Source organism: Trichomycterus rosablanca, chromosome 15, assembly GCF_030014385.1.
Source record: "Trichomycterus rosablanca isolate fTriRos1 chromosome 15, fTriRos1.hap1, whole genome shotgun sequence".
NCBI classification, from domain to species: domain Eukaryota; kingdom Metazoa; phylum Chordata; class Actinopteri; order Siluriformes; family Trichomycteridae; genus Trichomycterus; species Trichomycterus rosablanca.
In genome coordinates, this window is record NC_086002.1 from 8,646,172 (window position 1) to 8,905,100 (window position 258,929).

Consider the following 258,929-nt stretch of genomic DNA (forward strand, 5'->3'; position numbering starts at 1 on the left):
TAAGACAAAGTGCTGAATAAAATAGTTCTACACCCAAAATAACTTCTTTCGGTTCTCCCATTGCTTGATTGTTTGACAATAGCAGGTAGGGGTCAAGATTTTTATTCATTTAGAGAGATATTCACTTCCTCACCCAGTTCACTTGCCACCCAAAAATGGATTGCCAATTTAAAATAGTTATTATAGGTGAAAGAAAACCAGAGTACCTAGAGGAAACCCACACAGACACACGACTCACAAACAGTGTCTCATGATGAGGTTTGAACACAGGTCCCAGGGATCTTACAGAACCTGTAGCACCATTTTTAATTCCCATTTTTTCTAAAGCAAAAAACTTCTACTTAAATAAGCAAATAAACTTCTAATAAGCCTTAGCTAAGCAAATGTAAAACAAACAAAAAAAGAGCAGAACAAAAGCTGGTTAACATTTTAATATAGATTATATATATTAAATAGAACCAAACCAGTAGAAAACATCTTTAATGTTAAACAATACCAGGCTTTAAAGGAGGAGTTAACACAGAGCTGTGACCATGTAACACTAAAAGTTCCACTCTTCTAAAATCATTGTCATATTGTAGGATATTTGGCAATGACTCAACAGTTAAAGGCATTTCTTATTTAGCCATTTATTCACCTCTGCAGGCTCTACAGAACCCACAGCCATCAATCAGTACTTTTAATGGAAAAGTTAAAGCTAGGTGGGTTAGATGTTGGAGCTACGACGCCCTCTGGTGGCCCCCAGTGAGGGCCGCAGTCGTGGGTCTCGGGCTTTGTAGTGTTCGTTGAAGTCTAGCCTGAAGCTGAGGAACTGTAGACTCTCATCTGAGCTGGTCATCAGCAGCCGCAGGAATTCCTGAACGATACCCTGTATTTAAAAAAAACATGAAAAAAAATTAACAACCACTAAATATTAATTAATGTTCTTTATATATCACTTAAAACTATTTCATCTTCAGTAATGTCTTTATTCTTATCCCTCTGGCCCAGAGCTTACCTAGGAACCAAGGCATCAGGGCAACACACAATCACATTTAAGAAAACTTCCACATGGGCTGAAGGAAGAACGTATAACTCCTTGCAGAAAGTGACTGGGGACAAAGATTGAAGCCAGGTCCCGGTCCCAGAGACCCTGGGAGTGTGCTGCATACCTTATAGTAATTTAAAAAAATATCTTCCCACCCAAATAATATAGTCATCATTCAGTCATTCATTTTTACAGGGAGATTTATCCTGATCAGGGCTGCAATGACACATCACAACCGGGAAACCCTGGCTACAAGGTGGGAATATACTCTGGACAGAGCGGTAACAGTTGCCAGTGCATATTCTGCATGACTAACCAGAGAAAAACCCACAGAACATGCCAAACCTATCTGAAAGAGATAACTAACTTCAAACAATTGTAAATGAGTTTTTAGACAAATCTGTTTCTGCCATCGCCCCCAGACATAGCCAATCGTTTCAGTGTTGATGCCTGGTCAGCTGAGATTCAAATCTGGACTGCACGTGTGTCGGAGGGGCCTGTGATAGTCTCCGCTCTCCTCGGTCAGTGCAGGCTAATAAATGGGACTTGAGAATTGGAATAGAGGAATAGTCAAAGGTGCCTACACTTTCACTCACAACTATATATTATCTGTTTATTGTTTCAGGAAATTATCTGTTTCTTTAGAAACAATATAAAAGTGAATGAATACTATTCATGTGTAATTTACTCTGCAACCAGCACTATTTACCAGTCCCATCAGAGCCTCAATGTGTAGAAAATGTACAGCTGTAATAATTTCAAGCAATAAAGAAACTGCATCATTGTGTAAATATCTGTGAAAGAGTAAGCAGGATTCCCAGATGGTGAAATCAGTGGGTTGAACCGTGTGTTACCTGGTAGAAGTGCGTGAGCAGTCTGAGCTGAGAACACATTTTTGGTATGGTGTCCTTAAATTCCTGCACTCTTTTGTTTTCTGTTGCTTCCTGTTCTGCAGTCACACCCCACTCACCCTACAAAAAATGCACACAGACAAATACTATAAAAATCTATCAATAAAAAGGCCAATCCTCTGACATCAATTTCATAAGAATTTTCATAAAGAGTCCATCAGAAAGACCCTTAGAACCGTAGTAAATTTAAGATGGTTTAACAGGGTGAAAGGCCTGGAAATTATCAACAAAAGCTCTGCAACAATGTTGTAGTGTAATTACTTTGCAGTATCTAAAAAATGAATTGATGGGGGGAATTGTACATAAACATATATATTAAATATATTTTGTTTACGCTTATACAAACCACATTTCTGGAAAAGTTGGGACATTTTGTAAAACCCAATAAAAAGAATATATGATCTGTTTATTCCTTTAATTCTTTATTTACCTGATAAAAGTAGAATGAAAAAAAATTGTCAGAGAAAAATTCCAACAGTTAGTGTCCTCAGTACCCAAACCAGTAAAGTCTCCTTAATATGAAAGCTGAAATAACACCGCTTTTTTGAGTGACAAACATCAAATTATACATTTGTTTTTATTTACAAAATACAATTAAGTTGATCAGCAAAAAAACTTTGCATTTACAATTCAAGAGAATTAATCACAGATTCTTTTATTACTGCATTTTATACAACGTCCCAACTTTTTTCCGCTCAGGTGGCGCAGCGGTAAAATACGCTAGCACACCAGAGCTGGGTTTTCGAATACATTGTATCGAATCTCAGCTCTGCCATCCGGCTGGGCTGGGCGGCTGCATGAACAACGATTGGCTGTTGTTCAAAGGGTTAGGGGCAAGTCGGATCATGGGTCCTCATAACTGGTGCAATTACAAGGAATTGAGGATGATGATGATCAGCGTGTGGCTCTCCGTGCACAGTGCTGATTGGTATATATGAACTCAACTCGTGCAGGTGGAAAACGCAGTCTGTACTGAGCACGTGTCGGAGGGGGCGTGTGTCAGTTGAGAGGCGTCCTCAGTCAGCCGTGGAGGATTGAATCAGTGGAGGACGCAATCAGGATAATTGGACACGGCTAGATTAGGGAAGAAAATTGGGGGAAAAAGGTTGGAAAAATAGAAGAAAAAAAAAAAAAAAAAAAAAAAAAAAAAAAAAGTCGGAAATGCAGTTTATTATGTTTATATAATATTTATAAACAGACAAAATACTTTTTTCCACTGTGAAATAGCCCCTTTTGGCACCACATAACAAAAGAGCCAGGTAACAGATATCGTGATTAAGAAAGGTAATGAGCGCCCCAATACAGAAAGATTCAGCAGCTAGCAGACGACCTTGGTGAAAGATTAAAATAGAACACAACCTTACGCAGCACTTTTAAAAGCTCTGCAATGTTCCTCATCTACTTCATGCCTTTCTTCCCTCGGCCTTTGCATCATAAATTAGCCTTCACTTTGGCCTTTCAGCTCGGAAATACTCATTACCCCTCCGACCTCACGACGCACTTACCTGAAAACCTTTTACCGTTCTGCTCCCTCAATCACATGCACACATACTTGCAATAAAAACAACAACAAAAACACACCCCAGCAACCCCATGCTTGTTTGTTTTTATAGCGCTCTTTAACCGAAGCGCTAAAAATCAATAGTTACGGAAAACTGACATCCCGGCTCGTAAAGGGGCAGTTTTTCATCTGCTGCCTTTTCAGGCAGGGCAAAATTAAACAGTCAATCTGAGCCCCGCACTGCACTCTCGCCACCTCAGGATGAGGGAGGTGTACAGAGAGCTACAGCGACGGACCTTTCTGGGATAAAAATATTTTCTATTGGCAAGAACTTCAACATCAATTTTTAAGTCACAGCCTAACCAGAACATCTGCAATCTAAGGATCAAGGATGACATAATAAAGGTACATTTACTTACTCGCTTTCTTAACCGCTTATCCAATAAAGGTCGTGGGGGGAAGGGGGGGGGGTTGCTGGAGCCTATCCCAGCTTTTCAATAGACGCAAGGCACACAGTAACACCCTGGACGGGGCACCAGTCCTTTGCAGGGCACACATACACACACCCATTCACCTATAGGGTAATATAGTGTCTCCAATTAACCTGACTGCATGTTTTTGGACTGTGGGAGGAAACCGGAGCTCCCGGAGGAAACCCATGCAGACACAGGGAGAACATGCAAACCACGCAGAAAGGACCCGGACCACCCCGCCTGAGGCTCGAACCCAGGACCTTCTTGCTGTGAGGCGACAGTGCTACCCACCGAGCCACCGTGCCGCACATTAATAAAGGTATAATCGAGCACTTTTTCCTTTCTACACAAAAGATGACGTGAATCAAACCTCGCTTCATTTCCCAGCCTGATTAAACTGTTTATGATAAATTACTTCGAAAGCACAATACACTTTAGTGCACTATGAACTATGGCAGTGGGTATGAAACCATGATTAGGAGCTGCTTATCTACATAACCAGAAATGACAGTAAAACTGAGCTGTGAGAGGTGAAGCGTGAATACAAACCAAAGTTGGATCAAGTGACAATCAAGTGTGATTTAGAACATTTTCAGCGTAATTACCAGAGTGGCTTGTATAAACAAAAGCTAATAAATGAGGTCCTTTTGGGTGGAGAGTAATTAAAAAAATCTGAGTAAAGTCACAACAGGACATACAGAGCTTATGAGAACTACAAGAAAATGTGTGCAAACTGCAGTGATTCAGAATAAAATATCTGTCAATCAACATTCTTGTTATGGAATTATTTTTAAATAAACAGCACAGACCCTAAATGCTAATATGTTCATTAATTAAGGATAGCTGATTAAAAAAAAACATAAAACACGCACACACCTAAGTGTTGAAAAATCTTTTTTCATTATGGTTCTCCAAACGTGAATGCTGCAAAGCCAGCAAGATAACCAATAATTTGAGTTTTAGGTGTAAAAGTGGTGAATATTAACTTTTATGACCAGAATTAGCGTTATTTTTATTTTTTTTCAAAATCAACCAGTGCAACAAATGCATATGATTTTTGTTTAGCCAGCATGGAGTTTGCTTAACAGCAATTAAAGACTTAATATGAGGAAAAAGATTTTCTAATCTGTTGAGACACCCTGGGTAGCATGTGGCAAATATCATCCCTACTGTGAAACATGGTGGTGGAAGCATTATGCTAAAGACATGCTTCATAGTGGTAGAAAAAGAGAGACTGGGGAATGCATGAATGCAAGCAAATACAGGAACATTTTTTACTTTTCAACAGCCTAAACACTGCAGTGGCTTTGGTGCAAGTCGCTGAATGATCTTGAGTGGCCCAGACTTAAACCCTAACAAACCCTTTTTTGGAGAGACTTTGGAAACATGAGGAAAAATTTCTGATCTGTTGAGACAAAAACTGAACCATGGGTAGCATCTATCAAATATCATCCCTACCGTGAAACGTGATGGTGGTAGCATTAAGCTATGGAATGCTTCTAAGTGGCAGAAAAATGGAGACTGAGGAACGCACTAATGCAGCCTAAACAGTGCAGTGGCTTTGGTCCAAGTCGCTGAATGATCTTGAGTGGCCCAGACTTAAATCTTACCAAACATCTTTGGAGTGGCTTGAAGATGGTAGATCATGTGTGCTCACCACATAATCTGATAGAGCTGGAAAGGATCTGCCATGAATAGTGGAATAAAATGCCCATATCCAGGTGTACAAAGCTTGTATAAATGCATCTATAAAAACTTGCAGCTGTAATTATTGCTGCTAAAGTGACTTAAAAAGTATTGACATTGGCCGCTCAGGTGGCGCAGCGCTAAAACACGCTAGCACACCAGAGCTGACATTTCGAACTTGTCGGTTTGAATCTCAGCTCTGCTATCCGGCAGGCTGGGCGGCTACATGAACAACGATTGTAAAATATAAAATCACCTCCCTGAAGACACCTGACATGTTTTTTTTGTTTTGTTTCTGGGCTTGTAAAAGCATTTCCACTATACACTTAATGGAAGTTTTGCATCATTTTACTTTTAAGACCTGCTTGACTGACTAAAGCTGCCCATATTCTCATCTGAAATCCAATTTCTTCCTGTCAATAATGTCAATATGCACTTTAGCTGGCTGAATTTGGATTACGATAGATTTTCCATCTCAGCCCGTGTACCTCTTCCTCTCTGCGTCTCTTGCTGTCCTCGTACTGGACGCGGAGCTGCAGTTCCTCCAGGGCAGAGCGGTACAGAGAGTCCTGCGCATTCTGAAACTCGATGATCTGGTCAAACACTGCCCGCAGCTGGTTCAACAGAGACTGCACTCCGACAGAAAAGAACGAGCAAATTCAGCATTTTTATCCGAGCATTAGCATCAGTGTCACGTGTGCTATTGATGTTTAATTTAAAAGGTTCCTGTGTTTTTCCCTCTGTGTGTAGGTGTTTCTCACCCTGCTGTTGGAGTCCAGTAAACAGCGGGAGATGATGGTGTCGAGGAAGACGTCGTGAGCCGCTATGATGTGATCCAGATCCTGAGCTTGCTGTACTTTATTCCACAGCTCATCCCATGAGCACTCCAACACCTGCACACACAACACAACACACACTGCTTTACTTCATGAGGACAAAGGCACTGAATTTAATATTTCATTCATATCTGTAGATGCAGCACTACAACACATCATGATTAACCTCAAATTTGACTGGCTGTAGTCTTAGAGCTAGAAATATATTATATTTTCTTATGATTAGGGCCCTCTCTACTAAATCTACAGAAAAATGTGCTTATTTTCACAGACCTCGTTTCTTAAAAATCATAGATTTCACAAATTTTTACAGAAAAGTACCATATTTCACAGCAGTTATTGAATTACAATCATTGTACATTGAATGACAATAAATGAAAAAAGCTACAATACACAGCATAGATCACCTTAATGGTTGAATGTAAACCTAGAACATTCAGCAATGGTCTTAAAGACAATAATTCTCGTCAGTGTTTTGACGCCTCTCTGCATCCTCAAAATCGGTTGGGATTTTTCCAAACTCAGTTACCCAAGTCATGTTTTTAGCTGCTTTACACTTCAACATCTTGGACATTTTTAAGAAGCGATTGCTAACTGAATTGCCGTAGGATTGCTAGGACCACCTCAGTGCAAATTAACCAGTAAATGAAAGACACTTAAATGTTAAATCGCTAAACACAAACTTTAAATTTTGAATTACACAGCAGTTTGCATATTACACGGGAAATGGCTCATTTTAAGGTCTGTGACGCGATTTTCACGGCTGTAAATTAGGTAGGGCCTTACTTATGATGTTAAAATCAGTCCCACCCCATAATGGTCCCACAAACATTGTTTCTAGAACTGTAGAGGGAATTTGCCTACTTAAAACAAGAACAAAGTGAAAATAGCAAGACTGACCTCAAATGTGATATAGTACTGCATCTGGTGGATGAAATGGACCATCTCTGAGGCCAAGATGTGACACTGATGCAACACTCCAGAGAGCTCTAAAAGACAACACACATAAAGGTAAATATTACAAGAAGACAGAAGTTCTTGACCTTTTTTGACCCTATTTCAAGAACTCCAAATTTGTGTGATACCACAATAAACCAAAATTTTACCTAGTCAAGGTCACTTAGTACATCGTTGTCTTATATAAAGAATACTAATCAGCTGGTAGTACAGTTCATTTAGCTGTATGTTGATACCCCACCTAATTATTGCTATCAGGTGCTTCATCTACACAAATTTCTAACATGTATAAAATGAATTCTAGACTTAGTTTCACCATGTTCACCATGTTTAGTCTCCATAAAGACATGCTCAAGTCAGGTATGAAGAAATTTCAGTGGCCTGAACAAAGCCCTGACCTCAACCCCATGGAACATCTTTTAAATTATAACCTCGACTGCAAGTCAGGCCTACTCGTCCAATGTATTTTTATTTTCCATGCCTAAACATTTCATCACAAACTATAGTGTTCAAATGATAACATGCCAAAATGATCTGTTATGGAATGTTGCCCAACTTCCTGTAACTACTTCATATTATTAAATTATGGGTTTCAATTATTTTGTCCAACCCAAGTCCATGTCCTAATATACAGTATGATTACCTGTAACTACTCCCAAAAGACACCTACTGGATTCACACTAATGGGCACGTTTAGTAGGTTTTGTAATGTTTGTATGAAGCATGTTATAAATAGGAAACATTTATAATTTATTTTCTATTATAATATTACAAATAGCAAACATTAGCTTTGTTTGTTTGTTGCAGCCCAACATTGCAGGCTAGATAATATCATATTCACTGAAATATGATAACCAAAAAAAAAAAAAATGTAATAGGAGAGCTTTTGTGTGTACCAGTGTGTCACTGAGCTCACCTGGCATACTCTTCAGCAGTTTGGCGTTGCACATTTGACTTTTCCAGATGTCTGTTAGGATGTACTCCATCCTCTTGGCTCGCCACAGGAAGTTGAACACTCGCAGGTAGTGGCTCATGCACTCGCGTGTAAACACCTGGCACATGGAACACATAAATATAGACACTCACGCACACGGCCAGATATAGCCGTCAGCTTCCGCAAGCAACAGAAAAATAAACAAGAACCAGCGCGCCCTAGGCTTTTCCTGCCAAAAACAGAACACCTGACCTCTTCGCTCCTGTACTGAGTGATGAGTGTGCTGATAAAAGGGCAATTCCAGTGTTATGGACATGGGGTTTGAACTCATACCAACTCAGAGTTTCTCCCGTCTGTACCATGTTTGCATTTACAAAATGTAGAAATCCCAAAAACAACTGAAACAGGATTTAAACATAAAATACAAATCCTGAAAGCTCTGTAAAATCTTCATAGCCCCCCCCCCCCCCTAAAATTGAGCTATTTACCGTAGCAATAGGTCCATCAACATGATAGTCTAGGCTAAACACATCCCAGCCCGTATCACCTGGAGACACCTAGAGAAGAAAATGCAGACAAAGAGAGGATTTTAAAAATGAGAACGCTACAGTCAAATCTTTCCTTGGACTAAAAGTAAAATGCAACAAATATTCTAGATCACCTGGATGGATATAAGGAACAACTGACATAGGAAAGAAAACAAAAAAAGAAAATAAAGAAAATTAAGAAGAAAAGACGTGAAAAGGTAAGAAAGCAAAAAATAAAAGAAACAAGAACATGAAATACACCAAAGAAAAATACATAAACGCTAAAAATGAAATAAAAGCAAAAAAAGAATAATGTAAAACAAAGAAAGCAAAAATCTAAAAGAAAGAAAGAAAGAAAGAAAGAAAGAAAATAAAGGAGATAAAAAGAAAAAGTAAGAAAGTTAAAAAAAAATGAAAATAATGATAAAATGAATTATAGTAAAAACATTAATGAAGTTAGAAAAACAAAGAAGGGCTCAAAAGTAAATAAAATAAAACGAAGAAAAGAAAAAGAAGCAAAGAAAATAAAAAAGTAAAAAAAAGAAAGATGAAAAAGGATTAAATAAAATACATTAAAAAAGTTAAATAAAAAAGAGGGAAACATCCTGTCATAAACAGATTGGAAAGGAAATAAAATTAAGGAAATGTAAGAATAAGAAAAATAATTAAATAGGAATTAAAAGATAGGAAAGAATAATAAACAATACGGAAAGAGTATACAAAAAAAGAACAAAGAAACAAGTAAGCACATGTAAGACAATGAGAAGCAGTAATAAAGACAAGAACAAAAAAAGGGGTAAAAAACAAGGGCAAGAAAAAAAAAAAAAAAAAAAAAGGCAAGGTGGAAAAGAACAGGGTGGAAGTATGTATGTAAAATAAGCACAAAAAGCTAATTTTTATTTAATAAACAAAAAGCACAAAGGTGCAGAAGCACCTACACAAAAGACAAATTCAGAATTTCATCAATGTGGCAGTAAGACTGAGCGCTCTGAGCACACGTGAATTTATCGTAACCTTCAGTACCTCCAGCAGCCTCACGTCCAGTCTCTTCAGGATGTCAGGGCTGTCGAACTGAGCGTTAGTTGCCCTTACAGCTGTCTCCAATATTCCAGTCAGATTGTGCTGGTATAGAGTGGTAGCTGCACGAGCCAGCTCTGGTCTAAGAGACAACACAGAATTAATAAAAAAAAATCATTAATTTTAAAATAAAATTATAGTAAAAGAATTAAACACCCACAAATAGCTTTTAAACAGTGTGCTGAAACAAAAATACTAAAGTATTTAGAAGAAAAATTGCTTTGGTTCAGAACTACTGTCAATCAACAATCAACAAAGTGAAGTAAAGTGAAAAAAAAGTGCTTGCATGCTTCATTTAACAGTTCCAACTAACACATGCACTTTATATGAACAAGACTGAATCTTTCTTTGGCTAAATATATTTTTTATTTTTATTGAAATGCACAATTTCAGAAAAGTAGGGACAATACGTCGAATTCTTTTGTCAGGGAAAAAAAAAATGCTGACCTAGTTGCTCAATTGCTCAAATTGTATATGGTCACAATCATAAGTTAATGTCAATGAATATGTTAGAAGCTGCTGCAACATGGGTGACACTGTCCACAACCAAACAAGCTTTAAATTAGCATGGGCTTAGAGCCTGCCTTGTAAAAAAATGTGTGTGTATGTGTAAGTGCAAAAGAGAGAGACAAAGAGAGAAGTGTGGGTTTACTTGAGCAGGTCCATCAGATGTCTAATGAAGTCTCCCTGGCCCAGCAGCAGGTATCTCCTCATGGCCTGCAGGTGGTCCAGCAGCTGGTAGTTCTTATTCAGCACGTCCAGCAGGTACTTACTCGTCTCAAAATACGCCGCGTCAATCTTACTCTGAAACGCGCTCTCCAGATCAGTGAACAGCTCAGCCGCTGAGGGAGGGAGGTGAAGAGAATGTAAAAAATGGTAAGATAGATATCATTGCAGCATTACAATTCCTTTTCATTAAACTCGGGGCGGCACGGTGGCTAAATGGGTAGCACTGTCACTTCACAGCAAAAGGTCCTGGGTTCGATCCCCAGGTGGGGCGGTCCGGGTCCTTTCTGTGTGGAGTTTGCATGTTCTCCCCGTGTCCGCGTGGGTTTCCTCCGGGTGCTCCGGTTTTCTCCCACAGTCCAAAAACATGCTAGTGAGGTGAATTGGACATACTAAATTGTCCATGACTGTGTTCGATATAACCTTGTGAACTGATGAATCTTGTGTGATGAGTAATTACCGTTTCTGTTATGAATGTAACCAAAGTGTAAAACATGACGTTAAAATCCTAATAAACAAACATTAAACACGAGCTTTTGGCTAGCATGACAGATCATACTGAACTAAAGATTTGCATGGGATGATATTTAACATCCTACACTCCTACACTGCATATTCCTGTGAATTAGGGTTTTTCAAAGTATTTTTCAAGCCACTCAAAATTTGAATTTTACTGTGACCCAGGCAACACAAACAATGTATCAAAACGAAACACAAAACGAAATATACTTAATTAATAAAATTGGTGGCATTCTGGTCCCACTGTGGTTTACAAGATGTACCGTAAAGCCTCCACAAGCAAACATTAGTGAACAAGTTATATGTGCCTGTTAAAATTTATTTATTTATTATTATTCGTCTCTGCAATAATTTTTTTGGCATGCAACCCACCCAAGGGTCATGACCCAGGGTTTGCAAAATCCTACTGTACATCAAAGGGCTTGTTTGGCCTTTGGTTGACATAAAGTGGTGGTGGTGTGTGCTAGCCAGTGGTTCTTCTTAAAAAGCAAAGGTGTGGTACAGGCAGCAAGGGTTGGCATGATGCATAGTAAAATTATAAATACATACAATTTAAAATTACATTATTAAAATAAACAAATGCTACATTATGTAACCAAACAAAAAACCAATTTAGTCAAACTAAAAACTCAATTTAGTGAGTAATTTAAATAATTGGGAAAGGTAACAATTAGGGCTGTGATTCAAATATGATTAACTGTTCAGCACTATCAAGAATGGCACTTTTCTTTTGACCTATAAAGAACATTAAATAAAAAGGGAAAAAAAAGAAAACAGGACGCCAGAAGCAAGCAGACGTTAGGGTGATATTTATATAGAGAGAAATAAAGTGAGCTGGATCAATCGAGTACATCCAAAGATATTCTAAAAGGACGAATCCAAGGTCAAGGTCTAGGGCACTAAGTGCATTACATCAGCTATAGTCAGCACTAAAATGGCTCGGTCGTCAATAGGCACCCTAAAACTGCACATCGACATTCCGAAAGTCCACTCTAAATTACCAACAGATCAATCAGTCTCTCACCATGTCCATCCATTCCCATTTAATCTCCATCTCTCTCATTCTTCATCTCACTATTCCACAGTTAACCTCCATAACAGCATTTAAAAAAAAAAACAAAGCAAGAGACTCTTACCATCTTTGGGCGAGTCGGCAGATTTGGAAGTGGACGGCATTTTGCCAGGCGGCGTCCGGTCGTGGCACACCTGATGCAGAAAGTTGATGGACTTGCCGATGAGCAGGACCTGGTGTGACATTGAGAATGTAATTAGACAATATAACACTGCTGTAGGGCTGTGAGTACAGTGTGATAGAGGAATCGTTCTAATTTACGATACGGTTAAAATTTGGTGCTTCAGTCACATGCATCACTAACATTCATATCGGAATTTATAGAAACAGTTTGGGAAGGGCCCCTTTCATGTTCCAGCATCAATGTGCACAAATCAAGGCCCAGAAACACACGGTTTAATGAGCTTGGTGTTGAAGAACTTTATTGGTCTGCACAGAACCAGAGCTCTAACATTAACAAAAAGTCAAATGCCAGCGGGCCTTCTTGTCCAACATCAGTGCCCAATCTTAGTAATGATCTTTATACTGAACCAGCACAAATTCTCACAGACACAATCCAAAATCTCGAAACAGCTTTCATGGGAAAGTGAAGGCTGAAGAGGAGGTTGGACCAACTATAACTGTGTTTTTAAGCCTATAATTTGGAACTCCAATGTCAGGAGTCCACATGCTTTCAGCCATTTAGTGCAAATCATTTCATATTATGCTATTATGCTGCGTCACACCCATTACTTGTGGTTTAACAAGTTTGGTGTTGAGAAACTTAAATGGCCTGCACAGAACCAGAGCTCTAACATGAATGAAAAGTCAAATGCCAGCCAGTCATTCTCGTCCAACATCAGTGCCCAACCTTAGTAATGATTTTTATAGTGAACCAGAACAAATTCCCACAGACACAATCAAAATTCTTGTGAACAGACTTTCTAGAAGAGTGAAGGCTGAAATGGAGGTTGGACCAACTCTATTTTGGTTACATTCATGACAGGACAGGTAGTTACTGGTTACACAAGATTCATAAGTTAAAATCTTTTAACATCAAACACAATCATGAACAATTTTGTATCTTCAATTCACCTAACTTCTTGGACTGTGGGAGGAAACTGGAGCTCCCGGAGAAAACCCATGCAGACACGAGAAGAACATGCAAACTCCACACAGAAAGGACCCGGACCCCTCCGTCTGGAAATCGAACCTTGCTGGAAAGCTTCTTCCTGTGAGGTGAAAGTGCTACCCACCGAGCCACCCCAACCCTGAATAAAAAGTCAAATGCCAGCGGGCCTTCTTATCCAACATGGTCTTTATACTGAAACAGCACAAATTCCCACAGACACAATCCAAAATCTTGTGGAAAGCTCTCCTGGATGAAGTGAAGGCTGAAAAAGAGGTTGAACCAAGTCTGTCTATAACTCTAAATATAACTCAGGAGTCAATCATACAGTGCAGAAAATCTTTCCATATTACGCTGTTATACTGCCATTGATGGTCCTACAGTACTACGTATGCCTTTTTGTGTCACAATTATTGGCACTCCTGCATGTTGTACCTAATAATGCATACTGCTTTTGTATAGGTTGGACAATATAGAGCAAGGAATCTGAAAGTGCTCCCCAATGCAGTATCTCTGGACCTTCTTGTTTAGTTCATCCCAGTCTTTGGGATTAATGGAATTTAGGTCAAGGGATGAGCTTTACTGTGTGCTGACCCTTCATTCTTTGTGGATTTGCATGCACGTTTTAGATCAATGTCCTGCTGGAAGATTTAGCAGATCAGACCCAGTTTTAGCTTCTTGGAATCATTTTATGTTCTGATCATCATTTGATAACTGTGGTTCATTTGATCATTTGATATTTAATATTTATATATTTATTAGGATTTTAAGTTCATGTCTAACACTTTGGTGACAGAATCATGACAGGACAGGTAGTTACAGGTTACACATGATTCATCAGTTCAAGTTCAGTGTCAAACAAAGTCATGGACAATTTTGTATCTCCATTTCACCTTACTTAGATGTATTTGGACTGTGGGAAGAGGAAACCAATGCAGACACAGGGAGAACATGCAAACTTCACACAGAAAGGACCCAGACCACCCCAGCTGGGGATCGAACCCAGGACCTTCTTGCTGTGAGGCGACAATGATACCCACTGATGTATGAGAATGATCCTGGCTCTGTAGCTGTAACTTTGTCAGCAGAAGTGTCAAGATGTAAGCCTATGTTGTGGGTGTATGAATTAAGATTACACACTGATTCGATTTACTCTATGCTGATGGAGCAAACTTTAAAAGTCAGTATAAGATGAGTAAAACGATAATGTGAAGCAGAAAAAAGCTGTTCATGATGGATGTGTTACTATAGTGATGTACAGTATGTCGAAAGCTTTACCTTTCTGGCCTGGTCCATTGTGATAAAAGAGGGAATCATTGACTTTCTCAGAGAGTATTTATCATGCCACAACCTGTCCGTCTTTACTGTTGGATCAGATGCTACAAAAAACTGAAAAAACAAACAAACAAAAAAACACACACACAGCACATCTTTTAGTCACTGATTTGAAACTGCATGAATTTATTCATTTATTCCTTTGATTTTTCCCCTTTTATCTTCCAATCTAGTCATTTCCAGTCCCTCATCTGATCAAGGAGAACAGGATGACCACAAGCCCCCTGCGACACCAGTCCAATCTTGGCCACTTCTAATCACCGACCAGTTTTGGATTCCCACACAGAGCTGTATTATGAACGTTAAGCCCCCTTGACCCCTCTTCACTCATGCAGGAACCCGGACCAATCACATATCTTAATCTATCACATAGGCGAAAAGAAGAGACCTTGTTCCATTTTCCCTTCCTCGAACACGGCCAAGTGTGTCTGTGTACACGTCCAGCAAGGTCGTGGCTCTGCTGAGATTCAAACTCACAGGTTTGAACATCCTGCAATGATGTTCTAGCACGTTAGTCAGAACTAATTTTGTTCTCTTGGACTCACTACAACGATTAAACTCAACTTTTCTGTTGCAATATTTAGCAGCTTTCTAATCATTGACTTTAATGTCTTATCAATTATTTGCTACAGCGAGTAATGGAGGTATAAAAGCACGAGACTGCAATCAGTTTTGGCATCATATCATTAGGCTCAGCCATACATTTGTCTGTTTTTTAGATTTTTGCCTTGTATTCCTGAAAATTCAAGTAAGTATTTGCACCTGAGTAAGTCTCATGAGCCACCAGAAGTGCTACCAGAACTACATGAGCACTCCAGGACTACATGTGACTACAAGAGTTAGAAGGATGAAGAAAGGAGAACGGACAGGAGAGCTCCCGAACGGTCACCAGTACATCAGGCTATCTTCATCACAAGCTGACATTAAAATGCCCCACCGATAAGACTAACGATCCCTGCTTAAACTGAGAGCTCGTAAAATCTGTAAAGCAGCCTGGCAGAGTGCACCATCAGCAGCACCTCTCCCGCCACCCCTCCTCACTCCAACCAATCATCTGCCCGCTACAGCACAACTTATGTCAACTTCATGATGAACGAGCGATCGCTTAAATAACGTGATGTAATGTGCAATTAACGATGCGCTTCAATGAGCCGAGTGTGTGCCTGCACAGAGGGTGAAATAAATTCATTATGTACAATGTGCCAGAACACCAGGTACTGTTAGACAGCAGCAGGGAGTTCTTTTTTTCATTTCATATCATTATTATGTTTTACTACTGGTTTATCCTGGTCAGGGTCATGGTGGATCTGGTTTTCAGAAAATCACTGGGCGCTACTCAGTTACACATCCTGCACAGGACACCAATCCATTGCGGGGCCTCTGCCATCCTTGATCAAAAATGACAACTATAGACTAAACTATAGACCAACACATGCTGAAAAAATAAATACGTTCTTAATTGAGATGTTCTAATGGTAATTATCACACCGCTTTACATGCTAATTGGCTGGAATGGTAAAGAAGACCAAGGCTTGAGAGAATTTAGCAGTGCTGTCTGTTCTGACCTCATGATAAGTGTCTTCTAGCTCTCCATCATAAATCCAGCGGTAGAGAAAGTTAAGAATGGGGTGTGACACAAGACCCAGAATATGCTGGACTAGCGCCCTCATGTGAGGGTCTCCGGTTTTACCATATGCGTGGACTGCCGAGGCTAGCTCCCCACCCTTACGACCTAAGAGAAAATCACAAAGAGAAGAGATTTTTAAGCCAATAAAACTAAGCAACTAATAAACTGTTTCTACATTTTATTGAACATTTGATCCCAGTATGCTAATATAGCTACATTAAAACATTATTACATTATTATATCAGATCAGGCTGTTTTATTAGCATACTTGGCACTTGTGATTGTAGAGCTATTTGAAGACTTTGTAGAAATACAAACCTTGGCAGTAATCAACAAGGGCGGCGAGGGTTTTGAGGCGAATTTTAGGGTCATACGTCCACACAAGCAGCCTTCTCAGGGTAAGAGAGCAGTCCACTCCAACATTCACCCCCTGATCATCCTCTACCTGCAGCTACACATGAACACACCAACAATACACACAGCAAAGCATCAACGAGTGCATTTCCATGTACATGTACTAACAATCTGAGCAGACAAATCAGTACCTCAATTAATTATGAATAAAAAAGAACATTTAAATGAAGAGCTAGCTGTTTACTTCATACATATCTAAAAAAAACTCAACTGAGATCTTGAAGGTCTCGAGTTTAAATCTTAGCTATGCTAATTTCCAACAGGCACTTTTGGCTTCCACATTGCTCATATAAATTCAACCTCTGCTGGGGGGTTGAGACAAATGCTCGAGAGATGGATGATACAGCACGGCATAGTGTGACTTTCTGAGTTCTTACCTGTGAATGCAATACTGACAGTAGCCTGTAATACTCTTTCAGCTCCTGGTGGAGGGATGCACAAAAACTCTACAAAGAAAAAGACCAAAGAGAGAGAGAGCGTGAAAGAGAGAAGGAGACAAGTTGTCATTTGTGTTAAAACGTATTTGTTTTTAAAATACACTATATGACCTGACCATGAGCTTGTTGGATTTCCCATTTCAAAAACAAATGGTGTTAAACTAGTGTGACCTCGGTTTGATCTTTTCATTAATAACAGCAGCCACTCTTCTGAGAAAGCTTCTTAAAAGACTTTGAAGTATGTCCATGGGAGTTCTTGACTATCCATTCAAAAAAGCATTTGTATGGCTGGGCACTATTGTTGGTCAAGAAAGCCTCAATATATGTTTCTGTTCATTTTAGAGCTTTTCAGTGAGTCTGAGGTCAGGGCTCTGTGCAAGACACTTCATGTCTTTATAGAGCTTGCTTTGTGCACAGGGGCTCAGTCATGCTGAAATTTCCTTTATATACCTGATTTACTACACCTCAATCAATTATGCAAAGGAAATTATAAGTTTCCAATTTTGCAGCAACAGTTCAGGGAAGGCCCTGTCTTGTTACAGCATGACTGTGCCCCTGTGCACAAAAAAGTTACATAAAGACATGAAGAAAAGCTCAGTTTAAAAAAACTGAACAGCTCTGGAATGAGCTGGAACATCAATTAAGGCTATCCCTGACCAACATCAGTGCACAGCCATACAAATACTCATTTGATTAAATACGCACAAATTCTCACAGCCATACTGTCCATAAAGTCTTGTGAGAAGCCTTTTCAGAGTAGTTGCTGTTGTTATAGCCGAAAAGATCACACAAAGGTCACAATATTTTAATATAATTTATCAGCCTAATGTTACTAAAAACATTGTGACTATTTCAACATCAGTAATATTTCATACATTGGAATACATTTTCAGGAATGGTCTTCACCTCCTTATTTAATGCACAGAGTCTGAGCAGAAAATCCATATCGGTAATGATATCACTCATACCTGTCCAACCAATCCAAAAGCTCGGTCCAAACTTCTAGCGTCTGTGTACTTGCGGACTTTATTATGAAGCCAGCCGAGCTCTGCTAATTTGCTACTGGTGTCTCGTAAAGACTTACACAATGGCACCTGCAAAGAAACACAACAAGCAACTGTTTTAAATGTTATATATATTTATATATGGTTTCTTCAAAAAGCTTCTGCACTTTTCTTAATTCTGTTTATTATACTGTATATATAAAAAAAAAACTGTTTATCTGCATGTGATTGCAGGCATAAATTTTTTATTTCACTTAAGTTTTAATCTATAAGCAATCAAAATTGTTTTTTACACAATATGGTTTCATTAACATTATTATTATTATTTTTTTTACTACAGAAAGAACTGATATTTACTGGACCACGTGTGTGAACATCAACATGCCAGCTTCTGTCTGAAGGGTCCATATTGGATAAACATACAGAGCACCTGTGAGATCGTTGTTAAAAATTTATCCCCATCACATTAGCTGATGAAGGCTCGTGAGCCGGGCCTGACCTTGCCCGTGGCACATAGATCAGATTTCTATTGTAGTGGGATTACTGGGAGAGCAGGTAAGCCAATATTTCAGTTCTTTTGCTTTGCTTGAGGTTACTAAAGGACAAAAGTCATGTGGACAAAATCTGTTGCTACAGTCACCCCAGAATTAGTGGCACTTGTAAAAAATAATTGTAATTAGTGGCACTTGTAAAAAAAAGAAAGATTCAGCGAATTAGCTTAACCTCACACTAAAAACATTTATAAAAAAAATCCAATCCTCAACTGAAGTGAATTTATATTAAAAAAATCCTCCACAAGAAATCCAAAAACTTTTTTACACAAAAATAACACACTTGTCACCCCTGGAAATTCATAAAAACAAAAATAATACAAGCATTTTTCCAAGACAGATAGTGGTGCAGTAGTCTAATGCACTAGCACACAACTGCAGAGGGTTCAAACTCATGAGTTTGAATCTCAGCAGAGCTACAGACCTGGCCATAAACATTATTGGTCGCGTTTGAAAGAGGGAGGGTCAGACAGGGTCTCTTACTGCTGCTGCTTCAAAATGTGACCCTTGGGAATGATCAAAGCACGTGTGCGAATGGACGGTGGGGGCTGGGGGCTAACAGTGAGTTAGCAATGCTCTCTGTACACGATACGGCTCTGCGTGGGAACCCAACACTTGCAGGTGATAAGAAGCGGCTGCAGATTGGACACGTGTCGGAGAAGGCGTATGGTAATCTGGCTCTCCTTTATCAGATCTGGGGTTGTGCAAACGGCAGCAGATTCACAATCGGGAATTGGAAATGACTAGACTGGGAGATAAAGGTGGGAAATCAAGAATAAAAAGGAATATTTTCTTACGCTTTGGCACATCTGCATGTTTATGAATGTTTGTAAGGTAGCAGCTTCCATCGAAGGTCAAATCCAAAACTGCCACCTAACGCTAAGGTCTACAACACTAGATCTTTGCTCCCACAAGCTCAAAAGTGCATTATAAAGTAAAGACAGGAGGAATGATTTTACCGTGTTTCGAGCCTTAGAAAAATACAGTGAAACACGATTGGGTGAAACAGTAATGAATTCACCTTGGAATCGATTTTGTAGCAGTTCTCTGGATTGCTCATCTTAATGAATTTGCCGTCGATCCCCTGGAAGACGTATAGGATGTCTCGCACCAGAGCGGCCTCGCTGATTTCAGCTGAGAGTGAAAGATTAAGAGAAGGAGGGAGTAACAGAGAAACACACAAATCAACAAGCAGCAAAGGTCACAGTCGTATATCTGTCCCGTTCTGAGAGGTACTGTCCTGCGCCTGACTGAATCCTAAGCCTCCTCACTGCATCAGAAAGACGCAACACAATAAAGCTCAGAGGACTGGACTCACTGTACAACACTAATGATCTTTGCAAAAATAATAACAATAATAATAATAATAACTATAATAATAGTTATTTCTTTATTTATAAGGATTTTAACGTCATGTTTTAAACACTTTGGTTACATTCATGACAGGACAGGTAGTTACTGGTTACACAAGATTAATTAGTTCAGGTCTTTAATGTCAAACAATTTTCACCAAGGGCCACATCTGCATTATAGTGGCCCTCAAAAAGCTGATTGTAATAGGGCTGGGCATCGCCACTAATTTCCTGGATCGATTCGATTAGATTCACAAGGTCCTGATTCGATTCGATTCGATAAGATTTCGATTCAACACAGTTAGGCATATTTGAGTTACATTAACAGGTTTTGTTTAAATATGTAAAGATGTTCAGAGAACGAATGTGATAATTGTACAAAGAACACTCATTATTAAAAATATTTGTGTATTTTGTTTACATAAATAATTAATCCAAAACAGAAAACAGTAACATTCATTTTTTATTATTATTTTATATGTCTGACACGCTACAACATTGTAAATGTAATGTAAACATACACCTGGCTGTTGAACAGCTTATGCCAAGTTTACACTACACGACACTCTGATTAACACCTGGTCGCTGTAATGTTCACACTACACGACTGATCGGCGATGGGGGGTTTTACACTACACCATCTATCACCAGGGGGAATCACAGGCGAGCTTCCCTGGTCTCCAAAACTACGTTTTGTCACGAAAACACACGTGAGAAGTGATGAAAGGTTTAATGATACCATGTCCAAACATGCACATCAACAAGTAGCGAGAGATCAAAGTTTGTGCACTGATGAAATAAATGAATCTGAGCGGATTTGGCAACACGAGCAGCATGGCTTGTTCTATAGTGAGTTGGAGGTTAATAAATATTTTGTTTTGTAGAGAACGATCAGGTCAGAAATACTGTAAAACTCGCGTGAGCTGATGTATTCTGATAGAAACTATATTGCGCTCCACCACCTGTTTACAACCTCGCCCCTGTGTTTCCCCTCGCCGTTTCTCACATTGATTGAGAGCCGAGTTTTGATCGCAGAGCAAACACCGAGTTCCTCCCGAATCCAGCACCAACCCGTCGCCGAGCGAAAATCAGTGCGAAAAGTCCGGGACCAGGAGCACTGCACCTGGGAATCAAATCCAGGACTTTCTTGCTGTGAGGCGACAGTGTTACCCATCGAGCCACCGTGCCGTCCCAATAATAACAGTAATAATACTAAGAAGAAGAAAACAGAACTTTGCTTTTTTTTAATGTAGCCAGTGTCACACTTGTTCCAGCAGATGTTATTCATACCAGACACTTTTGGGTGGTTTTAGATCAGATTCAAGAATCCAAACTAATGTCTCCTCCAAACTTAACAAGATGCTGTTTTTCTGGGTGTAGTCAAACTGGCACTACTCTATGGGCACAAAGACATTACCAGCTGTAACCAGAATCCATAATTCTAAAATGCCACCTTATTCTAAAAAATAAAAAAGTTCTTTTTGAACAAAGAAGCATGGCTTCCAATTTCTTGGAAATTAAAAACATCCATATTAACACAATGGTTTGGAATAGGATTAACAACAAGCTGATATAAGTGTGATGGACAGGAGTCCACATACTTTTGGCCCTACAAGTGTATGGATACTTTTGACTTGCCTTGTTTCTACATTCTATTGGTGTATTCTTTATTTTTTGCAACAGGCAGCTGTGTGTGTAGCCGAAATGAACTCGTGTTCTTGCTCTAACAAAAAAATGCTCAACACTGTGACTGAATCCATCAATGATTTTAAAGTTGTGTTGTGGTTATTGATGACTTATTCAAACAGTGACAGCACAGCAGCTGAGAAACTCTCCATCGTGTTACAGCACCCGGCCACAATCAATAGACACAGTACAACAGAACAGCTTTAGCAGCATGTCCATGTTTGGAATAGAATAATGCATCTGTGTGTGAAATCCAAGATGTGCTTTCTTTTGCTGTCCTGTCATCTACCGTCATCTGATAGCAGTACTTACTGACCAGGTGCACCTGAACTGGCCTTAATAACAACTTTTATATCGACATTCTTTAGGTTTAGGCTGAGCAAAGCCTCAGTATGAGGTAATTAAGATAGAGTATAATGGGGTGCACTACTGCTGAGGGTTCAAATCTTATCAATCAGAAAGGGAGGATTGCCAAAACAGCCTAGCCATTGGGAGGTGAAATTGTCAGTGCGCTCCCAATGCCAGTCCCAAGCCTGGATAGAAATAGGAGGGTTGCTTCAGAATACCTTTTAAATACTTTTTGGGAAATCTTCGCCCATTCTTCTCAAACAAAACGTTCAAGCTCATCGAGGTTTGCAACTGCTTTCTTTAAATCCCTCCAAAAACTACAGGATATTCCAGGACTGATTCCTTAACCAAGATTTGGTTAAATCCAAATGGTTTAATCATGTTGTTACCCAGCTTTAGGTCATATAGTCATGTAGGGATTGAATAATTGTGATACCCTGCTACTCTAAAATACTACATTATTCACTATTTTGTTTATTCTCTGTATTATTTAGCTGATTATTTAGGGGGGTAGGTATTATTTGGGTGGTGGGTCATTCTCAGCACTGCAGTGACACTGACATGGTGGTGGTGTGTTAGTGTGTGTTGTGCTGGTATGAGTGGATAAGACACAGCAGCGCTGCTGGAGTTTTTAAATACCGTGTCCACTCACTGTCCACTCTATTAGACACTCCTACCTAGTTGGTCCACCTTGTAGATGTAAAGTCAGAGACGATCGCTCATCTATTGCTGCTGTTTGAGTTGGTCATCTTCTAGACTTTCATCAGTGGGCACAGGATGCTGCCCACGGGGCGCTGTTGGCTGTATATATTTTTGGTTGGTGGACTATTGTCAGTCCATTTTCAGTTTTGTACTCGTCTTGCGAGTTTAGCTTCATCCTCTGCCGTCCTGGTATCGAGGACGAGACTCAAAGTAGCGGTAACACTATCAGATTTTGAGCCAAGATTTCTGACACAATCAGAACTCATTTGTCGAGTGTCTTTGGTTGCAGCAGCACTGAATCAGGCAGCGGTGAGCAGGTCACATTGTGTGTTTCAAGCCCACATTCTTACTCATAAGCATAAGTGCAATGCTGCCTTAAGTCATTTTAATAGCAGCATAACACATTCTGTCTAAACTAATAAAACACTAACAATAGTTCTTTACAGACCAGGCTGAAACACATGGACACGATTAATTATAGTCACAGGTCCAGACTGGACATTTCACAATACACACTTTCTCATTTTAGTTTGTATTTGGCAACCCACGTCCTGTGGTAGTATCATGCTTTACAGCTGGGATGAGGTTCTGGGCTTTTGGGCATTGGACACTTGTACCAGAACATCAACTTTATTTTGGTGTGTTGTATTTCCCTCATTATTTCTTATTGCACATTTAGACATAGCCTATTCTCCACAGTGCTTGTAGACTTCTTCTCAGGCACAACACCAGTGCTGGTCAAGATATGCCTCCTCTGCTATTGTCCTGTGAAAATAAATGCTTGGCAGCTGCAAAATTCAAATACCTACAGAGAGCTTCATCTTGTAAAAAGGAACCCGCTATGCCCTCTGCATTCTTGACGGTTGGTATTACTACCGCAGCAACAAAAATTCTCCCACTTTGCCTGTTCCTTCCACAGACACAGCCACCAGTCTCTGAAAAGCACCCAACAAGATCGGTGGCCTGCACAGACCCAAGTTCAAATAGTAGGCGAGCTGTCTCGACCGAGCATCACTTTTCTGCCTGGACTGTAAATGATCAGTAAATATAAAGATGTAAAAAGCTGTGTTATTAATACAAGCAGAATTGGTTCGTTCCTTATTATGACTCAAATAAAATTTAGTCCACATTCAAATTATTTGAAAGGGTAAGTTGCACTTATAAAACACTTTTTGGTAACTACTTATCTAAAACGATAAATATTTAATCCTTATATTTTGGATTAATAACAGGTTAGAAAAATGTACTTAGTCGCTTAATTACGGCACAAAGCTACAGCACCCTGGAAATCTTATTCAAGTTGTGATGACGAGTTAACTTACCGCTGCCGTCTCCGTCCCGTCTCTGCCTGTGAGGTGGTTTAAGGGCGGGGCTGGTGGTAATACCAGGTGCCGGGCCACTTGGGGGCTTTGAGTTAGGAGGAGCAGCTCCGGAGGGGGGAAGAGCCCAAGCCAGACGAGAACCTCGCGCAGGATCAGCCACGGTTTGGGGAGCAGGGCTACAACCCACAGACATGTATAATTATATACAAACTTTAAACAATGACATGGAAAACCACACATGCTATATATATAAGATAAAAATTATTTATTTATTTTATCAGGATTTTAATGTCATGTTTTACACACTTTGGTTACATTTGTGACAGGACAGGTAGTTACTCATTACACAAGATTCATCAGTTCACAAGTTTTAATGTCAAACACAGTCATGGACAAGTTTGTATGTCCAATTCACCTCAGTTGCATGTCTTTGGACTGTTGGAGGAAATCGGAGCTCCCAAAAGAGAAACACACACACACACACACACGCGCGGAAAAGAACCCTAATCACTCCACCTGGGAATCAAACCCTTCTTGCCGTGAGGTGACAGTGCTACCCACTGAGCCACCGTGCCACCCATAATAATAATAATCATAACACAAGCTGGGCTATTGTTATTTACAAATAATATAAGTGATTTTGTTATATATTAAACATTGTAAATGTAGCGTTGATGCTGATATGGGTTAAGAATGGTACGGCTCTTTTAATTTTCTCCCAGGGGTTAACATTTGGTTTCTACGTACATCCTTTAGTATGATGCATGAAAATGTGTCTTCATTATTTTAGACCCTGGTAAATTTGATTCAGGCATGAACAGCCTGTAACAGACTAGTTCTTTTTAATCAGGGTTTCTCAACCTCAGTCCTGAGGAGAGATTTAATTTTCCTCTGCCTCACAGGAGCTAAATTATATATTCTTATGAAAAATATATATATTTACCAATATGCATTACCAAGGATATAGAGAAAATTTGACTAAACTAAATCTAGCATGATCACACTGATCACATAGTTTAGACTTTAGTGTATCACTGTACAGAAGCACATTTTGTATGTATGTAATAGAAACACTGACTCTCAGACGGAGCAGAGAGATTTCCAGTGCTGGTAAGAAGCTAGATGATTCCGTTCTGTCCTGCAGATATTTCAGGCTTCACTCATGTCTACATCAATATCATGTGCACATGCTTTAAAAGCACTATGGGACTAAAAGGTTTATTTTGAACCGCCTTGACCTCTGGAGACTGTTAGACACACAGCTGATTGGAAAGTATTTCATACAGAAAGATTACACCAGTTTAAACATTTTGTTTACTCTACACACAGTCTACATGCTTCAGACGTTGACTTTTATAATGAGCTTACAGAGAGGTTTCCTTCGGATGACACGTCCATGCAGATCATGTTTATTAAAGCAGTAAAACACTTGGACCAACACTTGGGCCGAGCTCAACCTTCCTGCAGGTCATTTGCTATCACATGGGGGTTTTGCATTGCCCTCCATCTAGCATATAATCACTTTCTTTTATCAGTTTCCAAACTTTTGTGCAATCCACAATTTCGTTTTTATATTTGTTAATAATATATAATAGTTAAGTGCAGAACTACTGGTAAGTTGTTTAGTATACGGAAGTAAAATTATATACTTTATTATTTAAAGTAATTCATGGACTAAATGTATTAGGTATTCAGAAACTAATCCACTTTTTAAAGGAATCTGACAGCCATAACTTCCACCGAGACTTGAGATCAGTCTCAACAGAAACAAATTAGCTTAAACTGTTTCTAAAACGTCCAGCACACCGTTTTAGTCCCAAAACTCTCATTAAACAGCGTCAGGCTGTGTACATACAGACAGAATTTAGGTGTTCTTAAGTAAGTGGGCAATTTAAAGCCACTGCATTCTCTTAATTTACTAATTTGAAAAAGATTTAGAGAGAGAAAGGGAAAAAAAACTATATTATGAAGAAAACACCACTCACGATTCCATTATCATTCCATTAGTGAAGCTTAAGGGAACACTAATTACCTTTTAATGGTCGATTTCAACCAATAAAGAAGAACGATGAAGGATGACATTGAGACGGCAACACTACACTGAGGCTTAAAAGCAACAGATTTCGTTTTAACAGGATTTAGCAATCAATTACATGCAGCCCTTGAAAACATTCGGCTATGCTTTAAATATCCAGAGTGCTTACGGCTGAAAGCAGAGGTGTTAATAATTCACAGCTTATGGTGCAATTACAACTAAAGCCACAAATAAGTCTGATGCAGAAAAAACTAAAATTTTGGAGTGGAAGAATTATAACCAAAGAGTCCAGACCCAAGATTTTTGGAATCGGTATGTTTACATTTTGTCCTAGAACCATGAAAAACGTTTTTGCCTTCTTCCTGATTTTTTGTGCATTTTTGTATATTGCCACACTACACTGATGTAATATATATACAACCTTAATAAATAATAAAGGTCAGATTTCCTTTAAGTATTATTCTATCCATTGAAGCTCATGATCAGAATCAGAGGCTCGTCACTAATTATGAATAAATCAACTCTAGGTTTTAGCAGAACATTTTTAACAATGTAGGATTATGACAATGGGAAATACAGCACAGTCAAACAGTAACTTGCAGTCCATGGCATACCAAAACTGAATCATCTGTCTTCAAATCGTGATCAAGCATATCACACAAACAGAAAGCCAATCTACAAAGCTTTGTTTACTGAGAGTCAGAACAGAAGCTTCTGCACAGATACAGAACGTGCTGAATAAAGAGTAAGCGACTTAAGTAAGCAAAACTACAATCTAATAAGGTCATGTAATAGTGTTCTTAAAGGACAATAACAATCTATAAATGACTTATCATGAAGGAAAACAAGGCTCGGAGAGGGCTAAGAAATACTAAGATTTAACAATAGATAAAAAATCCATGATTTATGGTTGTAACAGAAGGTTTAAGAAGACTACAGTAAACATGCCGGTATGAATATTCAAGTCTGGGGGTGTTTGGACACCTACACAGAATTAACTATACTCTAAAATTGAGACGTACCACTGCATTCTTCTGAGACATGCTATACACTATATATACATAAATGCTATAGGAATGGATCTTGTGGAAAACGATTCCTAGTGCATCAGAATAATGATCCAAAGAAAGATCAGTAGGTGCTGACTGTCAGAATTTCTTCCAAATTCATTGATTTAAATTCATAATTTAAATCTGGTTGGGTGAAGTGCTGTGTGAATGAAATACACACACACATTATATTTCTGTTAGACACACATGCCACGTAAACCTTAAGAGCATTTCCTATTAAATCTGTAAATGCCCCTATAAAAAAGTAAGCAACCACAAATATCGACTTTAAACGTAATGCTTACCCAGTAAGCAGGGACTGCGGACTGGGACCGTTGAGTGAGTACATCCCCAAGCTGCTGATGCCACTGGTGCCCATACTGGACGCGTTGTGAGTAGCCAGCATTGAGCGTTCAGGGTAGCTGAGGGACAGACTCTGCGGCCTGGTATAATAAAACGGTGTGGAGTGGGCATCACGCGGTAAAGCCTGAGCAAACAGGGGCCCATAGTTGCCCACCTGGGAGAAGATGATGATTTACCACCTGTTAATACTGTTAATACATTCTGAAATTACTACAGAAACTGAAGCTATATCATTGATACTCATGACTATTAAAGGTTTAGAAGTCACATTGAGCAATTAAGACATTTGTCAATGACCATCAGACTAATCTTAAGTTGCTAGTTTTGCTCCCAGTGATGTTTATATGTACATATATAAACATGGAGTAATGGATAACATAGATACCCGAGGGGACGGTTTTCTGGGATCCTCACAAAGGCCGAGGAGCAGATATAAAACGGACCATCTGTGTTTCAGCACCCCCTGTTAATAAAAGACAAACAAGAGAAAAATGGTAAGATTTAAACAGTCACACACAACTTGGCCATTGCTGGACTTGAACCAGCAAACTTCTGGTCAGTAGTACAGTAGCTTAACCCCTGAGCTAACACTGCCCACCACAACTAGAATGTAAACAATAGAATGCCTTTTTTTGTCATATATACATATACATGTGTACAGTGCAACTAAATTCTTTTTTTTCGCATATCCCAGCTTATTTGGAAGCTGGGGTCAGAGCGCAGGGACAGCCATTGAACAGCACCCCTGAAGCAGAGAGGGTTAAGGGCCTTGCTTAAGGGCCCATCAATGGCTAAATGCCAGAGCTGGGATTCAAACTCCCCAAAGTAGCTCACAGCTCTACCCTCTAGGCTATCACTGTCACTAAGACTTAATGCTTGAAGAGGTGTTTTTGCCTGAACAGGGATTTGAACCCTGGACCACCAGAGTAAAAGTTTGATGCTCTACTGACTGAGCATTTTAGGCTACTGCCTTAATATAAAGTCTAAGTTACTTACTTACTGTATACTTACTGAATACAGTCTTCAAGCCAATACTAAGAGATGTTTACTACAGAGGTGGGTGTAAGTGTGTTTCATGCATTATGCTGTTCATATCTAAACAGTCTGTAGATCCGACACATAGAGGAATGATCCACTGACCTGTGTCTGGAGTTTTCGGTGGAGCTCTGAAAAAAGTGCTGCATCCAGCTCTCTCCTCTGCTTTAATACTTTAAAGACAACAAACATGTACAAATGAATCTCAGTCAATCTTAATGCAAGTCTCATCCTCAATTAAATCTAGTCCATTTGTTCTTCAACTGCTCAATAATCTCAGCACCATCAACTTTGACATTTGACAAAACCGCAGACTATTAAAATGAATATGCAGCATATTATTCTTAAACACATTTTGATTTTGCACTATGTGGTTTTTAATGTAGCCACAATGTTTACGATGTACTCTGGTGCAGAACAGTTTGCTCTACGTGTTGCACCTTGAAAAAAAAGAAGTGAATTAAGATCTTCCCAACTTACATTCTTTTTTAATCTTCTCTGCAACCAGGAATTCGTCCCGCTCGATGGTGGGGGCATAATTACTTCCAATGACCCGTACAGCATACTGAAACTGATGCGCCACTTCAGCTGAAAAAAGAAGCTCTGTGAATTCGGAGCTAAAAATGCATAATATAATTCAGACACTTATATTAGGCCACAAGATGCTATTCGAAAACAGAAGGGAAACCCAGGCTCGGTGAAGACAGCTGACGCCATGTTCCACACACAGACGTAGTGGATGTAATCAATATTGCATCTCATAAGATTGCATTAAGCTCCATATAGATACTATATTTATCGGAGGGGCCGTTATCAGCTTGTCTTTACCTCATTTGCAGAGCAAAAGGGGGTCTTATTACTGATGGGCAAAAAAGCTTTCAGAGCACACGTCTCATCAAACTATTTTCTGCTGACATTCAATAAGCTGTGACAAACTATGTCCTGTGTGGAAAGTGACTAATTCTGATATTATATTACTTATTTAATAATAAGCCCCTAAAAGGATGAAGACATTTATGGAAAAGCATTTTTTTTGGTGTTTTGTTGCAGTTATTTAAATTTACATTATGCAGCTTTTTGTGGGGTTGAAATTGATGTCGCTAGATCATTCTAATATATATTAAAAAAAAAATTTGGAATAGCTGTTGTAATATATCATATCATATTTAAAAGACATTTTCATGATGTTTGTTTTGTTTATTAGGATTTTAACATCATGTTTTACACTTTGGTTACATTCATGACAGGAACGGTAATTACTCATTACACAAGATTCATCAGTTCACAAGGTTATATCAAACACAGTCATGGACAATTTTGTGTCTCCAATTTACCTCACTTGCATGTTTTTGGACTGTGGGAGGAATCCGGAGCACCCGGAGGAAACCCACGCGAACACGGGGAGAACATGCAAATTTAACACAGAAAGGACCCAGACCGCCCCACCTGGGGATCAAACACAGGACCTTCTTGCTGAGAGGCGACAGTGCTACCCACTGAGCCACCGTGCCGCCCACATTTTCATTAGAGGATATGTATCAAAGAGGCAACAAAACAGTGGAGATTTTTGTAAATACCTTATTATTCCTAATCAATTACATTAAAAAAGAAATTAAAAGACTGATAGAAAATAATAATACCGGTATTAATAATTGTCCTGATAACCAACAAAGAAAAAATAAAAGGGAATTTCCAAAAGCTTATGTTTAATTTAAACTGGAACTACAGGTCTCTACACACCACTGATTTGAAACTCACCAGCACCCAGCGCATACGCGCCAGCATGAACAACAGAAGTGTTTTGTGTCAGTATGGAGGGTGACTGCGTGGTAATTTCTACACATGTGGATCTAACCAAGAAAAAAAAACATTTTGCATCATGTCCCAGTCAAACTGTATTGATAGTACAGGTATGTGTACATTTAAAATGTATAAAAACTTCTTGATATGAAACTGTTTTTTCCTCATTTTGCACCATGATCTTGTCATGACCAATTGAAACTAATTTCTCTTTTATCACTGCAGTGACCCCTGCCTCTGACTGAGGAGGCCAAGGCTGTCACACACTTCGACAGCTAATCACTTCTTTTCACCTGCTGGGGGCAGGTCTAACTGAGCACAGAATCGTGCACAGAAAGCAGAGGCAGCACAAATGTTTTTTTTTTTTTTTTTTGCCAAAAGCTTGATGGTTATGAAAAGCTTGACTTAATGACTTTCAGCTTTTGTTATTATTGTATACTTATATAAGATAGAGCAAATGATAGCCGCTCAGGTGGCGCAGTGGTAAAACATATGCTGTTCACCAGAGCTGAGATCTCGAATACATCGTATCGAATCTCGGCTCTGCCTTGCCGGCTGAGCGGCTACATGAACAACGATTGGCCTGTTGTTCAGATAAGGGGCGGGACTAAGCCGGATGGGGACTCTCTCTCAGACTGGGCGATTACAATCTCTGCTGGCTGGTTGGTGGCACCTGCACGGAGATGGGGAAGGAGTGCGGTAGGGGGTGTGGCCCTCCGTGCACAGCGCTGTACTGCACTGCGCTCATCAAGTGTAGGTGATAAGATGTTCGATTGCTGTGCACCACGGAGGAAGCGTGGAGCAGCCTCGTCCTCCCCAATCAGGAGCAGGGACCAGCATTAGTGAGAGGATGATGGACGGGTAGAAATTGGATGCACTAAAGTGGGAGAAAAAGGGGTCAAAAAAAAAAAAAAAAAAGATAGCGTAAATGGAATGCCTTTATTATGGAGTCAAGAGGGTTACGTGCCTTGCTTAAGGGCCAGTATTCGAACCTGCAACCTTCGAGATGCTCTGGAAGCTCTACCAACTAACTAGGCAACCATTGTCCTACTGGTGATTCATTTACAGTGGTTTGAGATTAAACTGTGAGCAAATGATCAAAATGCAGTTCTGTAAGATAAAATTAAAAACAAAACACATCACTCCACTCTGTTCTTTCACTACTCTTATAGAATGTACAGTTGTGGTCTTTAAGCACACAAATTTTTCCAAACGATAAAGGAGCAGAACACTTTTAGCCTTTTAACTGCCTAAGACGTCACATTTCCAAAACCCTATAAAATACAGCTTAGATTTCAGTGAAATGATAAGAGGAAAGCACTGAGTGTGAATCAGCTATTCAATCTTTATATTCAACATAGTTGCAATTAAGACAAAATTGCAGTAGACCCTGTAAAAGCGATCCCTAACTCTTAACGTCACTCACTCAAAACATAGATTCAAAAATGCATATGGTGGGTACTGGGTATAATCAAGGCTCAGGAGCATGGTAGCACAACTGGTAAAGTAAAAACAGAGAAGGGCAAACATTCAAAAACATCACAAGATGTTCTTCGGATGTTGTGAAATTATGTGGAGTTTCCAGCATTAGAGGAAACGGGAGAACATACCAAATACTGTAACACTGTAAAAGTATGTTCATTCATCATTGTTTTGATGACATAATTTATAATGAAAGATGCAGAATACTTGATTAATGGGACACACAGCTGTGACAAAGCGTACAGAGCATCAGAGAGGCTACAGTCAGTATTTGTATACCTACAAAGTTAAATTGTATGGTAGCTTATAAAATAATCAATAACCAGACAGGTGTACCTAATAAAGTGCTCAGTGAAAATGTGTGTGACAGTTTACAGTCTAAGCAATTGAGGATGAAGGGCCATGCTCAAGGGCCCAACAGTGGCAACCTGTCAGTGGTAGGGCTTGAACCAGCGACCTTAACCACGATGTGTATGTGTGTGTGTGTGTGTGTATACAAATAAATAAATAAATAAATGAATAAATGAATAAATAAATATATATATATATATATATATATATATATATATAAAGGAGGGTGTGTGTAATAAATAAATAACGCTGAACGAACAGAGCAGCTATCATGTTAGCTTTAGCCGGTTACTACTCCAGCCGCTACAGCACCAGCAGCGTCCCACAATGCATACTACCATACTATTAAGTATGCTAAAACAGTACCGACACTACAGCTGCTGTACCACATTTACATACTCGTTAGTGTGCTAGTACGCAGTGTGGAGCGCAGCACCGTGTAGGTTTAGTGCCGTTAGCTGTTACCTTCACTCTTGCCGGTGATTCTACAGCAAAGGCTCTGCAGCAGAACGTTGGGTGATTTCTGGTCTAAAGCTGCCATTGTGCAGCAGTATCCTTCTGCTTCAATAAAACAGGTTACTGCCGCTTTCTCTGTTTATCCGTCCTCGCCATTTTAACAGAACCCGCCGAAAGCGCGGCCAACTGCAACTGTAGCGGAAAAACACAGTGAAAATACGCCCCTGCGGAAACATCCACTCCACACACAGTTCCTAGCCTGTCACACCTCGCTAATCTCCATCAAAATAACAAGACGTATTATTTTTAAATATTTATTGTTTCATCAGTCCATTTATTTATTTTTAGTCATTATATAATTCTGGTCACGGTCACACTGGTTACACTGGGCACAAGGCTTCAACACATCTTGACAGACAAAAGGCCACAGGGGCACCCACAAATTTACTCATTTATTTACACCTAAAATCCATTTCAAATAGGCAATCCATAATCTATATAATTCTGGGAGGTGGGTGGAAGCTGGTGTCATTCATAAATTAATTTGTGTTGCTGTGCGACACCCATTCTAAAAGGTGTATCACTGTGCAGCCCTGAAAGCCGGGCCAACCACAGGAACCCCACATGTACACAAAGAAATCATACAATACACCAAATAAGTAAATAAAAAGTTTTAATATAAGACATTTGTTTGTAAACCTTCAGAATGATATTTTGGATAATAATGAAATGGGATCACAATCAAGTATCGAAGGTAGTGTACCCAGAATTGCAACAGGATCAAGAGGACTCAGTAACTATCTGGGAATTTTGCATGTTCTCCATGTGTAGCTGTAAGTGGTTTTTTTTGCATACTTGCGTTTTTTCCACCTCCAGAAACATGCAGAACATAGATTGGCTAGATTAAACTGAAATCATAACAAGCTGAGTAAACAGCTGCTTCATTAAAAAACAGCTGATTCATTCCCTCCAGAAAATAATTTAAAATCTTTAAAATAAATTATTGAACAATATTAATTGTTATGATAAATAATCATAATAACAAAGTTTTATTTCTAAAATGGCTTAATAATAGTGATAATTATGATTACAATAATTATCATGTCAGCCAGCATAGAAAAGCACTTATTACTTAGTACTTAATTTATATGCTTTAAACACAAAGTGCTGTTGACTCTAAACTGTTCAACCATATTTAATTAAAAAGTGTAATAACTGGCCAGTTTAGCTTAGTAGTTAAGATATTGGATTAGTGATCAGAAGGTTCCTGGTCAAAGCCCCTTTTATACCAGGTTGCCACTGTAGGGAACCTGAACAAGGTCCCTAACCCTCACTTGCTTGCACTGTAAATTGCTTTGAATAAAAGTGTCAGCAAAGTGCCATAAACATAATAAGGAGATTGCTAGGTTTTAAATCAGGTCATTTTTGGACACAGCCATTGCTAAATAAACCACACAAAAGCTTGCATATAATTGCAACTTCTCACCTGTAGTTTCAGCAGCTGCAGCATTTTCCTCTGCACTTGTACCAAAAATACGTCAAATGTACCGCTGTGAAGATAACAAATAGCTGCATGTTCCTCAACTGAACAATATAGCAAGTGCATTTTTGGCTGAAATGACACATTAGCAGTTATATAACATATGTAGTAACAATCATACAATAACAAATGCATTCATTATTATTATCATTATTATTATTATTATTATTATTGTTGTTGTTCTTATATTATTTCTGTTGTTGTTGCTGTTGGTGGTGGTGGTTTTTTTTTTTTTTTTTTTTTTTTTTTTTTTTTTTTTTTTTTTTTTTTTTACAGCCATTGACTGGTGGCTGCTGAGCAGTTCAGAACCTGACATTCTTGGTCTGTGAGTTGTCCTGGTAGCTCCTGTAGGCTAAAATACTTTCTTCATGTTTCCAACAGTTCCAACATCCACATTCTGACGATCTCAATCTCCAAGTGTTTTTTTTTTTTTTTTTTTTTTTTTTAGAAAAATTAATATGTTAAAGAGTATTTAGGCCAGTGTTTCTTGAATGTTTTAAAGCCAATGACCCCCCCTCCCCATACATTTATTTATTATATCCAATTATTTAAATGTTAAGAACGTTAGGCAAATTTGCACAGATGAAATGCACAGTTAGCCTTTAAAATTGTAGATCCTCATGGAGCTTGCAAACTTACTCAGTTACTTATGCAGGTAGGAGTTTCTACACAAGAGGGAGATGTTAGCACAGTGTATTTCAATCAAGTGTGTACTTAATTCATAACTTTTTTTTTAATTAGTGGCAAAACACTAGAAATTCCTATAAATTCTGTGAATGCCATGGTTTATGTTTATATTATAATTATAACCTTCATTCTGGTTCAGTAAAAAAAAAATCCTGCTATTTAATGAACAATGCATTGTGGAATCCTGGGGTTTCAACCCCACTTCTGAGCAGCTACTGATTATATTCATAATAATTTCACGTTAAGAAAACTTTGAAATGAAATCAGAGCTAGAATAATGTATTAAAAAACAGCAGGGCTTTAGTATCTTTGTGTGACAGTTTAATAAGGGCCAATGCATAAATAGAGGCCCCAAAATTCTAACCACCATTATCAAAACACCAACAAAATATAGCCTATGTATATTTTTAAAACAGTCATTCGTTTCATTAGTACAGTTCCAAAATCTAAAACCTTCCCCAGACGCAGTGTGATGGTTTTCCTTTAATTTGTCACGCTGTACGTAGCTGTGCGCTGTTTAAAATTGATGTGGGCGGGCAGGTGTGTGTGTGTGTGTGCGTGTGCGTGCGTGCGTGAGCTAGAGTGCGCATGCGCGGTACAGCTTTCCTGACGTATTTGCGAAAGCGGAGAGGAGCGTAGACCGGTGGAACCGCGCACAGCACAGGCTGAACACAGCTAGATGAGCCGCGGTAAAGAAGACTGAGCAACACCTGCGCAAGAAACGAGACCACAGCACTAAGACTAGCGCCAAAAACCTGTATAAACCCGGCTCTACTTCAATAAATCATTCCAGTGCGCGCATGATACAGAAAACACGCAAATGATGAGCGCGTTTCGGCTCCGCGGCTGGTTGTTAAGCGTCTGCGGAAGAAAATAAATTCTGAACCGGTTTGTTTTTAATCCGAACAGAAAGATCGCGGGACAGTCATGGATCAGAGAGCAGATAGAAAGATCAGCTAGCGTTTTCACATCCCCGATCCTAAATCAGAAGAAAAAACAAGATCGAGATTAGCCGGTGCCAGGCGGAGAAGAGCTATGGATTTCAGTACCATCCGGAACCTCATCAGCCGATATGTGAGTACATGACACTTACACCCAAACACACGGGTACACAGATGGACCGGTGCCAGTGTTGTGGTGCGTGTCACTGGGTCGACACGCCAACTTGTTGGTCTGATCACTCTGTTGAATGGAAGCTGCAGGGTCTCAACGATTTGTTGCCCATAACAATAATGTCTAAATGACCATATGATCACCCACGAGTGCCATCACAGGGCCAAATTACTAAAATCAATATTACAGAGTGTCCCTTAAGTCTGGACACATAGGCAAAATGCATATTTTCAATACAATTTTCAGCAACATTTTAGTTAATTAGAATATTAATCAATAACATCTTCAACGTGTTTTCCACTATTTGTGGTGCAATATGTATGCGTGTGTATTTTAGTAAACATATAGTTAGTTATAGATTTAGGGACACCCTGTACAATACATTCCCTTCATTATACTATGACATACTTGGTCTAAAATATGATCTAAAATAATGCATCCATTCCTGATCAGAGTCGTTGTGGCTCTGGAAACAATTTCAGACACTTGCTGCTGTCCAGCAAATGTGGCTCAGACAATGTGAGAACATACCAAAACTCCACACAAACAGTATCAGCTAGCACTGTCGCCTCACGCTGTCGCAAGAAGGTCCTGGGTCCGATCCCCAGGTGTGGTGGTCCGGGTCCTTTCTGTGTGGAGCTGTTTGCATGCAGGTTTCCTCCGGGAGCTCCGGTTTCCTCCCACAGTCCAGAGACATGCAAGTGAGGTGAATTGGAGATACAAAATTGTCCATGACTGTGTTTGACATTAAACTTGTGAACTGATACATTTTGTGTAACTATTAGCTATCGTTCTGTCATGAATGTAACCAAAGTGTAAAACATGACTATAAAATCCTAATAAATAAATAAACAAAGTGTCCGAAGGTAATAGATCTTATTAAAATTCGTAAGGTCTATGATCATCACACCTCCCAAAAATCTAGTAGTTGAACTGGTTACTCTGCTTTACCTCTTGGTGTAAATATGTGAGTGTGTGATGCATTGTGATGAACTGTGCCATGTCCAGAATATACTCCAGGCTGTGTCTTCGGAATATGTTTCATACCCATTGCCACTTTGATCTGGATAATGTTGTTACCGAAGTTAAATGAAAGGAAAACTTGAAATGAACTGATGAAAAATTGTTAAATCTTAAACGGCAATTAAACCTACATATATATTTATTTACTTACAGAGCACTTCATTAGGTACAACCATTTGATATGAGCGTTTGTTGATTATTCTGACATCACAATACGGATGAACTTTGATTATACATTTACTAACTGTAGCTTCTCTGTTGCGTCTTGTCGCCTCCTTGTATTTTTAAATACTGTTTACTGCCGTCTTTAACTATACACCTTCAACCAGCGCTAACAGGGTATTAGGTGTTCCTAATAAAGAGGCCAGAGCTGTTTTCTTTTTTTATGCTCTGTGTTTTAATCTTCCTCTAGTCTTTTATTAGCGGACATATTCTGATAATAGGACACTGTATATGTTTGGTTGGAGCACTAATCTCCCTCCAGCAACATTAGGGTGTGTAAAATACCAACAACACTGCTGCACCTGCTACATTTATACAAGTGCAACAGGCTACCATGTCTTTACCACTTCAGTGCCATTGCAGTGCTGAGAATGGTTCAAATCAGCCAAGTAACAACCGGTCACTGGGGACGTTATGGCAGTCTGTTTTGATTGATAAATTGGACACACGGGACACAATGTACAGAGCGACAGATCAGTGATTTTATCCACACAATGTTTCCTTGTATAGTAGGTGTAGCTTATAAAATGATCTACAAATGTACATACCAGGCAGGTGAGTCGGCATACGCCAGCAGGCAGAGCACTCCTCCCGGCAGCTGTGCTAGAACATCTCCTAACAAACTCCTCAGCTCCTGTTGATGGGAAGAACTGATTCTGCTTCGAAGCACTTTAACACGTCCACTTGTCTGACCAGTCCACTATTCACCACTTGATTTGTTTTGTTTGTTTTATGAAGTTTGGCTTTTTTATTACAAAGCATTTAGGCATCACATTTATTGGAATTCAAACAGCGCTGATATACTGCAAATCTCTGTCATCGGCTGTTTGAGCACCACTCTAATAACATACACCCAGAGGCTTATGCCGGGCTGCAGTCCAGTCTAAAGTGGCCCGTATGGCAAATTTCAAATCTGATCATTTAACATGAAGTAGATTTTTATTTAGCTTGCAACTGCTGCTTATTGCAAATACTAATTTATGGACACTCTCCCAGTCACTCACTGGATCACACATTGCCTAGATCTAATTTAAACACATCCAATCCACTGTATGCTTGTTAAGAGGTGAAAGAAAACTATAGGTACCCAGTAGGAAATTTATGTGTACAGGGAAGAACATGCAAAGCTCCTTACATACAGTAACTAGTGGATTGAGAATTCAGGTGCTTTTGGTGCCTATACCACAACACATTCCCACACCTGATTATTGGTAACATGCAGTCTTTAGGGTGAGGCTGATGTTAGAATGTCTTACCAAACCTGTTTTTGTGTAGGTTTATCCGGTTATGGTACCACTGGTGCAATGGCTGTACTTTCCCTAAGGTTTTGTAGTATTCAGAAATAAATGGACTGAGGCTAATCAATAACCACAATTTCCACTGTTGGAAAAACTAATTTTCTATTATGCTATGTAGTTATAAGATATAACCAATTTTGTTGTACATATAGCCAACAAGATTGATAAAAATGGCAAGTAAATGTTTAACCCAGTAATTGCTGGATGGCCAATTAAAAATAAAACCTTTTTTCGGCTCAGTAGATCTGGACTGCATACCAGACTCGGCACAGTTTTAATGCCGGATGCCTTATCCATAGTTGGGACTGGTACTGAGAGCGCACTGGCGATGGCTAGGCTGTTTCAGCACTGGGATTTGTCTCTGAGCCTTGTCATGCCTAATCTGCCTTAAACTGAGAAATTCTCAATGTAATATTACATGTTACTCTGTGTCTGTGTTGCCTGCAGCTCTTGTTTGGGTCACAGCTCTGTATCGCACTTCTACTTAGTAAATGAATGGTTATCTGTCAATTTGTTGGTCTCTAGTGTGAATAAAGGATTATTAACTGCCACGACAGTTGCCCTTACACGTCCATAATAACCGGGCTCGAGATTATTCTGACATTATTCTGTGTACAGAAAAAATCTTTTAAAACTCAATTTATTAGAATAGATAAAGCACTTGTAGTGTACAACTGTTTTTCAATTTAAAATGTCTTTTATCCCAATCTCTACCACACATGTAAGGTGCTTATCAGGAAATTATACATCCGTTTTCATAATTATTTCATTTTCTAATGGTGAGCAATGGATTATTGTGTTGATTATTTAATAACAGGCATTTAACTCAGAATGATTTCACCAAATTATAATTATTATTATTATGATTGTTATAGGTGGTGGGCTAGACTAACAGACGCTGAGGTCTGGTATTTCTGCTTTGCGCTCATGTTTCCTGGTTGTTTTCCGTTCCTGTTATTTAGTTACAACAGGGGTCCATGAGGAACGAGTGCAATTATTTTCACAGTTGATATCACATAATAAATGTACAAAAGAAATACCTGTAAGGATCTCACCTCATCAACAAGCATTTAATAAATGTGATGTTTTTGTTCAGTTGCTGGGTTACTCTGTGTCGCTGACCTGGTATGGTACAGAAAAGCAGGCAGGCTCCATTTTAATCCCATTAGAATAGTAATTCCTGAATCTGTTCAACTGTTCTAAACAGTGCGACATAATAAAAGAGCATAAATGACATGCTTTCAGCTTCGTTTTCAGTGTGGGATGTAGTACACTATATGGCCAAAATTATAAGGACATAAGAAATCACATTCGCACATGTCTGTGGAGTGTTTAAACATGTTTTCTATTTGTATGAGTGTGTGTTTTTCTATCATTGAATAAAAAAAGTACACTTTAGTACTTAATGTTAAACATTAATTTATTCAAACTGATGCACTGTAACATCATAGTGCTGTAAACTGAGTGTAAAGAAAATGAAAAAGTCTGTGCTGTGTACATTTTTGCTGGTCTGAATGAATGAATAAATTCTTTCGATTGCTCCCATTAGGGGTTGCCAGAGCGGATCCTTCATCGACATATTTGATCCTATTAATCCAGGCTTGGGACCAGCGTAAGGGTACTGATATGAGTCCCTTCAAGGGTTAGTTACACATACAGCCATGCGCCTTTTGTATTTGTGAACTAAGCCGGGATGTGAACCCCCAGAATTTAGTAAATGGAAGCCGTGCTATTACAATTGTCAAATGAGCAGTAATTTGAAATGCAACTGTGGTCTTATCCAGCTGCTCTGAGTAGCCATAAGTGGCTAAAATAAAATTGTAATACAAAGAGAGCTTTGCTTGAGTTTGGGGTTATAGGTCATACAGATGGACCGTTCACATTTAAATGTTTATGATCTTGCATATTGTTGGAAACCTGATTACTTAATATGATAGGAGAAGTGTGTGGCAAACCAGTAGTGTAACTCATTCCCAGATCCCCAGCAGTTCAATACGGAGGTTTTAATGTGTATATAGGTGTATAATGGCTACTACAGCAACAGTGATTAGAGAGACAGGTAGGAAGGTACTTGGTGTGGCATCTGGACAGAGAAAAGATGATAAGGAAACCTGGTGGTGGAATAGTGAAGTGCAGGAAGCGATTCAAAGGAAGAGGTTAGCCAAGAAGAAATGGGACATTGACAGGACTGACAAAAGTAGTCAGGAATATAAGGAGATGAAACGTAAGGCAAAAAGAGAGGTAGCAAAGGCAAAGCAGAAGGCGTATGAGGAGTTGTATGAGAGGTTGGACACTAAGGAAGGAGAGAAGGACTTGTATATATTGGCCAGACAGAGGAATCAGGCTGGAAAGGATGTGCAGCAGGTTAGACTTGTTAAAGATAGGAATGGTACTGTTCTAACAAGTGAGGAGAGTGTGATGGGAAGATGGAAGGAATACTTTGAGGAGCTAATGAATGAAGAGAATGAAAGGGAAAGAAGAGTAGAGGTCATAGGAACGGTGGATCAGGAAGTAGGAAAGATCAATGAGAATGAAGTTCGGAAAGCTTTGAAGAGGATGAAGAAAAGGAAGGCAGTTGGACCTGATGACATACCAGTGGAAGTATGGAAATGTCTAGGTGAGATGGCAGTGAGGTTTTTGACTCAATTATTCAATGGCATTGTTGAGAGTGAGAAAATGCCAGAGGAATGGAGGAGAAGTGTGCTGGTGCCCATTTTTAAGAACAAGGGTGATGTACAGAGTTGTAACAACTACAGGGGAATTAAGTTGATGAGCCACACAATGAAGATCTGGGAGAGAGTTGTGGAAGCTAGACTTAGACAAGAGGTAACTATCTGTGAGCAGCAGTATGGTTTCATGCCAAGAAAGAGTACCACAGATGCCATCTTTGCTTTGAGGATGCTGATGGAGAAGTACAGAGAGGGTCAGAAAGAACTTCATTGTGTCTTTGTTGATTTAGAAAAAGCGTATGACAGAGTGCCAAGGGAGGAGCTGTGGTGTTGTATGAGGAAATCTGGAGTGGTGGAGAAGTATGTCAGACTGGTACAGGACATGTATAAGGACAGCAGGACAGTGGTGAGATGTGCTGTAGGAGTGACAGATAGCTTCAAGGTGGAGGTGGGGCTACATCAAGGATCGGCTCTGAGCCCCTTCTTATTTGCTTTGGTGATGGACCGACTAACAGATGAGGTCAGGCAGGAATCCCCATGGACTATGATGTTTGCAGATGATATTGTGATCTGTGGTGAGAACAGGGAACAGGTGGAAGATAACTTGGAAAGGTGGAGATATGCACTTGAAAGAAGAGGAATGAAAGTCAGCCATAGCAAGACAGAGTACATGTGTGTGAATGGGAGAGAGACAGGTGAGGCTACAAGGAGCAGAAGTCACAAAGGTGAAGGACTTCAAGTACTTAGGGTCGACTGTCCAGGAAAGTGGGGAGTGTGGTAAAGAGGTCAAGAAGAGAGTTCAGGCAGGGTGGAGTGGATGGAGAAAAGTTTCAGGAGTGATTTGTGACAAAAGGGTGACAGCAAAGGTCAAGGGAAAAGTTTACAAGACAGTGGTGAGACCAGCTATGTTGTATGGTTTGGAGACAGTGGCATTGACAAAAAGACAGGAGAAAGAACTGGAAGTGGCAGAACTGAAGATGTTGAGGTTCTCCTTGGGAGTGACAAGGATGGATAAGGTTAGGAATGAGATAATCAGAGGTACAGCACAGGTTAAACAACTAGGAGATAAAGTTAGAGAGGCCAGACTGAGATGGTTTGGACATGTCCAGAGGAGGGACAGCGAGTATATTGGTAGAAGGATGTTAGAAATGCAGCTGCCAGGAAAAAGACAAAGAGGAAGACCAAAGAGGAGATATATGGATGCAGTTAGAGAGGACATGGAAGTAGTTGGGGTGAGGACAGAGGACGCAGTGGACAGAGTGAGATGGAGGAGGATGACTCGCTGTGGCAACCCCTGAAAAGGGAAAAGCCGAAAGAAGAAGAAGAAGAATAGGTGTATAATGTTTCAAGTAATGAGAACAAATGATTGTTATGTAAGCAGGTAATTCATTTTCCTGTTATACTGAAGATAAATCTTTTGTTGCAGGTAAATGACTTTTTGAATCCCATACAAGCTGCATAACTGAAGTGTAGGCATTTTTTTAAAACAGTACTAATAAAAACAACGTACAGAGCTTTTAAATGTTCTTCTTCATATTGTGCATTGTTGCTTTTGTACTTTTACCCTGTGTATAATTTTCTCTTCTTTGTATAAACGCAACACAGCATGCCTGTAGATTCTAAAGAAATGTAATTCTCTCCTGTTTACCAATGCAGTATTGTGCCCTTAGGAATGTGATTTTTGTTGGGTGTAGTGAGAGGTTTATAGAGGCGGGGGTGGGGGGGGGGGGGGGGTTGATTTGAGGTTTTACAAAGTGATCCAGCATGCTTATGTATTTCTGACACCCCAAGGCCAAAATTTACGCACTGTTGATGGCTGTCTTTGTGATCAAACAGACATGCTAACAGATGCTGTAAATTTTGCTGGTGGCCGCCAGACAGCGGTCATAATGACTGCTGACAGGGCGCTGATGAGACGCGGGAAGGGAGCGCTGGAGGGACTGACGGGTGCAGAACTCAAACCAAACATATGGTCTGTCTCCGCACGCTGGGCATTTGCTAAAATCTAGTGTAATGCCGGTCCTGTGGGTGTGGGTGGGAATTAGTGCGTGTTGGGACAGGAGCGGTAGAGCTAGTTTCATGTACTCTGATGTTGCTCTAAACAGGAAATGGGGGGGGGGGGGGGGGGGGGGGGGTAATTTGTGGACATTGTAGTGCCCTGACCTAAAGCCGAGTTAGTCAGGATCTAGGATCGTGAATGCTCTGGAGAGATTTGGTACTGATGAGTGCTCTCATATTTCGTTCTCTAAACTCTCCAATATCATCAAGCCAAGTCAAGTCTCCACCCATTCATTTCACATTTTCTTCTGCTGATGTTTCAGATCTGTGAAAAACACGGGCAAATCTGTAAACAAATACTAGCTGTGAATTAAACTACTTTGTGATTTAATGCCATAGAAATGATTATTTGCATTGTTTTATAGCCATAGTTTCTTTTTATTCACTGCCTACCCGATAGCTCTGCTTTTGTTTTCTTATTTAGGTTTTTAATTATGACCCTATGCATTAGTATTTAGTTTTTGATGACTTTAGTAATGTCACTTTGGAAGTTACGTTACAATTTTAATGTACCGAACTGAATTGAATTAAATAGCAAATATGCTTTAATGAACTGACAGTTGAATTAATAAACTGTTTAAAGATGACTGACAGTTAAAACGGGATTGGTGGACTGCACACGTGTCGGATGGAGCATGTGTCTGTTAAGGACCTGGGCCTGGCTGGTAGCCCTCTGAGACTAAAACGCTCAAACTCTTTGTGGTGGTGGACTCATGTATTAGCCTGTATCCTCGACCGAACACCCTGAAATGCAATTATTGAAACAATTCAGCCAAGGGCATTGTACACCATTAAAGAACCCCTAACACCCTGACCATCCTTGTGGGCTCAAGAGTTCACAGACTGTTGTAGTTTACCTTTGTATTCGCCACAAAATTCTACTCGGTGTGTTTTAAATAGAGCTGGCTCTGTTTCTATGTTACTGTGTGTGTCAGTCTTCATTTGGGTCCCCAGCAGTGGAAGACGGATTGACAACATTAAATGGGGGAAAAAAATGGGGAAATTGCATGACTGACAGTTGCGTTTCATTTTCTACACCAGACAGGCTTCACAATCAGAAAATGGAACTGTCGCATCCTAACCTTTATCATAACTCGTAAAGTGCTGTGCATATAAACTTTGCCATAATGGCTATATAGCATATAAAAATAGGAAAGCCGTTGTCTTGCTGATTGAAAAGGTTTGCTGTGTAGGCAGCTTCCTTCTTAAACTCACACAGGGACATTTAAGGCGTTTACAATAGTTTTATCTTAGATTTGATTATCGTGATATAACACTGTGTCTTATGAGCAGATGTACATTGTAAAAGTGCACTGGTCAGTATTTAATTGTTCTTACTATAAAACGTAGAAATATACAGTGTCCTGCAGAAGTTTGGACACCCATGTTTAAATTTAAATGTCGCCTCTAAAAGGAACAGGAAAAGGGAATCTTAAATGTGGTATTTTCTTCCAATTTTAGTACAACATCGTTTTTTTCCACCAGTATGTTACATTTAGCAAATAAACAGTGATTGTGTGTTAACTGTGCAGTAGCTGGTTTCCTTTGTACTTACGACTATATCTGGAGAGCATAGCAAAATGTGAATGTAGTTTTGACCCATTTTTTCTTTTTCCATTTTCTTCTAATGTAGCCAGTTTCTTATTACCCCTGTACTGGTCGAGAAAAGCTGCATACCAGCACCTGTGTGAAGCCACTTCTTAGCACTAGCCCACAGTGGATTCTTACAGTAAGCCGTACCACATACAGAGAGCTCTTCCACTACTCATGCTGCCACCTTGAACAGCAGGAGTCAAAGTTAAGCTGTAGTTAGGAGAAACCTGTCTGATTTTTTTCTCTCAGTTGTAATGTCGTTGCGTCTGTTAAGGACCTGGGCCTGGCTGGTAGCCCTCTGAGACTAAAACGCTCAAACTCTTTGTGGTGGTGGACTCATGTATTAGCCTGTATCCTCGCCTGAACACCCTGAAATGCAATTGTTGAAACAATTCAGCCAAGGGCATTGTACACCCTTAAAGAATCCCTAACACCCTGACCATCCTTGTGGACTCAAGAGTTCACAGACTGTTGTAGTTTACCTTTGTAGTCACCACAAAATTCTGTTTGTTGTTGTTTTAAATAGAGCTGGCTCTGTTTCTATGTTACTGTGTGTGGTAGAGAGAGAGAACGAGTGTGTGGGGAGTGTAAAAGAGAGAGAAAGAGTGAAAATGTGTACTGTGGAAAGGCTTTCTCCACCCTGCTGCTCTTTGATCTAAAGCATGGTAATACAGACTGGCAGAGCAATGGCAGAGCGAGAGGTTGATGACCCAGGAGAAAAAAACACAGTCAGACAGTGAGACAGTGAGACAGTGGAAGGGAGGGAGACAAATGAGACGGTGGTGAATGATAAAAATGAAGATGACTTGCTCTAGATCGACACAAAATTCTGGCGAGTTCAGACATGACAGGAAACGGCAGATGATTCGTTCCCACCTGTAATGAGCTTTATTTCTTCTCCAGCACACGTGTTGGTGGTCTAATCATAAATCATCTCTAGCAGTTCCTCATTCTTACTGGCGGGTGTGGAATCCTTTCATTCATTTTTACTAATCACTTTATCCTGGTCAGGATTGGGTGTGTCTGCTGCTACTTTGAAATACTGGGAATAGACCCTGGGTAGGGAGTTGGTCTGTCATGTTTACCTACTTTGTTTTTCCATTTCCACCAAGGAAAAATGATCCTGATTTAGTTTGTTGGCCAATTGGTTGCATATGAAATTAGTGGTTAAAATTTTGCATGGAACAAACCAGACAAGAAGATTTGAGTGGTGTGTTTGAGTGATTCACATTCTCAAACCATCTCCGAATGTGTCAGTCTTTATCAGAACACCATGCAACTCTGCCTTAGATAACGGCCTTTAAAGCGATTATATAACTGTGCTAACCTGACACTGTGATTCACGTTGTCTGAAATTGTTCTAGCCAAAATACTCTGTCCCACCATGCAGTTTGCTCTCTTTACATATCGGGACAGCGGTAGCTCAGTGTTGGGTCCCTGAGCAAGACTCTTAACCCTCAAATGCTCGTGATATACAGTCAGAATTGAAAGTTGCTTTGGATAAATGTAATTGTAAATTATTAAAGTGCCCCTTAAGACCCTCTTAACAGATTTGGGAATGGTTAAAAGCTCTTAGATGGATGGTTGTGATTATATACAGTGACAAAGCAAGTATTCATTACCTTACGGTAGTGGTAGTTGACATGCCATGTTGCCATGTTTGAGCAGGACATTTAACCCTTGATTGCTGGCATTGTATTTGGTCAAAACTGTATAACCCATATCTTGCAGGCATAAAATAAATTTGAAAATATAAAGTGGACTTAAATTATAAAGAAAAGAAACTATTAACAGACTGAAAACCATCTTAAAATGCACAGATTTGTGCTAACCATGGCATTAAATTCTAATAAATAAATAGTCAGGTTTTGGATAAAAGGTTTCTAAATGCCATAAATGTAAATTATTCAACCATTATGTTTTTTGTTACTTTAGTGCATCTATCACTTCACTTACACACATTATTTCTTTTGACTGAAAAAGTATGTATTAATAAGCATAAACAAAGTTCTTTAAAATAACTGATAGGGGCAAAAAATCAGACACCATTGAAATGTATAAAAGTATTTGAAAGGTTTTTAAAAAATCTGTTAAACATTAGCAGTTAGCTGCTAGCGATGTACTAGCATAATCTGTGTAAAATCCTGATGATTATGGTGTATTTACATGTTTGAAAACTATTAAATAGTGTTGCAATTGAATAACAAAATTATCTCATAAAATTGAGATGTAAATACAAAAATAGTACTAATTTGTATAGGTGATCAAAGTGAGCTAGCTTGTTAGCAGTGTGCTAGTCTGGTGGCTGTCCTGCTGCTAATACCTATGTAAAATCACTACCTAGTTCTTACAGTGCGAGCTTTGGATCTTCAGTAAACGGAAGCTTAAGTTGGATACCGTAATGTTCCTAAAGCCCAAAGCAGACTGTTGACTGAATATTATAGCATCCGTTCATCGTATGTTTCACCTCTTATGTAAACCCTGTGCATACATATGTGCTTTATGTCATATGGACAAACATCCTGTTTGGACAGTCACTTGTAGGGTAGTTTGTGGTGTGTTTTTTGAGAGGACCTTCATACAAGGTGTCAGTGTGCTCTTGATAATAATATTTTAGACATTGGTCAAAGTGACAGATGGCAAATAATTGTAAAATGAGCAAAATACATTATGTATTGAACAAATACATTAATATCTAAGAGAAACATATTTCTAGCATTTAGTCTGCCTGGAATTAGTGGGCATTTGTGTCATGGTAATAGCCGACTTAACGGTGGAAAAATGACTGTGTGTGTTCAGTGCTGAGTAATCAGTAGTCCTGTTCTGACAGGACATAGAATCCAGGACCATTTCCCATCCCAGGGGACTGAGGCAGTCTGAGCTCCATGTAAAAAGCTAATCTCATCTTTACTGTTGAGTAAACAAAGATGAGTTACAAAAATATTCATGAGTTACAAAATGACTCTGGAGCAACCACAGTAGCACATTGAGTGCAAATGATTCAGAATTACAAAGAATTACAAAAAAATAAACAAATGGTACTGGTCTGGCCTTTTAGGACTGTCATTGGGGAGGCCTGCTCTAAACTCTCGCCACATCTGATACCAAGTATTAGGGTGAATACTGCCTAACAACTATGCTGGTTTTGGCCCTTTAAGACTGACATTGGGGAGACCTACTCTAAACTCTAGCCACCAAGCATGTCCTGATCTTATACCAAGTATTAGGGTGGATACTGACCAAAAATACACAAGTTTTTTTTTATTTTTTATAAAAAAATACAATTATTATTGAGCAGAATTAAGTTCACCGTATTGGTCCGGCCCTTACAACAGTCTCAGTTTTTTATGTGGCCCCTTGGAAAATGTAATTGCCCTTCCTTAGGGTATGTGTTTACACAGCTCCAGAGTCAAAATTGTGTTTGCTTTACACCAAGGTTTCTTGATGTCAGTCCTGGAGGTCTATGTACCTGCAGTGTTTCAAGTTTTTCCTGCTCCAAGCACACTTGATCTAGCTCATAAAGTTGGCCATAAAACTTATACTCCAGAACTGAAGCTCTGCATCTTGGTGTTGCGCATGGTCGTCTTAGGGTTGTGTGTGGCTACTCAGCCATGGATATCCATTTCAAAAAGTGTCTCATGAACAGTTCTTGTGCTAACATTGTATCTAAAGGTAGTTTGAACTTCAGTAGTGAGTGTTCCTAAATACAACATAGTGAGATATTTTGCAATGAGCAGTATAGTTTCTCTAGGTAGCAGGTGTTCGTATTTGAATGGTGGTACTACCATCCGAAAAATCTTTATTATGCAAATGTCTGTCTGTAGTGAATGCACGGTAGATCCTATGTACCTGTTAGTCATGGGTGACGCAAATCGTCAAACCCAGCAATCAAACTGGACCGCATGCAGCATTTAAAAAAGGCATCTTCCTTCTCTTATCTTACAAAAAGGCTGTGTCTGGATCCTGATATGCAGCGATGCATGTTGATCACACATTCAGATTCACACAGAAACTGTGAGGCTGTGATGTAATCAGTTGTGAGAGCGAGCGAGCAGGAAGGCTCATGCTGATTTAATGAAGCGCTATTCAGGCTCGGTTATACACTCTGGTAATACGCCACCTTGCTCATCATAGCGCTGTATTCTCAGAGTGCTGAGGAGGGCAGAACCCTTTAATGGCCCTCTCAGAAATGATACATGACCCACACACTCTTGTTCAGCCCATGTGCATACAATGCAGGCCTTGTGATCCATATCCGCCAATGTGAATTGAAGTCCTGGTGAGAAGAGGCGTGTACGTGGACAAGATGGGATCATTTTAAACTGTTTGGGCTGTGTGAGGAAGGATTACATATTGTACCATTGCACTATGTACACCTTCCTCACCTCATTTATAACTGAGCCATTAGAGGTCCAGTTATTCCCTCAAGTTTAGATGTAACTCTACCATAAATAGAGATGGGGGAAAGGGCAAAGAATTAAACTTTATTTTACAAGAGTGCCAGATGGAAAGGATTGCGGTGTGTTTTTTAGATTAACTTCCGTAATGTGTTTTAATGCAATGAGTTTGAATTGGCTTCTGTGGAACATCAAATGTAGTTGTTAAAGCAATACCCCAGTGTTTGTAACCTAATTGCCATCCACAGAATCTATAGTGTGATTACCATTGACAATAACTGACGTCGTGGTGGAGGGGTTTGCATGCTTGAATGATCCCAGGAGCTATGTTGTCTGGGGCAAAAGCTCCTGGTAGGGTCTCCCAAGGCAAATTGGTCCTCGGTGACAAGTCAGACAAAGAGTGGTCCAAAGAACCTCTATGAAGAAAAATAACAGGAACCTGTGTACCCTGCCCGGATTAGGGTTACCGGGACCCCACCCTGGAGCCAGGCCCGGGGGAGGGGTTCGCCAGCGAGCGCCTGGTGGTCGGGTACTCTCCCATGGTACCCGACCGGGCCCAGCCCGAAGGAGTTACATGGGTCCCCCCTCCCATGGACTCACCACTTGTGGGAGGGGTAGTAATGGGGGTTCGGTGCATTGTGGATCGGGCAGTGACCGGAGGCGGGAGCCTTGGCGTCACGATCCCCGGCTGCTAAAACTGGCTTTTGGAACTTGGAATGTTACCTCACTGGCGGGGAAGGAGCCCGAGTTGGTGCGGGAGGTTGAGAGATACCGACTAGATATAGTCGGGCTCACCTCAACGCACATCTCGGGCTCTGGAACCAATCTCCTTGAGAGGGGCTGGACTCTGTTCTTTTCTGGAGTTGCCCATGGTGAGAGGCGTCGAGCAGGTGTGGGTCTTCTCGTAGCCCCTCAGTTTGACGCATGTACGCTGGGGTTTTTTCCGGTGGACGAGAGGGTAGCTTCCCTACGCCTTCGGGTTGGGGAACGGGTTATGACTGTGGTTTGTGCTTATGCGCCAAATGGCAGTTCAGAGTACCCAGCCTTCTTAGAGTCTCTGAGGAGGGTGCTGGAGGGGGCTCCTCCTGGTGACTCGGTTGTCCTACTGGGGGACTTCAACGCTCACGTGGGCAATGACAGTGAGACCTGGAAAGGCGTGATTGGGAGGAACGGCCTTTCCGATCTGAACCCAAGGGGTGTTCAGTTGTTGGACTTCTGTGCAAATCACAGTCTGTCCATCACGAACACCATGTTCAAGCACAAGGGTGTTCATAAGTGCACATGGCACCAGGACACCCTGGGACGCAGTTCGATGATCGACTTTGTTGTTGTGTCATCAGACCTGCGGCCATGTGTCTTGGACACTCGGGTGAAGAGAGGAGCTGAGCTGTCAACTGATCACTACCTGGTGGTGAGTTGGATCAGATGGCGGGGGAAGATTCCGGTCAGACCAGGCAAGCCCAAACGTATAGTGAGGGTTTGCTGGGAACGTCTGGAAGAAGAACCCGTCAGACAGACTTTCAACTCTCACCTCCGTCAGAACTTTAACCGCATCCCGGGGGAGGAGGGGGACATTGAGTCTGAATGGGCCATGTTCCGTTCCTCTATTGTCGAGGCGGCCGATCGGAGCTGTGGTCGCAAGGTCGTTGGTGCCTGTCGTGGCGGTAATCCTCGAACCCGGTGGTGGTCACCCCGGGTGAGAGATGCCGTCAAGCTGAAGAAGGACTCCTATCGGGTATGGTTGGCCTGTGGGACTCCAGAAGCAGCTGACAGGTACCGACAGGTCAAGCGATCCACGGCTTTGTGTGTCGCAGAGGCAAAAACACGGGCATGGGAAGAGTTCGGTGAGGCTTTGGAAAGTGACTTTCGATCGGCTCCAAGAAGATTCTGGCAAACATGGGAGTTTGCCCAACCAGTCTACATGTGTTTTGTGGACTTGGAGAAGGCATTCGACTGTGTTCCTCGAGGTATTTTGTGGAGGGTGCTTCGCGAATACGAGGTACATGGCTCCTTATTACGGGCCATTCAGTCCCTGTACAAGCGGAGTAGGAGTTTGGTTCGCATGGCCGGCAGTAAGTCAGACTGGTTTACAGTCAGAGTTGGACTCCGTCAGGGCTGCCCTTTGTCACCGATTCTGTTCATAATATATATGGACAGAATTTCTAGGCGCAGCCAGGGGATGGAGGGGGTCCGGTTTGGTGACCTCACAGTCACGTCACTGCTGTTTGCAGATGATGTGGTCCTGTTAGCGTCATCGAACTGTGAACTCCAGCTCTTGATGGATCGGTTTGCAGCCGAGTGTGAAGCGGCTGGGATGAGAATCAGCACCTCCAAATCTGAGGCCATGGTTCTCAGCCGGAAAACGGTGGATTGTCCTCTCTGGGTCAGGGACGTGTTCTTGCCTCAAGTGGAGGAGTTTAAGTATCTCGGGGTCTTGTTCTCGAGTGATGGTAAGATGGAACGGGAGATTGACGGGCGGATCGGTGCAGGGTCAGCAGTGATGCGGACTCTCTACCGGTCTGTGGTGGTGAAGAAAGAGCTGAGTCATAAGGCAAAGCTCTCGATTTACCGGTCGGTCTATGTTCCTACCCTCACCTATGGTCATGAGATTTGGGTAATGACCGAAAGAACGAGATCGCGAGTACAAGCGGCCGAAATGGGTTTTCTCCGCAGGGTGTCTGGGCTCTCCCTTAGAGATAGGGTGAGAAGCTCGGTCATCCGGGAGGGACTCGGAGTCGAGCCGCTACTCCTGCGCGTGGAAAGGAGCCAGTTGAGGTGGTTCGGACACCTGGTAAGGATGCCTCCTGAGCGCCTCCCTAGGAAGGTGTTTCAGGCAAGTCCAGCTGGGAGGAGACCACGGGGAAGACCCAGGACACGCTGGAAAGATTATATCTCCCAGCTGGCCTGGGAACGCCTCGGAATCCCCCCAGTTGAGCTGGAAGAGGTGGCTGGGGAGAGAGAGGTCTGGGTTTCTCTACTTAGGTTGCTGCCCCCGCGACCCGAACCCCGGATAAGCGGAAGATAATGGATGGATGGATGGATGGATGGATAACTGACGTACTAGGAAAAACTACATTACTGACGATAAAGGCGTGTTTAAAAAATAGCCCCTATTAATACCTTAGGTGTTAATGGAATGACCTTAGGTGACCTTATCATTTAAACGTGCTACACTAATTTCCCTCAGGATTAGGACTGTTGATGTTCTTCTATCCCCACCCCTGAGGAAATTGCTACTCAGAAAATGTAATCTGTTGGGTAGGTATGTCTGATTCTACAAGCTAAAATTGCCACTTGCCTCCAAAGATTTTGTTTTTATTACATTTTAATCCATTTTACCCGAATGTTTGCAACAACAATGTTGTAAAAATATGTAAATCAAAAATTTTTATTATTGATTTACATAAAATCAAAGTGTTTGACAAGAAAGGAAAATGAAAATATTAATAAGGTTAGTCATAACATGGTGCTCTGGAGTCCAAAAGTATTTGGACACCTGACTAAGAGCTTGTTGGACATCTCATTCCAAAACTAATCATATGGCAGGACATTAATATGAAGTCGTCCCCATGTTTGTCGCTTTAAAGGCCTCCAATTTTCTGGATTCTGGAGTTTTTGGGAATTGTGTCCATTCAGTCCAAAAAGAACATTGATCAGGCAGTGATGTTGGATAAGAAGGCCCGTCTTGCAATCAGCATTCTAATTGATTCCAAGGTATTTAGTGGGGTTAAGGTTGGGGCTTTATGAAGGCCACTGGAGCTCCTAAACACCGAAATCATCATAGCATGTCTTCATGGACCTTGTTTTGTTCACTGCTGATTGAAGCATTTAATGTATTTAATTTTGTCAATTTAATATACATGTTAGCAATGGTTGTGGCTGAAACACCTTAACTCGATAATCAGGAGCGATGTCAAAGAAGACATCATAGCTGACTAATCATTTCTTTTGTCGGCCATGTTCCTTTCAGTACTTTTGATAAATCACAACATGCTGTCAGTCAAATCTGTAACCCCCAGTGGTGTCGGGATCTGAGGAGAGTGATGTAATAGCTTTTGTTAGTACATAATAGTGTTTTATTTATTTATCTGGTCATTTAGGGGAGTTAAACAGACACCCAGAAGGAAAGCAGACATTCGGTTTGATTGGAACCTGTTCCAGTTTATGAGATAAGATTCAAAAAGTGGGTTGTATAGGTGCCCTGCTTTTCTCAGGAAATATACACTTGAGCCATCAAAACACTGGGACCCTGAATTAACAATGTGTTTCTTAAGAATTGTGCATTCAGGAATGTATTAAATATTGGGCTTATGGTATAATCAGCAGTCACAGGAATTATTATTATTGCTGCTAAAGGAGCTTCTACCAACTATGACTGTCCATTCTCTATTTCTGGTTGACTGAAAGGACAAAGCTAGCAGATAGTAAATTTACTGAGAATTCAGATTTGTACTCTGTGTTCATTTCAGTCCTCTCGTCCTTCATCAGGACATTAAGAAGGGTGAGCGGGAACAGCAGCATTGTCCTATGCTCAGGTTAGAGAGTACATACCCCATCCCTTCAGTGACGTTAATGCGTAACTAGGACTAAGAGTCTCTTTTCACTCCTCCTTTTTCCTGTGGAGAGGAAAATAGCTGATCTATTTAGTACATTTTTGGATCAGAGCTACTATACAGCTTGTGTAATGAAGGGAGTGACTCAGGGTTTGCTGTGGACTGATGTAACAGTGTGTTTTTAATAGCTGTGTATGTGAGTACACAGAAAAACTAAAGGAAAGCGTTGTTCATGTACAAAATATTTACATCAGATTGCACTATAAAGAATTTATGGGTGCTTGGGTGCCGCAACAGTTTAAAATACAAGCTTCCAAGTATTAATATCAGCTTTGCTACCAACCTGCCCAGGCTTGTACTTGGCCCAGTTGGCCAACTGGTGTCTCTCCTTGGCCAATGTGGGGGTGGCACAGGTGGCAGATTTATTGTAATGAAATGCTAGAAATGACTAGATTGAATAAAAGGGAAAATGCAAAAAAGCAGGTCATTTATGATGGGGTGGACGTGTGGAGGGTTGGGATTATTTTCTAATTCACACATACACAGAGTCTACATCTCTTGGTGCAGTTACACTTACTGTAATAAAATTCTTATGTGAATTTCTCCCCAAGCTGCTGTATCATTTAATGAATTATTCAACATTTACAAAAATACTCTTTGCAACAATCACATTTTGACAAGTGAGAACATGAACTGAATTTTCACCTCCAAACAGTGAAAAGTATGTTTAATTTCTTATTGGAAATAAGAAAAACAGACTGATCATTTGAGTATCATGTGACTGGAGAGGGCCTTAAGGTAGAAGGAATTAGAGCCTGGTCATGCCTTCTTAAATAGAAGCATAAATTCAAGCATGAGATTTTTAAGCTGGCTTGACCAGACATCATTTTACAAAAGAGCTTTTGAGGTACACCACACTGCATTGTCCTAACTAAAAGAGAAGCCATTAGTAACCACAAACTGGCTATAAGAGAAGAAACAAGAAGTGAAAACGTCAAAAGCTTTTTTTTTATTAATTTTGGGAGCTTTATCAGACCGCAGTTTGGATTTTATGGGTGGAGGAGAGAAGATCTACAGATATGAAGCAAGACTAAATGAAAACAGCATGCTGCTACAGGTTAACTGCTTATTTTCTTTCTTATGCGTAAGACTTTCAGTATTTTTGAATGTTTCAGTGTGTTTAGCAGAAATTTCACTGTGATATTTCATAATGATTTTCATTTCTCTTTGGAATTGTATGTATCAGGCCATCAGAGGCAAAACTAATCATAGATTAGACTAATCAGTATTTAATGCACTTGTAACCACACCTTACCTTACTAAATATTAGACCTAAGTAGTGCACTGCTAATAGTAGTTAATAGTTCCACACTAGGTAGCAGATAAGATGCGGTTTTGGATGGAGCCGGAATATCACTTGTGTGCTAGTAAACATTGGGTGTCTCTGTTAACCATGAATATAAATTCTTATAATTAAAAATCAGAATACACACATTTATAAAGTGGTGAGTTGTGCCTATGAGTGTAGAAAACTGCAGTATATATATATATACGTATATATACACCACCACCATGTCAGTGTCTGCAGTGCTGAGATGCAGTGCTGTGAGGGTCCTGACCATTGAAGAACAGGGTGAAAGCAGGTTAAAAAGATATGTAAAGAAACAGATGGACTACAGTCAGTAATTGTAGAACTACAAAGTGCTTCTGTATGGTCAGTGGAGCTGATAAAATGGACAGTGAGGGTAGAAACAAGGAGGTGGTCATAATGTTATGCCTGATCGGTGTATATTGTCAGGCTAAAACTGTTTACTTGCTGTAGCATTAGACTAAATCTGTACAGGAGGTAAAAGTAAAAACGATGCTGTTTGTCTCTGCTGTGACTGTGCAGCTGGAGTAAATATATGCAAAAGAAAAGAAAATGCAGTCATAAAAACATGAATACGAATTGGAGGTAAATGCTGCACTGTTACCCTAAGCAATAAAGCAATATGTTTGCCAGTGCACTAAAACACTTCAGAGTGAACTAAATCAAACGGTAAACCTATTTCTGCAACATCAAACATTGAGGTTGCTTATGAACTGTTGTTTCTCTGTTGTTTTGCATCTGTAAAGGATCAAACTCCACCAGTGTTAACCAGACGTGGATATTAGGAAATGTGTGGGTGTACCTGCACTCTCTGTTTCAATTTAGACAACTCTGGCAAAGATTTTTCACAGACGTAAACTCAAGGTTATGAATATGCCTGACTAAGCTTTTCTGTTCTCAGCCTTGACACTGTTCTAATTATTTGTTTTATTTTTAGTGTGGGGAAGGATTTGTTGTTCCTTTTGCACTTGGCTGCTTTTGCCAAGCATGCTGATTTTGACAGCTCTATTTTTAAGTTTAATAATGACTAATCATCCCTTGATTTCTCGTAGTGTCACTTCTTGTGGTTAATGTAGTGGTTCTATATTTAGAAAGTGTTGGAAGCTCAGTGTGCAGGTAGAGTGTAGCAATAAACAAGAACATATAGTAATTGTTGTAAATGATACACTGCTATTGAGCTGTTTACTCCTGCTACTCTGCCTCCAACTCCTTTTTAGGTTGCAATGTGAGGTTAATACATGTGTGTTTAGGTTTATGTTGTGTACTGAGTGATGGTCAAAAGTTTACCTACATACACCATATGGTCAAGTATGTGATCATCCTATTCCAAGACTAAAAGCTTGTTGGACATTCTATTCCAAAACCATGGGCATTTGTACAAATGTATTAAGATCCTCCACTTTTGGAAGGCTTTCCATTAGATTTGTGCCTATTTGTGAGGTTAGGCACTGATGTTAAATGAAAATAAACCAAAATCACCATAGATATTACAATTTCTTCCAGAGTTGTTCGGTAGGTTCAAGTTTAGAGCTCTGTGCTGGCCACTGGATTTTCTTCACACCAAACTTGACAAATCTTGTTTTAGCAACCTTGCTTTGTGCACAGAGGCACAGCCATGCTGGCACAGTCATGACCCCCTCCATCCATCAAAAAACAGAAATTAGAATACTAAAAATGCCACAGCTCATGTTGTGTCTTTTAAAAATAATTACTTATTTTCTGTATCCACTCTTTCTCAGTAAGTGTGCATTGTTACAGTAATTAGTTGAGTGTCTGAAAAGCTTTAAAGGCGATTAACTAGACTGATGACGTCAGCTGATCCTGTTTGGTAGAGACGACTGTGATCATGTGACCCACTTCCACCGACTCCCATAGTGCTGAAACACAACCGTCAGTCCATGACCAGGGCAGACCAAAGGTTGGGGTAATACAGCAATTTTATTCATTGGGATGAAACATTTACAGTATATGTTATGAGATGTGATGTAAATTAATTATAAAGCTCTGACAATAGCTGGAATTACATTTAACTTAAGACATAAATATAATGTAACTCAAATGCAGAAATATACTACAATACCCAAAGTGCATTTCATTGTTGTTGGCCTGTGTACGTAGACTTTTGTCTCATTTATCGTAAAAATGGCAACCCTTAGGAGAGGGAAAGTCTTTGTTTGGATTTTACTTTTAAAACCATTAGCTTCTGCTAACCATTGAAATAGCTAATTGTACCTTTCAATCACTATCTATTGCTGTTTCCAAAGCTTTGTTCGGAACAAATTGATCATGAGTCAGTCCTTGTCAGGAAACGTCTGTCAGGTTCTCTAATGCAGAATTTGGAGGTTCGAGAAGTAAATGGGCAGCGCAGTGATGAGACTGCTGATGAGAGATTGTAGTCATCAGCTTGATTGTCTTCCTGCCTTTGGATTCCATTGTGTGAAAAATGAGAGAGAGAGAGAGAGAGAGAGAGAGAGAGTCTGAAACAAACAGAGCTTGTCTGAGGAAGTCATGGACCAAGCATGTGACCCGCTGGCCTGGGCTAAATACAGTCCCTACGTACTCAGTGCAAAATACAGAAAAGGAACCATGGACTGTAAATGGACTCGGCTAGAGGTGTAGCACTGTTGTAGGGTCTGTTTACTTGTTGTGGTTACTTCTTATTTTTAGGCAGGTAAAAACTAAGCTATTGCACTCAAGTACAGACCAAAATAACTAGTCCAGGACCTTCTGGTCTATTTCTGAACGAACCCTGGTGCAGTTTGAATGCAGTAAAAAGGGCATTTAGTGATTTGACACCATTGCATGAGTTAATCTAGACACTCAAGTTTTATTTTTTGGCCTGGGTAATATTTGGGTCTTTTTTGGCTTAAATATACAGTGTATCACAAAAGTGAGTACACCCCTCACATTTCTGCAGATATTTAAGTATATCTTTTCATGGGACAACACTGACAAAATGACACTTTGACACAATGAAAAGTAGTCTGTGTGCAGCTTATATAACAGTGTAAATTTATTCTTCCCTCAAAATAACTCAATATACAGCCATTAATGTCTAAACCACCGGCAACAAAAGTGAGTACACCCCTTAGTGAAAGTTCCTGAAGTGTCAATATTTTGTGTGGCCACCATTATTTCCCAGAACTGCCTTAACTCTCCTGGGCATGGAGTTTACCAGAGCTTCACAGGTTGCCACTGGAATGCTTTTCTACTCCTCCATGACGACATCACGGAGCTGGCGGATATTCGAGACTTTACGCTCCTCCACCTTCCGCTTGAGGATGCCCCAAAGATGTTCTATTGGGTTTAGGTCTGGAGACATGCTTGGCTAGTCCATCACCTTTACCCTCAGCCTCTTCAATAAAGCAGTGGTCATCTTAGAGGTGTGTTTGGGGTCATTATCATGCTGGAACACTGCCCTGCGACCCAGTTTCCGGAGGGAGGGGATCATGCTCTGCTTCAGTATTTCACAGTACATATTGGAGTTCATGTGTCCCTCAATGAAATGTAACTCCCCAACACCTGCTGCACTCATGCAGCCCCAGACCATGGCATTCCCACCACCATGCTTGACTGTAGGCATGACACACTTATCTTTGTACTCCTCACCTGATTGCCGCCACACATGCTTGAGACCATCTGAACCAAACAAATTAATCTTGGTCTCATCAGACCATAGGACATGGTTCCAGTAATCCATGTCCTTTGTTGACATGTCTTCAGCAAACTGTTTGCGGGCTTTCTTGTGTAGAGACTTCAGAAGAGGCTTCCTTCTGGGGTGACAGCCATGCAGACCAATTTGATGTAGTGTGCGGCGTATGGTCTGAGCACTGACAGGCTGACCCCCCACCTTTTCAATCTCTGCAGCAATGCTGACAGCACTCCTGCGCCTATCTTTCAAAGACAGCAGTTGGATGTGACGCTGAGCACGTGCACTCAGCTTCTTTGGATGCCAACGCGAGGTCTGTTCTGAGTGGACCCTGCTCTTTTAAAACGCTGGATGATCTTGGCCACTGTGCTGCAGCTCAGTTTCAGGGTGTTGGCAATCTTCTTGTAGCCTTGGCCATCTTCATGTAGCGCAACAATTCGTCTTTTAAGATCCTCAGAGAGTTCTTTGCCATAAGGTGCCATGTTGGAACTTTCAGTGACCAGTATGAGAGAGTGTGAGAGCTGTACTACTAAATTGAACACACCTGCTCCCTATGCACACCTGAGACCTAGTAACACTAACGAGTCACATGACATTTTGGAGGGGAAAATGACAAGCAGTGCTCAATTTGGACATTTAGGGGTGTAGTCTCTTAGGGGTGTACTCACTTTTGTTGCCGGTGGTTTAGACATTAATGGCTGTATATTGAGTTATTTTGAGGGAAGAATAAATTTACACTGTTATATAAGCTGCACACAGACTACTTTTCATTGTGTCAAAGTGTCATTTTGTCAGTGTTGTCCCATGAAAAGATATACTTAAATATCTGCAGAAATGTGAGGGGTGTACTCACTTTTGTGATACACTGTAGTTGTATTAAAAGGACACACTTGATTTATTTTTCTTACATTTGTACAAGAAAGTTACCCAAACATTACATTTATTAGCTGAATTTATCACATTAACAAAATTAAAAATCGGAAACTCCTCCTCACAGATGGTGACAGGAAGTCTGGCAGCTTAAAAACCCAAATAACAGAAAGAAAAATCTGCATCTAGTGTGACTTTCAGTCTAGCATGAATAGCACTGATCCATTACCAAAAATCTTCAGTTCTTTATGCTCTAATAATAAAGTATTCTCATGTTCCTTTTTGATTTAGGTCACTGAAAGTAAGTTGCACTATGTGAAAGTGGAACACACACCGCAAAATCAAAAACTGCAAATGAACTGTGAGACACACTCATATATAGACTGGTTAAGGAGGCACGCCACGGTTAATGATTCATGTGATCAAGTCTCCACTAAAAAAAATACATAAATAATAAAATAAAAAAAACGTAACAGCTCATGGTGGTTTTAGAAATACAACCCGGTTCTAAGTGCTAGAACGTATAACTGGCTACATTTCCCAGCCTCCCTTGTGCTGCTTTCTCCTTTAATCCCAGTTATACACACTTGTGACCACTTTTCCTGCCCTTAACACCACAAATTCAGAAACCTTGTATATCCTGTACTATGCTTTTAATCATCACTTATGTGCTGGTTCAGAGGTCGCAGTGCTACATACATGGTGCTCCAGTAAACTCATTTATTCTCGTCTCTTGTCGCCTGCTGTTTAACGGTCATGTCTACCAGATCCGACAAGCCCCATATGCGTTTGCAGTTCCACTCTAGTTAGATTAATCACCTGTGAGATCAAGGCCGTGGATGAAACCGTATCATTAGCGTTGACTGGCTATGAGATTAGCCAGCGTCGTTTGGGCGCCAGATAATGAAAGCGGGGTTAATTAGCAATACTTTTTACTGGAGTAGCTTGTCTAAATATAACCCACAGGTCTTCAGACCTTGTTGCTGTTCTGGTCTAGTGCTCACTATGAGATGTTGTATTTGGGATGTTAGTGTTTGCTTAGCTAGCCATATTGTTCTTTTTATTTTTGTTATTTTTTGCTGTTTAAATTTCAGTCAAGAAACAATAGCACAGATTTAGCACAAGCTAAATCTCAAGGTTGTAAAAGTGCAATGTGACTGTACATCAGATACCACAGAAGAATTTAGAAAGTGTAAAAAGGTTTTAATTGCATCTGATTAATACAAGGACATTTTTATTCATGATGGGAGTGATATTTTTAGGAGAGTAAAGCCCCAAGCCACAGAACAAAAAGGGTCCTTGATTGGTGTGTATAAAAGTATTAAAATTATTAACATTACCTATAATACAGTTGTCAACCATGTTTCTAAAACACTAAATATGTTTAAAACAATAGTATTTAATTTCTCTAGTACACTTAATAGACTTGTAGAGTCTTTGCTAAGGTATGTTGAAGCTATATTGACAAATCAAGACTGCTTACATTTTGATAAGAAACTATGTGTGTATATAAAAATGTTCATGTTTTGCTTAGGAACCACTTTCAGAACAGCTGTTCATTATACAACCTAAATTAATATGCCAAATTAGTACACAATCACTGATGTAATTAGCAATACCAGTGCTATTTTTTTGCATTTGAATTGATATAGCACACCCCTTAAAAAGGAAGGGGAAAACAAACAAAGGATGTGGGGAAAAAGAATAACTTAAAGGAAGGAATTGTTCATGAAAAGTTCACGTGTACTAGTATCTTCCTTTAATGAAAAGGTTCTTTCCTGGAACCTTCTAAAAAGACCAGAAAGGATGTATTTGAGTTATTGAAACAGTGCTTGTAAACAAATCGCTGGTGCTGCAGGAAATCTTCTTGTTGGAAAGAAGGAAATCCACTTTGGCTCTGGAGGACGTTAATAATAATAAAGATATTTATAGGACTTGTTTAGACACCATATCAGTGAAATCATTAGTTTAAATGATTTTCTTTGGTTGGATCGAACCAATAATGATGTCAGATGTCTTTATTTCTAGTCATATTCTGTTAATGATTTTAACATTTTTTATTTGAAAAATAAGGACACTATTCTTAATTAACTAATTTCAAGATGTTTAATGATGGCATAGTTTTATTAAATTTACAATAATGAGTTAATGGTGGAAACATTTTGTATTTTCATCATTAGTTGGGGTGACATTAGTATTTGGTTTCCTAAAAAACAATAAAAATGTGACATAGTTTTTGCACTATTAGACAGCTGGACAGCTACAAATCAGCTCTTAAAGCCCCTATAATTCACAGAAATACAATAGAGATTTTGCACTGTCAGTACTTGGGCCCTGAAAAAGTCATAATACAATTTAAAATAATAGAGTTTCACCATTGTTAGTTTTTGGATCTCCAAAATATTGTTATCATCTGGACATTGTAAAATATTGTTACATTGTTTCATTTTTTAATGCTCACCCCTATTTTACAACCAACTGAAAAAACCCCACAGGTGTATGTGCTTTATGCTTGAGGTGTTTTTTTTAAATCAGCATATCAGATCACAAAGGAATCTACTTTCTATTCCTAAAAAATAACTTTCACTTGTTCCAGGTGCTATTAGGTACTTTTTAGTTTTAATTGTTAAGAACCTATGAGCGCAAATGAAACTAAAAGGTCAGAATTGTTTGTTTGGCTTCTTGGCATGTTAGGTAGGCTTGGGCTAGCATCAGGTAGAACTATTCCATGCCTAAGAAAGGTCTGTCCTGAGCCAGTGGTTGGCACAATGTCAAATGTAAATAAAGCAGCTATTAAAATGTGTAAAGAATCGGCTGAACTACACTCACTGAATTTGTATTGATCACTGAGTGCTGACATGTCGACCCTTGGGGTAAATGCTTTTTTTTACAATGAACATGTATAAAACATTTTGCATTCTTGCATTTTCTTTAAACCCTGTTTTTGAGTTATAGCCTTATGTTGAACTTACAGTACAGTATATTATTATCGGATTTTGGCTAGTTTGCAAACCCCAGTCACTTTTTGCCTTTGATTATTGATCACAGCATGATCTGTTAGGTTATGCAGTACTATGTAGTGTATATCAGGCATGTCAGATGTATTGAATCAGGTTAGATTACACTCAGTAACACCTGCTTGCAGATTGATAATTCAGACACAATCCTGTTTGGAAAATTTTACCACAGAAGCTGAATCACTGAGTAAATGAAATCGTATCTGGTAAACTATGAATCTAGTGTTACTTGGCTTGTTTAGTGTATTTTTATTATTATTATTATTATTATTATTAAGCACTAGTTACAGAGTGTGCTGAAAACGCCGAGGGCATGAATAAACAAAAAGGATTTACTAGCGTAGAGGGTGATGATTAGATGAATATAAAAATACATGATAATGTCAGTGAGGAGTGCTCAGAATAGTTCCTGCTGTGATTATTTATCAGATAATGGCTGATAATGTTACGCTGCACTGCAGAATGTTTATTTTCTAATTTCAGTTATCTTATTAACATGGGTAAAGAATTAGCCAGAAGTACGAAAGAGTATAAGAGAATAAGTTAATAACCGCTCAATTTAAGTCTATGAGGAACAAGAGACAATAAATAGGTGGTAGTCATTGTTCATAAAACTGTAGTTTGCTCACTAAATCCTAACTAGCCTGTTATGCTATGTTAGGCTATGCTACACTGTAAACACTAGCTCTCAGTATTTTTCTTATATATTTATATTTTTTGGTTGCATATTGATATTGATGTCTTCATTTTATTAAGATCTTCCTTAATATATGTTTTCAATTATGTTTTAAAGGTTTATTTGTATGGTTTTAGTTTATTAAATTGATGTTTTAAAATATACAGCATTAAAATGTAGCAATCAGATACTTGTTAGAATCATACTAATATGTAATAATAATGGATTTCAAACTACTGTCTGCAATAATAAACTGTGAAATTAGTTGTGATATTGATTTTATTGTCTAGCTAGTACAGTGTTAAAAGGTCATTGTAATGTTATTACTAAAAAGTGGTATTCCTCTGTAAAAAAGAAGCTAACTGCTCAGGATAGGATTGAGGACTTGCTCACATAAGGTTTTATAAGGTAGACTGCAAGTATATTAAACATTTAGCATTTTAATTTTTTCTCTCTCAGTCCCCGTTACATAGGCAGTGGTAGCTTAAAGATGTTCACTGGGGTTGAGATCAGGGATTTCTACAGACCACTGAAGTTCCTCCACATCAAACTTTAGCAATCCATTCTGGAACTAAAAAAGATCTTTTTTTAATCTGCTGCCTTAAAAGAAAGATAAAATGCATTTTTTGAGAGATGTCACATGTACCTAGCTAGCTAATGTTACTGCTGTCTCTTTTAAAAATAAAACGACCCATGATTGACAATAAACACATAATGTTTACGTCTGGGGGAAAAGTTGTTCGGTAAATATCTACTTTGATTGTTGCTTTACAAGTATATTTGATCTGCAGGTGTGCGATATTGTATCTTAACTCTGATGAATTGTCCTGAAATAAAAGGTAATTTGATAACAGTGAATTCCATTACAAACGTGTGCACTTAGCATTAGAAACTTCGCTGACTAAAAAGACAAGTGTGGCTTTGGACCTCAAATTGAATCTCATACAGACACAGGCTCTAAATAGATTATTCACAGTATTTGGGTTCTTAGCTGGAGTGGAAAAAGCCTGGATCCATATAGAGCCAATATCTTTATTCTGTGTTGTTTCTCTCACACATAGACTGATTGATTTGCTCGTGCTTGCTAAGCTCTCAATCATATGAGAGCTTAGTGAGTGCTGATGTGATACTGTGAAATAATCAGATGATGTATTGTCTTATCAGTGACACAACACACTGTATCTCCAATACAGAGATGTTGGATGGATTTGCTGTTATCAGAGGAAGCACAGGTCTCATACAAATGACTGAACACCTTTATATATAACTGCTGCTAGTCAGCTGCTTTAGGTTTTTTTTTCCAAAGGCAGCAGCAGCAGAATACAGCAGATAATACTAGTGTCATCAGAATGAACGAACCACTGTACTGATGATAATGTGTAAAGCAAATGTTTTATTCCAAGTACACATCCTTACTGGCCCATTTATTAGGAATGCCCGATTATGTGCACTTTTTAATCAACCAGACATGTAGCAGCAGCACAGTGCATAAGATACAGTACATGAGCTCAAAAAGAGAGGGGGGCTTTAAAAAAAGCTTCAGAATCACACATCAAATATGAGTCTTATTTACATTTGATTGATTCAGCAAACTGTCTAAAGAAATTGTTTCTATTTATTGACTTTAAATTAATTAAAGTTTTCAATTAATTCCAGTCCATGAAACCCAACTCTATTTTTTTCCAGTATTTTAACTCCTACAGTTTATCAGTAGTTTTACCAACTTTTTGCAACCTCAGTGAAACCTTTGGGATGTATTGCAATGTCGATTGTGACCCACTTCAAGTCCGACATCAGAGCCTGACCTCAAAAATGTTCTTTTCTGAATAGGAACAAATTCCCATCAACACTCCAAAATTATGTGGAAAGCCTTCCCAGAAAAGTGGACTCTGCTGTGGCCTCAAAAAGGGAACCTACTTCCTATTATTGCTTTTGGAAAGAGATGACCACACATCACATTCTGAGCATATAGTGGATGTTTCATTTCTATTGTTTTATGAATAATATAATTCAGTTTCAGAGCTATATTGAAATCTTACTGTAGCCTTGCGGTTAAGGTGCTGGACTAGTAATGGTGTAAGCCCCATTATTAGTAATGGTGGACTAGTCGCTGGTTCAAGCCCCAACACTGCCAGGTTGCCACTGTTGGGCCCTTAAACAAGGCCCTTAACCCTCAATTGCTTAGACAGTATACTGTTATAATACTGTAAGTCGCTTTGGATAAAAGCATCTGCTAAATGCAGAAAAGGTAAAAAAGTAATGTTAACCAAGCACCAGGTGGTACATCTTGGTTCCTAATGGTCAAAAAAGCTTTTGATTTCAGATAATAGTAATCAAACCTAACAACACAACTTTTTATAGTAGATTATAGATCAGCATGCCAGTGCTAATTTGGAATTGCATCCCTAGTTTATCTTTTAGAGCATCAGTGCTTCCCAGCCTCTGATGTACAAACAGCAGCAGGGGTCTTTGATTACCGACCTCCGCCTTTGCTTTTTTAATTAAGGAGAGAACAAGAACAGGCATGTGGAAATGAGAAGGTCGTTGATCTCAGTCGGCTACGAGGCCTCCTGCTCATAAACATCATCATGAGCCTTGTAATGACTTTGGTCTTTTGGATGTTGATCTAACCCTGCATACTAATAAATATACAAATGGCTTTTGCTAATGAGTTCATTTACATTGTCATTTGCTCTAGATTGAAGAAGTCTATAGGTGTGTATGTGAATAATAATGAAGAGTTAGACTGTATAATAAACTCTATTATATTATTTAACATTTTGTTTGTATAGTGCTGGCCGACATCTCTAAATTTTCCACACCAAAAGCTCATTCTAATTTCTTATGCACTACGTGAACACATGAGAGGATGAAAATACTTTTCTGTTTATACCAATTAGAGATGCTTGAATTCTCAATATTTTAAAATCAGTTCATCTAAAGGTTCAAAATGGTTTAACCACCATACTTTATTTTATTTAGTTTTACCATACCCTGTTGAATGAAGATCATACCTTTAAAAGAAAAATGTTCAGCCTTACGTTAATAACAATTTAAGTCTGTAAGGTACAAAAGACGATAAATTCTAACTGGCCTGCTATGCTATGCTATGCTACACTGTAAACACTAGCTCTTAGTATTTTCCTTATTTATTTATAATCTTTGCTTGCATACTGTAATTGCTTTCTTCATTTCATTTGGAGAATCGTCATCAATATGTGTTTTCAATTATGTTTTAAAGGTTTATTTGTGTGGTTTTAGTTGATTTAATTGGTATGATGTTTTCAAATATACAGAAATAAAACTTAGATTAGATACTTGTTAGTGTCATACTAGTATGTAATAGCAATGTTGTAGTCAGTGTCAAACTACTGTCTGCAATAATGAACTGTGATTAGTTTAGTAATTTAGTAATTAGTTGTGATATTGATTTTATTACCCATCTACTACAGTGTTAAAAGGTCATTGTAATGTTATTGTATTGGAAGGTTATGTGTAATGATGCATAGGCCTGTCACATTTTGTTTGATTACATTATAAATAATGACTAGGCATAAAACTGTATTTTCCTATTTTATGAATGCTATGTTGTTTCAGATCCTGGTGCTTTTTATTGTTACTTTATAGCCCATAACTTCCAGTAAAGTTTAAGTGACCATAGAAACTGTTTACAAGCTGCATCTAAACAAGTACTATTAAACTTTGTTGTTTTAATTGTGCAAAAAGATGGTATTTATTAAAATAATCTGATGTTCTACCATTAAGTTGTGGAAACAGGTTTGAAGTTTGTTTATTTATTTATTAATTTTTGACAATTACTTTTCCGGAACACTCGGTCCCAGCTATAGCTACGTATTTGACTCGAGGGAATTTCTGCACATTCAAAAGCCAGCTGTTCCAGCCAGATGTTGGTGTTTGCTGAGTAATATGGGGCAGTCTGTTATTTTGATGCTAATGCTGGTGGTTAGTAATGGCATTGTAGTACATTTGGATGTAATGGCAGGATGAGTGAATGGAATTTTATGACTGGGTGTTTTTTTTAAGTCAGGTGCTGCTTTAGAATCACACAGGTAGACAAGAGTTGACTTACATACCATTAGAAATCAATAATTTCTTAAGTTCATGTGACATTTCTCTTGTACTGAATGGCTTATTTTAGAAAATTCAAGTCTTTTATACTGTTCCGTTGTACAACTGTGGCACTATTTTACTTGGCACAGGCTCTAAGGCTCATAGCACTGTAGGTTCCTCATTACAGAACTGGGATAATTAGATTTTCTCTGCTAAATAAGCTATGAGACTGTTTAATATAAGGTTGGTGTGGAATACCATTTGAAGCAGGTCAAGGCTGCACAGGTGCTAAGGGAGCCTAATTTAGAAAAGGGACGTGACTAAATATAAGTAGTTATAATTGACCCCTCATTGTTTACTTTGGATGTAAAGCATCAGATATAATCATAGTAAATGGAAGAAGGTTACTGTAAATAGCAGTGATGAGAGGCTGCTCTTACTACCTTTCAGACTGGCTCGTCTTAGTAACCTAACCAGAATATTGATCTTTTGATGTACAGGAACCGAAAAAAAAGTATTTTGGGTCAAACTAAAGGGTTTACTTCTAAAAAGCATATTTATTTCCTGACAGAACATACTGGAAGCACTGTGCAATATTTTAATTAATGCCACCATACTAAAATAAAGGGGGAAAACAATTGTCCCTAACAATTCTTTGATTAAAACTCGATTGTGATTCATTTAATTGCACCTGCTATTAGGAAATCACTGGAAATATACCACATTACTACATTTCACGTACAATATTGTAGATTTAGGTGTGTAGGTTTGGCCACTATGATACTGATGTAAAATAACATGCAAAATATTGTTTTCTGAGTGTATTTTGAGTATCATTAGAAATATACTTTTGACAGCATTACTATTCAAAAAACATTTGAATGTTACTTGTTTATTAAATGTTAACATTTACAACCTTTATTTTGTGATATGTGGCTTACTTTTAAGTATTAATTATTTAATTATTTAATTTAATTAATTAATTAGTATTACGTAGAAGTCTGCATATATTAAAAGCAAATATATAGCATAATGTCAGCATGTGTAATATTAATTTTGTTGAGGTTTATTTATGAAACATTGCAGCAGCATTGTGTGGACTGTAAATTTTAAGATTTTTAATGGCATACATTTACAAAAGTTAAAAAATAAAAGCAACTAAACATTGAAAAATATTATTGAATGCATCACTGAAAAATATTTCACCTTATTTTACTCGGATTAGAATACAGATTAGTAGTGTCAGCACCCATTATGTCATAGATTGTGCTTTCCCACCCTGCCAGGGTCACATTTTCAAAACATGAGCGGCTCACAGGACTGGGTGGATAACTGCCTGCTCTTAAAGCCCAGAGGCGGTCACATGCTGGTCCAGATTGAGTTTTGTGTTTAATCTTTAATCTCTGCAGTGCTTAGTGTTGACTATCACTACCAGGCTAGATGCACTCGGCTATCCTGGCATGTCATGTGGGTGTCGGTATGAACCAAAATGAAATATATTAAATATACTAATGTTATACAGTACAGTTACAGTCTGAATATAGTTTCCTGTTCGCTGGTGTTTTAAGTACTGGGTTTTAAGAAAGAATTTCATGCTGCAGGCGCTTTGAGGCTTAGTGTAAACTGATCCAGTTGTTGACAGCAGAGGAAACAGGACTTTTTAAACACATATAGCATTAATTAATATATAGAAATGATTTTTTCAGCAAATTATTAACCAAAATTCCAAGACTTAATCAGAGAGTTTCTGAAAATACAATTCTGCACAAAAGTCTTTAAATATTTTTTTTACTTATTTTATTATTGATGCTAAAAAATAGTAAGAGTTTGTATGCAGGTTAGCACTGTGCAAATGGCATTAATATGTTATTAACCGCATAAATACTCTTATACACCCATTCTAGTATTTCTTTATTTATTTTTTTATGATCTGGGAATGTTTTTGACTGAATGTTTTGAGTCTCTTGGTTGTATTTAAGAGAAAACTTAATGCTACAGCTAGCAATAATATTCTAGTGAATTGCGAGCTTACAGCCCTGTTAGCATCTGCCTGAGAGTTTTCCTCTGTACAAAGCCGTGCACGATAATGAAAAAAATTTGATATTTGATTAATGACTCAATATATAAAACATATAGAACAATGTGAGATGTGAGGCAGGGTATGTTTACACTAAGCACAGCCTAAAATACAAGACCTAGCAACTTTATAAACACTATTGTTAGCGGCTGGCTAAAGCTATTAGCTAGCCTGTGGTGATGACCAAACGCAAACTTAGCTGTAACAAAAGACACTTAGCATATAAGCAGAGTGAATTATTATTTAGTTTTTTAGTGAAATCAGTGTTGTTGTTTAGTGGAAATAAGAGACTATATTTCATGATGAATTACAAATATATTTAATAAATGAAAACAGAGTAACAATTTTTGGACAAAACTAAAAGATTTATTTTTAATATCTGGTATGTTTTTGGTCTTTTATCTCAATGCAGTTCTGATATATGTTAGACAAAACTTGCTTTTGCTAACCAGCTACAGCCAGTGTGTATCGAAGCCTTTTATAATGTGCTTATCGTGTAAATTTATATTGCATTAATGATAAAAATACAATTAATTAATTGTGCGGCTCTTGTACAAAGCAAAGTCTACAAAGAAATAAATAAGTGGGATGCACTAGAACTGGTCTGCACAGACTTTTGGGCCTGCACCAAAACCATGTCCAACCATACTAATGTGCTAATGCTTTTGGCTAAAGCAAATCCCTGCAGTTATGTTCCATATCTTATATTCCAGAATAGTGGAGGCTGTTAAAAATAGATTAGGTCCGGTACTGTGTCAGTCACACTGGACTAATTAGCATGTTTATTTCTGATTATATTGGAAAGTTTGGGGTAAATAAAAAACACAAATGCCCAAAACTGTTGGACTGTTTGCATATGTATAACTCATATCTGTGCTAAATCTGTGTGGAGATTAGCATTATTTGGCATATTAAATTACTCTTTATGAGTTTCTAATTGGCATCACACACACATATTAGACCAGCATCAACTTCATAAACTCTTTATATAAGACTCCTTGTATAGGACTTTGTGCAGTATCTCTTTTTAAAGCTTGCAATAAAGCAGCAACGGTGCTTGTGTCGATCAGCGTTTTCTATCGGTTGCCATCTCTCCGCCTCATGTTTTCGTCTAGCATCTTGTTTAATGTGCGGCCAAATGAGGAACCTTTAAGATAATGGAGGCTAGCTTTGAGCACTTCAATATTTTATGTGCACTTGGTAGGTTTGACATTCCCCGAGAGAGGGAGCAAGACGCAGGCTGAGTGAAAGCTAGCATGCTAATTGCATCGAGTAACGACACAGACAGCAGTAAATGCCACAGAATGCTAAGAGGGGACCATTATAGGTTGAAAGAGTTGGATCAATTAAAGCTTGTGGCTTTCAGCCATACTGTCTCAGGCACTCTTGCTAGAAATGGATGCATCAAATGGATGGAGAGCACAGCTGGAGAGCACCTACTGAGTCAACTTCCTGTTACATGAACACAATGCTATAGGCTATAAAAAAGAAAGAAAGCATGGTTGTTTTACGCTTTCTTTAACAGTAACTGTATATAACAGTAACTGTAAGTAACAGCAACTGTATATAACAATAACTGTAAGTAACAGCAACTGTATGTAACAGCAACTGTATATAACAGTAATTGTAAGTAACAGTAACTGTATGTAACAGCAACTGTATATAACAGTAACTGCATATAACAGTAACTGTAAGTAACAGCAACTGTATATAACAGTGACTGTAAGTAACAGCAACTGTATATAACAGCAACTGTATATATCAGTAACTGTAAGTAACAGCAACTGTATGTAACAGCAACTGTATATAACAGTAACTGTAAGTAACAGTAACTGTATGTAACAGCAACTGTATGTAACAGTAACTGTGTGTAACAGCAACTGTATATAACAGTAACTGTGTGTAACAGCAACTGTATGTAACAGTAACTGTATGTAACAGCAACTGTGTATATAACAGCAACTGTATATAACAGTAACTGTGTAATAGCAACTGTATGTAACAGTAACTGTATGTAACAGCAACTGTATATAACAGTAACTGTGTGTAACAGCAACTGTATGTAACAGTAACTGTATGTAACAGTAACTGTATGTAACAGTAACTGTATGTAACATTAACTATATGTATGACCATGGAACGCATTAACAGATCTTCCATACATCCTTATGGAAAAAACCTTAAAACTCAACGCCTTTTAAACTCAACGCCACTCCCAGAACCAACTGACGTCGGGTTTTAAGGTACCACTGTACTACAGTATTTATTTTTATTAAACTTTTACAGACAATACATAATTCACTACTAAGTCAAAAACCATACAGCTGAGATTAAAAAAAAAAGTTTAAGACAGGGTTGGCAAAATGTTTATATTTGTCATTGGAAACGGGGGGGTTGGGGGTTGTAATTGGTCGTGTCTGAGAAACTGAGAAAGAGCTTTTAGTCTAGATTTGGCGCCATCTGATTTCCTTCTTTAAGGGAAAGCTTTAAAGAGAAGAAGATTTTCATGTGAAAATAATGTGAAAGCAGCAGTGCATCAGTGGCTACATGCTAAACCAAAAACTTTTTTTGCTGATGGCATTAAAAAGCTGGTATGACGCTGGGAAAGATGCATCGAAAGGTGACTGTAGAAAAGTGATGTACTTTGATTTTAAAATTCTTTATAAATAGACTTTAAAAAGTGCTGAAACTTTTTGAAGAACCCTCATAGTTGCGTAATATTTTTTAAGGTGAGAGAGGATTAAGATTTCTGATGTATGCATGTATACACATATCTGTTCAACAAGAAATGTTTTCCATCCTCTTAACACTGTCCTACATCTCTCTCATTAGTTCTCTCCCACAACAGATCATGCTTCTGGCTTCGCCAAGATAGCTGGCTCTGTGACATTTGCTAAGGATTTGTTTACAGTCTCTGTATTTAAATGAAAGCCCATTAAGATGTAACCTAGGATCTGGACATTTAGGGCTGGCATGGTGGACAGTGAAGAGATCGTTTATCAGTGGTAACCATAGTGGGAATAATGCTGTAATGAGTCAGACACTGAAACTGGGTGAATGTTATCAGGTCTGTGTGTGAATCAGTGGCAGGATGTGTGTGGGCTGAGTTCGAACAGGCCTGTATTTTATGCCAGTTATCAGCATGTAGGATGCTGGACTGCTTTTTGTATTCGTTCTCCACTTTTAGAACTGGTAAGACCTGTTTTATCTCACCATGGTAACAGGTTGGACTGGCTGGCACAACCATCTTTGTGGAGTGTAATTTGTGTTCAATTTAATGTCGGCTGTGGTCGAATTATTCTGATCTGCCTTTGTGGCTCTTTTGTGATGCTGTCTGACTTTACACAGATCAGACTTCACTACTGACACTCCTTACATAAAATATTAACACCTTTACCCTTTGGTTTCTCTTTCTGGCTCTATCTTTAGTTTGTCCTCTATGTAACCTCTCTCAGCATTCTGTAATTTGTAGTTGAATATATAGTATATACATGTATATTGTTGCTGTTTGTGGATTTTAACTATTTTAACACCAATGACATGTAATATGGAGTTCACTTTTCTGCAAGGTCTTTTTACAAGATCTTGGACTGTTTCCATGGTGGATTTGTGCCTAGTTGGCCTTGCAATCAACATTCCAATTCATCCCAAAAGTGTTTAATGGGATTAAGATCAGGGGGATCTATGCAGGGAACTGTAGCATACCACGGGAAGAGTAAAACTTTCCCAGGACTGGGAAATTTTACCAAGACCGCGTCAGTGACTTATCCAATTTGGATACACAGCAGGACAGTGAAGCTGTGGCAAGATCTTAAACAGGTAGTTCATGCTAGAAAACTCTTCAGTGTAGCTAAGTTAAAACAATTCTGCAAAGAAGAGCAGGTCAAAACCCCTCATCAGTGATGTAAAACTCATCACAAGTTACTATTACCGTTATGTTACTGCCAAGGGTATCACAACCAGTTAATAGGGTTGAATAAATCTTTATCTTTAGTAAATGGAAGCATTTTCAACAGCTGGTGTTTAAAAAATTTGCATTATCTTATATTAAAATTAGTTGAAACATTTAAATGTGACATATTGGCAAAAATAGAGGAAATCTTTATGGGGGCAAATACCTTTTCCACAGCACTGTCTATTTACCTGACAAGAAATGTCAAGGTCATACTATTTTAGTCATAAAGCTCTACGGACTTCCAGTATATTACCGTGTTTATTGCCTGGTAGTAAATAAAAATATACACTAATTCTGCCATTAAAGCACCAAAAATAGCTCTGCATAAGCAGGAATAAAAATGGGGTGTCATGTTTCCCACAAAGTGTCAATACTGCAGACTAAAAGTGCAAAATGCGATCTGATTAAACGCAGACAGCTCCTTAAGATGTTATTTAATCCTAATCAGTTTTAAAAGCTCTGAATTGCTGACAGAATTTTCCATTTTTAAGCTTTGGGGTTTTTTATAGGGGATCAGTGGGATAGGCTACTGTTACTGCATTTTAGGGAATGCAAAAAAAAACAAATTCTGTGTTGAAAAGTTTTATAGAAGCTTTATATGGACAGCCCTTCAACCACCAAAGTACAGCAATTGGAAAAAAAAAAAAAAAAAAAAAAAGCACAAAATTGATAAAGCCATGTCGTCTTAATTGATAAATGTTGCCAGTATAATGCATCCTAATACAGAGCATTGACTGCTACCTTCCAACAAGTAGTTTATTTTTATATTTTTTATATTTTGGGTGTGTTCAAACTGTAGTTTGAAATCCAGAAAGTACCGCACACCAGTTTACCTCGGAAAATTGGCTGCTGTGGCCACTGAAATAAAAATGAAATCACTGACCAACCTTACTGATGGCTGAATGAAATGTGTTATACAATCTAGTGACAAAACTATTGAGAAGCGAGACAAATGTTACATGAATGCTCATGATTTTAGATGCGATGTGTGTCATGTCTGGGTGTCCACATACTTTTGGGTGTCCACATACTTTTTCGGCAATCTTTTTACATGATCTTTAGAAATGGGACAGTCTGAATTTGCACAAATGAAAGTAAGATAAGAGATGAGGAAGACACTAAATGGTTAAAAGTATGTGGACAACGGACTATCAGCTTGTTGGACATTCCATTTTAAAATCATAGATATTAATACAGATCCCTTACTTACATTTTTTTTTGCAGCTATAACAACAATAGCATCCACTTTTTTGGCAAGGTTTTAAGGTTTTGGAGAATTTGTGCCCATTTAGTGCCCATGACATCAGAGACTGATGTTGGATGAGAAGGCCTTGCTGTCAGTTAATGTTCTAGTTCTTCTCATAGGTGTTCAATGGGATAGTGCTCAGGGGTCTGTGCAAACCACTGGAGTTTCTTTACACCAACCTTGTAAAATGATGTCCCTATGGGTGGGGGCACAGTCATGCTTGAAAAAAAAAGGTCCACTCCAAACTGCTGTTATAAAGTCAAAAACATGTAAATTATTTGATATAATAAATTCTAAGCAACTTTAGGTCCCAAGATTCTCTGTAAAATCAACTTTCTTTCATAACAAAGTACTGTACATAGAACAGCAGTTTATTTGCCTCGTTCATCTTGCAGGTGTTTTTTGTGTCTTTTTGTGTTGTCTTGATAGTAAAGTCATTTCTATTAAATAAACCTCCAACATTTTGTGTTTGTTTATTATTTACAGTCTAGCATTGTATGTTCTAGCTTGAGAACAGTGAGTTATGAGTTTGTGTAACATCAGTAACATCTTTTTTATGCTTTTTTACACTTGGCAGCAATCCCGGTACATAACTGTAGTTACATCCTGGAAAAAGCTCTTTTCACTGGTGTTTATCTGAAAGGCCATGCCAGCCCCTGCGGAAGGGTTGTGTGTTTTAGTATAAATGTTTAAGTGCATTAGCTACTGAGTATGTGGGTGTAAGGTGAAAGGGTCACCATGGATTTTGTCTCTGTGGGCATTCAGATCTGACATAAGACAAGTCTTTTATTCTAGTGAAAAAAAAATATCCTCCATCTCTGAGATCCTGAACAGAATAATAATAGGCCTGAAAACTGACAAGCTGTTAGAAATGGTACTGTGAACCTTGCTGTCCTTATCTAAACCTTCTTTCACTCTGGACATGGAACACACACCAGTTTAACATCACTTATGTGCACTTACAAGCCACGAACATTGCGAACCATACGTATATTCACTTCAGCCGCAGCCATGCTGTGGATTTTGTAATTTGATGGGTGCTGAAGGAAAATAGAAACAATTCCATGTTAACTTTAAAACATTTTGAAAAAATCTAATTTTTAAACAACAGCAGTGACAGTAAAACTAATTTTATTATTTTTCAGCTCCACCAGAGTCTTTTTTTGGTTTTTGCAGCCTTTTTTTGGTTTGTTGCAGACTGAAATGTTCAGACTGAAAATCAGGGTCCTTACTGGACCCACCCACACCCACATAGTCCGGTCCCTGCCCGCAGATATGGTGGCCAATTAGTATCTGCTGCAGGCACTGCCAATTATGCCCGCCAGATGACTCCCAGCCGACTGGTGGCAACACTGAGTTTCGAACCGAGGAGTTTAGAAACTTGGTGCTGGTGTGCTAGCTAGTGTGCCACCTGGGCAGACTGAAATGTTTGATTTTGCAGTGAATTCTGTTTAAATGTTGGCACTAACGGCCATTTTTTCGATCAGGTGATGCATGTCTAATACACTTTCTCATTACGACTGAGACCCTGGTTCGACTCTCACTCATGGTTCAAATTATGGAGGAAATGGGAGGGTCTGACCCCCTGATTAATACTTGGACTCTCCTAAAACAAGGTAAAACAATAGTTTAGGAGGTTGTTAGTTAGCTAAACTGTATGTTGCCCTCCCCCAGTTGTCACTGTATAATTCACACTCGGGTCTCAGTGGTGCCAACAGGCTGGTTGGGTGCTCTGCAGACACTGCTGGACGTGTCTGAGTAAAAAAATCAGCCACCGCAACATCTACTCCACTGTCTGGTTCAAGCATTTTCAGGAATGTAAGTAGAGTAAAGAGAGCACAGGGTGATCTTTTGTATACGCTATGGCTCTCTGTAGGAATCTGCTGCCGGCCTGTAAAAAGAAGCATGTTGTGTATGCGGGTAGATGTGAAAATAGGGCATTGATAGAAAAAAAACCACAAGAACGTTTCTTTTATTTCTTTTATCTTAAACCTATATTTGACCCTTTAGGTCAGGGATGCCTGAACTACGTCCTGCGGGCCATTTGCGGCTCGTTACTATTTTTGAAACTGCTCGTGAGGTATTTTAGAAATGAAATGAAAGTTGGCCCGCTATTAAGCAGGCTGCTTGAACTTTTTGAACTCTGGATGTTGCTATCGCATAAAGCAAATCTAAAACGCTCCCCATCTTTCCCCCAACTTTACGTTACACCTACATTAATGTTCCCTAGTTTTTGGATAAACACGGCAGCTCCAAAAAATGAAAACTAGATGCCAAATGCAGAATAGATCATTAATTATTTACATAACAAGAAAGTGTAATTTTAACCCTAACCCTAGTAATCATGTAGATCTATTATGTTTTTATTTGTTTTATTACAAAAGAGTCTGTGGCCCATGTTTGCATATTTTTTTTACTCCATCTGGCCCCCAACATGAAAAGTTTGGACCCTGCTTTAGGTGACCTGGCTAAATGTTAGCAATGCTGTAAGACAGCCATTGACAATAAACACTCAGCAGTAGTAAAACCCACACAAAACAAACATTATCTAGTGCTGACCACGCACGTCTGCTTTCAGGACACGAGTTATTACACCTGCTCGATGATGTTCAAAGGTAACATGATCCGGTCTCTTATCACATGTTTTGCTGTCATAAGCATCTATATTGTCTGTTAGTAAATGGACCGCCGTCAGTGTATTAATGCCTGTCTGCCTGTGGATCCTGTTTCAGTGATGACAGGCTGCCCGAATGCCCCTGTTGTGTTGTCTTACGGGAATGACGTTCAGCTATTTTCAGTAGACCTGAACGTGAGGGTGTACTGAAGCGCTCAGTACCTCTTTTACATTTACACAACTCAGTTCTTCAATTCAAGTTCAAATTAAACAGCTTTGTTTCATGCTTTCTATCTTTTCTTGTTTGTAAAGCTAAGAGCAACTCCACCTGTTCCTTCACTCTTATCCAATCAAACCAGTGCCTACACCTGACATGCCTGCTCTAATCCAATAAACTAAATACTACTAATTTCTTATGAGACTTGTTGAGACAAGCACAGTATGATGGCAGTTATAGAGCAAAGGTGCACCAAAAAGTATGTGAACACCTGTCTATTAGCTTGTTAGGAATTGAGATGAAGTTGTGCCCCCCTTTGCTTCTGAGGCAGTATCATTTTTGTGTGTTTCTGTGAAAATTTGTTCAAAGAGCATTTGTAAGGTCAGGTACCAAAGTTTAACATGAAAAGAAATGCTAAAACACAGCAGTCGATTAGACATTCATAATCGATTGGTGCATAGTGAATAGTTCTGTCCTAGATTTACTGTTTCAGTTCAGTAATTAAAGCATTGCTTTGCTTAAAGTGCCAGACTTAACCCCTATTCTATTACTGTAACAACTCAACTCTCTCTGTGTGCGCGTGTGTGTGTGTGTGGCTGGATTAGACCTGATTATAAGGACTCCGAGAGGACAGAACCTCAGACCAGCTGTTGTATACTTATTTTTAATACCACCTTACTCTACACACACACACACACACACACACACACACACACTATCCTAAACTGTCAAAAATAATTATAATTATTAAAAATTATTATTAAAAATTATGTTATAATATAAAAATATCTATCCTAATAATAGTAATTATAATAATGTAATTATAAGTTAACAATTATAATGTTATAATATAAAAATATTGTAACTATATAATACAATATTATTATATTATTATATTACACACACACTCCTTAACTGTCTAATAGTAATTATAATAATATAATTATAATAAAGATTATAACATAATATATAAATATTATAACTATATAACATAATAATAATAATAAGACAGAAAAAAAGACATTTGTATTTGCACATTGCTACTGTAATTTGATTCAACTTTAAAATAGTCCATAGATGACACATATTAAAGTGTGTGTACCTCGGGATATATTACATATAAAACACTAATGAACCATTTGCATTTAATATAATGTTTTTATTACGAATCATATATTGGAATTAGAATTTGAGTAAAATGTCTTCCTAGGAAAATACATGACCAGTGTTGTAGTCCAGCTTAATAGTTTTTAATTACATTTATTACATTTCATTTGATTGACTATTTCTGGGTACAGTTTTTCAGTTCCGGCATAATCATATAACCAGGCCTGTTGAACCAGTGCTGTTTTGTGTATTGTAGTGATTGTGATCATCATCATTAATGTAAGTGGGAGTGGGACTGGTTAAAAAACTGGCTGTAATAAGAGCATTTTAACAGAAATCTAAATGGACTGGAATATAATTCAACTATTTGTATATTTTATATTCTATACAGAAATGCTATGTAATGTTTAATTGTCTAAATTATTTTTTTCGAGACAAGCAGCTGTGCATATTATACTGTTTATTATTCATAATGCCCAGCTCTGAGCCCAGCTGTGGAGAAAGAAAGAAGATGAATAAATGGATGAATGATTTAATGAATCAGTAAGTAATTGAATAATCATGCGTCTCTCTCTGTGTGTCTCTGTGTGCAGTGTGTAGGGGAGGAGAACTGGGTGGACAACAGGACAGTGTATATTGGAAACAAACAGCCACCCCCTGGCACTGAGGCCTACATCCCTCAGAGGTTCCCTGACAACAGAATCGTCTCCTCCAAGGTCTGATACTGACGTCTTATCCACACACGTGCTAATCACATGTCTGTGTTTTCTATGTATACAATAAATTGTGTGGTAAAAAAATTATTTTGTTGAATTTTTCATGATTTTATAATATTAATTAAGACATGAAATTACAGAAAGGGAACAAACACAGTTTTATTTATTTTAAGAACCAAGTTATCCAAGATGCTTATCATCCTTGTGAAAATGTGGTGAAACTACATGGCAAGGCAATTTTGCTAATCTTGAACTTCAATTAAATTTATGAAGTCACTTAAAATTTTAACCAAAAGTCTGGAAAAAGTTAGAAAAGCAATTGTATACATTTATAAACATATACAGTCCCTGACAGAAGTTCTGTCGCTTATCCATGTTGTGGAAACAAAAGCTTATAACCTGACTTTAAATTCATCCATTGGTTTTAGAAATGACTCATATGAAAGCTGAAACCCTCCCAAATGAGGTTTAATTTACGAAAATAAATTTGCTTCACTGCAGAAATATTGATCATTTAATGAACACAGAAAGGTCAGATTTTGGCAAGACAAAAGTTTTGTCGCCCACAGAAAGTAATGTGAAAATCAAACAAATAATTTACTTCAAATACAAAGATATGTTTCATAACATTGGTGAATGAAGTTGTGGTGCTATTAGAGCCATATTTAATATTTTGTGTGACTTCCATGAGCTTTAAGGACTGCATCCATGCGGTTCGACAATGATTCATACAATTTATTGATGAAGTCATCAGGAATAGCAAAGAATGCAGTCTTACATGCCTCCCAGAGTTCATCAAGATTCTTTGGTTTTGTCTTCCAAGCTTCCTCTTTCATCCTACCCCAAACATGCTCAATGATGTTCATGTCTGGTGACTGGGCTGGCCAGTCCTGGAGCACCTTGATCTTCTTCGCCTTGAGGAACTTTGATGTAGAGATGGATGTATGAGATGGAGCACCATCCTGCTGCAAAATTTGACCCCTTTTATGATTGGGAATGTAAGAGGTAGCTAATACTTCTTGATATTTTAGGCTATTGATATTGCCTTCCACCTTGCAAATGTTTCGCACAGTTTTCTGGGTGAATCTTGGATCCATACGGGCTCCATACGGGCTCCAGTAGGTCTCCTGCAGTATTTGCGGCGGCTGTGGTGTAATTCAACTGAGATTCATCTGAGAAATCCACCTTCTGCCACTTTTCCAGCGTCCATCCGTTTAGCAGGCTGTGGGCCTTGGCAAATGCCACACGGTTTTTTAATTGCCTTTTGTTTAGTGCTGGCTTCTGGGCACTGATTCGACCATGGAGGCCATTTCGAGACAGAATCCTACAAACTGTTCTAGTTGACACAGGGACTTGAGGTGACCAGGCCTGGTGGAGCTCTGCTGCAGTGGAAGAGTGGCTGGCTTTGGATTTTCTAACCAACAAACATTCCTCCTTAGCAGTTGTCTTGCGTGGTCTGCCGGACCTGGGCTTGTCAAAAACATCTCCAGTCTCTTCAAATCTTTTTTTAATTCTTTGTACTTGACGCTGAGACACATTAAAGGTGCCAGCCACCTCTGCAGTGGATCTGGTCTTCAGCCTCTTGATAATCAAGGCTTTGGTCGCAGGGTGGATTTTTGGCATGTTGTCAGAGGTAAAGTTGCAGTTCAAGTGAAGGTCTGGGGTTCTTTTTATACACACCCACTAATTAACCGATCAATTAGTGAGCACAGGTGAGGCTGTAAACTAGGATTGGGTGCATTATATGACATGGTGACAAAACTTTTGTCTTGCCAAAATCTGACCTTTCTGTGTTCATTAAATGATCAATATTTCTGCAGTGAAGCAAATTTATTTTCGTAAATTAAACCTCATTTGGGAGGGTTTCAGCTTTCATATGAGTCATTTCTAAAACCAATGGATGAATTTAAAGTCAGGTTATAAGCTTTTGTTTCCACAATATGGATAAGCGACAGAACTTCTGTCAGGGACTGTATACATAAATAATGACAATTCCGTATATTCCGTATAGTGCAAAATAATTCCGCTAGCTGCTCAATTTCCGTCTGCCATATTAAGTTTTTTTGTAAGAAAAGTTGTACCGCAGTGAATACTGGAATTGCCTTCACGGCTAAGGAAGCACACGGAGCTCCTCGTTATTTGGTCAGAATATCAGTCAGGCAGCAGGCAGCATTTTGAGACATGTAAGAATTGGCAGGGTAGGGAAACAGCTGTAATGGTGCACCACAAGACAGTTAATAACCGATTTAAAAATTCCACGATTCAAATCGATTTGACATGTAAAATGAATCGATATTCATATTAAACAGCAGAGGGCACTGGCGCTATACACCTCGCCTGGTTGAAGTCACTGGCGCTATACGCCTGGTTGCCAGATTCGGGGGTTTTCAGCAAATTGGACTTAATTCAAAATTGTTTTGCATAGTTTTGCTACCTCAGAAACACAAGGGCATTCATTATTTAGATAAATAAAAGATAATCACAAATACAGTGTTTTATTTTCTTTTTTTAAGAGAAATAATAAAAGGAAACTTTGTCATAATTTGTCTTAAATTTCAGTTTAAAAAATCGGGAGAAAAATTGTATCGTGGACCCAGTATCGTGAATCGCATCGCATTGCATTGTGGGTAGAGTGTATTGTTACATCCCTAGTTTTTACCAAATGTGTTGTTTGTACCCCAGTTCAATTTGTGTATGATCATATTTGGTTTAATTATCAAACTCAGTTTTGACAAATATACAGGGAAGCTGTAACCTAGTGGTTAAGGTACTGGACCAGTAATCAGAAGGTTGCCGGTTTAAGCCCACCACTGCCAGGTTGCCACTGTTGGGCCCTTGAGCAAGGACCTTAACCTTCAGTTGCTTAGATTGTATACTGTAAGTCGCTTTGGATAAAAGCGTCTGCTAAATGCCGAAAATGTAAAATGTAAATATAGAGTAAAAACACTCAATAAGAAGTCATCACTTTTGAAAAAATAGAAATTATAGTTGTGTATATAAACAGTTGTGTGTTGTGACAATTTATTGTAATGCCGTTTTGCTTAACCCTATTATGTTTATTGTAAATTCCGTTTTACTGCATGTTTCAAAGTGCTGTTTGTTTCTCCTAGAACTGATATGATGGGAAAATCAATTTACGAGTAATAAGGTTAACTTCAATGTACAACCTAAAGCTTTTTGTAATCTAAGCTTACAATGGATTTTAATCTTGTGTACGGAATATAGGTCTTCAGATGTATTTAAAATTCTTTTTTATGATTTATATCTCCACAGTACACTTTTTGGAACTTTGTTCCGAAAAATTTGTTTGAACAGTTTAGAAGAATTGCAAATTTCTACTTCCTCATCATCTTTCTTGTGCAGGTAAGAAATACAGGTGTGATTGTTAAGAAATGGACCAACATTAACTAGTATAACATGAATAAATGTTGACTATATTTAAACATTTGTTTGGTAGCTTTGCGTGATTTTTTTTTTTAACCTGTGGGCCTTGACCTTTCATTTGGGCTTAGTGCTACACTTTAAACTTAGCAAGGTTATTTTTATTTTTTAAACCAAGTATTTGGTGAAAAGTTGGGTCGTTGGGTGTCATTTGAAAACAACTACAGACTTTGCTGTTTACACAGACAGAGGAAGTTTATTTTATCACCTGTGTGCTACTACTTGGGTAGATTGAAAATCAGACATGAGACTACATAAAAATCACTTCTAACAGTGGACATTACAAGAGACTGGGCAAGTAATTTGGCAATGGTTGCCCTCACATTCAGCATAAACCAAACCATCTATTTAAGCCATAGAATAAATGAAAGAAATACATTTTTGAGCAAGTATTTGTATTTGTTATATTTGATTTGTGAGCTTCACTGGCTCTTTACAGGACCGTCGTCCTGGTTAAATGGTTTTGATAAGTGGACTTTCTCTGTTTATTTTCTCTCTTTCTCTTCCTCTCTACAGTTAATCATTGACACTCCCACCAGTCCCATCACCAGTGGTTTGCCCCTCTTTTTTGTAATCACTGTCACCGCCATTAAACAGGTAAGAACGGAGGAGAAATGCTTTTAAAATATGTATTTTTTATTACAATTTGTTACATTTTGGCAAAATGTGTGGGAGGAACTTCTTCTACCTCTCACACTCCCACACGTGCTCACTTTTCCACACACTTTTCCATTACCCTCTTGTCTCTTTTGTCTGTGCAGGGCTATGAGGACTGGCTCAGGCACAAAGCGGACAATGGCATCAACCAGTGTCCTGTTAACGTTGTCCAGCAGGGCAAAATTATCCGCAAGCAGAGTCGCAAACTGCAGGTGTGTAACATTTACAGGACGTGGCTGCATTTTAACCAACCATAAGAGATAATGAGGTTATTAATACATAAGAGATTATGTATCATTTCTCCTTTTTTTATATATTTTTTCATTTAAACATTTCATCAATATGCCTGATGAACTGACAGGAAATGCCATTTTGACACATTTTTGTTACCAAGTAGGAAGCACAGAATTTGCTAGAACATCATTTTTCACTTTATTCTAAGTATGAATAAAAACAACCACACTGCTATACCACACCACCACACTAAGCAGAAATAAAGCAAAAGTAACAAAAGTGACAAAAAAGAACAAAATATAGTATTAAATTAGCTTTCCAATAGCAGAAGGATTTTTAACCCCAAATTCAGATGGCACCTGCAGAGACAGGGAATAATGGAGATCAGTGCATGATTTTCCATGCGTGGTACAAATCTCTAAATACACTCGCCTGGTGCAGGTTAAAAGAATTGGTCGGCTACTGCACAGGTGTCGTATGAGGCATGTGTTAGTTACGCCCTCCTCTGCTAGAGTAGAGGTCAGCAGCAGTAAAGGGGGCTAAATACATTTGGGTAATTAGTTACAGCTAGATTGGGAGAAAGACTCATAAAAATAAATTAATAAATAAAAAAGGTTTTAAAATGTAACAGAGTAGATCACTTTTCTACCTGTATCTTGATCTTCACCCCTCATAATCAAGTAATTACATGTGAAGAAGTGACAGTTGAGTTCAGTTGGATTGGTTGAATATTTTCAGGAGGACAGTTAGTGACCTTTGGTGAGGACAACAACTGTCTACATTCACATTAATAATGGAGTCATTATGTTCCTTCCTGAAGCTTTGTGTGACCTAGATGCACCATTAGGTGGGATAAAAATGAGAAGTATTTTTTTACTGTGTAATTCAGTTCAGCTGACAGTAGTGTCCCAGTTACTGTTTGGCAGCAGAAGGTTGGCACAATGACAGCTGAAATGGCAGCGTGTTCCCACATTGCTGAGCCATTTAACTCTTCCCACATCAGATCAGGGATCTGAAGGTGTTTCTTGGAACTGGACTATCACAGATGTGTGATAATACCCGAGCATTATTACAAATTCCTTTGTTTTTCCACTCACTTGGTATTTTTAAGTAGGCTGTATTTATAGATATAGACACACTAGTTGGCCAGAAGTATGTGGACACCTGGATATTCTGTATACACTTGTTGAACATCTCATGCAAATCTATAGACATTAAAATTATTTTTTTCCTCTTACTATTTGGTGCAGTGAGTACTATACTAAATATGATTTCCAAAATATGTCTGTTTTACATTAGTAAGGTAAAAAATAAATAAAAATCTGTCAAGTCTTATATTGGCACTATGCCATTCTTTTGGCATCTTTTTAACCAAGACTTTTCCATCATACTGCCAGAAGTTGAAGCGTGATTTGTTACTTTAGAGAAGTTTATTTCCTATCTGCTCTGAAGTCTGAAGGTGCTCGTTCTCGTCAGTGCACTTGTTAAACTCAGGCTTGTGTGTGGCTGAATGACTATAGAAAACCAAACCCATAAAGCATTTAACAAACTTTAATTTTGATTATATTGATATTTGATTATATTTTTCCAGATGCAGTTTAAGTCTGAGTAGTTGGTGTTTCAACCATGGGCTGATCATTTAATGTACTACACACATCTGGACCTTTTTCAGGACCTAGTTTTTCATTTGTAGTTATGTCTGTAATTACACTTGACCAGGATAGCTCTATCAGGACAATAATTTGACATCCTAATACAACTGCATATTCAAAGTATTTACTATGAGCCTTTCTATTGCCTATATGACTGTCTATGAATACTGCATCAGTGTATGTTTGATTTTATGCCTTATAACTATAGGAGTGGATAATTGACAAATGAATGTTATTAAACCATATTTAATACAGCTTATGTAACCATATTAAATATTCCTTTTGGAACCTATGTAGTACTGAATTATATATGAATACTCTCTGCCTGTGTTTACTATTTCAAATCAAAGTAATCATGATTATAAATTATAAAATGTTTTTTACTGTGAAATAAATCACAGTGAAATTGTGGTTACCCTTGGGTAGCCTGAACGCTAGGTTGCTAAAGCTAAAAAGCTTTGTCTGATAACATACAGTGTACTGCATAGTGAGTGATTAATAATGAAATAAAATAATGGCATGTTAACATTCTTGTACAGTATAGTTGTATGTGATTTAGGACACAGCCAAACTGATGATGTTATGGTTCATTTCAAGCACTTTGGCCACAGGAACACATTTTAGCATTTTTACTGAAGGTTAATGTGCGAGATGTTTTATTAAGTCCGATTGGTTTATTTTTTTAACCACATAATGAACATGGCACAAAATATGATCAATATTTGTTCTGGTGTTGATGTGAAGTTTGAGGATTTTTTTGCGTAATTGGTTCAAAACCCTTGATTTAACACTTGTTGTATGAAATATGAACCTTGCTAACATCTGAAGCTGATACAACTCAAAAATGATGACAGAAAAAAAACACTCATTACCAGAGTTTGTCTTAATCTACTGTAGATTATTGCATTCCTTTGCATATTTGCTGTAATCCAGTGAGCATCTATAATCTGTTACATAATAATCTCTCCCTGTTCCAACAGCCTAGATAGACCCATAATCACAATGAGAGGTTTGTGTTTGTGTCTGTGGTTAAACTGGCCATTAAGGACGTTAGATCATGGTGTTTAAAGATCTACTGTCATTGTCACTACTTGGCATTGATTGTAATCCACTGAGAAACATGCCATTAAAGCTTAGCTGCCGAATACAGGCTCTGTTTAGCATGTGCAGAGTTGGGGGTGGCATTTTTTGACATCATAAATGTTCTCAAGTATAATAAACCCACAATGTTTTGTGCACTTGTTGATTTCCGCTTATGTCTGTGTTTGCAGGTGGGTGATGTGGTGTTGGTTAAGGAGGATGAGACGTTCCCCTGTGACCTTATCCTGCTGTCGACCAGCCGAGACGACGGCACGTGTTTTGTCACCACAGCCAGCTTGGATGGCGAGTCGAGTCATAAGGTAATTAAGTTGTTTATAAAGCATCCATATTGCCGTGCCTTGTAAATAGAATTGTACTGGTGCCATACAAAGTCACCCTTAATCTAAGAATGGCCCACCAACCATTTAAAATCTTAAATTACCATATATAAACTTGACATTTGAGAGAGGTAACAAAACGTCCAGGCAAATAATTATGAGGTGAGTATGAGGTCCTTCAAAGAGCACAAGGCTTCTGATCTGCAGATGATAATTGTTGAGTCTTAAGTGATCTTAATTTAGTATCTAATATTAAAAAACATTTCCAGTCAGTTCTGCCCACCGCTGATGTGCTAATTGTGGCTAGCTTTCTGCTTATTAACACCATACCTGTCTATACTATATCTGTTTGTACTATATCAAATCAAAGTAATCATGATTATAAATTATAAAGCATTTTTTACTTTGATATAAATCACAGTGAAATCTTTGGGTAGCCAGAATGCTAAGTTACTAAATCTAAAAAGCTTTGTCTGATTACATACTGTGTACTGTGTTAGTAAGTAATTAATAATGGCACTGTGTGTATTGCACTAATTTAACATACTAGTACAGTTTAGTATAGTTGTATGTGGTTTAGGACGCAGCCAAACTGATGGATGTTGTGGTTTCATGTTAAGTTACATTAAAATAATAAAAAAAAACTACTAAATTAGTTATTATTCTACCAAGATTATTTTAATGGTTTTATAGTTTGATAAGTTTAGACACAAAAAAATTAGATAGTTATTACTAATGCAGTTTAAGGAGTAATCAGCTTCACCTAATTATATTATTATTATTATTATTAATGATTGTTGTTATTATAATGAATTATGTATTTATAGTTGTTAATTATTTATTACTATTTTAATTATTATTGTTATTATAATTAATTATTGTTTGTTATTATTTTTTTATTATTATTTTGTGTGGAAAATGTCTTCTGTTTAAGTCTTCAGGCTTCTTAATGTTTTTTTGATTATATTTATCCATCTTGTTGCTGTCCATCCTCTACTTCAACTCTTTTAAGCATAATTTTCTTAAATAGGAGTGTTTGGTTGCTCAGGTGGCACAGCAGTAAAACACACTAGCACACCAGAGCTGACATTTCGAACTCGTCTGTTTGAATCTCAGCTCTGCCATCTGGCTGGGCTGGACGGCTATATGAACAACGATTGGCTTGTTTTTCATACAGGGCGGGAAGCCGATTAGGGACTCCTCATAACTGATGCAATTACGATGTCTGCTGGCTAGTTAATGCCGCCTGCACAGAGTTGATGAATAATCAGCATATGAACTTGCCTCATGCAGGTGAAAATATCCAGTTGGCTACTGCACACGTGTCGGAGGGGGGGTGTGGCAGTCTTGCTCACCTCAATCAGAAGTGGGGATCAGCATCAGCAGAGAGGAAGCGTAATGCAATCAAGTCATTGGATACGACTAGATTGGGAGGAAAACTGGGAAGAATGCAAAAAAAGTTTTTGTGTTTTTAAACATCAGTAGAACGTAGCTTGCAAACTGAAACTTTGCTGCCTGTTACAAAACACTGCATTTTTTCTTTTGATTGAAAACCATTTGGTACTGACCAGGGTTTAGGTGCACACGTTCTTTGTTGTGTCGGCTGGTTGTTTGACATCTAGAAATGAAGTACATTTTACTGTAAGAGGGATTTAAAATTCCCTTCTCTTTTAGAGGGAATCTGTTGTTTGTTTGGGTTTGTGTTGTTGTTGTTGTATGTGTGTCAATGGTTCACTACCCATTCTGTTTCACCCTCTACACACAGACCTATTATGCAGTTCAGGACACAAAGGCCTTTAACACAGAGAGGGAGGTGGACACACTACAAGCCACTATAGAATGTGAACAACCCCAGCCAGACCTCTACAAGTGAGTCATACTCTTACACTCTTACACACACACAGACACAGGCATTCACAACCGAATACCAGATGCAAACTAAATACTGTGTATACTGGGGGTAAAAAGTATTTAAGCAATTTTGTTTTTATTATTTAACATACTGTACATCTAGTTCATATAATTACTTCAAATGTACACACATACAATTCTGACTTGTACTTTGTACATCCAAAACACTGTGTATTTTAAGTGTGACAAACTGAAATGATAAGGATAAATTTTCTGACTATACAATAAATGTAATTATGTAAAGGTTGCAGATAGACAGAGACGTCATTGTTTTATTAATGCTGCTGGTTAAAACCATTTTAATTTATTTACAACAACTGGGGGGATTTTAATAGAAAGCGGAGCTACAGATCTCTGAAAGTGTTACAAATTAGCACTCTTACACTGTGAACACCCTCAGTACACATGTACATGTTAGATATTCTAACCTAAACAGTAAAGGTTTTTTATGCATTTATATTAGTTATGCAACTGTAATACACTCTAGCCCACTACTGCTCATGTCACAGTGGTGCTATCAGCCAGTCAGGTCCCTACATGGATATAATAGGCTATGTTTGAGGAGGAGGAAAGCCAAAGAGCCTAGATATTGTGAGGTGCACTTGCTAGTGCGCTTTCAGTGTCTGTCCCAAGCTTGGATAGAAATAAAATAAGTAGTGTTGCGTCAAGTGTTCCTTCTGTTATGGAAAAATGAGATTTTATGCTTATTAATGTTGCCTGAATATTAGTTTTATGCTGTTTTGTCAAAGTCCAACACCTAATGTGATATGACTAAAGCAGTATAAAGGGATGGCCACAGCTCTGTTTTTTGTTCTTTGGCTATTCCTAGCTGTAAGAACCCACAATCGCTCTAGTAAATTCTTCCAATCCAATCATCTCACCTTATTTGTCACGAAACACAACAGTCAGCAAACCGTGTCATTATAAACCTCGCTGTGTGCACAGATGCACAGACAGAATAAAAAAAGGACCTTCCCCAAGCTCTTGCCACAAAGCTGCCAATGGGTGTAGCTGAAACATCTGTACTTACAGTATAATAGTAATCATGGCTGGTATACACAGTTTTTTCACAATATAGTAGAAAAATAGGAGTACATTAGGTAAATCTAAGCTGCGATCATAAGAAGGTCCATAAATGTTTTGAATGTCAGGGTGAGTACACAAGCACTTACACGGTGTGAACACAAACAGCTACTGGATATCAGAGCGGCTGATCAATAACAAAAATGGTACAAATAAATAATACAACACAATACAATACACACACACACACACACACATATGGTCAAACACAACAATACTGAAACTCAGATCTTAACGTCTCTCTCTTTTCCTCCCCCCTTTCTCTAGATTTGTGGGGCGCATCAATATTTATTTGGATCGAGATGAGCCCATTGCAAGGTAAATCCATACACAGGAAACCGACTCCTAATTAACGGCTTGTGTGTGTGTGTGAGAGATGGACTGGCCGATATTGAAAAGTGCTGGAAGATTTTATAGCCTCATGGCGCACGTCTCTATTGGACAGAATCCTAAACTTACCATATAACTGAGCAAGCAGTTTGCCATCTGCTTGCTGAGATTAAATCTATTTCACTGTACTCTCTTTACCTTATTGAGATGCAGGCAGTGTGCCCGCCTGTAATTCTGTCCTGAATTTAATCTCCTGTTTCAGACCTCTGGGCTCAGAAAACCTGCTGCTGCGAGGGGCCACGCTGAAAAACACGGATTTCATATACGGTAATTAAAATGCATTTCCTTACAATCATACTCTAGTGGAGGAGTTCATAATAATACACTGTTATCATATAGATAGAGCTACATGATGTGAACACGATTGATCTTCCTTTGATCTTTAAACATGAAAGTGCGATTAATGTTAAGTTCACACTACACTTTCAGGGCGTTCAGATCGCTGTACAGTTCACACTACACAACTTGATCTTTTGTAATCGGGAGTCTTTTAAGTCATTGTGGTTTTCACACTACATGACTTATCAGTGATAGGGAGTCACACACTACACCATCTATCACCAGAAGGAATCTCAGACAGATCTACCTGGTCTCCCAAACTACGGTTTGTCACAAGAAAACACAAGAGGAGTGACGAGGGGTTTAGTGACACCATGTCCAAAAATGCACGCCAGCATAAAGTGAGCAATCAAAGTTGTTTGTGTGCTGATATGCAGCGTAAAAGCAAGTAGAAAAAATAAATGAATCTGGCTGAGGAAGTGCATTTGGCTTTTCAAGCAGCAGGGATTGTCTGTTCTGCAGAGACAGTTGGAAGTAAATAAATATTTTTTTAATGCAAGGTTGGTATTATGGTTTGGCGTAGATGATTAGGTCACAAATACAGTAAAGCTTGTTCATGCCGATGTATTCTGATAGAAACTGTATTACACCCCTACCCCACACAATTACAACTCATCTTCCGGGTTTCCCTTCTGTATCTTGTGTTCCCATTGGCTCTAGCTTGACACCACACTTACTGCCAGTCACAATCTGATTGTAACACCTTTCACACTACATGATTTTGAGTTGCTGACAGGTCCAGATATTCTTCTTAAGTCTGCGAGCAATCGGTGGGCAATCAGCGAGCCACTCAAATCGAGTCGTTGAACAGTTCACACATAGCGATCAAGAACAGATTTTCGAGCTGGCGCATCTGCCGGCGACCTGTTGGCGAGCAGAAATCAGGGCAAAAATAGTGTAGTGTGAACTAGACATAAGTCTTTGAATTTTTTTGTTCTTTTGTCTGACCATGTATTTAAGGGTCACCACATTGGGTCTGGTCTGCGTACCACACTTGGCACAGCTTTTACACCGGAAACCCTTAATGATTCACTGAGATTCACTGCTTTGGGCCAATGCAGAGGATACACACCACATAGCAGCATGTTGCTAAAAGTTGTGTTAGCGTAAAGTCTGATTGTCATCCAAGCAGCAACAGGTAGTTCCAGTCATTATTTCAACCCCATTGTTCTTGTAAGGGGCGGGGCGGTGGCTCGGTGGGTAGAACTGTCATCCCTCAGCAAGAAGGTTTTGTGTTTAATGATTGTTGAGTTTGTATGTTCTCCCTGTGTCTGTGTGGGTGTCCTCCGGGAGCTCTGGTTTTCTCCTACAGTCCAAAGACATACAGTCAGGTTAAATGGAGCCACTGAAGTTCCCTAGTTATGTGTGTAAATGTGTGTTTGTCCTGTGATGGACTGGCGACCTGTTTGGGGTGTGTCCTGCTTTTCGCCCCGTGAACCGTACCCACAGCGACCCTGAATAGGATAAAGCAAGGGTAAAACAGACACTGAATGAATGAGTGTTGGATGAGTGAAGTAGTCCAGCCGCAGTAAAAATCACAGCTAGCACAAGCTAGAGAATACTAGGGTGGGTAGGTGCGAGAGCAAGCCGAAATGCAGGACAAAATGGTGAATTGGAACAAGAAGTGGCAGAGAGCGGGAGATAAAGGGGGGGGGGGGGGTGGGGGCTGTTATTTGGCTCATTAAGTCTTTCTCTCACTTCATTCCCACTGTAATTAAATGAGCTGTTGAATGCACTGAGAGATCAGAATAAAGTCCTTAATTGCTCTGAGAGTGCGAGAGCGGGAAACGGAGACCACTGTCCATGTGAGAACTCTCTCTGGGGTTCTATTAGATCTGCATGAGAAGCTTCTTAAATTGATATGGAAAAGTGGAGACTATATGATTATACCGCTGTAATCTTTGAATCAGAGAAATCGTATATCACAGATAAACTGGTGCTGGTAAAGTGGCAGTTCCTAATCTTGGGGTCACCTGAAGTGCAGATGGGATGGGACTGTTACTATGGAGTTCTGGGTGGACGAATCAAACATAGAGAATATTTTAAAATTAATTATAATTACTTACTTTTTATACTGCTTATCCTAATCAGGGTCACAGAGTGGTGGGTGCTGGAGCTTTCAATTGGGCCAGGGACACAGAAAAACCCCATCGCCAGTCTATTGCAGGGCAAATAGACACACACACACACACACACAGACACTCCAATCTCCAATTAACATGACCATGTATTTGGACTGTAGAAACCAGAGCACCCGGAGGAAACCCACACAGACACAAGGAGAGCATGCAAACTCCACACAGAAAGGACCCAGACCACTCCACCTGGGAATCGAACCCAGGACCTTCTTGCTGTGAGGCGACAGTGCTACCTAAGACTTAGAACCTGCACGGAAAGTGCACTGACAAGTGCACCGCCCAATCAATAGGCTGTTCAGCCCCCCAACCACACACACACACCTTTCAGCACCGCTGAGATTCGAACCCTGGAATTCTGAACCTCGAAATGTGGCCCCATCTCCTATATTAAAAGTACTTTTGTCGATATTTAATTATTCTTACTATTACAGTTGTAGCCTAGTGGTTAAGGTACTGGACTAGTAATTAAAAGGTCACTGGTTCAAGCCCCACCACTGCCAGGTTGACACTGTTAATCCTCAGTTGCTTAGAGAGTACACTGTCACAGTACTGTAAGTCGATTTGGATAAAAGCTTGTGCTAAATGCTGAAAATGTAAATGTATTACAAATAGAGTCAAGGAAGGTCGAAAGCACAAAACAATTTTTGCAACAAATCAATCAAAGCTATTTCATCTTAAGCCTGAGGAAACAGAACCTGCAAAACACATGCCCACTGTGGCTTGTTTACATCCTTTATGCCAATTATTTTATAGACACGTACCCTAGAACCCTAGAATTTAGTTCTGTACAGTACATATATTGCTCACAAATAAAAGCCTGGCTGACTATCTTACTAAATATCTAACATCTCAAAATAGTATCATGGCTTAAAAAACACAAATTATACATCAACGGTTTCCAAAAATATTTGTTTATTAAATATTTATCCCATTTAGATATTGCAGCCCACCAGTTATATGAAATCAACTGTATGCTTCCAAGTTTGTGGAAATGGTTTGGAGAAGGTCTAGGTCCCTTTCAGATTGAAGTATAACTTTCCCTGTACACAAAATAGGGTTTTAGGTCTTGGGTTTGCACAGAGCCCTGACCGAAATGTTAGTTGCAAACTAGTGCCTTACCTCACAAATGCTTAGTTGACTAATCAGGCAGAAATTCCCACAGAAACATGCCAAAATGTCTCAGAAAAGTGAAGACTAGTCTTGTGTTTCTAAAATACTATCTCAGTTCACTCTGCATACTAACTCGATTGTTTGTTTTAATTTAGCTGTGGCTATTTATACGGGCATGGAGACGAAAATGGCCCTGAACTACCAGTCCAAATCCCAGAAACGCTCTGCTGTTGAAAAGTAAGTCATGTTTTCCTTTTTTCTCATTCCTTAATTCAATTGTCGTTATTGTTTCAGTGGTTTCTAATGCACGTTTTACCTTGTTAGCTAAGCCCAGCGTACTGCTTAATGATTTGTAATGACCTGTGTAAGACATGCAAGATCCAGTTTCAGTCAAATGTTTGCAGAAGATAGCTAAAAGTTAATGACTGGGACGTAATTCAGTGTCACAGAGATTTTTTTTTAGAGGTGTACTTTACGGTCCGGATGCCTCTAATAGCTCTGGACGCATAGCCAACTGCTTTAAATCTAATAGACTTTGAGGTCAGTGTAGGTTATATGAGGCAGAAGATCTATGGAAACTCAGTTTGTGCTCCGACAAACTTTGTGGGGCTTTTCTGAGAACCTATTACAGCAAAGTGCTGGTCAGGAGTCGGCTTTAAACGTCCCGTCCTTTACTATAAATACAAAAACGCCACATTCAGCTGTCATGTTTTGTATGTTTTACAGATCTATGAATGCGTACTTGGTTGTTTATCTTTGCATCCTGATCAGTAAAGCGCTGATCAATACCACCCTCAAGTACATCTGGCAGGCTGATCCCAACAGAGACGAGCCTTGGTACAACCAAAAAACGGAGACCGAGCGACAGCGGCACATAGTACGTACAATACATCCGAAATATTTTTGTCAGTTATAAATTGGAATGTTCTTTGTCATTCTATCACCACCCCCCTTTATTTGCATTCTCATGCTTAACATCCATGGTGGCCAAGGAGCATTGATATGTGTAAAGCATCAGGCACTTTTATTTACCACTTAGTCGTAACACATAATGCTTAATTGCAGATGTTCGGGTTCCCCCCCCGCGCCCACAGAATCGGTTAGGAGTTATCCAAACTCAGTTACCCGAGTGGTGTTTTTAGCTGCTTTAGACTTCGAAATCTTGGATATTTTGTCTAATCGCTTTCTAGTGTCACTGAGCATCTTTAGATTTGCTGAGTTTTAAGTAAGAATTAAATTTAAATTTTCTGCATTTAGCAGACACTTTTATCCAAAGCGACTAACAGTACTGTGACAGTATACAGTCTAAGCAACTGAGGGTTAAGGGACTTGCTTAAGGGCCCAACAGTGGTAACCTGGCAGTGGTGGGGCTTGAACCAGTGACCGTTCGATTACTAGTCCAGTACCTTAGCCGCTAAGCTACCACCGCCAATCTGTACATAGACAAACTACCTGGAGTATAACACTTTACTGGCTCGTTCTTTTGAGGTGCAGCACAGACTACACAGAGATGATCACGTGTATAGAGAAGCATACTTTTCCATTGACTGTGGAATCCCCAATGGGACAAAATGCACCCAATATGTAAACACATACATTAAACATTGTGAGCACACTACACCACAGAAAAGTCTGTTACACTAACTTAATTGCCGTATGATTGCGAGGACTGCCTCATATTGCGCCTCATATTTCATACACTACGCAAATAACATGTTAAATTGCTAAACGCAAAATTTAGAATTTTTACAGCAAATTGCATATTACACAGGAAAAGGCTCATTTCACGGTCGTGAATTAGGTAGGGCCTCATGTTTGAGGCACAAAATATTAAAAGTCACTATTGCAGCAGCAATGAAGTGATGCCCCAGCTTTTGTCCTTCACAAAAACTAAAAAAAAAGTGTTCATAAAAACACTATTTTGCTGATGTTTCTATTTATATTTCATTAAATAAAGTTTTGTGACACAGTCAAAAGTTTGTACACCCTTCAAGTCTCCATCTTGTGTTGCTCTTTCAGTCGAGCCGCTGCATCACCAGGCTTTCTGTTGTTGTTTTTTTATTCTTATTTTAATTCGAACCTATGACATCATTATTTCTTTTTTGTCCTCTCAGCTGATTCGAGCATTCACAGACTTCCTCGCCTTCATGGTCCTCTTCAACTATATCATTCCTGTGTCCATGTACGTGACGGTGGAGATGCAGAAGTTTCTTGGCTCTTACTTTATTACATGGGATGACGAGATGTTTGATGAGGAGCTGGGAGAGGGCGCTCTCGTTAACACGTCTGATCTTAATGAGGAACTTGGCCAGGTGAGGATGGAACACTGTGATTTAGCACTAATAGAGCTTGTTTAAGTAAGTTTTGCACAGGTGCTTCAGCAGGATATTCTGCGATATTCTGTGATCGGGGTCCCCAGCAGTGAAAGACTAATTGGCTATGCTAAATTGGGAGAAAAAGGGAGAAATGCACATGTATATAACATATTTATATTAGTGAATAAACATCTCGTCTTTTTATGTATACATGGTCAATGTGATATTTACTATACTGGGTTGGATTTCCCAGTGTGCCCTGAAGCTTTTTGTAATATCTTTATGTAAACAAAGCTTTGGAACACTTTTTGTGATCATGGAATAAGACTAGACTAAAACTAACATGGCAAGAGGATGTAAGGAAATTGGTCAGTTCTATAATAATATAATAATAATAGTAATATATTTGATTCTGCCATTAACTTTTGCCATAGTAATCTGCAGTTTTTCACAAGCTTTAAATATATCTTACTCTGAGTGGGGTAGAATTGTTATCTACTCTACTTCTGTATCCTTCAGGTGGAGTATGTCTTCACAGATAAAACCGGAACGCTGACAGAAAACAACATGGAGTTCATCGAATGCTGTGTGGACGGCCATGTGTATGTGCCACATGCCATCACGTGCAACGGGCAGGTTATGTCCGGAGCCTCCAGCATTGACATGATCGACTCTTCACCCAACGTTGAGAGAAAGGTGAGTGTTGGACAAGCTGCAGATAGAATACTGATAGCATCTTTTACAATGAAGAATGATCAGTGTGATTAGATTTATTTGAAAAGGTTTGGATTTTATACCGAAGAGCCATTCAGTCATGGTGACAAGCCTTGCACTCGTAATGAAGAGCTGTGTGCAGTCATAGTGATGAGCTGTGTCCAGTCATAGTGAAGAGCTGTGCAGTCATAGTGAAGAGCTGTGTGCAGTCATAGTGAGGAGCTGTGTGCAGTCATAGTGAAGAGCTGTTTGCAGTCATAGTGAAGAGCTGTGTGCAGTCATAGTGAAGAGCTGTGTGCAGTCATAGTGAGGAGCTGTGTGCAGTCATAGTGAAGAGCTGTTTGCAGTCATAGTGAAGAGCTGTGTGCAGTCATAGTGAAGAGCTGTGTGCAGTCATAGTGAAGAGCTGTGTGCAGTCATAGTGAGGAGCTGTGTGCAGTCATAGTGAGGAGCTGTGCAGTGATAGTGAAGAACTGTGCAGTCATAGTGAAGAGCTGTGCAGTGATAGTGAAGAACTGTGCAGTCATAGTGAAGAGCTGTGTGCAGTCATAGTGAGGAGCTGTTTGCAGTCACGATTCATGACAGAGTTTGACACCATCTAACTAATGTTTCTGCATGCAGCCACAATTTGAAGTGAGTAAGTGAGAAAGATATGGATGATTGGACAGAATAAATTAAGCTTCACTAATAAGGTCTGATTTAACTGAACAAAAGTGAAGTGACACTGGTTCTTTAGCTATGATTAATGAACTCAGCTTATATTTGACAAGTGAAGGTGCTAAAAAAGTGTTAATTAAAAATCTCATCCATTAAAATCATTTTCTGTATCATGAAGAGTGCGTCTATGTGATCTTGTATGACTAGGGATTGCTATCTATCTATCTATCTATCTATCTATCTATCTATCTATCTATCTATCTATCTATCTATCTATCTATCTATCTATCTATCTATCTATCTATCTATCTATCTATCTATCCATCCATCCATCCATCCATCCATCCATCCATCCATCCATCCATCCATCCATTTCTGGTGACAGGGGCCACTAAAGTGCACAAAAGCTTTTTTTTCTTTATTAATTCATTAAGCATTTTAATCTGGAAGGAGTAGCATTAAATCACACACTCATACCTTTCATTTAAATTTACAGCTAGTGGCAATTTAGATTAGCAGATTTACCCATTGGCATTTTTTGGAGTCAGAAACCAGAGTACCTGGGCCCCTGCTGTACAGCATCAATATTATTAATATCTTATATGATGTACCTAAAGTAAAGTGTTGTTTATTTTATACAAATAAAAATTGCAACTAGTAAACATAGTTAATAATAAACAGTTTGTCTGCAAAGTGTATAAATTGTTATCATTTACCAAACCAACAGCCAAACAGAAACCTATTTGTTAGACCAATACCTTAATATCTCATCTTGACATAAATGGTGCTGTGTATGGACAAAAAAAGTAGTATAAATGAATCAGTGAGAGATGATGTGTATATACATACTGTATATATATATATATATATATATATATATATATATATACACACATATATATATATATTGTTGCAAATATATATATGTGTGTGTATAATCATGGTAAAAAGCATAGAATCAGTTATTATTTTATAGCCTTTCAAGTTGCTTGGCATCATATTCTAAAAATTTATATTTCTAAAATACAATCAGGTTAATCAGTGACAACATTATAAGTCATTTTTGTAGTTATAACAGTTAAATAAAGGTTTGGAAGAATTGGCAGTTCAATTGAAATAAAGCAGCAAATTATCTTTTTTTGAAACATGCATTTTCTTGTGAGACAAATTTTTTAATTAAATTTCATAATGACTGACTGGTGTCTACTATCTGTCACTGCCATGTGTTAAAACCCCTCTTTAAAGCCACATTTTTATGAAAAACTATTTTAATAAAATATAAAGAATGAGATCAAACTAAAATAATTCAGAAGAAAAATACATGATTAAATTTTTCACATGAATTGAAAATGTGCTTTGCTGTTTTCAGGACCATGAGGAGCTGTTTTTCCGGGCACTGTGTTTATGCCACACGGTGCAGGTAAAAGAGGAAGAAACAGTGGACAGCATTAAGAGAGGCATTCACCAGGGCAAATCCACGTCCTTTTACATTTCCTCCTCTCCTGATGAGGTTGCACTGGTGGAGGGTATGAAGAGGTGAGAGAACCCTCACTAACACTCAAGCATACATAAATAATTCACCCAATATAGCATAATGCACACAGAATCACTTACTATGGGTTCTTTTATGTTAAACAATAATGTAGCAGCATTCAAACCTTAACAGCACACAGAGCTGATGCTTCTGTCTCTTAATTATTTTTCAGGCTGGGCTTTACCTACCTGCGTTTGAAGGACAACCACATGGAGATCCTCAACAGGGAAGATGAGATTGAGAGGTGAATTCAAATGATTCACTGATATCAACACAAAAGTCTGACCAGAGCATAAGACTAAACCTCTGGCCTTTTTACCAAACCTGTAGGCTTTTTCTTAGTCAGTTTGAAAAGTAACAAACTTCAGATGATTTTTAAGGTAGCGACAGGGGTTTTCTTTCTTGACCATAGGTCTCTAAGCCCATGCTAACACAATGCTTGTTAGACTTTAGACTGTAACACCTAATTCATGGCAAATTAGTTTTATTGGTGGTGTTTGGATTTCATTGGAACAGCCAGACCTCAGAAGTATGAGGTGACATTTAGTTTTTCCTCAACCTTGGTAAAGAGATAACAGTTCAATGTACTTTATACTTATAGATAATTGCTTGTATAAAGAAAAATTGCTTGTAAAAAAAACCCAGTTGATTCAAAGTGGTTCCATGCACAAGATTTACTGGATGAAGTTTGTAATGTAGTGTGTGGTATGAACATTATAACAGTGTTGCTGTCCACACATACTGCTCCCTGTAGCTTAACTATAAAGTGTGAAGGAACAGGTGTGCTTGTGTGTGTGTTACAAATGAATCAATTGTGTGTGCGCGCCCTTTTCTGTCCTTGAGGAACAATTGGATGTCCAACAACGACTGTAATTAACTCAGCAACACGACGTCCTGCAGAGAATTTTAGGAGGAGACACACAGCTATTGTTTACAATAGTCAAAAGTTTACATACACTTATACAAAAACATGTATGCCATTTATGGGACAAAAGTGCACAGAAATTACTTTTACTGTTTTAGCTGACTATCTTAATTGTATTTTGGAAATATGAACTCATTAACAATTTGATGCCTGCAGCACATATAAAAAAGTTGGGACAGGGGCAGAATAATGGTCAAAAGTTTGTCAAATATTCAGAGTGTTTAAAACCCAACAACATTTGTACCTGAAGCTTGTTGCTGGCTATCAAAAGGTGCTGAATACGGTGAGAAGAGCTAAAGAACGTTTTGATTTATGATTTGGTTTTTAAACAAAAAATGTTTACCACTGATTCAGTCACAGAAAAAGAATAGCTTCAGAAATCTGATATACTAAAAAGAAATACATATGTATGTAATTTTTCGAGCTTGTTGACAGTGATGATAAAAGCAGATTATAACATAATATACTGTAGTTGTAAGTGTGATGTAGACAAAAGCATGATGTGTGAATGTGAGGAACCTTGTAGGTTTTGCATTTATTTTGCCACAGTGAAGCAAAAACACAGATAGTTTAGCTGGTGTCCAGCCGCTTAGTAAAATAAAACAGTGATGACACCCTAATTTTGTGTGTGTGTGTGTGTGTGTGTGTGTGTGTAGATTTGAATTGATGGAGGTGTTGACTTTCGACTCAGTGAGAAGGAGAATGAGTGTAATCGTCAGGTCTACCTCAGGTAAGAGTATATAGCATCACAATCCCAGTCACAGGTTTTTGGGAGGGCTTACTTTAAAAGAGGATGATGTTACAAATACTTTACTATACAAGGGATCTTCAAAAAGTTTCTGCATTTTTATATTTTGTTTGGAAAAGGTGAGGGCGGGAGGAGTAGTAATTGGTTGTGTCTGAGAGACTGAGAGAGAGCTTATAGTCCTGATTTAGCTCCATCTGATTTCCATCTTTTTGGGCGCTCAAAGAAGCTTTAAGGGGAAGAAGATTTTCATGTGATGATAATGTGAAAGCAGCGGGGCATCAGTGGCTACACGCTCAACCAAAAACATTTTTTGCTGATGGCTTTAAAAAGTTGGTACGACACTGAGAAAAATGCACCAGAAGGTGACCATGTAGAAAAGTGATTAAGAGTTTAAAAAAAGTGAGGAAACTTTTTGAAGAACCCTCGTAGTTTAAAGTATATGATACAATATACTTTATTCTGGATCATTTAAAGAAAACTGATTTCTTTACTACAACAGATTTATTATTTTTAATAAGTGCCATCAAGTAGATTCCAGATTCTGTGTTTCTCCAGAGCCTCCTGTTTTCTGTTTGGGTTTTCAGGCATTGTAATTGATGGTGTAACTACAAGCATTACAAGCATTTACTTTTTACACCAATGTGTAATTACATAAGGTTAATTATTCATTTCTGTCATCTTAAAGAGGACCAGAGAGATTAGCATTCCTGGTGCCCTCTCTCTGTTACCCTGCTTACTCACAACCCAACCCAACCCAACCCAGCAGATTTGTTTAACTGGGCCGATATGTGTTTAGCATGTTAATGTGATCCTGGTGGTAGTAATGAGATGTGACAGAACAACAAGGCTGAACTATTGTCTGAGAACAAACAGTGAAAAAGGAAATAAATAATGTTATATATAAGATAAATGGATCCTGCTAATAAAGAACCCGTTCAGCGTTAAATGGAGGTGTATGTGTTTAGAGGTTAATCCATTATTTTAACGTTTGGGGAATTTCTGTCCATCTCAGGGGAGTTCTACCTGTTCTGCAAAGGTGCCGACTCGTCAATTTTTCCCCGGGTCGTCTCGGGGAAAGTCGACCAGGTCCGGGCTCGTGTAGAGAGGAATGCAGTGGTGAGCAAAAATGTTCCTCTTTTATCATTTCACGTTTTATGTTTTTCGCTCGTGTAATAATAGTATTACCTATAGAGCATTGTGTTCAGGGTGTTTTTGCTTATTTTGGAGTTCTGGGCTGTGCTTTGAAATGGGAATAAAAGTGCCTAGTTGTAGAAATGAAATTACCGTTGTAGAAATAGTGCTTTTTAAAGAACGTTTTATAACCAAAGAAAGCAAACACAATCAAAATGTTTATAACCCTTAATTATTGAGCATGGCTTGCTTAATGATTAGGCAACATGATTAATTCAAGTCATCTTAGGTAAAACCTGTATTTTTAGAGTATTAACTGCTCTACTTATCTTGCAACAATTGCGCCATAACAGAACAGAGGTACCAGCATTTTAGTTAGCTTAGCTCAGGGAAGGCTGACTGTAGTGGACTTGTGAGCAAACCAAATTTTAATAAATATTACAAAATTGTAACATTTTATGTAGTGTATTATTGTATCAATAATAGTATATGGTGTAGTGTATATTGCATTATAATTAGTATATAATTATACCAATGATTTGACTTCTAATAGAAAAAAAAACATTGAGAAAAATGCTAAATATAATTGTCATTATTGGTCTCAGTCTTTTGGCCCTCACCTGTATATTGTTCCTGATTTATATTTGACACACTGTGTTTGTATTTCAGCACACGGTGTATTGTACTGTGTATTTAAAGCTGAATCATATTGTACCTTTGTACTGGTAAGTACTGCACATTAATGCTTTCCTCTTTTTTTATTATTAGGAGGGTTTACGGACCCTTTGTGTAGCCTATAAAAAGCTGAGTCGAGAAGAGTATGATGATGTGTGCCATCTCATCAGAAATGCTAAGCTAGCTCTGCAGGATCGTGACAGAAAACTGGCTGAGGCTTATGATGTCATCGAGAGGGATTTTATCCTGCTAGGTGCAACAGCCGTCGAGGACCAGTGAGTCACAACTGGGACTTCATCAAAGAGATTCATAACTGACTCTAAATCAGCTTCTGTTTGACTCTAAATGATTCGTCTTTTATTACATAGAATCACACTTCATAAAAACCTGAAAAATTTGGAAAAGTGCAAATAATAAGAAAGTAAAAACAGATAAAAAACTGGAAAAAAAACTGAAAGAAAAATAAAAAAAAGAAATAATTAACAAACAAAAAAGAAAAGAACAGATTTGAAAAAAGAAGAAAAAAAATAAAGAAATTAGATAAGCAAGGATATTATAAAGATAAAAATAATTTTTTTAATAAAACATTTCTAAATAAAAATAAGTTAATACATCCTGTATTGGAAACAAAATTTATAAAAATATATTTAAAAATATAAATTTATAGGTAATAGAAATATTAAAAAATTACAGAAATTTATTTAAAAAACCATGTAAGTGAAATATTATTGTGCAGCTTTTGTTTGCTAAATTTAACATATAAACACATAATACCTTTTGCACATTTTCCACAATGTATGCTTTATTTTTTCCATACGTTAAATTCATCAAAATGTGCAGTGAAAAGTTTTTAGCATTATTAAAATTTTGTTAAAATTCTTGTTCACCTCTAACAGCTCTGGTGAATTTGATCCCTGTGTATACTGGTACACCAGTCACATGTAATTAATTAAGCAGCCAATCAATCAAGGCCATTCATTATGATTTTCTGTCAATGATTCTTGAAGGTTAAAGAAATTAGAGCTTTGGGTAAATGAATTGTTGGACAAGCTGTGCAGCATCCGGATGGATTAATAATAGTGTTAACACTTTCATTAGTCTGTTATACTATCAGGTCAGAATAATCAGAAACATCTATGGTTATGACATGTAGTTTCTGTTGTTAAAAGACTGCTATTGTTAAAGATAAGCATAAACTTGTTAAGAATACATAAGCTCGTAAGGGACACGTATGTCATAGCAGTTCTGGGATTTCAATCATTTCTGCAAAATCTAAAGTCTAAAGAAGGATGTGTATGCAAGGTGCATTTATATAAATTATATTAACCCCATTGTACACTTTGGGAATAAATTGGAACAGTAATTGCAAGGTCTTTTTTTTTATGTGTTTTCCTCCCGATTTAGTGCACTCAATTTGTCTTCCACTGCTGAGGGATACCAGATTGCACCCGAGGAGAGCATGTCGCTGTACACGCCTCTCACGACACGTGCACAGCCCTCCTCTTTTCGCCCCTGCATTCTGCACAGGCGTCTCTTCCGCCAATCAGGGTCCTTACACAGTGCATAAAGATATCCCCCCCAGCATATAGTCCGGCCCCCACTCCGCAGAGACAGTGGCCTATTGGTATCTGCTGCGGGCACTGCCAATTGTGCCCGCCAGATGGTGCTTAGCCGACTGGTGGCAACACCGAGTTTCGAACCGAGGAGTGCAAGTCAAGCCTTTTGACTCTTTTGACTGACTGAGCACGAATCCCCACAGACACACTCCAAAATGTTGTGGAAAGCCTTCCTTGAGAAGTCGAGTGGTAACTAGGGAGGTTGGAGTGAAATTAAAGTGCCTAAAATAAATTCCAGATTTTTCCCTGATGATAAAATAAGTAGAATGAAAAAGTGGGTTAAGGAGGCTTGTGGAGATAAAAAGGACGCTCACAGGTCAAATAATCTGCTCAGGTGGAAATGAAATATTAAATTAAAGAGCTGAATGAGCGAGAGTTAACCAGATGAAATAGAAGGTTTGATCCTGCAGCAGAACGGGTGGTGGCAGCTCTGGAGAGCCGCAGTGCAGCGGGTGATGCTCAGCGAGGGGTTACGTACAGTAATTGTCTGGCAGCAGAGCAAGGCGACGGATCCTTGCTGCTGTGCGGCTTAATTACCGAGTGTACCAGCCTGTGACAGCACGACTCTGTGTCAGCACCTCTTACTGGCACCGCCAAGTAACTGCCAAAATATTTAAATCAGAAATGTGAACATGGCTAAAGTTATGTGTAAAGGTGGATATGGTAAATAATTACCGTAGCCGTGTTTACATACTACCTTATGTTCATTTGGAGGAAACGCTTTAAGAATAGACTTTTTTTTTTATAGACTTTTGTGGTTTGACGTGGCTGCTGTTTGGAAGCTGTAGTAGCTCTGACCTTGAATCAGCTAATATTGTTTTATGAATTGTAACTTTATATTTCATTTAATTTTCTTTTCATTAAAATTTTTGTTTGATGGACTATTCTCCTCTCGTCAGGTTACAAGACAAAGCTGCAGACACTATTGAATCTCTTCACAAAGCTGGCATGAAGGTGTGGGTTCTCACTGGGGATAAGATGGAGACGGCGGCAGCCACGTGTTACGCGAGTAAACTGTTCCGGCGGAACACACAGATCCTCGAGCTTACCACCAAAAGGACGGAGGAGCAAAGTCTGCACGATGTGCTGTTTGACCTAAGCAGAACTGTACTGAGGCAGCATGGTACCATGAGCAGAGATAACTTCTCTGGGTAAGTGCATACATTATGTAGCTCAGACAGCTATTACAATGAGATGTTGTGGTGAGAATAGAAAATGCATATGCTCTGTGGGAGGTAAATGTATTACATGGAGCATGTTTAAACTGCACATAGAATGAAGATGAAATGATTATCAGATTTCACACATGTATACACGTTATAGGTTAACATATATTGCCTGATAGATGGATCAGATTGATTGTTGGCTGTAAATATGTAAGAGCATAAATACGTAGAGACATAGATGGATAGATAGTCATGATAAATTGATAGGTAGACAGGTAGTTACTAGGATAGTGAATGAATGAATGGTTTAACTGGATATATAGCACGATAGATGGATAGATGGGTAGGTCAGTGGATGGATGGATGGATGGATGAATGGGTAAACACCTGTAGGTTGGTGGATGGTTGGGAAGGTATGTTGAAGAAAAGATGAATCAGTGAGTGAATGGAAATACAATTAGATGTCTATATTGGTAGATTAATGGCTAGGTACATGAATGTTGGGCAGATGGGCAGACAAATAGGCAATGGATGGTCAGAATGAATGGGCAGGTGTATAGATGGATGGACAGGTATCTGGGTAGACAAATGGATGTATAGCTGGATGAAAAAGTACTTAAGCTTGTCTAGAATGTAAGCTGAATAGACAAATAGATATAGTGCGATTAGATGGGTAGTTGGATAAGTTAGGTAAGTGGGATATTCCACTAGCGCACCAGCGCTGAGATTCTGAACACCCCGGTTCGAATCTTGGCTCTGCTACCGGTCGGCTGGGCACCATCTAGCAAGCACAATTGACAGTGCCTGCAGCAGACAAAATTGGACTAAGTGGGTGGGGTCTTCAAAACGCTGTGTGAGAACCCTGGTTAGCAGGCCGAGGTGCCTGTACAGTGCGAATCCACTGAAGTATGGGCAAAAAAAATAGGTTGAGCACTTCAGAAGGAGCATGGAGCAGGCAAATACACCCTTCTGAAGATGTGAATTAATAAATATCATGATAAATGAATTAAAGTCAATAAACCTCACACAAAGTTTGATCCTGAGAAGCCGAGGTTGTTTGTTGTATCACTACACATTGTATAAAAATGCTGATTCCTATCTCATTTATATATTGCAGCTTTCTGCATTAGCTTCTTCCTCACTGCTGCAAATGCCAATACTCTGATGGCAATTACCTAATGATATATTGTGCAGCTCTATTTCTTTAACATACACATACACGTGAATGAGCCTGGGGTTGTACGTGTGGGTGTTGTGTGTCTCCACAGCCTCTCTAATGAGTTCCAGGACTACGGGCTGATCATCGACGGAGCCACTCTTTCTGCCGTGTTAAAGCCACAGCAGGACGGCAGCGGCAACATGGGGAACTATAAGGAACTCTTTCTGGAGATCTGCAGGAACTGTAGCGCTGTACTCTGCTGCCGCATGGCACCTCTCCAGAAGGCACAGGTAACCTGTCACTTCCTGGAACAAGTCTTTTCAAAACACAGGCAGGAAATCTCTCACCGTGATGTCGGAAACAGGCATTGTCAAAAGAAGGGAAAAATGCTATTATAATCTCTTGCTGGCTCATTTTATCCTTTCAGATTTGGTCAGAGTAACCTAACACCAAAGCAGTCTGTCCTCTCGCTCTTGTAGTCTTTTGCTGTCTTCATTTTAACTATAAGATTCGGTTCTACTCTTGTACTCTGACAGCTATTCACTGCATATTAAAAGCTTAACCGAGACTCCTATTGTATTGATTTGGCAAAGCTTCTACTCATTTACAGCATATACCACAAAACAAAGCAACATTCCTATTTCTTTCATTTGCATTATGGCCAAAAATTTTTTTGAAAAATGACTAAATCTACAATAATGTTATTGTAATCAGCATTTCTTCCTTTCCTTCCTACGGCATTCCGACAAAAGTTAGAACACTGGGGACTTTCTAGTGGTGCAACATTAAAACATCTGCTCTGTAGTCAGTCAATTTGTAAGTTCATATCCGGGAAAGTCGTATTAATGCCACAGCCATCTGTGTGTAGGAGGGCAGAACTGGTCCTGCTGTCTGGGTGGAAAAAATGGCGATCCTGTCTTTTTTGTTAAATTGTGCAGCACTAAATTATAATTAATGCTTACTAACTTAGTTATGTAATAGCAGTAGTTTTCCATCAGCCTAAACAACAGCAATTAGATTTTATTTCAGCAAATAATTAAAAAAATAAGGTCAGATCCTCCACCAGCTGCATTGGTATTACCACCCGTATCAAATATAAACGGTTTATATTTAAAGGCCTTCATGGCTTCACCACTTCCTACCTTAGTACAGTTTTTCACCTTTACCGTCCCAACCGCTGTCTTAGATCCTCTGGCCTTCTAGTGGTTCGTTTTAGACTTGTGTCTGTTGGTGACAGTTCCTTTAGTTCCTCAAACTTTCCTCTTTACTGCACATTATTCTTCTTTCTCTATGTGATATATGTTCTTTCCTCCAATATTTACTTTGTAAAATGTCATTCGATATGTGAAAGACGCTACACAAATTGAACTTATTATTATTATTATTATTATTATTATTAAGATCACACATTATTAAGGTCTTCTTAGATGAAACATGGCAAATAACCGAATACCAAACAAGCTGTAAAGAAATTAATAAAAATGTATACACTTTTATTTAGGTGTACTATAGTCGATAAATGGTAAAAAAAAAAAAGGTATGTCTAGAAATATTCGAACCAAACAGAAACCAGAAATGTTACTTTAAAATTGAGATAGAAATAGTCGTAAATAATTATTTCTCTTAAAAATACAAACTAAAAGACCACAACAATACCATGAGAAAACTAAAAATAAGAGAAGAAATCAAAGTATTCATTGTTTATTTATTATTGTTTAACAAATAAATACAGAAAAAAAAAATTATATTATAATTAAAATATTAATTAATATTATAATTTATATTTTCTCAAACACTGAAAAGTATTTCAGGAAATAAAATAAGGTTGAGAACCAGACATGACAGGATACATAATTAGATGCAGTGTCTGGATTTTCATGTTTCTAGAAAGTTAGCCATTGAGCACCTAATAAAAATGTCACTGATGATGATTTTTTAAATCCTTACACCAAATACAAATGACGTGTTAATCTTAACAATAATCTTTTACAATAAAAAAATACTTTTTCATTGTTTAAGGAGACTGAACTCTGGTTTTGTTATGTCAGATTGTTAAGATGATCAAAACATCAAAAGAGCATCCCATCACTCTGGCCATTGGAGACGGAGCCAATGACGTCAGCATGATCCTAGAAGCTCATGTGGGCATCGGTAAGTACATACATACAATGTTTTCTATAGAATTGGGCAATTAAGTAAATAAGCAGTTTTCTAAAGTGACTGGTATGTTCATATTGTAAATAGAAAGTAATTAAGGATTGATTGGGAGTGTGTGTGTAAAACTTATAATCTTTAACATTTTATTTATTTATTTATATTATTTTTTAAGGGGGGCATATAAGTTTGTTTCTGAATTAAACAGTCTCCAACATTTGTTACTGCTGATGTTTATCCTCTTTATCAGTAAAAAATTACATTGAAATTAATATTCAAATATATGTATATTCTTTAATTTAACGAGACCACTTATTCTGTTTTTAGGCATCATGGGAAAGGAGGGCAGACAAGCTGCACGCAACAGTGACTATGCAATTCCAAAGTTTAAACACCTAAAGAAGATGCTGCTGGTGCACGGACACTATTACTATATCAGAATATCTGAGCTGGTGCAGTACTTCTTCTACAAGGTACAGATTCTCTCGAACAGTATTTATTATCACACAGTATTTATTGTTAGATGTGTCATGCTTTTTTATGTAGCAGCTGTTCTCACAACAAGTATAGCACAAGCATAAATAAAAAAAAATCAGCTCTACAATGCTTCGTCTTATTAACGGATCATAATAAATTTTGCCATTTTTGCACTCCAGAGTAGAAAAAATGTCTGGTAGTGCAACTGTCTGCTTATATAGCATATTTTAAGCACATAAATCCACATTAAATGTACACACATCATGTTTTATGGCTTCCTACTTTGTACTTATTAATCTGTATGAATATGAGCAAAAGGTTATGTATTTTTATAAGTATAAACAAAGGTTTTGATGGGGGGGGTAATATTCTGTTACTATATTAAACATGTTTAAACAGAACTGAAATATATAAATACTATAAAGTATTGCTTCCTACTGCATAGTATACTTATGTACTGTACTGTATAGTTTTGACAGTCTTGTTAAAAATATGAATATTTAATATTATATTAAATAAAAGTGGTTGACGTTTTATTTTATTTAGCTGTATAGAATAAAGATGTATAGTTCCTAAAGCGGAAACATAACACTTGCAGAACTTTTGTATTTGTGCTATTGTGGAAAATGTGGTTTGTTTAGCAACTCCTCTCCCCAAAACTGTATCACCTAGCATCATGATGGTGCTATATACAGTCTGTGAGTTCACACATCGTTATGTGAGGTGTTTAGTTCTCTTTGGGCTGCAGCGAGTAAAATATGTGTCTCTCCTCCAACAGAATGTATGCTTCATCTTCCCTCAGTTCCTGTACCAGTTCTTCTGTGGCTTCTCCCAGCAGGTAATCTTTCAGAGCCGCTTTATGTTAACGTGAAGTGGGTGATGTTTGGATGTAGGTTTTGCATTTCCGTGTCTGGATGGTTTTCAAATGAACAGATAAACTTATATAAAATATACTTTATTTTCTTTCTGCAGCCTCTGTATGACACTGCATATCTTACCCTGTACAATATCAGCTTCACCTCGCTGCCCATCCTGCTGTACAGCCTGATGGAACAGCACATCAACATGGACATCCTAAAACGGGACCCCTCTCTTTACAGGTAGGTCTATGTACTCCATGTGTTGAGATGCTATAAAGCCTGATATCCCTCCCTCCATTCTGCTTTTATAACCATAGTTATTCTTTAAATACAGTTATATTCCTAACAGACGGCTAGTCAGTAATAAAAAATTTTCAGTATATCAGTCTGTTTGAAAACCTAGTAATCTCTCCACATAGACAACTGTTTTTACGTCATCCTACGCACTCTCCCTAGAAGAAGCCTGTTTGAATTCTTAGATACCTTAAAATGCTGCCTAATAAGGTGCCTTAATTCTAAGCGATAAAGTGCCTGAACAATGAGGGAGCATCTGATGCTTCCTTAGCAGTGAAGGCAATCCCAGCAATCAGTGCGGCACAACTTTTCTCCCAAAAAAATGACAAATATGGCGAACAAACAAGCAACAGACAAAGTTCTTTTGAATTGTAAACAAATTGTCATTGATTTTTAATTTGTATAAAGGTGCACAAGTGTAATGTATTTGCAAATTCAGGCTCGTCAGTGACAGTTTAATAGTTTTCGGTAAACTGGAGATGTTAGCTGGCATTCTAGCGGGTTGTGCCGCCTCAGCCCATTGGTTTGAATGGCCTGAGGCTAACTGTGTTAGCTTAATAAGTGAAAACTGCGGTGACGTAATCACGGTAATCGCTGTTTAAGTAGTGCATCTAAATAATCTACCTTATAAGTTCAATGTCTTTTTAGAACCCTCTCTACTTAGGCAGCTGCCCAGGTAGGCAATAGCAGAGATGGGGACTCACACACTGACTTCAGACTCGACTCGGACTCATTTAAAATGATTTAGACTCGACTCATGACTTGCAAAAAATGACTCGTAAACAACAAGAGTCCCTAGCGTCAGCATGTGTTAACATTAGTTACATGTGACCATTATATATATATATATATATATATATATACCCGCAACGCACGCCATGGGTAAATGTTACAGCCAGCTTCCGGCGTAGTGATTAAACGTTGCTCCCTACTCCCTACTCAGTTTGAAGTTCATTTGAACATTTTCGTTACCTTTGGATTGGAATCTTACTTAAAATGGTGGAATGCCCTACGTACTTTACAGGGACAACTGGGGTGAATGGAACCCTCCTACAGAATTGGCACTAACGGTTGAAAGACCTTCTGAACCAATCAGACCTTCTGATTTTAATTTTTAGTAGGAAATGCTGTTATTTGCATTTATTCAGTTTACGTCACACAGATGATGTGTCAAGGAAAGCTTGATTGGCTTTCTAACGAGTTACTGTTTTACTTCACAACCGGGAAAAGTTTGGAGGTTTTTGATTATAAGCACATTTACAAAATAACAGACTATATTCCTAATGGGACAACACATGGTTATAAATTTAATAGCATCTGGAAGAACATACGCTAAGGTAAACAGTGGTTATGATTTTTTTGCTGTGTTTTGGATTTTGGCCGCTGTGTCCTATGTATTGTTTATATTAAATGAAAGCGGTTGACTTTTCTGGGGGTTGTGTTGTGAACTGATCAGAGAGGAAGGAAAGTGAGAGGTTCTGATACAGAATTGTATTTTGGCTGACTTTAGCTGGAACACTGATAACAGCCAGTAATTCTGATAAAAACAGGTTTTATTGTTTCTTGCCGCTCCACTATCTAACGGCATATTAAACTCGGCGTAAGAAACTCTTACTCATCACGCGATCGTTAAGCAGCACCATTTTCCACAAGTGTTTTATCTTAGCCAATTAACTGAGAATTTAATTGAAATCGCAAAGTTAGATTTGCAAGTTTTAAAACTGCTGCGCAAGGTTTATATCCCTCTCATGAAGTTTATTAGACATATCTTTATTACTCTTCCTCCTTTCTGTTTATGGGCTGCTGCTTTTACTGGGTGATTATAGCAGCCGGGCAGCAGGCAGAAACTTATCTTGGTGGCTTTGTTACAGTGCTATCGTCTGCTTCATACTCAGAGCCTAACCTACCGGACAAACTGGACTGTTTGATTGGGATTGCACACACTTCACATGCACATGAAGCTTCTCATATTATTGAATGGATTCAGATAGGAAATTCATCTGTGAGTTTGTAAAATAGATGACATTTGATGATTTGTGTTGCTGAAATAGAGTAGAATAGAATTACAACTCAAAAGAGGGGCGACGATATCAACACACAGTTGTTTTAACCAGAATAAAATTCTGATTGAGCAATAAACTCTTATAGGGAACAGTAGTATTATCAGAATGACACTATTAGCTATAACTTTTTATCTGTATGTGTTTATTTAAGTGTAACGTAGTCAGTAATATATATTATTTACTTTTTTATTTGCACATTTTCTCCCTTTTTCCATAATTTAGCGTAGCCAATTAGTCTTCCTCCACTGGGGACCTTGAACGCGTCAGAGGAGGGTATATTTGCATGACACATGCTCCCTCCGACACGTGCGCTGTCCACGACCCCTTCTTATTCTCCCATACTTTGGTGGATTAGTGTGTGAGGCCAGTCTCGCGCATGCAGAGTCAAACTCTGATCTCCACGTTCCACCACATCTGTACAGGCGCCTCGGGCTACTTACCTGGGTCCTTACACAGCCCCTTTTTTTTTGGCCATTCTTTTTCCACCCAGCAGGTGCGCCCAGCCAACCGGTAGCAGAGCTGAAATTCGAACTCGAAACCAGAACTCGGAGGGTTAGCAGAATATCCCGCTGTGCCACCTGGACGCCAGTCATTAATCTTTGAAGCCATTATTTTGTGTCTGCAATATTCATTATAAATTAGTTTATATTACTTTTCAAGCAGAGCAGTGGTAGCTCAGCGGTTAAGGGACAGGACTAGTAACTGGAAGGTCACTGGTTCAAGTCCCACATCTGCCAGGTTGCCACTGTTGGGCCCTTAAACAAGTCTCTTAATCCTCAATTGCTTGCAATATATACGGTCTCAGTTGTAAGTCGCTTTGGATAGGATAGAATAGAATAGAATAGAATAGAATAGAATAGAATGCCTTTATTGTCATTGCACAGTGCACAATGCAATTTTTGGATAAGAGGCATCTGCTACATGCTAAAAATGTAAATGTTTTCAGGAGTGTTATATGTTCTCATTAGCTCGACTTTGTTCTCATTGCAGTAACTTTACCATTTTTGTTTGATGATTCTATTTATAACTAATTTCCTTCAGCTCACTTTTTATTTTTCCTTTTCTTCATTATGATTCTAGCCCAAAACACTAAACCCCCAACCCACCTTTTTCATTTAACTGTAAATGGCTTTGTTTCCTCAACTCTTGGCTTTATTCCTGTGATCGATACACTGTTTCCCTTTTGCTTGCGAATGTAATTGCACACAAACTGTCTTACATAGTTGCAGGGAAAGCACACTTGGCTTTTGGCCCTCTGTGGATCGTTGCAATGTAGCAATACTGTTAACTTAAGTGCTTAATCAATCGGGGGCCGTGATTTTAACTCAGTCTTCAACTGTTCAGAAGTATATTAAGGAGCAAACAGTAGTACAGGTGTTTAGTGGTTAGAGGCCTCGTGCATTAACAGGATTATTAAATATATTGAGGATTTCTTGGGTCTGTGATGCCAGAAAAACGTATTATTAAAGTTGTACTTAATGTTGAATTAACCCAAACAACCATACTTATTTTGTTTATTATTATACATTATTAGCTTTTATTTACATTTAGGGCATAGAAGTGACCGTATATAATGAAAGAATAATAAGAATGAAACAGCAGAACCTTGTTCTAACATTATATTACACTTTCAGGCTCTGAAAACCTCCATTAAATCTGATGAGATTAGTTTTTTGTTCGTTTTAAGTTCTTCATTCAAGCCAAGCAGGAGCTACACCTGATTCCGCATGTTCATTTAAATGTTGCTACTTTTGATTTATTTATGCATTTTCTCCCGATTTAGCGTAGTCAATTTGTCTTCTGCTGCTGTGGATCTCTGATTGCATTCGAGGAGGGTATACTGCTGCACACGTGCCCTCCGACGCGTGCCCAGTTTTAGCGGACCCCTTCTTTATGCATGTGCTTCTGCACAGATGCCTCTATCTGCTAACCAGGGTCCTTGCACAGCGTTTGAAGACCCCACCCACTTAGTCCTCACCCAGCAGCCACGGTGGCCAATTGCCGACCGGTAGCAGAGCCGAGATTCGAACCGGGGTGTTCAGAATCTTGGCGCTGGTGTGCTAGAGGAATATCCCACTGCGCCACCTGGGCGCCAGATGTTGCTGCTTTTTTATGTAAAATTATTTATTAATCAAGTAAAATCGTGTCTAGCCCCTACAAGGCTTAAATCTCTGCATCCACTTCATTTCTTTTTAAAGATCCCTGTTCTTAACCATCATGGATGTTGGTGGTAATGTGCCAAAAAAGAAACATAAATTTTGATTTTTCAGGGACATTGCGAAGAATTCTTTGCTGCAGTGGCCCATATTCATCTACTGGACATTTCTGGGGGTATTTGATGCCATGGTTTTCTTTTTCGGTGCTTTCTTCCTGTTTGACAACACCACCTTCACCAGCAACGGCCAGGTAACAACATAATCTCCATCCTGATACACAGACTCACAGACTTTATTCTTCATTATTATTTTTTCTTTTATCAGATTTTTTTATTTTTTATGCTCCATTGATTTGAGGCAGAATGAGTGTTTGCAAGGTTTTCTTGAGTGTGTGGGTGTGTGTGAAATTTCCTTTTTATATTCTGAGGTAAAGTGAGGACGTATACTAGCTTATGTCTTCCTTTACGCAAATTTATAACCATTACAGGTACATCTCCATTCATGTATATGACAGAGAGCATGCTGGGTAATCAGGCATCCTTTTCTGTTTCATTAATTTCACTCATAATGATCTGTTGGAACTGAGGAACTTTTTTGTTCGGTTTGGTTCGTTTTGGTTTTTTTTTCTGTTTATAACATCCTAATTTTGTTCTTCTTTACTTTCTTGCCTCTCCCCTCTTTCTCCTTCTCTCGCCTCTGGTTGATTATTTTCTTTATTTCTTTTCTCTTTCTGTTTCTTCTTCTTATTTCTTGCTCTTTCTTGTTTTTCCCCTTTTCCTTTCCTCAGCTAATGGCCACAAACACGCAGATGGTAAGCCTGTCCCTATCTGTCTCTCATTCTCTTTTTAGTTTGAGTTTGGTCTGTTTCTACCCCTCTCACCCTCATTTTGACCTTTTGTTTTGTAATACTGACCCTCACATTTACATCTCATTAACCTACTAACTCTCAAAACTCTTCATTAGTATACTAGGCCTGGGTGCTGTAGGTTTAGCCCACCACCCCTCTCATGACCCTCCATTGTGTAGTACACTAGGAGCACATTTTTATGTTTGTGTGTGTCTTCAGGTGAGGTGTCGATGTTATCATGCTCACAGGTTTTGTTTGATGTTGCATCTATCATCTTAGGGCACACAGCAAGGACAAATAGGGATAGGAGTGCCTTTATATCATGTGACTACATGTCCATTGGAACTAGGGCTGCTTAATTTTGTAGATCGATTCCGACCGAAGATCTGCTCAGTCTCATATTTGCGGGTTACAAATAAATTGTGTGCATTAATATTTGCTATAAAAGCCGGCACTGCCTGTCAGATTAATGCTGCTATATGTAACGTTTGGAGATTTGGAGATCCCAAATGGATTAATGTAAGCAATTTGTATTGTCAGTTGTAATGTGGATCTAATCTTGGTGGCAAAAAGCATGTCAGAACACAAAAACCAGGACCAGAGTTTGTGCTGTCAGTCCAGGATGATGGCAAAAACCTCCTGACTTCATCATCTCTGTTCTGTAATGTTCTTCACTTCTAATCGAATTAAATTCCAGAGTTCATTAACACTTAAATTTGTCCTTGCAGTTGTTTAACCATTAGATTTTTTGTTTGCTTACAATGGTAAGTTTTCCACACGCTCATTTTGGTGTGAATGTCATCATGTTCATGTGGTGTTTGCTAAAGCACTAAAACCCACCATCACACACCCCATGTCTCCATGTTTACTGTGGCTTGTTTTTGTTTATTGTATTTTAATTAAAAATCAGTAAATATATTAATACCACTAATTATGTAAATAATCATAACAGTTAAAACAACAATAATTAAAAACAACATTAATAATAATTTTAATAATTACAAGAACAACAATAATAATGTTCGTAATATAAAGAATAACAAATATGAAAATAATTAACAATCGTAGTAATAATATTACAGAGAAAGAAGAACAGCTGTATGTGTACTGTGGATGCAACACAACAATATAACATACCTGTAGGTGAATTGACTACTTTAGTGTCTTTAAGTTTAAATAAATGAGGAAGCGTGGGATATTCTGTGATGGATTGGTATCCAGTGCTGTGTGTATTTCTGTCTTGTGCACAGGATTTCCACTTTGCCCCAGACATATCATCATAATCAAAGTAAAGCGGTTACTAAAGAGAAATAATGATAATGAAAATAATAACAGTGCTAATAAAAGTGATAACAGTAGTAACAATAATAATAACTATAATTTTAAAAATGACAACAATAATAACATTAATAATAATAGTAACAATAATAACAACAGTAATAATAATAAAAACATAATTAAATTGATAATAATAATAACCATAATGAAATCATGATTAATAACAATAATAATAATAATAGTAATTATAAAAATGATAACAATAATAACAATAATAACATTAATATTAATAGTAACAATAATAATAACAGTAGAAATAATAATAATAACAGTAATAATAAAAATTATAACAGTAATAACAATAATGATTAAAATAATAATAATAATGATAATCGTAATAACAATAATAGTACTGACAGTAATAAAAATAAAATGACAACAGTAATAATAATAATAGTGATAATAATTAAATTATTAAATAATTATTTTAATAATCATAATGAAATGTAATATTTTACCACTATACTGGCCATTGTTTGTAAGGTGTTTCATGCACTCTAAATTGGCTTTGGATGTAAATGTGTTTTGGCACCTATGTACTAAGTTACTGCTTTGTACCCAGCACACCCAGAACCCACTGTAACCCTGATCAGGATAAAGCAGTTGAGTAAAATAAATTAACTAATTAATATAATTTGGGTTAATCTAAAGTGAAAAAAATGCTGGTATAATATCTTAAACACAGAACATTACATTAAGAGCATTATTATTGTGTTACTTGAAGTGTAGTGGCTAGTAGAACTGTAGATATTGTACTTTAAAGGGTGTGTAGTTTTGTTTATATGAAGATATACGTGTGTGTTATTGCTTTTGTTACTGTTTGTTGTAGATGTTTGGAAACTGGACGTTTGGCACGCTGGTGTTCACAGTGCTGGTATTTACAGTCACGTTAAAGGTAGAGCACCATACACACAAATTAATTACTCTGTGATTATTCTTGTGTTAACAACGCCTAATTTTTAAGATAGAATGTTTTAATTATGTGATAATACTTCTTTGGAAAAATATGTCCAACAAGGTCATAGTCAGCTGTCCACAAACTTTTGGCTACATAGTGTATTTTACCACTTTTGTTTCTGTGTATCTTTGCGTTCTTCAGCTGGCTCTTGACACGCACTACTGGACCTGGATAAACCACTTTGTGATATGGGGGTCACTGCTCTTCTACGTGATCTTCTCACTCCTCTGGGGCGGCATCATTTGGTACGTTCCAAAGTCCTTTTTTTTGGTAATTTTTAGGACAGCACATGTTTATTGTACATAAAATATAAATAGTTGCTGAAAAAAACACACACAACACAGTAATGGCCGTCACTGGGGTGAAACCTAAACGGCAACTTCATTTGAAGCTTACAGTCGTGTGCAAGCGTTTGGACACCCCTTGTCAAACTTCAACCTTTGCACAAGTAATATTGTATTATTTGTTCTTTAATATGTCAAATTTGGCAAATAAACAGTTATTGTGCATAAAAATGTGCAGAAGATTGTTTTCTCTAGAAGAAGCATCAGCTCATTTTCACATAAAGGGTCAATGAAAAAGTTCAAACTTTTACACATAACTAACTGTAGAGGAGCCGGTATGTACTGTATATACACAGAGTGAGAATATTATTGAACCTGAAGGAGCAGAAGTTTTCAAGAACTATATTAGTTATCTGAATAACTTATATTACTTTTGCATTATTAAATTAAGCCTTGTAAATATGCAGCTAACACATTCATATTATTTATAATTATGATTCTTCCCAAGCTAAATTGCATCTCAAATATTTGCTGAGGCGATTCTGGTAATTGAATTTATCATAAGCAGTCTGTCTCTGTGACAAATCCAGCACTTAAAATGCTGAAGCTTCTTTTGCAGTTGTATTTTTTAATGCTCAGAGCGAGTCACAGATATGGTTCACTTTGACTCATTGTTCATGCATAATGGTGCTGGGAAATCAGGTTTCTCTTCCCTCTTCTCACTGCTGAAGGCCGTTCCTGAACTACCAGAGGATGTACTATGTTTTCATGCAAATGTTGGCGAGTGGCCCGGCGTGGCTCAGCATCATTCTGCTCATTGTGGTCAGTCTGCTGCCTGACGTGATAAAGAAAGTGCTGTGCAGGGCACTGTGGCCCACCACCACCGAAAAAATACAGGTACAGTTCTTACTACTGTTCCACTGTATTCTACTGTTCTACTTACTAAAAAAACATTCAAGTTTGATAGAATATAGACAAGCTCAATAAAAAAGATATGAAATAATAATAACATTAAATTACTGTTTAAAATAATGATTTAACAGGACTACTTCGATATATTTGATAGGGTTTGGTATAATATTTTTTTTTATAAAGTATTTTTAGGAAACAATTTATACAATTCTACTGTATGAATTGAAAACACATTTTAACCACAATATTTTGGCAAAAACAATAATGATTAATTAACTAATCTTGTCTTACCTAATCATTTATCCATCTTATCAATTAATTGTTTAATTAATAATGTAGATAAAAATTGTAATGTAATAATACTAATAATTATATTTTTCTCTAATCTCTACTACAAGTACTACTAATAATTTTAATATAACATTCATAATCAAGAATATAACATTAGTAATCACTAACAGTCCAACTACTACTTTCTATTGGTCTCAGACCTATTATTTAAAATAGTTATGTATTTTAAGCAACTTTTTAAAATAATTACAGCACAGGGAAATCTTAGATGAAGAACATACAGAAATAAATCATTATATTCTAATACCTTCAAAAATAATCCTGACAATAAATTTTTTTCTAAATCTTCTGACCCCTGAGTAATATTAATGTTGTAGACATTTCACTGTTTTGACCATGTTTATGGTGTTTAGCTTTACCTTTGCTATGGATCTGTCTCGAGCAAGCTCAGTGTAAGTGTATTTTTGTTGCAGTTCAGGAAAAACCTCAGCTGCAATTCTCCTGACTCTTCTACTTTCTATTTCACTTCCAGTAATCTGTATGCAATCTTGTAATAATCTGTAACAAGTTTGGTTGAAACATGGAAGAAAAAACAAGTGTTTATTTGCTTGTTTTTGTTGGATGTCCTGAACTGTTCTAAGTTTTTTTTTTTCCTCGGTTGTGACTATATGTTGTAGCAGTGTGTGCTTTTTTAATAACCTGCCTTAACTCACACCTGTGGAATTTTCCAGTTTTGTTCTTCCTCTGATAAAATTTCTTTGACTGATCTAATCCCCCCCCAAAAAAAAACATTTAGTCAAAAATGTTGAGCTTAGCAACTCACAGTTTATTAATTAATATGTAACGGAACTATTATGTAGTACAAACTAGGCAAAATAAATACTATACAACAGTTGAATAATTAATAAAAAAGACAGAAAGCATCTGCATCCATCATCACAATCATACAATCATCAACCGACACATTTACTCAAACTGGTGGTTTGTGTCCACTTGCAAAGCAGATGTTACAAAGCAGGGAAAGTTTACATTTTATTATTAATAAAGCCTTTGTTATCTTTGTTAATCTTGCTAATTTTGCTGAAAAAATGCAATGTATTGCTTAGCCAAGTTCTAAAATACAAGATATTTAAAAAATCTGATTTTTGCACAAATTCTCACGGACATAAGAAGCCTTCTTAAAAGAGTGACTGTTATTATAGCTGAAAAAATCACATGTAAGTCGCTCTATTTTAATACCATTTGTTTAATGGCCAAAGTCATAAAAGTCATGGTCAGTTTTAGGCATATATTGTATGTAACTGTACTGTATCTGAATACTTGTATGATAGATTTACACTAGGACATTAAATTAGTTGTTCTTTGTAATTTTGTCTCAGGGCAAAAGAAAGAAACAGAGCATATTTATCTATGAATTGATTGACATAAGCAGTAAGGCTGTACTACTACACAAATAAAGTAACAGAACTATAAGTCTAGATGTTTTGTGTGTATAGTTCTAAGATCAAATTCTTACCTGCATCTATGTTAACCCTTCTAAACCTCTCTGTCTTTTCCTTGTCCTTTCTCTCCCGGTTTCTTCTGCTGTGACGTGTGACTGCATTGCTGAACTTTCCCTTACCTGTGTCTATAACCTCTGACTTTTGACCCTTGTCCACTCACCTGTGTGGCCGTGGTAACGGCAGACAAAGCGCCAGTGCCTTACCACCGAGCAGTCCACCATCTTTATGCTCTCTCAGACTTCCAGCAGTATCAGTTTCTGAACTGGGCGAGAGGTGATTGTATCACACTCTTTGCATGTGTGCATGTGTGTATATGTGGATGTGTGGAACAAGTCACTGTGGGGTACGTGTTGCTTCTTACTATTAATGCTGAAATCATAGCCATAATTACTAGATTCAGGCTTTGTTGTTCTAGATTTGAAGTACAAGAATTTGCATTAGCTATCATAATTAAGCTATCAAAACTAACATATGGATGCATTATTGTACCAATTCTAAATGCTTCAATTAGTAGCATTTTTTTCAAGCAACCCACATTTCCATGATTTTTTATGCGACCCAGGCAACAACAGCAGTGCATCAGGTCCCACTGCGATTTACAAGATGTGACATAAAGCCTTCACAAGGGGGCGTTTGAGTACAAGTTTATTTAATTATTATTATTTTTCTCTGAGACCAATTTTTTTCAGCTCACGACCCACCTAAGTGTCACGACCCAGGGTTTAAAACCCCCAGAATTAGCTAATGGAATACACCATGAATTTAAACACCTATAAAAAAAATTAATTACTTGCTCACCATTTTCTTTGATGTGCATGTTATTACATCATAAAATACAAAAGCCCTTCATGTACAAATATGCAATTGCAGGTCTTGTGAAACCAATATTACGAAGACAGGTGGTGGGTTGACAGATGTAATTTATGCAGAGAGAATTTAAGCAGACAAAAGCATGCCATATGCTTGTGTATAATAAATTAGTAATATATAATAAACTTAGTCTAGGTTCTGTCACGAGTGGCAGCTTCTCCAGTAGCTCCAGTAGTGTGAATGTATCTATCTGTCTGTCTGTCTGTCTGTCTGTCTGTCTGTCTGTCTGTCTGTCTGTCTAATAGTTATGTGTCTTGGCTCTGATGTCAGGCCTCACTGCTTATTGGAAAAGCATTAGTCAGTCCTGTAAGCTTTTTAATCTCTTAGTAATGATTGTAAGCAGCACTGCGTTACCCCAGAGTTAAACTTGTTTCATTTATGGTCTCATGCCTTTATAATGTGTGAATGCATGAAAGTGGACATCTGTGTGATGGTGTATGTGAATTGCTCATTGATATATGCAGTATGTTTGTGCACTGTTTTTATGCCATGCTTTGTATGTGTTCCATATTTTGTTTAATTGTTAATTTTATGCAACAGTAACTGATGTTTTATTTAGCAGCACTTATTTATTGGAGATGGGATTTTAAAGAACAGGAGAAAAACCCCAACATGAGCTTTCACAATCATTTTCTTTGGGTTGAGTCCATATTGTGTATGTTTGTGTGTGTGTGTTGTGTGTACATGTGTGTGCTTGTGTGACTGTTTACAGAGAATGAAAGCTGATAGGATCTTTCTAGCACACAGTGAGGGCTCACTGTTAGATGGGGTTCAGACCACCACTGAGGCATAACACCATGGTAAACTGAGTGTACAGGGGTTCAGACTAACATATTATTCACCATCAGACTAATCAAATCTAGAATGATTATTCATCACTGGTGATTCACAATGCATTTTGGCTTTATTATAAGAATGATGTCGTTTAGAACTTTTACATTAAATAGGTTTGCATTTTTCAGAACTTTTTGTATAAACTAAAATGCCCAGTCTTGTGGTATTGATGATTTGCAGCACAGTCAAACAGAAACTATTTTTCTGCTACAGCAACATAGGGAGGTCAAATAAAAATATGAGGGTTATTCCTATTGTCTTACTCAGGTTTTTAGGTGAGTCAGTTTAAGAATCAAGAGGCTTTATTGTCATTTTAGCTGTATACAAGTACATACTGAAATGAAACAACGTTCAAAACAAAACACCGTTCAAGTGCAAAACAATACAAAATACACAGTGCAGATAAAAACAGTACCATAAACACGAAGACCTACAATAAATACAAGAGACAATTCTAATCTAAAGAAATTGAGGGCAGGACCAAAGACGAGTAGTGTTGGCTTATAACTCTAGCAGTACAATTTGTATCAGGGTTCTCTGCATGGACATGGACTGCTATTGAAAATCCATTACTGATTTTTACTACGAAATATCCATTGATGGACCAAATGCACCAATACATGATGACAAGTCAAGTAAATGCTCCAATATTGTTGAAAAACTTCACCGGATTTAACTCTGTAAACCCAAATCAGCAGTGGAATGTCTACATAAAGGCAGCTCAATGCTGTATCAGAAAGATTCTGGTCCTCCTGCAGACAGTAGTCTGTACATATTGCAGATAAGATGTGTCCTTGATTGCTATGCAACTTTTGACGTGGCACTTACATGGCGCTTATTATTATTAGGAATTCAAGCTTCTATATTTGTACCTCTGAGAGTCATACTAGTCATTTATAAAAATTAAATTCAATCCAAAAGCATTGTGACATCATCTAGACAGAAAGTCATGTTTTCAGTGTGTTGAATTGCTAAATATAGATGTGATTAGTCTGATGGTGACAGAACCGAGAAGCCCCTGGTGTGATGGAGTGCTTTTGCTGTGAAAGCCGATCGGCTGGTGTTGGTTGGGAGACTCACTACAGTGGAGTGTTTGTTGGCGTGTGGACAATTCAGAGCACAAATGCTTTAATTTTGCTACACATTTATACACAATCTCTTCTGTTTTCTGTGGAAATAACTTGAGGTCTTAATATTACTCTTAATCGCCTTGTATCTCTTTAAGTAAAATAATGTATGCTTTGTTTACAGATTGTTCAGTTCTAGAAGGTACTAAAAACACATTTGAAAAAGAATATTCTTTTTTACAATTTGAGAAGGTTTAAAGTCTAACTACATTCCATCCGAGAAATTCTACTGTTTATATTTGGCACTACATAATATTTAAATCCATAACATTTGCAATAAAAGCATTTACCTCACTATATGGGATAGTTATTAAGTACTGCACTTAATATATTCCAGCAAAAGTAAAATCTAAGTCTTAAACTGTGTACCAAATGTTCTGTATATATTGGATACATTTTAATAGATTTTATAATTTTAAAACTGTGGTTGCACTGGTGCAGTAGTCAAATACAATAGCCCACCACTGTCAAAACCAGACTCTTGTTTTTTAATATTGGTGGTGCAATCAGCCTGGCCGGGCACTAGGCAAATACAATTGGACATGTCTAAGGATGGGTAAGAACCTTAATGACCTTGCTGCCTCAGCAACAGTGCCTTCTGCTGTCCGCAGACACTGACTGACAGAGTAGCGTGATCCTGCTACATTCTAATTGGCTATCAAGTTAATAATTGCCTTATTAAAATGCACAAATTTGTAAACTGGTAATATTTTGGTGTGTGTGACAGCAGCTTTTAAATAAAGCGCGACTGCACTCAATATTTTTGTCATAATTACAGCAAAATAAAAAATAAAGCATTTATTTCTAGGACTGAACGACTGTAACTCTTTCACACTTCTACGTGCATGATGTGAATTTTTCATTTGCACAATTTGTGTTTGGGGCTTGAGGTTAATTTTGGCTTAATTCGCTTTTGTGAACTCTTGTATCCGCTGCCTGCATGCTGCGTTCGTACACGCCCATTTGATCCAGAAATTTCTCACCAATCTCTTTTTTGCTTTTTTTTGTCTTGTGTTTTCTTTCTGTTCCTACAGAATGCAGATAAGCTTTACAATGGTCAGCTGTCAGAGTTCACCCCTCTGCCCTCCCTCCACGCTACACCTGTCCGCAGACGAGGCGGCCAGGGTGACGAGGGCAGGAGCCACGCTCAGCGCAGGTCTGACTCTTCTCCTCGCAAGAAATTGATGTACACCCGTTGGGGAGGTAGCCCTGACTACTGCACTTTCCGTCCTTTCTTCCACTTTGGGAATAACCCCGGGCTGCCCGGGAAGGCGTACCCCTACAGCGCACCCGGGCCTGGAACTTCTATCTAAATTAAAGTCCAAGCTGACTTAGTGTTAGGTTTCGGTCTAGTTTGGATTGCCGGTGTTGAAGCTGGCATACGTTTATGACACTGATCTTGAATTGAAACCGATGTTGTCGGATTGTAAAGTACACTTGAATCGCACACTGTTCACCATGGCAACACACAGCAACAAGCTGGGTGTTTATTGGTGCTTGGAGTGAGGCTGGATTGGCCTGGTGGCTCTGTAGGAGTGTTTAGCTCTGTGTTAAGATACCTTGTGACCCTTATTCATGTGTGTTTGTATGTGTTACCCTGCCATACCTTTTTATCCCGTTTCAAATGACTAATTAATATACTGGCGCTGATGAGCTAACACAGCTATGTTTGTTACCAGAAAGGCCGTAGTACATCAGAATGTGGATTTTAAAGATCTAAAATATCAAAAAATAACATGGCCTTGCATGCTCTGATTGTCCTATTTCTTCTTTTCTTCTCCCCACCCTTCTGTTCTTTTTCTTTTTTGCTTGTTTTATTGTTTGTTTGTTTTTAGAACAAACTGGTGTTGCCTTTGCGCTAATCTGTTTTTGAGGAACACCCCGTAAAGCACTGTTTTCACTGTAAGTGGCTGAACTCCGGCCATTGTTGCCTCTTTATAGACTAGAGTTTGTCGTGGGTCATGTGTCATGTGTGTGCACAAACTTTTGCACTGTTGTTCTGTGAACACTAGACTGTCACAACCTCGCCATCCATAGTAGAGTAGCTTAGCTCTTAGACAAACCTGCATTTTATTTATTTGGTATTGCTAGAAGGTTCTAGAACCAATTCAGTCCATCTAGTAGTCCCTAGTCATCTTCACTTCCTTAAAAAATTCCCTTGGCTTATCATGGCCCATCATGTTTTGCCTTAATGCCATACTGTTTTTCATACTTCACACTGGACACCAAAGGTTCGTTATTATGAGATAAACGGAGTAAACTAGTGTACTTCTTGCCTTACACTGATCTAGGGGGTGAGAAACGGGGGTTGATGGTAATAGACGAATCCCACCATACTGCCTTAAGTACACACTCTGCACCAGCAGAGAGACAATGTTATAACCATGTTATTCACTGCTAAAATGTACATAGTGCTTTAGTTAGCAAATTGTCAATGGGCGAATTGATGGAAGGTTTTAACCAGAAATGAATGGTAGTAGTGTAGTTCCCCTTAGTATCTTACAAGCTATGCCACCCAGGACTCCTGGGCCAGGTAGCACCAACAAATTCTAGACCGCACCAACTAAATTATCACTTCCTTTAAAACCAGTGATGCTGGGATCATAAATGAAGTCAAACTTTACACAGTATCCACTTCACTGTGCTGCATATTTATTTCAGCAGGCTACTCTTGATTCCACACAGCTCCAGTGACCCGTTTTTTTTTTTCCATTCCTTTAAGTGCAGACTGTGTGCTCTTCTCATGTGGGCCTGGAGCCAATAGGTGGATCAGCTATTAAATATGTAATATATAGTGTGTAAGCCCTGTGATGAACAGGCACCCTGGTAAAAGTGCATTCTTGCCTCATTCCCAGTGCTTTAGTTCAGTTACTATAAAATGAAAGCCATACTATAATATGGCTATTTGGTACAAAGCACAACAAATTCTATATAAAATACATATATTAGGATGTGCAATTATTTAAATCAGTTTGACTGATCAGTTTTTTTTTGCTTAGTCTGGTGTAAGTTTATAGGTTGCTGTAACACTCTTATATTTATTTGTATGCCGAGTATCAGACTTAAGTCAATTTTGTCTATTCACTGTCCAGTCAACTATTCACACATTACGTCATTTAAAAGCACTGAAATTGAATTAATATAATAATAAAATATAAAAATAAAAAGATCTCCATTTTTCAGATCCATTCAGATTCATATGAGTTCCTAAAGATGCTTGAATAAAAGCGTGTTTACATGTGAAGCTATAATATCTTAAATTGTAGTAAAAGCATAATTTGATTAATCACTCAAACATCAATTTGATTCGAAACTCAGCTCTGCCATCCTGCTGGACTGGGCGGCTACATGAACAACGATTGGCTTGTTGTTCATACAGGGTGGGAAAAGCCGGATAGGGACCTCATAACTGATGCAATTACTACCTCTGCTGGCTGGTTGATGGCGAGGAATAAGGCGATCAGGGTGTGGCTCTCCGTGCGCAAGGCTGATCCGCACATGAACTCACCCCATGCGGGTGAAAAGATGCAGTCGGCTACTGCACATGTGTCGGAGGAGGCATGTGACAGTCTCACTCTCCTTAGTCGGGTCAGGGGTAAGCACCAGTAGAGAGGAAGCATACTGTAATTGGTTAAAATCTGGACGCACTAAAAATCAGGAGAAAAGGGGGAGAAAATGCATCAATTAGATGTTTATTTTTGCTAAAACTGTGTATGTATAGAAAACGTTCCTTGGAAATAATAATTTTTTACAAATTACAAAATTACAAATCTGCTGGGTCCTAACCTACACAGACGGTAAACTAATTTAATATACTGCTTAGTGTGGTAGTGACGTATTTCTCATTTAAAAGCAGAAATAAACAAATAATGCATAAATAATGTTTTACCAGTGTAAAAAAATTGGAGGTGAAGTAATAAGTGACTGGTAACCTAAATTTTATTGTGGTTCCAATAATCCAACAAGAGTTATAGAGCATGGTGGTTTAAAAATTTAGGTTTATATAGATAATATAGATAAAACGGTGGATTGTTTATTAGCCTGAATTGTCTGCTAAATATATTTACAAAAATTACATGCTGCTGCATTTCTCAAGCACTAAAATCGACTGTACTGTCCACGGAATCTGATTACTGACTTGCGTAAAGCCAGAGTTTTCCCATCATCCAATTGTAATGCACATAAATGTATATAAAACATAAAATCAGGTCTTTCTCACAGATATCTCATTATCTCACAGATATCTTATTAATTTTTTATTTTCCATGTGAACACACCCAAAGACTATAGATCATGTCGCCTTGTGTCACCAGTTTGTGTATTGTTTCTGTTTATTTCACATTCCTTATTTGTCCTCTTTTGTCTCCTGTCCTTGCTGCCATCCTCCACCACGCTGGATCAAACACCTGTTTTTTTTTTTAGTTCCGTCCTTTTCTTCCCTTTGTTCTTCATCACATTACCAGACATCCATCTCAGAGCTTTAAAACCATCATTCATAAAATGACAGAGTCAAAGTTGGACAGATACAAGAGCGGGTATTGATTACAAAGACCAATGTTCAGATAGTGAGAGGTATTTTTGTGTGTTTTATTTCTTTTTAACATGTTAGCTGCTTGTGAGTAGGTGCCTTCTGGTGCTTTCTGAGAAGTACCTGAGCTTATGTAGGTAATGTAATGTTAGACAAATTATCCAGGATGCGTATATATTTTTGTCCAGATCTGTTAGAAGTGGGTGAAATGTGGGAAAAGGTGAATAATAAATGATGAATAATGTTTGTATTATTATTTTCATGTGATGATAGTGCAAAGGCAAGTGAGGGTGTCTCGTCTGGTTTTAAATAAATCAGATTTACAAAGCCACAATCAAAATGTAAATGCTAGAAAGAAATCTATTTGGAAATATTATATCTATTTATTGATGTGTGTCAGTGATGAGGTTTACAGAAATGAATGAATTAATGAACAATCTAACTCGAACTGAATGGATGTTCTTCGCTTCTTGTCCAAAGCTGTTTTGCGCTTCGTGTCTGAATGTAATGTGTTATGATGATAGTCAAACTCATAAAACATCACTTATCAATGTTTAACTGTTTCTATGTTCCTAATCGCATAGCTTAGAATTATTCCTGGGATTTAAATTCACAACTTTTTTATATATTAAACTCAGAACCTTTACCACTGCACATTATATTGCTCTTGTGAACCTCTAGATTTTTCCATGAATGCTAAAACAAGTTGATTGTTGAGTTAAACTCATACATTTTTATTTGTCCTCAAGCGAAACCAAATAATAGCTTGTATTTTGTATAATATACACTCAGTTGCTATGTTATTGTGGGCCTCAGGTGTTTCTCTATTTTTCTTTCTTTTTACTGACCATATATGTTTAGGTATTACTGACTGTCCATTACTGAAAAATGACGATCATAAGACCAGCACTGACTAGATATACTTTGGATGGTGGACTGTTTCCTACATATAATGTTTTGTATTTACATTTTGAAAATAAAACAATACATATTGCATCAGAAACAAGAATTGTTGTAGGCTAATGAATAATTAATGACTTGAGTTCCCTTTAATTAAAAAACAAAAGCTTATAAAAAGCTCCAAGGTATATTTTGATGCTGCCAGCTGGATACTTTGACAATTACCACAGTTTTTAGAGTTTCAGAGATTCAGATTTAATTTAATATGTAAAAGGATGAGCTGCACAGCATTATTTAATTACAGGTTTTTAATAAGTTGCTTGTAATACCATACTTCCACCAGAGAGTTCCCAAAAAATTACACACTTCAGCTTTAGTTACTGCCATGGCTCTATTTATTTTTTTTGTATTTAACCTTGGTGTGTTTGTCGCAGTAATACCTGCACAGGCTGGATCACTGCCCTTATTGTTTAGGTACTCTGGTATAGTTTGTTGCTACTGATCTAAAAACAGTCCACTACCAAAAAAATATCTGGCCTGTATTGGTCAGGGTTCATTGCAGGATGGAGTAAGGTGAGAGGGGTAAATTGTAGGTGTTTGAGTCGTACCAATTGCTTAATAGTAAATAAATAATTATAACTTTGTGGGAACAGTTTGGGAAAGGCCATTTCTTTTTCCAGCATGACTGTGTGGGTCCATAAAGACATGGAGGAACTCCACTGGCCTTCACAGATCCTTAAACCTTAAACCTAAACCTTTAAAATATTTAGAATGTCAGTTGTAGGCCAGCCTGTCTAACATCAGTGCTGTACCTTTACTAGTACTATTTTTAACTAAATGGGCACAAACACACTCCATGATCATGTGAAAAGCTTTTTCTAGAAGAGTGCAGGCTGTTATAGCTGCAGAGACAGAAAAACTTGACAGTAATGTCCCTGGTTTTGAAATGGGATGTCCAGCAAGCTTGTGATCAGGTGTCCATGTACTTTTGGTCACATACTGTTTAGGTAGTTGTACCTAATAAATTAGCAACTGAGTGTATTTACTTAATGATTTGTGCACTACTGTGTATTAGTTTTTTCAGCTACCATGTAAAAGTCTTTATTTATGATGTGTATTTTTAAATATGTTGTCAAAAATCTGAATGTACTGAAGAAGCAGTCCAGGCAAAAAATACAAATGTTGCTGACAGTATGCATTCAACATTAGTTTTGCTGTTAGCATGTTGGATCAAAGTTATTTTAAACATCCAGGCTACTTTTAGCTTTTCTTGATCTGAATCATCACAGTTGTGAACAATAACAGAAACCATGTGAACTAGCAAAGCCGAATTCTGTGCACATAGCTCCGGGAAGGTGGCGCGGCCGTGTTGTACGAGGCGTAAATAACCTGTGTTGCTCTTTTGGAGCATTTTTCTGACAAGCCACTGTACCGCAAGTGATGTTTCTAAACCAGGAATCAGAAAATCACTGAATAACAAGTAGAACTGTCAGTTGTGTAGCTATTTTGTACATCTTAAGGGGAATAAAATGTCTTTTTGCTACTTTTTGTATTCAGATGTTTAAAAAAAGATATGGCTATTTATGGTATTTCCGTTTTATACCAGCTAAAATTGGAGATACAGCAGACTACTGCAACATTTGTGAGAGAAACAAATGTTAGAGGGTGAAAAATAGCTTTAACCCTCTGCTCTTTCTACAATTTCACTTTTCCATTGATTAGTTATGTTGACGTGCACTGTTTTTACCAGGATTTATCACACTGAAAATAGGAAGACGACACTCTAACGTCCGTTTGCTGCTGTTCTAAAAGTGTGACCAAATGCTATCCTAGAAATCTACTGTTGTCATTTAAGGCTTTACTGACTAGTGGGGCTTAATCAATGCCAGCCTATTCACAGTAACCAAATGTTTGTTTGCTTTTTTCTTATTTTCTTTTTTTCTTGCTTTCTTTTCATTTTTGATTTGTCAGCACAAAGTTCGATGTTGCTCTTAACTAAATCTATACTGTATATTTAAATATATGTATACTACTGTACACTTTACAGTATATATGTAGTAATATGAATCACTGTACAGTTTGGGGGTCTTTTTTGTATACGGTTTTTAACAGATTGAAATCTGTAGATATATGTGGATTTTTGCCAGCTTTTCTGTAGTTATTAACAGCAAAAAGCTGTATATTTGCTTGTAATAAATAAATGATGAAAAATGTTTGATTGTCTCTGAATTTCTTCCAGGAAATATTTTACTACATATTACAAAATCAAAAGTGACGTATTGTGAGTTAATGAATGCAAACCAGACTTCTTTGTTACAATACTTGATTTAGTTTGATATTTTAGGTCACATACACATACAGAAACTTAAATTATCATCTTGCTAGAGCAGAAAGTTCTACAATGTCATTTTACAATGTCACCTATTATGTTCTTAGTGACTGATTAGTGATTGACTAAAGATATTATTACTGTTCCCATATAAAAAGCTACTTAATTGAAAGTACTGGAACAGTGGTCTCTTGCCAAGATCTGGACGAAAACCCAAACTGAATGGAAATTTGTCCTAATAGTCAGAATCACTTGTAGAAATATTAAAAACAGACCAAAGCCCTGCAATTGATTGGTGCCCTGTCCAAGGTATCCCTGCCTTACGCCCATTAATTAAAAAGGAAATGAAACTAATGAATACATTTGTTATTAAACTTTATTCTGAAAATAATGTTTAGTTTGTGATCACAGGCCACTGTTGAGTGGATATTATTGGCTGCCAGAGAGCACGATGCCACAGCAGTAGTGTAATGGAAATTAGATTAATCCTAGTCTCTGATTCCATGTGGACCATGTTCTCTCTGTGTTTGCACTGGATTCCTCTGGAAATTGTTTTCATCCACCTCTAACCACATGCCAGTATGTCGATTAGCAACTTCAAATTGCACCTAGCTGTGTGAGTAAATAAGCTGGAAAATGTCCGATGACATGAGATGAACTGGCCCCCTGCTGTCCAGTATTTTCGGGTAGGCTATGGACTCCTTGTTCAGAATGCAGTGATAATAATTTAAGTGTAAGTCACAGTCGCAGATATAAATGTGTTGCAGTAGCACATAATGAACACAGGGTGGCAGGAAAGTTAAAACAATTAGTAAGTCATGGATTTGAAGGTGTTTGCACGAACGTACAGGAAATTTAGAATAGAAAAACATGGAAAAACAACAAAGTGAGACACCACTGCCATTAGCAAATATGCAGTGGAGGCCAAAACGTCTGAGACCAAAAATGCTTCTAAATTTATTTTATTTATTTATTTTTACAATTTTTATTACATTTTTTTCGAGTGAAAATCAAATCTGACAAATGAACATAAATGTAAGAATTCACTAGTATTTGGTATGGCTATATTTATAACAGATGAGAAAAAGCTAAAATTTTTAATAAAACCAACGTTTGATGAATAGATTAAATCCACCTGCTCTTTTGTAAAATAACTTAATCATTTTCATAAATGTGCTTATTTGTTTTTTTAGTGGTGCCAAATACAAAAAAAAAAAATGTTTTTATTCAAATTAGGGGTGATGATCCTGCTCTTTATTTTTGTACACAGAGTATAGTAAGTTGTTAAATGCTGTATCGGGCCCAGGGTGTGCAGCTAATTTAATTATTTTTCAACTCCAATCATTTTTTATACTTATTTGTTTTTTAAAAATGCAAATGACAAGTTAAAAAGAATGAGTCTGTTGAGAACAAAACAACGACCAGATAAACACTCAATACAGCAGTTATATGATATGCTGGATTTCATGCAATTACGTGTATCAGCCACTGGGTGTCAGTAAAGCAAAAGACTTGGTTGCACAAGCATAAAAATAAAAGCATCTAAAACTTTAAGAGATAAACACTGAGAAAAACCAAATTCGTTTTCAGCCCTGTATTAATCCATATATTTCTATTAATAATTAATTGACTGATTTATATATTTATTAACTGATTGATTGCACCTATGGTAAATATGACACCACAACTCCAAACTTCCAAACGGGCCCTTATAGGTAAATTCTGCATTAGCCAAATTATCCACAGCTATAAATGTTTATCTTATTTCTATTGTAAGATTGAGGGGAAAATGAAAACACTAATACAATACACTTTATCATATAAAAATATCAAAGTACATTAGTAACAACAAGAGTAAATTTATTTCAATAATGTAAATAAATAAATTAAAATTTAATATTTAATAAGTACGAATTAAAATGAATATTTTACTTCAAATATTCCTACACCCCCAATAAAAAAACAAAACCTTTTAATAGTGCATTTACAGTAATTATTAAAGCAGCAAACAGTAGAATACAATATTATATTAAAAAAAAATTAATAATGCAAGATAAAATGCTTGAAATACTTCAAATGGCTATTATTGCTTATTTGTATACAATCTGAAATTTTCTGCACTAATGTGCTGGTGCTGATGCAAATTTGAAGTCTTTTTATAAAAGCCTAAAATTATGTTTTGTTTGACCTGCTTTTATATTAACAGTTATTTTTTCTAGTCTGCTTCCTTGTTTACTCACACTCAGTACAAGCAGTTACTCTGAAAATGTACCCTCCTCACTTGATGTGGAATGTTAGTTGCTACTGCTTTACAGCACCCCGGGTGCTTAAAAAGTACATTAGGTATTGTAATGATCTTTGAAAAATGGCAGTTAAAACATTAAAAGCCTCAACGAGTCTTTATCACTCACAAATAAAAGTAGTAAAATGTATGTGTCTCATTGATGGGGTGGAAATCCTATTTTGTACCTTTAGTCTGTATTTAACATGGTACAGTACATTAAAATCATTCAAACTACACCATTGTTTAAGGTAGATTACATAAGTTTACAGTACATGTAAAAATATACATAATAAAAGTGATATACTATATATACTATTCTATATACTGTATACTATAATATACTATATTTTACCAAAACAGGTAAGTAAATCTGAATCTTCATTTTTAATTTTGTTACTATTTTTTATCCGAATAACAAGTTTCCTTCATAGATGAACATTTGCCAACCTGTAAGGCTGAAGCATGTAATGCAGGCATCACCTTCTTGTGAACAGCAGCATCATATGACATCCGAACACACCCTGCTTTAATTTTGCTTGCTGGGATTCTCAAAAATGTATGGCTGTCACTTCTTACTTCCTACGTTATTGTGACTCCTGCAAGCCCACTATTCTTATTTACTCATTTTAAAGTGTTAAAGTATTATATGAACAATTGAATTGTCATGTCATTAAAACATTATTAATGCATGCAATACATTAATTATTACAATATTACATCATAACGTCACATCATAATATCCAGGTATGCAATCAATAAAATATAATTATCACAGTTACAAATCAAAAACTAAACCTAATGCTGCTGGTTAACATGCTGCTATTAATTTATAGTTGTGTCTTTATATTGTAAAACATGCTACTCGGGGCTGTTTGAGGTGTGGAAGTCATAATTAAACATTTTCCTAATAAGGATTAATTAGGTTTTAGCCTATTAAGGGTGCTAATTAAAATCAAGCAGCCAGGAACATAACTTCCACAAACTCCTTGTTAAGAGAGAGAGAGAGAGCTCCTAAAAATGTAAGTAAAGCTACTATTGAAAATGGGTAATGGAGCATGTCTGTGTTCGTGTGTGCGTATGAGTGCACGTATGAGTGTGTGTGTGTGTGTGTGTGTGTGTGTGTGTGTGTGTACTCACTCAGCTGTGAAATCTCCATGAGGGCTGAAATTGCAGTTATTTGCTGAGATTATTTATGAGTCATTTGGCTTTTTATTCTCTCTTTGTGTGCTGGACGACCCCTTTTATTAACGACTTAAAATGATTCTTAATGGTTCATGAAAACACTGAATTTGCCGTGTAATTGGCGTTGAACATCAAGTATGTTTTTCTAAGGTCTTACTTAACCTGGTCAAATTGTAACAGTGAGTGAGAGACAGCAATTTAAGGGAATTTGGGTTATATCTACTTTTTAAGTTTTTCATTAGAAAGTAGCATGTTCAGCATGTAAAGTCAAAAAAGTTTATATACACTTGTACATACTTGTAAAGGCCATGTATATCATGGCAGTCGTAATATGCATACAGCAGGGCACAGAAAAGTTACCAGCTGTAGTCAATCATCAACACTAATGGGTAATTTAAGAGGCAATACCAAAAAATTAAATGACATTATAACACATCAAAGAACACCCACAATAAATTTAATAATGTTCACTTCAGCTAGCAGTGGTTACCTACTGTCTGCCCACTGAGGAATCCAATTTTGCATCCCTTAAAAGTTTAGAAATAAGAAAAAATTATGGTAAAAGAAAACAGCAAAAAAACAAGTGAGAAACTGATCAAACATTAGCAAGAGTTAAAAAAAAAAATCAAAAAAAAAAAAAAAAGAGGAATGGTTTGCAAGAAGAGAACAAGTAAGTGATGAAAGTAGAGAAATAGAGGAAAAAATAAATAAAAAATGAAACAGGAAGGTAAGACAGCTATGTTAATAGTTATCTTACCGTGTGTCTCAGATAAAGATTATTGTGGTGTTAAAATCTGATAAGTATCTAATAAGTTTTCTCTCTCTCTCTCTCTCTCTCTCTCTCTCTCTCTCTCTCTCTCTCTCTCTCTCTCTCTCTCTCTCACCCACTCACTATGTGTATGTGTGTGTGTGTGTGTGTAAAGCATTAGTCACGGTTGGTTAGCAGCTACTGCTTTGCTAATCAGTTCATTAGAGCCTGATACATGGTGCTTGTACCTTTTCTGGTACGTTCCTTTCCTTGTGATATGATCTAAAGGAACATCTGCACTAATTTAGGCTTAAGTACATTAGATCAGAATACATCAGGACTTTAGAACAGGGTTTTTCAAGGGTCGCGAGCCAAAAAATGGGTCACAGAGAAAAATAATAATAATGAAATCAACAAATTTTAACAGGCGCAAACATGAACTAAACTTGTACATGAATGCCCCCTTGTGGAGGCTTTACAGTACATTCTGTAATACACAGTGGGACCAGATTGCCACAATTTTTATTAATTAGGTATATTTTGTTTTGTGCCATTTCCCCTCAGACTAATTCCATTATGTCTTTGTAGACGCCAGGCCGAGTGATAGTATTGCAGTGGGTACAATTCACTGGGCGAAAGGTGGGAAATACCCTACACAGGTTGCCATTTCATCACAGGGCAAACACACATACACATATTCACACCTAGTGCAGTTTCAGTTATTTTCAGATCATTTTATCTGTGATTGTAATTGCATTTTGTTTACAAATAAATAATTGTATGAGTTAATTATATTTGGTTATTTCTGATGTGTATGAAATAAAATGTGGGCGTAGTTAATAAATAGCTGATGATAAGTATGTGTGGGATAATAAATGGTGGGGCAGGTTAGTAGTTCCTGCAATGCTCTCAACATGCTGCTGCTCTGTGGAAAAACCGAGCTCTGCCTAATTAACTGCTGAAAGCCTTCACTGGGGGGGGGGGGGGGGGGGGGAGGTGAGGAGGCCTATTATACAGCAGAGCTTTTCTTCGCAACAGGCCTTTCAGCACAGAGCTCAGCTTAAAGTCTGTGGGAACCATGATGGGTCGACATCATTACACGACCAATTAAGCTCAGGTCAGTGAAGGCTAGAGAGAGAGTGAAGACAGCTAGGACGACTGTACTCTACTCTACTCGTTTACCAAGTCTTCCTCTATTCTCTATCCTGTCCTCTTCTTCACTTATACTCCTCTACACTCCGATGTCCAGTGCTCCTTTTCTACTACGTATCACTTTAGACTCCACTATCCCATCCTCCTCTCCTCTACTCAATACACATCTCTATCTCAGACTTTATTCGCTTCTCTACCGTGTTCACCTCCACAAGTTAAGTCAAATTTATTTGTATAGCATTTTTTACAATGGACATTATCTCAAAATTTTTACACAGTTCAGGACCAAAAACCTCCAATGAGCAAGTCTAGGGCAACAGTGGCAAGGGAAAAATCCCTAAAAATTACAAGTAAGAAACCTTGAAAGGAACCAGGCTCAAGAAGACCCTCCAACCTTCTTGGGTGGCGAACTGGATAATTGAGTTCATTAGAATTTGATTGAACAGACAAGTTATTTACACCCCTCTATCCCATCCTCCTATTCACTGTTCTACCATGTACTCGTCTAGACCAGTTTTTCAAACTTATTTCCAAGTGACCCACAATTTGTCCCTGATTTTTACCGCAAGCATTTTGTGTTTTGCGCCTGTTAAAATTTGTTTATTTACAGACTTACAGTAAATAGTCCAAGCAATTGAGGGTTAAGGGCCTTGCTCAAGGGCACAACAGTGACAATCTGACAGTAGTGGGGTTTGAATCAGCAACTTTCTGCTTACTAGCCCAGTACCTTAACCACTAGGCTACAGCTGCCAATGTTCATACTAATATAAATTGTTATCCACTTATTTGCAGTTTTAAAATGAAGAGGATGGGTTTATTGTTTAGTCATTGTTTGCTCTTTTCAAAACTTTTATCTTCTGATTTCCTGTCACAGTGTTTGGGCAGGTTTGTTTCTGGTTGCCATCTCTATAGCCGTACAAACTGAGGTGGGTAAATTGTAACGAATTTCCAAGCCCTAGACGTTAAAGCCTGAGGCAACAGGTGACTTGTTTTTGTCTGGCAGAAAAGTCTGTGGATGCCAGCTGCAGATGCTGCATGCTCAGCTGGTGTGAAACAAAGGGCCAGGTGAGCGCATAAAGAGTTTTACCCCTGCAGAGGCCTAAAGAGGTGCAGTGTATGTGCCTAGCCCAGGGGTTCAGTATGTGTATCTGCATGTGTTTTTGTTTGTGAGCGTCTTTTTCTCTATCTCTGTACCAGCCAAAACCTGCACCTGGTCTGCAACTCTTGCAGGTGCTTAACTTGCTTTTGTTGGGGTCCATATGACAGTTCCTCTTTAAGACAAAACTCCAGGACTGGGAGGGTGGGGGCTGTGCCAGCTGTGTCTTCAGCAAAGGATTACGACACCCCCAGCCCCACACACCCTTTTGCTGAAGGAGAAGAGAGCACTGTCAGTGTGGGAGGCTCCAGTGGAAATTGTATGTAATTAGGTATTTAATTAGGAAGCCAGGTGCCTGGGGTGCTCTCTCGCTGTCTCTTAGCCACTACATGAGTGATTCCCCATACTGGTACTGAAGTACCCTTGTTGTTTTCCCTGCTCTTATATAGCTGATCCAACTAATCAACTAATTAACAGGCCCTTTCTGAGTCACAGTGAGTTTGTTAGTGCATAGAAAACACCAAAACATACAGGGCAGGGGTACTCCAGTACCATGGATGGGAACCACTCCATTAAACACATTTACAGTACTCAGCCTTACAGTACAAATATTTTTGTTGACTCACTGTGAATTACCCACTTAGCCTTCAGCTCAAACTCCACCAGTTTTAGACCTATTATTGACATGTTTACTGTTAAAAATCCCAGTACCTCTAGGCCACATTATACTTTCCAGCTTGTGGCAGCTAGTCATGTCCCTACACTTGTGCCATCTTTACACACTTCCACACTACTCACCCACTATACATAACTGTATATGTCTGCCAGTCATATCAGTGCCCCGTCCAGACTGTAGGAGTTGCTGTTGCAGCTGCAGGTAACCTATTCATCATTCTGCCATTTCTCCAACAAACGTAGCCAACTGTCTGTTGTGCAACCGGTCTGGTGGCCAGGTGGTGGGCTAGTGTATTAGACCGTTGCGATACCTGAGTGCTCAATACACTCTAATGACTTGCTCATTGTCTACAAAAATTCTATGTACCTACCTCAAAATGTATTAAAAATGTATCTATTATTTAACCAAATGCCAAATTATGGGATTATTATGCATTTGGGGTCTTTTCTTTTCAATTATAGTGGTAAATAATTCATAATAACAACCTTAAAAATAATATTTGTATAAATAATAATAAGTGCCATGTCAGGGCCATGATTACAATAGTATACATGGTATGGTATATTAACTGTGAAACTATGAAACATTTTATATTGAATATCTAATAACAGTGCCTGTTAATATGTATTATTTGCACAACTGACATGCCCACACAATTCAATATTTTAAGATGCCCTTTAACACAAGAAAGCTTAACATAATGAGTATGTAAAATTGTATAGCCTCTCCCTTTCTCAATAAAAGCCAGCAAGTGGCAGTTGCACAGCTGTTTGAAGGACAAGAAATTGCTTAATCCCTAATCCCTTTTATGACCAGATAGGTGTGTGTGCATGTGCAGGGTGTATTCAGCAAAGGAAGTGGTTCCATGGGTCCCACTTTGCTGTGGAGATCCTAACTACTGAAGCAGCATGCAGTTACCTGATCTGAGATGAAAGCTGCCCTCTGGCTTTTTGACAGACAGGTTAAATAGGAACACTTACGGTTCTGTGATAGATAGGAGAGGATAAGAGAAACAATACCAGCCGAATTATAGCCCTTTGCTATCGGAGTCACTGATACCTGCCCCACACGCAAACACTGGGTTCTGGATTCTGGGTTCTCCTACTTTCTTCCTGCAGTCCCAGGTAGTTCATTTCCAATTGTGTGACCTTTTACTATGCGTCTAAGTTTTTGTTGCTCCTACAAAGTCATGACGTTCTTCAGGACTTCTTATAAGACATTACTTATATTGCATACGTTTCGTGCTGGGTTTGTGTATTTCTATCACGTTGGTGGTTATAAACTTGTAAATTATACCATTTTGCCACGTCCCTGGGAAAACACAGCCTAATTGGATGTCTAACTTCCTTTTTTCCCATTCTTGCTCTACACTTCCACTTGCTAATGCTTAACCCAGATCTCATTACAGAGAGAAGCACTAGGGGCTGCTTCACAACAGGGGTATTATGAGATTATGATGAGATTAGTGGTATCTCTGATTAGATAATCTTGAAATTCTCCCTTGTTCTTTAAAAGAGCCCCTTAAGACCCCCTACCTGAGGAGGAAATTAGTATTATAGATTTGGCCCTGACTGATGGTCTGGGCCAACGCTCGGCTTGTCTGCAGTCTGCATGGACTGTTTGATTACAAGGAATTTTCATAACAGCATGGCAAATGGGCATGATTCTTTAGCCGCACCCCCTGCAAATCTCTACAGTAGCTTAGTTTACTCTTCTATGGGTGAAAGAAGGTTGACTTTATTGTAATAACATCTTCCAATAAGAAAATTGGTTAATATTAGGATTCACAGGCAAATATTTAGATCTATCTATATGAGTCAGACTTAATATCACTACTGGTACTCAGTATCAGTCCAAATTGAAAAACAGGCATTGGTAATATAATATAAGTAATATAAATGACTTTAGCATTTTTACATGTATCTCAAATTGTATTTGCAATTAAGCACAAATTTTTAAAATGTGTAAAACATAACATGAGGGAAGAGAAGTTTTTTTGACTGTTGCTCTTCATCTGTTTTATCCATCCAATCATCAGTTAAATATGAGCCGTCTGAAGTTTAGGCCTCAGAGGCGCTCCGGGTTGATTGGTGCCACATCGATGCATAGAAGCCCAATCATCCAGAACACGATCTTCAGACCCTCCCACTCGCATGCATGATTGGCTTACAGATGACTGACAAATATTTGGCTGGTGTCCAGGACAACTGTGGGGTAACTGAACAGGTAGGGCCCGATATAAAGAAACTTTCAGACTTTCAGAAACTTTTAGACCCCTTTGACTTTATTTATTTACTTTATTGCACACTTTATTGTGTTGTAGATTTAATAAATAAAAAAAAAAATTCAAAATTCACTCCTGAATTCAGGCAGTTTATCCCATTTTTCATGGTCAATCCTCTCAATCCCCATCAGAATGAATAGCAAATTTCTATGAATGACTGGAATTGCTGGAATTTCTATATCGTCTGGTCTCTTCACAGAGGTTGGATAGGGTTTAGGTATGGTTTTTGGCTGTCCTACTCAAGGTCATCCACTCCTCCATAGCGTCTCATCTATCTCTGCACAAGACTTTTAAAACTCTTGTAGATTAACAGGTGGGTTCTTTTTTCCTCCTTGACCATGACCTTTCTTGTTTAAATGGCCAGATGACTGACCCTAGGAAGATTCAAGGTCGTTCCAAGTTTCTTCCATTATGAATTACTGAGCCACTAATGACCTTCAAAGCCTTATATACTGTTCTATGATCTATGCAAAAATCGTGGGTCTTAAATCGTGGGTCCTTATAGACCCAAATTTCAACAGATAAACTCCAGTTAAGTTCTTAATGCAGCTGGGTTCTAGACATATCTCATGGATTATTAGTACAAGTGTCATGTTTGACTGGTGGTATAATATTCTTACTATGAATTGCTGTATTTTCCTTTTACCAAATGTAGAAAGACCCTTGTCTTGACCCAAAAGTTGCAAGTTGCATGTTTGAGTGTGGTAGCCTCTGGGATTTGCAGTCTATTTAGTACTACTGAACTTACTACTGATTGTTAATATGTTAATAAACAATTACAGTAATCAAGATGGCAATACAGTGAAATGTGTTTTCACTTTAAATCCCTTGTGTGATTTAAAATCCTTTGGTGTGACACAAACATGCAGAGACAAGGACATTTGTTTTTAAGTATAAAAAATGGTTTGGCATTTAAGTATAATTTTTATGTCACTGTATGTTTTCAGAATAAAGCAGTTTTCAAATTTAATTAGAAAAATAATGTACAACTGTTTAAGACAGCTGATCCAGGTAATCAGCCTATGGGTGGAATTTGGGGTATTTAAATAAACCACAATGCATATTCCACCAATAGGTTGATTACGTGGATTGACAATTTTAAACAGACAGACAATTCATCTGAAGTATCATACAAATAAGGTGTTATACAATCTAAACAAGTGAGTGTAAAGATTTCAGCTCAAGGGTCCAACAGGGACTGTTGGGTAAAGGTGGGATTTGAACCCTTAATCTTCAACAACAGCCCAGTACTTTAATCACTAGGCTACCACTGCCACTCTCTTTCTCCACGCAAAAGAGGGCAGTATGACTACACTGCAATTCTGAGATAGTTTTGTTATTTTTGAAATTTTGGATGTGTGACACTAACTAAATAATAAACTATTTTAGCATTTTAATAATGTAACACTACACATAGGGTACTTTGGTCTGACATGAGAGGAAATTAACTTTGGCATTTCAGTAATCGTGAAAAACCAAAGAACAACCTTGGACTTCCCGGCATCAGAAATAGCAAAAATTCCTTTCATTGAAGTTTTATTAAAGCTTCATTGCAACTTTCAGGAACACTAATAGAAAAATTTACAGTATTACACACATTTTTATGGGTGAAGTGTTTATCTTTTGGAAGATATTCTCAGGAGTGTCTTTCTCTAAGCCCACACAGTTGGCTGGACTGTATACGATGTCCACATCAACCTGTTGGACAAAGCAAAGAAAAGAAATACATTCTGAGATCTTATTTCTTATTGTACTCATATTATACATTTGGGTTGTTTTTGTTAAAGGATTTGCCATGTCCCAATTAATTTAATGTTAGGATACATGAATATATTTCAGATCATCAATACAACACAAAAATACAAAATGTTTTTTAAATTATGATTTCATTTTTGAAGGGAAAATGATCTTCAGTGCTACCTGGCCTTATGTGAAAAAGTAATGATGAAAGTTTATTCTTGAAAACGCTAGTGTAGCAAAGACCCAAACAATGCTGCAAAGAGTTCATCCACAGCAATATTAAAGACTCATCACAAGTTATCACAAATGTTTAAAAACAATTGTTATGGCCTAGGGTGACAAAACCAGTTAGACAGGAACATATATATGGATAAAAATACTGTTTGACACAAATGTGTTAAATATTGGTTAAAATATATAAAACGTACTTATATGAATTATACAAATACAAGGTTTCCTAACAATTACATAATCATATGATAATAGTTGAGCTGTTTGTATTAAAACAATAACCAAACCAAAACCTAATTCATTGTATACAAAGAAGTTTTAACACTATTTTGATGTTGCTTTATAATGGTTTTATAATGCAGTATAATAAAATCATTTTAGCAGCACCTTCATGTACAACATATACTTTCTTCATCTGTCAACAGCACAAAACACAAGGATAATGTAATTATTAAATAAAAAAATGGCATGGTCTAGCATTCCAAAGGTGAGGTTTAATTAGCAACAGTAACTGACATTGGATATTTTATGATTTTATTTTAGATTTTATAGGTTATCTAGATCTGGCCTGTAATTACAAAGCATTTTTGGTCTATACATAGTTTTACAACAGGAAAAATCTAAACAGCCCCTTTAATCTAAAAAATACATATTTTTACATCCTTAAGTTTACAGGGTCGCTCTTAACTAAAGACACACAACCATCTGGCAAGAGCAGATATAAGAAAGAGTGAGAAAATGTCACAAAAAGGTAAAGGGTGGGATGAAATTCAAGGAAGTAAGTGCAGGTATAGGAAGTCAAGATGAAGATGCATGAATAGGATAAATCATTTTTCAGGATGTACCGTTATAGTGCTGCTTTGCCCTGACAACTGGTACCAGTCTGCTCCTCCAGGCATATTTTCCCTCAGTCCTCTACATATTCTGGCACTAGCAGTTTCAGGTAGGCAGTTGCACTATCCCAGTAGCTGCCTGCACCCCTGCTGAGTGCACCCCATTACAGCCCCACTCCTTACACACTTGCCTGACACACTAAAAGCCAGGCCTGGGGAGTGGCCAGGTTAAGAGATGGAAAATGGGGCACCGGCCAAAAAGATGGGGCTATTTAGGGCACTGATTGCTGATTTGGCAGCAGGGGGGAGAGTGTGGTAATAATTCTTGCTTTTTCACCTTTTCTACCTTTTAGAGACATGGAGGAAGATGGAAAATTCACAAGGACAGGGGTTAAGGGTAGTGTAAAAGAGGTGTGTATGTGATAAGGTGTAACAGCCGTCTTATCACTGGGTCACTAAAGCATGATTTATTTATTCCAATATTAATGATTTTTAATTAAATGTACAGTGGATTCAGGTCTCAGATCCACTGACTGTTTGGACACTTACTATTTTGTGCATATGATACTGAATAGATATAATTGCCATTTACCCATTAATCTACACTCGATTACCCATAATGACAAAGTAAAAACATGTTTTAGAGTTTAAAAAATATATAATTAAAATCTAATTGAAATCTTGGATTCACAAAAACATATTCAGACGCTTTATTCAATATTTTGTAGAAGCCTCTTTGGCAGCAATTATAGCTGCAAGTCTTAAATACGTCTCTACATCATTTGCACATCTGGATTTGTGCAGTTTATCCCATTCTTCATAACAAATTAGATGACAAGCACATGTGATCTCCCATCTTCAGGCCTCTCCACAGATGTTTGAAAAGGTTTAAGTCTAGACTTTAGTTGGGCCACTCAAGAACAATCAGTGACTTTCTCCAAAGCCTCTACATATTTTATCCCAGCATGCACTGGTCTTTTATTAAGGATATTCCTGTATTTGACTGCACTTAACCATGCCTTAGTTCATACCAGTCTACCAGTCCCTGCCATTGAAAAGCATGATCATATCATATAAATTGTTGGCCCTTATAGACCCAAGTTTATGCCTTGACTATTTTCAGTCACTTCAGGTAGACTCCAATTGAATTGTAGACACATCTCAAAGATAATTACAGTAAAAAGATGCAACTGACCATAATCTGATGTGCCACAGCAAAGGGTCTGAATACTTCTTTCAATACGAAATTTCAGGTTTTGATTCCACTACTAGTACAGCATGGTAACACAAATCACTCACCATGCTTAAGAATGTGCCTTTGAGAACAATCTCACAGGCTTTACAACAGACTAGCCTGTATGGGACGATGGCAAAGAAGCCTATCTATAAAACTGCCACAAATTTGCACTTAGCACAAGCAATACGTTTGGTAAAAATAAAACATCACTGAATGACATGGAATAACAGAAATCCATGAAATCCATGTTGACTGGTACACGAGTCACATGTCAAAAATTATTCAGATTTAAAACCACATACAAATGTGACTTAAATTTACTGGGGCGCCTAGGTGGTGCAGCGGGATATTCCACTAGCACACCAGCACTGTGATTCTGAACTCTCTGAGTTCAAATCTCAACTCTGCTACTGGTTGGCTGGGCGCCCCTACCAGACACAATTGTCAGTACCTGCTGCAGACAAAATTGACCACTTGTCTTCTAGGTGAGAAAAGACTGGATTGGGGTCTTTGATGTTGTGTGAGGACCCTGGATAGTTGCCCGAGGTGCCTGTACAGAAGTAAAGAAATGCAGACATCAGTGTGTGACCCTCTGTAGTGGGTGAGTGGACTGCACAAGTGATGGAGGGAGCATGTGTCAGGCATATACACCGATCAGCCATAACATTAAAACCACCTCCTTGTTTCTACACTCACTGTCCATTTTATCAGCTCCACTTACCATATAGAAGCACTTTGTAGTTCTACAATTACTGGCTGTAGTTCATCTGTTTCTCTGCATGCTTTGTTAGCCCCCTTTCATGCTGTTCTTCAATGGTCAGGACTTCAATGGTTAAAAACTCCAGCAGCGCTGCTGTGTCTGATCCACTCATACCAGCACAACACACACTAACACACCACCACCATGTCATTGTCACTGCAGTGCTAAGAATGATTCACCACCTGACCTTTCACAAGGTGAAAACAGGCAAAAAAATGTATGTAGAGAAATAGTTGGACTACAGTCAGTAATTGTAGAACTAAAAAGTGCTTCTATATGGTAAGTGAAGCTGATAAAATGAACAGTGAGTGTAGAAACAAGGAGGTGGTTTTAATGTTATGGTTGATCAGTGTATATACCCTCATTGAACATGACCAGGGTCTCCAGCAGCGAAATTCACTGGGAAAAAGTTTTTGTTTAATATTCAGGCTGCAATTAAAGCCATAGAAGAAGTTAAAATGATCCTTTAGTCTTTCTTTTCAAGATGATTACACATAAAGGTATGCAAAGAAAAAAAACTTGAGAATGCGGACAATGTGGGGGAAAGTTGCCTCCTACTGTTCTGGGAATTTCATCATTGCATTGTCATACAAGTCATTTAAATGTAAAAGCCTCTTCCTCTTTCTTTCAGTAAATCTGTCTCTTTTACTTGAGCTGATGATCTTAAAGCTGTCAGACAGAGCAAAGACAGTGAAAGTGAGAGAAAAGAATCTGGTGGCTATCTTAATCATCTTCACCACAAAATGACACGTTCCTTTCACTACCACTTTGCCACATCCTGATTCAGGATTCCCGTCACCACACACACACACACACACACACACACACACACACACACACACACACACACACACACAGACGCTTACTTCCTGAGTTAGTTTTCTCAGGCTCAGTCTGCCCAGACTTCCTACAGGACTTTGTAAAGCTGGAATCTGTCACATACACCACAGTACTTTGATAAATCACCGTCCTTCTCTTCCAAGTGCATAAACTCATTAATCTAATAAGCAGGAACATCCAAAACCCAGCGTTAAGTTGGCGTTAAGATCAAACAAAGTTTTTGAAGTCTTTGTAGCTTCCAGGGCTTTTTTTTATAAATGTGTCACAAGAATTATATTAAAACCCTAAAGTGCAGAAAAGTTAAAAAACTGTATCAATCCAAAACAATGGACAATCTTTCCTTTTCCACAAATACTTCTCCACAGATTTGTTTCACTGTTACACAAAATTATCTGTGAATAAATGAATTTTTATTTTATCATATTTTATATTATTGTTTTATATTCCCCTTAAATGTTTGTAAATACACCAATCAGCCATAACATTAAAACCACCTCCTTGTTTCTACACTCACTGTCCATTTTATCAGCTCCACTTACCATATAGAAGCACTTTGTAGTTCTACAATTACTGACTGTAGTCCATCTGTTTCTCTACATACTTTTTTAGCCTGCTTTCACCCTTTTCTTCAATGGTCAGAACCCCCACAGGACCACCACAGAGCAGGTATTATTTGGGTGGTGGATCATTCTCAGCACTGCAGTGACACTGACATGGTGGTGGTGTGTTAGTGTGTGTTGTGCTGGTATGAGTGGATCAGACACAGCAGCAGAGTTTTTAAATACTGTGTCCACTCACTGTCCACTCTATTAGGCACTCCTGTCTAGTTGGTTCACCTTGTAGATATAAAGTCAGAGACGATCGCTCATCTATTGCTGCTGTTTGAGTTGGTCATCTTCTAGACCTTCATCAGTGGTCACAGGACGCTTCCCACGTGGTGCTGTTGGCTGGATATATTTTTGGTTGGTGGACTATTCTCAGTCCAGCAGTGACAGGAAGGTGTTTAAAAAACTCTATCAGCACTGCTGTGTCTTATCCACTCATACCAGCACAACACACACTAACACACCACCACCATGTCATTGTCACTGCAGTGTTGAGAATGATCCACCACCCAAATAATACCTGCTCTGTGGTGGTTATGTGGGGGTCCTGACTATTTAAAAACAGCATGAAAGGGGGCTAACAAACCATGCAGAGAAACAGATGGACTACAGTCAGTAATTGTAGAACTACAAAGTGTTCTCATGTATGGAAAGTGGAGCTGATAAAATGGACAGTGAGCGTAGAAACAAGGAGGTGGTTTTATTGATATGGCTGATCGGTGTATATTATTAGTAGTTTAAGCATTGTATATCTGCAAAGTATAACTAATTTAAATGCATTACATAGAAAACCTAACCAGAACAAGCTTCCTTCTTTCAGTCAGGTGGAGGAAGGTGGTGGGTGGTGGGGGTTGCCGGGTGAGACGAGACCATGAAGAGGACTGAGTCTTACACATAGTCGAACACAGCTTCCCCTGTGCATCCAGCCCTGAGAAATGACTTCAGTGCCAGCCAAACTTTCAGAATCCTTTAACATGGAGTGGAGCCAAGCATGGGGACAGGAGGGAGAGAGGCAGAGGAGTGGATGAGTTAGAGAGGGAGAGGGGAGGTTTGAGGAGAAGGAAGAATTGAAAGCTTTGAGCTCTGTTCATGAATCTTGCATACACTGTCTGTAATTATGGCAGAAACAACACAAGTTCAAGCAGGTAGTGTAAGCTTGAGTCGAAAGTGTGTGTTTTAACGAGAAGATAGAATATAAGGTCAAATAAGTACATGTTGGTTTATTAAACCAATTGCAACAGTTGGAGTCCAACTGAGTTCTAGACACAATGTTAAGAATTATTAAACAAATGAGATGCACCTGACCCATAGCAAAGGGTCTAAATACTTTTGTAAATAAGTGACTTCACTTTTGGATTTTTAATTATCGTCGAAATATCCAAAAGCATTTTACAAACTCATTTTCATTTTGTTATTATGGGTGATTAAACATGGATTACAAAAAAAAACAATGAGCCAAAGAATGAGTGTCCAAAGAGTCAAGGTGTCAGAACTGACTACTAATCTAACCAACCATGAACACCTTAAAAAAAAAAGAAATAAAATAAATAAAAGCATACCAGCATTTAAGATCAAGAGCTGCAGCTTATCCATAATAAGCTTTTAACGGATTTAGTATTTAGTGTTTTTTATGTTAATGATTTTTAGAAGTAGCCTTTTACAGATCGCAGTGAAAGTACAGTCACAATATAAATGATAAATCTATAGTGGATATAATCCAATGTAAATGTTCACAAATAAACAATATGTAAAGGTTAAAGAAACAAAATATCATTTCTTAAAATGGTCCAAGCGTGTACGCTGTTTTCTAGCTGTGCACTAGGTTTGCCTTCCCCATAGTGACTCAGGTCAATGACAAAATCAAAGGTCAGACTATTTTATAGAGGGAAATGTCAGTCATTCCCTCCCCCTTGTCACTTACTGGCCTGCTTGGCTTGCTCTGCTAGGATGAATGAAGCTCAGGAGGAGGCAGAGGCTAGAGCAGAACTGCAGGGCATCATTGTTGCTCTGCTTGCACTGCAGGCAAAGATGGAAGAATGTGGGACTGCAGAGGGCAAATAAAACCATAAAAAAACTGAAGAGCTTCTGTTAGCATAACCTGGATGTGGACTTAGCTTCTCTTTTTCAGATCACAGTAGCTTTATTATGTTAAATTAAAGAAATGCTTTAGTATTTGAAACCTCATACACAGCATCTGTAGAATATGTGTGTAATCTTCCTAATAATATTTCCTGGACCTTGTTGACTTAAATTACATTCATAATACAAAAGGTGCCGAGGTGCCGTCATGAGTAGTGGGGGCCATTGAAGTGCATTGCAAGTCCTTCCATAAATTATGGAGCCACTGGCCATTAAAAAAAGGTAATATGTGGCTTTACATGTTTGGGAGAAAGTGTTTTCTAGTTCACTGCCCTTTTCGGCAACACTTTGCACTCTGTGTTCCCAAACTACTTATGCCAGCACCATAAGGAAACCAGTTTTTAAACACTGTCAGTAAGCATTCAGATCTTTAAATACAAACAACCCAAATACTGTAACAATAAAGGTGTTAGGATTTGACAGACATTAGAAAAATCTTACCAAAGTGGGTGTTGCACTTGCATTACCACAGACCTTTCTTTGTACCAGTGGGTCCTGATGTGACAATTTGTGGCACGTCTGTGTCCTACAAAATCCAAAAAGCCAAACAATAGAAATGGCATTAAAACTTTGTTCTGTTCTCCTTTGCAATCAACATGTTGTTTTTAGCTTATACACTTTATTATTCTTTGTTTGCCAGAGTGCTTTCACTTTCATTAAATTTCACTCCTCATCCACAAGACCACTTTAGCCATTTCATTTAGTCCTTTATGATAGCCTAAACTAAACTCAGTCTATCAGCTGTGATCATGTGCTTTTAAGTGTTATGAATAAAGCAAACATACCAATGACATGTCACTGCAAAAAAAGTAGATCAAAAAAAGTACTTTAATCCATAGATTTATTTATACATTTCCAGTTATTGGAACTAGACTTGAGTCTTATTGTAGCTACTTTACTGTGGAGTCTTTCAATTGATGCTTTTTTCGGTAAAAGCTTCTAACTAGTAACTCCTACAGAATATTTTCCAGTGTAAAATTGGCACCTGTTTGTACTTTGTGCTACTGTTACTGACCCTACAATAGCTACTGACAAGGCAGAATGAAGTAGTATCTGCCCTAGTTCAGTACCCTAATGCCCCCCAAGCAGTGGCAGCTTGATCGGATGATTATTTCTCTGAGAGAGTCAAGTGGCTGCTAACTGAGCCTCGGCAATTACCTAGAGGTAATCAAGGCTGGACCTGGACAAAGCACCCAGCCCGGAGCTCCATCACCTCCACTCAGATTCTGTTACCTGTTGCCTATTCATCAGGATAATACGGAGGTAACCGGAACCAGCCACTAACTGGCCAAATTTGGCTGTCTGTCAAGTTCATTGTGTTGCTCCGAGCCGTAACAAAACACCAGAGGAAGATGCGGGTATCAAAGGGGCAAAGGCCTTCAGCCATGACCCCGGAGTGGTGGCAAACCATGACCCCTACAGCCTTTATTTGATGTTAATGATGCTGGTGATGGCTGCAATTATGATTTGCTGAGAACAATCCATTGGTAAAGAAATGTTTGTGAAGTAGATTGAAGCGATATTAGTTTGGTGCCACTGCAGAGCCTTGGAAGGTGCAGGAGGACAAGCCCAAAAGATGCCTATTTATAGTTTCTTATCCACCTCCTACACGCCTGCATTCCTGAAAGTGGGGGCTGAAGAATCCTCGACTTAGAAAGAAAATAAAAGAAAGGGAGAAGAGAGAGAGTTGAAATAAGTGTTAAAAATTAGACGTGTGTTTGTGTTGGATTAGGTAAATGTGGAGCCACAGTGACAGTCCATCACAGTTGGTGGTGACGAAGACAAAGCTTCCTTCCTCTGAGATAATTACAGTTTGGATATGCTTTCTCCTTCTGCTCTGGTCATGTTTATACATTCTGTTACAACCTTTCTCCTCTCTTCCTTTCCCTGCATCCTATCTTTCTGCTGGCTAATTCTGTTCCATAGTACCCTCGCTATTCCTGGAATTTGCAATGTACTTTTTTGCTTAAATGCTGCCAATTCATCTAGATTTTTTTTCCCTGAAATAATGTGAAGGTCTTCCTGCATTCCTGAAAACAGAACCTTTCATGTCTTGCTCACCTTAAAACACTTCTAAAACACTTGTTTCTATTTTTTTTTTATTTTGTAATATACTTGTCTTCTTAGTATATTCTTGTGAAGGCCGTTACATTGACCATATTACTAAAAATAAAAACGCTTATATTTAGTTTATTGTTGGGTTACAGCCTCAGTTCAAGGTACACTTGTAGTAGAGTGGAGGACCTCATACTAATGCCAAATATAACCCAGTTAATGAGAAGATATTAAGATGAACCCACTTAGGGGACTTAGCCAGAAAACAAAAGAAAGGAAAGATATCTAGAGAATAAAAATGAAGGAAATCATAAATGGAGAAAACTGTAAACAGAGAGTTGGAAAATAACCTCAGTCAAACTCAAAACTGTTCTTGGCAGCACCACACTTGTCTTTTGTTCCCTTGTATTTATTGTACTGTTTTTTTAATCTGCACTGTGTGTATTGTGATGTTCCGTGTTGCACTTTGGTCCTGGAGAAACATTGTTTTGTTTTAATATGTACTTGTATATGGCTGAAATGACTATAAAGCCTCTTGAATCTTAAGAAAACAATGAAAATGTTTAAAAAGAAAGAACTGAAAGTACACAGCCAGACCCGGCTAGAACGACAATTATAGAGTGCTGAATATACAGTAAGTGCTACTGTAACTATGTTAGATACAGAGTGGCATTAAATTTCATTTATACCAATTTAACATCTCCGTTTTACAGACCTCTTTCCAGAGTCCAATAGTGGTGTGGATTTACCCCACATGAGCCTATACGTGACATGGCTTAAGGTGATCTTTTAGTTCTGTACAGGTGACTGGGCTCTGAGGGCTATGGCATTTAATATAATCTTCTTTCTTCCAGTGTTTATCTATGGATAGACTGTATGTTTAACTGTATGCACCAGTAAGTGTGACTGAAATAACAGAACCTACTAATTAAATATATCACTGTAATGAATTGCTGTAATTGTACTGTGGATTTACAACAGTATCTTATTGTATTTTATAATAATTGTACAATACTGTTAAATAATCATACCTCACATGTAAATTAACAGTAATGTGGTTGGATAACCAATAAAAGTAGATACCTGTAAATTATCAGCATAATAGAGTATTTTCTGTGTGGCATCATCAAATTACTGTAGTGCAGTGTAAATGTGGTGTGTTGCTACTTATTTCTGGTAATATCATTAATATTTCACACAATTGTAAGCAATCAAGCTTAGTAAGAACATATTAATAAAACTATAAGAATCATTATGCATTGTTTTTTGAAAGAGGAATACATTTTACTTTAATCTTTGTAAAGATTTTTCACGTTACTTTGCCAATATTCATTTCTCTCTGACCAAGATGACTTATCCTTCAAACAAACACATAGAGTAAACTAAATTAGATCAAAGTTACATGGTCTGGCTCTAATATGAAGCTGGGTGTGTGTGCACAGTCAGATTATGGAATCATAATAGGAATTTCAAAATACCTTCAGACCGTTTCCTTTACTGTGATTTAATCCCGGATCTGTGCTTCCTTTAAACCAGTTTAGCATGGCCTCAGTGTGGATGGTGTAATAATCAGTGTAAAAGTGGATCAGAGTGGTGTGTGTGTAAGTGTGTGTGTGTGTGTGTGTGTGTGTGTGTGTGTGTGTGTGTGTGTGTCGGGAGGCAGGGTATCACTAACATGCATGGTTCTCTGGTAAAGCAAATCCCTGTCTAGGATTTGCATACTGCTAAATACATTGAGCATACAATCGTAGACACACACACACACTCAGACACGCAGACACACACAAACAAACACACAAAAAAGAAGCTTAGTGAAGTCTACGACTAAAGCCATTGAGCCAATTCATCAACTTACCATGTAGAAAGTGAAATGTAGAGTACTTTACATTTCAATATGAACTTCTGAGGTCAGTTACTATTTGCTCTGTGGCTAAAATGTGGACAGAACAGATTATACATTGAAGGAAAGAATAAATTTAGAGATACAGTGGGCCACTCACTGCTTAACTGAGCTTTTAACCACTGTAGACTCCACAATAACAAATAAAAATGTGAATAAAGCTTAAGCAACAACAGTATGTTGAAATATTAATGACCCAGCTCTTAGTCTGTCTTACGACTAGAAACCAAGTTTTTATTGCAGTAAGTACAAATATTTAACTGTGTCAAAACAAGTCATTACATACCAGGCCTAAATGGACAAAGATTTTTTCATGAGGCTCTGGGGATAAACACATCAGCAAGTTTCAGTGTGACGTGCAACATCATTTTGGATGGAGAGCCAAGCAAGATAAGGAAGTCTAAATTAAAAGAAAATAAGAAAAAAGCAAGAGAGAGAGAGAGAGAGAGCAAGAGAGAGTACCTGTTGAGTATTTGCTGATGTCATTTTGTGTTTCTCCAAATTACAGTTAGATTTAAACATCTTGTATATTAATATTAATTCATTTTCAGCACCTGGACAGCGCCCGCATTTGCCTTATACTATATTCATGTTTTCTTATATAGTCTGTGTATCTCCACAATCCAATTCTGGCAGAGCATATAGATCAGGGCACGGATCTTTAAAGAAAACTTCCTACTGTACACAAAAACTCAGACTGGCACGACAGTTCATCTATGATCTGCCAAAACGATGCTGGACTTGCTTCAGGGCAAGTCTCTGAATGTCCTAGTGTGGCCCAGTTACAGTCCAGACTTAAATACCATTAATCATTTGTGAAAATACAGTGTATGACAGTTTACATACATTGACATATCTAACAAAGGATCTGCCATGAAGAATGAAATAAACTGCCCCAATCCAGGCGTGCAATGCTTGTTGAGACCCACCCAAGATTTGCAGATGTAACTGTTGCCAAATGGACTTCTACAATAATACGTTTATTAATACGTTTATTATTTCATAATTTTGGGTGATTAAGTGTAGATTAATGTGTAAACATTGCAGTTCAAGCTAAATCAAATTGTAGCAAGTAAACAAATGTGTAGCGAAATTTATCCAAGGAAAAATAGTCAATAAGGTAAAGTTCACAATAAAGTTTTTTTTTTTTTTTTTTTTTTTTTTACAATTTTTTAATTTTATGAGAGCCACACAAATACATTTACATTACATTTACATTTTCAGCATTTAGCAGACGCTTTTATCCAAAGCGACTTACACAATGAGCAATTGAGGGTTAAGGGCCTTGCTCAGGGACCCAACAGTGGCAACTTGGTGGTGGCGGGGCTTGATCCGGCAACCCTCTGTTTACTAGTCCAGTACCTTAACCACTGAGCTATCAGCTACCTTACTTATTCAGTTATTATATTTTGTTTATGCATGTTCATTTGTAAAGATAACTGTATTTTTCCATTTTAAATAGACTTTTTTTGTTTTGTTTTTATTTTAATATAAATTCTGCATTTACAATCATGAGAACATATTGGCCTTGAAGAGTGAGGTCTCCAAAATGTCCACTGAGCTAAATGCAAAAGAGACAGGAATGGGCGGACAGCTACACTGGGCTTCACTGGGTGAATGCAAAATGAAGCATCCCAGGGAACCACAGCCGGTGCAGCTGCATGGGAGGCCTGTGAAATACCAAGCAAACAATCGCGATCACTGTTTACCAACTGCCTGCTCTCCAAAAGCCCATTAGCATAGCCTTTCTGCTTGATTGACTCTCATAGCTGGCCTGGGATATGGTCTTTGTCCACTAATCAGTGTAGGATGTTAGATTAAAAAGGGACACAAAAATAGAAAGTTTTAAATAGAAAAGAGTTACTACTGTGCTGTAATGACACCAAAACATTTGAACTATCTTTAGTATCTCTGACCTGCAAGGCTTCTATGTGACCCCAGAAAAAGAGAATGACAGTATTCATTTACAGATTATTATTTAATTACATCAATAATAATTAAATGTCAAAAAAAAATTTCTCTGCTCTTTAAAGTTGACTTGATCTTTGTCTTATGGTATTGATCTTGATCTTGTTTGATGGTATTAATCAGGTTGTAGATTTGACTAAGGTGGAGTGAACTACAAGCCAGGCCAGACCCACAGTTACCCTTTTCCTTTTAACCAGTAAAATGTTCTAATACGGCAGTATTTTTTGTTGAGCGCTTCTATAAGTTGAACCTATTATGGAAAAAAGACTAAATGAAGAGAAGACACTCAATTTCTAAAAACTTTAATTCCTAATTCAATTCATAAAAACTTGGTGGCTGGTACAACCATCATAAGACCTGTATTGGCATTCCCAAGCAATAGTGCGTTTGACCTGCTATGTGAAGCAGTTTTCTACCAGTTCTGACCATATTAAATCTTCAAACTGGTGTAAACTGTTTTGTTAGCAGGAAAATGAACAGTGCAGTGTTACATTACTACATAACATCACAACATTAATGACTATGTCATTTACTACACTATGGTATGAGTATTTTTATAAATAAAAATGATGTATGAATAGTTAATATTTTTAAGACATATTTTCGTCCATGTAAACATTGGTCCTGTGGAGTATTCATATCCCCTGATTTTTTGTGCACTTTGTTTTGTTATGGATTTGATTTTGACTGTCCAGTCTACACAAAATTACCTATAATGATAAAGTAAGGTTTTTGGCTGATCCTTTCAAGCTCCATCAGATTGATTGGCGAGTGTCTGTGAACCATCTTTATGTCTCTCCACAGATGTTTGATGGGGTTTATGTCTGGCTTTAGCTGGGCCACTTAAGGACTTTCAGAGACTTGCCTTAAAGCCAGTTTAGTGTTGTTTTAGCTAGATGATTTGGGTCACTGACATGTTGACTTGTGAACTGTTGCTCCACTCTAAGTTTGCATGCAATTTGTATTTAGCTGCATTCATTTGTGCCAAACATTTTAACCGTGTCTTTGTCCCTGCTGCTCTTTAGTGCTGTTTTTAGCCAGTTAATGTGTACCTGTTTTTCGCCAGACATAGTGCAGACTACAGTGTTATGCATTCATGTATATTCTGGCTATGTGTCAGTATATCTCTTTATTAATTAGCACGGCTGCTCGTATTTAATCCCTAATTGGTCCCTAATTAGTTTCTAATAAATTCCTTAACTTTCCTTTTGCTGCTTTAGCAAATCAAGTCATTTTGTTTGCACACAGTAGTTGTCATTATTCACGATAATTATGAAAAGTTAAAAAAGGGAAAATAGGAAAAGAAGAAGATACTAAAAGCTGTACATGACAACACTTGAAATATCTAAATTAAATATAATTGATGATGAACTTATTGACCCTTTGCATGTACAAAGCCTTTCTTGCCAAGATGCCCAATTTGGACAGATGACAAACTCTATGAAAGTTCAAGGTTGTGTCAGACTTCTTCCATTTCAAAATGATTAAGGCCACTGTATGCCTGGGAACATTCAGAGGTGCAGAGATATTCTAATCCACTAAAACAGCATATGAGAATTAAGGATAGTAATATTCTGTCCTCTGTACTATTGCTTACCTTACAAAACAAACCATATTTGTTGATATTTACATATTTGGCTTTCTGCATCTATTACTAACTTTCAATTGTCTATAAAGTATCAAGGTAAATTGAATGTTGTATGTGGGATCATCTTAAATAAACACAGATGAGTGTAAGGAATGAACTGTAAATTTTGCTGGATGAAAATAAATTTAGATTGAACAAGTTTTAAAAATTGATGTATAATGTATAATGTGTACATACTGTAGATGTACCCACTTATACACACTGAAATTCAACTTTAAAATAAAAAGCATCAAGGTGACATTTTTTAAAGAAAGATTGAATCAATTTTCATGCAATTTAGAATTTTTTTCTGACCTCTGTCTGGCATTTTTGTGACATTTTGTTATGAAAGGGGTGCTACTTCATGTCATGGTTATAAAAAAACTTTTAGATTTATTTCTGCTATGTCAGGTGAAACTGTTACCATCATGCAATGCATTTACATAAAAATACTTGTTGAGTGAATGCTGCTTCAACATCAGGCAAATACCTCTCTCCTGCACAAAGCTGGATGTCATCCTGTGCCACCTATGCCAAGAGCCAGCACTAACTACAGCCCTGTATGAGACATATCAAGGCGTTGACCCTACTCATGACCAAATTAAGGTGCAGAATGGATTCCATTTATTTCTGTGTTATCTCATATTTCACCATCTTATTTGCTGTCATTTGGCATTCAACAAGATGTTGAAATGATTTGGTGGTGGTGTTGGGAGTAGTGGTGGAGGGGGTATATGTGTGTGTGTGTGTGTGTGTGTGTGTGTGTGTGTGTGTGTGTGTGTGAGTGTGTAGGGGGGGATGATGGGGTGGGCACAAGCCCCGTTCAGAGACAGCGAGAGGGGTTGTGGATTAGACACCAGGCTGCGAGATTGCGAAACACGCCAACGTGTAATTGCACGATAAGGCGCGCTCGGTATTTATTGGCCCGGCTGCTGTTTCTGCTCCCCGTTAATCTCACTGCTCTCCAATCTGTTTTCGTAATCTTCCGTGGCAGCACAGCAACCAATGGCGGCGGCAGCGGCTTTTTAAAGAGCTGAGAAAATATGCAGCACAGTGATAAAGCCAATGCTAATTAGGGACATTAAGGACAGCGAGAGCAAGGGAAACTGGGAAAAACTCGGCCAGTGATGACTACACTTACTCAGTGGTAAACTGGGCTTCCAAACCAGCACATGTAGGGTATTTAAGTTTTGGGTTTATTGGTTAGACGTTCGTGAACTGCTGAACTTTGCAGGAAAAAAAAGCTTTTGTCAGCTGGAACTTTGCCCAGCTCTGTGTTCACATGCAAATCTGAACAGCTTTGTCACACCATGTCAGACTTGTCAGTGTAGTCCCAGCAAACAGAACTACACAGTCACGCCGTTGTTACAACTGATACATTTGACAATTGCAACGTTTAGTTAGAAAGTTAAAATGAAACACATTTATGATTGTAAGAACTATGTTCTCCAAGGTTATATTGTAACCATCCAAAAACTGTTTTGCAAAGTTCCAGTCAGCTTCCTTAAGATTTATTATTAGATTTGTTGGAAACAATGTACAATGTTCTACTATTTATCATGAAGAACAAATTAAAAGCAAGAAAGTAGTCATTAATGGAACACTGAGGAGGCCAAATCTACTGGGATAAGGGGGAGAGGGGTTCCCTGCTATGGGATGGATCCTAACATTACGCAACGCTAGTGAGTAGAATATACAGTATATTTATTTAAAACCATGTATTCGAATTATAATTAGCATAAAATAAATCTGTGGCGTTGCTACACACATTATTACTATCATCTAACACATTCACCAACTTCTAAATAAAAGCCTAATAAAAATCCAAATTTCCAGATTTGTATAATTTTCTGACTCAAACCAAAATGCAAACAATCCAGAGAAAGCAGCCAAACTGACAACATTAAAATTGTGGGTGTTTTTTAATGTTGGTGCCAACCTATTTATTATTTCAGAACAGTGTTGCGTGAAGGTTGTGTGTTTGTTTGGGTTGTATCAAATGAAAGAGCCTTATAAGATAGTTATATTTTGTAAATGCTGATATAGTGTATGCATATTTACTACCTGCTTTTTTCTTTAAAAAGAAAGCTTAAATAAATTGGACATTAATGTGATTCAAGTCCTAAATTATAAGTGCCATTGTAAAACGACTAACATAACAGCCACATAACAAGACATTATTAATAACCCAGTTTTTAGGCTTTCATCCTTTAAAAAGAGAGTTGTTCTCTCCTAGAAAGTTTTTAAGCTCTTTAGCTGATGATAGTCAATATTTATTGCTCTACCTCGCAGCCTAAACGGTTTTCTTCCTTGTACTTACTGAGCCATTTTCAACGAAATAACGAGTTTATGAGCAGATTAGCAAGCTGTTATGAATTGATACTTACTTTCTGTAATTTCTTGCTTTGCTCTTTGCACTTTCCGTTTAGTTTTTACTTTGTGCATTTACTAGCACTAAAAAAAAATCACCAGTATTTGCGTCAAATTGGTCGTGCAAGTGACATGAATTTTGAAAGCTGAAGTACACTTTGTTGCATGAAAGATCTTTGATTCTAAAAAATGATTAAATGAATGATTTCAACTGTTTATTAGCACCACAAAAAAAGATAAATCATTTCCCACTAAAAAGCGTTTTAATTATAAAGAAAAAAGTTAAGCAGTTATTAAGTTTAGTGCGACAAATTTACTGAAACGCTCTGACAAAAATCTTTCATCACAAACTTTCCAAACATTTTTAACACTTTCCCATCAAAAATCAAGTAGGTAATATTGGTTTCTTAGAGATATTTATTTTAAAGTTATATTTGCTACACAGCAAAATATTGTCGTTTTGCTCAAAATGTAATTTAGTGATGGTATATTAGTGGGGAAATATAGCGCCATATCTACTCAGGTATTTCACTTTGTTACAGTTTTTTTAAAAGCACTAAATCACATTAGCTTTATTTTTTACTTTTACACTCAATGTGCCAAGCAATTTTCCAAAATCTAAAAAATAAACGAAAAACAGTTCAAACTCTCTTATGTAACACTTTCAGTATTGTTCTTAAAAAGTGGCTTGTGAACTCAAGCTTGGCTCTCAGGACCCTCTAATCCCTTCTTACCACTTTTTTATTCATCAGAAATCCGGCTCACACCCTGCGGACATTTCCCCAATTGAAAAACAAAAATGCATATTGTACTAAAGCAAGAAAAAAAGCCCATTTTGTGGATAAAAATATTTGTTAAAACCCATTGCACATTAAGTTGAATAGAGCATTGTTCTACCAGAAGGATGCACAATGAAGTGGATGGGATTTAATACTTACAAGCCGTTCACTAAGTAAAAACACGGCTGTTGCATATATCGGTCAATGAATAATGTATTTTTTTCTTTGTATTTGTTGCTCTTCGTTTTTCATTGGATACCCTTTATTTAAAGAGGTGTTGATCTTTGACCGACGCGTCACTCTGTTAAAACAAGCAACAGCCAGGGTAAAAGAAGTGGGATTTTTTTCATTAAACGCTTTTAAGAGCAAAATACGTTTATACAGTGCAAGTAAACACATTACTGAATTTTAATACAGATTTAATACGTTATAAAATGTATATATAAATACATATATAAAAATATTTAATAATTAAGCTAATAAAAACTTAGTATATTAACAAATTATTGTTATTCTTATTATTTAATACTATTATTATTATTTCTTTCTATTCATTATTGTTTTTGTTTTTTATTGTTCCTATACAGAGCTCACAGCACATTTTTTCATTATTATTTATTTATTTTACGGATTTTACACTTGCCAGTGTTGGATCACAATGTTGTCGATTCAACCAAAAAGAGAGTACACTTTTAATAAAAATAAGAGCAACAAATGAGAAATTTATTCATCTTATACCAACGCAACAAGAAAACCTGCTACTGCTCCTGCAAAAACAAAAATGAATAATGAATAAGAATTAAAGAACTATTTACAGTTTGTTCAGACCTATCATTTTTTCATCTATATTATGTGCATAATTTACAAGAAAAAACACAACGACCGAAATAAAATGAAATAAATACACAGGCTCAGTCACGTGTTTACAAAGCAAACATTTGCGGGTAGTAAAGAAATTAAATTAACTTTTTAATAAGTAGGCTGTAACCCCGCGTGTCCTGTGTAAACTAAAAAAAACATTTGCTTGATTTGTATATCGTTTAATATCAATAAAATATAATAAATCAACACAGCTGCCATGTAACAACCCAAACTTGTGCTGAGGTAATATATTTTACTGATGAGGAAACTTTATACATTTAAATTACATAAAATAAAGGGTTTTTCGGATATTAAACCGCGTACTTTACAAAACAATTTTTAAAATCATTTTAAATTCTTAAACTGTCAGAAGAAATTCTGGATTATTCATATTTTGACTTTTTAAGCGCATAAAGCTAGATTTTATTTTCTTTAAAATAAAGGTGACAAAAAGTTTTTAAAGTTATGCCATAATATACATTGTCCTTTAACCAAGGGGTACTGCAGAACCTTTTAAACCAAAATGAACTTGTTGCAGTTGTGTAGGTTATGTAAAAGAGTTGGCGTTACCAACAAGATTACACAAATTAAAAAGCTTTTAGTTTGGCATCACTCTAAATAAACTATTTTGCCCCAGTTATTTTGTGTACGCAATAAAACCTTATAAACATGTCCAAAAAAGTTATTACTCGCTAAAGAAGAACCATGTTTGGTTTCTTAAAAACCCTTTGGTGCACCCCTTAGCTCCTTCAGGGGAATCAATTAACAGATTCTTTAAGGAACCACATAGGGTTCTTCCATGGCATCAAAACTTTTTCTGACACATTTATGACAATGCGATTTGACTTAAGTTTTAAATAATTATACGTTTTAAATTTACAACAAAACATTCTGTACAAAACAGCAGGTATATGTGATCTAAAAAGAGGTAAATATTTGGTTACTTGGTTTCTTTTCAGTTTGATATTTAAATGTGCGTCAGTGGGACGGTTCCGTTAATAGCGGCTGAACTCTGATAGTGCTGCGGCAGTGCGTGCAGTCTGCTCTGAACAGCCGCATCTCCAGCCTCCGCTCCTGGTAAATACATGCTGATCATCTCGCGCAGATCTCCGGGGCATGGACCACGGGTTGCACCGCTCAATGGTGGGCTTGAGCTCGGCTCGGATTTAACCAGAGATCCCAGTGTTCCCACTGCTACAGCTGACACGGAGCTTTGATGCTGTGCGTACGGCATGGTGCTGTAGGTGGACGGTGATGCGTAGCTTGGAGAGTTCGACATGGGACTGTACTGGAGCGCGGTCATGTCGTAGCGGTGCACGGACTGCGGATTGGCGTGTTGGTGGTGCGGGTGATGGTGTGCGTGATGGTGCGGATGGTGCCCAGGATGATGAGATGCCCCAGTGCTTGCATGCTGACCGTATGCCAGCTGCGCCTCCTGCATCATAGCCGCGGCCGCTGCTGCTGTATACGCACCGTTCGCCCAGCCGTTCACATGCGCATAACTCGCTGCGCCTGTGCTGCCACCGTGTCCCGCGGGGCTATCTAACCTCTGCACCGCGCTCATCCCCAGTGTCACACCGCTTCCAGCCGAGCCACCGAGCAAACCTCCGGCCAACGAGTACTTGTCCTTTTTCAGTAAGGTTTTGGTCTTCCTGCGCGGCCGGTACTTGTAATCCGGATGTTCCTTCATGTGCATGGCGCGCAAACGCTTCGCCTCATCTATGAAGGGCCGCTTCTCTGCCTCGGACATCACCTTCCACTCAGCCCCGAGTCTTTTGCTTATTTCAGAGTTATGCATTTTCGGGTTCTCCTGAGCCATTTTTCGCCGCTGACCGCGAGACCATACCATAAACGCGTTCATAGGGCGCTTGACACGCTCTTGGGCCAGTTTGCCCCCTGCGTTTTGCCCCGTGTGCCCCCCGCTCGTGTTTGTTTGGGGTGGGGAATGCAAGTCCGTCTCCATCATCATACTATACATTCACCTGGCTTTAACTTTTACACTCAACACACGAGAAACATTCACTTACAGCCAGACGTCCTTGGTGCGCACAACGTTGCGTAAAAACGCTCCAAAACAGCAATACAATCCAAAACCATACAGCACACGACGCCTTTATCTTTACCCTTTGGCTCTATGTGTTTTCCTAAGTCTTCTTTTCAGCTGTTGGTCGCATCCAGCGCGATGGAGAACCTCTGAGCTACTTTCAGTGGAAAAGTTAGCGGCACAGCAGCCATATGATGCGCTTTGACAGCCGCTAAATGAAACACGGGCGACCAATAGGCTTTCAACAATTTGCATGGCACATGGTCAGGTGACACGCGTGGGAGCGAGCCTGCGCTCTACTCTGCCACAAAGGTAAACAGCATCCAGCCAAAGCATGCTTCCATGCCCATATTTCACACAAAAAATTCTCTCCCTAAAATGGAAAAAATATATAAGTCATGACACACGACACTGACATAAGCGTGTCACAAGCCTGTCATGACAGATGCCATTTGCTATCATATGTTGCCAGTTTCTTTTATTCAAATGGCAGTTTTTGTAACGTTTCAAGCTAATAAGCTATTATTACATAATATAAAAGCTGTCATAAGAGTTACTGATGCTGGTAACAAATGGTTTTCAGTTTTACCGACAAACAAAATCCAGTAAACAAAAGTTGCCATTTAGTGTTAATAAACACAAACAGCAGGTATAATTCTTTACTTTTGATTTAAATGTTGCATACATTGGCCATTTAAAAAAAAGGTGGTCTAGCTAAACCCATTAAATTTATTAGGGTGGCAAAATCTGGATTAATAGTTTAAAATGTGCAGTAATATAATATTTATATGAATGAAAAACATAATATACCAATATTATAATTTTGCTTTAAATAACTGTAAAAAAATATATAAGCTATTAGTAAGTAAAGTCATTACTTTAGTCTTGAGTCTTGGAATTCTAAATAAACAATTTAACATATTAATTGTGTAATAATATTAACATCACATTAAGATTATTATTTTAATCATTAACAATTTTAACATTTTGAAATCAGCTTTTTTAAATGTTAAAAATAATTACTTTTATTTTGGTCTGTTTTCAAGTAAATATTGAACGGAGTATGCAGTTCAGGAGCAGTGACCAGTCTATAGTAATATAAAGTAATAGTTAGGCTGCAACACTTAGTTACTGAGATGCCAGGATGTAAAAAGTCTGTAAAGCTTGACCATTGCAAAAATACTTTTTTCCCCAGATTTCTATTGTTTTGTTTGCACAGATTTTTTGCAAAAGAGATCTTTTTAACTCATAACTGAGATTGCCAGTGTTCATTACAGTGTGTTACCCCTACATTCATAACATATTAAATTTTTTTTAAGGTGACATGCAAATATTTGTGTAGCACCCTAATAAAAATAATGAAATCAATATTTTTTATTTTGTTAATGTAAAATAAAAATTATGAGAAATTTTTAACATGTAAAATGTTTTTGCATTCTCATGATGATGTTACAAAGATGTTTTATTGAATAAAAATCTGTTATGTTAAATGTTAACGGTAAGAATCCTCAACCAAATCTGATACCAAACGTATTTTAAATGTGAATATTGTCATGAATTGTCCATAAATGGAAGTATAAAACTTTTAATGACAGTTTAAGAAGTTTTGACACAAGCCTAAATCTCTCAGCACTACTTCATTCTCTTTAATTAGGCACAGAGACTCTCAAAGACACTTTGAGCGTGTTACCACTTTGTTCAACAATGTAAAAGCTTCCACAGCTTTTTGGTAAACATTGTAAGAACACAGATGATGAGGCAGTAGGTCACTGGTTTTACTTTAATTAAGCCTAATATAATAAACTTGACAGAATGTCTAAATTGGACCTGTGATGTATAAAACACTGTGACTTTATTTTAGCACTATTATTTGTATGTATGCTTTTTCAAATAAAGCATTTTAAAGTGTAAATAACGTTTTAAAAAATACTCTTCAGGTCAGTTAAACCAAATTTGATTTGTCATATGTTCTTTGATGCATGGCTCTTTTTATTATTTGTGCCAGTTAACCTTTAACATTTCCTTAAATTTGTACATTATTGTGACGAATTAATTATTTCATTATTTGTGTAAAACCAAATTAAAAACAGTAAAAAATGTTAGTACAATTGTTCTTCTAAACTTTTTTCTGGTATTTTTATATTTAAGTGGGACACCAGCAGTATAAATTCTGCATGATACTTTATAAAACAGCGTCGAATCTCTCTTGCACTATTTAAAAGCGAAATCAAGAAATACCAAACAAATTTCATACCACCTTCTGGTGACTAAACCCTTTATTTTTCCATGAAATAATGGCAAAAAGAGCACATTAAATGTTAAGCTGGGACACTTCAGAACAAATGCTAGAATTCCAGTGAATATTTTTATTATTGGGTTAATAATTTGTTTTAATTATTTATTTGTACTTTTAATGTATAGAAATCTTTAGTTATTATTGAATTGATTGTTTATGCATGTTTTCAAAATAAACATATTGATGAGAAACACTTTTAATTTTAAATTATTATTGTTTAGGGCTTTTTAATCGTTAACAATAAGAGAAATCACAGATTTGACCATTTTAATTGTATTTTTGTTTTACTCATTTTTTCTCATTTTTGACATATAAATATAAACGTTATATAATGACTTGGGATTTTACTAACCCTCATTTAATTACTTGGGTAAAATATTGTACACATTTCTTCCATCAAAACCATTTAAATGATTTTAAATTAATCAATTATTCTAGATATTATTTGCATAAGTAGCATTTACCAACCTAAATTAAGTTTAATTTTTAATAGCCAAACAAAGCCAAATTTGCTGGTGGTTTTAAAATATACTATGCCACTTCTCAGTGCCACCACACCAGAAGTTTGAATCTTGAATTCCCAATAAATAATTTGATAAGATATTTTAATTACTTAAATGTACACAATTTATGCAACAGAGGATCAAACAGGGGTGTTTTACATCACGGATATTTACCACCAAAATTATGTTTAGATGATAAAGAAGTACTAACTAAAAATTAACATTATTTTCCTAACATTATAGACATAAACATTAACTTTATTACATTAAGCTTTTGCATTGGTGTTTAAACTGAGCCACGCCTAAACATCACAGAGGTCATTGTGGGTTTCAGTTAGAGACTGAAATGATGTCTTTGTGGACAGTTTGCAGTGGTATTTATTTGTATTTGATATACTTAGACTATTAAGACCTTATTTTAATTAAAGATTAATCACAACCTTACATGAGAAATTTTATTTGTACAAAATAAACTGATGTTCACCGCCAAAAACTATAAAATTACAAATGTATTTTATTTATGAAATATCTAAAGGTTATTATATTTTAATGCATAAAAACATACAAAAATCCTTAAAACCTGCATAAGGAGCCTGATGTCTGCGTTGATATTTTTTGACACAATATCTGCTAAAATACGCGCTTTTCCCTTTTCACACCCTCATGTGCTTCAGGCTTTTCTCCCACAGCTCGCTGCTTTTGTTTCTAGCTGCTTTAGAATCGCTGAAAGACTCTTTTCAGTAAATTGGTGCCACAGGTGCTTCCCTGTTGTGGCAGTTGCTAAGAAACAGGTGACTGACGCCCAGCGCACGTGCCAGATCGGACCACTTTGTGTACAAGTGCCTTCGGGGGGACGAGGACCGCTAACAGGGGCTGATTCCATCAAAAACTAAACCAAACCAACCAAAAACACTCACCCCATATTACTACAAACTCATAACGAGACTCATTATATAAATGAGCTGAGGTTTTATTTTCTTAATAAAAATAAAGTATTCTAAAAATGCATCAGCTACAAAGAGATCAGTTTCTATTTTAGATGCCAACAATTGGATAAAACGAGCACTTTTTTACTGTGAATTAAATCAAATTAAAGCAACCGATTTTGGACCACTGAATTTGAAGTATTTCCCAATATACAGTATGAACATGCGCAAATAAATTTCATCTTAGACCTTTTATATGCAAACTACCTTATTTTAATCATTGTTCCAACCCCATTTCTTCAATTAAAACGTTGTATAAAATTGTTTATAGCCCCCGCACACACACACATTTACTGAAAAAAGGTGTCCATTCAAACTCTATTAACAGGTAACAGGTATATTCAAACATTAATAAAAAGGTTTATAACCATAAAGCTCTGCCATTAAATGATCTGCATTTGGTAGTTTTAGATACCTATAGAGTGATAGGGTAAGTGCATTTTTATTTTAATAAAAGCAATAATAATAATAATAATTGTAATAATAATAATATTCTCTTGGGTGTTGGGTGGTCCTGGTGTGCATCCTGACCAGGATAAAGCGGTTATAAAACATCATTATCATATTAATAATACTTGTTATGAAGACCAGTGATTCATAATTCAAAAGCACCAGATGCACCAATGCACCAAACTTGTTCAGAATATTACAAATAACAATAAATATCATGTACTGTACAATATGATGTACAATAGACATAGCCATTATGCAATTAGGCCTTATTTGTGGACTTTCACTACAGGTTGACTAGTAAAACATGTGATCATTTTCCTTATATAAGGTGTATAAATCAAGCGAGGATTTTAATGTAAACAGATATTAGTCTTAACGTTATTATTTGTTAATGATTCTATATATGTTGTGTAATGAAACAAACAAAAACAACAGGTAGTAATATTTTAGCTACTGGATATTTTATGGAAAATGATGATTAGTGTTTTTATGACTGCGAAGAAACAGGATTTGACCTGGTATCAGGTGTGCTGTGCTGTTCTTCATTTATCAACATGTTGGGCCAGAGAAAAACAGAACCTACCATCACAGCTAAATCAGAAAAATGTAAAGACGTCTCCACTCTAACAGAACCTCCACATTCTCTCTTTTTTCTCAATACAAAAGACAGAGAAGTGAACCAATGCACCTTATCACAACCTCCCCAATATATGAACACTAATGTGGGTTACTGTTGATCCAAACAGTGTGTATGCCCAAATGTTACATTTATATAACATTTATGTAGTTAAATTTATGTAGTTAAAACAGCAAAATACTTTTTGACATTGAGATCATATGTAAACAACTCGGAAATACTGTACACAAGGTGGAAATATGCTCAGACATGGCAAAGAACATAAACTGTTTACACATACAGACAATTTAGAGGAGCAAAATCATTTCTAGGTGGTTCTGAGTGACGGGAGGAAACCTATGTGGTCAATGGAACTCAGTTTCACAGAATCCCAGAACTGCATCAAAGCAGTTTAGGATGGCACATCAGTCAGGTAACATCATCAATACTGTAAAATATGGTGCAGGCTGCATCATGTTATGTTGATGCATTTTAAGTAGTAGGGAATCAAATTCGGATTCATTGCAAAATAATTGGTGCATAATACCGAGCTAAGACCTCAGTTTTTTACAACACACACACACACACACACACTCAAGAGCATTGTTCCAGTCCACAGCTTGAGTAAAAATTTGCATTAGCATATTATCAGAAGATCAAAGGCTTTATAGATAAATATACACACACACAAAAACACACACACATACACACACATAGCTGGATGCGTTCGCAGCATGTGTCCACCCGCCCGCGCTCTTATTCCTGCTGTTAGCTTAGGAATCTCTAAGCCCACAGGCCTCTCCCACCCAGCCAATGAGCACAGTCAGCTTCACAGGATCAGCTGAAGCTTTTACAAACAAAATGTTAGCATTCCTTAGGGGCTAGCACTATCAAAGGCATTTCTGCCTCTAACAAGAGATTCGCATAAGCTGGCTTCTGCAGTAGCTGTCAGGTCTACTGTAAACCGATAGTTTGACAAGGCTAGGTGACATGGACACAAGAGCTGACCAATGCCTCGCCATATAATTTTAGATGATGGATGGATGGATGGATGGATGGATAGATACTCAAGATATTCAAGCTGTTATAAAGAAATTCAGAAAAGGTCAAGAACTGGATGATGACTGGTCAAGAAAACTTTCAGTCTGATGAGAAGTTTTTCTTTCTCAAACAGTTTTTCCTTTGAGAGACCAGAAAAAGTCCAGCAAGGACCTGGCTCAGCATCTGGCAGCTTTATAAGCTGACCACTTTACAGTCCGAAAAAGCTTAATCAGGAATGGCAAGTCAACAAACCACTTTTAGGAAAGAGGAACAGAGTAAAAGTTTTGGGTCTAATTGTCAACAATATATGAGAAAAAGGGTTGGAGAGAAATGGAAGAATGCGTGCTTACGGCCTTTGATGAAACATGGCAGGGAGTCCAGGTTTGGGGCTGCTTTTTTGCCAGTGATGTTGGCAAAATTGTCCAAATTAATAGGATCATGAATCCTGAAAAGTACAGAAAGCTTTTGATTAATCATGCGATTCCTTCTGGAAAGTGTCTGATTGGAAATGGTTTTACTTTGTAGCATAATAACGATCCAAAGCACACTGCTAATGCAGCGAAATCCTAGTTGGAGAGTAAAAAAGCTGATAAAACACAATGACACCTTAATACTTGACCGTGGGGATCATATTTATCTGGTCATAAGCCTCACCATTCCTGTACCAGACAAACAACTGATCCATATGGCCAAACAGTTCCAGATTTGATTCGTCACTTCATAGAACCATGTCCCAGACATGTGTAGACTGGAGCTACATTCTGTGCTTCTTCTGGGTCACGTGTGTGTGTGTAAATATATATATATTGCAATGCTTATTTTATATCAATTTTACATGCCATGGTCATAACAATGTTAAATGTCGAGCTGATTATTATTACCCAGTACATGCATTGAGTGTAGCTGATATGGGCAGGCATATGTTTAGATTATTATCTCTAATACTACTATAATAGTAAAACATATTAAGCATCTCTTGGTGTGACATTATCTGGATAAAGAGTGTAAGCTTTAAAAGAAACGTGATCATGTTATGTTTTTTTCTCTCTCTAAGATTAGAGAATAGCCTCTTCAGACCTCGCTTCATCTTTTAACAAAATGAAATGGTTTTCTTTATTATTTAATGATTACTCCATTTTTGATTGATACCAAATGACCAGAATGGGATTTTCACAGTTTAGAAGCCCACTTACTTAGAAAAATACTATTAATGGTCCCAACAGCCTTATTGTATTCAACTGCATCTGCTTTCTAAAAAAACACATCTATTATTAATCCTTGTGTCTCCTATTAGAAGGCTAATGGGCTTTGCATCTAATTAGTATTAGACAAGGCATAGACCCCAACTCCGGCTTTAATGTAGGGGTCTAGTAAGATGGACTGGGAGGGAAAAGCAGCTTTTTGCAGTAAATCCTCCACACAATGGTTATTATGTGGTAGCAGAAAGGAAGGGATCGTTGGTCAACCACTTAGTAGCGTGTATCAGTAATCTAATTCAGATGTTAATAAGGCCTCCTGTGTGTAGCCTGAAAAAACGGACTGATCAGAAACCTTCTTTGACATGCCTCATTTAATAAAAATCCAGTAATTTGCTAGTTAGTACATAAATGAAAGAAATGTAAAGGAAAAAATTTTGCTTTATGTTCTCATCGAAAGTCAAAAGTTTACATATAATTGTAAGGAACATCTAGAGTTACGCCCCCAGTCATTTGAGGCTATCACAGCCTGCATTTCTCTAGGAAGGCTTTTCATAGGATTTTGGAGTGTGTCTGTGAGAATTTGTTGTCCATTAAGTCATAAGGGATCCGTTTAAGTCACTGGACATCCTTTACACCAAACTCATCAAACCACATTTTCATGAACTTTGCTTTGAGCATAGACAAAACTAATTCTGGATATTTATCTATAAACTGTTTACCTATAAGCTGAGGCATTGTTACAGTGGAACAGGAAAGGGCCTTCCTTTTGACGTTGTGGCAAAGATTTGGGAAATGTGGTTTCCTGTTGCACCATGATAATGCCCCAGTACACAGAGAAATAGTTTACTAATATATAGAATTTGTTTACATTTATTTATTTGGATTTTAACATAATGTTTTACACACTTTGGTTACAATCATGACAGGACAGGTAATAACTGGTTACACATGATTCATCAGTTCACAAGTTTAATGTCAAACACAGTCATGGGCAATTTTGCATCTCCAATCCACCTCATTCGCATGTCTTTGGACTGTAGAAGAAAACCCGGAGGAAAGCCACATAGACACAGGGAAAACATGCAAACTCCACACAAAAAGGACCCAAACTACCCCACCTGGGAATCGAACCCAAGATCTTCTTGCTGTGAGGCAACAGTACCCACTGAGCCACTGTGCCCTTACACTTATTTAACATTGGGTAAGGTGGATAAATGCAGTGGAAGTATATTACATAAATAAAAAAGAAATCCCCCCTCAGTTAATAAAGCATTATAACTTGTAATATATTCTTAGCATTTATACAGTCTTTTATCTGGTATTATCTTGTATTATGTAGGCTTTCAAACATGCATAAGAAGAGTTAAACCACTGCAACGACCTGACCCCACTCTCAGATCAGCAGCCACTCTCGTTGCCTATAATCCTTCCTCTTATTCATAGACCTGGGGTGGCTGCCCTCATCCTAATAAGCATAATCTCATTACACCTCCCATGAAAGTTTCATATTTATCTACTGATTTCAAATGAAAGTAATAAGGCTTCTTACCCCCCCTCATCTTTACTAGCAAAAGCCCTAATCATATTTCGGCCCTATCAGAAAGCAATCAGTAATTGTATGTGTGACGGCAGAATGAAGCACAGCAGTAATAATGGCCAGAAGTGCAAAAGCCGGCAGTGCAGCTGGGCTAATTAAATTAAACGTGACGAAAGCCCAGGCACACGCACTACAGGGATTCATAAGGGGGGTGATATTGTAATGGAGGTAGAGGTGTTTGATGTCGAAGAGTCCTTACAAAGGTTTGCAGCTGGATTAATGTAAGGATGTGATGGCAGGATCAGAGACAGAAATCATGGGGTGAAGACTTTACAGACTGAGTGTCTTAATGTGGACCTGCAGAGGCGTCCCAAGCAAATATCTACTTCCACACCACACATCTATGACAAAAACCTACTTCACAATGATCTCACCTAAACACATATCTATCATGTATGATGATGTAAATACAAAATACAGTATTTCAAAACTGAATTATCATTTAAAATACTTTCTGATTTTAAGAACAAATAGTCTCTACTTCAAATGCTTATATCATGTGCATTTAAATGTGTTGCATTTAAGTAACCCATGAAACACCTTACATAATTTATAGTAAAATAACGAGAAACAATTTTGCATTAATACTGTTAAGTTGAAATAAACCTTAAATCATTCAACTTCATAAACAATATGTACATTTATTATAGCAGTTCTAGATTATGATAGCCCAAGTGTAAAGAGGTGGTGAGGAAGACTATCCAGCAGACTCACCAGCAAGCTGATTCTGGACCAAAGTGCAGTGGCTAACAGAATCAAAACAAATATAAGCCATAAACAGAGAGTGGCTGATTAGAAAAAAAGGAAAATAATCTAATCACTGAGGGGGGATTTGATACTGCATAGTTTACAAAAATCAATTAAGAACTAATGGAGGCAAGCGCACCTGCACTTGAACATGAGACGCCAACTACTTGATCCACCAATGTGCTGTGACATGATTGCAAGCCACCTGCTCTCTCTAACCCTGATTAATTGAACCAGGTAAATCATATCACTGATCCATTTAGAGTTCGCATTTTCTGTAATAGATCATTTTGGTTTTAGAGCACTCTCTCTGAAATAAATAAGCTAAATGCTATAATGGTTGTTTACCTTACCGGCTAGTCAAGCACAAGAAAAGACTCAGCACTGCACTGAGCTGTAGAAACAGCCGTATAGTGCTGTTTATAGTATATGTAATATTTTCATAATTAATTATAATTTTCATTGCTTTCAACTAAATAGAAGGAAACTAAAGTTACTATAAAGTACTATTTATTTTGAACAATTTAATTAGGATTTATCTGTCTAAACCATTATAATAACTAAGGATTTGGAAAATGTATTCCAAATTATTTCAAGCTTTATCAATGTGGATGGCAAGAATCTGTGAACTGCCATCTTTAGGTCTCTACACAGATATCTGATGGGGTTTAAGGCTGGGCTTTGGCTGGGCCAATCAAAGACTTTTTAGAAGCTAATTCAGTGTTGTTTTAGCTGTATGCTTTGGTTCCTTGTCATGTTATAAGGTGGGTTGTCACCCCAGTCAGAGGTTTACTTCAAGGATGTTCATTTATTTGGTCCCTCAGTTATTACAAGTCTCCCTGTCCCTGCCATCGATAAGCATACACATAGCAGCTGCGTTTATCCTAAACTTTAGTATTTTTATTAATTAACACTATATTAGTTAGAGCATAATGTACCCTTAAAAAAGTGGACACAGCACTTAAGTGTTTACCCACACTTTACCAGAATCTCCACATACTTTGTGAATCGTGTATATTCTAGGTACAGCAAAAAAAGCAAATTTTTTCCTCTGAGGAAAAAGCGCTGACTGGTAAATGCCAGGCGCTGGTGTGGGGTTTGTCTGTTTGTCGTGTCTAAAGCCGTTAATCTTGTTTTTGCCCTGTTCTGACAGCACTGCAAATTAACTGTGACACGCTAACAACACATATGAAACGCTCTTTAGCCTTGAAAGTCAAGCTACACTCGCGGCCACTGACCTCTCTCTTTCTCTCTCTCTCTTTTTCTCTTTTTGTCTCCCTGGGGCCACATTAGCCAGTAATGTCTCCCTCCCTTTCTCCTCCCCTTCTCCTCCCTCCTCACTCAATCTTCTCCTCTCCTCCACCAGTAGTAAAGTCTACCCCAGGCCCCTCTCTTCTTTTAAGGATAAAGGGCAATAAAGAAGGGAAACCTGCTGGGTTGGGGGTGAGGCCTCTCAGCTGGGTGGCCCTCCTTTAGGTGTTTCTTTTCCTACTCACTTTTCCTCCTCAGCTGCCTCTAGTATCCAGATGCCACAAATTAGGTCTTTCTGCTACCTTTTAAACTGACAACCAACCGTGTTCAAAGTCCAGTGTGCTATACCTGGCCTTTCCTATTCTGAGCTCCCACCGTCTTCTGTTCCTTTCTTACCTTTCATTAATGCTTGGATGAGGTACCTCCAAGATGACTTTTATCAACAAAAAAGGCATGGAAGGATGCAAAGGGGATGTTTTTTTCAATGAGAAATGCAGTGGCCTCTTGTTTGTACCTTCTGTACTAAAGTAGAACTTGGTCTACATCTAGACAAGAAAAAAAAAACATTAAACAAATACTAAACTTATGAATTGTCACCTACTTCAAAACATCACAGTCTTTACAAATGATGATATGATGGTAACAGCTTGGGGCAATAATATACACAAATCAGCCATAACATTAAAACCACCTTCTTGTTTCTACACACACTGTCCATTTTATCGGTTTCATTTATCATATTGAAGCACTTTATAGTTCTACAATTACTGACTGTAGTCCATCTGTTTCTCTGCATGCTTTGTTAGCCCCCTTTCATGCTGTTCTTCAATGGTCAGGACTCTCCCAGGACCACCACAGAGTAGGTATTATTTGGGTGGTGGATCATTCTCAGCACTGCAGTGACACTGACATGGTGGTGGTGTGTTAGTGTGTTATACCTGCTCTGTAGTGGTCCTGGGAGAGTCCTGATCATTGAAGAACAGCATGAAAGGGGGTTAACAAAGCATGCAGAGAAACAGATGGACTACAGTCAGTAATTGTAGAACTACAAAGTGCTTCTATATGGTAAGTGGAGCTGATAAAATGGACAGTGAGTGTAGAAACAAGAGGGTGGTTTTAAAGTTATGGCTGATCAGTACATTACATTTTCAGCATTTAGCAGACGCTTTTATCCAAAGCGACTTACAATTATGACTGAACACAGTTTTGAGCAATTGAGGGTTAAGGGCCTTGCTCAGGGGCCCAACAGTGGCAACTTGGCGGTGGTGGGGCTTGAACCGGCAACCTTTTGATTATTAGTCCAGTACCTTAACCACTGAGCCATCACTGCCCACTGCTCAGTATAATTTTCTTCAAGTATTTAGAATCAGCCACTCAGAATTTGTTGACTGTTCCTAGGGCACGTTTGAAGCTAAAAGGTGATCGTGCATTTGCAGTTTATGCCCCGAGGCTATGGAACACTCTACCTCCTAATATTCGACAAGCACCTTCGGCCGCTGTTTTTAAATCACTCCTAAAAACATACCTTTATAAGCTGGCATTTGAACAGTGAGGAGTCGTGGTAATTATAATTGTTTAGTCTATTTTTATCTGTTTTATTTTGTCTCTTACTCTGTGTTTTTATTTGGTTTTACTTTTTTAACATAATGTTGTCTTATGTATGCTTGTTCGATGTACAGCACTTTGGTCAACGTAAGTTGTTTTAAGAGTGCTTTATAAATAAAATTTACTTACTTACTTACTAGAATACAAAAATAAAGGGTTTTTTATATAGTGCATGATACATCTAAATAAGTAGTATTTAGAAATAAACTGCATATTATTTATAAAAAATTATAGAAAATATCATTACATACAGTATTTATGCCGATACTATAGAAAAATAACAAATGCATATAGACACTTTCTTGCAAAGCAGCTTTTTCCTACAACGGATTTAATGCCATCTGATTTCCACATTTTTGGACCACTCAAAGTAGCTTCAAGGGGAAGAAGATTTTCATGTGATGATGATGTGAAAGGCTACACGCTCAACCAAAAACATTTTTTGCTGATGGCATTAAAAAGTTGGTACGACTCTGGGAAAAATGCATCAGAAGGTGACTGTAGAAAATTTATGTAATTTGTTTTTGACATTCTTAATAAATAGAGTTTAAAAAAGTGTGGAAACCTTTTGAAGAACCCTCGTATTTGTCCATAACTTGCAATTGTTGATACATTTTTTATTCTTTAAAACTGATTAATGCCAAAGTTCAGTTTCCCTAGAAATTTGACATGTTGACTGATGGGTCTGAGGTTTGTCCTCTTGGCTGAGCATCAGTTCTAGAACTTGCGCTATGCTGACACAGGTAATGCACTTTTGTATTTCATTGCTACCAGTTTCACAGATCTTGCACAGCCATTTTTTTATTTCTCTTTTTTCCAGTTTTTCTCTGAAAATGTATCAAGTAATCTCATAAAGTTTTATAACCTTCAAGCAGACACAAGTTCTTAATTAAAATTCTGTCCTCAGTGCTAAAAACCATTTTATCTTGTCTCACAAAATTGTCGTCTGTTGCTGTTAAGCGGAAACGCAGATGGTTGTCATGGTACCCAATATTTTCAATCAGTAAAATGACCTTGTTGTTGAGTCCAACAGTGAAAGAATTTTGAAAGTTGATCAACATTTGTAAAAGTTATGGGCAAAAGTACATGGATCTCTTTTTGACTCGCAGTATAGTAGAATTAAGCTACTTCTGCTTCTGTTTAATATTTTGTTGTAATATCAGACATTAATCATCATTATCATTCATGATGGTTCTAATCTCTGCTCAGCCTTTCAATGTTATAAAACAATAACGCTTTTTCTATTCTAACCTTAATTGCTCGCTCACATTATTACAAGATTATAAGCATCAGACCATGATGATGATATTAGCATTGTTATTAAATGTAAAATGTATGGACATATTGCCAATGCTTGCATGGCATACGTCTATTAAGAAAAAAATATTTAAACATCACAGAAATTCTTATTTGCAAAGAAGAACAAAGTAGTGTTGCAATTTGTATCTTACAACAACCTTAACCTTAACAGTTTGTAACTTTACATTCATGTTTAGTTAGTACTGTTGTAAATCTTACATGGTGGCTGCTGTTTAAGAGCTGCTCCATGTTAGTAGTTGTTTCCCTCTGTGCTGCCTATTTTGGCCGACAGTTGGGGGTACGGAGGCTTAATGACGTGTGAATGTCAATCTCTCCTGATTGACAACTATCTGTGCCTCATAAGCGTTGATACGCTCCAGGTGGAAGTTCCCCTACGTATCAAGGCTTCTCTCTGTCATTTTTAATGGTTCACCTGGCACACTTGCTTTTCTCTAAAGCAGTTATGTCTGAATACTTGGTCCGGTCTGGTTGTCTGCTGAGGTGGGATGTCAGCATTCTTTTGGTTTCTGGGAACTGCCTCGATCTTGTGGAGCCACACTGGGAGAGCGGACTGCCCCAGTAGTGACGTGATAGCCCTTTTTGTCCGTAAAGCCACTTCATGTGTAAAAGGCGCCGGTTGGTAGGGTAGGGGTTTATGCATAGCCAAGCCAGCAGGTTCTGATAATTCCGTATTTGTATGTATTTCCAAGGGCTGGTTTGTCACAGACAGCTGGAGTAGCCTGTCCTATTGTGACATGCAGTTCTCACTTCTGCACTATCCCTGTTCTATTCAATTTCGCTGTTGCGGATTGTGAATGTTATTGTATCCTTCATTTGTTACTTTGTTTTGACAAATTTGGCCACAATTTTTCTACTTTGATTAAATATGTGCAAATGGGTTCTATTTCCATTTCTGTAGCGAGGCGCATTCCAGCCCGGTTATAGCTGATATAATGTATAATATTAAATGGCACTTTGATCAAATCTGCTAAATGCTATTTTCTATTTTCTATTTCTATATAAAAGCAAAGCAAATATGTACAAGATAGAAATTTCAACATTGTCCTAAAATATGCTAAAATATGTTACATATTTATATAATACCACTGTAAGAATGACACTCTAAAAGTACAAACTTATGAACTTTAAACAGCAGATGATACTGAAATAGGGTGTAATATGTGATGGCACAAATTCAAATCCCTTCCCTAAACTAAACAAATGTAACAATTGTCAAGAATAAGATCAGGTTAACTATAATAGAAAATGCAAATTGTAAACTTAAGTAAAGTACCCACAAGGTTATATAAGAAATCAGCACAAACATCAACAAGAACTACCATGTCTGATAAGTCTCTAAAACCTGTGTGTTAATTAATCTATAGACACTTCATTACTAATCTTATTCCTTTTGTGGCTGCTTCCTTTCCCTCTGACATTTCTGCAACCTTCTAATGCTTCCCCCTCCCTCTGTGCAGCTGACTGCCTGCTTTTTCTTCCCAGAAGAGTTGTTCAGGTCCCCTCCACCAGCCCAATGCCCCGTGACCCACCTCAGAGAAAATTTAAGACCGTTTGGTTCTGCGCTTTCAGAAGGTGTGGCTGAAGGAGAGAGAGTAAAAGAATAAGAAGCTGAGATCCTTCATTCATCTTCTTCTTTCTCTACATAAGACATACAGAAGGGGGGTCTTAAGTCTCCCCCTAACGCAGACCCCTCTTGTCATACTAGTTGTCCTTAGCTTCGCCTTAAAACCAAACCACTGTTCCCGAGGTAAGAGGAATAAAGGACTGAATTATTTCCAGCAAGATGTGCTCTCCTCCGGCATCCTCGCGTACTCTAAACTGATCCTGTTCAGACCTTGCTCTCCGGCAACAGAGAGGTTTATTTAATTCGCAACAATAATGGAGAACTCTGAATGAAGAGCTGGTGTTAAAAAAATAAATAAAAGTCACGTGAGAGAGAGAATGTGCTGTGGAATTGAGCTGGAAAAAAACAATAAACCAGAAAGAAAGAAAAGAGGGAGCTGAGAGAAACAAAAGCTAAAAGCTACCATTATTTTGATTCCCCGAATACCACCCCAACCCCTTTTCAAAATATTACTTCCAAACTGTGATATCTATTGTGGTGGGAAATGGTGGTGAACAATACAAGTGGGGGTCTTGCCAATTTTCACAGGGGCTTATTCACGCCGGGCCAACTGCCTGCTGTACATACAGCTCCTAAAATGCCTCCATAAAAATGCATTGCTGGGAGGCTATGAGCACTCATTGTGAGGGACAAAGTAAACCAACAAAAAAAAGAGAACAGGCCTGGACTGAATGGTGGATGAACAAAGAGACATACTTTTATTCTTATCCGGCCGGGTGTTTTTGCAGAACGAGTGTGTGTTGGTTTTACGCAGCTCTAGCTCGGCCCTCTGTGATCATGGTAGCATCAAAATGGGAGCCAGAGTATTTAAAGAGGTGAGGAATAGAAAAGAACACTGAGATGAGAAGATAGTAATAGAATCTGGGATTGTGCATGTTGGTTTCTCCAAACCGCTATATATATATACACGTATATATATATATATATATATATATATAACACTGGCATTAGATGTAGTTGTTTAACACATAAACCATTATGCAGTGCCTAGGCTGCTTTGCAAGACAGGACTTTACCTATTCAGGCCAACCCAATCTCTCTCACACACACTAAACAAGACTGCTCTGTGTCCCATTCATACACAGACTTCACCTGGGAGAAGCGCTCAGTGTTTGCACGAGATTATATTCCCCATGGGCGACCATTACACACACAGGCAACAGCCAAGCCACTGCTGCATCCTCCTAAACAAACAAGCCCAGAGTGCACACAGAGGAGCAGCCATATCATTATAGCACATAATAGAGCCTGGGCTTAAATATCAAATGTCTGTCTATCAAGAATGTCAGTCAAAACCCATTATACATGATATCTGTACATATTTACACAGTCTGTTATAAAGCTTAACAGTTTATTTTAGTCTGTTATTTTTACCACCTTAAAACTGATGACAGAAGTTCTGGTATTAAACATAATACAATAAAGAATCATGCAAAGTAACATTAAATAGCTAAAAGATAAAGCACTATTATAAACAGCTGTGGCTATGTCCAACAGGAGCAGCATTACACACAGACAAGAGACAAAACATGAGCAACTTTTGCAACTTGTCATTTGCTAGTGTGAAGAGTGTAGGATTGAAATAAAAAATAAGAGAAACTTAAACAGGGCCTTCACCACTATCACAACAAATCTATCTATCTATCTATCTATCTATCTATCTATCTATCTATCTATCTATCTATCTATCTATCTATCTATCTATCTATCTATCTATCTATATATCTATCTATCTATATATATATATATATATATATATACAGTATATATATATATATAGATATATATATATATATATATATATACAGCCATAACATTAAAACCACCTCCTTGTTTTTACACTCACTGTCCATTTTATCAGCTCCACCGTATAGAAGCACTTTGTAGTTCTACAATTACTGACTGTAGCCTGTCTGATTCTCTACATACTTTTTTAACCTGCTTTCACCCTGTTCTTCAATGGTCAGGACCCCCACAGGACCACCACAGAGCAGGTATTATATTGGTGGTGGAGCATTCTCAGCACTGCAGTGACACTGACATGGTGATGGTGTGTTAGTGTTTGTTGTGCTGGTATGAGTGGATCCGACACAGCAGCGCTGATGGAGTTTTTAAATATCGTGTCCACTTACTGTCCACTCTATTAGACACTTCTACCTAGTTGGTCCACCTTGTAGACATAAAGTCAGAGACAATCGCTCATCTATTGCTGCTGTTTAAGTTGGTCATCTTCTAGACCTTCATCAGTGGTCACAGGACGCTGGCCATGGAGCTCTGTTGGATGGATATTTTTTGGTTGGTGGACTACTCTCAGTCCAGCATTGACAGTGAGGTGTTTAAAAAGTCCATCAGCATTGCTGTGTCTGATCCACTCATACCAGCACAACACACACTAACACACCACCACCATGTCAGTGTCACTGCAGTGCTGAGAATGATCCACCACCCAAATAATACCTGCTCTGTGGTGGTCCTGTGGGGGTCCTGGCCATTGAAGAACAGCATGAAAGGAGGCTAATAAAGCATGCAGATACTAAAATACTTTATGTTTATATTTGAATATATCATTGCATACAGAACACACTCAGGTGATTTCTATTAGAAAACCACCACTGAAAGGTCAGCTGAGCTTTCAAAAAAATGGATGGTTTTCAGCGGCACAAAGCAGATTACATAGGCACTCTTTATTGGCCCAATGTCCAGCATACAATAATAACAGGCCATGTGGAACAGTGCTGTCACTGCAAAAAGGGACAGAGAGAGACCTAGCATTTAACAGAACAGACAGCTCAGCTCCAAACCTGGAAAAAAGTTAAAGAATGTCTAAAATCAGGACACATATAATGAGTATTACGGTAAATGTTATGGTAAAAATGCACCCAATTATGATTATTTGATGCTAAAAATAAATAATATTGAGCGATGAACATTTGTACATTTACTTTTTTCTTAGTTTCTTTTAGAAAAGTTTTCAGTCTGACAAAGTGATCTAAAACGCACCTTTTTAATCTAACAGTAGGTGTATGAAGGAGAATACAGATGACCCTGTAATATCCAAGGTCTTTGTCCAAAATATGTAACATGATAAAGGTCTTGCCATACATAAGTAATGCGTCTTTTGATTTCCTATGGGGATCACTATACTACTCATATAGCTTCGGGCTCACTGTGGGGTTAACATGAGATTACAGGCAGTTGTGGGAAAACTGGTAGCAGACTTTCTGTAACAGGTGGGTGATATCACTAGTGGATCAAATGCTTCTGCGGTGCTCACTCGTGCATTGCTAAAGCCGCTTGATTTGGATAAGGAGGACCGGCCTGTTAGAGGCTTTGTCAGCTCAGCAGATGTTAGGCTGCAGAGCATTTTTGAGGAACCCTTTGGAGAACTAAGATGTATTATTCACTTAACAGCTCTTCTGTTTCTTTTCATAGTTTTCATGTCTACCTTATTTGAAGTGCAAAAATCTACCAGATAAAACGCTTTGGAGTAAAATGAGCTGCAAATCACTTCATTTATTCATTAATTTCAGCTCCATTTATTCATTTTTTTTTATTTTAGTCACTGCCTAATCTATTTTTTTTGTTATATCACAACTACAGCGCATTAAAACTGTTTAGAAAATGGCAAAAAAAAAAATTATTCATTAAATATCTTTATAAATATATTTTTATCTTTAAATGAGATTTTTATTTTCATAAAAATACTTCAATACGGTATGTTGCAGCTAGTAGTCATTTTAAATATGTTTCTATTACTATTTTTATTTTTTTATTTTTTTATTTTGTCTGAGGAGGGCAGGTTTTAATCCATGATGCTACCACCACCATATTTTATTTTGAATGGTGCAACATGAATTATGTCCATTGGCAATTTTTTACCGCATACAATTTGAATTCAAATCACAACATAATACTTTCTGCCACTTTGCAGTATTATATTAAACTTTTAATAACTGTTTAAACAGTAGTACTCAAAAGTTGAAATGCAATTCTAGGAGGTATAAAGATACAAGATACAAAGGTCTAGAGATTTTAATGATTCATGCAACTGTGTTTTTTGTAGCTGATTACTGGAACATGTCCAAAAATTTTCTGCTTTTTTCCCCTAAAAAACTGGATCAAAATTCAAAATACATGCAGCGGTTTTGCTAATAACTGTAGTGCTGCAGAAATAGGTATATACAGTACATGCTAAATAACACTTGTTTAACTACATCTGTTAAAATGAGCCACAAGTTTAGGGATTGCTAAATGAGCAAATAATTTCCACAAATCCCAAATTTTTGTTTGAACCAAAATGCCAAGTCTTAAAATCATCTGTATAATAACTGTCCTTAAGTACAAAATTTACTGTACGATAAATGTGTCTGATTGGTCAGTTGTAATGTTCAAATGTATTTCTGAGAACCAAAAAAAGTAGACCTGCCAAAAATTGGAAGCTGCTAAAGCACAGGTGACTCGATCCAGTCAAGCAATCAATCCCCAGACTACAGCGCAAGTATTAGGTCTCTGTTTCTGCTTTTCTTTGACCATGTGAATAACAACAAACATTAATCAGGCTTTATGGTGTCAATTCTGTCTTACATTAGTCCAGTATTCCTGACCAGGATAAATTGCTGACTGAGAATAAATGATAAATAAATGTTCATCAATGACACATCTGTCCTCATTCATATGCCTGATGATAATGAGATAAGATATTCCCTTTAAAACAAATACACACACATTACAAAATGTCAGAGTGGTGCTTTTGAGTGTGAAAGTGTGAGTGTGTATATTAGACAGTGAAAAAGTAGCAAAATGGTGAAGCTTCACTGAGTGTTGTCTGTAATTGTTGTGATTACAGCCTATGCATCCTTTTCAGCCTCTAAAGCTGCTGGAGTCGATAGAAAATTGAGACCGTCCTCAAAGTGAGACGAAGACCCTGTTTTATCCCATTTCGCTCTCTCTTTTAAAACATATTGATGCACAACAGTACATTTGGGATCCCTCCAGGGATCAAATCTAATGGTTGCGTCTTCGGAAGTAAAAGGAATCCAACTGTCTTCCTACCAAAATCGCTCAGCTAAACACGACCACTGGAAGCACCTCTTGCTATTCATCTTTGGCAATTCACATAAAGCATGTTATTGAATATGCTAATCCACTACACCACTAAACATTTCAACATACTCAGAGGAGAGCACTAAGTGCCCTGTCTTGCCAGACTATCATGTAAATAGCCATGTAGATGAAATCTATATCTTGGCTCTAGGAAAGAAAGCATCCACTTTGTAAGAACATTGGGTTACAGTGCTGCTGAACATATAGTAATTAAAATATACAGTGTATCACAAAAGTGAGTACACCCCTCACATTTCTGCAAATATTTCATTATATCTTTTAATGGGACAACACTATAGACATGAAACTTGGATATAACTTAGAGTAGTCAGTGTACAACTTGTATAGCAGTGTAGATTTACTGTCTTCTGAAAATAACTCAACACACAGCCATTAATGTCTAAATAGCTGGCAACATAAGTGAATACACCCCACAGTGAACATGTCCAAATTGTGCCCAAATGTGTCGTTGTCCCTCCCTGGTGTCATGTGTCAAGGTCCCAGGTGTAAATGGGGAGCAGGGCTGTTAAATTTGGTGTTTTGGGTACAATTCTCTCATACTGGCCACTGGATATTCAACATGGCACCTCATGGCAAAGAACTCTCTGAGGATGTGAGAAATAGAATTGTTGCTCTCCACAAAGATGGCCTGGGCTATAAGAAGATTGCTAACACCCTGAAACTGAGCTACAGCATGGTGGCCAAGGTCATACAGCGGTTTTCCAGGACAGGTTCCACTCGGAACAGGCTTCGCCAGGGTCGACCAAAGAAGTTGAGTCCACGTGTTCGGCGTCATATCCAGAGGTTGGCTTTAAAAAATAGACACATGAGTGCTGCCAGCATTGCTGCAGAGGTTGAAGATGTGGGAGGTCAGCCTGTCAGTGCTCAGACCATACGCCGCACACTGCATCAACTCGGTCTGCATGGTCGTCATCCCAGAAGGAAGCTGACGCACAAGAAAGCTCGCAAACAGTTTGCTGAAGACAAGCAGTCCAAGAACATGGATTACTGGAATGCCCTGTGGTCTGACGAGACCAAGATGAACTTGTTTGGCTCAGATGGTGTCCAGCATGTGTGGCGGCGCCCTGGTGAGAAGTACCAAGACAACTGTATCTTGCCTACAGTCAAGCATGGTGGTGGTAGCATCATGGTCTTGGGCTGCATGAGTGTTGCTGGCACTGGGGAGCTGCAGTTCATTGAGGGAAACATGAATTCCAACATGTGCTGTGACATTCTGAAACAGAGCATGATCCCCTGCCTTCGAAAACTGGGCCTCATGGCAGTTTTCCAACAGGATAACGACCCCAAACACAACCTCCAAGATGACAACTGCCTTGCTGAGGAAGCTGAAGGTAAAGGTGATGGACTAAACCCAATTGAGCACCTGTGGCGCATCCTCAAGTGGAAGGTGGAGGAGTTCAAGGTGTCTAACATCCACCAGCTCCGTGATGTCATCATGGAGGAGTGGAAGAGGATTCCAGTAGCAACCTGTGCAGCTCTGGTGAATTCCATGCCCAGGAGGGTTAAGGCAGTGCTTGATAATAATGGTGGTCACACAAAATATTGACACTTTGGGCACAATTTGGACATGTTCACTGTGGGGTGTACTCACTTATGTTGCCAGCCATTTAGACATTAATGGCTGTGTGTTGAGTTATTTTCAGAAGACAGTAAATCTACACTGCTATACAAGTTGTACACTGACTACTCTAAGTTATATCCAAGTTTCATGTCTATAGTGTTGTCCCATGAAAAGATATAATAAAATATTTGCAGAAATGTGAGGGGTGTACTCACTTTTGTGATACACTGTATATAACCCCCTTATTCTAAAACTATTTTCATATTTTATTGTTTTAAAGTTGCACATTAAAAAAAAAGGTTTTAACTGATCTAAAAAATATTTGTACTTTATGTAAAAAAGAGCCATAGCCTTTCAGCAATGTACTGAAGTTAAGAAATCTACAGTGTATATTTGATTTTATGCAACACTACCTTAACAACTCACTTAATTTTGCTTATTTTGTTTATTTTAAATGACTTTCCCAGCTGCCTCCCATTACCACTTATGAGGTCTGATTAAAAAGACCACCACAGACAGTCATCTGCACCTCAGTGCCCTTGCTAGCCATTAGTGGCAGGACAGATGGGCAGGATTCTGTGATTCGTGCCTCCTGCCAATCTCCATGGCAGGTAGGCCCATTAAAACCCCAGCTTCAGTTTCTAGCTTCAGTGAATAAATGGTTTACTACCACTTTCTAAAACATGCAGTAAGTGAGTAAATTAATGGAACGCCTGCTGATAGGTTTGCACTCTGTTTACTGTGTATTTCTGCCTTGTGGCCAGTGTTTCCCGGGTGGTGCTGTACCTACAACGACCCTGATCAGAATAAAGTGATGAGTGAAAAACATTTACAAGCTGGAATAGTGGGAAATGTGGCAACAGTAAATTTTATGTTTAGACCTTTAAGTTATTTTTTATACCCTTAGGTTATTTTTTAATCCAACTGTCAGTCATGATTTTTAAAAAATAAAGGAAGCAAGAGCTCTGGTAGCCAGCTAAGGTTTGAAATAATTCTAAATATATTTCAGTATTGGAAGTGTTGCCTCATACAAAACCTCAAAGCCAAAACCCAATCCCAGAGAGGCCAAGTGTGATGGTGTATATCAAGCTAAAGATCAAAGTAAGAGCTGGTGTAGCGTAATTGGATGTTGGAAAATATTTTCTCCATGTTGCCTGGTGTTCCTTTGTCTGCTACAGACACGCCGAAGCTGACAGCTCCAGCTCTATCTCCACACAGCCAGAGAGATTAGCAGAAAAAGTCACGCCTGAAATATTCCGCAGCATATTTTCAGTTTTAATGATCTGTGTTGAATCTTGGACTGGAAGGAGACTGGGTTTGAACATGCCAAGTGTTCCTGGCATAGGCAAGCACTAAGCTACTCAGGTTTGCATCAGACAAGCCTAAGGCAAGTCCTTTCTCTTTCATATGTGCAGATACCCTGAGCTCAGAGATCAGTGATTATTCTGGTGCTACAAAACCTAGCATCTTCAAAGTGGAAAGCATTAACAAGAGAGGGCTATAAGGAGTAATCTGAGACGGGAATGAGAGCTAAGCTAGTACACAGGTCTGGAGGATGACTAGGAAGATTAGGGGGCTGACTACTGCTGGAGGCAATAAATATGGAGCTAAAAGACTGAAAGACGGTCGTTCATATGCAAAACCCCAAACACAACCACACAGACTCACACATATACATACATATCTGAAGCACTCTCAGATTGTACTCCAGACACCTTGTTCTGCGTTCACACACACACACACACACACACACACACACACACCCCACAGAAGGCCTCCGTTCCTTTGAACTGCCACTTGACAAAATGCTCCATTGAATCAATGAATAATTTGCCCAGGTGTCTGTAAAGAATGAAGAAAAGAAGACAGATTGGTTGTGCCTGGTCAGATCTTTGAGGATGTCTCCTTGTTTAGATAAAAGCAACAGCTCATATCCACTAAACAGCAAAGGTTAAGGTGGGAAATAGCAAAATTGTGAAGTACAGCTGCATCTTACTGACGAATATGTTCTCAAATTAACATTTATACAGCGGAAGAAACCAGCATTCAACCACTTTCATTTTTTTAATTATTATTATTAAATGTAATTACTTTATAGCTAATAACCTAATTGTTATTAAACTACCCATCAAATTGACTTATATAACATTCTTCGGACAGCAGTGGCTGATGATGCTTTATGCCCCTGGATAAAAGGACTGTCAGTCCCAACCAACATTGCTCATAGTAGAACTGAATGACAGACAATTGTATTGATTGTGAGTCAGAAAACGTCTGAAGGATCTCTAATGATGGGAAAAACAGATCGTCTGGTGAAGCTGATGAGCAGCACGGTGTACAAGGTTGAATTTCTCTGGGTCGACAGCGTTATTTCTTTTACAGTCAATGGATCTGTACATGATAAGTTGTTTGAAAATCAAATAAGTGTTCTCAAGGTTGACTGAAAATGTGGCGTGCATTCAGTGAGTTAACATTGAAATGGAATTGGCAACAGCACACAGATATTTGTACAGCAAAATTCTGTTCAACATCCTTAGTAATCCTGTAATCGCTTTAGTTAGTAACCCAAGTATTTTCAATAATGAAAGAACGTTACAAATGACTTTAAGGTTAAGTGCATACATTTCAGGGTTAAGGGCCTTGCACAAGGGCCCAACAGCAGCAACCTGGCAGTGGTGGGATTTAAACCAGCGACCTTCTAATTACTAGTCCAGTACCTTAACCACTAGGCTACAGCTTCCATGCTGTGATGTGCCATACATATGACATGATATGCCATATATTTAAAACAGAAGACAGATCTGGACTGCAGGCAGGCTAATCAAGCACACACAGATCTGTGTCTACAGTGCCATGTTGTTGTAGCTAGTGCATACTGGAGACACAAGGGCACAGTCATGCACAGGAAATGACATTTTCCCAAACTGTTGTCATAAAGTTGAAAGCATATAATTAATAATATAATTCATATATTACACCTGCTAACTATTGGTGACACTAGAACTTGTAAAATGAATTATTTTGAGTGGTGTCCACAAACATTTGGTGATATAGTGCATTTAGGTGATAAAAAATTACTCTCAGTAATGAGGTCAGTGTTTAAATATTATTTATGTAATATAAAAAATCATCTAAAGTCTGATAGTATGAATTTTTCAATAATTTTCATAATTCTTTCTCAATATTTTATTCCATTTCTCTGCCTACTTCCCATTCTTCTTACTTATTACCTTCTTCATCTCTCAACCTTTTATCCTCTTTGCTTTGTCTCGCTAGCTCAGTATTTTGCCCTCTCAGCCTCTCCTGGCTTGCACTTGTCTCTGCCAAGGTTTGCAGGCACAAAAGCCCAACAGCAGATTTGCATTTTTGCCTGCCGCCTGTGTCTGACATTGTGCGAGTGAATAAGAGTTCGCCCTCCAGGCCACTCACCTCTCGCTGCCTGGCTAATTACAGCCTTCACAATTAGCGTGCTAATGCTAGTCACAGCATGAATGTCATCCGCCGCTAATAAAGCCTCGGCCTTGTGGCTAACTGCCTGCCGGCTAGTGTATTATCCCACATTATCCATTCATTTGCACATAAACCCATTTCAGGCAAATTAACTTTGGCTTATGCTTGTATTTACAGCAAAATAGCTCGGGTGACATGGTCAAGCGGTTAGCTTAGCAGGCTAGTCTAAATCGTCATTATTCAAAGCCAGACATTTAGAAAGTTGTGTTGGGCAAAAACCTTACTTGTATTAAAAATGTGCAGTAAAGGTGTTCACATAAATAGTTATTTGGATAAAAATAAATAAGTATACAACATTTGTACAGATGTTTATGTAAGATAGGACTGGGAATTAAATGTAAAAGTATGAATGACAAACTGCAATATAGCCAAATTAAACTCTGCACTGCACGGATCTATAACAGACTGAAATGCAATATATGTGCAAAGCCAAATAACAGATGTAGGCTATTTAGAAATTAGACTTCCTTTTGTAAGGAGACTAAACAATTTTTGAGATTAGTAGAAAGCTGTGACAGCTGAATTGCAAACTGTGTGACATTTGTAGGCTAAAGTATGATAAATGGGTTTTTGATGGGCAAACACTGTTATATCTTAGTTCCTGTGCTCAGACTTTATTTAGTTAATGCTGGTCTGTATTCTGTTTAGGGAAGAAACCAGTCAGAGGTCATCCATAATGCAGAAGATTTCTGGGTTATTACTATTATTATCATCATCATCATCATCATGATCATCATCATGCTACTATTATTGTTGTTATTATTATTATTATTATCATTGTTGTTGTTTTTTAATCTTTGTTGCAGTTGTTATTATTATTGTTGTTTTTATTGTTATTATTATAATTATCATTGTTGTTATTATTATTATTGTTGTTGTTTTGTTGTTGTTGTTATTATTATTATTGCTGTTATTTTTATTATCATTGTTATTAATATTATTATTATTGCTGTTATTATTATTATCATTATTATTATCATTGTTATTAATATTATTATTATTGCTGTTATTAATATTATCATTGTTCATGTTATTATTATTATTTAAATTCAGGTTCATTTGCAATAATTCAATAATAATAACAAGAATATCTAAATGAGTCTGTTACTACAAACCACTATAAAGGATGTAACATATTTATAAAGACAACAATATAGTGCACTAAAATTCTTCATAAATTAAATGAGTATTGTGTAGTGAATTAAATATTTGTAATTAATATAATGCACAACATATAATGCAAAACAATAGCGCATAACTTGTCCTTATACCCTATCCAATTGTTCATCTTATCAATTCATTGATAAGGTTTAATTAAATGTATAATAATGCACTTTCCACAGAAATAAATATCTACCAATATTGGATCTGGTTTAAATTTCCTTGAATGTTTTGTATTCAGATTTATTTCTTCCAAATATGTAACAGTGAAACATTTTCCACTTGCACACAAACTATAATCTTTGAATGCAATTAGAATACATCACATTTACACATTTCACAGTTTCATCCAAAGTAACTTTCATTTGAGACAGGAAACAATCCAAGCAACTGAGGGCTGATGGGGTTGCTTAAGGGTGGAACAGTGGCAGATTTGCTTTACTGGTATTTGAACCCTTAACATTTTGATTAATAGTCCTGTATCAGTATTATATCTGCACAGTGAGCAGTTCAGTTAAGACCTGTCCATCCATCCCTTGTTACTAGCATAACAATTATTCAGTCATTGTTTCTCTGCAGTAGGCTGTGCTCTATTGTAACCCTTACAGGCTGAATGACAGTCTGCTCTATTTGAGATCCATAATTGATATGTTTATTTAGAACGTATACCTTTGTTTCTCATGTTTCTATAGTTAGTTTAGTAAATGACCTGAAACACATCTAATAAATAAATAAATACATTTAAATTTGTTGGTATTTATTTGGCAGATTAGTAAATCAGGGCTTTATGTAACCATTGTCTAAGAAGCATAGCCAGACCCATGCATATGCAAAATCTGGAATGTGTGCACCTTAATAGTAAAACGTACTGACCATTACCATATTATTATTAGTTGAGTACATTTCCTGTTGATTTTATGATGATGTAACAGTATAAATAAAAGAAATCATATGGAAATGTCTATAAATGAGTCACAAAACAGACCAAAGTGTTTGGAATAAATCATTAGTATAAATCAGAACAAATTAATCTGTAATCTTTGTGCACAAACACCAACCCAAGTATTACAGTGTGTGGTCTTGCTCCAAATGTGTTGCTGTTTTGATAACTTTATTACAGAAATCCAAATTAAATGCTTTAAAAATATTAGAAAATGTAAATAAATTAATATTAACTCCTTAAATGTGTGCACTTATATTTATAGTTTTACAAATACTGTTATAGCACAGAAGAGCGAGGTGGCTGTATAGTCACTGATTATTTGTAACCTTTAGCGGACCCAAAAAATAGGTGTCTGTTTAGTGTTGTCAGGCCCTGTCTATCAGTTTAGCTCATAGGTCTGGAAAAGCAAGTCTTAAATTGTTTGTTAAGTTCTCTAGCATGATGGATGGTTAATTCATTACCAATTTTGTTGTATAATATAATAAACTCTAAAACATCTGTTTAAAATGAACCAGTTATTGTGTGGATCGGTTGAACAGTCCGGCTTTCTCTGGGCTGAGTGGAATCTAGTGTTTTGTTATACTATCACTTTTTACATGACCCTCGGTCGATCTTGTCAATGTAGTAAACGTATTACCATTCTTATTATGCTTTTCATTCATTCAAATGTTCACTTAGCTGAAAGACTGACAGCTGTGGTCAAGAAGATTCTTTTAGAAGACTATTGTTTTTTTTCTTCTTAATTCTCCCACCCGTTTCAATGGTCTACAAGGAGGCTCAGGTGACAGCAGGCCTGAATGAACTGTCATTGTTAATAAAATAAAAAATCTGTCTCACCCGGCATTGGCAAACCTGTCACAAATTGGCCAGATTTAGTGAAATGAACTTTAGTCTGATGGAGGCCGAGTGGAGGGTATTAGTGCAGGGCTGTTTGTCGGGTGAAGAGGAAATAAGAGTGGCAGAAGGACTTTCATGTGATTAATGCATTTTTAATGTAGTTTTAAAATATCCTTTATAAAAAGAGGCCAAAGAGCCTATTGAAGAGGGAAGCAGGGAGGAATGGGAAACAAGGGAACTAAACAGAGGCAGCATGTGTGAGTGTGTATTTTCAGATGGGTATTAGAATAACATATGCACTCAATACCACTGTTGAGTTCAAGAGCCAAAGTGAAGAGTATATATAACAGAATATACACAAAGTGGGTTGGTTTTTTATGTTGATGCCCATTCACTGACCCAAATTCAAAGGGTTTTCCAATTCACACAAGGTTTAGTTTTAAAGCTCATGTAATGCGTTCTCATTTGGACAGAATACAAACGTGAGACAATGTAAACATTTAAAATGCCCAAAATACACAGTATACTCAGACAGGATTAGTGATGCTTGTTATGAAATCTTTATATCTACTGTGATATAAAACAGCATCCACATGTACATATACTGCTCTGGAAAAAGAGGCCATTGAAAAAATGATCAGTGTTACTGGTTTTTATCTATAAGCTTAAGTAAATTCATTTTTATTCTTTATACAACATTTCCTCCAAATTTTTCAGATAAAAAACTGCTCAGAAAACAACACTGTTATTGGATAACTGGCCCATTGTCCACCCCTTGCATAGCTGACAGACTTATGGTGTCAGGGTAGCAGTAGATATCCAGAGACGAGACCAGGCAACAAACAAAAAGGCAGAAACTACACTCAGAGGTCACCTACAATCTTTAGGTCTCAAACTATTAAAACAGTGTCTGTGCCTTCATCACTAGCAGATAAAATATGCTTAAATGTATGTTTTAATAACCTGTAGCATTAACCTAAATGATCTTGAATGATAAAAACAATACTAAGCTTTGATTAAAGTTAGGGATTAAACATTAGCTCACTTGTGTCTAAAGCTGTAATGTTAAATGAAATGATCACAGAAAACTGTCTTAATACAACTGGTCTAACTGAAATCTGGACTAGTTGTAATGAGCATTTAGCTTAAACTGAGCCAGTTCAGCCTGGATATAGTTAAATACATATGTGAAAAAGACTTATATAGCTAACTCATTTAAATTGCTTGTGGCTGATGGAGCTAATTAATCTTCATCAGATAAAAAAATCCAATATGTTTAAGCTTATTACTATTTACTGCCCCTCTGGGTCTTTATTCTGAGTTTATTTAAAAATGGGCAGATTTTCTTTTTAATTTAGTACTATCAGTCGATAAGGCTGCAAATGTTGGATACTTTAATATTCATTATGAATATTGGGTATCTGATAGGAATCTATGGGTATCACTTAGTGTAATGAGACCTACTCAACGATGTAAACATACTTTGACTTAATAGTAAGTCTAAGTACTAACAAAGACAACTTTGTTGTTTTACCACACTTAATTTTTAGATCACTATCTAATAATATATGAACTGTGTTTAATATTTATCTACCACATTGCTATCAATTCAAGAACTTAGTTACACCTGTTACTGCAGATGCATTCATTCATAACATACCAGAATGACTGTCACCATCAGAACTCGAACAGACAACCTAACACTTTCCACACAACCATAGATAATGATTTGAAATTAATTGCTAATGAAAATAATTAGGGAGAAAGGGTTTGCTTCATTATGTAATGACTAAACACATGCTCTAAAACAAACAGTGAAAATGGAGCACCAGCGGTAGCACATTAAAATGAAAGTTTATCAGCTAGCATGGAACAATACATTGGCAGACTATAAAGATTCATTGTTAAAGCCAAATCTTTATATTTTTAAAAACAGTCCTATATTACTTTTAAATACAGTATTCAAACTCACTGTATCTTACTGTATCTGTAATCTCACTGCATTAAACCCAGCTATTAAGCCTTTGGGGTCAGTGTTGGGACCACTATAATACACACTATATGCTACCATTAGGAAACCTGATCATACACATCTGAGGCTCAATTTACTCATGATTACTTCCCTACATATAGCATTACATTCCATGGACTCCAGACACATTATTGCACTTTTCCCATGTAAGATTAAGAGTGTTGATCATATAGCCCCCATACCTCAAATGATCAATTGCTATGTGAAAAACTACATTTTGCATTCAAACTGCATATTGACAAAGAAAACAGCTACTCTATGGCTTGAAATTTCTCAGCAACAATAAAAGTTGTTTAGACCGTGCAAGTGGCTTTGGGACGCTGTTCCCCTCAATGCTTTATACTGGAAAACAACTTTGTCTTTCTATTCAAAAAGGTTTAATTAGGCCAGGGCCACTAGTGTAACTCCTGAGGGATTTCAACAAGGCAAACTCAATTTAATTTTCTCATGCAGTGACACAACAGACTGTACTGTTCAACATATTAAACAGACAATGTTTACCATATTCCTTGCTACATGACAACTGCCAGAGGTCCCTGAGAGACAAAATACCCAGTCATACCTTGTCACTTCTGTGTCATCTAATTTAAATAATGTAATGCTCTTTTAATCTGCAGTTTTAATTTTGGTTGCAAGTATATTGTTTTGAGACGATGTTGATGAGTTAGTAAGGCGCTTCAAGAACTTTCTAACTTGCTTAAAAGCAAGCTGAAATACTGTTTTGCTCCAGCTAAGCAAAAACATTCCTTATTTATGTTGTAGGTCTGTTGATTTTATACAGTCAGCTCCATAATTATTGACATCTGGTAAAGAAAATGTCTTTGAAATGTAATACAATACAAAACTACAAAAACTCTATTTCAGCAATGCTTTAAAAAGTCAGAGGTTTCTGATTAGAACTATAAGCATTCTATGTTTGTTTAAATTGTATTAACTTATTTAATAAGTGTTGTGTGGGGTAAAAAAAAAAAGTGACTTAGCTTAGTTATTTGGTGGTGTACTTACTGTTATATTGTCATTAAACTATGTTGCATGGCTTCCTAATTCCTTGTTAGCAATTAAAATAGAATGTAGCTAACATATATAGTCCATACAATACAATAGAATATGGTCTATATAAATAGGGTAAGTTTGGCTGCACCTATTAAACATATATGGATCTGTGGTTTTTTATTAAGGTTAAAATAACCCAAAGTATTATAAAGGTCATAAAGTGGACACCATTCTTAATTAATAAGCTTTTTAACATTTCAGCCACACCTATTGCAAACAGATTATTTAAATCAATTTTATCAAATCTCATGCTTCCAACTTTGTGGCAATGGTTTGGGATATCAATCTTTTAGTTTTAGAAAGAATGTGTCCAAAAATGGTTTTTCAACTGGATGTCCAATCAGGTGTCTACATTCTTTGACCTTTTATTGTATATGAGAATGATTTTATTTTAATTACAAACATAGGGGCTTATTGGATTTAAAAAGGTTTAATGGCATTTACATTTGACCATCAAATGACAAAAAATGTAATAAATAGCTCTGAAAACTAAGTTTCAATATTAATATTTCATTTTACTGACAGTGAGAAGATAAAAGAGTTTTGAATTTCTGAAAGTCTGTTCCTAATATCCACCAAAAAAATTCAAACCAGAAAACAAAACAAAATAAATCGATGCAAAATGACCAGCAGTACCGATTGCATCAGGAGAGCAAAGCGTGAGCTGTTTCATCACTTCATCTGTAATGAAACGAGCCCCGATGGAATCCTCTCAACATGGTATTAATCAGAGCACCGTCTCCCCCCCACACTGCTCGAAAATATCAGCCCTCGGTGTGACAAAGGCTCCCCTCAGCTTCAACAAGCAGATCATTATCTGCTCCGGTAGGAAATTAAAGACGGAGGAATGGGGTGGGGGGGATGAGGGGGTGGCGGTCCTCTGCCCTGTAATATGCGGATATGCAGATTGGCAGGTGGAAGGCAGGACGAGACTGGCTAACGCGGGGGCCACTTGATTAATATGCTACCCTGCCGGATGAATACCAAATCAGACAACAACGTCTTGTGTTGTTGGAGGTTGGATGGGGACGGTGGGGGATGAAGGGGTGTACTTGCCGTAAAATGTCAACATCGGCGTACCACTCTTCCATTCCTGCTTGGTCACAGGAGCAAAATGAGAAGTCTCAAAAGAGACTCATTGAGCAATCATAAGGCCCTCTTTCCAAACAGGAGTGAGTATTTGGTATCATGATGGGTTTGTTTAAAGAGCAGAAGCTGCAGGGGGTTTGGACTGGGTAGAGCAAGAAAGGAATGGTTTAAGCTACAGGAAACGATTCGTTTAATGGGCATATGCTGTTAAATCCTGTTGTCAGGTGGGAAGGTTGGGAACAAAAAAATTGACTGACGTAAAAGTTCTTTAGAAAAAGTCAAACATTGATAAGTTATTGATAATAGTTAAGTACATATTAAGATATTTAACTGTATCTAACCGCAGTTAGCATATGTGTAGTGTTTGGTCCATCACTACTGTACTGTATTAAGGAACTCACTGTTTTTAGGGTTGTCATGTGTCAATTTTTTTTCCAAACAGTCTAGCTATCCTTATTTGTTCGGGGTTAATCTGGACACAACAGGTGCATAGTTTAAAACAAAAAAAAAAGGTTATGGAAGGTTTATGAAGAACTGTAAATCATTCATTTCTGTGTGTTCTGTGCATTTTTAGACATGTCTGTATTAACAGTTGTAACATGGTTCACCAGGGTATAATAAGCTTGTAAATAGGACCACGTGCAAGGGTCTCTCAATGCCACAGCTCTCTTGGCTACTAAAGCTCTACTAAAGCATGCTGAAAATTACAGCTGTAGGAGAGTAAATGAATTAATGAGTCTGTGCTGCAGTAGTAAGTACTGCCATCCTGTTTAGGGTCTATTTTCACCTTGTACCCAGTGTTACTTGTACCCAAGTAAAATGTAAATGTAGTTCTGAATTAGAATTGGTGACTGTATTAACTCTGCACTGTTGGGAAAAAAAACTACATATATTAAGAGATTGTGTCTCAGCTGCCTTAAAGCCAGTTTCCATCCACCTCCCAAATTCAGCATACACTAGACTCCAGTAGATACAGGGTTAAATCTGCAGAGGTGCTATTAGACAGGCATTTATATACATAGGCATTTATATACAAACATGACTGGTTATGTTTAGGTGGGGAGTGGAGGTGCAAGGTGTAACTGCATTGCAACCAGTGATTCTGAGAAAACCTGATCCACTGGGACCTCAACGAAAACCCAATAAAAATTCATTATTTTATTGGTATTTTCATTTCAGTTGTTAGCGGTCTTGACAAAGTTATAATAATAGTTTTGGACTCGCTACTCAAAATTGACCCTTTGTGTTAAGAAGTGAGTAAATGTGTCTCACCAAGCAATAAATTAGTATCCTGTACAACTTTGCTCTCAGTTTTTTGGAGGATGATTGGATACTTAAATTCATAGTGGGTGTTTAGCTTAATGAAAAATACTAATTATAATGGTCCAAGGTGGGAGCACACCATCAAAAAGCATCACACACATTCTTAAATATAAGTGCAAATTAGGCAGGATAAATGCAAAAAGAGACCATGCCATACTCCAAACTGACCATAACCAGAGGTGTTGGTTAGAACCTGGGTTTTTGAGGCTATGCAGCAACAACTCTAAATAATAACACTCCTAAATTACAACATATAATGCAGCTGATCTTCATTAAATAATTTAAGCTTATACCCAGTCATATTTTTATAAACATTGAACTGTGAAAACAATTATTAGAAATACAATCTCACAGTGTGAACCACTAAAAACCTTGTTGCGGTGGAAGTAACCTTACAATTTAAAATGCTGATTTTGTAATGTGAGTTTGAATAAACAAAAATTATTTTCCAAAACTTTGGGTGCATACATTCAACCAGAAATTGGAGGCCAAGGTTTAATACGAAAGTAACAACAAAGCGAAGGGGAAAACCTTGAGAATTATAATTGTGGTTTTTTAAACAAGAATAAACTTATAACAAACTTTGCTTACTTCTTTTTAAGGCTCATCTTCCTCCTTGAGTATGGTGTGTAATTCCATAGCAGGGTTATTTTGTTGAAGGAGCTCTTGGACCCATTGTTATAATTGAAGACTAAGGTGAAAACCTTGGCTATGTCTGATTGTGGGTCTTATTGGCACTGTATGAAGAGAAGAGGGGGCTTTGCAACATTACCAAAAGCTATAATTTCCTGCAATATTATTCTGCATTTGTTCCTTTTTTTCGCTTTCACCAGCCTCCTCCTCCTCTTCTGACCATCTCTGCGTTGTTAGAATGTAATTAAGAGTCGTGACCCCTTGACCCCCGGGCTTTCATGAGCCGCTTGGAAAATGCTCTGAAAAAACAGATCTTTAACACAATATGCTTGCTCCCAACTCACACGCTCTTAGTCTCTCTCCCTTTTTGTCTCCAGAGATTCAGTAATAGAATGAAATGATTAATCCAGTAATTGTATAGCAGGCGTACTCTACATTAGCATTGGGGTATTTCTCATTTGGAGTGTGATTTGAGTGTTGCAGTTCTCCCAAAAGAATTAAGCTGTATATGTATGGATAGTATCAAATATGCCAGACTGAAAGAAAGTGTCAATAAAAGGAATATACAGTATATATATAGGGACATAAATATGTTTTCTATTTTTACATGGAACATTCTGTAAGACAAAATGTCATTTTTAAAGGTGATGTTTAAGTGTGTTGCAGAAATCAAATTCTACATTTATTTTTTACAAAATACAATTAAGCTGGTCAGTGAAAACATTAAGTCATTTGTACTTGTATCTGTTAAATAAAGGTTTAAGATTATTTACATTTTTAGTATTTAGCAGACGCTTTTATCCAAAGCGACTTACAATTATGACTGAACACAATTTTTGAGCAATTGAAGGTTAAGGGTCTTGCTCAGGGGCCCAACAGTGGCAACTTGGCGAAGGTGGGGTTTGAACTGGCAACCTTCTGATTTCTGGTTTTATTGCATTTTACAATAAATGGGGTTTATATAAACCCAGGGCTCTAGAGTTACACTCCACATTTAAAAAATAACATCAGTTAAATTGCATTCTGAATCGAACAGGATCGAACTAGCGAATGACCTATGTGCTGACCAGGGTTAGCAAGTAACAGAATGCTGGTATTCAGAATACGTGTCAGAAAAATGTTTTAGTCCAAGATAAAAAAAATTTAAATGCAGCATTCAGAAAACTGTTATTTCATTATTTATTAAATAGTTTTCAAATTACTTAGCATTAACATTGAGATGCTTTTTGTGTGGTTTGAATAGCCATTGGATTTTGAGACTCAAGGCCTTTCTATTACAAGTGCTCCACTCCATGCGTCAATATAAAACTGACAGATGCAAATTGCTCCCTGCATAGTTTCTCTATCAAATAATTTAATAAATAACATATTTGATTTATTTTATTATTTGTGTTTATCAGGTACATTTTAATAGTGGAATTAATGGCATGGAAATTATTCATTTAATTGACATATAGTAAATAGGAGCTTCAGTACAATGCTATGAATGAAAAAATATTTTTGTGCAAAGTGGGACCTAGATGAACTCTGACTGTTTGGGAGTGGTGGCCTAGTCAAAAGTGTGAAGGTTTAAGCCCAGTCGATGCCAGGCTTACACTTTTGGGCCATTATTAAAAGGTAATTTACTTTCAATTGCTTAGAGTGTATCCTGGTTTACTTGTAAATTGCTTTAAATAAAAGCTCAATGAATGCGTAAAATGTAAATATAAAAATGTTAAGATAATAATTTATCTGGTTTACAGTTTGTAAATGTTTGACACTTAAATGGTATACAGCAGTTACCACTCACATTTATTTAGTATTAATACATGAAAATCAGCAGTATTACATGAGTACAGTGCCTTATTGCCGTGTTTAGGTGAAATATATCACAAACAGCTTAGGTTAGGTTAACATGCAGCTGGCATGAGTTTTTTTAACACATGAAGTCAAGATATAGTACAATAATGCATCATAACGTATATCACTCAATTTGATACAATGCAAGAACCTCCGTCTTCATAAATCCTTTAGTTTTGGCTTAATAAAAAATTTATATAATGTTTGTGAATGTGCTATGAAGGCATACTTTAAATTAAGAGTTAACTAAAGGGAGGTGGAGTATGGACATGTTTTGACAAGACTTAGTAGATAGCATCTTGTGTTGAATTTTCATTATATTATCATTAAAATTCACACCACACTAAATGACCAGTGACCTTGCAACTTCATGGCACTGGTTGTTTATAGTAATGGTTGCCATGGAGTCAAGCTGAATAGAATACATGTCGAGCACTGTGAGTGTGTAAGTGTGTGTGTTCATAGCAACCATTACTTACAGCTGTTTTGGAAGATACAGTTTTACTTCTGTCTGCCAGCAAATTCTAAACTAATTTCCATGACAAAAGGCTGTAAAAAGGCAAATATCTGCTGAATTAGACTACAAGCCAAACTCTTCCATAAAAATATAAAATTTAAGTCTAATCTGTTCTCATGCCTTTCTTAAAGAAGAAAATAGAATAAGCACATTCATGCAGAAATTGCCCATTTGTAGTAGCAGTTCGTCTTAAATGAGCTCTATCTCTGATCAGATCCATCTTAATTCAGAGCTGAGTCACCCGTGTGGTTACTGTCGCCTCCTGTTTAACCCCTGATGATCTCTCATAATTCTTGGCTGTCACTATGAATGGCTGACTCCTGCACCCTGAGCAGAGCGATTAGCCGTCCTCCCAGCTAAGACAAAGATGGAACAGTACCTGGAATCTAAACTATATTTATAAGCAGGCTTGTTTGCCGATGATAAGGATCCTGACATGATCAGCTGGAAACACTGGTGTGTGTGTGTGTGTGTGGGAGGGGGGGGGGGGGGGGGGGGGGGGGGGGGGGTGTTGTGTGAAGAAGAACTAAGTTCAAAAAAGAAAAAGAGACAAAAACAAAATGACCCCCTTGTAAACCTGCCTTCCTTTTTTGTAATCTTTAATTTATTGTGGTTGTTGTTGAGCCTACACAGATGCACACCTGCGCTTGTCAAGACATTTTAACATTTAGATGGTTTTTTATTAATGATGTAAGTGTTGGTGCAGAGTGCAAAATTTTGTTTTTATTATCAGAACTGTTAAAGCAAACGTTACATGATGCTCCGCTGTGCTCTCCAAAAACACTGTTGTAAACAAGAATCAAATAATGTACTCATACAGTGTGTTGTCCACAAAATCAGTCCTTTTAAAACAATGTGGGGAGATTAATTCCTAAGATCCTTGTAGGAAAGCTATTTCTAAGTGTTACTAAGTGTTGATTCCAGAAAAAAAACTGTGGATCTTGGAAATTGATCCATGGACATTGTGACCTATATTTGTTTCTTAGAAATGCTGACTTATTTCATATATCTTCAAAAAAAAAAAAAGGAAAAAATGAAAAAATTGGGACTGCTTTACCTGAGAAAGTGGGGTGGACTGAAACCTTAGTTCTTTGATTATTCAGTCTTTGTGTTTTATGTTTAAAATGATGTGTCTGTCAACCTCAGACAAGTCCCGCCATTCTGTTTATATCATTGAAAACCAAATAAAAATATTAAGTTACAAACAAAAAAAATGAAATACATTAATTTTTTTACATTGATTTTCTGAAAAGAATAGTGAATGAATGCTTTAACACTTAAATATACAGTACCACAGTCTAATAATAATATTCACAGATAAACCATATGCAAGAAAAAAATCATATATTTAAAAATGCATTCAGAAAAATCATTCAGATAAAAGACAGCCCCACTGTAAAATGTGGTGGAGGTAGCATGGCACCTGGACAAGACAAATGTCACCGTTGCAGTGGCAAGAAGGTACATGGCCAATTGTGTCTGTAAAGCATCTGACAAATACACCGACCAGGCATAACATTATGACAGGTGAAGTGAATAACACTGATAATCTCTTCATCACGGCACCTGTTAGTGGGTGGGATATATTAGGCAGCAAGTGAACATTTTATCATCAAAGTTGATGTGTTGGAAGCAGGGAAAATGGGCAACCGTAAGGATTTGAGCAAGTTTGACAAGGGTTAAATTGTGATGGCTAGATGACTGCATCAGAGCATATCCAAAACTGCAGCTCTTGTGGGGTGTTCCCGGTCTGCAGTAGTCAGTATCTATCAAAAGTGGTCCAAGGAAGGAACAATAGTAAACCGTTGACAGGGTCATAAGAGGCCAAGTCTTATTTATGCACATGGGGAGAGAAGGCTGGCCTGTGTGGTCCGATCCAAAAGACGAGCTACTGTAGCTCAAATTGCTGAAGAAGTTAATACTGGTTCTGATAGAAAGGTGTCAGAATACACAGTGCATCACAGTTTGTTGCGTATGGGGATGCAAAAGAAAGACAAACACAATATTAGGGAGGTGGTCATAATGTTATGCCTCATCGGTGTACACCTACACACATGTTTTTCAGATTGGGTCTAAGCCACAAAACAAGCTTTTCTATAAATACTATCACTACATGCCTTCTCATGTAATAATCATACTATGTGCACCTACTTTTAAAATCACCTTTTTAGTACAAATCTGATAAAAATGCTTCCCTACTCATCTAATATTAACTTCAAGGCATAAACTAAATCTACCCTGCATAATGTGCTATCAAATAATGAGTCATTTTTGACAAAAAGAAAAGAAAAGCTTGAAATCTCAAATGAACCTTACAGTCCCATCAACCTCCATAAGAGAGTTTGGGAGGTTGAGGCGATGCTAAAAAAAGCAACCCAAAATGTCTGTTTCTGTTTTTAGAGCTGTGATTTGATGTCCACCATAGTGAAGCCTTGTACGAGACATGAAGGCTGTCTGACAGCTCCTTGAGTCTGAATGCAGCTGTATTATAGGTATTATATGAAATTGCGAGTGTTATGTGAAGAGGGATTATGGATCAATAAGGTAGATATGTGCTGTGATTACTGGGCCATGTCGATTCCCTGCTATGGCTGCTGTCACAGTGGATTAATAAGCTGTGTGTGCATGTGTGTGCGTGTGTTCTGTCTCCACCATTCAGCCCAAATCACTCACTTCAATGGCCTGTACTGTATCTCTCAATTTGTTCTAGCAAAATCTAGATTTAGAAGGTGGAATTGCCCCAACAGGAAAAAGGATCATCTGCATAGTTACATAGTGCAGCACTGAGAGAGTCTCTATTTTTCCACCCGGCTGATTTACTTTCCCAGGTGAAGGATAGACTGTGTGGTAGATTCAGCTAACAAAGGGTCGTACAGAAGCGCTTGGAGACAGTGCTCTGTCAGAGTTCTGACTTCCAGCAGTGTTGAAATATATGACTCTGGCTGTAGAAATCCATCCAACCACAGTGAGAGCTATTATCTCCAAACAGACAGTATCAAAATATCTCAGAAAAAATATCTGAAAATCTGAATAACTGCATCTGTCTTTAACATCAACTAAAAGTGTTTCATGACACAATATAAAAAAGAGACTGGGCAAAAAAAATTAATGCGAGGATGGCGAGGAAGAAGCTGCTATTAATAAAGAGAAATACCAGCGTTAACCATTTGTAATGATGTTCTCTGGACAGATTAATCAGAGAAGATAAATGAAAACATTTTTATGCAAAATATTCTCGTATGTCTCATTATGAAAATCATACTACGAATATTATAGCAACAGTCAAAAACAGTGTTGTGAGTGTGAGTGTGATGACATGGATGACTTGCTGTTATTAGAAAATTCTTTTTTACCTTAATTTCCATTTGTGTACTGTAATATGTTTTGTTAAATAAACAAAATAATTTAAGTCATACAAATATGACTTCTGTCCTCACCCTGTTCCTTAAGGGGACCACAGCAATGACAGATTCAAACCTTTTACATGGCCCAGTGTTATGCAGCAAAAAACCTGGAGACACAACTCCTGTGTATATCAGCAATGGCAAGTGGATAGCAAGGTTGTATTTAGCCAATTAAGCATAAAGGATAATTCCATAGTAGTCAACCAATAGAGACAGAAAAAAAAATGGATGAGAGTGAGAGAGGCTGAGTTACAAAGAGACAGATGCAAACAGCTGGAGTGCCTTCACTGAATCGTATGTGCCCCCCAGTGGAGTTAGCAGAGAAAAAAACAAAAGTCATGAAGTAAAGTTGATTGTATGTTAAAGGGTCACATGATATAATTTCCTATATTCAGATATGCTCAAAATGCCTCCAATGTACTAATGCAAAAAAAAAAAAAAAAAAAAAAAAAAAAAGGAATGCCAGAATGTTTTAGTGTTTTAATCAGTTGATAAGGCAAGAATGTTTTAGAATGGCAGGAACCCCCAGGTAGATTATATCCACTGCATATATTCACTTTCAATGTACACGTATAATATCTTTTTATTTCGTACTTATACATAGAAAAAGTATACATATATAATTAACAGCAAAGATTTAAAAACATTTATTAATTGACATGCGAAAATTACAAAAACTATTTTGGTCTCTATATACCACTCTACATGCTATTTTTGGTTTTCTTATGAAGTACATGTCATATATAGAGAGATTTTACTCAATAACTAGTAATCATATTAAAGGTGAAAGTCCATCCTAAAGTTCCCAGGGATAAATTTAACAGTTAGCACCTAACTACAAAGCCATAACATACACCTTTTATTTTCCTGTTAATATAGCTGGCTTAATAATACACAAGTGAAAAGTAAATTGTTCCCATATAGAGCAGTTAATAAAAACTGAATCATGCAAGTAGGAGAGTATTTGTATGAGGCACTTCATCAACGAAAGCATGTAGGAGCAATGTACAAATCAGAAAATAATTGAATTCTATTGGCCGATAAACTAAATCAATACATTTGACAACACCACCAATCATGAAGCCAAAATTACTCCAGACTGGTTACTAAAAAAGAATGTCAAAGGGTTTACATGGCCTAGTCAATCTTCTGACGGGAACTGTATAAAATATTAGGGCAAATTTTTTTAATAGCAAGTCTGTGCAGATCTGTGTAACTTTGGACAACTAAAGGTAATTTGTCAAGAACAATGGGTTCTGATGAGATTTTTAATGCTGTATTAACCAACAATAGATTCGCAAAAATACGCAAATATTATTTGCAAATATTAATTTGTGCTATCTGAATATTTTTTCATCTTTAAACAAGCAAATATACATTTTGTTAATATAAGCTAATAACATTGCTTATTTATGGCAAATTTAAAGTAGATACAGTGTATCACAAAAGTGAGTACACCCCTCACATTTCTGCAAATATTTCATTATATCTTTTCATGGGACAACACTATAGACATGAAACTTGGATATAACTTAGAGTAGTCAGTGTACAACTTGTTTAGCAGTGTAGATTTACTGTCTTCTGAAAATAACTCAACACACAGCCATTAATGTCTAAATAGCTGGCAACATAAGTGAGTACACCCCACAGTGAACATGTCCAAATTGTGCCCAAATGGGTCGTTGTCCCTCCCTGGTGTCATGTGTCAAGGTCCCAGGTGTAAATGGGGAGCAGGGCTGTTACATTTGGTGTTTTGGGTACAATTCTCTCATACTGGCCACTGGATATTCAACATGGCACCTCATGGCAAAGAACTCTCTGAGGATGTGAGAAATAGAATTGTTGCTCTCCACAAAGATGGCCTGGGCTATAAGAAGATTGCTAACACCCTGAAACTGAGCTACAGCATGGTGGCCAAAGTCATACAGCGGTTTTCCAGGACAGGTTCCACTCGGAACAGGCTTCGCCAGGGTCAACCAAAGAAGTTGAGTCCACGTGTTCGGCGTCATATCCAGAGGTTGGCTTTAAAAAATAGACACATGAGTGCTGCCAGCATTGCTGCAGAGGTTGAAGACGTGGGAGGTCAGCCTGTCAGTGCTCAGACCATACGCCGCACACTGCATCAACTCGGTCTGCATGGTCGCCATCCCAGAAGGAAGCTGACGCACAAGAAAGCCCGCAAACAGTTTGCTGAAGACAAGCAGTCCAAGAACATGGATTACTGGAATGCCCTGTGGTCTGACGAGACCAAGATAAACTTGTTTGGCTCAGATGGTGTCCAGCATGTGCGGCGGCGCCCTGGTGAGAAGTACCAAGACAACTGTATCTTGCCTACAGTCAAGCATGGTGGTGGTAGCATCATGGTCTTGGGCTGCATGAGTGTTGCTGGCACTGGGGTGCTGCAGTTCATTGAGGGAAACATGAATTCCAACATGTACTGTGACATTCTGAAACATGGCCTCATGGCAGTTTTCCAACAGGATAACGACCCCAAACACAACCTCCAAGATGACAACTGCCTTGCTGAGGAAGCTGAAGGTAAAGGTGATGGACTAAACCCAATTGAGCACCTGTGGCGCATCCTCAAGTGGAAGGTGGAGGAGTTCAAGGTGTCTAACATCCACCAGCTCTGTGATGTCATCATGGAGGAGTGGAAGAGGATTCCAGTAGCAACCTGTGCAGCTCTGGTGAATTCCATGCCCAGGAGGGTTAAGGCAGTGCTGGATAATAATGGTGGTCACTCAAAATATTGACACTTTGGGCACAATTTGGACATGTTCACTGTGGGGTGTACTCACTTATGTTGCCAGCCATTTAGACATTAATGGCTGTGTGTTGAGTTATTTTCAGAAGACAGTAAATCTACACTGCTATACAAGTTGTACACTGACTACTCTAAGTTATATCCAAGTTTTATTTCTATAGTGTTGTCCCATGAAAAGATATAATAAAATATTTGCAGAAATGTGAGTGGTGTACTCACTTTTGTGATACACTGTATATGCACAGTAATTCTAAAAAATAACAAAAATAAAGATGAGCCTTGCTTCCAGACCTAAATTAGAATAAAGTTTCCAATAACCAGACTTTGTGCATAAACATATTTAAATAGTATATCATGAGCAAATATAATCTAATGTATTACTCTTGCATGTACATTTATTAAGAAAATTCTATAAAAATGGCAAAAGGGCATGTAAATGATAGATCTGGGTCGCATGGCACACCCTCTTGACATAAGCGAGTATGAAATTGCAGTTCCGCCATTCCCCTCTCCAAAGCAATGGTCTTTCAGACAAGAGCAAAATATAGGGGAACAACAGCTGCAATTCTGCCGCGAGTGCTTTGAGCCCCGGCCGCTTCCATTCAGCCTCAATCACACCGAGTAGGAAACAACTAAATTACACAGGCACGCAAAGACAGTAGTGCCCATAATTTCAGGATCGACCAACCCTGCAATAAAAACAGCAGAAATTACTAGCACACACCTCGCTGTACAGTAGAGTAGAACCTGGAGGTTTTTTGATGTCACTGACACTTTGCAAGTAACCTTTCTGTCACATTTCATACCTTTAGACCTTGATGGATTCTTCTGCTTCTACGCTGGGCTTTTTAAGCCTCTAATGCTTAGCATTCATTGAGTTGTTGTCTATATTACCACCACTATCATGGTCAGGGTCGCGGTGGGTCTGATTCATTAGGGGGAAATGCAGGAAACACCCCAGACAGGTCGCCAGTCCATCACAGGGCCGGACTGCATGTCTTTGGACTTGTATGAGGAAACCAGAGCATCCAGAGGGAACCCACATGGACACTGGGAGAACATGCAAACTCAAGACAAGGAAACAAACCCAGGCCCTGCTTACTGTGAGGCAACAGCACTACCCACTGTGTCACCATGCCGCCCTAATGCTGCCCAGAGATCAAACTGTCCATTATTTCCATCAGCAATTTAAAGAATTGACTTGGCTGACCACAGTACACATTTTCCAGTGCATGAGCTAAGGTGGCATGGTGGCACAGCTTGTAGTGCTTGGGTGCTTCACAGCAACGTCCCAGGAATTGATCCCCATATCTGGTCAGTTTATACGGAAAAATATTGACACAATCAATTTTCTACAGTGATTTATGGAGCACTATATTAGCATGATGCAACAGTAATCTATTTCTATTTTTATATTCTTCTTATTCTAGGTTAATTGTTTTAATTAATGTTTAGTGTTGCACCATGGGTCAGAGAGTAACGTAATTTCAATATGTCCTGTACATGCAGTATTGACAATAAAGCAACTTTGACTTTGACTTGACTTTGACTAATACAAGTGATATTAAAAACATAATTAAGAAAATTTACCTTGCTATTAGCCTTCTCACATGATGCCATCGAAAGCACCATCAAAGAAGGAAACAGAAGAAGCAGAACATGTCAACTGATGTAAACCTTTTAAAAGCTAATTGTAAAATCTGAAAAGTAGCAAAATATTTTTTTCTGACAGTGTTTCTTAAGCTGATTACACCTCTGATCTGGTATGCCGGTACAGGCATTTTCTTTCGATTTAAAGAATAATCATGACAATTAGATTTTGCAGTGGTAAAATATATAGCATCATATTTAAGTCATTTGCAGGATTTCATAGACAGTACTGTATTTTATAAGCTCTTGATTTAGCTATACAATAACACCATTCATATTTAATTTATTTATTGTATCCATATATTTTAAATACTAATTTGGCTTATGGATAATAGTGTTTTTATTTAACTTTAAAACAAATTTACACTGTGCAAATTATTTTAGCAGTGAAAATGGCATGGTATACTTGGTATTAAATAATCCTCCTTAATCAGAAATCATTCTAGTCTATATTAGTTCACATGCTCTGATTTGTCTTGCATAATAAGATAATCACATTTAAAGCTGTTTAAAATCATTGTTACATTTGTAACGGTTAAACAGTTTATCATATGTTCAGTGTACACATTGGTCAGGAATGGTGACAGAATCACTTTAACTGAATCTTCTCCAAAATCTTGAAACATATCAGTTGCAATGCTATTGATTCCTGTGGCTTTCTTTGTCAGTACTGATCTCAGGGCCTGTCTGACCTTACCTTCAAGCCCTGAAGGTTTTTCTGTGTACTTGAGATTAATGAAAAATGTTTTGGTGACTAATCTGAGATGTTCTGTGTCTTCCTTTCATTATTGTTTGATCAGTGTTTGGTCAGTTATGATTATGACCATGAACATTCCTTTGTCAACTTTCAACAAGTTCAACTCATTTGTGTACAAACCCAATGGCAGAAAATAGGAACAGTATGTAAAATACAAATAAAAGCAAAAGACAATGCTGTAAAAACTGTTTTACATGTATTTTATTAAAAACAGCCAATAAAAGTTAAGACTGAGCAATTTAAAATCGACAGGAGCATTGTAAAATGGAAAAAAAAAACAAATGTATAGTGGATTAGACACTTATATTTATTATTAAGGCATTCAATCACTCAGGAGCAATTTAGAGATGCTAATCCACCTACTGCCATTTTTGAAGGTATGGTAAAACCAAATTACATGAAGAACTCCAAACATCACTAAAACTCTGAAACATCCACTGTTCTAGAAAATTTTCTAGGAACCGAAAGCTCTAGAACCAAATCATTCAGAAGATTTGTGTAGGTGCCTGAGAGTGTTTTAAACTCAAATCAATAATAATTTCTGAATAGCATCTTCCCATACTCCCGGAGTCCTTCCAACCAATCAGAAAATGACTAATGACACAAAATGGCTGAGTATCCTTGCACAGCTTCTAGATCTTAAGTGGCTGAGGGGAAGGTGGGGGTAGGGTAATGTGGCAGCAATTTGACACTTTTCTGTGGCATTAAAGTAATTTAGAGGTGTATTTTTTACATGCAAGAAATGACTCAGAATATAGACCATCACTATGATGATATTAATCTGTGGACTTGTGGAGCAGTCAGGAGTGATTTGAAATCCACTAAATGGACCTGTAAAAGCAGAGGTGAACTGGGATATTATGGATCATCTTCCAACAATTAGCAATCAGACTTTCTCCTAGGATGATGCACTTGAGGCACATATATGATGATAAATTGTGATAGAACACTTGTGGGAAAAGTCTGAATTTTAAATATCAGAACTTTTAGACCTGGTTGATCAGGTTTAACTAATTATTAGTGTTTTATTATTGTTTTTGAAGTACAGTGAGGCTAAAGGCCTCACTGGGCTAGTAAGACTAGTGAGATCACTAGTGAGAATCTAGAATTACATATATTGATATGACATATATTTATTACATCATATAATCTGCAAAACTTATATAACACTTACATAAATAATATAGTTTTAAAACTTCCACACTTGTCAGAATTAGACATCTGGCACAAATTTCCACAGACACACTCTAATAACTTGAACACCGTTCTGATTGAGTGGAGGCTGTTAAAGCCACAAAGGAGGCAGGCTGCACACATTAAATAACATATGTAGGCAAACACAGGCCTAAGACACAAAAGTGCTTGCTGCACCCTTACGTGTTGCAGGCTTAAGTTGAGAACCCCTGGTCTAAAGTGTTTAATTAAAAAATTACAAATATGGTTTTGATTTAGATTAAAATTGTTTGTAAATTTAATTAATTACATAAGCATGACATCTGAAGAGAAATTATGCAAATCCCCAAAAATTTCAGATGGTGGTATCATACATCAAGCTGCTTGTTCCTAAAGTGGATATACTAAGGTGGTTCAAACCTTAACTCAGTGGTCAATGTCTAGATACTATGGTGTTCTCCCACCTAGCAATGACAGGACAAGTGTCCCCTCAGAGTAAAGCAAGTGAATAATTAAATGACTGTGTGGTGTGGTGTCCTGCAATGACTTGACAGTTTGTCTAGCAAATATTCCTACCCTGTACCCAGTGTTTTTGGGTAGGTACAAGATCCTTCACAGCCCTGATGAGAATAAAGCAGTTACTGAAGATGAATAATAAAAACAAATGTAATGTAGGTGGCCAGGTCCTTCACTGAGGACTTACAATGGAATAGAATTACCGGGTTTTAATCCAGCACTTCAGGCAACCCCAGGTGTACTCCATCATCCTCCTACTGTAAAAAGGATGAAAATCTGGATGTGGACGTGAACAAGAGAGGAAACACGAGAAAAACAAATTAACCTGCCAGTGCCTGAGCAAGTCATCAGTCAGCCACACTCAACGTGCGATACTTATCTCTACACTTCTCACAGTATGTGGGTGTCTAAAAAGAAAGCAACAGCTTGTTGAAAACGTTACTTGCTTTATGAAAACAAAATGTCAAAGGCACAAAAAAACTTGTATAATGTGGCATTATAGATTTTCTGCTATGAGAATGTTAAGGCTAAGGCCAATTTTAGTGGGTTTAAACCTGTACTTAGATTCCAGACTTATCACTTTCACCAGGCTACTGCTTGGAAATCTGTGGCTACAGAAAGAATTGGAGAGTTAAAAATAAATGCATGTACCCTGTACTGTACCAGTTCAGGCTGGTGGTTGTGGTGTATTGATGAGGGGTTTCTCGGCAAACATTTGGCTTTTCCAGTCACTAAATTTAAATCTAATAAAGCATCATTAACATGTGGTATGACTAGAGATTGGCAGTATAAATGTGAACCTGAAGTGCAACAATTAAAGTGATGCTGTTATGGCAACACCTTTTGAATCCATGCCACAAACAATTGAGAGCAACTGTTCTGAGAGTAAAGAATAGGGGGGCTGACAAGTGTTAGTTTGTAGTGGAAAATTTAAACCTTATATAGCACAAACCTACTTGCCCATTGAATAAATGTTGGATAAAAGGTCATGACATATCCTGAACTTACCCTACTAATGTCACATTCTTTCTTAGAGTCACACCAAACTACACACCTAAGTACAAACAAGTTTATTCCATCTACCCAAATTCATAATCAATCTGTTTGTCAAAGATATGAGGACTATTATTATTATTTAGCATGAGGACACTGAATGATACACTCTCACTCACTTTCTTATCCGGTCACGGGGCCTATCCCAGCTTTTCAATAGGCGCAAGGCACACAGTAACACCCTGGACGGGGCGCCAGTCCATCGCAGGGCAGACACACATATATACACACACACACACATACACACACCCATTCACCTATAGGGCAATTCAGTGTGTCCAATTAACCTGACTACATGTTTTTGGACTGTGGGAGGAAACCGGAGCTCCCGGAGGAAATCCTTGCAGACACAGGGAGAACATGCAAACTCTGCACAGAAGGCACCCGGACCGCCACACCTGGGGATCGAACCCAGGATCTTCTTGCTGTGAGGACCTTCTTGCTGTGCTACCCACCAAGCCACTGTGCTGCCCTCTGAATGATACAGGTATGGTGAAATAACATTTTTTTACAGCGGATTGTTCATTACCTGTTGTATAATTCAGTGTAAGAACACAATACAACCTCTTTAAATTAATTTACATTTAATGAATTTGATGTATTATGTATTATGAAACTACAAAAGCTTTTACGTATGATGTATTAGCAGACAGTTTATCCAAAGTTGCTTGCAATTTTGACTTAACACAGTTCAAGCAATTAGGGGTCCTGCTCAAGGGCCCAACAGCAGCAACTTGGCAGTGATAGGGCTTAATCTGGCAACCTTTGGTTTACTAGTCCAGTACATTAAACGCTAAGCTAACAATGCCCTTTTTAGAAAACAACAGGTGTAGGTGACATTTACAATTTGGGCGGCACGGTAGCTAAGTGGGTAGTACTGTCGTCCCACAGCAAGAAGGTCCTGGGTTCGATCCCCAGGTGGAGCAGTCCGAGTCCTTTCTGTGTGGAGTTTGCACGTTCTCCCCATGTCTGCGTGGCTTTACTTGGGGTGCTCTGGTTTCCTCCCACAGTTCAAAGACATGCAAGTGAGGTAAATTGGAGACACTAAATTGTCCATGACTGTGTTTGATATAACCTTGTGAACTGATGAACCTTGTGTAATGAGTAACTACCGTTTCTGTTATGAATGTAACCAAAGTGTAAAACATGACGTTAAAATGCTAATAAACAAACATTTACAATTTAAGGTAGGAAATCAGAACATCAAATACAGTACAAAAATAATAAATTTGCCAAATAGCAGAGGCACACTTGAATTTCTTTCATTTAAGCAGTTCCCAAACTTGTGAAAATTGGCCTTGCTTTGAATTACTACTAATAGACCTTGATGAAATACGCTTTGGTATTGAAATAACATTTCTTTCTGTAAAAACAAGTTTTTAAGATTGTACACCTTGAGTCACTTCCTTAATTAAATAGCTAACAATAGTCCTGTGTGCTACAATCAATACCATTTTCTATATTCATGCTGTACGTTCAAATTTAAGCTTAAAAATGGCTTCGAATAAAGCTAACCCCATTTTGGCAGGGTAACAGGATGGTCTGATCTTTAACATTTAAGGCTGCCAGTCCACCATAAAAAAGATTGAGATCAGAAGGAAAGGACAGGCGAGCGGTTTGATAGGACGATCAGACGTCCCCTGTGATCTCTCTCTCTTCTCTTACATCTCAAACCACAATGTCAAGGCTTTGTATTGAAACCAATTCAGCAACCGACACACCGCAGATAAACAGGACACATATTCTATATGGTCAAAAGTATGTGGACACCTGGCTATATTCCTCTTCAATTATTTATTTCAAAACCATTGGCATTGAAATTGAAGTTGGCCATCCCGTTGTAGCTACAGCAGCCTCTACTCTTCTGTGTAAATTTTTGTCCTCAACCTCACTTCAAAGTGCATTTAGTAAAGCACTGATGTTGAATGTAAGAGGCTTACAACTAACGTAACAGTGCATATTACACCAAACTTACCAGTCCATGTCTTTGAGGACCTTGCTTTGTGCAAAGGTGTGCAGTAATGCTGGAACAGGAAAGGACCTTTCCCCAAACTGTTCCAAAATTTGAGAGCATATAATTATTTTTTATAACTGATATTGTACACTTGTTAACAGTGAGTGTGGCTTAAAAACCTAAACTCAATAATTAGGGGCAAGTACACAATTTTGGCCATATTGTGTACTATTGTGTACACTGCCATGTCTACGTTCTATGTTTATTTTATTTCATATTAATTGTAAGGGCGACTGTCACTGCTTCACAAGCTCACTTGGGGTTTTCTTTATGATGCAATATCCTGTCCAGTCTTTTTCTGAACAGCATAACAAATTGAATGCCCTTTATTTTCTGTTATATTGCATAATGTCTTAGAAAGAAATGCAAAAATACTGTTTGTTTATTCATTTATTATTAGGATTTTACAGGATTCATGTTTTAAACACTTTGGTTACATTCATGACAGGATAGGTAGTTACTGGGTACACAAGATTCATCAGTTTAAGTTCAATGTCAAACACAGTCATGGACAATTTTGTATCTTCAATTCACCTCACTTGCATGTCTAGCATGTCAGGAAACCCACGCAGACACAGGGAGAACATGCAAATTCCACACAGAAAGGACCCTGACGGCCTCACCTGGAAATCAAACCCAGGACCTTCTTCCTGTGAGGCGACAGTGCTACCCACCGAGCCACCAGTACTTTTTTGTTTACAGGAAGGTAAGGTTAAAATATCAATCACAAAACAGTTCAGTATTAACATATCAGGTTTTAGTGTCTTTGGTGATTCAGTGGGTCCGAAACTTAGGAACCCCAGACAGGTCACCAGTCCATCACAGAACAATCACACACACACCCTTACACACGCATACACCCTTACACACATCAATTTTAGTATCTTCAATAAGCTTGACTGCATGTCTTTGAACTCTGAGAGAAAACCCACGCAGACATGGGAAGAACATGCAAACCCAGACCCAGACTGTTTCATCTGTGAATGGAACCCAGAACCTTCTTGCTGTGAGTTATATGAACGCTAGATTTACTTTAATCATTAATGAGAGTGATAATAGATAATATATATATGTAAGGAGAGGGTCTTGTAGCTGCAACTAATAGAAGAATTTCACAATCTAATACTGATTTATTAAAACTGATCAGTACACAGCAGAACAAATCATTTACATTTTTTATTATTTATCTAGTTAATTCACAGAAATTCACTGTGGTATTGATGAAAGTAAGGCTTGGTGTATTATTTATGGATCAGCGCTACTAAATCCTAGTGTCCCTTACATCACAGGTTCACTATAAAATCCATTAGCACTAATAATTACAACACACTCACCCATGAAAACACACTCACCCAAAAACACAGACGTTACACAGATTTTTTTTCTTTCCTTTTCTTGCTTTTTTGAAATACACATTTTCTCCGTTAGCTAATTAACCTAGAGGCAGTAAAGTAATGAGTTCTCTATGTTGGCTCTTCTCTTTTAAAAAACGGAGCAACGCCTGTGATCTGCGCAGGGCCAAACCATCAGGACATTGTCAGAGCAAACAATAGCCTTATCTGGCTCCTATTCAAGCCACCTGATTAGTTGGGAAAAATAGGAAAAGAAAGAAAAGGCCATGTCCTTGCCCAGTAGCTGTAAATGTCAGCAAAAGGCCAGGGGACCCACCGTATCTTTATATATGTTAGCATATTTTACAGACAGAATCTTTTTTATGTAGTTGACAGGTCAACCTTGGAATTTAAGATATGCACTATACATGATCAAATACTATGAGAAGCAAGTCAAGAAAGATGTATTGCTATTTTTTTGCTCCTCAAGTACTTTTAAAAATAAATAGAACACTCACTCACTCACTCACTTTCTTAACCGCTTATCCAATTAGGTTTGCGGGGGTGCTGGAGCCTATCCCAGCTTTTCAATGGGCGCAAGGCACACAGAAACACCCTGGACAGGGCGCCAGTCCATCGCAGGGCAGACACATGAACACATATACACACACCCATTTACCTATAGGGCAATTCAGTGTCTCCAATTAACCTGACTGCATGTCTTTGGACTGTGGGAGGAAACTGGAGCTCCCGGAGGAAACCCACGCAGACATAGGGAGAACATGAAAACAGCACAGAAAGGACCCAGACCGCCCCGCCTGGAGATCGAACCCAGGACCTTCTTGCTGTGAGGTGACAGTGCTACCCACCAAGCCACCGTGCCGCCCTGAATAGAACATGTAAGCATAATTTTCTGTCTTGGACCAAATTAAACATTACAGTACATTCTATTAAATAAATGATTGAGGATGAAACACAGAAATGAGCAACACTGCAGTATGTTTGGAGGAAAGACAGGCAAACCACAAGCAACACTTTAACTGTGAAGCATGGTTAATTTGAGAGTCTGATACAGCAAACACTGTACATAAACCAATGCAAGCTAACATTTTTAGCAAATGGTAAACCAACCTGTTGATCATTAGATGTCAGGATAGCATGGGGGGTACACCGATCAGCCATAACATTAAAGCCACCTCCTGATTTCTGCACTCACTGTCCATTTTATCAGCTCCACTTACAATATAGAAGCACTTTGTAGTTCTGCAATTACTGACTATAGTCCATCTGTTTTTCTGCATGCTTTTTTAGCCTGCTTTCAGCCCGTTCTTCAATGGTCAGGATCCCCACAGGACCACCACAGAGTAGGTATTATTTGGGTGGTGGATAATTTTTTAGCACTGCAGTGACACTGACATTGTGGTGGTGTGTTAGTGTGTGTTGTGCTGGTATGAGTGGATCAGACACAGCAGCACTGCTGGAGTTTTTAAATACCGTGTCCACTCACTGTCCACTCTATTAGACACTCCTACCTAGTTGGTCCACCTTGTAGATGTAAAGTCAGAGACGATCGCTCATCTATTGCTGCTGTTTGAGTTGGTCATCTTCTAGACCATCATCAGTGGTCACAGGACGCTGCCCACAGGGTGCTGTTGGCTGGATATTTTTGGTTGGTGGACTATTCTCAGTCCAGCAGTAACAGTGAGGTGCTGTGTCCTATCCACTCATACCAGCACAACACACACTAACACACCACCACCATGTCAGTGTCACTGCAGTGCTGAGAATAATCCACCACCTAAATAATACCTGCTCTGTAGTGGTCCTGACCATTGAAGAACAGAGTGAAAGCAGGCTTTAAAAAAGCATGCAGAGAAACAGATGAACTACAGTCAGTAATTGTAGAACTACAAAGTGCTTCTATATGATAAGTGGAGCTGATCAAATGGACAGTGAGTGTAGAAACAAGGAGGTGGTCATTATGTTATGCCTCATCGGTGTATGTACATTTAGATTTACATTAATAATTAAGGTTTATATCTCTATGGTTTCTATGGTTTAAAATTCACTTCAGATGAACATTTCAAACCAGGAACGTGAATTAAATGACAGGGACTGTTGTTAATGTACTGGGTACTACTGATCTATGTAATTGTATAGTCTTGTAGCTGCAACTAATAGAAGAATTTAAGAATCTGAAAGCATTGAAAGATGGGAAATGTAAGGTACATTAGCCAGATGTACCTGAATGTATGATTTGAATGCAACTGAAATAGCTGACTTTATTAACAGCATTAACTGCTGGTAAAAGAATGAGGAGGAAAAACGGTGTTAACCTATGACAGCGTGATCAATCCCCACTTATGATGAAACCTCAATTAACATAACAATTTAGGATAACAGGCCATTAGCATGGCACAAATTAAGGGATTATTAGCAGCTAATTTTCCACCAATTTACCATGTTAGAGAATAATTAGAGGGCACCTGAATTTTTCTACCCTGTCTAAGAGGAATTCTTACATTGAGTTCTTTGAGCATTAAGTTATTATTCCTGAAAATATGAAAATTTTTACAACGGACAAAGAAAGCCATGCTTAGATATGACATTTGGCATTGTAAAATGATTGTTATCAGTGCATGATTAATTTTCTAGATGAGCATGAGCAAATTTAACTGGAGCATTCAGTTTCCAAGATCTAACACAAACACAAAACACAGTCGCATCAACATTTCTTTACTCTCCGAGTCACAACTGTCCAATTTTACTAATTTACTTATTAGCTTCTTCAAATGTAATGCAAATGTTAATCACTAAACAATCACAAATGAATGGGGGTTTATATAGTTTATATAGCCAGTTTTATGCCAATCAGGGCAAAATCAGACATAATGTATGTACTGTATGAACAAAATGTATTAGACACCCCTCCTAATCAAACAGGTGTGTAAATAAATCCAATAAAATCATTAATTGCTTTTAATTTTGTAGCAACAGTTTAGGAAGGGGCTTTTTCTGTTCCAGCATGGCTGTTACTGTTTGCAGAAAGGTTAATTGACAGGTTTGTTGTGGAGGAAACCCAGTGGTCTGCATAAAGCCCTAATGTTATTCCCATGAAACACTTTTAAGCTAAACTACAATGTCAGCTGTGAGTCAGGTCTTTTTGTCTAACAACCTAATTAATGGACACACTACACAATCTTGTGTATGCAGAGTCAAATTAAAATTTTAACAAACATAAGGTAAGACATTTAAATACTTACATATGTTTGTGACACTATACCTTGAAAATTAATGTTCTAGTATAACACCAAGAATACTGATTTAACACATAGAAAGGGGTGTCCAAACTACAGCCCTGTTAATATTTTCTAACATTTTCTTACAAAAGAAATTGAAGCTGGTCCGCTGTTAAGCAGGTTTTTTAAAAATGAAATTCCTGATTTGAACTCTCAGTAAAACCAATTACTACGTTACATCTACATTAATGTTCCTGAACTATTGGATAAACAAGTCAGCTCCAAAGAAACAAAAACTAAACAGCAAATACAGAAGTTTCAAGGTACATTGTTTCAGGTACAATGGCAAAAAGGAATGTTGTGTGTATGTTTAATTTAAAGAGTATAATAATTTCCCATTAGGATCTGACTGGGGGGCAGCCAGTCCATCATGGTGTTACACCTCATTCACACTCGCTTATACCTTAATTTACAGTAGACAACCCACATACTGTCATGTTTCTTTTTTTTTTTTTTTTTGGGGGGGGGGGGGGGGGGGGGGGGGACAAGGAAATCCACACACACACACATAGAATATTATGGAACTGACAGTAACTGGAAAAAAAAAATGTCACAGGAAGCATTTTACACTTCTGGCTAGTCCAGGTGTACTGTAATATAGATCCAAATATTTAGGGTTTAAGCCCCAACTGACAAAATATGGGGATGTTAACAAAAAAAAAATTAGTGAGGAGTTAAAGCACCATGTGAGACTCATGGGTACAATCAAGAAATCTGTTAACAAAATATATGATATGATGTTATGAAGGCACTGTGAAAAGAACGTTTTAAATGTTTCGTAATCATAGTTTTTCTCTATAACATTTAATTATGTAATTGCCTCTACTTTATTAACTGTCCAATTGGAAATATATAAAATATTAGTATGTAATTAAATACATAATAATAATATAACTGACCGTATGTGCATTACAAACTTTTGATCAGTCTACTGAAACAGACTGATGGATAGTTTTTTACACTAGATACTAAGTAAACGAGCAGGTGTCTCCACCAGTGGCTTCCCTGACCCCACTCTTAACACACTGCTTCCATTCACAAGCTAGTTAGCAACTTAATTACAAGCAGTACTCAATAAGCTCCAGGCCAAAAAACCTGGGACCACCCACAATCTCGTAGGCAACAAAAGGCAACTCTGTCTCCACAGCGAGAGCCCCCATTGAGTCAGCAGCAGAAACCCCACAGAGATCATTCAGGTGTACAGCTCTGCTGCTTGTTATATCGCTAATTATTCCTCCAGATTAGTGAGCCAATTATAATTGTACTTGTGCTAATTAGGAATTATTTAAAGCATTTATCAATTAGTACTTGCAGCTTCGCTTGAAAGAAGAAAGCTCATTAAAGGGGCTAACAATATCAGAGGAGAAGAGCAACCTGTTAACATGACCATCTGCTTTTAATGTAAATTTTGCACATTTTATATACATATATGAGAGAGAGAGAGAGAGAGAGAGAGAGAGAGAGAGAGAGAGAGAGAGAGCCCAGGCTGCTGGTCTGAGTGCAGGAAGTCTCGTTTGGATACAATTTGTACTCCTTGTGTGCCTCTCTTGTTCCACCTTGAATGAAGAGAGGTGTCTTCATTTATTGATTCAGGTTGATCCTGATGTGCCACAAGTCCGACAGAGCTTCCCATCCTAATCCACTTCTCAGACCTGTTCCAATACTACTGTATTCAGAAAAGTCCTGCCAATCACATCATTGCATTGTGGGTAAGCAGACCACTGAAGGGTTATAAAGAAAGGAAGCATACGGGGGGTAAAAAAGGGGGAAACCCTCTATTTAGGCAGTAAATTTCTCCAGTAGTGTTCTTTATTACAACCAGAGGCCTGTGATTAGCTTGGCTTCAATAAGGGTGGTCAAGGGACGCATACCAATTAGGTTACTATGAGCACTTTGGGTCACATTGCTATGGAAACCAAACCTAACCCCAAACACACACACACACCAAAGTAGCATCCAAAATCGTTTACACCATATTTAATTGTCATTCTTAAAGGCAGGTCTGAAAAAAGGACTAGTAAGCACATGAGGTGTCAGAAACTCAGAAACACGAGATGTCACTTGCTCATAGTCTTACTGTGGTTGTTTAGGTCTTTTATGTGTTTTTTTTTTTTTTGAAAAACAAAACAAACAACAATTTTAGGTTACATGCTAGTCGTAATGAAAGTTAAATACACACACACAGTGCCCAGGTGGCACAGCGGGATATTCGAAACTCAGCGTTGCTACCAGTCGGCTGGGCGCCATCTAGCAGGCATAATTGGCAGTGCCTGCAGGGAGGGATAACCGGAATATCTGCAAACGCTGTGTAAGGACCCTGATTGGCGGATAGAGGGCCCTGTGCATGGGTGAATAAGGGTTCCGTTAAGGGCTGTGCCCAGGTCGTCGGAGGCGTGAGCAGCAATATACCCTCCTTAACTGCAAGAAGTCTGGGATCTCCAGCAGCAGAAGACAAATTGACTACACTATATTGGGAGAAAAACGCATAAAATATATAAAATAAAATGAACACACACACACACACACACATACTAAAATATGAGGGTTCTTTTAAAAGTTTCCACACTTTTTTAAAACTCTATTTATTAAGAATTTCAAAAACAAATTACATAACTTTTCGACATAGTCACCAACTGATGCATTTTTCCCAGCATTGAACCAACGTTTTTTTAATGCCATTAGCAAAAAATTTTTTGGTTGAGCACGTAGCCACTGATGAACCGCTGCTTCCACATCGTCATCACATGAAAATCTTCTTCCCCTTAAAGCTTCTTTGAGTGGCCCAAAAAGGTGGCACTAAATCCAGACTATAAGCTCTCTCTCAGTCTCTCAGACACGACCAATTACTACTCATCCTACCCTCACAGTTTCCAATGAAAATATAAAATATATATAAGTGTGTGTGTGTGTGTGTGTGTGTGTGTGTGTGTGTGTGTATTTGCCCTGTAATTGTCTGGTGACCTGTCCAGGGTGTTTCCTGCCTTTCATTGCCTGTCCAATAAATTAAAACCACAGCAACCCTGACCAGGATAAAGCAGTGGTAAAACAAACAGTGAATAAATAAATGTATTAATGAGCAACAGTAGCATTTTATTGAACTGCAAAAACAAGACAAGTTTTTTTCTTTCACAAACTTTTCTCTGTTTTTCTTTACAGTGTCAGGACGATTTGCCTAACACTGTCAGCTCAGCTCCACTGGGAATCCTGCTTAAATTGCTTTAATTAATTTCCAATCAAGCAACAGTCAACTAATCAGTGGGATGCCACAAATGGTGACATCTCTGTTATAAAGGATCACAACAGGGAAAGGGAAGTGATATTCACCACAAAGAGGAGGGGAAGCATGGACATAGACGTTTGGTCCTGTATGTCCTGTATGAGTGGTTCTCTATACAGTATGTTGATGACTCTTTAATAACTGCTTCATCCTGATCAGGGTCATGATGACAGCTCGACTTGATCCTCCACCCAGGACTCGAGGAAGACAAGCATCAAGGCTGTTCTCTGTTCTAGCGCCGAAGTGGTGGAATGAACTTCCTCTGTCTGTCCGAACATCTGAGTCTCTTGCTGTCTTTAAAAAACGATTAAAAACTCACCTTTTTACTAATCACTTAGGCTGACTTGTACTTATTTACTAACATTTTGTTCCATTCTTTTCCATTTCCAAAAAAAAAAAAAAAAAAAAAACAGGTTTTAGCAGATTTATGTTCTTCGACTGTTGTTTACCTAAACTTGAGAAATGAAATGTTCACTAAAGAAGCACTTCTGTAAGTCGCTCTGGATAAGAGCGTCAGCTAAATGCTGAAAATGTAAATGTAAAATGTAAATGATGAGCCTGTAGCCTACCTGAAAACACTAGCTGAAGGGCAGACATTTAGCCTGGACAGGGCACCAAGAAGTATGCATGCATCTATTACTTTATCTTTTTGAAGAGGTTTTAACTAATACACTCCATCATTTCAGCAAAGTGCCACGAGTAACACGAGACAGCTCTCTGAAGATGACATAAAGTAACTGGATTGATCAGATGATTGCTACAATCTATTTGATCCCTGCCTCCCACTTAGCATAAAAAAACAAAAAAAAATTCTATTATTTAATTGGTTTGGTAATTTTGGCCCTAATTTCACTGATGAGGTTTCAACCCTCCATATGAAAGAACGCTTTTAATTGATTGCCAGAATCAAACAATGCTAATTGGGTTTCTGCCGAGTCCTTTAATCATAATTCAGATGAGTGCCTATAATTAATCTAACGAACGAGAGCCTGACCGTGACTGGAATGGGAACTGATAGGTGATGAAGAAGAAAAGTAAAAGGCAGAGAAGCATGAGCAGAAGTTATAGCTGCCATTTACATCTCAGTATTTTTAATAGAATTATAAACTTGGGTAAAATGCATAAGTTTTAATTAAATATAGAGCTTTACTTTTGAAATGCATATATTTTTGTATTAAACTACATTTTGACAATAAATAAATATCTGATATACAGTGCTGTGAAAATTATTCTCCCCCTTCATAATTTTATAATTTTTGCATATTCGTCACACGTTTCAGATCATCAAACTTAGACAAAGATAATTTAAAGTAAAGACAAAATTGTTCTTTAATTCTGATTGCTAGTCCACCTCAGAATTGATCAAAAGAAACTATTAAAAAATTATATATATTATTAAAAAATTAACTTCAAATTAAAGTTCCTGACTTGAATCTCATTGACATGCAGTGGGCCTTAAACAGGCAGTTCATGCTAGAAATCCCATCAATGTAGAAGATTGGACCAAAAAACCTCCACAGTGATGTAAAAAAGTCATCTGAAATTATAACAAACTTTTGATTGCAGTCGTTACTGCCAAGGGTGGCACAACCAGTTTAAGGGTGTGATTACTTTTTCACATGGGTGATATAGATTTTAAATAAATCCTTATCATCAGTAAATGGAATCATCATTTAATAGCAACATTCAGAGAGAGAAAGAGAGAGAAGAAAAAGCAGAGTGCCTTTATTTGTCATATGTACATACTGTATATAATGGTTCAGTACAATGACATTATTTTTCTGCATATTCTAGCTTGTTCGGAATTGTACAGCATCCCTGGAGCAGACAGGACTAAGGGCCTTGCTCAAGGGCCCAACAGTGGCTGCATAGCAAAGCCTGAATTTAACCAAACAATCTTCCAACTGATAGCCCAAAGCGCTACCCACTAGGCTAACACTGTCCCAAATTGTATATATACACCGATCAGCCATAACATTAAAAACACCTCTTTGTTTCTACACTTACTGTCCATTTTATCAGCTCCATTTTGTCAGTTCCACTTGGATCAGACACAGCAGCACTGCTGGAGTTTTTAAATACCGTGTCAACTCACTGTCCTCTCTATTAGACACTCCTACTTAGTTGGTCCACCTTGTAGATGTAAAGTCAGAGACGATCGCTCATCTATTACTGCTGTTTGAGTTGGTCATTTTCTAGACCTTCATCAGTGGTCACAGGACGCTGCCCACGCTGCCCAGCACAACTCACACTAACACACCACCACCATGTCAGTATCACTGCAGTGCTGAGAATGATCCACCACGCAAATAATACCTGCTCTGTAGTGGTCCTGGGAGAGTCCTGACCATTGAAGAACAGGGTGAAAGGGGGCTAACAAATCATGCAGAGAAACAGATGGACTACAGTCAGTAATTGTAGGACTACAAAGTGCTTCTATATGGTAAGTGGAGCTAATTAGATGGACAGTGAGTTTAAAAACAAGGAGGTGGTTTAAATGTTATGGCTGATCGGTATATATATTTACTATATGTAACAATTCTATACATTAGCAATGGCAGTGATTTCTCTGCCAGTGATCACATGAATTGGATATTTAAAATGAAACATAGCTGGGTTTATTATGAGGAAACACGTTTAATAAAATTACGTCTAAGTAAAAAAACCTGAAAGACATTTTTGAAACCACAGTACAGTAAATGAAACAATTATCTGGTGTTGTTTATCCTCATCATTGCTGGTCTGATCTGACATAAACAACATCGGTGCGCTATTACTCCATATCCATTCCAGTGCAAGTGACAGCACAAACTAATAGGATATAATAACAGTGCATTTACATGTCAGTGATGTGATGTATTTAAAGGATAAAAATTGGGTCAAATGGGGATATTTGGGGTGGATTTTCATGGTGAAGAGGAATAATTACAATAAATGGGCAAAGACGATATAGCATATATGTCCATTTTTTTTACTTTGAATCTTGTCAGGTTTTATCTCTTGTATCTATCTGCCTAAAAGTAAGATCATCCACTTCTCTCTCTCTCTCTCTCTCTCTCTCTCTCTCTCACACACACACACACACACACACACACACACACACACTGGTACGGCTGAACGCCAATTGGCCTTAATTTCTAAGCTAGCTTTGATGTAGTAAAAGTAGCCTGCACTCCCTATCTACTAATGTGTGTAACGCTAATGGGGAGTTAGCTGACTGATCTGAAGAATGAGACACTTGAAGTGGTATCTCGTAATGTGGAGCACTTTCACATCTACACTCCACCATTTGCAATTTCTTCTCTACTTGAGAATACTCTCTTCAGTACAGGAAATGGTGGAAAGCAATGGAGTGCAGTTGTTAAGGAAAAGTCCAAACAAATATGCTAATTTGAGGACGTCTTAAATATTAGCCAAGGTTTAATTAAGCAGCCTAGACGATTAAAATCTATGATTAAGTAATCATCCATGATTCAAATGTTAAAGGAGGTATAAATGTTATATGGGGAACATATATGAGGTGAACCAGTGGGCAATTTCTCCTAGCCAAAAATCAGCAGAATCCACAATTGATATGGGACAAATGTGTCGACCTTTAAACACAAGAAAATTCCCATATTCACAGTTACAACAACAATTAAGGAGAATAAAACAACTGTAAATGTAATAAACATGCCTGGAAAAGGGCCCATGTGTATTTTGTCCCGAGGATTTGTTTGTTTGTTTATTAGGATTTTAACGTCATGTTTTACACTTTGGTTACATTCATGACAGTCACAGTAGTTACTCATTACACAAGATTCAACAGTTCACAAGGTTATATCAAACACAATCATGGACAATTTAGTATCTTCAATTCACCTCACTAGTCTTGGCATGTCTTCGGACTGTGGATTAAAATTAAGGTTTAGGGAGGTTTAGTTAGGGAGCAGAATGTAATAATGAACGCAAAAGACATTATTTATTACCAAAATTATTACGGAACCAATAATTTCAGAGCAAAATATACAGTATATTATTACTTTGTAATCACTGTATACTTCTCTATCAATCTCATATACAAATAAGCTTTTTTTTCTTTTTTTTCTTTTTTGCCTCAATTTATGATGTAAAAAAAAGTTTATTATTCTGAGCTTATTGGTGCATGAGGCTTTTATTAGTTTTGTTGCAAGCACTCTACAGAATTTCGACTAATCTGAAAGCATTGAGGAAAAAAGACCTAATTGATTTTTTTTGTTTTATTTTCTAATTAATGATAGAAGGGTAGGGCATATTCAGGTTGATGAAACAGCATGGTGTGTTCCTTAGGCATTGTACTCTGCTGCAGCTTTGTAATCTATGTCATTAAAATCATAATTAGGGTGTTATGTTATTTTATGAAGCAAATTACTATCACAAATGAGTTCCTCTTAATTAATGACACAATGGTTAGCTTTTGTAAGGTGACAAAATGCTTTGGCATATAAATAAGGCTATAAAACTTTGGGGAAAATCTGGTGTGGTTGGCATTACTCATTATAAGTGATTCTTTTTTTATTTGAATTCTACTTTTTTCATTTCCCCAATTTCCTCCCAATTAATTTACATCTAATTCCCCGGTTTGCAATTTCTCCATCATTGCAGACCACCAACTTGACTGAGGAGAGCTCTTGTGCAGGTGCCTTAACCAACCAGCAAAGACCATAGTTCAAGTAATAAGGAACCTTGTCCTGTCTATGTCATGAAACATCTGTCTAGAAATGCATTTTCTGTGAATATTTCTGTAAATAGCTACACAAAATGACCAAAAATATGTAGAGACCCAAAATATTTAAAGACCCAAATATTGTTTAACATCCTATTCAAATTAGAGTGAATAAAAAGAAATTTCCTTTCTGTTAAGATCCAAAACAAAAGACAATTTTGGTGTGGAGAAACAGTGGCCTGCACAGCTGTCTAACATTATTGCTTGACCTTACAAATGTTCTTTTGATTAAATGTAAGAATTCCCCATGAACATATTCCAAAAGCTTGTTCAGAGCTTTGCCAAAAGAGTGAAAGCATGTATCCAAAAAAACAGAACACACCGACATATAAACACCCATAGTTAGTAATAGATTGTCCAACAAGCTTGTGAGCTTAGCATCCACCAAATCCAGATTTATCTGTTATAACTAAGATATAGTGTGGTTCATCACCACAGAGAAAATGTTTTTACTGCTCCGCTGTCCAATAATACTGTGACTTACACCACTTCAGAAATGAATGGCATTTTTATATGTAGTGTAGTGTGTCTTGGGCATGTATGCATCTGCAGGGGTCATCCAAGAGATACTTAACATTACCTTGTGCATACTTTCAGAAACAGTTTAAATTTTAATAATAAAAGCCTTTCACCTAACAATTAAGGGGGATACATATAAGAGGGATGCTGTATAGATTATGCACATGGCATGACTGCTTTAATGGTCTGTTTAACCAGAGGATAAACCAGTGGTACTCACTGGTATCCACAAACATCCACAATGGTTGCAGGCTCACCCAAGTTTATGTGTTTTATTAGTTTGTTATGGTCATAGTGTTACAATTAACCACAGACAATTTTACACAGACAATAATAGCAATGAACAATAATCAGCTGATATGTGATGATCTGACTTATTAAAGAGAATCTTTTGACTATGTTACTAGTCACCCATCAGTCTTGCAGAAAATGCATGGTTCTGTGATTATGCTTTTACATATTGATTAAGCATCTAACAATTTCGCTTTTAAAAACTGTTCACAATGTCTTTGCCATGCAGTATATGTGAATTACAGACAACTAACGTATAATTTATTTAAAATCAGAGATAAGCAAATCTGCACCGAGTTAATTCTGATAAACAATCCTGGTCTGCCAAATATCATTACAGCTGGTAGCCAGAAAAGAGAAGCTTGTTTGACTGTAATGTGCAGATATGCCTAGTTTCCAAGATTGAAATTTAATTGCTATTGTCAGACCTTCACTCCCAGATTCATGCGCATAATTCTGTGCATCTGATATCACTCCGCCCTGGACAAAATGATTTTCACTTTCTAATACCATTACTCGTATTTCTATTACTTTTTCTCTAATACCATTATATATGAAAATCCTCATCATCCTGTAATATCACTGCTAATATCCTCACTGCTAATGGGATTCATACGGTGACGAAGGTTTTCCTCCTCCATCTGTCAGTTTTACCTTGCGCCAGGCACTGTTACTAAATTGCCGTTTGGTAGACAAGGAGGGACTTGGGGGAACACAAAAGGATAGCAGAGCTGACCGGAGCGCAGGTAAAATTGAATTGGAAATCTTCCGTGGGGACCGTTAGCATAACAAAAGAGCTGCATAGCTTTAGACAAAAGCAGGGAGGTTATAATGTAGAAAATCAATTTTTGCAAGGAGAAGAAGGTATTGTATGAACAGCTGTACAGGTGTTCCTCACTGGCAAATCTTAATCAAAAATATCAAATTTCAGTTGGGGAAAGTTTTCGTTTGCAGATGTGGAATGTTCATGTGTGTGTATGGTTGGGTAAAAAAATGGAAAATTAACATATTTTAATATGCATTTGTTACATTTGTTATTATACATTAATTCCTGCATTTCATAGAACCCAACCGCTTCTGGACACGGTTATCGTAAGGCTTATTTTTCACAGTAACATTTTAGGTATTAAGTGCAGAATCTTTATAACCCATAGTACTCAGCAAAATGCAAACTGTTCAGTGCAGACCGTCCTAAAATTAACCTTAATTACTACAACTGTTCAATTATTTAAAAATATACATTAAAGATATAGATGCACTTAAATGCAAATAGGTGACAAATTAAAGAAAAACTTAAATGAGTTATTACTTATACTTATATAAGTATATATACTTATACTTAAATGAGAAATTAAAGAAAACACAGATGCTTGATATAGCATGATACAACATACCATGCTCTGCTCTAGGCAAATTCAATATAACAAATAAGCTTTGCCAAGAAAAAAAAAAGATCTAAGCAACTTTAAAATTTATTTTCAGGTCACACATGACATAAGCCCCAGTCACAAAGGCTGGTTTTATGGTATCTGTAGCATACACTAAGAAAACAGTACAAGTCTGAAGGCTTGACCCCTACAGTGATGGCAATGTTGTTGTTTTTATGACATTTATCTGCTATTGTGAGGATGAAATCGTCCCTTAGAAGAAAGTATTAATGCAAATCAAAACAAAATCCTTCTGGTTGATTGCTGGTCAGTATAATGGGACATTTTTATCCTGATGGGAGTGGTCTCTTCTAGTGTGACACAGGGCATTAAAAGCTTGATAAGTAATAATGACGTAAAACATATGCGGTGGCTTTTGCAGTCACAAAATCTTAATCCAGCTAAACACCTATGGTATTTTAAACCAACTTGTTAGCAGTGCTCTATTCTACTATTATCAAAACACCATCTATGATATTTCTATAAAAAAAATAACGTTCCATTCCTTCAGTATTCTACATAATATTAATATAACTAATACCCAATTTATCAGAAAACTGTGCTTATTTGTCCTTCAGTATAGCATAGCAGAGGTGCTGTAAATGCCCGAATATCTTTCCATGAATGATCTTTTAAAATCAATAGCCACTAAGTTTTTATGATATTAAATGGCTACAGGAAACCTCAGGGCTAGGCTAGGCAGCCTGTATAAAAAGGTTGCTGCTAAACGATGGATGCCACTTGACGCCCTATTTATCAGCCATGAGGGATTCTTTTTATTGGCTCACAGTTGTTTCTGCAATCCATAGCTTCAGCATGCTGGGTGGCCTTGAGTGTGCAACAATAATAGGTGATAATTGCTCATGGTCTGGCCTAGACATGTCCTTGAGAATCCAAGTTTAGTGCTCTTGTTTTTACTTACAGCTACTTACAGCTAAAATGGAAACTTCTGCCAACATCAAGGCTACGGTGGCAAAGATGCTAACAATATATTTCTGGTAATGGGAAGACTGAGGTCTAAAACAATCAAACCAAGTTAAAATTCCACACAGAAACCTGTAGTTAAAGGTGTTTGCCTTGATAAGGAAGTCTACATTTATCATCGGACAACCAGCCACGTATTACCATAATAATGATTCAAGCGCTTGCTAATCCTCTCTGGTTAATGAACGTCTTCATTTTACGGAGCCAGACAGGGGAGCCACAGCACGAACGTGCACGTGTACATGTGTGTGTCAATCCAGCCTGTCTGGCAAGTCATCCCAAAGGAATCGAGTCGTGTGTGATACCCAAAGTATGATGGGTAATTTCTAAATACGCCCATATCGTTCACTTCCATTCATTCACTTGCATTCAGTCGCTCACCCTTTGCTATTGTCCTCTGAGCCACGCACAGATAGAATTCCCCTCTGTTTCCCAGCATTAACCTGCACATAAAGCTCCAACGACAACTGACTGATAATCACACATAATGCTAAAATTAAAATAGACAGTCACTGACACTGGAAACTCATCAGGCTGTGAAATGACTCCCTGCTATGCTAAACGCTAGCATGTGAATTAACTGAGCTAGTAAACTGGTCTAAGCTATGCTCCATGTCCTTTTTTGACCACCCAGTCAGCTGTGTACAAAGGCATGACCCTTCATTTCTTGGGGACGTGACCTCTGGCCAGTCCGTATGCAAACCAGTTCATTAAAAACCAGAGTGGCAGAGGATCTCAAATGTTCATATATTCTACAAACAGCTCTATCCCACGACTCTCATCTTAACATGGGAGAACATTGGCTAACTGATTGATAAGATGACAATGTAATGAATGCTAATGAACATACAACTTTTTTATATGACAGAAGAAATGGATTGTAATTAAAAAGGGTGATTTTTAGATGACTGATTGCTCACCTTACTGATTACTTTTCTGTGCTACTTACCCTGTGTGACCAAAGTATACTTAAAACTGTTTTTGAAAAAGCTCTCTGCACCTTAATAACTTCCCTTCAGTTACGTTCCATTATCAAAGTGATGTTTTGCAGTTTTTGGAAGTGCTTCCTCCTTGCCATAGGCCCTTTTAGCTTAACAGAAAGGATCATACATGGTAAATACTTGTAATACCCATTTACAAGTATTTCAAGGCTAAGGAACATTGTGACCAAGTGATATTCATGATTTAATGAATTGTAATGAACCCCCAGTTTCATAAACAAAGCTAAAAATAATGCTCATACTCAAATGGGAACCTGGGTTCAACCCTTGCCTTGCCTGTGTGAGATCCCTGTGGTTAATTACCACCAGCCCAAAACAAAAAAAGGTTTGGTCTACTCCAAATTCCTCATATGTATGATTGAGTGAGTAAGTAGATAAGTCTATAATGCCCTGTAAAAAATTAGCACTATGTCTAGGTTGTATTTCTTGTATTCAGTGTCCCTGATTAGGATATGGTGGTTACTAAAACTAATAAATACTGTACATTAATACATTTAAAAATGGGTTTTGACAGAACAAACCCAGGAGTATTAAAGTAATGGTACATATGTATTAACAAACAAGGTACTGAGGATGTGTAAATTCACCTAAATACAAGTATCAATAAAAAAATAACCTAAAATAAAAACCTTTTTTATAGTTCTTACAATGTTACATGTTGCAAATTTCTACCCACCTATGTGGGTCCAAGTAAAGTATTACCAAAAAATTACCAAAGAAGTAGAAAATAATTTATTTAATATTCCATAATGTAAAACTTAAAAGAAACCAATAATTTCTCAGGCAAAAAGAAATTGGCTGAAACAACTGAAATCTAACCAAATCCTATCACTGCACAGTCCGTGTCTGTAAATCATAATCACTCGGCACTTGAAATCCCAAAGCTGGAGCTTTATATGACCATACTGGTGCATGGGATTCGTAATTGGGTTGACGGGATTTCCTAGGTTTTAGTTCACAACGTTGGATGATATTCCAAAATTCCTTGGCAAGAGGTGCTACAGCGAGCAGTAAACACACTTGGATTAGAGCTGCACATGCTGGATTTTGGATTAGGTTTAATTGTCTTGTGTTTGTCATGTAAGTTAGGGAACCTTCCACATTATATCATTCAGATAAACAGTGAAAATGAAAAATATCCAGGTTTACGACTTCTTCATGTCCATACCTTGCTGTATTATCCCATCACTTCAATTTTCCAAACTCTGTGAACCTCTGACTTAGCCCTGCCAATGCTGGATCATGGATTATGGCATAATTTAATTAGAAATCCAATAAATACTGTAATACAGGGCTCTTTTAAAAAAAAACATTTCAAGGCTTGCTGTCACTGGAGGGGAAAAAGTCTCATTAATCACATATCTCAAATGTGTGTCTTCGAAGCAAGCTTCATTTCACCTCTATCAGTGGTCCTTTTTTGTGATAATCTTCATCACGATACTTAAACATGTGTCCTTGTAGGACACAAAGAAAGCGGCTGACCGGCCGAATGGCCTTCCCTGACATGGCTCTTGTGGAATCTATACTTCAGGGCCCATTGATCTAAATACACAAAAGGATCGCACCAAGCAGTGAGCGACGTTTTACTGCACACTTTCATCCTCCATTACACCCGCAATGTTTGTGACAGAAACTGTGAGGAACAAAAAAAGGGCTAAAAAATCAATCGCTGATAAATTATATGTGTCATTCTTGACGGTGGTGTGATTAGCGGCATGGCAGCACCTGCAAACTGCATGGGTGACATTGTATCGGACCCCAAAACTAACATGGGCAGATGGCACCTTGATGCTAGGAGTTGGATAAAGTTTATTGTTGGCTCATTATAAATATATTAACAAATTATTACATGTATAATGTAATATGAATAATTTTTTGACATGTACACGATGGGCGGCACGGTGGCTTAGTGGGTAGCACTGTCGCCTCACAACAAGAAGGTCCTGGGTTCAATCCCCAGGTGGGGCGGTCCGGGTCCTTTCTGTGCGGAGTTTGCATGTTCTCCCCGTGTCCGCGTGGGTTTCCTCCGGGTACTCCGGTTTCCTCCCACAGTCCAAAAACATGCCACCAGGTTAATTGGAAACACTGAATTGTCCTATAGATACCTAGCCGTTAGATGCACTAGTGCATTGTAGTGCCGGTCCCAAGCCCGGATAAATTAGGGAGGGTTGTGTCAGGAAGGGCATCCGGCGTAAAAATTGTGCCAAATCAATGAGCGATCATGAGGATGACTCGCTGTGGTGACCCCTGAAAAAGGGAAAAAGCCGAAAGATAAAGAAAAAGAAGATTACATGTACACGATAAACTACCAACTACCTCATGGTGTCTTGTCTTGCAACCCTTTGCTAAAAATGTATTATAAATATTCAAACTTATAAACAGTAAAACGAAATGTAAAATTTAGTTACACAAAAATCTATAATGCAAAACCATGCAACCAATAACCAACTAGCAACCTGTTTGTCACCATAAGATTGTGTTACTCTTTTACAGTGTAGATTATTGTTCTCCCTATAACCAATCAGCTTCTTCTTCAGTCTTGTCCTGTATTCGTGTGTGTATATATAATAAAAAAGATATCAAGTGTGTCACTCTTACAATCACAATGATACAATGATAAATCAAATGAAAACGTTGATCCAAAAATAAAAGATCTGTTTTTTGTTTGTTTTTCTTAATACTTGTGATTTAATATGGAATAAAATGCCTTTATGTGTCACAAATGCGTATACCATAAATATGTACAGTACAATAACATTTATTTTTCCTCATATTCCAGCTTCTTTGGATGCTGGGGTCAGAGCACAGGGTCAGCCATTGTATGGTGCCACGGGAGCCAAGAGGATTAAAGTCCTTGCTTAAGGGCCCAACAGTGGCTGCAAAGCAAAGCCTGGATTCAAACCCACAACCTTTCAATTGAGCACCCAAATCTTTACCCATCAGGCTACCACTGTTCAAACAGAGCGTATATTTTATTAATGCAAATGGGGTAGAACCCATGATCTTTAGGATACAAGAATGGCACCTTACAACTTGACCAAGGCACCAAATTGGTCCAATCCCAACACTGGAAAACCAGAGATTTAGAAAATGAAAGCATATAGGCAAAATTAAATTTTTATTTCATACTGATTGTTGTGATGCTAATCATACGCACTTTATTTGAGGATGCAGTTCTCTGAGCATCATTGTGTGCAATACAGAAAAGTCCCTGGAGGCATATGCATTAGCGAGACAATAAGTAAATATTGACAATAGGTGGATCACTCATGATCTCTCTCTCTCTATCTATCTATCTATCTATCTCTCTCTCTGTCTCTCTCTCTCAATATTCTCCAAACCTGGTGCTGTACGCCGTCACTCTGCCAGGTGCTAATATGAGAGGCAAACACAAAAATGAGACAGCTCAGTTTCCCTGAAGTACTGTGTAAACACTCTCACAGCTGTCTCGGCCTGAAACAGAACGTTGCACGCGAACAGGCAGCGGAAAATAATCCGACACTACGATGCGAGCTTACTGCCAATAAATGTGGCAGCCTCTCTGAGAATATTCATTTATTAATTATAGATCTAAACAGGTCAAATTTACACCATTTCCCTTTAATCCAAAATGCATTTGTTTTGTAAAAAGTATAATTTTGATGTATGAAGTTTTTCTTTATCTTTTTGGAGCTTATAAGCCTAATATTTGTAGCAAGTGATCACCCTCTTGATCAAATTCATCAAAAAGATGAATGATAATCTCAATCCTATGTATGACAAACGTAGCTGGAATGCAAATACAAGTGCACATAAAAATTCTGGACAGATTGGATATACTGTTCCTCATTAGGTGCTTCAATAGCTACACAGTAATAATAGCAATAGCAAGGCCACATTTAGTCATCTGTAATTCCAGGTGAAACATGAGACCATTGATAATGCTGCCTCAATGCAGTTGCAGGTTTTTTTCACTTAGCACTTAGAAAAAGTAAATGGGTTTGATGGCAACACTGCCACCATGCAATAAGTGTTTTGTTTAATTGTTTGTTTGTTTGTTTGTTCATTGGGATTTTAACATCATTACACTTTGGTTACATTCAAGACAGGAACGGTAGTTACTCATTACACAAGGTTGTTCAGTTCACAAGTTTATATCAAACACAGTCATGGACCATTTTGTATCTCCAATTCAACTCACTTGCACGTCTTTGGACTGTGGGAGGAAACCGGAGCTCTCTGAGGAAACCCACGCACGGGAGTTGGACACGGGGAGAACATGCAAACTCCACACAGAAAGGACCCGGACCGCCCCACCTGGGGATCGAACCCAGGACCTTCTTGCTGTGATGCGACAGTGCTACCCACCAAGCCACTGTGCCACCCGTTTTGGTTAATTGTTTCAGTCCCTGTGTGTATGTGTGTCCATGGGTTAAAAAAAAAAAAAAGAAAAGAAAATATCCAGCTGGGCAGCTTCTTGGTGGACAACAGCTTTACTTCAAAGGCAAGTTAATAAAACACCATAGAGCAATGCAACATCTAGACAAGCAACCATGAACAGCTGGCTTCAGACTACAGTGAAGCTTCATTGGTTTGTCTGAAATTGCCACTCTAGAATTCAGGCGAACACGTCAACGTACAGCCAGGCATCAGTGTAGACAGCAATCTAATCCACCTCTTCCATACCCAGACATGTGCATTGACACACTGTAGCACCTCTGAAAACATGCAGAGATCGAAGACCTGGTACATTTTTGAAGAAAGCCATGCCATCTTCTATTTGTGATGGACTGGCAAAAGTGTGTGTATGCACACGTGTGCAGATGCACAGGAAATAATAACGGCATCGTCTTTAATCATAAAATAAAAGTACAATATTCAAACAGAGTGAAAAGTGTTTCACTTGGCGACATTGTGCTGCTTGTCATTTAACATTCAGTTGTCAGTTGACATCCCAACTCAAGCATGTGTATGGGTGTAAATATGAGAGTGTTTAGATGCATGTGTGTATGTACAAGCTGAATTGTAAATGTGAGGAAATGCAAGATAAAATCAATGCTCCTAACCGTGGTGAAACAGCTATTGTGCGTTTCTCTGTGTGTGTCTGTCCTCCGTTTCTCTCTGGCAGCTCCTGTGATTAAACAGGTGCTTGTAAATTAATTAGCCTGATGAAATGCACCTCCAAACAAGCCCCACACACACAGCCTCATCACAACCCTCCTACGCATTCACATCTTTTCCCCCCTTTCCACCCCCAACACTCACCCATTTACACCCCCACCCTGGCACTATGCCACCCTCATGCCTCTAAGGATGCTGGGAGCTCAGTAAATATTGAACACTGACAAAACAAATATCGGCAGCAGATGGTAGGGAACCTTACTGTTCCAGGATCAGTTCTCCTGGCTCATGTGCCAAGTCTGAGCATTTTAGCTTGGCAGAAAAAATGAACCCAGGTCAGTACTAAAAAGCACCACATATTAATCAGCTGTCACAGCTATTACACGCCATATTGAGTCTTTAGCCTCACCGCTACAGGAAAAATAGACATAAAGAGGGCCCAGGGGAGAGCTGCAAAACCGAATGACAGAGTCATCACTCCCTCCCCTCCTCTAAGTGCTGATTATTTACCTCCTAATTGAAAAAAACGACAGAGGGATAGGATGCATGTAGTCCCCGGAGCACCTGCCCCAGTGATAGCCGGATAATTGATTTTGGTAAACGTGGGTTAAATGTGACACATGCAGGATGAGGGAGATGGCTGAATGGAAATCGGATGCCCACAAGTCGTTCATCATCTGCCTGTTTGGGCGGGTTGGCAGCGTCCCGATGACAGTTTGGAAAAGAGGATTTTGTAGAGAGACAGAAGAAGAACTTTTGTCTGACGCTCATATAAATACACCCAGACACTCACACCACCCGGTCCAGACAGAGTAGAAGCTTTTTTAAATGGTCTCGCCCACACAATCACATTTTGTGAGCTTGATGAACTGGTTCTTCAAAAGACCAACAATTCTCATAATGAATTTAGGCAGAAATTAACAGCAGAGACAGTTCATGCTGACATAAGAGTTGGACTCACATCAACAATAATAATAATGACAAAAATCTTCTCATTCATTTTCTCCCTTTTTCTCCTGATTTTTAGCAGGCCAATTTTTACCCAATTGCGTTATGCTTCCTCTCTACTGGTGCTAACCCCCACCCCGATTGAGGAGAGCGAAAGGACACACGCCCTCTCCGACACGTGAGCAGTACCCGACTGCATCTTTTAACCTGCACGAGGCGAGTTCATATGCGGATCAGCCTTGTGCACGGAGAGCCACACCCTGATCAGCATTTTTCCTCTACTCTGTGCAGATGCCATCAATCAGCCAGCAGAGATCGTAATTGCATGTTATGAGGTCCCTATCCAGCTCCCTCCCTGGATGAACAACAGCCAAATGTTGTTCATTTAGCTGACCAGACCAGTCATATGTCAGAACTGAGATTCAATACGATGTATTTGAAATCCCAGCTCTGGTGTGCCAGCGTATTTTACCGCTGCGGCACCTGAGCGGCGCAGTTGGAATTTTTAATGATATAATTTTCCATGACTGATAAATTGGAACACACTTCTATGTGAAAAAAAGCATTTTTAATTTATTTACATTTATTGTGGGTTTTCTAAATTAATATACAGTACAATCCATATTATCCATCCATTAATTTTGATTATTAATTTGCTGATAAAATGTAATTTAAATTTTGTGGCCTCCTAATTCCTTGTAGGTGATTATGATTGACTATAGTTTGTGTCTATATACATTGAACTAGGTGCTACAAGAATTTTCCAGAGGATTTAGGATTGGAGGAAAGATTATTAGCTATCTCGGGTGTGCTGATGACATTGTATTATTAGTCGCATCAGCAGAAGAACTACAGGAGCTGGTGTGTTGTTTCGAGAAGGCTAATAAATGCAGCAAAAACGAAAGTAACGATAAAGGTAGAAGATTGGAAACACTGGGAGAACACACTCCACACAAAAAGGACTCAGACATTTCCACCTGGGAATCAAACCCAGGACAGTGCTACCCACCGGGCCACTGTGCCACCTGAAGAAATATATTATGATGGGCAAATACATTAACATATGAATATATGCATACATTAATAAATACAGGGCCCTAGACTCCTGCTGAATCTAATTTGTTGTATGTTTTTAAAACTATTTCTTAAATAGGGATCTCATTCCTGCACTTCTGTTTACTGGTGTGCTTTTCGACAATCTTCTGCGTTTGTCATATTGTGTTGGATAATTTGTTCTATTCCATTAATTCCTCAGTACAGTTCGGGGCTTTGTGGCATTTTGGTTATTAAAGTGATTTCATGTATCCAACTGATACACATTCAAATACAAACTAGAATGAACACACTCACAGGCACATGCTGTGTTACAGCTGAGCGATTATGCCACATAACAATACATAAGCAATTACATTTCATTATCTTTCTCTCACTATTGTATGTAGTGCAGAAAACTGCAACATGCAAAAAAAATTTTATGCACAAAACAGATCGAGGAACCCCAGAGTTCTTAAATTAGCAGGCAGGCCTCTTATTCCTTCGCTTTCTCCCCACTCACATTCTCTTTCTTGCTTTGTATTTGCTGTTTATAAAATTATATGAAATGCTTACTTTAACTGAGAGGATAAAAGAATAAAATTGTAATGACAGTGCTTTACCGGCGCTTTTCATTCTATTCACAGGGCACCTGTGGAGCTGAAAATTAATTACGGTTTGACCAGCAGGATTAATGTTCTTCGGATAAATTTTATTTCGACCGCCGGCGAGTGCAAGGAGGAATGACATCAAAATACATGCATCAAAGTGTGCCTACACCAAACGAGTAGTGAAGGTTTATGCACACAGATTAATGAACAGCTTTTGCAAAATACATACAGCTTATATAAACATTAACAGAAAAAGTTCCTTATGGTCTTAATTAAAAACTAAAGCCTCATGTTTCTGTGTTACCTTGCTAGACAACAACAGGTCTTGTTGATTTCACTTATAATGTATAATATCCAGTGTTTCCACCCACAATATAAGGTGGAGTATGGCAAATATATTTATTTTGCACCTCTAGTGGTGTGATTTTGAAAAACAAAACTGCATATGTGGAATAATACAACCAAATGGCTGGTACTAATCTAATGTACATTTTTCACACAAACAGTGTTAATGGTTAAAAATGTTAAAATGCCAGAATCAACAAACCATTTAGCCACAGATATGGGCACCTTGCTAATTTAACATTTGACATAAACATAAATTCAGTTATTGAGCCAGAGGTGAAAGAAATTTTCCACTTGCACACAAACCGTAATCATTATTTGTATAATTTGGAATCTTAGTACATCACGGTCTGAGTAAGTTTTATTTTATAAGACCTAAAGCCCACCAGCCAGTAACCATGTGAAAGAGTGTTTAATCAAAACTAATATTATACTTCAAACAATAAAAGAATTGCATATGTATCTATAGGTTGCCAGAGTTGTTCCCATTACACTATTTTTGTTGCTTTCCATTTTTAGGAGCCTTGAGGTACACCGCTTATGAACTGCCTACGAAATCATCAGACCACTTAATTGCTGAGCAGTTTGCAAGGTTACATTCAAAGTCATTAAACTGTCCTTTTTTCTATGGGGGTCACAGTAATTTGTGCCCCCTGACAAATATGCAGGGTGTCGATGGTTCCTCCAAGCACTTGCCAGCTCTTTCGTCGCCTCTTGATAGACTAGTAATTACAGACTGCATCAGTCACTGTCACTTTCCCTCTTTCCCACTATTTCAATACAGCCATCCCTCATTTCATCATTAGTCAACATGACATCATGAAGAGGGGTTTATTTTCCTGAGGTAAGTGCTGCTTTTGGATTCAGCATCTCTTCATAAAGTCCAACTTTGGTGGCAAAGCAGCCAGGACTCAATCTTTGGGCATTTAACAGAAACAGTTGGCAGTGTCTATAAGGATGGGGGCTGGATATGGACATGGTAGATCCTCTCAAGCTTTGTCACATTGGATGGCAAGTGTCTGTAAACTGCCATCTTCAGGTCTCTTGATAAATGTTTGATGAGATTTAATCTGGGCTTTAGCTGGGCCAATAAAAGGCATTCAGAGACTTGCCCCCAAAGCTAATTCAGTATGTTTTGGGCTCTATGCTCTGGGGTATGCTGAACTGTTTTCTTACTATGAGTTTGTGTGTGTGCTCCCTTTCCCAGCTACCACTATGTATCAAGATAGGATTGATATTAGGCAGGTGATATGCCAAAGGGATAAATTTTCAACTCATCAGTCCAGAATATAATTTTCTGCATGTTCCTCATGAGTCCTTTAAATGCTGTTCAACAAACTCCATACGGGAATGAACAGTTTGTCTTGCTTTTCTAGTATAAAGCCTCTGCCAAGCTTCCTGGCAAAATTATTGAGGCTACAGTGGTTCTGGGTGGACTAAAGTTTTAGATTGTTTTACCATCCTTGCCCTGATTTAACTCCATGCAGTTTAAATTATGGCCCCCTATAGACCCAATAGTGTGACTTCCCAAACTCCAACTGAATTCTGAGACGCATCTCAAGTATAATTTATTAAAACACAATGTGCCTGACTAAAAAGTGCCACAGCAAAGGAAAGGGTCTAAAAACTTTTGTAAATAAGAGATTTTCACTTATTGTGGATAGCTTAGCTCAGAGGTTAAGGTACTGGACTAATAATCAGATGGTCCCTGGTTCAAGCCCCATCACTGCCAAGTTGAGACCCTTTTCCTTAAATTGCTTGAATTGTATATGGTCACAATTTAGATACAGTCGTCTGCTAAATACTGTAAATGAAAAAAACTCAGGTAAATGGGTAAAATGTTACATGTAAACATTCAAAATTAAATCTACAACACAACATTTAAATATTTATTGAATCCACTGTAATTGTAACTTTGGACCAAACACCATATCCAAACTACAGATTTGACTATGTCAGTAATGTAAAAGTCATTGGTGTATTAATACTTGTTTCCTATAACTGCATGTATGTGGATCCTAAAAATCTACAATAAATTATTTTATCCACGATAATAAAGCACCTCTAGGTCGTTCCCCAGACGAGGCAGGAATAAAGAACAATGCCTGATATTTCAGCCCTTTTCAGATCACATTGGCCTTAGAAGTCTAAGGTTGTGTGCTGAGGGCACCATCATTCCCATCTCTCTCTGACCCATATAACCAGGCCTGACCCTACAATTCAGTTGCTTGGTGCCCTGGACAAATATACATAATGTCCAGTCATGGTGTGTCAGCTAAACGATTGACTTTTCACCACCTCTGCTTCTGATGAACTATCACAACATTAATGGGCATTCATCTTTTTCTGCCTTGCTTTTAAATAATTGTGGATTTTCTCTTTTTTGCCATTTTCTCTGAGCTCAAATAATGTTTTTTTTAATTGTTCATATCTAGGGTAGGTATGATGGATTAGGCAATGATGATCCAGTATAAATAGTTGTGAATTAATTACATTTACAGACTAATTTCAATGTAAATAAATAAGCATTATGCGCAAACAACCATTCCCACCTCACCATGTCATTTTCCAACAGAAACTGGCAACAAACACTTTCTGCCCCCCCCCCCCCCCCCCCCCCCTCCTCATCATTTTCAGTCTGCACTGCCAAATAATAAGATATCTAGCCCAAGCCTTCATGTTTGTGCCACTAGTCCTGGGTTGCCAGATTGTCATTAGCATATTTGGGCTTCGGCTCTTTGTTTTACTCTGACCTGTATAATACGTGTCACATCAACAATAAAACAAATCAAACGTTTGTTAATTTCCCCCGCTTTCCTGTGCAGCTGCTGGCACCCATTGTGTCAGTCAGATTTTAATTAATATGATAAGCAATACTTTCAAGGCTGAGATTTTTTTCATCCTTGCGTTATTTAATGAATGGGGGAAGGGGAAGAGTTTTTAAAGCATTTTTAGAAAGCAAATATGAGTCAATCTAAGTCATCTAATGTGGGGTATTCCACCTGATATATGAAAACACTTCGTCTGACGTGATTTCCTGCCACATTGTGTAAAACGATAGGCCGGTAATTTGGATTGGCGCTTTGTAATGGAAGCCATTCGGATCAAAAGCATGTCAGAGATCACGGAAACACTTTAACACAAAACACACAAAAGACAGCTGACACATTTTGAGTTCTTGCACTGAAGTGCAGCGATCAACAGCACACTTCCTGATTCGTTTTGAATCGTTGCATGATTTTTAAAGCTCTCCATCCTTATACATATTCTGCACACATGCTCACACAGATAAAACCACTGCTGGAACACCTGGTGAAGTTGCATTCGAGCCCATAAACAAGAAGGGTCCATATTGTGGTGACACTGTGTGACTAGTGACCTGTACTGAGTGAAGCAAAGCACAGAAAGTGAGTTACAATACATCATATGTTCTACAGGTTTTCATTTACTTTCTTATATCCATCTTAGGACTGAGCAAGGAACAATTCTGTCAAATCTGACCTCATATGAGTCAAGACAAGAGGCTTTATTGTCATTTCAGCTATATACAAGTATATATTGAAACGAAACAATGTTCCTCCAGGACCAGGGTGCAACCCAAAACACAAGTGCAAAACAAAGTGCAGATTAAGAACAGTACAATAAATACAAGAGACAATTCTAATTTAAAAGTAATTGAGGGGGGCGGGATCAAAGACAAGTGTAGTGATGCCAATGATGATGATGATTAGTGTACATCTACTAATTAAAGTGAGGTAAAAAAAAAAAAAAAAAAACATATTCTGATACAAAATTAACAGTGTAAGGTATATGTAGCAGCAAAGATGCAAGTAATAGAGTAGTGGTATGTACTTTAGAGATTACATACCTAGGGAGTGTGAGTGTTAGTTTATGTATGCATGTGTGACTATGTATGTGTGTGTATTTGTAAGTGTGTGTTTGTGGTGTGTCGATGTTAGTGTGTGTGTGTGTGTGTGTGTCTGTGTGTGAGTAATTGTCAGTGTAAGAGTATGTATGATATGTTTACTGTTATAACAAGTACAGTCATGGCAAAATATTGACATCCCTGCAGTTCTTTCAGATAATGCACAGCTTCTCCCAGAAAATTGTTGCAATTATAAATGCGCTGGTATTCACATGTTCACTTCTTTTGCTCGCACTGGAACAACACAAAAAGCTGAAGAAAAAAAGTCCATCCTGATAATATTTCACAGAGACTTCCAGAAATGAACTAGAGACAATTATTGGCATACTCAAGTTAATATTTGGTGCCAAACCCTTGGAAACAATAACTAAATCCAATCCCTTCCTGTAACCAGTAATGAGTCCATCATAAATGAGTTTTAATCTTGTGCCTTTAACATTTTTTCATCAGAACTGAATCACTTATAGGACTCAGAAGTGGTGGACACAACTGGAGTATTGGAGTATTTCTTTAAAAACACAGCTTTATTATTACAATCATACCGACCATTAAAAAAAATACACAAATACTTAGCTGGACCACCTTGAGGTAATAACACACAACAGGCCAACTATATTGAGAGTCACTAGCAGGACCCACCACTTCTGTCTAACAGCTGCAATTATCCAACTCAAAACTACCATTGATCTGTGCTGTGGTGGGGTGAGATATGAGTATCTCCCACTCACCACAAGAGCTGTTGATAGCCCCCGCTTATTACTAAAGAGGACGGGAAGGACTTGACTGAACTCTAGAGTGGTGCTATGCTTATATCAGTACTACTCTCACATCTGATACAAAAGCAACAAATACTCTGAAATTATTTGTATTTTTAGGAAGGAATGTGGAGTAGGGAGATGTTTAATTGGAACTTATATATTGGAATATACTGTATATTTGCCACCGAGAACGCCACTTCCATTCTCTAGTATGACTACAACACATGTTCACTGTTTTAAGTTTATTTAAGATAAGCTCAAGCCCAGAGAACATAGTGGCATTTCTGCATCATATTTATTTATGGCTTTTACTTTGTAATAGTCTTCAAGGTTGCATTTCTTGATGCAGCAGCGGACTGTGTTAAGTGACAAAGGTTTTCCAAAGTACTCCCAAGCCTATTTGACTATATTTATTACCACAGCTAGATGGTTTCTCATGCAATGCCGTCTAAGGGGCTCAAAGGTCCATACATTCAACAATGGTTTCCAGCTTTGCGATACATGGAATAAAACATTGCGAATTCCATGAATCCTTTCACAATATTGTGTAGAGTAGGTGGTAAAAGGCCTAAATTATTCGCTTCTATCCTGCATTGAAAATTTCATTTTGAACTGACTGACAATTCTGAAGTCAACCCATGGCAAATGCTGAGCCTTTGGTGGATCCTCTTTTTAAACCCAATAAAGATGCCCTCACCTGTTACCAATGTGTGCTGCAGGCATCAAACCCAAAATGGTGTGGCATGCAATATTTCAGAACATGTATTCACACTGAAAAAAGGTGCAGCGCTAAAACACTCTAGCCCCGCCAGTAGTGAGATTTTGAGCTCTCGAGTTAAACTTTCATCTCTGCTATCAGCCATCTGGGTGCCTACAAGGACATAATTGGGTATGTCCAGTGTAAGGCGGGCCAATTCTTCATTGCTGCTGTAATTACGGCCTCTGCTGGCTGTTTGATGGTGCCTATACAGAGATGGGAATAATAGGAATCAGTGCATGACTCTCCATAAGCAATACTGATCCCTGTGTGAATCTGCCTCATGAAGGTGAAAAGAAGCAGTTGGCAACTGCACAGGAATTAGAGGGGCTTGTGTTTAATACGGCCCTCCTCAGTCAGGGGTAGTGGTCCTTAGCAGTAGAGGAGATATAACTGTGTAATTGGATACAATTACATTGGAAGGAAAACATGTATAAATAATAAAAAGATAAAGAAACGTTTTCCATTGTAGGTACAATTTTATTCAGTTCAGTCACACTGGTGGGATTCAGTGATGTTTATTACTACTTAATAACATGGTTACACCACAGTTATGTACATATTGCTCCAAAACTAGGCATAAGAGCTGGGGCTTTTCTAGAACTGAAGTGTGTTAGAGTTAATTACAATTTACAGGTTGTACTTGTGATTTTTTTCAACTCCATATCCACTCCAAAAAGCAACAAATATATTGTGTCCAGTATGTCCAGTACCAACAATAACTGTCCAACAGCTTGTGGTAGTTTCAAATTGTAACTTTACATATATTAGAAACTGATACATTATATTACATATTTTAACATTTTATCTATAAAGCCACACCATGCTTTCAGAATCTCCTCTACTTTACTTTAAGATTAGAGTAGATTAGATTAGATTAGATTCAACTTTATTGTCATTACACATGTACAAGTACAAGGCAACGAAATGCAGTTTAGCATCTAACCAGAAGTGCAATAAGCAGAAAGTGCATGATAAACAGTATTTATGATATACATTATTTACAGTGGGTAAATAGCAGTGGTATGAACAAGATTTATAAATTATACTATAAACAAGATATGTAGCTAAAAAACAATATACATATTAAGGTGCAGATTAATATTAAGGTGTTATGCAGGTTAAAGTGATTAAGGTGCTATGGACACGATCAAGGAATGTGTACGTAAAAACATGGTAAACAGATGTACACAGTATATATGGGATTTATGTACAAATGAAGTATGTACCAATGAAATACTAAGCGGAAAAGGATAAAAATGTTAGTAGTGCAACCTTGCCAGAAGGAGAGATGTGTGTGGGGGGGGGGGGGGGGGGTTAACGGGGGACAGAGTTCAATATGGAGACAGCTCTGGGGAAAAAGCTGTTCCTTAATCTAGTGGTCCTTGTCCGGAGGCTCCTGAAGCGCCTGCCAGAGGGCAAAAGGGCAAATAGTCTGTGTGCAGGGTGGGAGGAGTCCTTAAGAATGCTGCGAGCTCGACGTAGACAGCGTTTCCTCTGGACGTCCTCAATGGTTGGAAGTGGAGTCCCTGTGATGTGCTGGGCCGTTCACCCCTCGTTGCAGTGCTTTGCGGTTCGCAACAGTGCAGTTCCCATACCAGACTGTGATACTGCTGGTCAGGATACTTTCAGTTGCACAGTGGTAAAAGTTCACCAGGATGGTCGAAGACAGGTGGTGTTTCCTGAGTGTCCTCAGGAAGAAGAGGCGCTGGTGAGCCTTCTTGGCCAAGCTGGAGGTGTTGATGGTCCAGGACAGGTCCTCCGAAATGTGGGTCCCCAAAAACTTGAAGCTGGAGACACGTTCAACAGCTATTACGTCTATGTGGATGGGGTCATGTGTGCCTCCTCCTTCCCTCCTGAAGTCCACGATGAGCTCTTTTGTTTTGTTAGTGTTAAGTTTAAAACTTACTCTCAAAATATAAAGACGACAGGTATTTTTTTAAACCTGAATCTGACCAGTCAGCAGCTCTTCCTCTTTTATTACTGACCTTCTAGCATTTTTATTCTAATCTATCCTTATTACCTTCTATTGTCAGTATCAATAGCTGTATGCGGCTAATCACCAGCATCAAGGGTAACATCCATCTGACAGATCTATGTGATGCTGAGCTTGATAAGAAATGGCTATTGCCCCTTCAGCCTGCTTCCTGCTCACAGTCAGGAAGTTGTAAAAAGAAAATCAGTTGTAGAAGGAAATCATTGCCAGGGCATCTAAGATTGTAAAATGTACATCACGTCATCAGATTCTCTATTGTGAAGCCCCAATGATCTATGGCAAGGAATGTGGAAAGGAAAAGACTAAATTAAAGCTGCTTTGTGCTTCTGCCATGGTCTTGTTAGATTTATGATGGTCAGTTACAAAAGACTGGCCATTAAACATTAGCGTATCAGAATCGCTAACAATTGTTTGTTTTAGCTGGAACAAATAATTTATTGCAATCGTATTTTACTAGAAGACACTTCACTCTAACACATGTTCTCCTCCTGCTGTGACTTACACATACTCGGTAAAAACAGGCAATTACAGCCACTTAAGACCAGACTTATCTTTTATCTTAATAAAAGTCACATCAGGTACTTTTATTACTATCTAGTGATCCATTAGGGTTCTGCATCACTCTTTGCCATTTTTACATTTAATGTGGTCTAATTCTTTTAATTACTAAAAATTGGCCTAAAACTATGAATCACTGTCAAATCTACTACTTATCAAATCTCTCAATCTGAAACTAAATGCTTTTAAATTATTCATTGCGATACGAGGCCGATATAATCAGCACATTTTGACCTACAGTTCATTAATTTCTTGTACTCTTTCTTTCCTGAAGCTAACTGACTCTATATATGGAATACTCACAGTTGATGTTAAAACTTTTTCTACACTTGTAAGACACGTATGTCATGTCAGTCTTGGAATTTTAACTTTAATGTATTTTTCTCATGATTGAATAATTGTAACAGTGCTTTGTCAAAAATAAGTTAAAAAAATTATACACTTTCACCTTGATCAAGTATATTTATTAGCTATTAATAAGCTTTTGGTGCGGCTCTGGCTTGACCAATCTATTTGGCAGGAAATGTTATGTTTATCCAGTTTTTATTGTAGGTTGTCTGGCTTCAACTTGACTTTTCAGAATCTAGCTTAACCGCAAGTACCAAAAACACATGGACACAAAAATTAAGCTGCAAATAAGCGAGGTTTGGAAAGTTAAAACTACATTTTCTTCAATTAATCTTTAAAGCAAATTAACCACAAACTTATCTAATGGGGTTCCAATAATTCTAGAGCTGATCCTACATTACGTAGAGCTGATCTTACAGTGTACATTAAATTTATCTAATTATACCTTTTAATGGAGTAAAAATACTCAGAGAGCGCTCTGGCTACAGTACATTATGATCTTATTTTGTCTCTTTAGTTGGAAAGTTGCTGTTATACTATGACAGCAAAATAACACGCTGTAAACAAAATAATACAGCATGCCAGTGGGTACATTCCATAAGACAGCTTAGAAGAAGAAATGGACTGAAAGATTTACTATCTAAGAAGCAATGCAAACACCCATACAGGGTTTTTAATCAACTGCTTCTTTAAAAAAAAAAAAACCTCACCAAAATGAACTGCTTTATTATGCACGCCTTAATCAATTACACCAGTTCCTCAAACACTGTAATAAGACAAAGGCAAATAATACACAACACAAAAAAATAAATAATGAAATTTTTATTCCACAGTAGCATTCACTGGGTTATAGCATTGTGGGCAAAAAGCATCTTGCTATTTTCTTGTTTGAGACACAGCTTTATTTTAAGTGTTTTTTAGTCAAAGTGTCCCTGACTAAAAAACTAGGAGTTTATAATGTAATGTTTTGATATTTTCATTTATTATTATTATAAGTAGTAGTAGTAGTAGTAGTATATACTATCATTAATTAGGTGCAATCTGGCTGGCCATATAAAGAATTAAAGAGGATGTTAGTTGACATACTTTCTTAAAATTCAGCTATGGACTTGATTAATGTGTCCTAGAAAATATTCCACCCCTGACTGTTTATGTTTAATTGTTTCACATTTCAAATATAGTAAAGTAAGGAATTTGTATTCATATTTATTATGTAGTCATGTTTATACCTCTTGTAAATGGAATAGTAGCTTTAAGTTTATGTTAATTGACATTAATGGTAATTATGAAACTCACTCATTTTTTTGATAGTCAGCACCTTCGTGAATTAACTGTTTCTAATGGTTTTTATTACTTTACATAAATAACCGATCACTTTTTAAGGTCAGGGATCAGGGATGCTTAGGGGTATGGACAGGAAGAAGTAAATGGAGTCAAATATACTGAGGTATGAAAAGACACATTAAATACAGAGACAATTGGAAACAGGTGTAGATAAGCTGTAACAAACCACTGTTGGTGGAGACAGAGCGAGGGAAAAACAAAAACAAACAGGGTACACGAGGAGCATTGCCATAGATATGCCAGCGCTAGAAAGGACCAAGAGGCGGATGTTAAAACACACTGTAAAATATTTTGACGCATTAAGTTATAGAAATGCATTTTAGCAACAGGGACATGCAATCAGATCAGGCAAGATAAAAAAATATTGCACAACAAAGTAGAAAACTGGCGAGGAAGGTTGTGTTTCTTTTTAGCAAGAATTTAATCCAAAGCACACTGAAATCTTAGGCCTTAAAAGTAAAAAAAAAAATACAAGTCATGTTTATCAAAAGTGTACAGTGTCATTGTGTACATTTTAAAGCAGCTTCTAATCTTTTAGTTCTTCCTATCAACATACTTCCTCACACACCACCTCCACAACCACTATATTCTTATCTTTAAAGACATTTCAGTGATGTCCGAATATTGTTGGCGTGGCATTAGGTGAAAGCGTTTGACATTTGGATGCTAGGTCCCCTCACACTGTAAAAAAAAAAAACATGAATCTGGCAACCATGGTTTCCATGGCAATGAGTGGTATTTCCAGCATGTGCTGTGTGTGTCGGTGTAAGAAGCACAGCGGTTGGTCATACCATCACTTCTGAAGTTTCTTTACTTTTACTTTTTTTGTTATTGTTCTCTCACACACTGAGGAAAATAACAGAACTGACTACCCAGGGCCCTAAGAGCGTAGGGGGCCTTAGGGGGTCTTGACTAAAAGGTTTCTATTATTTAAAAAGTTTGGCTGTGGAACACTGGACCTCTTAAAGAAAGCTTAAATCCAAATTTCTAAAAGTAATCCAGTAATCCAATCAGGGATTCATAATTTAACAATAATTTTGCCCCATTTGCTTTTCCTGTTAATAATAATCAAGTATCGAAATTTCCTCGTTTAGATAAAATATTTTTAGATAAAATGTGCAGGAAAGCAGTCAGTGGAGTGCTGTGGTCAGCAGGGATAATTCCACTAAGACAAGTTAAAGAAATAGGTCAATTTTTCTCTGACTAAGGTCTACTGTTAAAGCTGTTGCACATTTAGTTTTATATGGTTACCTGCTATGTTGGTTAGAATGGCTCACCTGTCATACACAATCAAGTGTAGTCCTCATACAGTCACAAATCGTGTTAAGTGGCAGCAATAATAGTAGGACTCAGCAGTGTGGACCAGTTGGATACTTGTTTACGCTAAATGCAGCAGATTTCTGCACAAACCTGAAAAGCTGTAGGAGTCTTACAGTAGGTGTTTTTTGTAGAGCTTATCAGAAGATATTAGAAGAGTAATGGCTACATTACAAGCAGTGTCAGATCATTCTTAATAATACATCTCAATATACAACTTTACCAAGGTCATAATCACAATACATATTGGGGGGACATCCCCCAGTATTCGGATATGTAGTAGATTTGTTTCCCCCAATGTTCAGTTCATGGCTACAGCCTTGCACCTTACCATACTGGAAGAAGAAATAAACAATAAGTCATTTTAATAGCTACCATCCATGCATAGCTGTCCAAATAAGCAAATAACATATATAAAGTAACTTGGTAAAATAGAGTACATTTTATATTTGGCTGTTGGCTTGGGTGATGGACTTAGTCCTTAGTAGAGTGCTTTGTTCATCTTATCTAACTTCTCTTTTGTACTGGACGATGAAGCAGAACATTATTAGTGCAGTTTGGCCTGATAATTGTAGTTCATTATGACATGTAATGATTTTGACCTTTAACTATTTAGGGGGCAAGCTAGGCCTATTCAGATTCCTTCTGGCATATTCCAGTCAAGACTGCCATGCATGGAGAAGTCTGACCATGAAGTCCTTGGTTGTTAAGTGATCTTCTTAAGGTTGCCGCTGATACATTTGTCCAAGCCTTCATCATATTATCCTGTAAATCTATTACAGTAACCCGGGCTTTTTTTTTTTTTTTGTTGTCTTGATGAGATGGCTCTGGGCGAAATTTTTGGGCTTTCTCCCACAGTAAGGCATGTTTGGTGCTGCACTAAAAATTTGGGGAAATTGGGAATGTAATCAAGAATAGTCACAAACCATTAAAGCCAGGTAAGCTAAGTGGCTCAAATCTGAGGGGCAGAATTATTCCTACAAAAACTGATTTCTGAACTTTTTCTGAAGTTACAACATTAGAAGTTCTTTAAAAATGGATATGTACGTGTTGTCTTTGCATTATTCCATGTCTGAGAACATCCAGTTTTTAATTTTTAATTTGGATCACTTGACTTTTCCTGCAAATTTTTGTAAGCATATGTTGTCAGTTACTTGGGGTCATTTAGAGCAGGAGTAGGAGGATGTAGGATGTAGGAGGGAGCCAGAGTACCTGGAGGAGTAATGAAGCGCTGCTGTATCTCCTATGAACACACTATCCGATGTTTAGTATTACTGGTATAGTACTTTATAAAAATGTTCTAAATGCACGATTGTACTTAACAAAAATCTGAGGCCCTGTGGTGTACATGTCCAGGCAGCCCCTGTTAAAAAGAAGTTGTGCAATCCTGCTCTAATAGAAACGGCTCGTACTTGCACTCGGACAAAATTATTTTTGGTGGACCGTGAGCGCCCTCTGCTGGTCAATTAGCAGAAGCACTAGCTTGAGTGCTATATTGGTGTGTGAATTCTACATGCCATTATTGTGTAATTTAAAAATAAAAAAAATAACAAATCATTAATATTGTTACATCATAAATGTACTGATGTCTGACATTCTAATTTAGTTTAAATCATAACCTAAAGATTTTTAACAGCAATTGTAAGTTGCTAAAGGTGCATGCTAAATCTGATAACTCTAATCAGTTATACAGTCATAGTATGGCATAATTCCCAATGTTGAATATAATATTTAATATATCTTTTTTATGGTTTATTTGAAATAAATCTTCCAATCTTCCACCAATTTTCCTGGTGGTACATTTACATTACTGGTTGATAAAGTTGTGTGCAAAAGTTTAAGCATTCTTATTAAAATGACGTTTTGACATGTTTTCTAGATTTCTGGAGGAAATAAACTGTACTTTGTAGCAAACTATTTAAAAAGAAAACATTTTTTATAGAGAAACTTTATATTTGATTACCCTCATAATTAGAAAAATTACATTCGCTTTTTTAGCCAGAAAATCGTCTTTCTAAAGGTATCTTCACTCACTCTTTTTTATAGATCTAGAGCTCTTAAATCTTCCTGGCCATGGTTATGATCTACACACAAAGTCAGGGGACTATAGGGGCCAGTACAAATGCTTTTTAGCTTGAAGTAGTTAATAGTATATATTAAGGTAAGTTTTGGATCATTTGGTTGGAACAGCCAGTCTGTTTCAGTTTCTTTCTCTTTTCTGACTGTGTAACATTTGCTTCCAGATTTTGACTTAATAGTCCTTCCTAAATGCCTTCTTATTTAGACAGTAGAAATGTTATAGGCTAGATTTTCATTGCCTTAATCTGCTTTGGAGGCACCAATTAGCTTCATTTTCAAAATAGAAGTAAATTTCTAAAAAGAGTCTATGATTTTTAAGCATTAACATGATTTAAAAAGTGAGGGAATTTATTCGATTTTATTATACACTATCCACTACCAGGTGACAATTCCTAATGCCAATTTCTAACCTGCCTATCAAGGTTATCAAAATGATTAATCTTCTACAATTGGAAGCTGTCCAAATTCACATACCACAGTTATTTTCTTCTATTTTTTTACCTTTAGTGTTCAGTTATTACATTATTAACATTACAACTTGCAAATGCAGCAGCCCTCTTTCCTCTAACAAACTGCTGGGTATATTTAAAACCAAAACCTTTACAATTTGACTTTTCCAGTTCTCAACAAATCTGACTTAGCTCATTAAATGATTAACAAAGAAAATTACATTTTAAAAATGATTACTACTCAGAAAAAAAGATGTAGAAGATACAGGATGCCCTGTAGAGGGCAGCAGAATGTCATTATTCAGTCAAATCACAACCGTGGGATTTTTCTGTGACTGCAATAATTCAGCATTTTTTCCAGTATGACAATTTGCTCTTTAACCTCATAACAAGACTGTTAATTAAATAATGATGTGACTCAAGAAATCCATTACAGGTGAAATAGGAACAAGGATGAGAGAACTATGGGCACAAAAATGGCACCAAAATGATTTAATAAATCTAGATAGTACCAGATCTTTCAATACCAGAATATCTCAACATTCCAGAACAAGGTAAGCTCTCTATGGAAAAGAAAATAGAATTGATTTAAAAGAAAAAACATCTAAAAGACGCCTTCAATAATTCATCTTAAACTAGGAACTTCACAGAACATTCACAAGATCCTGTGCTTTACAATATATACCATTTATATGATTATAGCAAATTTATATCTGAGGGAAAATGAATATTTCATGTTCATTCTGCTAAGATCATGCTTATATAACTATATATACAGTATATATATATTTTTTTTAGTTATTATATATATATTTCTGCAGATATTTAAGTATATCTTTTCATGGGACAACACTGACAAAATGACACTTTGACACAATGAAAAGTAGTCTGTGTGCAGCTTATATAACAGTGTAAATTTATTCTTCCCTCAAAATAACTCAATATACAGCCATTAATGTCGAAACCACCGGCAACAAAAGTGAGTACACCCCTAAGAGACTACACCCCTAAATGTCCAAATTGAGCACTGCTTGTCATTTTCCCTCCAAAATGTCATGTGACTCGTTAGTGTTACTAGGTCTCAGGTGTGCATAGGGAGCAGGTGTGTTCAATTTAGTAGTACAGCTCTCACACTCTCTCATACTGGTCACTGAAAGTTCCAACATGGCACCTCATGGCAAAGAACTCTCTGAGGATCTTAAAAGACGAATTGTTGCGCTACATGAAGATGGCCAAGGCTACAAGAAGATTGCCAACACCCTGAAACTGAGCTGCAGCACAGTGGCCAAGATCATCCAGCGTTTTAAAAGAGCAGGGTCCACTCAGAACAGACCTCGCGTTGGTCGTCCAAAGAAGCTGAGTGCACGTGCTCAGCGTCACATCCAACTGCTGTCTTTGAAAGATAGGCGCAGGAGTGCTGTCAGCATTGCTGCAGAGATTGAAAAGGTGGGGGGTCAGCCTGTCAGTGCTCAGACCATACGCTGCACACTACATCAAATTAGTCTTCATGGCTGTCACCCCAGAAGGAAGCCTCTCCTGAAGTCTCTACACAAGAAAGCCCGCAAACAGTTTGCTGAAGACATGTCAACAAAGGGCATGGATTACTGGAACCATGTCCTATGGTCTGATGAGACCAAGATTAATTTGTTTGGTTCAGATGGTCTCAAGCATGTGTGGCGGCAATCAGGTGAGGAGTACAAAGATAAGTGTGTCATGCCTACAGTCAAGCATGGTGGTGGGAATGCCATGGTCTGGGGCTGCATGAGTGCAGCAGGTGTTGGGGAGTTACATTTCATTGCGGGACACATGAACTCCAATATGTACTGTGAAATACTGAAGCAGAGCATGATCCCCTCCCTCCGGAAACTGGGTCGCAGGGCAGTGTTCCAGCATGATAATTACCCCAAACACACCTCTAAGACGACCACTGCTTTATTGAAGAGGCTGAGGGTAAAGGTGATGGACTGGCCAAGCATGTCTCCAGACCTAAACCCAATAGAACATCTTTGAGGCATCCTCAAGCGGAAGGTGGAGGAGCGCAAAGTCTCGAATATCCGCCAGCTCCGTGATGTCGTCATGGAGGGGTGGAAAAGCATTCCAGTGGCAACCTGTGAAGCTCTGGTAAACTCCATGCCCAGGAGAGTTAAGGCAGTTTTGGGAAATAATGGTGGCCACACAAAATATTGACACTTCAGGAACTTTCACTAAGGGGTGTACTCACTTTTGTTGCCGGTGGTTTAGACATTAATGGCTGTATATTGAGTTATTTTGAAGGAAGAATAAATTTACACTGTTATATAAGCTGCACACAGACTACTTTTCATTGTGTCAAAGTGTCATTTTGTCAGTGTTGTCCCATGAAAATATATACTTAAATATCTGCAGAAATGTGAGGGGTGTACTCACTTTTGTGATACACTGTATATATACATATATACTGTATATATAATAACTAAAAAATCAGTTTATACACCATAAAGTGTACACCATGCCACATTTATTTTGTAGAAGCATTTCTTGATGTTGCTTCAGGGAGCTTGGGTGGCAGAGTGGTCTGCTAGTCCACCGCTGAGATCCGGGTTCGACTCTGTGTACACACTACTTACTAGTAGTTGCTACATTCTGCTAGTATTCGCTGGACTCTGGTTACCAAGGACCCTGACTACAGCCTTACTACAGAAGTTCCTCAAAGACCACTAGGTGGTGTACTCCTGTTTTTCTTTGTACACTGTGTTCAAGTAATTACATTTCATGACATCTCACTGAATTTCCTTCATCAACCTTCAAAGTTTCTAAGAAGATATCTGACTGTCATTCATGCATCTCTTTTTGGATGTAGACACATTTTGACAAACAACTAATTTACTATCCTGGGAGGAAATATTTTACACTGGGCCTCTCAGTTGTAATAGACATGGCAACACAGACCCTCAACTATTTAACCACAAGACCCTACAGATCTCTTTTCTACAGGGGGTTTCCTCCAGGTACAGGTGGTTTCCCTGCACGCACTAAAACATACTGGATGGTGGATAGATTGCTCTATTTTCTCAATATTTGTAAGGGGAGTGGATGTGTGTGTTGCCCTGTGATGGATTGTAGCTTTGGCCTGAGATTGTTCCCACCATGTCCATTGTCTCTAATACCTGTCCAAAATGAGGCAGTGAGTAGAACTGCATGAATAAATGAATACATGATTTAAGATACAATTATTTAAAATTATATCAAGACAAGACCATGGCAAAACTTGATCTGAATCTCAAGAATACTCCAACCCTAAAAAAAACTAATAAAGTTGATTTATTCTTGTTCTTTCTTTTTCCTTTTATTTTCCTCTCCTTGAATTCTACCCACTTCTTTCTCTCTTTGCTTCATTCGACTCTCTGCATGAGCACTTCACTGTACCACCTTAGAATATTGCTGATCCTATTAGAACAGAGAAGAAAAAGGAATCTGAATAGACTTGAAATCAATATTCTTTTCTTTCAGCTTCTGCCAAAGGACTTTTGATGCCAGGGAGTCAATACAACCCCCAAATTAAAGAGGAAGCACCTTGACCAAACATTGCTCGTGACTGAGGTGGACTTCAGTCACTAGCAACATGAAAAGAGTTTAAATGAATGTACTCTTTAATTGGTCTATCTTTTATAAAATCGTCCTTCTGTTCAGGAACACTGTGGGTCTAGAGAACACTCAGCACAAGGCAAAAACAACTGGACAGGGAAATATATTTATTTACAAACCTATATCACCTACATGAAAAAAAAAAAACCTAATAACTGGCTGTGCCACTCTTGGCAGCAACAATTTCAATCAAATGTTTGTGACAGCTTGCAATAAATCTTTTACATCACAGTGGAGGGATTGTGGCCCGCTCTTTATTGCAGAATACTTTTAATTTGGCAACGTTGGAGGGTTTTTTAAAATAAACTGCCTGTTTAAGGTCTTGCCATAGCACATCAATGGGATTTAGGTCAGGACCTTGACTCAACTATTCCAAAACTTTAATTCTGTTTCATTTTGGATGCTTTGCATCATTGTCCTGCTGCCATTCAGATTTCTTAGCATTGTTACACAAAAACCTCATGTTTTTAATTACAGCTGCAAACATTTGCCTTTATTTTTCTTTAGTTTGTCCTTACTTTAACATCCTTTAACTAAATGATTAAAAAACTTTACATTGCCGGCCTTACAACCGTTATAATGATTGTAGCTGTGTTATTCTTCACCTTAACCAATATGTTCCAATTTTAGCAACCATTACTAAATAAGTGCTGATATTAACTCAGATTATAATCCTGTTATTTGCCACTCTGTGTAAATTACACAGTATTACCAGGAATGATTTTTTAGTCCCAGTAAAATATAATTAAATCCCAGTAATTTATTTTATTGTGCAATATGCATAGTGACATTCAAGCTGACCTTAACCTTGACCGTAAAATTCACACTGGCATTCACCATTTTCCACAGGTTATTTTAAGCCTGTGCTGATGATTGTTCAATTCATTATTACATTACACTTTATATGGCCTTAAAGATGTGTGGCTATAACAGTCTCAGTGCCTAAAAGCTACTGCAGTTCTTTTACACCAGACTCGTCAAAGTATGTCTTGGCGGATCTTTAAAGTTCCAAAAAAAAAACATATCATACACAAAGGGGTTTTGACAATATTTGAATGTCCACAACAACAGTATAGGACAGGAAATGAGATAATGTTGGTGTTCAATTACTTTCTTGAATCTGTATGCACTATTTTCTAAGAACTGCTCTAGGAGCTGCATGAAACATAATGTTATTTTCTTTTCCCTTAATCTTAAGTTACCACTTTATCCAGAACAAGATCGTAGTAAATCTAGTAAAGCCTATTATGTGAACAATAGCCATGAGCTAGGAACAAACTATCCCAGAGCATTACACCAGAGAAATCCAGCGTAGCCAGTGGAAGGCCATGTGGGCATAAAAAAACATGGCAAATTCAATACAGACAGTAACCGGAGGTGGAAATCAAACATTGGTCCCTGGAGCTCTGTGGCACCAATGTACCTGTTCAATTTATAATCCATTAAGGTATCTTAATGTTTATACCTGAGAACTAATGAAGAATTAGACATTTTGTTGTCAAGATATTAAATAATCACCAGATCAAAACTTTTAGTAGACCAATCCTATAATGGTATCAATTCAAACATACAAATGACTACAATACATTATGTAATGCAATACAAATGCTGCACAGTTATGCTGCAAATCTCCTATTTTCCCACATCCCAAAACTGCTTTTAGGATTCAGATCTGGTGACTGGGGAGGTTAATAGAGTTCACTGCTAACTTCATTGTCATTTTTATAAAATCATGGCCATAAACATATGCACATGGTCAGCAACTTAAATTTGGCATTTACACCATGCTTCACTGGTATTAGTGGGCTCTGTGTGTGCCATTTCCCACCCCATTTTCCACACCACCAACCTCAACTTTTGACACAAGACATGTTGCAACCATAATTCAATTCAAGTCATTCAATCTGCATACTGTAGCAGAAATTAAAATTAATTATAACAGGAAATGTTTTTCTTTTTCAATTGTCCAGTTTTGGTAAGACTGTAGCATAACATTCCTGTTATTCACTGCCACTCACTGGATGTTATTTTGTCTTTCTCAACATTCTGTGTAAAGTCTTGCATGTATTTTGAATAAACCAGCCTAGCCTGGAAACAAAACCATTCAGGAGTCAAACTAAAAAGCTCATTTTCTGCCTGTTTGACGTGGACAATTAAATATATTAACCTGAGTCTGTAGAATTCTATGTGCTGTGCTGATATGACTGACTGACTGATTAGATAGCACAGGTCTTTTCAATAGTTAAAAAAAAAGTTTTATTGCATTATCTCTGTAGTAATTTCCCTTATTTGCCTTTGCCAGAAAAGTGCCCAAAAATTTAACCCCCCCATGCAAAAAGTAAACTATTATGTAAAAAGAAAAAAGGATGAGAGCACGAAATAGCAATACCCACAAAGTTAATCTCAATACCTTATTAAATACTTCACAGTCAAAATTATAGACTAACATAAGTCACAAATTATTTCTTGCCACCTGATTGTCATCACAGACACCCAATCAAACTGTATAATCTGTTCAAATAAATAAAACCAGCAGTTTGTATCCAAAAATAAATTACTTTGGAATACTTCATGAATGCATACTGGTAAGTGATCAGATCACATTAAGTACATCAGTGAGAGTTTAAATCCGCTGTGACAACTTTCAACCACACTGAACTTGAAATGTAATGTAGCTTTATCAGTAAACACCAAAAGGACACTTGAGCTGTAACATTAAAAATCAGTACTCACATTTCATCCTGTTGTTGCCCTTTAATTCTGTCCTCTGTGTGAATGCAGGTAGTCCACAAAAGCTTCATCTTTTTGTATCTCCAATAGTAAAACTTCCAACATCCGTCCAGTAAGTTACCACAAGAGTGAGACTGCCAACACTGTCTGTACCTTCTGTTTTAGAGCATCTGCTTTCCATGTGAGACGCTCCCTCTCTTTTTTTCCCTCTCTCTTTTCTGCTCTGAGATCCTCCTCTCACTCGCATCCAACAGGCAACTGCAGTTTACTTCAAAACGACACTAACAAAACAGACAAAGATTTATCAGTTAACACTGGTGCCTTTAATCATTTTCACCTTGCCTTACAAATGCAATATATTCCAAAGGGGAATATACAGTATATTAATGTATTGAGGTAAGAAAGCTTAAAAGTTGAGTTGGAGAAGACGTCTTTTAAATACAAAAGGAGATAGAAATATTAAGGAAAATTGAAAGAAAACACTCTGGTAACTGGACAGATCTGTTGGCTTTTATTCACTATATTAAGTCTTTCCCTTTTTTCTTTTAAGTGCAAAATGATATTTTTAAGGAGACCACCAGTACAAAAAGAAGCACCAGAAAATTTTGAGATAGAGAAAGAGAATAACCCAGTAACTGGGCAAATCTCTGTCTCTGTTTTACTTGGGTGGGGAGGAAAAGTGCATAAATATATTAATTTAATAAAAAATATAAATAGAGCGCTAGAGCTAGAGCAAGAGAAAACACCAGTAGCTTGACAGGTGGGTTAACTCTCTTGACTTTAACTCTTCATACCCCATTTCCCATCATTAATTTAAGTGTATGAATATATTATACCCAAAGGAACTAGAAGTCCAGATAAATAGCCCATGAGAATGAAAGAGTCAAAATGTTAGAGATACAGAGAGCAAAACGACAACCAGTAACTAGACGAATTAGTCACTAGTCAACCCCTTGCTTTTAATTCACTGAACTTTGCTGCCCACGTCTCTTCTATGAAGTCATTACAACTGAACCAACAACAGGTTGGATTAAGGATGACAACACTAGCAAATCCATTAATCTTTTATTTTACTGTACTCTGTGTTTGTGACCCTTCTTAGTAAATAAATGTCTTAGGGTAAAGCTGATCTAGAAAGAAGCCCAAATGCTCTGTTTGGAAAACTTGATTCGTAGATGAGAGAGACAGACAGGTAAAAATGATGGGTTAGAAAAGAATGCATCAACAAAAGTCAATCTTATCATATTTCAATCATATTTAATCCACTTTACTATATCTTTATTAAGTGTATGGATATATTATTCATGTAAGATGACAAAAAGACAAAATGGAGGAAAATAACTCACCTTTCCTTCT

At 37.8% G+C, this 258,929-nt stretch overlaps 3 protein-coding genes across 4 annotated transcripts; 1 reads left to right on the forward strand and 2 right to left on the reverse strand.

Annotated features, from left to right (window-relative positions):
* Positions 1-416: 416 nt before the first annotated feature.
* Positions 417-34,847, reverse strand: tubgcp3 (tubulin gamma complex component 3). The gene is made up of 23 exons (XM_063010509.1): positions 34,190-34,847; positions 32,713-32,895; positions 29,095-29,202; positions 28,720-28,787; positions 27,965-28,042; positions 27,522-27,733; positions 24,133-24,308; positions 19,744-19,856; positions 18,136-18,261; positions 17,108-17,176; positions 16,635-16,767; positions 16,255-16,421; positions 14,633-14,743; positions 12,311-12,419; positions 10,582-10,771; positions 9,876-10,011; positions 8,814-8,882; positions 8,308-8,443; positions 7,335-7,423; positions 6,360-6,491; positions 6,087-6,227; positions 1,882-1,998; positions 417-868 (listed from the first exon to the last, which is right to left on the reverse strand). The coding sequence occupies exons 2-23, from the start codon at positions 32,786-32,788 to the stop codon at positions 707-709; spliced, it is 2,718 nt and encodes a 905-aa protein (XP_062866579.1). The 5' UTR covers positions 32,789-32,895; positions 34,190-34,847; the 3' UTR covers positions 417-706.
* A 753-nt stretch (positions 34,848-35,600) lies between these two features.
* Positions 35,601-125,016, forward strand: atp11a (ATPase phospholipid transporting 11A). 2 transcript variants are annotated; one of them, XM_063009363.1, is made up of 30 exons: positions 35,601-36,004; positions 79,318-79,440; positions 82,714-82,803; positions 83,398-83,478; positions 83,643-83,750; positions 86,696-86,824; positions 88,608-88,711; positions 90,104-90,154; positions 90,429-90,493; positions 93,969-94,050; positions 94,540-94,690; positions 95,928-96,125; positions 96,648-96,824; positions 98,869-99,035; positions 99,206-99,277; positions 100,615-100,688; positions 101,719-101,822; positions 102,606-102,787; positions 105,028-105,279; positions 106,563-106,743; positions 108,502-108,604; positions 108,935-109,080; positions 109,863-109,922; positions 110,057-110,184; positions 114,572-114,707; positions 115,245-115,268; positions 117,472-117,537; positions 117,742-117,845; positions 118,616-118,781; positions 124,455-125,016. In XM_063009363.1, the coding sequence occupies exons 1-30, from the start codon at positions 35,966-35,968 to the stop codon at positions 124,731-124,733; spliced, it is 3,642 nt and encodes a 1,213-aa protein (XP_062865433.1). In that variant the 5' UTR covers positions 35,601-35,965; the 3' UTR covers positions 124,734-125,016. The 2 variants fall into 2 exon arrangements, with proteins under 2 accessions (XP_062865433.1, XP_062865435.1); XM_063009365.1 differs by lacking the exon at positions 115,245-115,268.
* A 35,333-nt stretch (positions 125,017-160,349) lies between these two features.
* Positions 160,350-162,619, reverse strand: sox1b (SRY-box transcription factor 1b). The gene is made up of 2 exons (XM_063009356.1): positions 161,489-162,619; positions 160,350-160,450 (listed from the first exon to the last, which is right to left on the reverse strand). The coding sequence occupies exon 1, from the start codon at positions 162,520-162,522 to the stop codon at positions 161,512-161,514; it is 1,011 nt and encodes a 336-aa protein (XP_062865426.1). The 5' UTR covers positions 162,523-162,619; the 3' UTR covers positions 160,350-160,450; positions 161,489-161,511.
* Positions 162,620-258,929: the final 96,310 nt, after the last annotated feature.

Coding starts and splice junctions, on each gene's coding strand:
- atp11a (XM_063009363.1), top strand. CDS start 35,966: ATGGATTTCAGTACCATCCGGAACCTCATCAGCCGATAT. Junction 88,712..90,103: donor CCCCAGCCAGACCTCTACAA/GTGAGTCATACT, acceptor CCCTTTCTCTAG/ATTTGTGGGGCGCATCAATA. Junction 108,605..108,934: donor AGAAGCTCATGTGGGCATCG/GTAAGTACATAC, acceptor TTCTGTTTTTAG/GCATCATGGGAAAGGAGGGC.
- tubgcp3 (XM_063010509.1), bottom strand. CDS start 32,788: ATGGCAGCTTTAGACCAGAAATCACCCAACGTTCTGCTGCAGAGCCTT. Junction 10,772..12,310: donor TGCCGACTCGCCCAAAGATG/GTAAGAGTCTCT, acceptor TCCCTCCCTCAG/CGGCTGAGCTGTTCACTGAT. Junction 6,228..6,359: donor TACTGGACTCCAACAGCAGG/GTGAGAAACACC, acceptor GTCGGAGTGCAG/TCTCTGTTGAACCAGCTGCG.
- sox1b (XM_063009356.1), bottom strand. CDS start 162,522: ATGTATAGTATGATGATGGAGACGGACTTGCATTCCCCACCCCAAACA.